The 258,774-nt window shown below is 39.9% G+C and overlaps 2 protein-coding genes across 6 annotated transcripts; one reads left to right on the top strand and one right to left on the bottom strand.

Moving 5' to 3' along the window:
- Window positions 1-16,344: 16,344 nt before the first annotated feature.
- Window positions 16,345-123,450, top strand: VCAN (versican). 3 transcript variants are annotated; one of them, XM_061478714.1, is made up of 15 exons: window positions 16,345-16,892; window positions 26,772-26,847; window positions 32,839-33,210; window positions 44,566-44,740; window positions 44,849-44,976; window positions 55,528-55,821; window positions 68,846-72,028; window positions 90,276-95,780; window positions 97,932-98,045; window positions 98,810-98,923; window positions 104,567-104,725; window positions 105,504-105,586; window positions 118,999-119,143; window positions 120,258-120,440; window positions 120,909-123,450. In XM_061478714.1, the coding sequence occupies exons 2-15, from the start codon at window positions 26,778-26,780 to the stop codon at window positions 121,037-121,039; spliced, it is 10,656 nt and encodes a 3,551-aa protein (XP_061334698.1). In that variant the 5' UTR covers window positions 16,345-16,892; window positions 26,772-26,777; the 3' UTR covers window positions 121,040-123,450. The 3 variants fall into 3 exon arrangements, with proteins under 3 accessions (XP_061334698.1, XP_061334697.1, XP_061334699.1); XM_061478713.1 differs by lacking the exon at window positions 16,345-16,892 and adding an exon at window positions 17,078-17,140; XM_061478715.1 differs by lacking the exon at window positions 16,345-16,892 and adding an exon at window positions 17,087-17,140 and having other exon boundaries at window positions 68,846-69,256.
- Window positions 123,451-158,943: 35,493 nt separating this feature from the next.
- Window positions 158,944-221,690, bottom strand: HAPLN1 (hyaluronan and proteoglycan link protein 1). Of its 3 annotated transcripts, none has more exons than XM_061478718.1 (5): window positions 221,379-221,690; window positions 189,215-189,340; window positions 178,650-179,024; window positions 168,779-169,081; window positions 158,944-160,222 (listed from the first exon to the last, which is right to left on the bottom strand). In XM_061478718.1, exons 2-5 carry the CDS (start codon window positions 189,312-189,314, stop codon window positions 159,933-159,935), a joined length of 1,068 nt encoding a protein of 355 aa, XP_061334702.1. In that variant the 5' UTR covers window positions 189,315-189,340; window positions 221,379-221,690; the 3' UTR covers window positions 158,944-159,932. The 3 variants fall into 3 exon arrangements, with proteins under 3 accessions (XP_061334702.1, XP_061334704.1, XP_061334703.1); XM_061478720.1 differs by having other exon boundaries at window positions 178,650-179,021; XM_061478719.1 differs by lacking the exon at window positions 221,379-221,690 and adding an exon at window positions 189,953-190,911.
- Between the last annotated feature and the right edge of the window lie 37,084 nt (window positions 221,691-258,774).

Genomic DNA, 258,774 nt, shown 5'->3' with positions numbered 1-258,774 from the left:
GTGAAATCACACGTTGTGCAAAGAATGGTGGATGCTGATTATGTGCACTCAGATACAGCTGAAATGATCTGAATTTGGTCTGCTGATTTCATCTTTCTCCTTGCAAATTTCTCTCCAGATTACCAATTACATTCAGTCACTGCCTAGTGCTTTCTCACTATGAGTTAGAGCCACCATCTGACTCTTACTTGCAGTGGGGCTCCCCTGTAAACATTACACACAAGACACAAAGGTTTTAAGTGATTGCTCAGTGGTGGGAGAAATATAGTATTGCTGCTCTCCAGCAGTTGTGTATTGGGCAACCATCTCTCAAATGAGATAATGTAACAACTCTCACTGGATACGAAGCTTCCTCAAGCTCCAAGTGTTCCTATTTGAGAAGTGATAATGTAGTGATATTTTACCATGCATTTAAAGGAATGAAAAAAAACAGATACGATAGTTTGGATTTCTTTGTGTTAGAGTGGTGAGATGTATTTTATACCTTATCCAATTCTGTGTTCTTACAATGTACAGAGATATTGAATATTTATAGCTTAGCATTTTTCCACTGAAATAGGTCACCCATTTCATACTAGTATTGGTGTAGATAGGATGGGTAATTGGAAAGCCTTTTGGGAATGAATGCTCAGACTTATCTGATAATGCCTCAAACCAAACTAGAAATGGCTGCACTATTAAAATATCTGCTCTTTTTAGTTTGTCTGGCTGCTAATAGTGTATCTGCTACTCTAAAAGAAAAGGGCTGGCTGTACAACTTTTAATCTGAATAGGTTATTGTGTAAGTCCTTTTCTGTAAGAGCTTTCATTTGCTATCTGGGACCCAGTAATGGAATAGCTCTGTATGTGGGAGCACTTTTTTGAGTTAGGAATATGAAAAACATTCTTGTGTGACTTGCTGCATATCAGTAGAAATGTTAATATATGAGTAATATGTAAGCAGAAGGTTTCTAATACCAACTCCTTTTGAAAGACACATGATCCATGTTTGAACTGGACCTCCTTTATGCTACACGCCAGCAGGAGTTGTGATACTGGTACATTTAAGTCACAATTTTCAGTTCAGAGCTTGCTTGTATTGGGCCAGTCCTTACATGAACACTATAGCTGGGCTTTTCATATAGGTCTGTGGAACCTGCTCATGTCTTTCCTCTAAGCAGGTGATAGCTACATAGCCTGATCTCCCAGAGTAAAAATCTCAGTCTAAAATCATGATCATTTTCCTGAATCATTCATTAACATTGGCTGTGCCCATAAAATAGCTGCAAATGCACTTAGGTTAGTTTCTTTCCATAAACCTTCATTCAAAAAACACCTCACCTGTATAGATCATACAAAGTGTATTTGTATGAGTACCTGCATGTAATGATAAAGATTTATCAGTATTATTGAAAAACTATTACATCAGGTTATATTCTTCTGTTCATAAAAACAATGTTCAGTTTGCAACCATTCTGTAGAGGCACCTTTCAAAGGTACCTTCTGCTCTTTCTGACAGGCTATTGTACACACACTATTAACACACTGATTTGCAGACCAATAGGATGAATGCCCAGGTGGTCTCCAGGCTCCCAAAGGATCCTGCTCTCAATATCTGCCTTCAGGCAAAAAGAACCACTCACTTAGATTAATGCTACCTTATCTTGCTTTTCTTCAAAGCTTGCCTGAGTCAAGTCAGGGCTCAGCTTTCATCTTGCAAACTCAGAGCTCTGAACTAAGCCCCTGAACTGAACGTTAATGTATTTTTTTGAGGGTAATAGGCACACAATAACAAAACCCAGGGAATGCTACTAGTATTCTTAATAGCTGAAGTGTGTGGTGTATGTATGCATGGGCATGGGTGCCTGAACTCACACAAACAAGGCATCCTATCTTAGTCTATTTAATAATTACATTATTATGTGAAGAGCTTATTTCAGTCTTCTGAGGAAATTTAAATGCATGGACCTGAACACATGCATTTTGGAAAGATAGCATCTTTTCATTTACATGCTTTCAGGTTTCCCTTTATAGAAGCATAAGCACAATCAACATATTCCTTTTGCTTCAACTTTTTACTGAACACATCAGAGCATAAAGCTCTTTGAAGTCAGTGGAAGAGTTCTGAGGAAATTCCATAAGACTTGGGATTAAGACCTGGATATAGGTTGTGAAAAGGCACAAGATATAAAGCTACCTCCATCATCTTCTTCTTTTAAAAAATTAGGCTAATCTAATGATAAAATCTAATATTAACTAATACAACAGCAATAAAAATAATAAAAGTAGTAAAAGTATATGGATAGGTTCTAACTATGTGATTACATATACACATTGCACAAGCAAAAATTGCAAATTAAATCCTAAGAATCCCTTTAATTCCTTGGGAAATCAGAAAAATTCAGAGGTAAGCCTGCATGGCCCCTTGACTGTAGTTGTAGAAGGAGCCTCATATCAACCAATTGCTTTTAGTTCAGTGTTCCCTCTTTGTAGATTTTTCTCTGCTATAGAGACCCAATATCTGTTTCCTTACCCAAAAATGGTTCCTTCAAGACTGTTAGAAGTTTACGTGTTGTCTTTAAGATGTAATAACCCTTTCTGTTTCAACAGAGATTTCACACTCATAATTTTGCCCACCCTGTAGCTGACATCTGTAACCACGGCTCAAGCCCTCTCCCTGCATCATCAGGTCCAGAATGTGAACTCTGAAGTAATGAATATTAGTGAAAAAAATATCAGTTAACAACAACAAAAAAAAAAAAAAAAAAAAGAAAAACCCACAAAAAAACCCTTGTTTTCTTATTTTGTTTTTTTTATCACTTCTTCTGCAAGAGAGAAGGTTTCTCATCAGACTCAACCATGAACAATGGTTACACAGTGACCATGGCCGTCTTTATCTGCTGCAGAAATGACGTGCACTTGTGGGGTTGCCTCCATTGCATCCTGCCCTGAAATGCCTTGTTACCTCTCAGGGCAGGGAGCCATAAATTACTTTGTTCATCCAAGCTGAAGAGTGTGCTACTGTTATTTGGGTGCCATCTATCTTTTGACAAAGAAGTAAAGACTTCTAAAGTCTTTAGTAAAGAAATAAAGACATACTAAAGTAAATGAATACTGAAAAGCTATAGCACATAAGAAATAGCTGATTTTTTCTTGATTTAAATCTTTGCTGTTTCTTTGCTGCAAAAACCACTAACTCTCATGCAAAAATTATATACAGCCTTTCATGTACAGTATTTCTATACATGTTACATATTACTTTCAGTCTTAAAAGTCAATCATTGCCTGTAGCTTTTCAGCACCCAAGGATCATCTCCAGTCAAATCATAGAATCATAGACTCGATTAAGTTGCAAAAGACCTTAAGATCACCAAGGCCGACTGTTCCCCCAGCACTGCCAAGTCCCTCACTAAGCCATGTCACCAAGAGCCTCATCTACACGATTTGTGAATGTCCGGGAGATGGCGATTCCACCACTGCCCTGGGCAGCCAGTTCCAATGGCTGATCAGCCTTTCTGGAAACAAATTGTTCCTAATGTCCAATCTGAAATAGTTAATATATTCCAACAGAAGGACATTGCTGGTGAGTGTTAGGGATGGCACTTCTATATCCCACAGGTATTTTAATTGTGACGCTAACTATAACAAATAGCTTATTACTACCTTATATTTTAGGGGGCATTTTTGAGCTAGCTCCTTGATTTACCTTTGCTATTTATTATCTGTACATAAATGAAGCAAAACCTAAGAATCTAAAGTTTTCCTCTGCTTTCCTTCTTAAGTGAAGAGTCTTTTTTGCTTATCTTTTTTAGTTGGGTTGGAATTAACTCAATTCTCACATCAAAAGAAAAGCTTCTGCAAAACATTTTAGCACAAAGCAACAGAAGTGAAAATCTTTTCTTCCTCTTGTTTGCCCTTTTCAGCCCTCTTCTCTTTAATTTTCACAGTTGCTTAATTTAATTAAGAGGAACAAGGATTGTCAAGTAGATATGTGCAATAGGGGTATTAGCACCCATGATTCAGTCTCCCTCGTGCTGATGGAAGTGATTATGATTTCAGAAACAGAATTAATCCTGCTGAATGGTCCTCGGACACAATCAGCTACTCTGCAGTGCTGGGAATTTGAAGAACGATCCTGTGAAAATAGATGTTGACAAGACCTCAGATCCTGTTCTCCATCAGCACCCTGAGATACTGTAAGCATCTGTGTGTGGGAACTCAAACACTAACCAAGAGTCAGGATTTTCTCAGCTTTCAAGTCAAAATAGAAAGAGTGTTTGCCCAAGATGAAGAGAGGCCCTGGAAGGAAGCAGACATGTTATACATTCAGGAAAGACATGTATGGGCAGAAGATGCTGGGCAAACTTTGCAAGAAGAAGCAAAGCTCATGGAAAGCTTTCTCCAGTTTCTGCTGACAAGTACAGCAGTAGATTTACCAGGGACTTCACTGGCTCCAGAGCATCTCTCTATAAAGTGTCCTGATGCACTCCAGCATCTATACAGCCTTTCACATGTCCAGTAGTCCCACTGCCTGACCAGGGAAAAATCACAGTCAGTACAGCACCTACAACAATGAAAAAATTCTGGTCTTCAGAAACAGATCACTTTTAAGGGATTTCACCATCAGAGCCCTTGGCTTCAGCCCTATGCTCACAAACAGGAACATGCTTTTTATTGGCATCTTTGAAATACTATAGGTATAAAAACACTTTCATCTTTTATCAATCCAGCATTTTGTACTGAGGGTAGGTTCTTTTCTTTTTTCCCTCCTTTTTGAGCACTTAGGTTCAATATAAGGCAACTCTTGCAGTGTGTAGCTGCAGTGACATAATTCGTATTTATTAATGAGGCACCGAATCTGTTGTACAAAAGTGGTACACTGAAAGTCTTCAACATGATGCGAAAGGACTGGACTATGTTAGGAAGTTTTAATAGGCATTAATCCTGAGGGAAACTCACAGGCAGAAAAAAAAATCTAGCCCTCTGTGAATCGAAGTGAAGTGATTGTGGCAGTGCAGAGAGCAGAGGGTGATCAGCATAGGTTACATTCTGTGAAGGGTGTCATTAGGAATCACTCAGCCTCTTACAGTGCAAAAACCAAAATTACAAAGAACTGAGCAAATTCTGAGAAAAAGCATTGCTCAAGCTTTAGTTTGTGCTGCTTTAAGCCTGTGAGAGTTTATTAAACCACTACACAAAACCAAAACTGCATGTGTTTTCATTCAGTATCATAAAAATACAAATACTTCTATTAAATTGAACATCTCAAGGCACTCCACAAAAACACCTGTACAGACTTTGCCCTGCAAACTGAGGTCTCAATCCTCATGCAACAGCAGTCCCACTGAACACAGAGGGAAGTGGCTGAGCACAAAAAAAACCAACATGTAAGACTTGGGAAAATCTAGGGCCCTGAGTTCACCAAAGCACAGAGCTAACAAAAATGGATGGATAAAAAGTGCAGTGTGCAGGTATGAATGGATATCTGGTTGCATCACAGACAATACAAATGCATCACAGTGCAAATACATCTGTGCACACACTAAAACAAGAAACCATGTATAAATCCCCTTGTACCCTTTTCCCATTTGCATCCCACATGCTTCTGCCAAGCCACTTGGGGCTGTGTAAAAGAGCTCACTGTTCACCAGCAACCAGGGAGCTGGGGGCAGCTCCTGGGCTTGGAAAAAGCCACATTTCACTTATCTTTCCCCCTCTCCTCGTGCCCAGATGTTTGCAAAACAAACAAACTACATATCTACATATCATAGCCAGAACTACGTATCAGACTACATTCACTGAAAGCCTCACTGTCTGGGGCTGTAAGATTCAGCAAAACTTTGGCTGGGCTGTCCACGAGCCTGCTGCTTGATTTATGTTTTCAGATGGAAACTATATGAAGCTCTTAGTTATCCTGGTTTTCTGCCAAAATCAGTTTGACCTAAACTAGGCCTTATAGCAACTCAAAGCACAAGGTGAAATGTCACATAATCCACAGCAAAACCTGGCTCTTTATTTTTTTATTAATTTTAAAGAAGGATGTACATTTTCTTGTGCTGAACTCTGAAGTTTTCACTCATTGTAAACTTTCTCTGTGGGGTGCTGTGAAAGGAGTAGCTTGAAGGCCCAAACTGGCTTTCTGCTCTTGCCTTTTCCTCATGGCGTATTGGTTGAGTCTGATACCAAGGCAACAAAGAAGGAATGAATGTTGAACTGGGACTTAGAGTTGTCTGTTTTCAATTACAAACTATCTCTAGAGAGAAAGATCCAGCTTTACACACTTGTAGGAGGCTGACAAGTTTCAGCAAAACAAATGCAGCGGCAAAGAAATCATTGTGAGCTCTGAGCATCTGAAAGAAAAATAAAAGAGATAAGCGGGAAAATGCTCACCAATCTTTCCTTTAAAAAAAACACAACAAACCAACCCAAACACCACCCCCCTCACCCCACCCCACCCGTACATCCGTTTCCATCCGCTTAAGCCTGTTAGAAAGAGTGGGCACCGTTCATTAGCAGCATCAGAGGTTAATTACCGTAATTTGTAAGAAGGGAAGTGCCACCTAGTGGCGCGGGTCCTGCGGTTGCTGCTGCGAGAGGCATCGAGCTCCAGCGCATGGCCAAGAGGTCCCGACAAAATTTGCTAAGTACTCCAGCCTCATACGTGCTATTAATTCTTCATCAAGTGCCAATGGGAATCGTAGCACCAGGCAATCACAGGGGGCCTCCTAGTCTAATTTAGAGGGGACAATAGGGCCCAGGGACCCAAGATGGATATCCCCAGAGCAGATGTATTCCTTTTAATTCTGTTTGGTTTACCAAATAGGAATTCCTCTAGGAAGCCTCAACAAAGAAGTGGATTAATGAGAACCCTAGCAGAGAGTGTTTGCTGTATAAGCAATTCCAAGCCTAAGTAATGCAGTGGGGCAAAGCCTGATCAGCATTCAGCACCAAACTCAAATAAATTCTGATAGAAGTGGGTGAAAAATGCACCAGCTGCAGGTCAGCAAGAAATGCTAACAACTCCGAAACACGCCTACTTATTTTCATTAACAGGCAAACAGAGGGAAAAACAAACACTTATTTTCTCCCTGCCTTTTGTTGTCCTGTGGAGTTTGTTTTGACACTCATCCTCCTCCAGTTATACTGTCCCCTGTTTTCTTCTGTTTTCATGGCGTCTCAGTGCTCCTTAGTGCAAGAGAGGGAGGTTACTGTACTTCAAAGTGCTTTGTTGTAACAGCTTGGTTATAGTTGGCATACAGCAGCTATGTCTAAAGGACCAGCCAGCCTTTCCTTCACGATGAGTTGTTGCTTCCATGCTGAGGGATTTCCTCTGACTTACACACTCTGTATTACTTGGCTTTCCCAATAAGCCCTACACATTTTGGGTTTGTGGAATAGTTGGTGGGAACTGGCCAGAAGGCAAACTTCCCCCAGAACTGTGATCTCTTCTACCACCCCACAACCAGCATGGACCCTGAGATGGCTGACACCATCTTCAAATGGTTTGCTGCTTGATCCACTGCACACAAATAAGTGTAATATCCTGCAGTACTAGTAATAGGACCTGGACACAGAAGCTGTGAAACTGGGTATGCTGCCATATAGTGTTACTAATTGGTAGCCCCATCTTCCCTTATCCCTCATATGTGTGAGCCAGGGGAAGAAAAATATAGAAAGAACATGATTAGACTCCTGAAAGCTGGCTTTTCTTGGAATATTCTGGGTAATGGAGCTGAGGCAAAAGACAAGAAAAACAAATATGCCCCTCCCAATCTGAGCAGACACAGACCACCTCCCATCCTTCAAGATGAAATACCAGGCAGCTGGGTTTATCTATATGCTACAGTCCCCCTCATTTCATGGCTCACAGGACCTTTACTGGTGGCAGGACCAGCGGGAAGGATCAGCAGCGATTACAAAATATCCCCGTGTAGCAGATTTGGTAGAATCTTGAGGGAACTTGTGCCCCCAGTGTGAGAGCTCCTTACCAGCTCAGGAGCATGCCACTGACCCCGTTTGCTAGCTCACCACCCAGAAGAGATAGCACAAGCTGCTACCTAAGCACTTTGGGCACGGAAATGTCAACTGCTGGGGCTATTCTACTGAAGACATGCTCAGCCAGGTGTCCTGTTCAAAATAGAAAAGAAGAGCCCTCCACTGTTCTGCTGCACCAGACTGGCAGCAGTGGTAGGTCCACTTGGATTAGAATGGAAAAGTCTCACAAAGTTTATGGTACTTTGTTCTGGTTTTGTACTATAAAGCCATTTTTTAGCTCCTGTATATCCAGTCTTATGAACATTAAAGTTGTTTTCATTCTCCTTCATCGTGGGATATCCCACTCACCACAACAGAGCAAGCCTTCTGCTTATTACCTCAATAACAGAAATATTTCTTTTCATCCTTCTTTCAGCATTGCAGCCCAGAAAGCCAACCATATCCTGGGCTCCATCAAGAGAAGCATGACCAGCAGGTTGAAGGAGGTGATCCTGCCCCTCTGCTCTGGTGAGACCTCACTTGGAGTATTGTGTGCAGTTCTGGTGTCCTCAACATAAAAAGGACATGGAACTGTTGGAGCAAGTCCAGAGGAGGGCCACAAGGATGATCAGGGGGCTGGATCACCTCCCATGTGAAGATAGGCTGAGAAAGTTGGGGCTGTTCAGCCTGGAGAAGAGAAGGCTGTGTGGAGACCTCATAGCAGCCTTCCAGTATCTGAAGGGGGCCTCTGAGGATGCTGGAGAGGGACTCTTCATTAGGGACTGTAGTGATAGGACAAGGGGTAACGGGTTAAAACTTAAACAGGGGAAGTTTAGATTGGATATAAGGAGGAAGTTCATTACTGTAAGGTTGGTGAGGCACTGGAATGGGTTGCCCAGGGAGGTTGTGAATACTCCATCCCTGGCAGTGTTCAAGGCCAGGTTGGACAGAGCCTTGGGTGACATGGTTTAGTGTCAGATGTCCCTGCACATGGCAGGGGGATTGGAACTAGCTGACCTTAAGGTCTATTCCAACCCTAAGTCGTCTATGAGTCTATGATCTAAAGGATAATAAACCTGGAGAGGGGCTTTTGACAAGGGTCTGTAGGGACAAGACAAGGAGGGGGTGGCTTTAACCTGACAGAGGAGAGATTGAGATGAGCTCTTAGGCTGAAGTTCTTCTCTGCGAGGGTGGTGAGGCCCTGGCACAGGTTGCCCAGAGAAGCTGTGGCTGCCTCATCCCTGGCAGTGTTCAAGGCCAGGTTGGACAGGGCTTGGAGCAACCTGGTCCATTGGAAGGTGTCCCTACCCACAGCAGGGAGATTGGAACTGGATGAGTTTTGATGTCCCTTCTAACACAAACCAGTCTGTGATTCTGTGATACTACAATTCTATGTGTCCTCAGGAGTGGCCATTGCTCACAGTGGCCAAAATTGGTGAGGTTGGTTATAACTGAGCCTTGCAGAAAACTGCTCATAACAGAGCTCTGGGAACAGCAAGATGGTGGATATGGAGCTTGAGGCTCCCTGAGCAGAGTGCCCTGATTTGGTAGGCAGAGGCATTTTAGCAGCATTGCCTGATGCTGGCCTTCAGGGGTCACCAGGGGAGGTGTCTTTGTTCACTGTACCTGCATGCTGCTGCTGCTGGAGGAGACATGAGCTGCAGTGTGGTTCTGGTGCTTGTAGTGTGTGCTGTGAACGGATTCTCACTTACTGACAGTTCCAGGCTTCCCAAAGCACTGAGCCCATTTTCCTCTCAAAAAATGAGATGGCTTTACAGATCACAGATTTTTTTTTTCTGTCTTTGATTATTTTCATCTGTGCACCGGGCAAACTTCAAGGCAAAGTTGTTTCCTTTTCCCAATCTTTTCTCTGGTACCACCACAATTTATGTTCTGTGTCAAATGCAAATAAGCTTCTCAATTACTACATTTCCTGCTCTGAAAAAAGCCCAGTGCTAGTGATCACAGAACATTCAACAAAGCGTGGTAGTTTTCATCTAAGAGTGACTCCTCCAGCAGCTCCAGCAAGGTATGGAAGCTGTGCTTAGAGGTCAGCAGAGAGGAGCAGAGAAGTGATACCAGCTACTGGCAGGGGACAAGACCATGTACACCCATGCCTTCTCCTCAGAACCATAGTCAGTTCTCCAGTGGAATGACGATATTTCTCTCCGCTTTTACACCCTGCTTTTCCCCACTGAGCACAAAAAGGATCAGTTCCTACAATAGGATGTGATAAGCTTTCTGTAGGGGTAATGTTTGCAGCTACCCCAGGAGTCTTACAAACTGAGTAAGACATATTTGCAGATGCCCTTGCCTTTTTTACTTATTTATTTTAAGTGAAGGTGTCACAGATATTACCCTGGCCATGTCTGGGAGACAGACAGAAGATGTGGAACGCCAGGAATAGGCCTGGCTTAGCTCAGCTCTTTCAACCTGCTTATACTCTTTTTCTCAAGGTAGGTTATGAACTCTTCTTGTAGTCATGTATCTTTTCATCTTCCTTGCCTGATATCAGCTACCAAAATTTCCACCTTCTAATTCTGATCTGGAAAAAGGAATTTCCAGGGAAGAAAAGTAAAGGTTTTCTTGCATGACACAGGACAGGAGAAAAGCCTACAGTCTCCCTTTCCTCATCTTTTTGAGTCTTCCTGCTCTATTTCATTTTCTTGCTCCCTTTTCTCACACGGCAAAGGAAAAGAAACTATAAACTGACACTTGTGGAGTCAGTGGGCTCTTTCTAGTGACTTCAGTGGGCTTTTGATTGATCACACTGTGAATGTTTGTTGTTGCTTTAGCAAAAGATGAGAAGGCCCAGGAAAAAGAGATTAGTTAAGAAAATCTCTCTTAATCTCTTTCAAGAGCTTGCCCTTTCAGTGTGGAACCAGACTCAGTGAGTTTACTCTTTGCACAATGGTGGTACCATAGTATTATACAAAGAGAAAAGAAAAAAAACCCAAATTTATGAAAGGTTCATTTCATTTCGTAAAAATAAGTGAACAAAACCGCATTTGATTGTTTAGGATTACTTCTGCAGTAAAGCTTATGATGCAGCCACAGAGTTATCAAAACAAAAATAATGTGTGTCGAAGACGGAGTTTATCAGAGGAAGCCCAGGACAGTATGGATTAGCACACTTGACTACGGTTTGGGCCGCCCTGTGCTGATAAGTTTCTTAGTTTATTTCCCCCTTGCTTGCCTTGTGTTTGGACCTTATAGGAATCAGTGTGGAAAAGGATGTCAGAAGTGACCTGCTCACCCTAACAGCTCCTCCCCCAAATTACAAAGCAGCTGTTCTTTAAAGTGTCAGATCTGGCTGCATAAAGCAGACTGCTTTTTGAAGCCTGACATGAAGATGGAGCCTGATACTTTCGCTTAAAGCAGGCAGAACCAAATGCTACCAGCTTTCTGATACAGGTGCTGGTGGGATGAGTATAAGTAAAAACATCTCAACCTGGCTTCTTGTTCTTCGAGTCAAGGCAGAAACACTGAGGCAGAGCAGAAATACAGCATTGAAATGCAAGAGAAAAGCATACTGTCGTCTTTGCCATCGTCAAATGCTGTTGAAAGCCTCTGTGTTCTGAACCTCCTCCTGATAAGATCTGTCCTGGAAGCTGACTATCTTAGTGTAGATAATGCCATGTCTACATCATTACATTTAATGTAGAAATAGTACCTAACCATCAATTGTGGTTTGTTCTGTTACCAGATGAAACACTCTATTCATGGTTTTCTTTGCTGAGTGAGTGCTCTCTCTCCTCCGCTACAGGAATATGGAGTAAAAATAGGTGGAGAAGGGTTGTGCCACAAAAGAAACATTGACATAAGCAATCAAGTGCTTCATTTGAGAAAGTGGTTGTATACACTACTATTACCTCTGCTGCTAAGGTGGACGCCTTTAAAGAGTTTTAATTTAGCTCTAACAACATATTCGACTTGAAGTGTAGGAAAGAAGAACTGGGAGAAGCTTTTCTTAAACACAAATCTGAGAACTTGCAGAAGTCTATTGTTTTGAAAGGTTTTGTGGTTTCTGAAAACACACTGGGTTTTAGATGACTGAATCACAGCAGAACTAGGAAGCAGCCTGCGTTTCTGCACCTTTAAGAGAAAAATTGGACTGATGGACTCATTTTCAGCAGAGCTGGCATTGCACAACCCTCTGCAAGTAGATGGGAATGGGAAGTTAGAACTTCAGAGCCAGTGGCCAAATGGAATAACTTTGCAAGGAGCTTTGATTTGCCTGAACTGACCTTAGTACTGCTGGCATCCAAATTACAGAAATTATTTCTTTGACTTTTATGTAATGGCTTTCATACACAGCAACTTAGGAGAGAAAAAAGAAAAAGGAGAAAAAAGAAAGGTATAGGAAAAGACAAAATAAAGGTAACTGTAAAGTCACAAAAGATAGCTTGAGAGAACCTATGCCAGACAAGTTAGGGTTTCCTTGATAGACTATATTTCAGATTCACAATATTCTCTCAAGTGATGGGAAGATGTATTTTCTTTTTTTCACAGATGTTTAATTTGATATTTGCACATTTGCTGTAGCCAAGGTCTAATTAATTTCAGATATTTCAAAACAATGGTTTCTCGTGAAGAACCCTTTAGGGTCTGCATTTCACATTTAAAATGGTAATCATTGTTGAGTCAGTAACATAAAACCTGTACTTAAAAAGTGTGTAATGAAAATAGTATTTTTCTTCATCTCAGGGCTACGATGTAGCTGGAAGGACTATTTTCCTTTTTCTCTCCAATAATACTGCTTTAGGATGAATACAAAGCCTAAATATTTTCCTTTTGTTGGGTTTTCTCACACAAATCTGAACATCTGAAAATAATGATTTGTCATGGGAGGCGTTTGGCAGCCTGAGCAAAGGTTTACTGTTTCTACTTTGCCTAAAATATTTACAAAGAAAAATATCTGACATTCACAGTAAATCAGACAACGTTTCAGGCCTCTGATATAACTCATGGGGGAAGTCTGCGTGGTCTCTCCGAGAGAGGAGGAGAGGAGGTCCTGTTTCTGGAAGCTTTTTGGTTCAAGTGCTCTCAAGGGAGGAGAGTTGAATAAACTGGGATGACGATACCTAGAGGTTGCAGGGGGGCTGTTTTTCTAGCTTGACCAGCTCCTCACTTTCCCCAGTTCTCCCTCCAGGGTCTCAAAAACTCTGGGAGGGAGGGTCTCCAGTGCAAACCACCCTCCTTCCTCCAGGGTTTCTTTCCCTCCCGGGCTGGGGATGCTCAGGATGAGTTCCTTCTTCCGTCCCAACCCACATTTTGGCAGCAGCACATCCCGAACAAAGGGGGTGGGGGATCCCTACCACCTCCTTTACCCTGTGCCTTTGTCTCTCCATCCCACCTCCCAGTCCAGAAATCTCCATCCCCCCGAGGATGCGAGCGGCCCCCTAAAAAGGGAGGGGAAGCGACGGGGGGAGAACACTCGGGTTCTCGTCTGCGTCCTCCCTTTGTCGTCTCGCTCGGTTTCACCCTTCGGGAAGGTGAGCGAGGGGAAGGGAAGGAAGGGAAAGGGGCGGCCCCGCTCCCACCGCCGCGGGGCGCCTGCAGCCCCGGGGCCGTGAGGCTCTGCGGGGGCGCCGGGAGGAGGAAGAAGAAGGGGGGTGTTGGGGGGGGTGTTGGTGGTGGTTTCTGCATCCTTCGCTTTCTTCCTAGCTCCATGAATGAGCTGCTCTGTCGTCCGGTTCCCACCAGGGCTCCCGGCATTCGGGGTGTGTGAGAAGAAAGGGAAGGGAAGAAAGGGAAGGAGGGGAAGGCATTTTCTTCAAAAAGTAATCGCTTTTCTTTCCCTTCGTGAGAAATGAAAAGGATGCAACCAAGCAGACCTGAAAGCTGGATTAGCCCCGGGGTTTAACTCCTCGTTGCTTCTCGGTAGCGCCTCTAGGCAGGAAGCACCATTTCTCACCACCTCCCACACACAAATTTCTGGTCATACCCAGTGTCTCCCAGCCCCTTCAGCTGTACCCCAGCACGAGTGACCCAGTGCACACAGGCAGCCACAAATTCCCCTCATGGGGCTGTCCCACTCAATTCCAGACCAGCCACAGCTATGAGAGGATGCTCATAGACCAGCCCTGCAGAGCAGGTATCTTCACATGGCAAGGACACCACCATATCCTCTCCCCTTCCTTTGCCTGGAGCAGTTGTTCAATCTTCAGTGGCCAAGAGCCAAGACGTGATGGAGAAGCAAGACCAGGGCTGCTGAAGTGGCTTCTGCTTTGTCAAAGATCACCCCCCCTGCCTGAAGCCAAGGCAGGGAGCAGAGCAAGAAGAGGTGAAGCTGGAAAGATCGGGCAGATGGTGGAAGATAGAGGGGACAACTGAGCTACCTTCTGTTGCACCATGGTGCCTGATCATTTATAAGTTTCCTATTTGTCCTGGAGAAGTGGAGACACCCAAAGCCACAGGGTGTGTCCTGCCCTCCTTTTGTGAGGCCTGGAATGGTGGCGAAGAGTCCTGCCACTTTGTCCAGAAAAGAGAGTGGGCTACTGGGACTGATCCAGAGAAGGAGATTTGTCCAGACAGATTCTAACCTTATGCATGTGTCCTCAAATGCAGCCCGAGAGGGGGCTGAGATAGTAAGGAAAGAGGCAACAGTGCCCTAAGCATGCATCTCACACACCCCTTTATGTCTGGGAGGGCTGAAGAGACTTGTCTGAAGCAACACTGGAGAAATTCAGTGGTAGATTTCTCCTTTCATCACAACATTGTGATTGGACTGCCATCTGCACATGGCGAGGCAGGCAAGGCCAGGCTAGAAAAGAGCAGAGTTAACTCTGAGAACCCCCTTCACATGACTTAATATGAATTGAAATGCCTTTTTTAATGTGAACTGCAATGCCTTTTTGTGAATTTGCATCAAAAAGCCCCAGAATTAGGCCTGCAGCTTTTTGAAAGCACAGGGTTACATTGCTGTCAGTTGCAACACTGAAGAAGGTTCAAGGATGGAGACACCCATCCTTAGGTGGAGCAGGTTCAGACTATTGCTGTGGCTGTCCCACTCCTGGCAGTGCTCAAGGCCAGGTTAGATGGGGCTTGGAGCAACCTGGTCTAGTGGAAGGTGTCCCTGCTTGTGGCAGGGGGTTGGAACTGGATGAGCGTTAAGGTCCCTTCCAACCCAAACCAGTCTGTGATTCCACTGAGACAGGGCACTGCCCAGGAGGCACACATGACATGTAGGGACAGACCTGTGCAAGAGGGACTGGAGGGACTGGTGCCAGAGGGGTGGCCATGTCAGGGAGGCTGCTACACACCATCTGTGTTCACATGGAAAAGCAGGGTCATCCTCTCCTTATTGCGCTTGCTAGGAAGCAAGCCACTGTGGATTTACCCTTTTTAAGGAGAAAAGGCCACCAAGCTCTGTGAAGATAAGGATTCCACCCTTCTGTTTAGCTCCACATGCAGGCCACAGCTCAGGCAAACTTGGTCTGGTTTAAGCCATTAGGTCTCTGTTTCCCCTTGCTTGACTTCCATAGCTTCCACCTCCTGCTCCTCCAGCTTGGCACCGAGGGCAGTCTTTGGAAATGTGGGCTTTGAGCTTGTCTCAAACCCACTGTCAGCATAACACTGTGGATGGAGTAAAATGGAATGGTACCATTGAGAGACAATGGAGGAAAACTCCTCCTGCCTCTTCCTGACTGTTGTACCTGAGGCTGCCAAAAATCAGAGTGCCCAGAGAGCTGCAGACACACCTATTTCTTCAGGCTTTTCTTTTCTGGCTCCAGATTTAAACCTTCCTAAAGAAGGGGGGATTGTAGCACACGCTTCTTTGAGAGAGAGCATGCCAGAAACACTGCTCTTGCCAGCATTTTGTGCCTGAAGGGTCCTTAAATGCCTGCCACATACCAGGATAGGTACATCTTTGGGGAAAGTAACTGCGTGAAGAGCATAGCAGACCCTTTACTAACTGGTAAATGTCCTTTGTAAAAGGGTGGTTTAGAATTCTGCTTATGACTTCATCTGCGAGAGGCCTGGACAGCAGAGTGTAATCTTAAAAAAATAAGGGAAAGAAAAAGGAAAAAAAAAAAAAAGAAAGAAAAGTGGCTGGATATGCATGAAACTAGGGTGGAGGAGCTTGGCTCAGGAGGCTGCCGATGTGAGGCTGCCTGTGAATTGGCACAGGCAAGGGAAGTTTGGAACAAGCACCAAGATACTCTTTCGTTGCAGCCTCCGCTGAGACTGGGGGAAAAAAGGGAAGAAAAAAAAAGGGGGGGGGGAATTTCGATCCCTGTCGCTTTCCCCCATTTCAATCGGCTTCAGGAGCCGGGGTGGAGGGAGGTCTCCCCATTCTCTTCCCGGTTAACTGTTTAATTGGGGAACAATGTGCTTTTCTCACCCTTGCTCCTCTCCGGAGGGCCGGTGTCGGGCGAGCAGAGGAACCCGTCCCCGCCGTACGGGCTGCGGGGCTGGGGTATGAGGGGCCCCGAGGGCTCTCCGAGGGCTCCAGGAGGGGCAGCGAAGGGAAATTGGGGGATACTCGGAGAGTCCCGGAGGGCGGGGGGGATCGGGTCCGCGGGGGCAGCGCTGGGGGCTCTCCGGCGCCCAGAAGCTGCGGGAGCTTTGGAAATTGCAAGGAGGCTCTTGCAGAGCTTGTGAACCCTCCTCTCCCCAAGCCAGCGCCCCTCCTTCTGCAGTGCTGACGGTACAACGATATAATAATGATGGGTGGCTGAGGCTCGCATTTGAACTTGCAGGCGAGCTCCTTGTGCTCACGGCTCGGTCCAGACTCCGCAGACCGGAGGCAGGTGCTAGCCGGCAGGGAGCGAGGGGAGGCCGAGCGCCGGGAGAAGGGGAGACCCGGGAACCACCGTCCTCTTGAAGCACTAACGAGAGGATTTACTCTTTCATGCGGCTGCTGGGATCTCTGGACTAGCCCTAGCCACCACGCTGTAATTTTTTGCAGTCTCTGCAGTACGCTACCTTTTAAGGTAACTGTAAGTCTTTCAGTGTGCGTTGGGGTTTTTTGTGTATTTTTCTTTTTCCTTCTTTTTTTTTCCTTTCCTCTCCTCCCCCCTCCCCCCTTTTTTTTTTTTTTGTTCCATAGGGTTACCGACAAACACCTAGCGTAAGATTTAAACCGGTTGTTTTACTGCCGGTACCTGTAAGGACAAAGAGTTGTACTGCAAACCTTAAGTGGGAGAGAATAGCGATGATTGGTGAATTTAAACAACCTGGGGTAAGTTCAGCGACACGCTGGGCGGAGGAAGGAGGGAGAGGAGAAGGGATGCTCGGGGACCCACCAAAATCCCCCAGTGCAAAGAGGAGAACAAAGAAAACTAGGAAATAAAAGACTTCAGGGTGGGAACCCTGACAGAAGTCTTTGGCTCTGGTTCGTGTGAGCGGCCGGGAAGATAGAGCTGCGCCTTGGTGTGCGGTGGGGCTCTGGAGGGAGGGAAGAGGGAAGGCTGCGGGTGTTTAATACACAAAGCGTCCGTGCAGTAGGATGAGACTTTTCCTCTGGCCACTGGCTTTTCCTGCGCTGGAATAAGCGTGTGCTCAGCTTCCTCCGCTCCTGCGTGTTCCTCCCACTCTCTTTCTGTTTTATCTTTATTATTTTTTCCCCTTCCCCCGGTGTTCCTGGAAAGCCGCTCAAAGGGCAGAGCGGGGTTGAGGTCCTTGGGCAGCATCTCTCCGAGACGGGAGAGCAAAAGGCGTCCTCTGAGCCACATTTTCGGTACTGGAAGGAGGGGGGCAGTGGGTGAGGAGAAGAACCACCGGGTCAGTGGAGCGAAACGCACCCCGGTTTTGTGTGCACCCACAGTCCCCTTCTCGGGGCGCGGGCACTGCCTCGGGACCTCGCCTTTGTTGTACGAAGTGAGAGCATCGTGGAGGGAAATTGAGGGAGTCCGAACGGCGGGAAAAGAGGGTGTGTGTGTGATGGGGGGTGGGGGGGGTGTCCCCGCTGGCACAGGCCCCACACAAAGGGGCGGCGGGGGTGGCCAGAGCCAGCCCTCATTGTCCCCTCGGCACGTTCTCCCCGGCCGCCCCTCTTTCCCCCGAGCACTCGGGATTAAGCCCCGATGGCTTTTCTTTTCATTTTATTCCCAGGCATGAGTGTTGAAACGTGTGGAAGAGTATTGGGTGGGTTTGGTTGTGTGGGGTTTGCCTTTTTTTTTTTTTTTTTCTTCATTTTTCATTGAAAGAGGTCCGTTTCTTCCCCAGAGGAGTGAGCAAAACTTGGCGGGGAGCCCTGGCTATGGTAGCGGTGAAGGGCGGGCGAAGGGAGCGGCTCGCCTCTGGGGGTCTCCGACGGCCGCTGCTCAAGCTCGTCCAGGGTCCACCGGGAGAGGGTTCCCCAGGCGGGCGGAGTGATGGTGAAAAAGGCTGGCAGGAGGCGGCGGGACCGGGGTCCCGCCTCGGGCGCGGCCCCAGCCGCTCTCGAGGAGCGGCACAGGCCGGGCCCGGGGGCAGCGGCACTGGGGCGCCCCCTGGCGGATAACTGCAGGGTCTTTCTTTCTGTACGCGCTCATTTCCCGCCAGAGGGCTCCGGTTTCCCTCTCCTTCAAGGGCAGGGGAAAGAAAATAATCGTAAATAAATTAATGTATTAATCATATATTTCAGTTAATGGTCGTCACCGCTGCGTTTCGGGCTGTTTTTCACGCTGCCCGGATCGCAGCCGGAGCCGACAGTCGCTGTGGTGGTGACGGGTGGGGGGATTTCCTGCAGCTGGATGGGCTCCCTTAGCGCTCCGAGCGTGAGACGGGACATCGGTGGGGAAGGCGGCTCTGCTGCCGGGGAGGGGTCAGGACACTCGCTGCTTGCCGAGCTCGAAGTGCCGACGCCGGACAAGGAAACAAACACTTGTCCAACTGACAGACTGGTCCTGGTGCTGAGCCCAGCAATGGAGAGGCAGAGTTGCAGAAACCATGAGCTGCATCTCTGTATCTTTTCCCACCCTGTACTGGGCACTGGTGAGACCACATCTCAAATCCTGTGTTAAGTTCTGGGCACCTCACTGCAAGAGACATTGAGGTGCTGGAGCAGGTCCAGAGAAGGGCAACGGAGCTGGTGAAGGGCCTGGAGCACAAGTGTGATGGGGAATGGAATGGCTGAGTAACCGGGGGGGGGGGATTAGTCTGGAGAAGAGAAGGCTCAGAGGGGACCTTACCGCTCTCCACAACTGCCTGAAAGGAGCGTGGAGACAGAAGGTGGCTGATCTCTGCTCCAAGAACAAGTGACAGGATAAGAGAAAACGGCCTCAAGCTGCACCAGGGGAGGTTTAGATTGGGTATTAGGAACAATTTCTTCCCCAAAAAGGTGGTCAGGCACTGGAACAGGCTGCCCAGGGCAGTGGTGGAATCACCATCTCTGGAAGTGTTCAAACACTGTGTACATGAGGCCCTTAGTGACATGGCTTAGTGGTGGGCTTGGGAGTGCTGGGGTAACGGTTGGGCTTGATCTTAAAGGTCTTTAGCTCTGTGGTTGGTTGTGTGATTCTATGATTTTATGCACTGGTAGAGTGAAAAATGGGAAGGATTTCTTGCACCTTTGTCAGTCTCAAACCCTTGCTAAACTGGCGCCAACTTCACTGGAGCACTTTGAAGTCTTTGGCAGGAATGTGCTGTCAGTGTATGGGAATGTGTTATGGATGTATGGAATGTGGGGGATCTTACTCTTCCTTATTATTGTAGATTCATGCTGCACTTAAAAGACATTGAATGTTGACTGGGTTAAACACAACTAAATGTAGCGGCAAGGACCTTAGGCTTTAAGACGCTGAGGGTCTTACGCACCCCTCACATCCCAATGTGAAGTAATATAATATATAACTGAAATCTGATATTAAATATTCTCAATTTTTAAAACAATAAGCTCTTAAATATATTACAAGAGAAAAAACTCCTAGAGGACTACTTTTCTTATGCCATTCAAGCGGTAAATAATTATACTCCTAGCTTTTAAAATGCATGCTTGCAATCAATGAAAACTTTCATAAAGGAAGTTTCAGTTACTTTTATCTAAAACTTTTACCCATAGAAACAGAAACAATTTGGGGGCCTGGTGGAAGGTCAAGCTCATTAGCTTAAGTTCTGGAAAATGTGCTCTAGTGCTGATAAGAAAGAGCACTCTGCTGAAGCTGAATGGATTAAGCTGCTTATTTGTGTTAGAATACATCAGTTTTCATTGAGAAAATGTATTGTACAAACAACCGCCATACTTGCATGTGAGCAAAGGTGAGGCAGGTGCACCAGTTAATGAGGGATCTAAATCATGTTTTTACTGACAGCCTGTGGCACACGGGCAGGTCTAGGGCAGGTGCTCAAATTCATGAAGAAAATAAATGGGGAAACATCTCTTTTTATGCTACAGAAAGCACTACACATTTTCATAAAGAAGGAGCTTGGGACTTCATTCACTTGAGTGGAACAACAGAAATCCCAGGTCCCTTGGGATAGTGAAGGGCCTGGAGCCCAAGTCTGATGAGGAACAGCTGAGGGACCTGAGGGGGTTTAGTCTGGAGAAGAGAAGGCTCAGGGGGGACCTTATCACTCTCTGCAGCTGCCTGACAGGAGGATGGAGCCGGGAGGTGGCTGGTCTCTTCTCCCAGGGAACAAGTGACAGGGCAAGAGGAAACGGCCTCAAGCTGCACCAGGGGAGGTTTAGACTGGAGGTTAGGACAATTTCTTCTCCAAAAGGGTGCTCAGGCATTGGAACAGGCTGGCCAGGGCAGTGATGGAATCATTGTCCCTGGAAGTGCTCACACAGTCTGGAGATGAGGCCCTCAGTGACATGGTTTAATGTTGAACTTTCAGTGCTGGGGATATGGTTTGACTTGATGATCTTAAAGATCTTTTCCAACCCAATTAATTCTGTGATCTATGATTTCTTTTTCTCCTTGCTGCTTCTCACACATGCCTCTGGCTCCCTTCAAAATGTCAGTGCAAGGCAGAGGTGGGGCATCCAGAGGTCCATGGGTGTCCTGGGCAGCAGGTATGAAGGCAGAGCCTGGGTGCTGCTGGAATTTGCTCTGGGACCTCACTCCACCTGCTGCCTCTGACAACCAGTGTTTCCACCCTTTCTCTGTGAGGCCACCGGGAGGGCCCAGAGTCACTTCTGACACAAATTAGGACAGCCCTCGGAAGGATGTCTTCCGGCTGCAGCTTCTCAGCTGAGAAGCTTCTTCAGAGTGCGGAGTGCCAGAACATGCTGTGCTCTGGTCATTTCTCCTGTTGGCTTTCCTGTCTGTGCTGAGACTGGTGCTCAAGCACTGGAATTGTTCTCTCTGTGGCTGCCAGTGCTTGAGGAAGGGAGGATGAAGGTGCCCCTAGAGTCTTTTTGGAGGCTTTAGGAGGACATTTGTGAGTGATAATAGGCTAAGCAAACACCACCGATGAGCCGGACACAGGCTTATTCCACCAAGTGGCAGTGCCAAGGGCTAGTTAATAATAACATGGCAGAGACATGGTGAGATTGGTAAAGCTAATTAGGCAGCACTCACTGTGAGGTTGGTACATGCCAACAATTAACAGTCAGATGTATTGAAGGATAAAAGGCAAAGGAAAGTGCAGACTCTGTATGTTTGAGAAAGGGCAGCAGTGATGAAGGTTTCAGGCAGAGCTCGGAAGGTAGCAAGAGGTGTGTTGAGTCTGGGATTGGTCACTTTAGCTCAGTGTTTCACCGAGGAGCTGTGTAATTTACTGCTTTACTCATTAGTAGGAGCAGCAACCTTGGTTAACTTCTCTAGTGTCACTTCCTGTTAGGATTTCCTCACACCCCCCTTTTATTTTTTTATTTTAAATTCTTCAGTGTGAGCCTGACTTTCACTATATTGAGGCAGCAAGGCTCAATCCTTTTTATGTGTTTAAGGAACATGGGCCGGCTTTCACAGTACAGCTGCAGCACATGTATTAAATCGGTCTCAGTGTGACTTGAGAAGCTGCAGCTTTCAAAGGCAATGTCACCTCTGTAGAAGTAGCTAATTTCTCATTGTCCCAACTTCTGAGAAGCTGGGAATAGTTTTGGAATGGTAGTTCTTAATCCATTTCACACCAGGACAATTCATTCTGTCTTAACCTGGAGTTTAAAGCAGAGAGACACGATGTACTCCCATTTGGTTGAGTTAAAATAGCATTGGTGTGAGATCAAGCTTACACTGTAAACTAAACACGAGCTGGAGTTTCATCAGAACTTATTGTTCATGTGAGTTTTTGGTGCGGTAAGGGAAGGTAGCAGTGTCTGCAAAAATAGAAGTCCTGCTCCCTCCCCACAGGGGCAACCTATGCTGCTAGTTCTTAAAGATTTGAAGTTTGTCAAGAACTTGACATCTTTTTGATTAAATTATGCTGTGCTCAGGGTTACATCCAGTATAAAAATGCAGTGCAATTCCTGTAGATTGGTCTGCCTGTAGTAGCTCCTAGTAAAATGGATCAGTCTAGTTGGAAACCAGCCAGCAGAAAACACAAGTTCAGTCATATTGAGATACTTTTTTTAACAGAAGGTGGAAATTAAACACTCACTCAAGTCTTGCAGTCTTGAGTTGGCATGATTTTCTTACTGTGTCCATAATATTATGGTTTTTTCTTACTCTAGGTGTAGTGACACCAAAGGGTGTGTGGGGGGGAAATGATACGTTTAGAAGGATTTTGGCTAATTACAACGGATTTAGGGGCAGTATGGCAGGCATCCAGCAGAGGCTTTTGCCAACTGTAGAGGGTGGGAATGGGAAATACAAATCCATTTTAGATCAGGGTTTTTTCTCAGGAGGCTACAAGGAAGCAGTCAGCCACAGCCCCTGCCAGCAAAAGGGGAGGAAGCAGGAGCAGTCACATCTGCCTGCAAATGTGAGCAGCACCGAATGGGCACTGTGATGCTAGTTGCGTGCAGCAGCTTCTGCCTTGCCAGCGGCTCTTGAGGGGGATTGCTGGTACCAGAGCTCTGTTTTCACACAGTCATAGAATCACAAGCTGGTTTGGGTTGGAAGGGACCTTAAAGCTCATCCAGTTCCAACCCCCTGCCACGGGCAGGGACACCTTCCACTAGACCAGGTTGCTCCAAGCCCCATCCAGCCTCACCTTGAACACTGCCAGGGATCGAGCAGCCACAGCTTCTCTGGGCAACCTCTGCCAGGGCCTCACCATCCTCACAGGGAAGAACTTCTGCCGAAGAGCTCATCTCAATCTCCTCTCTGTTTAGTTAAAACCATTCCCCCTTGTTCTGTCCCTACAGCCCCTTGTATAAAAGCCCTTCTCCAGTATCTTTTTAGATACTGGAAGACTGTTAAAAGGTCACCCCTAAGCATTCTCTTCTCCAGGCTGAACGAGTCCCCTCTCTGGAGCTAGACTGACCTGGGGTGCTGAGCAAGGTACCACCATTGTGATCTGCACACTGTTGTTTGGAGGTGGTGGCAAGGGTAGTTGCACATTTAATTCTGGCAGCTGTAGTGGAATAGCACTCAGAAACTGTTTGTGAGATTTCACCAAGGACCTGGGGTGTAAAAACTCTCACGCCTTGAGAACTGCATGGGAACTGTTGCTCGTGTTTCCTAAGGGCAGAAAATCAGACCTTTGTCCCAGCATTTTTCATTGCTTGAGTAAGCACCTTGGGGTAGAGGAGATTTAGAAAAATAAAAGGTTGAGAGATGCCGTTCTGAGAGTCAGGTGGGGATTTTTGACAGGTGTCTTATGCTAAGCTCCGTGATCAAAGTGTGCCATTTTTCCTTTTTGAGCTATCCAGGCTCTTGGTGCAGCAAGCATAATTCCTGCACTATTCAGTAAAAGGCTAAGTAGCCATTACAACCATGAATGCTCTCTCCTGTGGCCATGGTTGAATTCAGCAGTCACAGGATATCTTGGAAATTGCCCTTCTGCAGTTGTAGTTATATTTTCATATTTCATTGTGGCTGTAAGTATTATGCTCAGTGACTCGAAGCTGAAGATGTGAGGGTCCCTTGAATTGCATTCGTAATGCAGTCACCAACATGATGTTGGAGGATCAGAGCTCTGTGCCTGTGAACAAAGAGGATGGGATATGAGATGTTCCCTGTATTCTGGACATGTAGTGTAAGGCAGAAGCTCACTTCTAGTCCACTCAAGGCCACTTCTTTGGACTTGATGATTTTAAACCTCTTTTCCAACCTAGTTGATTCTATGATTCTAGAGCTCTCAGCTGGTTCTGCTCACAGTAGCAGAGTTTGTCTTCTGCCAAATGTGGAAGCAGTTACATCACCTCTTGTCATGGCTTTATTGCAATGAGCTTCTGAGGGCAATAGGACTCCAATTGGCATGTGCGAACTATGCAGGTACTCCTGGTCAGGGCCAGTGCAGTGGTCTCAATACCCAGCCAGCCCTGTTTAGGTGCAGCATGCCCATCTTTCAGGGAAATTGTAATCCTTTTTTCTTTTTCTATGACTCCTTGTTTCTAATCCCAAAAGCCAAGTTTGGCTTCTGAAGGAGGAGAGAGATCAAGCGTATGGGTAAACATGAAAATCTAAACTTATAAACAGTTTGTTCTAGATCTTTGTTTAGCTGTGGACGTAGCCAGTGTGTGACGCATGGAAACCACATGTGGGCAGAGTATCTCAAAGGAAGGTCTGGAGCCACCCTGCTTTCAGAGGAGCCAGAGCAGAGCACTGTCTGGCAGGCAGGACCAGCATTTACTGCCTTTGAAGGGAGTAGGCTGTTGGTCTTCTTTTTGTGCTCTCTTCAGGGTGCTTGTGTTACTGAAGGACCTAATTGGCTGTGGATTTGGTCCTTGAGGCTTAAACCAGTTTCAGGATACAAGGGCTGCCTGAAGGCCCTTCTAGTCTGTGCACATGTGTAGTCTCAGCACGAACTCTCTTTTTCTTTTTTTAAAAATGTTGTGTAATAATGAGGATTATTTGTATAAGCAATCACGTGACTGCATTTCAGAACCGGTCCTTTGCATTAAAAAGACTTCAATGTCTGCAGCTCTTATCTTATGCTACTTCCTCACTTGTAACAACCTTCTTCAAGGCATATATAATATACCAGGGCATGGTATAGATTTTCACAGTTAAAAAATAAACACTTTAGTTTTCTCCATGGGCAGCTTGGCCTGTGTAAATGTAGAAAGAGAGAAAAACTCTGGCTGGCTGGTGTTGAGGGCATGTGTTAGAGTGTTCAGAAAAAGTTTTAGGCAGATGTGGCTCAAACTGAATGAAGTCAAAGACGTCTTCGTTCTTGTTTGGGACTTGGTCATAATAAGTGCAAATTCCACTAAGTTAGTATTGCAAAATAAGTGATATCACATTATATACTCAGCTCTATTGAATGCTGAAGGAGAACTGGGGTGTCTGGCAACGTGCAGTCTGCTCTACAGAAAGCAGCTGTATTCTTCCCTCCACGCCCTGGGAATAGGTTGCAGCATATGTTTCCCAGTGCAACTGGCCAGCTCTGGCTATCCATGTATAGCAAATGAAAAGCTCTTGGGTTTTCTGCCCTTTAGGGTGGGAATTTTTAACATGATGCTGTTATGTTAGAGATTGCCTCATTGGAAAGGCTTGGTTTGAGATGTTTTGCATCTTTTCTGAGCTGTTCAGCCATTACAGGATAAATGCCAATTCACACAGATTCATGTGAAGTTTGGACTGCAGTGTAAGCTGGGGAGAAAATTTTCCTGAGGTTGAACACGTCACCAGTAGTTTTCTAAAGATGTGTCTCTGTGTGTCTTGCTATCAGGTTCAGTACAGCTTGCTGAGGTTTTTGAAAGTATTAGTAATGTTCTAACCCTAAAGAATTATATGTAAGTACTTAAGAACTACAATGCTAAAAAATATATATGTGCAGTTTCATAGTTATAACAGACATCTATCTACTAAATGTCTGTTTTGCTGTTCCTTAATGCAGTTCAACTGCAATCTTTTGGACAGGGAAAAAGATACTGGTTCAGTTTAGTGGCCCATGTAAAGAAATTAAGTAGGTTATTTTAACAGCAATATCAGTTAACTCAAGATTTTGTGGTAAAGTTTCAATGGCAGTGCTTGACAGACTATTGCTGAAAGTCATTTTTTATGCTGACTAGATAATACATATGTGTAACTATGTGGAAGAGGGACTATTTGTAACCCCCTTACAGTAGTTGACATTTATAGGACTTGCAATGCTTTTGTTAGAGTACTGAAATTTTCAGGATATTTACAGATTCAACATATGTAACTAAGAAGTGGAATAAAAATGAAGATACACTGTTATGAACATGCAAGATATTGTTATGTGCATATGGTATACATGGAGAACTCTTCAGCTGTTAGAAGGTGGAGCCTGTAAAGGAAGTGAGAAGCAAATCCAAAGGGAACTGACATGGCTGAGTGTCACTCTGGATTAGATAATTTGAAACACATTATGAATTTGTATTTGACAGCACACATTGTCATTCTAACAAGTTTCTACTGTAAAATATTATATGGAGAAATCTTGATAGCAGGAAGTTTTCTGGCAACTTGCAGTGGGAAGGGTCATATTGTGGATGTTGACTCCCCATCAAAATTCATGAAAAGTTTGTCATGGGGAATCCCTTCTGACATGAACCAGGTTGTTAGCTCTTGACAAATGACAGGGTAATTTGTGTGATAGACATATAACTACCCAGAGGCTGAATCTAAACTGGTAACACCACATCAGGAAAAAGTAACCAGATTGTACTCATACATTGCCACCACTTTATGGGAATAAACAGTGACCAAAATTGAAGAAGATCAATATACTAAGAATTATTCTCTGTCCCAATGAACTCTTTTTTTAAGAAGATGAATGCTTTTAATATCAGTGACAAATACTGAGGTACTGAGTTTCAACACTTGGTAAGGGCACAGTACAATATTAACTATGTTTTTCTTCTTTATTTGTAGGTCAAGATGTTGTTAAGTATAAAAACTATCTTACGGATGTACTTTGCTTTAGTTATAATATGTATGCTACCTAAAGGTAAGTCTGTTATACATAGATCCATTTATTCAAATCTCTTTTAGTGGTCTAATCAGTAGGATATTTTCCAGGATGCGGCAAATAGCCAAAACGCAGGAGATTCAGTTTCTGGTCTTTCCTCTGCCACTCTTTTTTGCTGCACTGTGTAACTGACTTTGTTTCTGTATTCTCTTCTTTTCCATACTAATATATTTGGAAAACTCTTGGTCTGTGGGCATGTTTTTGACAAGGTTTTACATAACTGTCTGGTGTCTCCTGAAGGTTTTTAAGTGTTGTTGCTACAATTCAAGTAAAAATAAAGTGCCATAGGATTACATTGTGTAAAGCAAAACAGATTGCTTTCTCCAAATATTCAAGAATGCATTTTAATCCTTTTACTTGTGTTTCCAAAATGTGGGACCTGTTGGCCAAGCTGCCTCATGCCTTCGGTTTCCATCATTCACCAAGGATCTCCTTGGACTAGATGAGGTGAGGGGTGGTGGGAGGGCAAAATTTAGTGGGGGCAAACACCTTCCATGGGAGCTTCAGCTTGGTGCCACAGAGGGGACAGTGCCAGCAGCACTGGAGCAGAGCAGGTTCCTGGAAGAGACCTAGCAAGTGGTGAATGAAATGAGGGAGCTTCTGGGCTACAGGAATACAGCTTTTGCCTACCTCCCAGGCAGATCCCAATGTGTATGCTCATGTATGTCATGCCACAGCAGCCTTTTGGGTCTATAGGTCACAACTTGCATCCTCTCTGTGTTCAGGGTGAAACCAGTTGCCCCAGTTTCTGCTTTGCTCTGTGATCTGTCAAGGAGCAACTGGGGACATGTCTCTGGAACAGGCTGTCTGGCTGCCAGCCCCGTGTTGGGGTCTGCCACGAGCTAACCTGGTGGAAGGTCCCTTGGCTGCTGAGGTCTGTAGCAAGGATATGTTAAGGCAGCTTCTGGCCTTCTGTTTGGGTGGAAAGGAAGAGTCTTTACTACTTCTTTTGACAGTTACATGCTAAAACTAAAGTATGTATTCATGTGTGGTTGCTATGGCTATTTGAAAGTTTGAGTCAAACCTTTAGTAAAGAAGAGATCCTCACAGCAGCTGAGGCTCACAAAATTGGGAAAATAGCTTTCCCAAACCTCAAAGCAAGATTTTTCTTGATTTCTCACCCGTCCCCTTCTTCTTTTTTTTTTTTCTTTTTCCCCAGAAACTCCTCAAACTGACTTTAGCCTTTGGGAAAATCAAACGCTCTAATTTCCACCCCCCCCCCCCCCCCCCCCCCTTTCAACACAGTTACCAACAAAGTCTAGGTCATCCTGTAAGATGAATTAAAACACTGCTGTGCTTAGTTGAGCCAACTGAAAAGAAGTGTGTTGTTTTTTTCTTTGCTTTTTCCAGCATCAGTTTGGGAGCACCATCCATTACTGTTTCCTACCATCACCTCTTCCTTAGAATAAGTAAGGCAAAGGATTCTGACAAGAAATTTAAACCTAACGTTTCTCTTAGGACCTATTGAAAGTCTCTTCATGTTTACTTAGGGCATAGTTTCATGGTCTGTCTAATAGCACATGCATTTCAGCACTAGATGGGATAGTCCTGCCCCTTTTCCATCCCCTGGTGCTAGTTTTCACGCTTTTCTTTGTGCTGACACTAGCAATTATGTGGGTATATGGCTAGCTGAAACAGGTAAGCAACTTGTCTGAAAGAGCATATGGGATTTCTTGAAGGTTATTTTTCCACTGAATCAGACCTTTGACTCAATGCCTTGCGCAAATGCTAGTTCTGGCAGAATTCAGGGACTGGATCACTGGAAGTGGAGTGGGATGGATCCTTGGAGTGCTAGAAAATGGGATGGCACCTTTATATGTCCCCTGACTTACTCCACCATTTATCACCTCTTAAATGGCTTTTGTAGTCTCCAGTGTAGAATCTTTAGTCCTAAAGTAAGTTTCATATGAGCATGCTCGTGAAAGCTTCTCAGGAGTATAGATCAGGTTCTGACTGGTCCTTATTTGCCTGAATCTTTTGGAATACATTCAGAAGACCCTTATGTTTCTAGAGTACACTGTGAGCTTTGAAGTTAAGGAGCATACTTTTGCTATGCGGAGTCTTAAATATGTTCAAGGTATGGCCATGGTGAAGAAGATGAAGATGAAAAACTTTTTCATGGATTGATCCCATAGAGTCTGTGGGATCAACTCATACCTTTCTGTTTTGTACAAATGTCAGTTTGTGTATTAACATTTTTCAGGTTTAGTGTTAGAAGGTTACAGACAAGTACAGCTTTTGTTTAAAAAATAAATAAAATGTATGTCTGCACTTCTAAGAGTTACACATTTTAAGTTTCTTTTTTTTTTTCTTTGAAATCCTCAATTTCAGTATAAAATTGAAGCCTTGAAATCTTTTATGAAACACAAATTCCCATGCTTGCATTCCCACAGTGTATTTGACATAATTAAATTTAGTCACAGTCACTTCATTATGAGTATTGCAATATTTCCTTTAAAAAGCTTTCAGGTGAAATTGCTCTGAAAGTTTAAAATTTTTCTTTCAAGGGTCATGTGGGAACTTTGTCAAAATCAGCAGTTAAACTGTAAATCCTGGAGTCAGTGAGTCTTAGTGTTAAGTCATAACAAAACTGAAGCTTAATTTAGAACCACTAATCATTATTCCTGACTTTTTTTTTTCCTCTCTTTTCCACTCTCATCTTTGTGAATGGTCCCATTCATAAATAGCTGTCATGTTTGCATGGCATGCTCATTAGATTGTAGCAACAAAAGTATTTTTTCCTTTGAGGGTAAATTGAGAATGGATTTGTGTGGTTTCTTTGAGACTTTTAATTCTCAGAAGATGTGTGTCAGGAAGGTGGGAGGAAATACGGTCTAAGCTCCTGGGGTCACGAGTGTGCCCCTCTGAAAGACCTTTGCTGTTTGCTCTGGTTCATGTGAAGGATCAGTGACAGAAGTTCATGAGCAAGGTTTACAACTACTGTTAGTGTGGCATTTACTCATTTTGAGCCAGTTGGTGTTAAGATATTTTAGCTTGCTAGCTCGACATTGTGATTATGATTAATGCTGGAGTTTATATTACCTGTTTTAAGTGACTATTTGTCATGTCATGAGTGAGTATGCTTTCTTGAAGCCCTCTAATCCCAAAGACAGTAAAAATGCTCTAGAATAGAGTGTGATAATGTCTTTTCAAATGTATATGAATAATATACCAGTTTAAACATCAGTTTATCTGATCATATTTATGACCTGTATGTGCTATAAATACACATAACGTATGCCTATGATGTCTGCATGTTATGGTTTTTTTTTGTTAGTTTGTTTGGGATATTTTTCCTCTTTAAACTTCCATTTTAAGAGTTTTGTAACATTTACATCAGAAAAATGTAAAAATACTAGGGAAAAAAAGACTTTGTTCTCAAGCAAGAAGTTCTTCACACACTGAGCTGGTGCCAACCAGCTGAGTAATTTCAAAACCATCCTTCTGTTTAAGGGTACATGATATTACAAGTATTGTAGGTCCTGTATAATGAAATGAAGATATGGTATAAAACAATGTTGGCAAATGCCTGCTTTTCTCAGCTTGTATTCCAGTTTGCAAAAGAGTTACAAAATGTTTGGTTCATATTTTTGCCTGCCATGTCCCTTTTAAGGAATAGTCTGCCACATACTGTTGATAGTGGCTGAAAAGGAGACGTGACGTGGGGTGTAAGCACTGAGAAAATGTGCTGAGAAAATGCTAAAGGAACAAAAGGGCAACGTGGATTCATAGACGATATTGATGCTTTCTGTATTGGCCAATAAATTCTGCTTAACTAACTCAGACTGCTGCAAGAAATCAAGCTTTTTGGAGCTGTTCAGGATCATCACATAATTTTATGTTTCAGTGGAAAATATTATTATTTTTTCAATAGCGAAAAGTTTCTCCTCTTTTCTTTTTCTTTTCCCCTCTTTTTCCCCTCTTGTCAAAATAAAAAAGTTCTTTTATATAGTGTTTTATAATGCTTTCTGCACATAGACGGGCATGTGTGCAGCTACATGGTCTCCTATTCTGGGAGGTAGCCCAGTTTAGGCTAGATCTAGTTTGCATATCATGATCATATGTGATGTTTGCCAAGGATTTCAGTCTGCTGATGTGAAGACAGATTTTTAAATTTCCTCAAGCGTTAGTGCTGATATTCCAGATCACTCAAAACCAGAAACAGTGTTCTCAAAAGTTTATTAAAATTCTGTCAGTCAGGATAATTATAACTAGGTCATTTTTCATTTAAGAAGTTCCTGTAATATATATAAGATGACAAGTGATCATACTAAATACTAAATATTTTGAGACTGATTTTAATCTCCCACCTGTGCAATTTGGCATTAATTCCATTGCAACTGATAGGAGTGAGTGTTCATTCTGTTTATCTCTACCCCACTGTAACTTGGTGAAGTTTCAAGAAACTGAAAGTGACATAAAAGGCAGTGGTGCTTCTATACTGTACATCTTCAGGACATAAACAGTTCTTTCTAGTTTTTAGCAATCAATTGAATCTCAGTGAGTTGAGTTTTTATTTCCTTATGAACATAAAAATCCACCCACCTGTCAATAGTTTTGTTTTTTGTTTTTTTTTTTTTCACTTAAAAGTATATTCAGTGAAAGCTTATGAGCTAGTCTTTAGTCTCTACTAACTTCTGCAGGCTTGTCTTCAAGCCTTCAAGTCTTCAGTTTTATATTGGACCTCCTTTTGTCTTTCCCTTTATATACAGATTCAACCTAATGAGCAATTTTCCTTTTTTCCCTGCTCTTCTTTTTTTTCTTCTCTCTCTCTTCTCAAACCTTTTTGTCTTTATGGAAAGATTATATTTGTGATGACAGATAAATAGCTAGATAATATTCATGTGTTGGTGTCCTGTATTTAATGAATCACTCCGTCGGCAGCTAGTACTTGAAATGACTGTACTCCTAAACTTTACTAAGCCTAGCTAATGTCAAATTAAGGCTCAACATGTTCCACCTTTCAAAAAATATTAGAGTGCAGGACAATGAAAGAGGTAAGTTAGATACTGTTGTGCATCAGCTTTTAATTTTCATTAAGCCATTATATGTGATGAAATAATGTAACACAAAAAAATAAATCTAACAGAAATCCTCTCGTCAGAGAGCTGCTGTGTGCAGGTTGGATGAACAGTAGTCAACTTCCCCCTCAGGATATTGTCAGATGGAAACATTTCACTGTAAGATGTTTGCAGCTGGCAATGTCATGAAAAATGATAAAGGTCCTATCATGTCAAGTCTGAGCCAAGTAGGGACTTTCTGTGTACTTTGCTTCCTTTTTTGCTTAACATCCCAAAATACTTTATTTCTGCAATGTGTGAAAGTCCCTGAGGCCACAAGGAAATAATTTTAAAAGAATGACTCTGTGGGAGGATCTCTCTGGAAAGGCTTTTGTTTCAGCATGTATGCAATAAAAAGAGTTAACCCTTGAAAGAATAATGGAGTAAGGGTTATCATGTATGCAAAGTCATGGGCTAGCTTTTACTTGGACAGGAGCAAATGAACAAGCTACTGTGAGGTAAGGAAAGTGTAAACATCAGTAGCTCCCCTGTATGCATGCTTTTGGCCAAAAATATATGTGAGACAACTCACCATCATTCAACTCAGAGTGGTCTTCCTCCTAAGAAGTAAAACTGCATAACTCTTACAGTTCATCTGTCATCTGAAATATCAAAACACTTTCTAAGAAGGTCAATAACTTGGTGGCTGTAACAAATGGAGAGAATAAGTCAGAGAACAGTGAATTAAATTTGCCCAAACACAAAAGGGCTCTATCAGCAGCCGAGGATATTGACGCAAACTTTTTTTACCTTATACTAATCAGTCCTGTTGCAAATCAGATAAAGTTCATGAATTTCAGTTATTGCATGCCTTGTATTGTTAAATAACTCTATCTGCTTCCAATTTTGGTGTTCCACTAATGCAATTTCTCCTTTCTCTCCTTTCTCCCCCTCTCTCCCCTTTTTCTAGTCAAAGCAGAAAAAAACACCATGATAAAGGGATCCCTCTCTGGAACTTCAGTCCTGCCATGCCTCTTTTCAACCACACCCACCATATCTTCCAGCTATGCAGCTGAGTATCTTCGAATCAAATGGTCAAAGGTTGAACTGGATAAAAGTGGAAAAGACGCAAAAGAAACCACAGTCCTGGTGGCCCAGAATGGCAACATCAAAATAGGTCAAAGCTACAAAGACAGAGTGTCTGTTCCAACCCATTCAGAGGAGACTGGTGATGCTTCACTGACTTTCTCTAAGCTGCGTGCAAGTGATGCTGGAGTGTATCGCTGTGATGTTATGTATGGAGTTGAAGACACTCAAGACATTGTATCACTGGCTGTTGAGGGTAAGGATTTGTCTATCTCATTCATAGTCAAAAATTATTCCGGTCAAAAAAGTAAAAGTTCTTAATTAAACATATAAATAGGAATGTCAAGCACAAAGGAAGAGTTTCTTTTGTCCAAGTAATAAAGCCTTGAATACATAGGAGGAAACCCATATAGCAGAAGCTGCAGGAAAACAAGTACAGAGGTGGCTGCTTATGTTCTTCCATGTGCTAAGAGTTTGCTTGCCATAACCATAAGGAAATAGCCTCCAAAACTCTCAGGGGGTGAAGAGTACATGTAAAGAGACAGAAGACACAGGACTTTCAAAAGCACGTAAGTGGCAAAAGGAGCATCTGAGCTGTAGGTGTTTCTCTCGTGCTTATACAGCACATTAAGTACAGTGTGGAGACTGCTTCAGAGCCTGGTGCTCTATAGCCTTGTCAGTTTGGCGCTGAGCCTGAGCTAACAAACTGTGCTGAAAGGCAGGACATATTAGCCCAGGCTCTGGGCCGTGTGAATGCCAAATGTGGACCCAAATTACTCTCTGCGTAGAACAACACTGTGCTGTACCAGCTCCCCTGAGCCTTAGTTTGGACTCTGTCTTGCACTCCTTTGCACTTAGGTGTTTTTTGAAAGTTCAGTATTTACTTAAGTGACTGAATCCCAAAACAAACATTAATTGCTGCTGCAAATTATGGCTTTGGCTAAGACTTTTTTTGGTGAGTTTCATACTGCATTGTTCTTCCAATGTGCTTAAGCTAACTTGGACAGTCTTTTGGCATTGATTCAACAAAAGCTTCTGAAGGTGTAGTCTTAATTTGGAAATACAATAAATTAGTGTTACCATTAATGTCTCTATAACTTCATAAACTCTTTAGTCCTAATGGCAAAAGCAAAAGAAATCCTGTTTTATACATTACTTTTCAGTAACTAGCGTACCTAGCATTCCTTACTCCTTTTCAAGTGCTCCCTTGACTACACATATATATGTATCTGCAGGAGCAGCAGATGTTTACTGCAATAAAATATGTGATGATTTATGAAAATACTTTGACTTCTGTAGTTAGTGTTTCTGCAAAACACTGACATAAGATAATCAGATTATTTTTTTTTTATTGAAAAACTTTTCACACACTCCATGTTCTTTCTGCAACTGTTCTTTTCAGAAGGGGAAAAGACCAGATCTTGACCAAAATGAAAAATAACATTGTTAGACTGTAATTTGTGCTCTCCATTCTCCATTTTCTGCATTAAGTAATCAAATGCCATGTGTCACACTCATAAGAATTTCATATGAATGCTGCTGCTCAAATCTTCTGCCCTCATTTCAGTTAGGCTTTATAGTTTTTTTGTGATTACAGCTTCTATTTTAGAACAAAATTACCACCACCGCCACTACGCTCTCTCTCCCTCAAAATATTAGTCCCAAATATTATTTATTTCCAAACTGCACCCCAAAGTCATAACAGTTGGAGGGACCTACACTTTTTGTAATCTCAGAGCTGAGGGCCAGCATGGTTCAGCACGGCACTTTGGTCAGCTCTCCAGGGTAGAGCAGGTGCTTGCAGGACGACTCATGAAGTAGTGCTAGAATTATCACCAGTTTTGCTAGTCTGCAAGTTTTCTGTTTATCACAAATGAAACATAAAATGCATTTGTATAGCACTCTCTTGAGGACTGAACAGGTGTGTTGCTTTAGCTTTTCAGTCAATTGAAAGTATGCAGAAAAAGTGGCAACTCTGGCTCAGGTAATACTTGTTTGATCACACAGCTTAACTCTAGAGTGAAGCAGAATTGCCTTATTAAAATAGAAAGCTTCTGCAAAATTCCCCTGTGTGTGGCCATTTAGGTATGATAAGAAATTTTGCTAGTGCTTTAGAAAGCAACATTCTTCTGTTTAAGTGCCAGCACTGTTCTGTTTGTTAAGCCTAATTTAATAAACTTCTTGAAAACAGCCAAATGAAGTAGGCCAAATTTTGTCTGCAATATTCTCATGAAGTAGGTGAAATTGCTCTTTTTTATCATAATAACTTTACAGGCTTTGTCATGCTGGTGTTTTTGGGGGGTATTTTGAAAGCAATTCAGGACCTGAGTTTTAGATATTGTCAGTATTTCCATTTCTTTCCATGGTCATTCCCTCACTTGAAACTTTCAAACAAAAAGCATATTCCAGCATTAATGAAGCCTAGTAGATAAGCTTAGACAACTGTGCTGTTTGTTTTTCAAATCAGCCTTTGCAAATAAGAGAATAAATAAGCTAACCTAAATGAGAAAAAAAGTACTGTAATTGCTATTTCTATCCTTTAATTTAGGTATGCTAGGAATATAAAACCTCTACTGAACCCATTGTGCATTAAATAACTGTATATTACCAGTGATGGAATGTATTGTGAATGAAAAATAGGGTTTCTAAGAACCTTTTTCTCTGTAGCATAGTCTTTTCCCAGCTTAAGCTGTACAAGCTGAACAGCTGGTATCAGTCATTGAAAGTAATCAGTAATGTTTTTAATGTCTTTTTTTTGGCCTGAGACTCAAGACCAAGACTGTCCACAGAAGATGTGTATTATTGTGCATCTATTTTTCTTTGTATAACTATCAGAACAGATAAATTTGCTATTTTTACATGCCAGATAAACTTCTGAAGTTCAGAAAAGTCAGATTTATGTATTAACAACAGTGTAAATACTAGCTTTACCAAGAAAATGGAATGTAAATGCAAAACTTCCCCCTTTGACCATGACAAGCCCACATTTCAGTGCTTTGACTCAGGGATTCAGCACTGAATCCTACCTTGCCATAAATCTAATCAATTGTTGCCTAATTTATGCTCCTCAGAGATTAGGCCAAAACCAAACTCGTGTCTTTATCATTTCAGACAAAATGTCTGTCTGTCCCAGTGTCTTGTTCCAATGAAAGCAGCCATAGCTGATACCTAAGGGCATGCATAACGATTTTTGCTGTGTATTCCATTGTTTTCAGAGACTTGTAACCCGTGAACTTCCTGAGGCAGAGGCTTTATGTTAGACCACAGCTGGATAAGTTAGTTATTGTTCACAAGGAAGATGTGTGCATTTAATCACCCACATTGCCTTTGTCACTACATTGCATATTTCTACTACATCCTTTTTTTTTGGCAGGTAAAATCATTCTAAAGAATAACAGGATCTTGGTAACTGCCATAATTCTATGGTTTTCCTTTGATTATATGCACACCCTATGCCAACCACTTCGGTATCAACAGCTGCTTGTATTCTGTTCATGAGGAGATAAGAAGCATCACCAAAATACTGTAGCTTAACATGGTATCTTGTATCTGCTGAGCAGTGCTAACTTCTGTGAGCACCAGTAGCTTGTGACAGAGGTGAAATAATTTGCTTTTAACACTGTTTAAACTGCTGAACCTAAAGCTATGTCTGAACTGCCTTGTTTTTACTAAGTGCTTGTGTTTGTGACTCTGTTGTGTGTTCAGTCCTGGGGATATAATCTGGGAAAAGTCAGAGCAATGTACGACCAGAAGGATATGCTGGGTCACTTATTCTAGTTCTTTTGGTTTTCCAAGTGAGCATGTTACATACTGTGCTATATGCCTTTATTAATCCTGAAATCAAGAAAGAGCACACATTCACATGGGTTATCTGGCTCTTTTCATGTGTCACCTCTAAGGTCAGTGGGGTTAGATTGAACTGTACCCTATATGGTACTTTTTTCATTTTACTGCTGATAAAAGTGTAAAAAGGAGGAGAGAAACACTTAATTTTAGCCCACACAGGAAGTCTCAGGGCAGCCAGATGCCTGCCCCACTCATTAATCGCAACTGCAGTGCTGGCCCTTGAGGCAGGGGACAGCACTAGTGCTGACAGGTTTACAGGCTCATGCAGAGGCAGTTTCAGCACAATAGGTACCTTCTTTCCTAATAGTGGGAAATGATTTCCTTACACACTGGTTGCTGCTGTAATTACATTGACCTCTCAGGGATGTTTTACATTCAAAATGGATCTAACAGTATTGCAGTGTTATATGCTTCAACTTCTTGCAAGAAGAGAAATATGGAGAACAAGTCATTAATACTCATTTTGCCTTCAGTGTGTTGTCTTCTCTTCATGTCCCTCTGAAATTTTCCCTTTTCCTCAGGAGCAACTTTTCATTTGTCAGTTCTTGTAATTTCACCATTGTTACAGTGTTTTGAGTGTTTTATTCTGACCTTTCTTGATGTTACTAAACCCACAAGTCATACTATCTTATCTTAGGAGTCCTTGGCCTCACAGTGTTTGAATGCTGAATGTCATAATCATTCTGTGATTTAATGGTCTAATTGGAGGTGTCCTTGCCCATTGCACAGGGGCTGGAACTGGATGATTTTAAGGTCCTTTCCAACCCAAACCATTCTATGATTCTATGATTTTGTCTTTATTCTTAGTAATATCCTTACCACTGTGTCTTGAAAATGTCAGGTCTCAGGAGAATTCAAGTACTTGAGAGATGGTTTTCCCATCTCAGTAGTTAACACTGAGCTGCCACTTCCTTCCCACCTTAAGCTTCTTTTGGGCACTGTTGGATTTTCACTCTTGGGTTTTCATTGTATCCCACTAGAAACACTTGGGAACAAGGTGGTGGTTGATGACCTTCTGAAGATCATCCCCAAGTGTTTGCTTGCCTGCTAATAATTTACCAAGTGCTGTTTCACAGTCTTCACTTGGATGTCAGGTCTGAAATCAGGAAAACTGAAGTGAGGGTGGGATTTATTTCACCTTTGATAATTTAAGGTCGCCTGCTTAGTCTAAGCTGAATGCACAGGCTGGTGCTACCTTCAGTTCCTCTGATGAGAATCTTGGGTGAAATATACTCTCTGCAAACCCATATCCCTGGTCACCAGTTAGAGAGGTTTAGATGACTCGTTTAGACTAGACTTCTAACCTTCAGGAAAACAAAATTTTGGTAAGCTGAACACCAGAAAGGATTTTATAAAAGTATTGCTATTGTCCACGCTGATTTCCTCTTTCTGCTTATAAGAAATCCCACTTACATAAAATAGTTTTGAGATACTTTGTGAAAAGCTGACCTACAAATGCAACGTAACGGTGTTCTTCATTCTGGAACATAATTGGATATTTAATGAAATTCTCATTTTGTTTGGTGCTATGATATTGGGCAATAAAAAATAGTCTGTATGACCAAGTGTAATCAAGAAGAAAAAAATCAACCCATTTAAGCTGACTTTTTGCTATTCTCCTTGGAGATTACTAGATTTAAAGAGATCAAAGTAGCAAATGGGATGCCTCCTGTTTTGCTTGTTGTTTGTATTTTTTTTGTCATATCTTTTAATTGAATATCTTTTAAAGAGCACTTTATCCTTTTCTTACTGTTGTTTTGGGAGATCGCTGTTTTCATGGGTCTAATTTTGGTACTTTGTGTTTGACTTTGCTGCAAACCTGAGAGACTATTTTAGTCTTTATCCTTTTTTTTTAAAGATAACAAAGAAAATCCTAGACTTAAAATAGCGACCTTGTTAATGGAAACAAGCCACAATTAGGGAAGCAGAATAGATGGCAATTCACATTTTCATTTTTATGCAAGCTCTTCTTTCTTACAAGCATTATAATGATAATAAATGGGAGTTGTTTGCAGTGTGGGAAGCTGCCACTCACTTGTGCTCTTAGCCCTGAAAGATTGTGTGTTGACAACCTAATTGATTTGTTCTGTCTACAGCCATCACTCCTCTTCATTATCACTGACTGCATTAGAAGAGATGCTTTTATTTAATCTTTTAGATTTATCTATCCTGAAACCTTACTGCCTCTTAATGCTGAACTTCCGTACTTCTTTGCTAACGACATTAACGTGGGCTGCTGCATTTTAAGCCTGTGTTTTATTCTCCTGCATCATAGATACCAAGGATTCTCTGACTTTTGTAGCTGGGAAGGAGAGAGCTCAGTGGGTAGCAGCCATCAAAGGGTGGGCGAGGGAAATTGCTTCTGGGTGAGAAAGTCCCAGTCTATGTACGATGCACAGAAACAGGGAAGCAAATGTTCTGATCAAGCTGCTGTGTCCCTCATAGCATTACAGAGTAACATGGTTGAAAGGGACCTTCAAATGTCATCTAGTCCAACTCCACTGCAATGAGCAGGGACATCTTCAACTAGATCAGGTTGCCCAGAACCACATCCAGCCTGGCCTTGAATGTCTAATGTCAGCTAATTGACAGGCTGGTGGGAATTCTGCATCAAGCTAGATGGAGGGCCTTCGGTCCATGCAGGACGTGGCATGGCTTCACATGCAGGATGCTAGAGCAGAGACCAGTGCTAAAGGCTAAATTGGTTTTATGTTGCTGCCCACCCACAAGTATGGGAACAGTTCTAAGATACTGTGTATTTTTATGTTTGTTTTCTTTTTAAAATGATTTTAATTTAAGTAGCCTCGGCCTCAATGAACACTTGTGTGACCTAGTGTGTTACAGTGCAGAGGAAACAAGCTTTGGCAGGTGGTCCTGCTGTGTATTCAGAGATTAATACAGATGTAGTAAAGAAGTCATCTTTCTGAGAAAAATGCATATAAATCTCAACATTAATCAATTTTCTTATCTGGATCAACTTTGTCAGAGGAGCTCGTGTACACCTGCACTCAGCTGCATCACTCTGTGAGGGTGGACACAAAGATTTTGCATGGAGGAGCATGGTGTGAATTGATCTCTGTGCCTGGAAAGCAGGAGGGCTGGGACTGGCAGAGCAGAAGGGTTGGTATGCACTTTCTCTCTCCACGAGGAAGAGTTCCCTGAGGTGTTTGGCAAGGGAGCGCCCACCTATGCAAAGTAGGCTTGTTCTTCTCAGGTTGCCAGCCCAAGACAGGGGTCAGAAGGTGGGTGCAAAACCTCAAATGAGGTACACAAATGAATTATTCATGCAGGAAGCTGAAAACTGTGCCCTCTTGCTTCCTTTCATACAGTGCTCAGTCCTGTAGTGTTTATGTTAGCATGTATTTGTAATGTAAATTGTCTTCTGCATTCAAGGTGAAGAGGATCACCAAACTGTAGTAGCTTTGGCAGTGGGTTGGGAGTTATTTCATGGGTCTGCTCCACAGTAGCTAAGGCTTGAACATAAAAATTATCAGAATAACAACCACAACCATCACAGTATTTTCTCTTTAGATTTTCTCATCTGTGTGAGACAACTTCTGAAATTTAGGCTTTATGTGATACCATGAATTCATTTTGCTGCAGTATGAGCTCAGTAGTGAAGTACCTAGTGTTATTTCTGTATAAATGTAATGTATTAGCTATACCAAGAGCCCTTCGCCTGCAGTTCCATGACGTTTTGCTGCACAATATCCTGGCAAGTAATAAAGCAAAGTTGCAACCCAAAGGTTGTGAAAACACAGAACCAGGAAACCCTAGTTTGTTGAAAGTGAAATACTTTGCTTTCATTTTCTGGTCTAAAAGATAAATGATTAAAAGACAGTCTCTTTTGCTCTGACAGAAGTGAATTTTGGATGCTACAAATTACTTTTCTGTGAGTGCTATTTCTTGAAGAGGTGTTACTTCTTCCTGTAATTACACTGACTTTGTTTGCCAGATGTTCAGAGACAACATTATAATAAGGCTGTAGTCTGTTTTCCAGTTGCTTTATTTGTTCCTAGGACAGCTCCTTTCTTGCCTTTTCATTCAGAGAGGAAATAGACAAAAGGGGGAAAAAAAGCTTTTACAAATGTTTTAAAGTGCAAAAACTTGGACAATGGATTTTGCCCCTCTCTCTCTGTCTAACTGAAACAATGAAAGTCCTGCACTTTAATCTTCTTAGCCCCAGGGGGTCTTCTAATTATTGCAGCTGTTGCACAGGCTTATATGCATACTGATGTCCTCCTTCTCATTCATCTTGTAGACTCTTTTATGTCCATTAGCTCCTCACTGGAAATGGAAAAGCCTTCAGCTCTTAAGAATAAGTGAAGTTTACCTTCTGGATCAGAGTGAGGAGAACAAAGCATTCTCCAAGTTCCTTTCCAGGATTTACAAATGACCAAAGGCTATTCTCAGCACTGCAAAAGCTACTTTAAATTGCCAGTGACATTAACCCTTTAATCTTGCCTTACTGAGGTATCACAGGGATACCAAACATACACCAGCTAGGAAGGGCAGTGGTTGTTTCCAACATCGAAGAAGTGAGAGGTGAGATAGTTGTTTGTGGAGAATGCACTTATATATTAAAGTAGTAGGAAGCTTTACAAAAAATACAAGTTCAGAGAAATATGTTGCCATCTCCTATTAAGTTAATTAAACTTTTTGTGGTTGTACTGAGAAACTCTGCTCTTGTGCCCAGTTGGAGCCATAGAACTTCAGGTAAGCAGTCTCACAACAACAACAAAAAAATCAGCAAAAAAAGAGGCAAATAAGGTAATGTAAAATGCATTTTAATTAAGATTAAAACCACAAATGAAATCAACAAATTGCTTCACATACTTGAGGATTTGACCCTGAGTTAGTGCTAAATATTGTACACTACAGAAACACCAATGTTACCAAAAAATGTTTAAGATGTTTGCATATTTTCAACAATAACATGTAGTAAAGCCGGATGCCCAGCTTGTGATTATTATTATAGGTTCATACTTATAATTCAGGGTAGATGTTTTATCCGCTTCTGTTGTAAGCCCTGTAAACTTTGCCCATTTCTTATTTCTGGACCCAGAACACCAAGCAGGTCACCTGAACTAATGCACTACTGTACCACTGAAAATAATAATGCTCATTTATACCAGCAGGTAACTTGCTAATGGTATCAACCAATGTTACTAAATTCTGTATATGTCCAACACGTGCCACATGTCCAACATATGTGTCCAACAGGCCTGTTGGACATGTGGTCAAGTACTGTGTTATTTAGGGCACACAAAGCCAAAATATGTGCGTAAGCACACATAACCCATATAAATAAATATATATATATATATATATATATAAAAATAAAGTTTTGCACTTCTTAATCCAGTGTAAGTGATATGTAAATTTGTCCTAACCAGACAATGCGGGATGCCTTGTAACAGAGAAAGTGCAAGGATATAGGAGCTAGGTAAAGCTGTCTCTCTGATACTCCCTTTCAATCCAGCCTGGTACAGATAGTCCACATTAACAAGAACACGTGCTTGAGGCTGTGCTTTGACACTGATGCTGTCTGAAGCAGTGTGGCCCCCTCCATGCTGTTATGCTCGTTTGCCTTCCAGCACACCTGAAGATGCCCACTGGAAGCAGCACACGTTAAGATGCCCACTGGAAGCTGATCCTGGTCTTTGCTTGCTCCTGAATTCTGCCTGCAGATTGTTCGGAACAGTGTCACGGGACCTTGGCCAAATAATAAAATGAACTAAACTAGCAATCTAACAATCTTGATGACTGAATTTCAGGCACCTGGTATCTTTAATTTAGCTATATTTAACATAATCATAATTTTTTCAGGGTGCATTCTTCACTTGTCACTTTTGCTAAACAATAGTTGGGTCCTTTTGAAGCTAAAATTACACTGTTCTTTGAAGAAGTACCGCTTGTAATGGGTTCTGTCAGTGGTCTGAAAAGTCGTTTTATGGGGACATTAGTGGTCTGTAAGCTTCCAGTTAGAGGCTGCAGCTGCTGCATGACTCCATAGTAAATAAGGAAATATGGGGAATCCCAGTGTTTCCTCTTCCACTGCCTGTTTCTCTTCCAGTAGATTTGATAAAACAGATGACAATTGAGGTCTACCTGTGATTAGTTTTCAGATAATGTATTCAATTCTAATTTCAGAAACTTTCTTAGTGAATCATGACAAGAACAAAAATATGTATTTTCAATTTATTGGCCATATCCAGACCTTTGACAGTTGGCAAAACTTGACTGAATTTGTCTGCATGAGAAAAAGTATTTATAATTATGTTGGAAGCCCTTGAATCAACATTTTATTGTTACCTGTATTTCTGTTTACTTGTAAATTAGCAGACTTCTTCCATCTTTCAATGACATTCTAATAACAAGGATTTGTTGCCACCATTTTCCCAAGCTGTATTACGGTATGTTATTTCCTCATCATTAAGTACTCCAATAAAATCAGCAGAGAAAATGAACATTTTATGGTTTATTTTCTTGCTTTATAGACATTCTGTGCAGCGGCATTACGTTCTGTAATGTTTTATGGTGCTGCAATGTTTCTGAAGCATTAAAAGTACAATAAATGAGGTTGAATTTTTTTTTTTTTAGAGATCAAGGGGCATCCTTTTGGTGCTAAACTTTAAAAGACACAATAGAAGAGTGATTTTGCCAGGTGGAATATCTGGTTTTTGCCACTTAGGAGTCTGTGCCCTTTATGGTTTTGGGTATGCATGTGCAGCTGTTGCTAAATTCAGTGGGAATTATATGTAGATAGAAAACAGAATGTAGCTTCAAGGCAGATCCTGTCTTACCTAAAACCATCTTGCAGATCCTGTCTTAACTAAAACCATCTTAACTCTAGGCCTCAAGCTCCAAATGTCTGATGTGCTCAAGTAACTTCTGAAATTGTCAAGATTCTTTCCAGAACCAGAAAGGTCCCAGATAAAAACAAACTTTGTTTTGTCTATGTTGTTTGTAGTGTTTGCAGGAAAAGACAACTGTGAAAAATGGACCAAGAACAGCCATGTATTTATAAATGTTATATTTGTAGTAGGCTTTGAAGCATAGGAGCAGGCATCTGGGACATCATCTATTAACAAATCGGCATCAAAAAGTATAATTGTTTTGGTGTTCAGGTTGGTTGCATGTCTCAGTGCAGCTAGCAGACCGCAAGCACTCAGGGATCCCACCTTCCATGTTGGCACTCCTGCGTGCCGTTACAGCAGCTGACTGCTTTGGAAAGCCTATTTTTAAGCTCACTTTTTCTGAAGTCTAGATGTGCTTAGTCTTCTTGGGTCACACAGTTTGACTCACAGTTGGATGTGTCATATAAGCCAATAAGCCAACGTGTCAGGTAGCACTGTTGGCATAAACAGCCTGCAGTGCAATTAGCTGACCAGCACTTGGAACTGGAGGTGTCTGGGTAACTGTGTGATGACATTGACAGATTTTAGCATTTATTCTCCCTTTTAATCACCATTTTATGTAACACAGGAGTGAAAATACATGTATAGTTTAATAACCTTTTTTTGTACGTATACAGTGAATATAATTTCACTATTAATAGCATAAGGTATTATAGAGTTACTGGTAGCAGCCACTAGAGGGAAGGACATCACTTATATGGTAACATATCTCTTAGCCTTTTGCTGTTTTTATTCTATCCATCTTTTTTCAGCATTGTAAGAATACCTAGGTAAAGTTACAGTATGATGATAGTTGCAGAAACAATGCAAAATGTGTCCCTAACGTAAGGGTTTTGCCTTTTCAGGTGTTGTATTTCACTATCGTGCAGCAACCAGCAGGTATACTCTGAATTTTACACAAGCTCAGCAGACTTGTCTGGACAATGGTGCTGTCATAGCAAGCCCAGAACAGCTGAAAGCAGCCTACGAAGATGGATTTGAGCAATGTGATGCTGGCTGGTTGTCTGACCAAACTGTTAGGTGAGACATTTAAAAGGCCACTTGACACAGTTTCTCAAAATTAATATGCTTAGCCTGTACAGACTTAAGATGCTGAATTATAACAAATATGAGCATGTTGCATTTCAGGTACCCAATTAGACATCCAAGAATTGGCTGCTTTGGAGATAAAATGGGAAAGAAAGGAGTCAGAACATATGGCCGCCGTTTTCCTAATGAAACTTATGATGTGTACTGCTACGTTGAACGCATGGAAGGTAAGATAGGCCCATATTTACTACACACTACAAAATTTAAAAATGACTAGAGATTCTGATGTGGAAAGGCAAAGAAAGTGTAAAATAAGTTTTGGCTGTTTTGAATCTGAAGGGAATCGCTGAATGAAGTGAACATATAATTTGTGGTCTAGCAGGCTTTGATCAAAGGCCAATGTTGAGTCTACAAAAAGGTTTAAAGCTGCTCTAGTTAGTGCAGTAGATCTCACAAAAGTTTCTATTGAAGCATCTTGTTTTTTGAATGTTATGAAAGCTTTTTCAAAGAAACACATTTAAAGTTTGAGAAACTATATATATGTATCAAGATATATATAGTATATACATATCAAGATATACATATCAAGATGGATATAGTACTTGTGCTAACTGTATTATAACTCATAAAGTATGCAATTAAATTTTTATATGTCCATGGCATAAAATTAGATATTAAATTGCAATCCAAATTTAATAATATTTAATTAAAAAGGAAGCATCTCAACATTAAAAAGAAACAATTAAGCAAGAACTTTCCATTGAAGAATCTGGATCTTCTTTAGTTACTCTTTGCAAAAGCTGCTTGTTAGATGGCTCTAATGCAGCAGAATGATTATGATTCTGCCACATGATGATCTTGAATCATGGATCATTTTGTGAACCACAGTACCTTGTGATCCATGGTTAGACTCTATGATCAGTTTGATGGTAAGAAGAAACATATAGTACTATTTTCTGTGATTGGGCAATTCTAGCATACACAAATCTCTGTATCACAGGTGTGATGTTGTAATTGTTTCTTATTCTCTTCAGGAATTGAATTTAAATGTACCTTTCAGTGAGCTTATAGAGATGTTCCAGACACCAGAAACCCTTATGCTTAGATATTACTGTAACTAGTCCAATATGTATACTTAAAATACATATTTATATGTATTTTATATAAATTTTAAATATAAATGTACAAATAGCTTTTCCTGTGCCATATCCTTTTTTTTTTTCTTTTTCTCCATTTACCCATTTGACACTGTGGTCTGAGTGTGTGACACTGCTTCTGTCTTGAAGATTTTATTTCATACCAAATTTACTGTTCTTTTCTAAAATAATGTCCCTAATAATAATAATGTTTCTAAAATAATTTTCCTATTCTTTTGGGCTGATCTTTGACTGATATGCACTTAGTTTAATGCTCTTGAAGTTAGCAGAACAATAAACCAATCATGGCTCTGAGCAAGCCTGCCTCTTTGTATGTATACATATTTGTAAGGAACAATTGCAAAATTAAGGTGCTTATTTTGTATTCTCTTAGAGCAGAAATAACTCAGATCATGTAAAGTTTTCTCCTGCTAATGACTCAGAGAGACTTTAGTCACTAAAATCAGTAAACTTTTTTCACTTGATCTCTGAGAATCTGCCCCAGTCTATGCTCACCTTGGAGAGTTATAAAACAAAGCCATAAAAGTCTTGCAAAGACTCAAAAAACATATAAGCTTGGGAATTCTGAAAATTAAGTGACAGAATTTTGTTAGTGCTCAAAATTTTCTTAAATATATTTATGTTCTAGCTACATCTGTCAGTGAGCAGCACACCTGCTCTGAACCTTGAGCTCATAATATCAATCCCTGATGGAATTCAATTCTGAATCATCTCTGAATCAGGGCTCTTGAATTCAGTTTGGGTCTTTTCCTAGCTTACTAAAAGAAGTTTTGACTAATCTGTATCATTCCTGGATGAAGACAATGGCTTGCTCCTTTCCCTCTTAAGAACAGAGAAGTGTAACTATATGGACAAGATATGAAGAAGCTTACCCTGGATGCTTGTGAGCCATCGGTTTCTCAGGTTCTCACTGAGCTTTTGAAAATAAAAATTAATAAAAGTCAAAACTGAAGCCTTTGTCACACTGACGCTCATGTTCTGTGCTCAGAGCAGCCTGCAGCCAGACCATGAGGTTCAAAGAGATTGCAGCTACTGTGCAGTCATCTTTGGTGAAGATGCACATGCATCATGTTTGTTTCTCATGAACATTGATTGATTCTTCTTTCTTACAAAATTTCATTACCAAGATTTATGAGCTGGCTTTCTCTTTTGGATAGATATATGTTTCTGTCTTATTATTATGGGTGACATCCCTGTCCATGGCAGGAGGGTGGAACTAGATGATCTTAAGGTCCTTTCCAATCCTAGCCACTCTATGATTCTATTATTGTGTAATATGTTTAAACATATGCATGTCTTTGTGGCCTGTCAGCTGGACTGTGGTAATGTGAACTGCTTGGATATGAAATCTTCAGCATTTAAAAAATACAAGATAGCATAGAATATTGGGGATATTTGGTCTATCAGACCTGGTAGCAATAAGCATGTTTATTTTACTTTCTTCCTTGCACAGTAGTTTCTTCTGGAGAAATAATTAAAGCAAATGCCCAGTTTTAGCCTGTACTTTAGGGGCACCTTAAAAGAGGTTGTAGGTCTGGCATGAAGACTGACTGACTACTTCACCTTTGGATCCATTGAAACTCTCCAAGCTACCTTTGTATGGTAACAGGATGCTCATAGAGATAGGTACAGGTTCAGGATGGAAACTCTGCAGGAGTCAAAGATGCCTGTGAGCTTCACTGCTGTCCTTCCCAAAGGCAAAAGGATAAAAAACCTTTTTCCAAATAATTCTCAGAATATGCATTTATAAAAATGCTCTAGAATCTTCCATATTTGGGAAATAGCACTCCATCTTAGGCTTGGCACCTACTGCAGTCTTTTTTTCTTTGAAGAGGGTGTGAAACGAAACAATGTGATAAATGATGGCTGCATGTTTTCTTATGTTAATAGAAAATGGCATTGCTACTAGAAGTACTTTACTGTGGTCGTAAGCTGAATCTGAGAAGAGAGGAGAATTCTTTTTACATTTACAATTGGCTTCAAGAAAGTAGGGTCAGGTGAACACTGAGCACATAGGATAACTCATCCTTAAGCTATTTACGTAGTAAGAAGTTCTCGTATGTGCTGTGAAGAGGTGACTGCAGTGAACAAGGTAGTTGCTAATTAGCTCTACAGACTTAACCTACTGTATGGGGATTTTTTTTCTTGTTATATTGATCAGTTTTAGTGTCAGGCAATTATAACAGCTATCCAAAGATGCTCCCCTCTCCTCTTTATTCTTTTTTTTTTTCCTTTTCCCTATTTTCTCAGAAATTTTCAAATGAGCTGGTGTCTGAAAATTACTTCTTAAAGCCAGAAGGAGTTATGGTTTTATAGATACAGAATATAGGCATGTTATACTGACATGCAGAGATGTTAATTTATTCTGTTTGATGAAGAGAAACAGACGCATGCTAGGAAGACACAGAACAACATCATGATAGAGTGCAGGATAAATTATTCTTCAGTGCCTTCACAGAAACCTGAGCCTATGAGCCAGATATCATTTTTAAGATGGGTCTAAGGAGCTAGGTTGGCTTTGTCTATATAACAGAAGCAGTTTCTGTGACAACAAAGGTTAGCTTCAAATACAGAGCTTGTTTGAAGTTGCATAGGATCAATGAGATTACACTTTGGAACCACTCATCCACAGAAGACAGAAAATTAGATAAAATGTTAATGGAAGTTATTGGAAAATGAACACTGCAGTAAACTAGATCCTGTGTTTTGTTTGCTGCACTGTAACACGTTCACACATTGGTAGAAGACTTGCAGTTCAATATTGAATTGAATGCCAAATTTCTGATTGCCCCTGTCCACCAAAGGCTGATTCTGCAAGATATGTTTCTCTTGTAATGAGAGCTGTCAACATTACTTTAACAACAAATGACATTCATGGTACATAATACACTGTAGAAATGTGCTTAAGCATGACTTTTTTCCATATGAATTTGAAAGTTCATATCTGCATAGCCTATTCTGATTCGATGCCAAATCTAGACTTGCACTAAACAGGACCTTATTTGGAGAGCCTGTGTTGGTGGGATGACTATTCATGGAATAAGATGGTGCTTGATTAATGATATCAAAATCTGGGCCATAATGAGAATATCATCATGGAAGTCAGAGAACAGTTTTTGGCCCGTTGGCCATTATTACTGTGTTACCCCAGAAGGACATAGATTGGTGGTAGGAATTCTTGCAATACATTTTTAAGGGAATGTGTACTGAATTTACAGTACTAATGTGGGTACTTGTGCTGAGGATTTGTAGGAGCAGCACCATTTCAGTTTTCTTCCTTTCTGGCTGTATGAAATCACAAAGTTAGACAGAGACATGGAGCTCTCCTTGAAACAAAAATTATTAGCTTAAATTAAAACCAGTTGTCTAGGCTCTTACCATTATAAGTTAAATATTCTGAGTTTTTGTAAAACACATAGAAGAATAATTATGGGAATGATTTAAAATTTTTGAGCTCCTTATAAGATTCTGGAGTCAAAATATCATTAAACAGGTACTGGGCATGTTCTCTTATTACAAACTGATTTACATTCCTCACATTTCATCACATATATCACATATATCACTGTACCAAGCATTAACAAAAACATTTAGGATAGGTTTAACTGTGGAAAGTTATTTACTAATAGAGAGTTTAATGTAAAGCGATTTGAGTACGACTCTGAGATTCTCTTGACACCTCCAGCTGATGCAGTGTCTGAACCAGTGTCTTGTGTGGAATAATCCCTTGAATCTAAATGGGTGATGGGGATGGATTCTGTCTTCAGATTAGCGTGCATGTGATTGATTTGACAATGCTGTGGTGTCAAAGTGAGATCCACTCGCCAAAGCCCACTGATGAAGTGAGGGACTGTGAGTGTGCGGTGCAAAGCCAAAACACAGACTGCTCCATGTAGTATTGCCTTCTGGCCAAAGCCAGTTAGAAGCCATATATGTCGAGCAAGCATATGTAATATGCAGATGGGAAATAAGAAAGTTATTTTGGGGTGGCTGTGGGGAAGATTATACAGTCTCCCTTCCATGCACCATTTCCCCCCCACAGTGAGTGCAGAGAAAAAAAAGAAAAAACCAAAACCATATGTCCTTTAAATACTTTCCAGCCAGTCTTATGCAGCTTTGCTATTATGGAAATTTCTATGAGAATGATTATTAATGAATTAATAGTCTAAAATATGGCTTCAGGTGAGAAGTTTATTCTGTGTTGTGGGCAGGTAAAGATCTTCACAGCCCATTCTGATCCTAGAGCAAGAGTTAGATTTTAAAAGAGAAACACAGAAAAAAAGGGTCTTTTCTTTAATTTCTAGTTCAAGGCCTGCGGTAGAGTCACAGCCTTTGCATTGTCTTATACTGGGTACTTCTCTAGCCTTGAATTGTGTGACCTAATGCAGGGTTGTGGACCCAAAAGTTCTCAAGAGGGGTACAGAGCCCAGACAGAGGAAACAAAAAATGAAATAATACCATAGTGGTTATCAAGCTTGACATCGTATTTGAGATCACAGCATAATAAAGCTCATCTTTGGGAAGATCTGAAAATCCTGACATCTAAAGGAGTTTTGTAAGAGTAAAGCACAAAAAAAAAAAAAAAGAATCATATAGGATGTGAAGTTTATTTCATCCTCTGTATAAGTGAAAGCCAGTGACACTTTGCAACTACAGCAGAGCTCTCCAAGGGTGCAGCAGTTGCCATGCAATTCTTCATGCTTGAAAGCAAGCCTGTGGGAAAAGTCTTGTTAAATGCAGTAAATTCCTGTTCAGCCTATGGTTTTGCATAGAATAGATCTAAGACATTCAGGAGAGTTTAACTACAGCATTACTGATGTGAATCAAAAGTAATCAACTAACTTGTTCTAACGTGTAAGAAAAAAACTTCAGCTTATCTAGCCTTCTGCTTTAAAGTTGAACCTAGCTGCTTAGGTCTTTGTGGTTTTCCAGTCCTGGAGAGTTCTTCACAGTAAGTTCTGACTTTGTTAAGGATACCTTTTTATTAATCTGGTGTGTCAGAGAACCAGCCCTTAACAGCAGCAGGATGGAGGAAGAGAACTGCAGCTGGGACAAGACATTTTGTTTGTGAAGTTTGGAAAGGGTGGAGACTGGAGAATGAGTTGTATTAATAAGCAGGATAATTATATGAAGGTCTGACTATGCTGAAGACAAATGAAACTTTTCAGGTCTGTCTTGGACAAAATGTATCTGTGTGTTTTTTTCCAGAGTATTCAAGACAAGAGTAGTGGTCTCCATCTCAGTGGAGGGATAGATCCTCTCCACACATGCTTGTGGAGTAGTATCTCTTTCCTTGTTGTTGTACAAGCAGTCTAGTAGTCCTGTTGGTGGCTGCTGCTCCCTCTTTGTGTGGGCCTTTTGACCAAAGAGAGAAAGAGAGAATTAAATGGAAAATCCTGGGACATGTGGTCCTCAGTGTGCAAGAGTAAACATTTTAGTTTCCAAAGCATTGATAGTATTCTTGCTTCCTTGAACACTTGATCATATCCTAGAAATTAAGGTTTGGACAGATTCTATGTTTCTGAAGAAAGTAATGATGACAGAGTGTCATGACTGTTTGAACTTTGAGCTACCAACCATCTGGCCATGACCAGATGTTTATGAGGAGCAGTAACCCCAGGCTACAGCTGCAGGTGGGGAAATGTCATTAGAATGTTCCATATAACATCAGAAAAGATATTTTCCCACTTCTAGCCATCTTACATACCTGACTTGCAACTGTAGTCATGGAACCCTGGAGCTCTAGCATCTCCATAAGTGCATCATTGCTTGCTGAGCTTGGTGGGTTCCACCACCTCTCAGAATAATTAGTGAACAGGTCTGGAGTTCACCACAGACCCATTGTGCTCAAAAAAAGAGAGCTGCCAAATTCTTTGTGAGGAATGATGTTTCTTCTCCCCAAACAAGAACACCACCGAGAACAGAAGATGGAATGTTACTGGAGCATTTTTGTACTGTTTTTCTTTAAAACTGTTGAAGTCAAGCATTTCCATCTATGGGAACAATTACCTTTTTGTGTATTTAATATATCCTTGGATATTTTTACATCTTTCTTTAGTTGGCCCTGAAGGTAGTGTAGAATCTGTGCACCCAAGCTCAAGTTAAAGCTTGAGAGCACCAAGTTATGGATGGAGCAGTGGTAATGAAGGCTCCTTTAGCTCTCGAAATGCAAAATGGGTGAAAAGACTAAAAATATTACAACCGAATAAATGTATCTCCTTAGTATACATCATTCCCTCACAGGGACTGGTAAGGACATTTCATGGGTGGTTGACTAGCCACCATCTACAGCAGCTGGTATGTTAAGAGATGTGCTAAAAGCATTCAGTAAGAGACCCACAGGTTATCTCTTCTCTACAGTTTAAGAGAATCCTTCAGACATCTGTAAAGCTATTTTTATGGACTTGTAGCTTATTTTATTGTCCTTGGCATGATGGGTGATATGATGTGAAGCCGAGGAGACGATGCTCTTCTTTGGGAAGAGAGTCCCGCATAGTCAGGCTCAAAGATCTCCTCTAGGAAGCAGCAGCTCAGCAAACCTTTAATTGTGGTTTCATTTATGGAAAAAGAAATTACTGATGAGTTCTGTGCTGGAGGACTTACATGTAGATTCACTACTTCTACCCTAGTCCATGCATGTTGAGTAGTGATCCCCGGCTATGGGTATAGCCTGCCCTTATTTCTGTGCTTTCTTTTAAGATGTGTGATTCATGAAATTCACATCTACAAACATGCCCAGCTCAGTGAGGAGTCTCCTGATGAGAGACAAAAAGTGAATTAACCTTCAAAGGGATGAAGCTTGCTATAAAACCAGTTGATAAAACCAGTAGATCTTAAGAGTTTTCCTTGGGGGTTGTAATGAATGAGCTTTCGTCTTCAAGAAAAAAACCCTGGCTTCTTCATCTGGCGTGATGGTATATTTCAAAGAGAGGGAAAAAGCATGGCTTTCATCAGGCGTTTGTTTTAACCAAGCACAACAAGCACATATAACAGGAATTTCCTGGAGATTCTTCAAGTGCTCTGACCACTAAGGCTGGATGATCAACGTGAAGTCTGATTCTAAAAAGGAGCCAGCAATAATATACATTACATTGTTGTCTGTAGTCTAATGAAGTTATGGTCTTCATTTCATCCTCTGATACTGTAGGACTAGTTTCTCTTAATCTGCTGGTCTAGGCCCTGAGGTTTGCCTGCATAATATTGCTAAGTTATTTGGAATGTGCTCCATCTATAAAAACATTGCACATGGCTTTTAACACACACAAAACTGAATCTGTCCTGCTTCGGTGTTGGTGGCTGTGTCATTTCTCTCTTAATTTCCTTGTTCCCAGTGTTTTGGCTGGGAAATTAGAGTGCTTTCAGATATCATCATAAAGACATTGTAAGAGTGTGATAGGGTGAGTTCTTCTGCTAAATATGGAACTCACTGTACTTCCAAAAGTAGCAGTTAACTTTTAGAGACTGTATGGATTCTCTTAACTTCACCCTTAATTTTTTTGGGGGGGGGGGGGGAAGTTTCTGTGCAGGGGTCTCTCAGGTACTTCAAAAGTACTTCAGGATGTTTCAGCTACATCAATCAAAATACTGGAAGTCAAGATTGGGGTAAAAATTCTTCTTCCGTGGCCTCTTGAAAGCCTCTGTCTGTTTTGAGGTTGAGTCCATGAGAGAGCTCAGCAGAACCTGAGCTGCATTGTATGATTTTTCCTGAAGTTCTTAGTTTTATTTTTCATATTTCATTCCAACAGTTATTATGCATATTAAGTGTACACTCGATGCAGAATTTTAATGTATTTACAGACTGGAGAGATGAACCTTGGAGTCATATCTTCTAGAATAAATGGCTGCTATTTGAAGTCTGATTTTTGCACTTTACTGGATATTTTTAAAATAAGAATTCTGGAATCATAGAAAAACATTCTTTAATAAAACAACTGCAAGCTACTATGTTTTAATACCTTTTTACCCTCTATTTTATCACCATCATTCCTGAAATAAATTAGTATTTACTTGGTATAAGATGCTGCTCTGGCACTTTTTTGACTTCTTTGTGAATATATCATCACGAAACCTTTAATATACCAAACAGGTGGCAAAAATTGTGAATTTGGACTTCACTTAGTGGATTTTATTGGCTAGCATGCACTTTTCCTTAAACACATGTGGCTTTGATCATTTAGTTTTTCTGGTAAAAAAAAAACACCCAAAACATCTTTGGTAAAGATGGTATGAATATCACAGCAGGTGGCTCTAAGAATGAGCTAAATAGACACTGGGTCAGTAAAATAGATTCAATACAAAGAAAGATACGCCACCCATATTTTAAATGTTCAGTATTATATTGCACATAGGGCACATTCCAAGGGAAACTTAAGGCAGATTTTCATATAGAAATACTCCTTTGCAATTTGAGTAAGTAATTCTCTGCAAAGTGACCTCTCTTACACAAGTAGTGATTGAACACTGGGTTTTGAAGTCTTACAGTAAGACATAATTGTTCACTGAGTTGCTTTAACAGAGTGCAATGACAGCTCTGAGGAATTGATACACCTAATTTTAATGAAGTTATGCACAAGTTCCTTTTGGAGGCAGAATTCAGATCAGCTGATGAAAAAATTGCTCTGTATGTCCCATGTCAATAAGCAGCGCTTTCCTGCAACAGTGACTGTTGTGTTCTGACCTAGTGTAGCTGGGGAAGAGAATTACTCTTTTGTAACATATTTTGAATTTGCACTGTTTTCTACAGCTGAACTTGTTGATTTTAGGTTTCATCGGTTTTATCTGAGCAAAAACTAGAACGAAATCAGTTTATAGTTTCATTCCCAGGACTTGAACATTAGAGCTTTGATTTTGTTATAGTGTTCGGGTGAATGAGGCAACCAAGCTGACTGTATAATGGTGATTTAGCTTGGAAGTAAAATATTAGATGTGCTATTTGTTTTGTTTCACTTTCCCACCAGAAGGCTATTATTTACAAATTGTTATTCCATGGAAACTAAACTATACTTCCAACATTTTAGGCTAATTCGGCTTTGTCACACAAAAGGGGCTTTTCCACACAAAAAAAAAAGGGGATATGACATGTCTGTAGCACTCCCTCACCTTTGTTTCCCCATGGGGCAAGACGAGAACTGATGGAAATATGACATTTGATGCTGCTGTGAAGCAGCCGGTAAGTAAAACTTACTGTGTGTCTCAAGTGACATTCTCGTGATGACTAAAGGGGTCAGGTAAGAAGCTTGCAGATGTAAAAGATTTGTTTTACTGAGAGTAAATTCTGTTGGACTGGATTCAATTTGTGCAGTTGAGTTGTAGTCTGCTCCTACAGAGGTCACAGAGGAGCTTAAAGGCTGCTGTTTTCTCTGCCTAGAGACTGAGAAAGGGACTCAAACTCCAACCACATACACTTCATGGTATTAATTTTGCATATAAATGCTCATGCTTTGTAGTATATTGATGTTTATATTTAAACCTGGGAAATTTGATTAGCCAATTTTTTTTTATTATTATTTAAAAAAATATTCAAGCAAATTTTGGAAAAAACATGCAGGATGTTGACTTAAAGAAGGACTTAATGGTGAAATGTGATACTCAGTCTTTGTTTTCTGTGTTTTGTTCCTCTAGATGAAGTGGTTCATGTCTCAGCCCCTGAGAAGCTCACCTTTGAGGAAGCTAAAGAGCTGTGTCGGAAAAGAGACGGTGTTCTTGCTTCTGTTGGGAACCTGTATGTGGCCTGGAGAAACGGCTTCGACCAGTGTAACTATGGCTGGCTGGCGGATGGCAGCGTTCGTTACCCAGCCTCAGTGGCAAGGCCCCAGTGTGGTGGAGGTTTACTTGGGGTGAGAACCCTGTATCGCTATGAGAACCAAACAGGCTTTCCTTATCCAGATAGCAAGTTTGATGCCTACTGCTATGAACGTAAGCTTTTTTTTCTTAGTTATAATTTTCACTACACTCATCATTCTAACCCTCAAAAGTGTTTCCTTTAATATGTATTTTGTTCCAGTCCTTGCAGAGAGCATGAGTTTTCAAAAAAAAAAAAAATATTATCGCTATGGTTTTACAAAAAAAAGGAAAAGTCCAACTAAAAAAATGTTTTAAAATAATACTGGCAGTTAAAGATAGGCAAATTTTAAGGTAAGAGTTCAGCCTGGGTAATGTTTTTACACAGAGTTTCACACTGTACCCACAGTCACCCCGAGTCTGTGGATGTTACATATTTTGGTGCCCCTGATATATTTGCATCATGTCAATGAACATAAGAACAGAAGAAATGTCCTACTTGACTAGGTGAACAACTGTCATATAACTTGATATTCTGTCTGCAGTGATTGCAGTAAGAGAGGCTGTCTGCAGACTGCACAAAAGCATGGTCGTTTTTAGGTCTCTGGGATACTAGTAATTTGAGGGCTACCTCTGGATTCCAGGCATTTTGTCCCATCATAATTTTTAGCATTCTAAAGCAGCTGTAAGTTCTAAAGCAGTTGCAAATTCTCTTCTCACTCACCAAGTGTTGTGCGTGTCAGTCAGCTGGTGCTGTGAATGGTCTAAATTGCCACATCTCCTCCACACTTGTAGCTTTCCTTTGGCTTTCTGGTTACATATTCCTCTGTAACCCCTTCCATCTGCAGTGCCAGCAGCCTGGCTCTGCTGTTACTATGGTGCAGCCTATCCTGGCATAAGTTCTTTTTGTCCCAAAAGGTTCACCAGCTTCTAGTGTACCTGAGTTTCTCTTCCCTATTGTGTCGTGTGTTCCAGATCCCTGCCTGTCTCTGAGACCTTCCTCAAACTGGTCACTTCATAGGCCACCACTGTGGAGGTCCTGGTCTCATTTGCCTGGCCTTCTCCAGAACATCCCTCCTACATTTCTCTCTGTCATTAATGATGAGTACTTACTCTTTCCTTACACCTCCAGAAACCCATCCATATATCTTATGATGAACAACATGCGCTTTCTGTGTAACTCACAGATAATTGTGCCTCTTAAGAGAGGATCCATCACCTTACTTCTATTCTTTAAGTTCCTCTCCATCACGGGACTGTTCTTTGTGCAAGAGGACACTGATACTGTTGGAAGGTACATCACGTCTAAGACATCAGAGTGCTTTTACCCAGCTGAAAATCTTGCTTTCCTGAGACTTGCAGCCTCCTCACCAGCACAGGGAGGCTGGACTGCTCAGCAGTTTTCCTGCAGGAATCTCTGTTCAAGGAGATTCCTGTGGTTGCAAATAGTACAACTGACATTAACATGTAAAGGCTACTTGTGTTGAGTTAAAAGTTCAGAACTTGTTTTTTAACTATGAATATCTAGCTTTTTGGACTCAGTCCTATGACTGTAAGTCAGAACTACTTGAAATGTGCAGCTTGTACTGTCCCCATTTCTGTGGATGATGAACCAACTGCAGCTGCAGAACTTTCCAGCTTGGGCACTGAAGGCTCATTTATGAGCAAACCTTACTGTTTTGAGAACGAATCCCAGCATCTGGTATAAGGTTACAGTCTGGCTGTTCTCAGACACTCTGCAATGTCTTAAAATTAAGAATATTTTTTTCCTTTATTGTTTGTGGGTAAGACGTTCCAAAAGTTTGCATGTGGAAGTAGTCCTAATGGACTTCAAGGGAACAGGGATTAGGAAAGTTCAGGAGTGTGTGCAAATTGCGCTCTAATTTGCAGAGCAGAGTTTTGTCATATCACTCATTCTGTGCCTCTCCCAAATAGTTTATGAACAGTTTTCATTGTCATGGGTAAAATTGATTTTAATAGAGACAAAATTAATCAGTCCTTCTAAGAAGACTGAAATAGTGACGGTACATTTTGCCTGTAATCTACTCTTTTGTTAGGACAAATTCCAACTTTCTGTTTGGGTGAATTTCACCCTTTTCAAATTGTTCTTTCTGGAAGTTTTATTTAACTAATTTTAACTAATTTTAGTGACATACTATTTGTTCTAAAAACATCCTTGATAAGTATTGGGTTGTTGCCTTTTGTGTCTTGCTCTTGATACACAGAGAATATATATTTCATCAGTTTGGAGCCCAGGAAGTAGACAGTCTATGACTATCAGCCCTTTTACAAGAAAAACAAAAAAAGGCTAAACAGAAACAACACGGATTGGTAGGGAGTGGGCTACTCTCCAGCAATTTTAATTGCAATCGACATTACATCAGAATTAATTAAACTCCACAAGCTAGGTCAGTCAAGTTTTGTCAGAGACATTGGGTTTTGTGTATGGAAATGTAGGAGTGTAATGCTGAACCTGGTACCCTACATCAGGGTGCCTGTCTGACGCGTATTTCAGCAGTTACTGAAAGCTCTCTCTCTCTCTCTCTCTCTCTCAGAAGGTGCTTGGGATCTCACAGGAACCAGCTGTAATTCTTCATTGGTTTTGCTAGATGATTTATGCAAGTGGTGAATAATGAGACTTACTGCCTAACATCTTGCTCTTTCACATCTTGAGCAGCTGCCTGAAGCAGCGGCTGTTCAGTGAGTCACTCCTATTGCAGCCTTGGAGACAGCCCCTTTTTTGGGGCAGAAAAAGGGAAAGAGAGGAAAGAATGAAAAGAATGGTTCCACAGTGTAGCAGGAAGCTTGTGTTTAGGTCCTTGTTTCAGCAGACTTTTGTCTGGAAATTTCTTTCAAACTTCCCTTTATCTCTATTTCAAAGTTTCAGTGCAGTAGTCCACCACATAAAGTTCACCATTCCCCAGCTCTGACTGCTCTCAGCTTGACACAAGATTTCAAGCCTTTACGCAGAGGTTCCCATCACGCCACACAGCAAAACTATCCTCCCTAAGACCTTGACTCTTTCCACTTCAATCCAGCACTTACAGCTCTGTCTGAGCTCATTATGTGTTTCAGATTAATTACATTGTTGTGTTTCCCTCCTCACCTGAATACCCAGTCACACCAGCAAAAAAGCTTTTGTTGCTGGAAAAGAGTTAAAACAGGATATTGCTACATTCATTTATAGATCTTGGGTCAGGTAAAGGAAAAACAAATAGGCTTGAACCTGCTTCTGTAAACAGGGCAGGATCAAGACAGCTATCCAGGTAGCTCCATTTTTGCAGCACAGATCACAGGATCAGCTAGGTTGGAAAAGAACTTTAAGATCATGTCCAACCTTTTAATAGATATTAATGTGTAGATCTCAGTTTTTTTACAGTATCCCTGTAAAATTTCTTCTGCCTCCTGTGTGAAAACTAGTGAAGTTCCCATTGACTCAGCTCAAAGGGTAATGACCACATGCTGCATGTTTAGTCTGAAGTGAAATGGCAGTGATGAAAGACCTGCGTCTGCCACTTTTACTTGTGCTGAGTAACAATATACTCCCTGAGTAAGGCCACCAAAACAAATGGCTCCCAGCCACAGGAAGGATGTGTTCAGTGCTTGAATTTGCTCATACTCTGAAGCAATAGATTTGTGGCAGAGCAGACATCTGTTTTAGTCATTACAAAGACAAATTGTATATTTAAGAAAAGGCACATCTCTTCCTTCAACACTGCTTAGAGTCTTCTATCCTATGATTAAAAGTGTCTTTGGTAGAAACCCTCAAAATACTAATTTTAAATTGCAGTTATCAATCAATATTTTGAACATTTTGCTTACTTCTAAGAACGAATCACATGTATTAAAATACACAAAAAAAAGTAATCGAAGTGGTAACTTAAAAATGATGTGCACTAGTTTCAATAAAACAGCCAACATGGACAACATTTAACAGTACAGTTAAGTTCATGATTTTAACTTCAGCAGTGTTTTGGCTAAGAAATTACATTATACCATGTGCCTTGGCTTTATGAAAATAAAATTGGCCTAGACTAATAATACATGATTTTAAATCTAAAAATCTTGTTTAAAAAAAAAAAACAAAAAACCTTCATCATGTTGATTGCAAGTGTTTTTCACTCTAGAGAAACCACATGGCTCTGGGTTTCTGAAACATTTTATCTGCGTGTTTCATCTCAGCCCTCCAAGACATTTTCTAGGCATTTTTTCATTTTTTTATTTTTCCTGAGAGGTCCCTAATAACGTATCTGGTAGGACTTGAAAAAGTTTCAGGTTTGACACATGATGAGTACTTGAGGGTTCTTGGAGGCCATCATCAGAGAAAAAGATTTGCAAGTGTTCATATATAGAACTCACACCATATTAACATATTTGCAAGTAGAAGAAGAAAAGAGAACAACTGTTGCTGGAGAATTATTTTTATTTATAAGAGAATAAAACATTACATCAGGAAAAAAATATTTCATTTTTAATGGGTACCAATTCAATAGTTCTTGCATAAAGCTATAGGGTGTTTAATTCCATCCTTCAACCCCCTAGTCTCACCAGATCTAATCCACTGCAGTTTGTGGGAAATTTGCCACAGACTTCAGCTGACTTTGGATGGGGCATTTTATCCTACAGCATCTACAGAATAAATTCCACTCCAGAAGTGCACTAATCAAAATGCACACAGATATTGTCTTGCATTCCTGCAGCAAAACTAATCTTGATGAACTTCATACATAGAGGTGGTTGAGTGTTTGAAACATAAATATGCTTTTTTTTTGCTGAGAAATGCTGGTATATTTAAACTGATTTTTTTTTTTTCATGGAACTGTATTGATTTTGGCAAATCTTTCAGCAAAACATTTTTTGCTTGACTCAAAACACATGTTGACCATTTTGGTCTGGATTTGGCCATTTTATTTCCGATTTTCTCTTTTGTTTTGACTTTATTTCATTCACCGTTGTTGTTTCTCTCTGGTTCTACCACATTGGTTTAGCATTATGATTTCATTTTAGCTGAAGTTTGGAAAATTTCAGTTCTGAGGCAGCATTGCCTTATGTGTTCATCAGAATGGAGTCTACATTGTTTTAATTGTTTCAATATAGCCTCATCAGGAGTGTATCCAAGTCAACCACTGCTTGTGACTAAGGGCTTCTTTGAAGCTGCCTCCATCTAAAGCTTAAAATCAGAGTGTACTTTATAGAAGAAATACAGAAGTAGCAACCTTCTTAGTATGTAGCAAGACAGGATTTTGTAAGATGAAAGTGGAGAATGATTGTCTCTGCAAACCTCTTCTCTGCCCACCCCAAGAATTCTCCAACTAAACCCTCTGTTTTTTGGTTCAAGAACACTTGCACAGTGTTCCTCTATGAAGCACATTAGAGCAGGGAAAGAGGGAAAGAAAGCCCCTTCTTTAAGAGGTCCTACAGCATGAGCAACCATGATTGTAGGCTCAGAAAACATCATCTGTGCTCCACTTGTCCAGAGGCAGTAGAAAGCATAAAATCTTTAGACACAGCCCAAAAGCTGCCAGAAGAAGTGTTGTCTTCCCTTTTGCTGCGTGTGACTTGATTTGGAAAACTGAATAACTAGACAGTTCTGTCCTTCTCACAGCAGCTGTTGGTAGCTGCGTATCCCAGCTATTTCCTGGATGAGGGAATTATTTCCAGCCTGATGTCAGGGACTGTACTATGGGAGATCTGTAGATTTTTTAACAGTTTGGGAATGACCTCAAATACTGAAAACATGGGGCATGGTGACACCCAGGGACAAAAATTGTCAATCTGAAGAAAAAGAACAACAAAAAAAGTTAACTTAGATAAAACAAAATGTTGTGCTGAATATAAGAAAGCCAGTGTCCTCCACCATTTTACAGTCCAGTATCAGAATGAATAAAATGCCTTTGAGCAGCGAAACTTCTCAAGGTCACGGCACTGACCTCAGTGTATACACTGTTGGTATCTATTCATACAGTAGGCTCTGTTCATGCTTCCTTCCCACTCTGTGAAGGTGAAGCTATCCAAAGGGCTTAAGCTGCCTTACTGAGGCTGCTACCACCAGATAACAATTCTCTAGCTTTTATTGTTTTTCTAAGAAAGTAGATCTCTCTGCTTCTCTGAGACAATGCAGTTTACCAGGACTGCATAGCTGCAGAGATCCCCAGTAATATCCTGGACCAGGTGTAGGAGAAATGAGTCCCTGAAGCACTCTGTTGGCGTTATAGCAACAGGCAAAAATCACAGAGGCTGTGCATGCTAACAGCTTGCTGAACATTTCTTATCCCACCCTGCTTCAGTGTTATGGCGAAGGAATTTCGAGAAAGGTCAGTCAGACCACACTGAAAATGGCAGGAAGATCTCAGTCCAGTTCAGTCAGTCCTATGCCATAGACATCACTAGTGTATCACACTGGGAAGGAGGAAGAGGTGGTGGTTAGGTGCAGCTCAGCCTTGTAATGCTCTGTAAATGATGAACAGAGAGAAACTGATTTATCAATCTAGCTGATGTATGTGGAGCAACTGTTTGGATCCTCAGGAAGTGGGGCTTCAGGAGGAAATGCTTTTTTCGCCAGAGAAAGTGAACTTGCTTTTGTCTGAGTTATTCAAAACCACATACCTTAACAATAGTCCCTAAGTGCAAACATTGTTCATGGCCAGAGGGAAAAAGGAAAGAAAAGAAGACACAGTTGAAGGCATTTTCCTTTCATTCCATCAGATCACTGAAAGGGTCAGGCAACAAGGACAGGATTAGGAGCAACAAGGTAAACAAGTAAAAAGTCCATCCCGTCAGGTGTTCAAGTACGGGAAGGATAAATTGGTTTTGCTCTTTGTTGCCTTTGATCACTGTGAGAACTTTGATTGCCGTGGGAACTGGGTACCACTCACGGGGCATAATATGGGCAATTTGTCTCCTTTCACACTGAGAAAAGCAAAGCAGAAAGAATTGTGCTGTCAGTTACAATCTTGTCTCTCTTTGCTCTTCAGTTGCTTTTTGCAGTCAGGAAGCAAAGATTATTCCTTTTATTGGGTCCTGGAATAATGATTTCATTAGGAAGAACTGATTAATGAGGCTCATTGATTTGTTGTCCTCTGGCAGATCTATTACAAACAATGTGAGAAGATAAATGCTTTTGCTATTGCTCTTTTGTGGATAGATTGACAGGTTACAATTTGTTCACAGAACTACAGTTGGATGGCAAGAAACCAGGGGAGAGCATATCTTGGCCCCTTAAACATCTGACTTCAGAAGTTAGGAAATGGCAGATGGTTTTACTGAAGAGCATGTTCACAGAGCTAATAGAGCTGCTGTCTCTGCTGCTTTGTTAGCTGGGAGAAAAGGACCTTGGACAAGGGTGTGAAAAGGATACATGACCTTTTGTCAAGTTTTAAGTTTTTCCTTATAAATAATATTGACTAATAGCTTTTAATTATTTTTTTTCAAGAATCCCATTCATTTTTTCTAATATTGCATACTTTTGCAAGTGGAAATGGATAGTGCATTTAGATTTTAAAATTATTTTTATCATTACATTTTCTTGCATTTTTGAGGTCAAAATGCATTGTAGGTTAAGTGGGAGTATACACTTGGAGTTATAGAAAAACTCTTACAGCTGCAGTATGATTTTGAATCCTCCTTATGCTGCCACATGTCCCATAAGTAATGAATGACTCTTCACATGCCCTGCTCATCTTTCTGCTACCTGAAAGAGTGAGAGTGGGTACTGAATCAGTGTCATAATGACAGGTGTCTGGTTTAGGCTGTAGGCCGGAGTACCAAGTTGGGGTTTTTTTAATCTGTTTTTTTTGTTGTTGTTGTCTTTTTTTTTTTTTTTTTTACTGTTACACTTGTCCAGTTTGGAAGATTCTGACAACTATTTAAACCTCAGCTGGCATAATTCTTGGAGCCTGGGGAACATTCTAAACTGTCCCCTCTGCCAGGGTTGCTAGCAAGCAAGGGATAGACACATAGAACAAACTCCACAAAGCAACAAAGGAATTAACACACAAAAATATGTAAAAATTAAGTAAAGCAACCTCATTCTCTAAGTGTGCTGGAAGATGTCAAACCATTTATTTTGACCATCTCCACATTACCGATATTTTGGAATAGTTTAATTTGGCTGTTATTCACAGAAAGAATACATTATTTCCAGGTTTTGTCCTAAGTTAAATAAATTTTTATTGTTCTGGATGCTGGCAATGACTCAAACCAAATTTATTTTCCTATCCGTAGAGTCTGTGTTCTTCCAGGTTCTTAAATACATACCTAAATGTAAACATACAATCAATATTTCTGAGTGCAGTGGTTCAAGTTAGAGACATGGTTAAAAATATTGTGGAACTGGTTATGTGAAAATGCATACATATTAATTGTTATGTAATCCTTATTTGTAAATCACAAAGTTAAACCAAGTCTAAAATAGTGATTTCCTTCAAAAAATATTAAGTTTTAGTATTGTTCCTTTGTTTTGAGTCCTTATTTAAACGATGGTAGGAGAGAAGAGAAAGAAAATGCTGTATAGTGAAAACACAAAATAAATCAACAAGGAGAGAAAAAATACAGTGAAAAGTCATATACTCCATCCAAAATAAACTTCATGCAGGTTGTTCAATACAAAAGGAATTGATTAAAAGACGACAATATAGTCTTTGATATGAGCAGCTGTTGGTGAGATAATTTGCTTTCTTGCTGCTAATATGTTCATGAATTTTATTAGGAAAATCTGCCTCATGTCTTGCATTCAGAGAAAGGACAAAGATGATAGCATATTGCACAGATGATGCAAGGAGTAGAGTAATACAGAACATCTGGGCGGAGTGGATGACAACTAAAACTGATGTTCAGTCTATTAAAAGAGCAATCTTCTTTTGGTTTAGTTTTGTGTTTTTTCTTTTCCACAGTAAAATAAATAAATAAATAGCATTGATGATTTCTCCTTGAAGAAAGACCTTCTTTTTGATTCGCTCAAATAAGTTTGCAAACCTGTATAATCTGTATGAAAAATCTTATACATCATATTTATGACAAAGCAGGTTTAGAGGCACTATATTTTGATTTTAACCAGAACTGTTCTTTGCACACTAGTAACCCTATGTCAGTTTCCACAGGAGAAAATTTGTCTGTTTATTGATAAATTCTGAAAAAATACATGATTTTCTTACACTTAATTTAATATTTATTGATTCAGTAATGAGTGGTGTCCCTCAGGGATCAGTGGTGTGACTGGTCTTGTTTAACATCTTTGTTGGTGACATGGACAGTGGGATTGAGTGTGCCCTCAGCAAGTTTGCCAATGACACCAAGCTGTGTAGTTGGGTTGATACACTGGAGGGAAGGGATGTCATCCAGAGGGACCTTGACAAGCTTGTGAGGTGGGCTGATGCCAACATCATGAAGTTTAACCATGACAAGTGCAAGGTCCTACACCTGGGTCGGAGCAATCCCAGGCACAGCTACAGGTTGGGCAGAGAAGAGATTCAGAGCAGCCCTGCAGAGAAGGACTTGGGGGTGTTGGTCGATGAGAAAATGAACATGAGCCGGCAGTGTGCGCTTGCAGCCCAGAAAGCCAACCGTATCCTGGGCTGCATCAAAAGGAGTGTGACCAGCAGGTCGAAGGAGGTGATCCTGCCCCTCTACTCTGCTCTTGTGAGACCTCACTTGGAGTATTGTGTGCAGTTCTGGTGTCCTCAACATAAAAAGGACATGGAACCTTTGGAACAAGTCCAGAAGAGGGCCACGACGATGATCAGGGACTGGAGCACCTCCCGTATGAAGATAGGGTGAGAGAGTTGGGGCTGTTCAGCCTGGAGAAGAGAAGGCTGCATGGAGACCTCATAGCAGCCTTCCAGTATCTGAAGGGGGCCTATAAGGATGCTGGGGAGGGACTATTCATTAGGGACTGTAGTGGTAGGACAAGGGGTAACGGGTTCAAACTTAAACAGGAGAAGTTTAGATTGGATATAAGGAAGAACTCCTTTACTGTGAGGGTGGTGAGGCACTGGAATGGGTTGCCCAGGGAGGTTTTGAATGCTCCATCCCTGGTGGTGTTCAAGGCCAGGTTGGACAGAGCCTTGGGTGACATGGTTTAGTTTGAGGTGTCCCTGCCCATGGCAGGGGGGTTGGATCTTAAGGTCCTTTCCAACCCTAACTATTCTATGATTCTATGATTTACTTATTAATATAAGGGAATCAAATACATTTGGTGTTTTTTTCAGGTTTACTTCATAAATGAGTACCTATTTTATTAAGTAATTAGAAGATAAACAATAAATAGCCACATCTCCGGCATAAATATGTGAACTTTTGGGACTTTCAAACATTTCTTGGAAACTAGAAAACTATATAAATGGTAATGAGTAAGTGTATACAATTCCCCAGCAGTGATGAAACAAAGTTAACCCTCCCCTTGCCTCTGATTTTAAAATCCACTCTCATGCCTTGATTTTTGTCTAGCTTTGTTAGAGGATATTACTTGTTTGTATTCTTTTAGCCAGTGATCTCTATAGTTACTTTAAATACGGTAACTGGCGTCTGAAAAAGTACCTGATATTGGCTGCAAAACAAATTCAGTCTCCATTAAGGAAATTCATCCTACAGTTAGAAGGGAGAACATCACATTACGCTGTCTCCTTTATATTTTACCATAGAAAAAGAGCTGTTAAGGCAAATTGCTGGATTCTTTGGTACAAATTTAACAACTACCAACTATCGCTCAGGAAGGACAGCGCTAACTCACTTGTGTGCACTCTTCACTCCCTAGTTGTGAAGTAAACATCTGGGGTTTTTTTCTAACCATCCTGCTCTAAGCAGAGAGGGAGAATAATTGTAAGGATTTGTTGATTCTTGATTGCATAAACAGCAGCTCACACTTGAATCACATAGACATTGAAAAGAGCAATAAACTCCAGGTTGTAGGACCCCAGAATACAAAAATCACTTTTAAGGCTGTGTTTTGATTAGTAGTATTTCAAGAACTGTACTCCTTGCTCAACTGAACGTTTTGGCCTACCAAAAGAGAGTATATAAGTAGCCAAGTCTTTTTTTGTGAAACCACAGAAAGATTTAACTAACAGTAGGGAGAATAATCCGTTCCTTTTTCTGCTGGCAAAGAACACCACCACTTCTAAACATAGCGATGTTATATATTCTTACCTTCAGAATTTCCATTTCACTTTCACTTCTCATTCAAGAAAGCTGAAATATCAGCCTATTTCCTCTTTTCCTTGCTCTGTCAATCTACCTGTTCTTCTAGAAATCCTAAGCAGCCATCATCTAACAAAACTACCTACTTCAGAGGAGATCAAACAGGTCTCTTGCAAAGATGACATTTTCAAAGCTTGGTGTGTGAAACTAAACAAATGTCTGTGTGACCCTGACACCTGCAAAATTCATCTCTACAAATATCAAAAGGGTACCTAATTAGACATGGGTGTGTGAAAAAGACCGATTTGTGCATGCATATTGTGCACAAATATATGACTAATTTGAGTCTGAATTTTTCACTTCTTTTCTCCCTCTTGTTTGCTTATACTGTTAGCTCCTGCGAGTCAGGATTCAGACAGAGGCTGCACCATCATCTAGAAGATCTTCTCCCCATGTACCAGGCAAAACACAATCTCTCAAATGATGTTTTTTCCTGACAACTGCTATTCATATCTTACATTCAGTAAAGGTTCCTAATCTCTTTTAGTAACTCACAACTATAATGATGAGGCTTTGGTTTCAATATTTTCTTGTAAAATAATATGACTGGCTTGATTTCTGCATGTTAGAGGAATATACTTCTTAGCCTTGTTAGAAGTTGAGCAATATTTTCTTTTGGAAGAAGCTATACATGTAGTTTTGTCTGTCTGGTAGGCTGTTAGTCCTCATATACGCAGTCTGTTTAATGCATTCTTTATGTTCTTTGTGTGATTCAAAGGGCCATGTTTTGCTCTTGTATGCAAAATGTATGTATGCAATTCATGTATGTATGCTACATGTATGTAGCAATACATGTATGTATGCAATACATGTATGTATGCTACAGGTATGTAGCAATAACAGCACTGATTTAAGATATTTGCATCATCCACCTGTCTGCTCCCATTGCCTTTCTGAAGATAACCAACCTGGTAGAACTAGTAGAAGTGAAGATGTTTCCACCCTGGGCTTATCCTGAGCAAATCTTGTTTTCTGAGCACAAACTCACATTTCCGTCTTAAAATCCAGTATCAGACTCTGTAGTGTCATGGTTATAAGGACACGTTTTCTTCTCAGATAGGAAGAAAATCTGTGGCAGAAGGAAAGTATAAGGCAGAAGGATTCTTTAAAACACTGCAATTTGGTTCACTTGAAAGGCCTTTCTTTGTGTCTCTTGTGAATCTAGGATAGCTACCCCCTTACCCTTCCCATCATGCATTACTCTGCCTTTTCATGTTCAACACTCCCATAGAAGCACTTCTGTGTGTGGAGGAGATTCAGATGTATACCTTCGAAGTGTTTCCCAAAGATCAACATCATTATAGTATTAAGTTTGCAATCTTACGGTTTGCTGTTCTCACCTTTCTCCATAATAAATTTCTCTCAGTATAATTTAAATGCAGGGCAGCAGCTCTTGTGGCATTGTAAAACAGTGCTTTCTGATGACATGTTTGTTCCTGTTGCTTCAGAATGCTCTCACTCCAGTGAGGGCATCTTTTTACAATTTGTAATTACATGCTGAAAATAAACTACAGTGGTATTTCACTACCTTTAAATACTTGAGTGGTATGCTACAGCAAGCTTTGAAGAAAACCCACAGGTTTGCAGTACCAGTCATTCATGACATTATGAAATAAACTTTTATATTCCCTGATCAGTACTTAGCTGTATGAGGGTACTTGTATCATGTGAGGACTTGTAGGGGCAATTATATATGCAATGAATATGAAGAATATTGCTACTCTTCTCACGTCATGTGACTTTGTTAGATGTTCTGCAGCTTTATAACATGTTATTTTATGTAATATTATGTCACTCTGTTGTATGCTAAACAACTACGTAAAGACTTTGTCCTTTATACTAATTTCTTGGCGTAGCATCTAGATTTTGTCAGGAGCATTCAAACTGAAGTAACATTAATTTGTGTTCTGACTGATTGACTCCTAAATGTTTTTGTTGTTTTTTTTTTTTGTTGTTTTTTTTTAAGGTAAAAAGGTCATAACAGAGCCTACAACTGTCAAGCTGATGACATCTCTGAAAACTGACTGTGTGAAATTACCACCTGCCAAAGTTACTCTTAAACCTCCTGTTACTGAGACTTCAATTATTGAAGTGACTCTCACCAAAACAGAGGTTCCTGCTTTTGAGGAAACAACCCTAGAGCCTGAAGAAGATACAGAAATGACTACTGACATGGCTGAGGAGAAAAGGGAGATGGAGGTGCTCATGGAGAACATTCAGTTAACCACCCTTCTACCTCAGACTGTCACAGATGGTGAAATAAGCACTTACGATACACTGGGAAGGACTGAATATGATGTTTCACCTGCAGAGAGCACATCTGCAGCTTTGGAACTGGAGCACACTTACTCTGAAGCAGAATTGCCCGAGGAACAAGGTAGGTCTGAAAGCATTGAGGATGCTTTCTTGACCTCTATAATTTTTCAGGATATCACAGCTGTAGCTAAGAGTTCCACTGGTTTGTGGGAAGATACTGAAGCAGGAGATAAACAAAACCATGAGGCTGATAATCAAACTGAACAAATAGAAGTGGGTCCCATGATGACAGCTACAGATAGCTTGTTACCAGCTTCTCGGAGAGAGTTTCCCAGGACAGGGACTTCAGTTTCTCTAACAAAAGAGAGTACGTATCTCGGTGCCCACTCAACAAAAGAACCCACAAAAAAGTCAATGGAGGCAAAATCTGACAAGAAATTTACAACTGTTGTAATCCCTAAAGCTTTGTTCACTGATCAGTATGATCTCACTACAGAGAGGGAGGGCAGAGAGAGCATGTACACCATTAACCCTGATAGAGTTTCTGGTGTGGTTACTGGTAGCGTCCCAGTATCAGATGTGCCTGCTGCATCAGAGACACTTGCAGATGAGAATGCAGTAACCACTGGACAATTTTCTACAGCAGATGAGTCAACTCCATTCATTAAACTTAGTTCTGCAACATTGTTTGATAATGATGAGGCATCAGCTCAAGGAAGCAGAGAGGACCTGAGAGATGTGCAGGCTACAGTGTCATCTGGAGTACCTGTATCCTTTTCTGTGTCAGCTGTTAATCAAACAGGATCTGAGGCCATCACTCTCTTAGGAAGTACTGTTTCCCCAAAAAACCTTGGAGAAGGCACCACATCTGTTATCCACTCATCTCAGCGAACGGAAGGATCAGCTGCTTTAGAGAAGCAGGATAAAACAAAGGAGGCAGAAATGAGAGCAACAGATGTTAAGATCACTCATGCCACAACCATCATTCCTACTTCTGTTACAGCAGAATCTCAGGGACGTGCTGCAAGTGAAAAGTTCACACAGGCTCCTCCAGCTTCTGGCATGTGGCTGCTGACAGATAAACATCAGGGGTATATGACAGAAGAGTCTTCTCATACTGAGAGTACACATGAGCTAGATACAGAAGATGGTATCTCTGGAATGGAGAGTACATCATCTCCAGGGCAAATTACAGAGCATCCAGGAGCTCTGATTTCAACAGTTATAGATGAAACCGAGTCAAGCATGGAGACAACAGAAGCAAAAAGTGATGGAGAAGCTGTATCAGCCAGGTTTGATCAGAATAAATATAATACAGGTGTCTCCTACACAAGCAGTTTTTCAGATTTGGAAACTATTACAGTATCCAAACTATCAGTGGGTGAAAGCAGTGCAACAATGAAGTCTTTTAGCTCCTCAAGTATTACTGTATTACCAACTGCTGCGCCTACAGTCATGGAGGTAACTGAACATGAAGCAGATGAAATATCAGGGTATGTTTTGGAAATGTCCATTCCTACCTCAGAAGCTGAACAAAGAGAGGCTACTGTGATGTTGGTGGCAACACCTACTGAAGAAGTCTTTGCTGAAATGGAAGTCTCAAAATACACAGTGACAGAGGAAGGCCAGACAAGCACTGCAATGTCAACTGAGGAGGCAGCGACAAGACTTCAGGACAGAAAAGGAATGCCACCAGCTGGCACAGGAGAGACAAAGGAATTTATTGTAGTTACAGATGTAACAGAGGTAGATACTACAGTTCCACAGAAAGAATATGATGCTTCTCCAGTTCCAGCTACTATAGAGAGTGAGAACACTAGAGATATGCCAGTTGCTACTCAGACTCATTTTGATGGCTTCTTTCATACAGAAGTACCAGAAACAACTGCAAAAGACAGTGATGTGTTCCCAGAGGACCCCTCCGTGAAAGATCAAGATAAGGAAGAAGATGCTGCCAGAGAGTCTACTTTATCTGTGACAGCTGTCCAAATACCAGAACAAAAGACAGCACGAGGATCAGAATCCTCTCTAACATCTGTTCAGGAAAAACAGGATGAAGCAGGTTCAGCTTATGATGAGACACATCTAGTGACAGAATTGTCAGTGCCAGCAGTGAAGGTCACAGATTATGGAAGAGTTCTGGGACCTGATGAAACTAGCACCAAGACCTTGCATCTCACAGTGACTCCAAAAGTTGAAACTGTTACTGATCAAGAAGAGGAGGTAACTGAAGTGATGCCTATAACAGTGGGTACCCAAGCAAAAGCATATGAAAGCAGAGGAGCCCCTGCCAGAGAAGTAGACAGTGATGTAGTGAGCTGGGAATCTGTGTTGCCCCCCTATATGATGCCAACAGGTCATTCTACTAGGGAAGCCATTACTCATCTAACTTTGGGATCTTCTCCAAGCCAGACTCTGGAAGGTTCAGGAATATCAGAAGAACCTGGGGAAATCAAGATAGCTATATTTCCAGCTCATGCAACAGATAAGGCAACAATTCTCAGCGATGTAACAACACCTTCTGTTAGTGCTGTAGACAAAATTCTACCAACATCAGCATCCAAACCTTCTGTTACTCAAAAGTCACCCCGTATCATTCCTGAGGAAGAAGAGGAGGTAACAAGCAATGACATCATCATAATTGGTGAATCTATTTCTCCCAGTAAAGTCCCTGCTGATGATGATCTGACAGGAAAGATGTTAGAACCAGAAATTGATAAGGAATATTTCACAGCATCAACTGCTACTGCAGTCGCACGAGCTACTGCACCACCCAAAGTAAAGGAGACCACAGAGGCTTTACAACCTCGAGAGGTGTCTCCTTCTACTTCACACCCTGATAGTGGAAATGACATAAAATTGTACGTTATTCAAATCAGAGGCAATGATACAGGTAAGATTTTGCCTATTAGACCTGCAGTCCAAAAGAATGGACAGTTTATCATAACAAACTGGTGTACTTTAGAATATACTGCAGGTGTTTCTTGGATCACTGAAGGACTCAAAGTGCAAGTTTTATTTATACAGCAACTTACTAAATATTGGTAGGTCTATTTTTCTATCCATTAAGAAAACCTCTGAAATGTGTTAAATATATGGTTTGGGGAAAGATTAATTTCTATACAGAAATGAGTTTGAAACTGATGTATTCCCACTTATAAGTCATTATGTCTAAAGTCCATTTTTTTTATTTAATGTTGTCAAGTCACTGATTTAACCTCAGCTATCTGTGAAACAAGCATTTTAACTTCACAGCTTCCATTTCATGCATTACTACCCCTAAACAAAGCACTGGATTATTTTAACATTCCATTAGTCTGTAGCAATTAACAATGCCATGTACAGTGTAGTCAGCTAAAGAAGGTTAAGGCACACTACTCTGTCTGTAAGTGGACCTCCTGTGATTTGGGGGAAGGGGTTTTGCACAATTTTGTAGCATAACTTTTTTTTTTTAAGACGTTTTACAAGATCTGTGATGCAAACTGACATAGTTTTTAGTTTCATTACATTTTTTTAGCTGATGGCATTGTACGTGTGTATGTAGCTTCAGTTCCATGGGTATTCAGAACAAAATATGTCTCCATAATGAAATAGCTGAAGGCTATAGAATTTATATTAAAGAAGCCTGTCAACTGACTACTGTTTAAGGTGTCTTGATAAAACTTTATATTTTAAAATGAAATGTAAAAAGACTGGGAAAAAGGATAAAGCTGAAAATATCTATTAGGTTTGAGGGTGCATTCTGTTTAATTATTTTATAGTTATTTTTAAATTATTTTATATTTTTGAAAGAACACGGTAAAAAATCTTGTAATGTTCTATATGCCTTAACTATATGCAATGCTTTTGGGTGGTTATAAAAAAACCTATTTTCTCATTGTTTTTTGGCCATAACATCCATATCTTTATCTATCTCCAACAGAATCTATAATTTATGGAAGTCTATTGGTTGGTTTTGTCAGGTTTGTGCTTAGTAGAACTTAAATCAAAAATCAAAATGCAGAAGTAGTTCCTTTGAGATGTGCCATATCAGTGTTGGACTTTTCATACAATGATTTTTATATCTGTATTTACTTTATGCTTATTTTCCTACTTCATATTTAAGAAACTGTACAAAGTCGTATCAGTGGCAGCTTAACCTTCTATTTCAGAAAATAATAGTTCTATTATTTTAATGTTTATACACTACTTCGGTTTCTGTGGTACATAATAATTTTTTTCTGAAGCTTTAGATGTTTCCAGTGTCTTGGAAGTCTCGATTAAAAGAGACAAGTCTGGTAAGTCAGAACAGAATGGTAATTTCTGAATATTAGAGTGAAGCAACATGTTCAATACTTCTCTACCTGTGGAAATTTGATAAATTCAGCTTAGTAACTAATGCCTGGACTGTGTATTAGTGAACTAGTTTTCCTAGTTCCATTGCTTAGTTCTGTTACAGTTTATTGCATGTGGGAGAGTGGGTTGTTCTCACAGTGATATGTTCCAGGCAGACAAAAAGAAGTAGGATGGTTTGGAAGGGTGAGGAAAATTGGTGTTTTATTCAGATAGTGCACAAGGTATATGATGCAGTATTTCTCTGCGTATAGATCAAGGAGAGTCTTCTTTCACACTTTATTCAAAATGGTGTTGGTACTGTGATACATTAAATTAGGAATTAGTTCAAGCTGGATTATCTAAAGGATGGTGGATCAGTGCAGGCTGCTCTTCATCGCTACTCTTGATTTTACTTGGGTGATCAGGTCCTTTAGGATTTTCCTTCTGCATCTTCAACAGCTACCTAAAGCTGTGCATGCATTTCCCAGGTATATATGTGCATATGCGTGTGGGAGGTGTTTGTAGCAGAGTTAAAGCTGTACATCCTTAAAAGTCTATCTTTCAGAATGATTTAGTCTGCTAGCACAGAAAAAAAACCCAAACAACAAAACTTTTTCTTAAAGTATTATGAAATTATTCATATGGTAGTATCTGTATTCTATTTAACCATAAAGGGGTTTATCATGTATTTAGTGTAAGGCCAAAAAGGAGTTTTCTTTATTTTCATGTGTTCAAAATCTGACAGTGGAAATTCCTCCATTTAGCTGTCCACAGAGAAAAGGCACCTTATACCTACCAACTGCAAATTAATTTACAGCTGCCAAAGTTTTATCCTGTTTGGGAATTAGGATTAGTATTTTCTTTTTTTTGTCCAGAAATGGAAAAACAGTCAAACTCAGTTTCGCCTCCCTGTTCCTCAGTCCATAAAGTTTTCTTTGTGCTGAAGAAAATGTACATAGAAGGTGCAGAAGAGGAGTGAATTTGGCAGATGTCACTAACACATGCCTTTCACTAGGACATAGTTCAACTTCTTATTCTATCGCTCTTTCTTTGAAAATTGATCTGCAATCATACAGGAGCTATCTATATTGTATCTTTGGCTTTTTGTTGTCAGCTAAGTGGGAGCAAGAAATATAGTTTTCATCATTGCATCTCTCTGATAAAGTTTTTTCCTCCCTCTGTGTTCTCAAGGCAACATGGTTTAGCATTTTTAAACAAAGTAGTCAATGGTGATTATAAGAACAGACCTTCATGATTTTTAAGTCAAGAGTCCAAAAGTGCCTCCTAAGAAATGACAATTTGTTTACCAAATCCCTTCAAACAATAGCTGTTTCAAACAGGAATAATAATGAGAGATTTGTTGTATTAAGCAGAACTGGGTATAAATTAATGTAATATTTTCCTTTTCATGTATGCAGAAGTGTTGCAAATATATGAGATTTAATGTTGTTTTTTCATCTTTCTTCACTTCCTTGTTATTCAGATTTTGCTAGAAGAAATATTTTAATAGTGAAGCTGTGTTCAGCAGAAATATGGTACCATGTTTTGTTTCCTATCAGCCATATCACCTAATTACAGTAAAAACTTGTTATTACACTAACACAGCTGAATATTGATCTCTGCAACTGCATTTACCATGTAAATGTAGGCATAATAATATTTAAATGCTCTGTGAAGGTGCTATTAGGCTTTGTTAGTTATGTGTAACATCTTATGCTCCGTGTAGAAGAGAAGGGTCCAAATGAATGGAGTTTTGACAGATTGAGACTTTTTTAGCAGTTCCCATAAAGCAGGACAGAGCATATCCCTTGTAGAACAGAAGTCCCTTTGCCATCGATGGGTGTCCTACTTCTCATTGCTGCTCTGGGTCTGATGAGTTCACCTGTGCGCATGCTATGTGGAGCGGATCCAGAGAAGGGCAATGGAGCTGGTGAACGGCATGGACCACAAGTCTGATAAGAAACAACTGAGGGAACTGGGGGGGGTTAGTCTGGAGAGGAGGAGGCTCAGGGGAGCTTCAACAACTACCTGAAAGGAGGATGGAGCCCAAAGGTGGCTGGCCTCTGCTCCCAGGGATCAAGGGATATGACAAGAGGAAATGATCTCAAGCTGCACCAGGGGAGGTTTAGATTGGATATTAGGAACAATTTCTTCCCCAAAAGGGTGGTCAGGCATTGGTGCAGGCTGCCCAGGGCAGTGGTGGAATCACCATCATCCCTGGAAGTTTTCACATACTGTGTAGATGAGGCCCTTAGTGACATGGCTTAGTGGTGGACTTGGAAATGCTGCAGTAAAGGTTGGACTTGATGATCTTAAAGGTCTTTAACAACATGGTTGGTTGTGTGATTCTATGATTTTATGCACTGGTAGAGCAAGAAACGGGAAGGATTTCTTGCACCTTTGTCAGTCTCAAACCCTTGCTAAACTGGCGCCAACTTCACTGGAGCATTTTGAAGTCTTTGGCAGGAATGTGCTGTCAGTGTATAGAATATGTTATGTATGTATGGAATGTGGGGGATCTTATTCTTCATTATTATTGTAGACACAAGCTGCACTTGAAAGACATTGAATGTTGACTGGATTAAACTCAATTAAATATAGCGGCAAGGACTTTAGGCTGTGTTACACACCCCTCACGCCTCAACCTACAATACCCCAGTATACACAATATATAACTGAAATATATTGTTAAATAAATTCAGGGTTTTTTTTTAAACAGTAAGCCCTTAGATTTATTTGAACAGAAACAGCTTCTCCTAGAGGACTCCTAGCTTTTAAAATGCATGCTTGCAATCAATGAAAACTTTCATAAAGGACGTTTCAGTTACTTTTATCTAAAACTTTTACCCATGGAAACAGAAGCAGTTTGGGGGCCTGGTGGAAGGTCAAGCTCATTAGCTTAAGTTCTGGAAAATGTGCTCTAGTGCTGATAAGAAAGAGCACTCTGCTGAAGCTGAATGGATTAAGCTGCTTATTTGTGTTAGAATACATCAGTTTTCATTGAGAAAATGTATTGTACAAACAACCGCCATACTTGCATGTGAGCAAAGGTGAGGCAGGTGCACCAGTTAATGAGGGATCTAAATCATGTTTTTACTGACAGCCTGTGGCACACGGGCAGGTCTAGGGCAGGTGCTCAAATTTATGAAGAAAATAAATGGGGAAACATCTCTTTTTATGCTACAGAAAGCACTACACATTTTCATAAAGAAGGAGCTTGGGACTTCATTCACTTGAGTGGAACAACAGGCTATTCCCTTGGGATTTTTACCATGTTGTGAAAGTGAGAAAGCAAAACAGTCCTGCACTGTGATATGTTATTGCATTAGCAGCTTTTCATTGTATCAGATAGGACGGAAGGGTTTCTTTTTCACTGCAAAGGTGCAAAACTTGCCATCTCATGCTCTTTTATGTTCACATAGCTCCTATGCATTGTAGTGGGGAGGGCTGATGCTGTTGCTGGAAGGTAGCGGATTAGCAGCTGAAAAAAAACCCCAACCCAAACCTGAAGTAACTTTTCAGCTCATAAAGCTTTTATGAGCTGAAAAATGCTTGTGGGGGTGTTATTTAACAGTGGTTGAGGGGCTGCTGGAAACATAACTCCTGTTTGTATCAGGAGTAAGTTGCACACCTGCATTTTTTGGAGACATTTAAAAGTCTTTATTTAGTGAGTAAGTTTCAAAGTGCTTATTGGACCCTGGGACTCACACCAGCTCTGTCTGGTTTCTTGTCCCCTCCAGCTTTGAACAGAATGAAATTGCAGGAACTTATGCTTTGTAGATGTGGAATTTTATGAAACCTTTGTGTTTCAACATGCAATTCTCTGACATGCATATTTCTGCCTTAGCAGTGTAAGAAGGCATGTGGAATTTGAATGAAATGCAGAATGGTAATGAGTCATAGTCATAAACCTTAACAAAGAAGGCAGAATAGAGTCTTTTCAGGTCTGTCTTGGGCCTTGTCTTAAAATTCATATAATCCTGTTGTCTTCACAGATCCTTCTGGAGGGCTGTCTCAGATCATCATGGCTCTCTTTAAGTCTGATTCCAACATAGAGCCTGAATTGCTTCTTGGCCAGTTTATACTTATGTTTATTCTTGCTGGTATTGTCTTTTGCTTGAATAGGTCTTTTTTCTTTCTGATATTTATCCCTTGATACTTTTATTTCTCTGTTCAGTTATAGAGAATAACCATGTCCCCTTTCAGCTTTAATTTTACTAACTTCTGAAGGGCTGAGCAAGTGAAAATGTGCTGGGAGGAAAGACTCTGCCTCTGTTCTGGAGACTCTGAGTGTCAGGATGGTGCTCTAACCAGACCAGATGATTGAGTGGAGGGAGAGGAGCAACCTGCTTTGCAACACCATTTCTGGGCAGCACCTCACTTGCAAGAGAGCCAATTTAAAAGCATGCATCGTGTAGGCTAGTATCTGTCTGCACCTGTACCTACAATTATTCTCTTTAAACCATTTTATTTATGCCCTCTGGCAAATATCTATCTGGACAGTCTTTGTAGTATACACATATGTGCTACGTGTAATTTTTTGTGTACCTTTCAAAAATTACATGTGTCAATTATTGTGTTAGAGAGACTTCTGATGAAGGTGAGGAGACTGTCTATTATGTGCTGAAATCACCATTTGTTTTCACTCAAATGAAAAGTATATGCTTTATGTTTATTCATAGCACCTATTTCAAATCAAAGTCTGTTGGAAAGTTGCTGTCTTGTATTCACTGCATTCTGCTGCTTTATGCAGTGTCTGATAACATGCCCAAGTGGATGTGTAAGAAAAGAACTTTCCTGCTTATGCAAGCTGTTCAGCTTTCCCAACAAATGTTTAGTTCTTGATATCGCTATCAGCTTTTTAAGACAAGAAGAGTTACAAATTTAACTAAGCATTGTGTTGAGCCATTTAATTTCTAAGGGCATTTCAACTTGCATCCATTTGAATGTGGTGTTCCTGTCCCATCCCAAACCATGGCCATAGTTTATTGGTACTGTGTAAATAGACTGATCTTAGTTCATTTCTGGTGGGATGTTGAAGCAACAGTCAAAATGGCCTCACATAGGTTGAATGAAATTTCCATCTTATTAAGTAGAAAATCTCCTATTTATTTAATGGAGGGCTGGGCATGTTTCCTTATTAACTGTAATGTTCCAACTGACGAGTATGGCAGCTCCTCATCAGCTTTGGAGGAAAACCACATTGCCTGCTGGCCTGAGTGTCCTGCAGTCACTGCACTGTGCTGCAGTGCCCAATAAGACCATATGGACATGGTCTTATTTCAGTGTTTGGATTAGAAATGCTATCCTTCCTGGTAGTGTTTTGTTTTGAGCCCTGGCCTTATGTGTTCAGTTGGGAAAGAAAGCCACCTAGTAATTCTGAAAGGGGGGATGACAAGAAATCTGGAGAGGGGCTTTTGACAAGGGCCTGTAGCAACCAGACAATGGGAATGTCTTTAGCCTAACAGAGGGGAGATTGAGATGAGACCTTAGGCAGAAGTTCTTCCCTGTGAGAGTGATGAGGCCCTGGCACAGGTTGCCCAGAGAAGCTGTGGCTGCCCCTTGCCTGACCTTGCTCAAGGCCAGGTTGGATGGAGGTTTGATCCACCTGGTCTAGTGGAAGGTGTCCCTGCCCATGGCAGGGGGTTGGAACTGGATGAGCTTTAAGGTCTCTTCCAACCCAAACCAGTCTGGGATTCTACAGTTTCAAATGAAACTGCTTTGTCAGTGTACTATCACTACTCAAGTAATTTTCATGCCCTGAATGAGCAAAATCTCTGTGTTATTCATAAAACGTGGCACAGAGAGAGACAAGTTCTTGTTTTGTCTAGAGTAACTGAAGTGTTAAATGCTAAGTAACATGGCCAGGTTCTGATGTCATCTTCCCCAGTGTAATTACACCATAGTAAATTCCAATGAGGTGATTGAGAGCAGAATTGTTGTAGGAATGTGGGGATGGTAGGTATCAGAATGTCTTCATAACAATTATAACTTCTGGTTCATTCAATAACTAGATGATTTTTTGATTCAGAAGGAGTTTGCCTCATATATTTAACCCAAACTGATAGACTTATTTCTTAATTGAACTGGTTGGAATTTTCCTATATTAAAATACTCATGTTGTACTGATCCTGTTTAGGGCTTTTAAAAATAGGTTGGACACCATCACATATAAATCATATTTAAAATGCACTAGCAGCAATTCCCTGTTTGAATGCAAGCCCTAATAAACAAATAATTGTAATAAATTTAAGGTTTTGGTACATTGCTTTCCCAAAACAAAGGAAAAAATATTCCAACTCCATATCCAAAAGAGCTCAAATTTGAGGCTTAGAAAGTTTCACAAGAAGGTAAGTCTATGAATTAATAAGTAGTCTTTAGGCCACTATTACTGGCTCTTCCTGAAGGCTTATTATAGAACAATAATTTTTTTTTCTCATTCCTTTATAGACTTCCATAGATACAAGGAAAAACCTTCTCATATTAAATGCTGTTCAGAGGATGCCTACATATTTCCTGCTGCTTTTGCAGTGTTTCCAAGGAAACATCTCAGATCTAGACTAGGGATTATACATTTCTGGCTTTCTTATACCTCTTTGTTTATTCATGAGAGAAACGAAGGGATTTTATTCATAGGTACAATGTAATTTTTCATAATTCTGTTGTGAAAGATAGGAATCCTTTTAGAAGTTTTGTTTACACATGGACAAAGTCTTAAGAAACCCTGTTGTAGAAAAGATAAGCTGTCTTGCAGATAGAAACACAATCTGATTTAATTTTTCTTGAGGAAAGGGGTTTTCTATACCAAAGTTTTTTGAATGTGTCCATATTGTAAAAAATCATACTATTTATGATGATGGTATAATCTTTTCTGCCTCTTTCAGAAAACATTATCTATACCATTTTATTTTACATGAAATGATTCATTGGAGATAGTGAAACTCTTACTGAATACAGAATGTGGTCCTGGAAGTGTAAATAAAAGGGTACATGTAAGTGGCTCAAAGGCAAAAGAACTTAATAGAAAGGCATTCCTTTAAGATGGGTCACTTAACAATTGTTCTAAAAGCACTTCAAAAGTATCTGTTGGCTATTCTTTTTGAGTATTTTTTTAGGGGGATCTTTTTTTGCAGCTGCTCTTTGCATGTTTTAGATTTAATTAAATTAGTCATTGCTAATCCATCTAGGTTTTTTCCTATCTTTCTTTTTTTTGGAAGTGTTTAGATGATAAATCTGATTAGTAATATACATACAATCCACTGGTGTCTTTCAAGATACTTGTGAATTATTTCCTGGCACAAGTCAAGATGTGTTCAGAGTGAGTACTGCATGTTTTGTGTCGCCTTAGGGAACATGGAGCTGAAGTTATCTATTTTCTTTTCTATAGAGTAATTCACACTTTAAAAAAAACACCAAAAACCTGCTCAGTGAATTGTACTAGGACTTGTCTGACCACTCATCTATTACCAATATGTTTAAATGAGGACAACTCAGTTAAAAAATTTACATCAAAATTTCTCTTCATTAATGATTAAAGTTAAAATCCCTAAGGAGAGGAAACGCAGTTGGAATTTTGTTCTTCATCAGGGGTAATCTTATCTACCAGCTGTCTATGCCTGCTTTGGTATTACCTCTGTTGTACTTCATAACTTTTTTTTTAATCAACATTAGCTTAAATAGTGCATAACAAACACTATTTTTTAACCTTTTTAACCATAAACTTGGATTTTCTTCATCAAGAAAGAGTTCCATAGCTTCAGTGGGAAGTTTTCGGCATTAGGAAAAGAATTTCTACATATGTGATGATTTTTTTTTTTGTTGCTGTTTCCCAAAATAACAGCAAAGAATATGCTTATATGTACACAGACTAGCACCAGGATTTTTTTATATACTGCCATAGGACTTCTTACAAGGGCCTGTAGGGACCGCACAAAGGGGAATTGCTTTAACCTGACAGAGGGGAGACTGAGATGAGCTCTTAGGCAGTTCTTCCTGTGAGTCCCTCGAACAGGTTGCCCAGAGAAGCTGTGGCTGCCCCATCCTTGGCAGTGCTCAAGGCCAAGTTGAACGTGGCTTGGAGCAACCTGGTCTAGTGGAAGGTGTCCCTGCCCATGGCCAGGGGTTTGGAACTGGATGAGCTTTAAGGTCCGTTCCAGCCCAACCCAGTCTGTTATTCTAGAGTTTCAAATGAAACAGCTTTGTCAGTATCCAATCACTACTTTCACTTTCATCTTTTTTTTTTTTTTTACTTTTTTCATGCCCTGAATGATCAAAATCTCTGTGTTGGAACTGGATGAGGTTGTAGGTCTCTTCTAACACAAGCCAGTCTGTGATTCTACCATTCTGTGATTTTATTGTGGGATTTTGTCTAAACTGTCTTATCCTTTATTAGAAATAGTGAGTGAAATGCTTCTTGGGTTATTCATGCATTTAATACTCAGGCTTGTAGTAAATTTTCAGTGGCATATTTGGACAAATATTAAGTATTACAAGCAGAATTCTTGAATCCTTTAGAAATGATGTGTACACTTGATACAACTGACAGGCAAGGATAAAGACCACAGGTGGTTTCACATCTGGTGAAACCAGAGAGTGGTAATGGGGTTGCAATGGTAAGTGAACCTAGAAAAAGTTGTCACAGTGTCTTTTACCTTAGTTCAGTTACTCCTATTTATGCTTGAAGAAAACAAAGTTAGTGTAAGCTTCCACAGAATTTCTTGGCCTGATCATCTGCACAGCTAAATTTGCTTGATTTCAAGTCATGAGGGAGAATGGCATTAATGTCAAACTCAACATAGTTTGGAAATTACTAAATTAAAGTAGGCAATATCTTGGTTTTGCTGATTACGGGTGCTGGATGCAGAAGTTTGGCATTGCTATGTGATAAGCGCTGCTGAGCATAGTAGTGCACAGAATGGATAGCAATTTAGCATAGTATTGCATTACCAGGATTACCAGATGACCTAACAGAACGTAAGCTAGTTGCATCCTCTACCCTACATGAAATAGGAAAACTATGAAAATCAATGAAACTGAAGTATTTCTGCATCTCCAAAATGTTACTCAAGCATTTATTTGTTCTTACCTTAATTATTTGGCTTCTTAGGCTATTCATTTTTTTTTATCAGTTTATTCTGTCCACATTCAGAGCCTGTCAAGCATGTGCTAATTCTAAGTCGGTAACCATATAACCATTCTCAGTACAGGATGGAGTTTGTACTAATAGGTTCATAGTCAAAAGTTTACCCCTCTGCTATGGTTTTAGTGCTGCATGAAACTTGCCACAGCTAGGCATCTATTTTCAGCTGCAGCTGGATGAAAATTTCTGTTGTTATGTATTGTCCAACAAAAATGTCTTTTTAATACATCGTGTTTCTAAAACCAGATTAATATTTTTCCGAGACAAATGTCACACTTTCCCAAGAGAAAACAAAACAAAATAAAACAAAACAAAACATCTAGATGGAAAACCTTCTTCTAAAAGAAAAATGGAACTATTCCTCATTTTTATGTATGTGATTATCTTGTAAAAAAAGAAGCCCATGCTCTGTGTGCATTATACAGACTTTTTCCCAGCTCTGAGCAATGAAATGGCTAAATATTTGCAGGTAAACTACAGCTTGTTCTCAGATAAGTCTTCTCTAATTGTAAGCTTATTCTAGAGTATTTGCTGTATTAGGCTTCTTTTCCTGCTCTGCTTTTCTTTCTGTTTCATCTGCTGTTCACAAGTCTCTGCAGAGTTCAGGAAAGTATGAGGATCAAAAGCACCCCAGAAGTTGATCCAGGTAGATATTATGTGTTAAAATACTGTTTACTACTTAATTTTTGAAAGGCTTTCAAGCATATGGCTCTGCTCTGCTTTCCCTAATATTGTGTCTGAAGGAGGGAGTCACGCTTCTATCATTCCTCTTGTAGCAGTGGGGTTTTTACAGCCTTACATTTGTTTATCTGAGAATCTGGTCTATTTCTAGGCTGCTTTGGATGTTTAAAACCCAAAGTAATCATGTTTGTTAACCCCTATACCTAAATTTATACCTAAATTTGCCCTCCCTTCCTCCTTCGCTTCCTTCTTCTCTTTCCTTTTTCTTCATCTCTTTCTCTCTTTCCTCCTTTCACACCAGATTTTTGTTGTAGGGCCAGAACTGGTTCCTTCTTGTGCTACCTATGCAATGGCAGAAGTATTTCAGTTTTCCTCAATGTAACAACGGTGTAAGTGTATCCAAGGGATGGTGTTGAAATGGGATAAGAAAGGGCAAGACCTGCTGATATCTCACTCTTTCGACCTGCTGATATCTCACTCTTTCTACCTTAGTCATGGAATACCACACTGAAATAATTTTGGTGAGAAGTTGCTTTCCTTCCCAGCCAGGTCTTCTGTTTACCAGCTAACTGGGTGTGTTGTTCTTGGAGTTGGACTTTTATATATATATATATATATATATATAAGAGAATCATATCCAAACAGACCTGCTCATGCATATACTGCATGACTGTAGAATCTGTTGAATCTGTCTTTTTGCATTGCTTAGGAATTCAGCTGAAGAAAATTATTTATTACTTGCCAGTTGTTTGTTTGTGGTTGTTTAGCCCTGCAGAGCTTTAGAATTGTCTTCTTGTAGGCAGTAAGCAAAAAGTTATCATTAGAAGGATGGTCATGTCACGAACCACTTAGGAGGAGCTACTGCTGCTTGGAGTGCCATTCTGTTAATGACATGTTGGAATAGGAAGGAAGTGGGAATTGCTGTCCTTAGAATATTGTATGGCAAATACCCAGTCATTATCTAGGGAATGGTATCCTGCATTTGCTGAGGCTCAGACATGACATTGCAAGGCTGCCATTTTTAACAACTTGATGTTTTACTCAATCTATTTTTTCTTAACAAGTTCACTGCTGTGTCAGGGAGGGGAACACAGGAAGTATTGAGGCTGAAGGAAACACCAGGGGTTGCCAGCAGTCTTCATGATAAGCTTTTATAACAACACGTTTCCTCAACTCCTGTCATGGTTTTCATATCATCATGTCTATCACTTTAGAATTCAGCAGGGATGTTTAAGGCCAGCCACAGAGGCCAGAGCCCTGTGCAAAGCAGATGTCCACATCAGCAACATCCACTTCCCACAGGTGTTTGTGGTTACAGCCAACAACTTTGTCAAGATGGAACTTGAAGGAATGGTATAGCTGTGAAAAGGCTGCAGTTTAGGAACATGCCAGCAATTGATATTCAGGGTTTCAATGGGGCTGTATCTTGCATGGAAACAGAGACACCCAAATGTGCTAAAGCAGGCTGGAAAAGAGAATTGGAGTAGGCAAGGCTGACTACCCACCTTGAATTGCTTTCAACTCCTACCCAGCCAGCTGCACAAAAATTGTTCAAGTACTTCCTTCCAGAAATCTACTTGGGTAGTTGAGATTTTTATGCAGGGTCAATTTAGATACAGTTTTTTAATTATTATTTTTACTGCTGAGATTTCAGAAATTCAGACTTCTCTTTTGACTGTCAGAGGGAGAAAAATACATAACGTTTGGTAAAATTTAGAAGGTTAAAAACAAAATAAAAGGCTATTGAAATGTGTCCTGCATTGTTAAGCCTTTCTAAAGGGAGCCAAAGTTAACAGAAGTTTTAGAAATATATATCCAGCTGGGGAGCTTTTAAGTTAACTAAATAAAATGTTTTGTTTATCTAGACTCAAAAGTAATCAAGAACTGTATTTTACTACACCTCATCATACATACTAGTCATGTTAACATGAGGTAGAACGATTAAAATAATCAAGAATTTAATTATTTCTGGACCTTTGTTGCCTTTTACTTAAGTGTGTATAATACTAGCTATGTTTCTTTAATACCTTAGATCAGCTCTTTGGCAGTATTCCCACCTTTTCCTGACTGGGGATACGGGGTATGCCTGAAGCACTATTGCACTTTGACTGTGCTTAGTAGGCTAATGATATTACAAGATCGCACAAGTTAGAAGAATTGCATGAACTGAAGGCTGACACTTGGAATTTTCCTTCAGCAGGAAATGTCTGTATTCCAAAATCTTATTTCTTTTGAAATGAGATGAAAAGAGCAACTAAAAAATCCCTTTTCTATGAAACAAAATGGCCCAAAAGATGTTATCAGAATGCTTTATTTCTGTAAAAGTGAAGCTTTCTGTTCCAATTTAAATGTAATATTTTAAGGAAGAAAAAGCCTCAAATACAAAGGTTTTGAAACAACAGAAACAAAAAAAAATATCTTTTTGTTCAATTTGGTATGGAGACAATCTTGCCAGATCACTACTTCTTCAGTATGCTTTTAAAACAAAATCTATTCAGTAAGACTGGCAGGTTTCTGGGGAATTGGTTGGGTTTTGTTTTGCTGGAAGAGTTTCAGCAAGCTGTAGTCATAAAACTGCTTGAATCCACAAAGACTGCAAATCTGGTCCCTGGCAGAACTGAGATTTAGGGGAGTCAATATGTGACATAAGGCTGTTAAAGACTTTCCTTGTGATAGCTCCTCTTCCAAGCCAGATACGAGACGTCACTGGACTTTCAAAGGGTTTAAATAAAACATTTTAAACTTCTTCTATTTAGAGGACTCTTAAATATTTTCCAGATGAAATAGAGACACCTGTTGGCTTAATTTAAGTCAGCTAAATTTAAGTCTGCTGGCTGTAGCCTTGCTCTTTAGAAGTCACCAAAGCCATCAAAAGTGCTCCACAGATGTGCGCAGATTTTGAGATGACACATTAAAGACATTGGTTTGTGTTACTCAAAAAGTCTTAATCAAACACAGTGTCCATTACTCCGTGGATTGTTTGCTTGGATGTGCTTTTCAAAGCAGCTTCAATCTGTAGCAAATCATAGAATCACAGACTGGTTTGTGTTTGAAGGAACCCTAAAGCTCATCCAGTTCCAACTCCCTGTCATGGGCAGGGACACCTTCCACAAGACCACGTTGCTCCAAGCCCCATCCAAATTGTCCTGAAACGCTGCCAGGGATGGGGCAGCCACAGTTTCTCTGGGCAACCTGTGCCAGGGCCTCACCATGTTCGTAGTGTACAAAAATAAGTAATATGATGAATCGTGTCTTCCTTCAGTCTTCATTGCTGTCTATGTGTTTTTCACAGCATATTTTTACAATCTGTTCCTGCAACGACTTTCTTAGAATAAAGTTTTTTGAATGAGTAGAGGTCTGATCAATAGCTGCTTATGAAGCTTGAGACATCTGACTTGATTGTGCCAAGTGTTAAGTATTAGATATTTTGTACCTATCTTTACAAGATATATACAGGAAAGAAAAGAAAAGAAATAAGGTGACACAACATGGAAAAAAAGAGTAGTTAACATGTATGCATGGAGTAAAACCCCATGGATTTTCTCTTTTATTTTACCTTGAATTATTTATTACTTTTCTGTCTGAACCAAGCTTTTTTGTTTTCATTGCAAGTTACTGCATTACCTTTGTCAGTCACTGAATTTGCAGAAATTTGATAGAAAACCACATGTATACAATATTTTAATGTCATATATAATATATACAGTACTCTAGTCATACCATTGTCTAAATTAGCCCTGATATAACTCAGTTGAAGCCCAAACCCAAATATTTCAGTTATTGAGTGCAGGAAGGAATTTGACTAATGCAAGCTATTCTGTTTTTTTTCATTCTAACTTGTGTTGTGTTTACCAGTTCTTGGTAGTGAATGTTATGAAGCTTGTGATAGTGTCACATTATGCAATGAAATGGATGTTTTTTGAAATGAACAGTCAAAAATGTTTTTGGCCTTTCCCCCCCCCCCCCTTTTTAGAGCTATTCTAATCAAAATATGGAGCCTGAAGTCCACAGAACATTTTATGAATCTTTCTGTGAATTTCATGGGTTTATTGTACTTCTAGTCCTAAAAAAGGCTGAACTCTGTTACTTGTCAGAAAGAGCTCACCATGTTGCTCTGAAGCAATGAATGGGCAAATTGCAGGAATGTTACATGTAGGGTGCCAAATTAGGTGCTATCAGTCCCATTTTCAATGAGACTTCACAAAACTGTCCTAAATCCATAAGTATTTAAATGGAAGAGTTTATTTTTTTCTGAAAGTTTGGAAAACATCATAATCTGTGTTCTATTTAATTCTCTGTTAATTCTTCTACAGCTGCTTCTCTGAAGTTTGTTTATTTTTGAGAGAGAAAATGGTCTTTACTGCTTACCCTCTCAAAAATTATCTTTCTCAAGAAAGAACGTTGCTATGCATTACACGTCCTTTGGGTGTTGAGAAGTTAGCTTGATCGTCAATAACACAGACACAACTTCTATATTTGACCCAGTGACAAATTAACATGGGTTTAGAACCAATTGTCATTAGAAAGTTTGTAATGAAAACTAGTGCCGAATCAGTCAGTCTCTCTGTGATTATACGTAGTAGCAGTCAACTCTTCCTGTGGCTAAAAAGCACCCTGTAGCCAGAACGATTTCCATTTCTTGCACATAGTTGACTGTTATTGAGATAGATGCCTATTCCATACAGTTAATTTAAGACATTTAGACATATTAAATGGATCAAGGAACACTCTAGGCTGCATATACACTCATCCACCTTTCTATTTAATTTTCTAGTGTGTACCTCATCACTTTCCTCAATAAGAGGCTTTACAGATAAATTCCTTTTGGGGCTTGTTTGGATTGGCAGTCTGAACTGGCAGCCCTTGCTTTTACTACTTTTTAGCTACTTCGTTTTTACTTTCTTTTTCTTGGAGTCACAATAATAAAACACCTCTTTAAACAAGTGCTCCTTTTGGCTCATTTGCCATGATAATCTGTGAACTATTGATAAACACATTTAGAAGCCAAACTCCTTCCTTTTAAAGTCCTCATTTCATCTCTTATTAAAAATCTCAAGTCTGCATGTTTTTACCCACAGTTGGAGTGGACATGAACATAATTAGGGGCAACATGTGGCAGCTGCATCCAGCCAGTTTAAAACTGCTGCAAATTTTCTTGTGTCTGCCCTAAGGTCGAACAGACCCGTTCAACAGATAAGACTTTTCCCTCCTGTATTCATATTTTATAGTAGTATTTAGTTTTTTATCCTTGTGTCTTACTTATAGGACAAGATAATATGAGCTATATTGTTGCATAGATTCTTGGCCATCTCTGGGGTTTAAGAGATTTTCCACAGCTGTTATTCCTGAGCACTGTAAACTTGATTACTAACACTGAATAATCAAAGCTCTAGAAAGGAGAAAAAATTCTAATTAAAGAAAAAAAAAATCCATTTTATTAATCACTACTTTTTAAAAAGCTGATGGTTTGTTTTTCTTTTCCTTTTTTTTTTTTGTCTGTTTGTTTGAAAAAGAGCCCAAACAAAAATGCTTAGTATTTAATGAAAGAGCCTTCTGAAAGTTAATTATTGGAATATCATACCTTTAGCTAATTTTCTTTAATGTGGATCTTTGTGGCATGTGTGATCTTGAAAAAGGTAACAAAGTAAAAGTAAAGTCTGATAGAGATCTTTGCATATGTAAGAATTTTTATATGTCTTCTAGGTGAATTTTGAACAGATGTTGTTCACTAAATTTATTACCTACCATAAATGACTTAGCATGAGTTAGTAATTTGAGGGACTCCCAGGTGTGCATTGTTTCAAAAATAATACACTGGTCAGAACTTGTTAGTCATGGTATCCTCCTACAAATTGCAGCTTATCCAGATCCATCCAGGTTTAATATATTTTTTTTAATGTCTACTTCTGTGTAAAAAGCATGCTACATGTGTTGTTCACACAATCCTAACAGCTGTGTATGAAATCATAGTTAATTTGTATTCTACATTACGCTATATAGCAGGTTAGGTATATATTTCCTTCTTAAGTTATGCACACAGTAAGCTATCTTTCTTGCCCATGCACATTTCAATATATAGTACTCTGGTTCTGAATGTCGGTGCAGTTATTTTAAAGTGGATTTACTGAGAATTACAAGCTCTCAAAGCTCCCTAGCAGCTCTGACTTGCCATCCTTCTTTCAGTTAATGAATTCTCATTTATTCTTGCATACACTGTTTTGCAAAGAAGGTGTACAATTCTGTGTTGATTAGAGCTTCTACTTCTATGAAAATATGATTCTTCAGTATGTTATATGCTAGAATTTGTGGATTCTGAATGTGAAGTTAGACATGCCTCCTCATATCATATTGCAGATCTTGGACAAATAACTAAATTATTGTTTTTATGCTTGAATGAAATTTTAAAAGGAGATCTGGGCAGACAAGTAAATGGCTGCAGAAGATATATTTTTTTTCTGTGGCATTGGGCAGCCTCTGTAAATATTACTTTATATTGAGAAAAATTAGAGTTGCAGAGGCATATTCTATAGGTCTATATTTATTTTCTTATTTGCATTGCTTAGCTTTGTCTCAGTCTGATTTCTGGTAAAGGTTAGTGCGTGTCTCATATCCATGGAAGCAGTTGCTGCAGGCTGGGGCCAGAGTCTTTTGGTCTTCATATGGTTTTCATCTTGTCTATTTCTTACCTCTGCTGAATAGTGTAGGATAAATTAGCTTATATGTGGGTTTAGGATTAAACATTGGTGGCAATGGACAGCATTATATGAGCAATGTGTTCAGTATACACAAAGATTTTAATTAGAAAGTTAAACACTGTGGTGGCATTTAACTTGGTGTGAGTAGACGAACCCGCTGAATTTACTGTATTTCACTTTGAAATTTTTGTTGTTTGGTTGTTTTTTTTGTTGTTTTTTTTTTCTCGGATTGTTTGTACTTCATATATCTATTATAATGCGCAACTGTTGTTGTCACTTAGGGATTATGAAAAGCTCTTTTTTTTTTGCAGATCATCCGGTGAATGAATTTTTGGATCTGTTCAGTCACCACATGCTTCCTCATGCAGTAGATGAATCCCACATTGATGCAGAATCAGCTCAGACTGAGCCCTGTACTTCAGACTCTGTGCAGGATTCATCTGAATATATAATATTGGATCCTTTCTTTCCAAACTTTGTAGAGTTTGAAGAAGAGGAAGACTGTGAAAATACTACTGATGTTACAACTCCTCCAGCTTTGCAGTTCATCAATGGAAAGCAACAAGTTACTAGTCCACCTAAGAGCACAAAAGCTGAGGAAGCGAGAAGTGACCAAATTGAAAGTGTTGCACATTCCAAAAATGTAACCTTTTCTCAAATCAATGAAACAAACAAATTTATAATACCTGAAAATGAAGCATCTGGTACTATGCAACCAAGCAAAGCTGGAGAAATGATAGGGGCATTTGAAGTTACACAACCAACAGCAGATGTTGCAATGTTAGAACCTGTTTATAGTGGTGAGTTAGAAGTTGCTACGACTGATAAATCAGTAGCCATTACTACTTCATATGTGCAGTCTCTGCAAAAAAATAAAGAGACTGTAACATGGCGTGGAACTGAGGAGACATCTACTAAAGATACAAAAAACTTGCTTCTGATTACTAATGAATCTTCTGGAGATGGCTCCATTGAACCTGATTTATCCAGATCTGTCTTCTCAGAAATTGTGACAATGTCAAGAAAGAAAGATAGCGGAAAAAATTCTGGCACAACTTCTGTTCCTGCTGTATTTGCTGTGGAAGGTTCTGTTGTAACTGCTTCTCTGGATACAGTTTTTAATACTGCTACAGTAGGCACGGGTATGAATGACCTTCTTTCAGAAGAGCCATCCGCTACTCCAGGAAATCATTATAAATCAACTATTAAATTTGCTCCAAACTCCCCTGTTGAAAGTCTTATGGAAACAAGCAGTCATACAGGAAAGCCTGAGATGGGTGCTGCTTCTTTTATAGTTCCAGAAGGATCTGGAGATGTAGAAAAGGACATCACTATAACTTCAGCCATGACAACAGAAATGGCAGTAACAGAAGCATTTTCAATGCAAGATATTTCTTTGGGTTCTGAAACAGTACTGCCAACAGAAATTTCTATAACCACTTCAGGAGTCACTTCTGCTTTGCCCAGAGGAATCAGCACTCTCTATTCTGCTTTTGATCAAAGTCCTGAATTAACTGTTGCCACCAATTCTGTGTATGAGTTTATTACAGAAGAAGTTGCCAGCTCTTTTGTAACTGAAAAGAATATAAAAAATGAAAAAGAAGTGCAAACCACTGTTTATTCAAGTCAGGAAAACTCAGCTACTGCTGCAGAGGGAAATTCAGAGTTCAATGAACTTGGGAGCACTACTAGTGAAGTCAGAACTGTAAGACAAGGCCCCACCCCCCTCAGAAAAACAGTACTGGTAACAGGTACCATGAGTTCTGAAATGAAAAAGCTCACCACTATTCCTCTGTTGAGAGAGAAACATCTTTTTATAAATGAAGGATCAGCAGAAGAACCAGCAGACATATTTTCAGGGGGTCCCACGAGAAAAGTAGAAAGTACTGACTCACCATTTACTGAGTCAGGTTCTGGAAACATAGATGTTATCATTGAGTCTGCTACTTTGACTTCAGTTCCAATAAGAGCTATCACCGAAACACAAACAGAAAAGCATGAAGGAAAAGTTTACAGTATATATGACACTTCACTGAAGAACACAACAACAGAATATGAAGAACATGCAAGACCAGATGAATCAGCAATATCAATTTCAAGTACTAGGTCAGATGGCTTGACAAAGAAGCCTGAAGTAACAAGTCAGATGCCCCAGGATGTGTTTAGTACAGGAAACCTGGGAGAACAGCAGCAGGAAACAGAACCAGCTTACACAGCTCCTTCTGAAGTAAAATCTAGTCCTGAGTCTAGAAAAGAGGTAATATCTCATGTTGCATCAGGAGTTAAAACTGAAGATTTAGAAACAACTAAGGTCACACCATCTCCAGAATCAGTGGTTAGTAACAGCCCTTATGACATCATGGTGACACATGGTACTGGCAGTGCAGAAGGAGTAGCAGTATCTACAGAAAGCAGAAATGCAGAAGTTAGTTCTTCAGCTGTCTCATTAGGAAAGATTCTCCTGATTGAGCACGGCTCTGGAGAAGAATTCAAAGGTGACAGCAGCACCACAGAACTAATGTCTAATGGACCCATTAAAGAAATACTTGGAAGTCATTTCCCATTTATTGATCAGGGATCTGGGGAAGCAGACACATTCAGTGAATCATTTACAAAACCAGCAGTTTCACCCACTGGGGAACCAGAAACACAAGAAAAGTATGACAAAAAAGCTGTCAGCACACTACCCATGAATCATGCTTTCACTACTGAACTTGGCAAGCTAGTCACAAGTATTGAACATGAATCAACCACAATGGAAACTGTAACTGACATGAGAATGGAAGAGAAAAAAATTGATGAACTGATAGTGAGATATTTTTCTACGAAGACTCCTTTGGTGGAAGATATGTATTCCAGAGAAGGTTTGCCACAGGAAATTTCAGCAAAAGCTGTAGAACCTTCTGAAGAAGCAACAATAGACCCTTTATGTAAAAATACACAGGCTACCCATGAACATACAGGATTATTAAATGTTCCTACTGTATACAGTCTGTATTCAGAAGAAAAGGAATTAGAAACTGAATCTGTTAAAAAAAACCTTTTGTCATTTAATGATGACAGAGTAACTGAACCTTCAAAGATTGAAAGGAAATACATAAGCTCTCCAGGTACAGATACAGAGCAAAAGGAGGAGTTGGTACAAAATATTTTCCCTATGAAAGATATTCCCAGTTCATTCCTGACACCCAAAGAAGAAAAGCTATCAAATAACGAGCTTATCGGTGATGCATTATTTTCAGGACAAGGGTCAGGAGATGACCTTGCTGTTATTTCTGCTGTAATGCCATTAGCTGTCAAAGAAATTACAAGTACTTTAAGTCCTCATACTTCTCATGCTGCAAATTTGGGACCCAAACTATCAACTGACAGGACACAAGACTTTGACAGAGGAAGCACTGAATCAAATGTTGATGTTAATGAAGAAGTTACAAGTCCTGTAGCTGGGCTGTTGGTAAAACCAGAAAACCAGTTTCCCAGCTCAGTGATCACCAGTTCCCCAGCTTTAGCAGAAGAGAGTTCCAATAGCTTCACCTCTGAAGAGATTAAAGAGGTGACACATTATTTTGTTGCAACTTCAAAACCCCACGATAAGGAAGCTAACTATAAGAAAGGAGAAAATGAAATAAGTGGGAGAACATCTACTTCTAAAGCTGGTTCTCTAGAGAAAACTTTAAATTTACTGTTTAAACATAGTGTAACTCCCATTTCTGTAATACTGAGTGGAACTCCCAATCTTGAAACAGAAGGATCGCTTGTAACCTCAACAACAAAAATGCCAGGCAGAGTATTATCTGAAAGCTCTGGAGAAGGGTCTGGCTGGGTTGGTGATTTGGATTCATTTTCAGATATGTTTACTCATTTGTCAATACCCCCTGTGTCAAAGGTAGAACTAAATGCTTCGTCTAGTGCTACTGAGGAAGCTTATTCTGAAGTTACGACAGAGGCACCAATAGATGGACCACAGACTGTCATCACAGGACTGGCATCCCTTTTTACAGAAGATAAAGAGATTGTGGCAAATCCATCTGCTGTTCAATCAAAGACAGCTGCATCAGAAGAGCTAACAAGGGATACTGGGATATATGAGAAAATTATCCCAGTGATTGATGATAAAAGAAGTGTTATATTGAACATCTCTGTTTATGGTGATATTACACTAATTGAAGAAAGACTTCAAATCCCATCAGAAGAAACAACTATTATAGACATGGATCACTCTAAATCAATGCCTGAAGATATAATAAGTGTGCAGACAATGCCAAATCTTGTTATACAGTCAACATATGGTGGTGATGATAGCATGACAGCTGAAGAGGAGAAATATGAATCAACACCTAAAATTTTCATAACCAAAGAGAAGACACTTGGATCTGATGATAGTCTTTCTTCAACTACTTCCAGTCAGCCAAGCAGTGAATCAATAACATCTGGACACAGACCAAAATCAGATGACAAGGATCTAGGTTCAGGGAATGCAAGGAAGTTTGCGACAGAAACTCTCATTGCTACTGAACTCTCTGAACTGGGCATTTTCCTTCCTACAGTGCCATCACTGGCAAACCATCATGTGCTTCATGAGTCTAAACATGTTGTAACAAGCACAACAGATGACAACTACAAGCTGAATACTTCAGCAAAAAACGAAGTAATAACAGATCAAAGTGAAACAGTCTCTGGCTTTTCTGGAATGGGACAAGAAGAACTGGATGATAAGCTGCCTGTGATTCCTTCTCTTACACCAGTTTTTACTACTGAGGCAGACAGGATTTTGACAACTGACATGCTTGATGTAAGTATTGTCACCACACAGCGTACATCCCAGCTGACAACTGCATCATCTAGCAAGAATGACAGAAAACATCCCACAGTATACACAAGCACAAAATCGGCATCAGTACAGTATGAAGAAACAGATTCAGGCTTTTATTCAGTGCGTCAAACTCCTAAATCTTCAGTGACTGTTCAGTTGGTTAATGGAGTATCTGAGTACTCTGATGTAATCATTCCAAGTACATCATCTTCAAAGGATTCAGATCAGCCTGATCATTCATCAGCCAGAACTTTCAAAGAGGTCAGTTCTGATATTGCAGCAACATATAAACCTCCCACCACTGACCTTCTTGACAGGACAGAGTATCCTCTGCTGGAGTTTTCCCCCAAGCCTGTTTCAGAAAGCACAACTACTGAAAGTACTCCTCACTTTAACAGTTTTGTAACAGACAGGACAGAAGACACAGAAACCTCTATAACTGATTTGGCTGTTGAAGAAGAAGCTACTCTTTCTGGAGATTCTCCATCAGTACATGTCTTGCCTACTGCTTTTCTGAATTTCAGAGAAAGTGTGAGCACAGGTGTTCCAAATGTTAGCACAGTAAAAGTTGAAGATTCCTTGGGGAGAGTGGACAATTCTCATCAAGAAGATGACAGAAGTACTGAGAGAGAGATCCCATGGCTTTTTTCCACACCTGTTTCAGATTCATCCAATAGCATTGAAAGTGATGCATTTAAGCCTGACCAGGAAGCAGTTACAATGCTAGCTTCATCTTCACAGCCTTTGGATGCAAGCACAGAAATACAATCAGCTTTGTCTGAGCAAGAGGAGATCACAACTGTTTCTTCTAACATTGCAACAAACAACTTTACCCCTGCAAACAGTCTGTTTCAGAATGAGCAGTCTACGATAAGCTTTGAGGAGCCAAACACTATTGAACTTGTAACTTCATCATTTTTCCTTCGGGAAGTCACTAATGGATCAGATTTCCTGGTTGGCACCAGTGTGGGTTCAGTTGAAGGCACAGCAGTGCAAATTCCAGGTAACTTCCAAATACAATCACTGTTGTATATGTTTGTTGTGATACATGTAAATGTGTGTCTTAACTCTGATAAGAGGTATGACAATCAGAGCACTGTGTGAAATAACAGCAGAACTCGTGAGGCTCAAGCTTTGAAATCCACATGATCATAACCCTTACAAAGTGAAGGAAGATAGGAGGACCAAATCTCAAGCTCACTGACTTTCCTGAGGTTTCTATTTTCCTCAGCATTGTGGAGCTTTGGATCAGACTTGAGGTGACAAGCCAGTTCTAAAAGACAGGAAGGTAACATTGATTGTGGTAGAGAATTCAGCTGTAACTGTTTGATTTTCCAATTTCAGATAATTTTGTCTGATAGCTTTTTTGTATGGGCATGACAACAGTACTTACGCAATCGGTTTATAGTTAGGATTGGTTTATAACATCTTGAAGTTGACTAGGAGAATGGATCTATAGTGTGTATTCTAAGATCAGAATTTTCTATAAAAAGTAATTTTTCTTAGCCTGCAAGATGACTTTTCAGACAAGAGAAAACCGAGACTTCATGTTTTCAGCCTGTCTGTAACTTTCAATGGTTGATACAGTGTCTGACTTATAAATTGAAGATCTTTTAGTTAAATGTTATTTGCCACAGTATTTTGTTTAACGTAATGGTTATTAGGCAGCATTTCGCCAAATACACAGATGAGGCAGGTAGGGTCACTTCAATTGCTTCAATTCACATTTTACCTAGATATAGTTGATGAAAGAATTGAACCAGCTTAATTTCATGTGGTTTTCTATTATTTTTCGTCAAATAATCCAGGAAGCTATTAATCTGAAAATGTTAACTGGGAAAATATCCAGTCCATAGGAGGACAAGCAAATGGTAAATGCACAAGAAACATCCTTGGGTGCTTAACATAGCCTTATGTTTGGGACTTTCAGGAAGCAGTCCCATAGAAAACAACCTATTTTATGGATATGATCCGAATAATTTCAAAACCTCCAAAGCAAAATCATGGCCACTAAATTACAATCCCAACTTATGTAGACAGGGTTTTCATGTGGAGGCTTCTAACTGAAGCTTCTGCTCTCCCGTGACTAGATAGAGAACTTAGTACTTTAAGGAGACGTCTTTGAATGTCTAATTTGTCAAGGGTAAAATAGACATTACTTACCTTTTATTTCATAAACCATAGTCAGATTGTTTTGGAAAAATGTAACCAAAAATCTAAACTTTTCTTATGTTTCTAAATTAATTTAGGTTACAGAACTCACCCATTTTTTTTAAGTTTCCAAAGCCAAGGCTTACTTCTTGTATCCCAGAAGGGCTATCTTCCTGATTATCCTCTGACTCTGAGATACTCAAAAAATGGTTATGTATACTTGTTAATTGCTCCTATGCATTAAATAAAATGCAAATACCTAGGTTTCTAAACTCAGATGATATAAGCATCACTAGAAGGCATAAAGCTCTGCAAGGAAAAGCCGTTTAAATGGTAACTCCCATAACAACTGAGGATTTCACAGCAGGTAAGCATTTTTCTTAGTGTTTAGTTATGGATGTATTCAGTACCTTTGTGTTCTTGAGATGTGTTTTAAAGAAAGGTGGGAAGTACGCATGTGTGAAAGTATTCTTTCAAAGAAATAAGACCTTTGGGGCATTGATTGATTAAATATAAGTAAGTGAAACAACAGCAACCAGCTAGTATGTTCTGTGTACCCAATCATTCCATATAAACTAACCCTGCTCAAAAAAAAAAAAAAAGCAAGCATTTTCCATTCATTTTGCATATTTTTAACTATTTTCAGCTATAATTAATTACCATGTCATGCAAACTAAATCCTCAATAGAATACCATAGCTTTCAAATATAGTACAAATTGCTATGAAAAACTGTAATTCTAAAAGTTATTTATACTGGTTCATAGTAAATGCCATGTTGTTAAAATTGTTAAAGTTGAAAATAGCAATGCCTGAAAATAAGCTTTACTACTATATAAAATGATCTTATTCTCCTTAGCGTATTATGTTAATAGAGTTTCTCTAACTACACTAAAGCCTGATACATCCATGCAGTAATGAAGAACTATTTTTTCTTCTAAAAAATAAAAGACACCAGTTCCTTGAAGCTACAGAGTCAATTTCCTTTTTCTACTCATTCAACAGGCCAAGATCCATGCAAAAGCAATCCCTGCCTTAATGGTGGTACATGCTATCCGCGTGGCTCATTTTACATCTGTACATGTTTGCCAGGTTTCAACGGCGAGCAGTGTGAATTAGGTAAGCTGATGCAATCTAGGCACTTACTGAGTATAAAACCTTCATACATGAGATCTGCAGAAGTGTTGTGTTTTGAAGTTAAAGAATACATAGACATTTGAAAAATTCTATAGTGAGGCCTTGTTAAGAAGAGAACAATAAAGTGAAGGAGGTTCACTTATACCCCTTTTCTCTCTTCCCTTAGACTGGACAAACATGTACACACACAAATGTAAGAGTTGTAAATGAACTACATGACCTAGAATTCATTACACTGAATTCGCAAATACATCACATAAAACCAGATAAACATTAATATTTGGGATAGTTCTTGGGATAGTTTTTAAGAACTCAGGAGTCAGAGTACAGGATATAAAATTGTGGATCAGTAATGTCACATTTCCTAAGGAAATTGCTGCTTGGCTTGTGGCTGAAGAGGCCGCATTAGGCATAGTAAAATTAGTTATCATGCAAATAAACCATTCCCTTGGATCTTTTGCAATAATTCTGGATTATTATAGAATCATAGAATAGGTAGAGGTGGAAAGGTCCTTAAAATCAGCTAGTTCCAACCCCACTGCCATGGACAGGGACACCTCACACTAAATCATGTCACCCAAGGCTCTGTCCAACCTGGCTTTGAACACCGCCAGGAATGGAGTGAGTGAACTGGTCCTAGTATGACTAGGTCCAGTCCTAGTGGTGACTGCATGACTAGGTCTGAAGAACATTTCCCTTCTAGGAAGGGGGTGGATTATGAAAATACTTTTACCTTTATGTTGTAGATATGGATGAATGCCAGTCTAACCCATGCCGGAATGGAGCCACGTGTATAGACGGCCTCAATACCTTTACTTGCTTGTGTCTGCCAAGCTATATAGGTGCTCTTTGTGAACAAGGTAAGGTGTATTCTTTAATCTATGGTGATTGAGGTCATCCCTTTCCATTTCAACACTCTTCTGGAGAAACTAGGCAAACCCTTCTAAAAATGAGAGGACGAAGAAACAGTAAAAATGTGGGGAGTCATCAGTGGTGAGGAGAGATTACAGTTTTTGAGTATGTTAGACTCCCATGATTTGTGGCTCAGTTTTTGCTTAAGGTTGCAACTGTACCATCTTTTGCAGATGGATGACAGCAAACTCTATCCAAGTGCTAACCTGACTGGAAGTAACATTACTGTTGTACCAAATATAAATGGTTACAGTAGGGAGTTTCTGTGCCAAAATAACAGACACACAGTTTTCAGGTGGCTCCAAGGCAAGCACAGCCTGCCTCTATTGGCTTGCACATTACAGTCAAGTCACGTAACAACATTCTCTCATTACTGTAGTGATGCTTGTGGGATAATGCGTGGGAGTAGAATTACTCTTTGATGAAGCTTCTCTCTTAAAAAATAGTATACAGTGTGAAAGACATATCAGAACCCATCACTTCCAATAAGCTTTACTGAAAAGTAGGAATAGTCCACTGAATATGCTAGATTATATACCTGGGGGACCTTGATGACTTCATCCCAGAATTTTCAAATTTATTTGTTCTGTGATTATTTTAGGTAAAGTAGGTACAGAATCACAATTATGAGGAAGTTGTAAAAGGCTTTCTAACTAGACAGCAGAAATCAGATTAAATATCCAAGTTTCTGTAATTGTTAGAACATTACCTGTAAGAAATCCCAATGTACTTGCAAGAAATATTTACAGTGCAAGATGATTACTCAATATGTTCATGTAGGGGGAAAAGTAGGGTAGCAAAATCTCAGTAAAATTAATGAAGGAATTTCTATGGGAAAAATAAATGGTGTTTTAAAGGATACTTTCCAAAGCTTGTGAAAATACTTTTTTCCTTCAGCTGAATGGTTTTGGTCACAGGTGAATGAACTAGACCTTTGAATTTGTTTAATTAACATTGGGGTTTTTTTCATGTCTTTTTCTCATCTTTGGTGAAAAGCAGTTTGCAAACTTCCAGCTCAACCCGTAGAGATTCGTTTGTTAGAGCTGAGAACTCCTGAAGCTGATCAACTCCAGCATTTTTCACTGTTTAACTTTTACAGTAGACTGGCTAATCTTGTAATTTGAAAAGGCTTTCCCAATCTGTTCTCCCAAATTATAAACTGACTGTGTTTCCATAAGAAAAGTAATAAATGTTCTCACTCCCTTCCTCCTCCCCCTCATTCCAGCAAATCCATAACAAAGAGTAGGTCTGAGTACCATGGTAGCTTTCAGCTGCTTTTTATGACCAACCTGAGAGCACATTTTAGGTGGTTAATGGGAACATTTCCTCATTTGTCAATCAGAACCAGAGTTCTGCTTTGGAATTTAAATTTCCTCCACTTAAAGTCCTACAGTGGTTTGGGACTTAGCAAAAGCGCTTAGTGCCAAATTTCCACTCCACCAGACAAAATAAAACAGTGTTGGCAATTCAGACATGGCTGTCTGGCAAACAAGTTTTATTTCAAGGCACCGGTCCTGACCTCACTAGATTTAAAGACCAGCCAGGATGACAGAATGCGTACCTCAGTGCCACAGGAAAGGTGGAGTTGATCACACTGAGATTATATTTCATTACTTCTGTAATTTTATTCCTCCAATATATATACTATTTGTTTTAGAAAGCTTTGAAAAAAGTGAAGAGGAAGAGCTGTCTTAGGCGCAGTGCTGAGTATTCAAAATGGCATGGGAGAAAATGATAGCAGCAAGCATGCATTGGCTCTGGAAACGAAACTCAAAGTAGGGGACAATTCCACCATGTCCAGGTCCCACAGCACTGGTGTAGAAGAAACACAGAGCTCAGAATTTTACCCAAATGCCCCCATGAGACTTTTCTAGTCTAAGGGATCTTCAGCTGATGTGTTATGCCTATGTCAGTGTTAGGAGGGGTTGTGACAACAGGACAGTGCAGCTTCACATCAGGAAGCTCCTGCAGGAGTATAAGTTAGAGGAGCCTTCAGGGAGATCCAAAATAGGGTAAGGGAATGCAGTCCTGTGACTCAGTGAGCTGTAACTGGCTCCTTTACAGACGTTTCTCTTGCCAAGTGGAAACAGTGCAGCAGACAATCTGAGCCCAGGAACTTCTTCCTGAAAAGAGCTAAAGTGGTCTGATACTAGAAATAAGAGCAGCTGAGAGTGTTTCTTTTTTAAACTAGATTGGTAACTCAGTAAGCCAGCATCACTTCTGGTTCAGACTAGATTAAAAGTAGAGTACCTCTGGGTAGATAGTACCCTTTTTTGCCCACCACAATTATCTTTTCAAAGTACAGATGCATATTTTGCATGTCACTTGATAACATTTAACGACACTTCTTAAAATGCAAAAATATCGCAAGAACAGTTTTTCAAAGTACGACTGCAGGCTGCAGTAGATCTTGATGTGAATCTTACTCTGGGAGAGTCATCAGTCTTTCCATTGTCATCCCTCTGTGAAAACCCCTAATGAGAGCTCTCAGTGTCCAGATAAATGTTCTTTATGATAACTGGATGAGCACCTGTTTAGATTTTCCTCTTACTTCCTTCCTTCCTTTTTCTCCTTTTGCTATTCTAACTGGTGTCTACCTGCTTTCAAGGAACAGTGTTTTTGTCTTAAACTTCAGGTTTGGCTTTCTTGGCTGCAGGATCTTTGCAGGCACACCTAGGCTAGCCTGTTTACCAAATGCAGCTGCATGCATGGGCTTGTGTGCCAAAATGGCACATGTGTGTTTGTTATGGGACATGCTTCTTTGGGATAATACAAACAGCTGTTCACTTGAGTCTCTGAAAACAAACAAAAAAAAAGATGTTTTTTAAAAACATCAGGAAGAATGTTTCCTTACAAACCAAGTTCATTGTTCAAATGTCTGTGATTATTCCAGTCTCATTTGATTCACTTTGTTCCCAGAGCATGGTAGCTTGGGATGGAAGTATTTGAGAAGGTCTCAGCAAAGATACTTTCTGAAAACAGATAGTCTCTAATTGATGTCTTTCAGCTGAAAAGGGTTTATTTTGAATATTTAGTAGGGAAATGGATTTCTCCTCAAAATGTGTGGGCTAATGGGCCTTAGCCATTTGTTCATTAGCTGAAGGCAGACAGTCAGAAAGAAAATTCACCACTAAGACTCTCGTTATGTTCTAGTACCTGTGTGTTCAGTCTTTATTTTCTTTAAGACGCTTATGAAATTTCTTTAAAGACAATGGACCTATTGTCAGCAGCTTATTGCAGCTATTGAAAAAGTGTATCTACGTGTTAAACTTACAGAGAGGTTTTTTTCTTAATGCAGTGTTTAGAGATGTTGTTATACACATACAATTCCAGTTACAGAGAACAGAAGCTGTGTAAGTAACTCCTTGCACACATCAGTAAGAAAGCCTGGAAATTGTCATAAATTTTAAGACTAGCCAGGCAACTTTTAAAACACCATAAATATGGCAAGCAGGGTTTCAGTCTTTCCATCACGTTCTGGAAAAAGGTTACGGAAATGTGTGATTACCTCCCTGGATAAATATACAATGAACATGGAGTATTGTATTTAGTAAGTGCTTGCACCTACTCTGTTCACAGGTGATTGAGTCACAAAATTTATAGCCACCTGCAATTAGACTTTTATTGGTTCAGTAAAGGCATTAAAAACTTATACCCGTGTGAAGGCCTTACCTTTGTGTCACCCTTTGAGAATTTTTAATGTAATAAGATATACACACAGGATGAAGTATTGCAGAGATGAAACAGTCCCCACATTTTTATTTGCCTGTTTTGCCTTTTTCATGCTCTAGCCTCCTCTCCCTTTCCTCATCCCTTCTTCCTCTCTTATCATCTATCCTTTGAAAAAATCCCCAAACAAATCAACAATCCCCCCCTCAAGCCAAAATAACCCCAAAACTTCTCTTCCCTTTCTAAAATTCCTGTGTATTTTGTAGCCTTCAGACCTGGTTTTTCTGTCTTTGTAGATTTAGGCTACAAACAGGTGCAGGTGTCATTCAGCTCTTCCCTTTTGGAAAATAACGTGCCATATATGATAAGAGAGAGGGGTTGTATGTGCACTGCAGTGCATGACTTGCAGCTAAGAGTATCTATGTCACTGTCTGGCATCTTCTACCTTAAGAAAAGAAACTTTATTATTTATGATTCATGCTAAGGCCATAATATCTCATTCTTTGAACTGAGTCTTCTAGGTTTCGTGTTTTCCAGCCTCTTTGCCTCCCCTGTTTGCCTTTCAGCAGATCTCCTGGCTTGTGCACTTCTTCCCTAGCAGAGGTCAGGGAAAGCTTTATTAGAATAGCCTGGAAATGCTCTCTGGACATGATTTTCTCAGCATGCAGTGCCGCTTGTTATTATCTGACTTCTTTCCTGTGGGACAAGGCAGTCTCTGAACAAGATGAATAATAAAACCTTAAGAGCCTTCATGAAGGACATAGCACTGTTAGTTAACACCATGTGGTTAAACAAATGTTCTAGAAGGCCAGAGGCAGACTAAACTTTAAAATGGCCTAGATGCCAGAGATTAAAGCATCCTGTACCTTATGCGGCATACAAAGAGGGAAAAGATAAAAAACTGAGAAGTTGGTAGTATAGATTACATTCCTTTATCAAAACTGGGATTACTCAAAGCACAAGCAGTTTTCTACAGATTAATTTGTTGAAGAGAGATAATCATTGTAAGCTCCATTATGCGTTTGTATTTGGTACATTTATGTCTGTACTGATGACTTTCAGAAAATGTTTTTTGATGCCAGACTTTGATAAAGACAATGATTTCAGTGTTAGTGCATTACCAGAAATTGTCAGAGAAATTCTGGTAAGCCTCTGAAGTGATAAGTTTGCATTTTTAAACCCATTCATGTACATGTACAGTTTAGTTTTTATCTGGGAAGATTTAAGTCTTAAAAAAAAATTTACACTTTGTGCTTCAGGATGTGAATGTCCTCTTCCTGCTACAAAATAAGAACCTGCCTTGTTTTGTCAGAAAAATTATTACACAGTTGTCTTTCAGTTGGTAGCTGGTCAAACCTAAAAAATAGTATTGGTAAAGAATTTGCAGTCATATATCCTTGGCATGTTCTGTAGTATTTAGCTTTTTCTGTACTATATGCAGAAAGATCCCATTTAGCCAAAGCATGGTATGGGCTATTGACTATATTGACTCACTGAAAATAACAAATCCAATTTCATACCCAGAATGTATCTACACTTCTGGAAAGGTTGCTTTCAGGCATGGATTTGTTTGGGGATTGATGAAACTTCTTGGTTATTTCATTTATCCAGAGTTATGGACTGAAGATAGCCTGAATTTGTCCACATACAGCACAATTTTATCAATGGAAGAGTTTTACAAGTTACCAGTTGCAATTATACTTCGTACACAAGTAATGTTCTTGCAGCTTGTACTGAAAGTGATTAAATAGAACTACCTGAAAATGTAGTGAGGTCTCAAAGATGAGTGTTGAAGGTTTGCATTTGTACTACTTAATGGGTGTCTATCTTCTTGAATGTTTGCCCTGTGGAAAATCCATCTACTTGCATGGAACATGCCTGTGTTTTGCACCCCTTGACAGTGATTTCTTTGCTTGTCACAGACACAGAGACCTGTGATTATGGCTGGCACAAGTTCCAAGGACAGTGCTACAAATACTTTGCCCATCGGCGTACGTGGGACACAGCTGAAAGGGAATGCCGTCTCCAGGGAGCACACTTGACAAGCATCTTGTCTCATGAGGAGCAGACCTTTGTGAACCGTATGTACTGTTAGGATTCCTCCAAACAAGAGCAGGCTTTGAGGGCTCAGAGCTAGTGAAATATCCTCCTGATCACTCAGCCTTTTACATCTCCATCTTAAAATATACTTTTAGAATGTTTAAAAGGCACACTTTGTGTTCTTCACATTCACGTTTGCAACCAAAGCAAGCTCCCTATCACTATTAAGTTATTATATGTTACATTGAAAACACTTTGGTTTTGAGGACGAGAACAAGAACTAGTGTTTTGGCATTGAAAACTGATGAAACCTTTTTTATTTTGAAGGTTTTGGATAGTTTATGCACCTGATACCAATGACCACACTACCACATATTGTATGAAATAGGCATAAAGAAGTAGTTCCTATATGTTTTGTTGCACAATTTAGACAATACTGGTCATAGCTTAAACAAAACTTGAAAAATGTAGATTAAAATACGTGCTTCTATTTTTTTTTCCTTTTTTTTTTCTTTTTTTTTTTTCCTTCCCCTCAAATGCACTCAGGTAGGAAACTAATCTGTTTTGTTAGGGCGGTGCCATCAGGAGGGAAGAGACTGGTTTGTTATAAACTGTAAGGCAAGAATCTGCATTTTTCTAGACACCCCAAAATAAAATTGAAAAGTTGAAAACCAGTCTGTAAATAGTTGTTTGCATAATGAGTGGGAGAACCTTAAGAACATGGTCTCTGATTCATTCTGTGCAAATTCTTTTCATTTTCTTTGGTGAAATTTCTTCCATTTATGGGAAGGTTAATAAAATATCCTTCTGGTTCCTTAGGCATTGGGCATGACTACCAGTGGATTGGCCTCAATGACAAGATGTTTGAGCGTGATTTCCGCTGGACTGATGGTAGCCCACTGGTAAGATGCCTTTGAAACTAAATCACTTGTTCATTTCTTTTTGTGGTGGCTTATCAAATTCTCACTAGCAATGAAGGAAGCTGTATTAAAAAATGCAGTCACTAAATATACACACAAGCAAACAGCCAGCAAACTTTTGTTCTGGGATAACTACTATTTGGTGGCATAGTACTGAAATCTTATTCTTAGTTCTTACTATTTCATATGTGGGAGCTCTCAAAGCTTCCAAACAGAAAAAAAAGTCAAGTCTGAGACCACAGTTTAAGGGTCTCTGCTAGGCTGGCTTGTACTATTCTGGTTCTGTACAAGGACTCGTGGCAATTCTCTCTGTTCTGTATATGGAACAGCATGTTTTTTTCAGATGAGGATATGACATTCAAGCTCTTGTGTTTGCTGGGTCTGTGAAAGTGCCCAAAGGAACTTCTCAAGTACTTCTGGAGATTGTTCTAGTCTGTATGGCAGCTCCACATCTAGAACAGAGAAACAGCCATCCTTAGGTGGTTCAGGAGGCCTGTAACTAATAATCTGTTCATAAAAATTTAAGGTGCTGTTGATACCTCTTATTGCCTTAAAACAAGAAGGAAAATCACCAGATGGAGAGGGAGAACACTCTCTACCGACCCTTAACTGACCTAGATAAAAGAGTTGATGGATAGAGGAAACGATTAAGCTTTTTCCAACTCAAAACAGGCTGTTTTGTAGAAGTGACAGGTGATTTGTTACTATTTAATACACTTTGAAAAACACTACATAAAAACCCGACCAACCGAATGAACAAACTGGTCATGCTTATTATTTTTTTTCCAGTTGTGAATTCTTCTTAAAGAAAGCATCTGGAAACACATATGCACATTCTCACACATGCACGCAATGATCATTTCTGCATGCCATGTGACTACAACTTATGGAGAAAGACACCTAGGGCAAAACAGGCTTTGTTTATTACCATTTCATGCAAACAAACAGAGTTTTAAAGTCCTCTAAAGTGACTTGTAAAAAAGCCATTTCTTGGGGAAACTACCATTATGTCAGGTGACAACACAGGGGAAAAAAGAAAGATAATGAAATATTTTGTTGCCATGACTGATGGTTCAGTGCATCTGTGCTGGTACCAATGCACTCATTTGTTCTTGGAGCCACAAAGTTTTGCAGGAGAAGAGTTTAATTTAATCATTTTATCTTACCTGTCCTCATGTATCTTGGCGAGCACAAGATGGACGATGACCTTGAACTATACTCCTTCTGGATGAGTGATTTTCTGTCTACTCATGAGTCTTCTTACACCACACTGGCAGTAATAGGCATCCACTTGAGTGTGGTTTAGGTTTCGTTGGAGCTCAAGGGTGGTTGAGGCCATCTGCAGTAGTTGGTCAAAGAGTCTATGATTCACTAAGGAATCTGAAATAAGGTGAAATGAATTTGGGTGTAAACATAACGCCTGAAGCAGCAGCTCATCTTACTCTGGGAAATGTAAAACAAGATATATGCTCATATATTCCAAAGACAAATTTAGTATGTCACTGAATAATTAGTTGAAGGAAATTAAAATTAGGGCTGAGATTTATTTATTTTTTTATTTTATTCAGGCTACTGTGCAAATGTAGTATTAAATTTTTACTTTAATTTTCAATATTATGAAATGAAGATATTTAAGAGCAAAGTAAGACCATCTGTCAAACAGATTTCTCATTTGATTGATCTTTTTTCCACTTTTATTTTTAACAACTTCCCCCTGCCTCTTCCTTCGGAAACAATTTAGGTGTCTCTTGAAATCACTTATGTTCGTTGTTTCAATGGCTTTGCCTCATAACTTATTCCATATGGTTTCTGGATATTATGGTTCTGAGTAGCTTCCTCATTTGCTCTTTTTCCCTAGTTTTTAACTCATTTTTCATACTTTGTAACCACTCTTCCGGTTACAGTGATTTATTGTTTCTTTAGTAATTAATATGAATATCATATATTAAATATATCTGCCTCAAATGTGTTTTCCTGAATATGTCTTAAAATTCCAATGAATTTGAATGCTGTGTGTGTTTAAATGTTGCATTGTTTATGTATTTGCGAGTGAAGAGCAGTCATGACAGCATTAAATGCATTAATATAACTTGTGATCATAAAAATCAAAATTCACTCTACACTCAGGTTCTAAATTGAATGTCTGAGATTAGAGGCAGCTCATGCATACAGCAAAAATCTAAATCTAAATAATTCTTGTGTTCTAGATATCAGGGCGCATCTGTAATTCAGCTGTTTTTAACTTTGTTGCCCAGCTCCATGTTGTCTCTAACATTATATTATCTACCCACAATTCTATTCAACACTTCTGGCATGCAGGAAATTTTCTCATCTGCTGAGGATTCCTTAAGTATAAGAGTTTTCTTAGAGATACTATCAGAAAAGTCATTATATTCTTAGGTAGACTGTGTCATTTACAAGTGATGTACGTTCATCTTTACCTTGATACTTGTTCGAGTTTTCTGCCAATACAGCCTGCTATCATCTGAAAGTCATGCTTACATGATTTTATTAGGTTTTGGATTAAAAGAAAAAAAAATTCTGATGCTTTGTTTTTTTTTTGTTAAAAGAACAAAAACAGCAGCAACAGCAAACCATGTTGTGGATGAAACTGTTGGCCTAGTGTGCAGCTGGCCCAGTTTTTTTTTCTGAACCATTAGAAAAAAAAACAAACCAACCCAAGAATTAGGAATCATTGAACCACAGACTCTACCATTGGAGATTTTGGAACAAGGATTGCATTACTTTGGTACTCATTTCCCATGGATGTAAGGAAACCCACAACTAAAATATTCCATTGAAAGGAACTCTTTTGCCAGGTGTTGGCATTCATTTTATTAGCAATTTTTGGAAAAGGAATCAAATAACTTTTTTTCTTTTCTTTCCACCTAAAAGGTAGTTCAACCAATGAATTCAGTGGAAGGGAATTACTCAATTTTTGACTTTTTCAGCTCATGCCAAATTGTGTTTCTTGAGATTTTTTAAACTGAAGCTAAGAGCCAGCCAATATCAAATACTATAGTTGGACAAAGCACGTACATGACTTCCTTAGTGGAGACCAATAAATGTACTTACAAGTGCATTGCACGTTGTCTCTAACTACAGTGAGCTATTGGATACACATACCCACTTAGCTGCTTTAGTCACATGCAGCACTGGCACATAAATATTGTGCTGTCTCACTTCTTTTGGTTTCCAAAATCCAGGGAGCACAATTCTTGCCAGTATATGTGAAATAAAAGTGATAAACTCACCTTTGTCATTGGCCTAGTAATCTGAGAAAACTTTAATTCTCAGATGAGGTTATGGAAATTTCCCTTACCTCATGAATCAGGGGATGATAGTTTCATGAATCAAATAAGCAAGAACCATTAAGTTTTCTGTGCAGTGTTCAGATGAGACTAAACTGTGGAATCCATTGCTGGCCACCCATATGAAACTAATTTGTTCTGATTTGCTGTACTGTATCCCTATGGCATGAAACAGTCTTTTCTCATCTACAATGTGTTCCTGCCCTCTCTCTCTTCTTTTTCTTCCCCCTCCCCTCTTTCTTTTTTTTTCTGTTTTTCCTTTGATTTTTTCTGGTTTTGAAATAAATTATTTTTTAATGTTTCCTGTGGTTGGAAGAGGTGGATTCGTATTGATGGACCACACAAAAAACACTTTGGCAGCAGCAACAGTTACCTTTTTATATTAAAGGAAAAGAGCTGATTGCAGCTGTGTTAGTACAACATAAAAAGTGAATGCTTTTTCGGGAACCCTAGATCCTCACTCGTGGTGCAAGTTCAGTGAGAACTAGAGATTAGGGGCCACTGCCACAAGCATGGACTGGGAATGCCAGCAACATCCAAGATTGCATGGACCAGTAGGAAGGGAATATGTAAGCTGCAAAGTTTGGCATATCTGCCTAATCATTAACTTCAGATAATTTATCTTAAAGGTGAAGATAGTGAGAACAGGTACTAAAGTGTGTTCAGAGAACTCACAGCATCCCGACATTTTTCATTACTTCCTGAAAATCATTATTCATTACTTGATGAAAATCAAGCTAATTTCTGCTCAAGACCTTTCAAGTATGATTACAATGACAGATGCAAGAGGCAGAAGAAAATAATATAGCATTTGAAAGGGTATGTTTTATTGGATCTCATTTTTTTTTTCTGTAGTTTCTGGGCCATTCCATTGGCATTTTGTGTGAGAAAGCATAAGTTTTCCTCTGATTTACAATCTACACAAGAATGAAAATGGATATATGTAAGACTTTGTTTACATTAATAAAAATTACAGAACCAAATTGTACTTACACTTTTCTTAGACTTTTCTCTTTGATAGTGAACAACTCTTTTAAAGATGAATCACAGAGAATTTTCATCCCATAATTATCATACAAAGTTTTAAGCAATAAAAGCAAGTACCTTTGGGAAATATCACAATGACACGGGAAAAGAAAGCAAAGCCTAAATCTTCACACAACTATGCTAAAAGAGGAATTTGTCTGTGCCTACTTGGATCTTAGTATACATTCAATTTGATGTAACTCAGACTACAAAAATAACAAAACTTACACTATCAGCAGAGACATTTAATAATTGGCTTGATCAAAGGAAGAGTGAGCAGAATGTGACATTTGAAAATATCTTAGGAAATTAAATAATTCCCTTAGTTCTGTGAATATTAGCTTTTCCAGCTGTAAAGTACACCCATCCAAATAGAAAAAATATGGTGCTGCTTTTGGCAGCTTCTCCATTGTATTTGGATTGCTGGTGTTAAGGACCCTTGTGAGGAGGCACAGCCGGTAAAGGAGACCTTTGGAACTATTCATGTTATGGATTAAGCACATACAGCTACTTGGGGTTGTGCCTTGGGCCTCTGTCTCACAAGGGGAGTTATTCTTATCCTTTGGAAAATGCTGTTGATAATTAGTGCTTTGTAGGGTGGTGAGCTCACTCCCATTACATAAGATTAGTGCTGTAATAAGGAGCTGGCTAGTGTCTGTGGCCAGATTGTCTGTCACTTGGAGAATGCTACCAGCTAGGAAAGTAATGGGGCATATTGCCACTTTTAAAACTGTCAGAGACTCTATGTTAGTTTTAATTCTGTTCGGCATAGGAGCATTTATGTTTTGTGTTTTGCAATGCTAGACCTCAAGTTGTCACTGTTAGGTAGCTACATTAAAAAAAAACAACAAAAAAAAACAAAACAAAAAAACAAATAACAAAACCAAGAGGAAAACAAAACAGAAGTTTAATGTTTAATTCTGGCAAAAAATAAAGCCCTCTCTTTTCAGGCATTTATTGGTCAGTGAATCAGAATGCTTTAACTCAAGCAAATATGAAACTTCACCCCTCTCATAAAGAGTAACTTTATTGAACACGAAAATCTTCAAAAAGGCATGTAGTATTGTAGGGAAGGGGCCTGCCTCGGGAGGTTAAATAAAGCAAACTAAAAAGTACTGTAGTCAGCTGCAAACAAAAAGCTCATTGTACCCATGTCCCACAGGATCCTTGGGGAAGGAGATTTTAAATTTACCAAACTTTTTGGTTTTGTGCTGCAGTCAGTCATTACAGCCTCTTTGTAAGATGCTCATTTGACCTGCATTTAAATGGAGAACTATATAACGTTATTAATGGCAGGTATGTTTTTAGTTCAGTATGTCTCAGGCAGTAAGGAGAGCCTCTTGGACAAAGTAGGGTTTTGTCTCATTTTTACCAGGAGGGTCAACAGTTACTTCAGAGCCTCGTTATGGTTGGCTCTGGGCTAAATCTCTTGGACAGCTTCAAACTTGTAGTAATTGTTGACATAAATGACAAAGTGCAGGATTTTCCCTTTTTCAGTGGCTCTCCTGGTAGTTGTGCACAAAAAGAGTAAGTCACACCCCAACACAATTTCCATCATGTTGATAATATGTAATTATATTAGTGCGATTTCCAAAGAACATGTATTATACCAACCAAAATGTAACACTCTACAATTCTTTGCTTCCACAGTAAAACACCTGGCCAATAGCAAGAGCATTTCACCAGGTTTTTGTCACTCATTTTTCAGTCTCTGTGCGACGGTGCTTTCTGACAGCCAAGAAAGCACTGCATAACTGCAGAATTGAACTGTACTGTGTGTGATGATGGAAGTTTTTACGCTAAGGAGAGTTGCTACAGAGCGGATACAAGTCAATGGAGTTGTGTCCACTGGCTTCAATTTGCTTTTAAAGAGTTAATAAAAGGCAAATTTTCTGAATAATTATTAAAACTGCTCGTAGTTAGTCGCTGGACTCGGAAGTGAGTAGACATTGCCATCTAGTGGGTGTTCCTTGCCATGCTTAGTGGTTTTACAGAAGTCATACTACGGTATTGTTTTAAATTAATGACAAAAAGTTAGTCATCTACTCCATAACACCATCAACTCCACCCAAATGTGGGATTGATACTGCTTTTATGTTTCAGCTCCATCAGCTGGCCTGTTTCACTTGTGTTGTTTGTGCTCCTTAAATTTCCTTCCCAAGTTTATTTTTCCTTAGATGTTACTGCTTATTCAATCTGCAATCAATCAGTGCTTGTGGATATTAATAGATATAAATTAGTTTATGTTATTCAGAGTCTTTTCTTTTTCTAACTATTGCATAGGAAATCAAAGAGTTTTTTGATAAATCCCACTGCTCTGTTACCAAAAAAACTCTTTCAAGTGAAATCTTTCACAAAGGTTGTTAGCAAAGGTCCTTCTGGGATTTTGTCTTGATCACAGTGTGCTGGGTGCCTGCCTCATCTAAATCCTGCCAGTTTCCCAAATCCCATGCAAATAAAGCTCAGATTAAGGGCTCAAGGGAAGCCATGATCCAAAAATTATCAGGCTCATGAGATGTGGGTTTTGCGTGTACTTCTACATATGTGTGCACTTTTACATAAGTTTGAAGATAGCAGTTGTCTTCAAACAGACTAGAATCTCTCACAGCAAAGATTTACCAACACATTTAGCTTGGTCCCTCCTGACATGCCAAGTTATTTTGTCATGTGTCTGTATGGTGCATGTGATCTACCCTATAGAGTTTAGGGCACCATATATGTCTTCAAAGCAAGATATGTGCTTAAGCACTCACTGAATGAAGTTTTCAACCTCATGAATACTTTTGGTGAGTTCTGTCAGACTGCTGCCATTCATAAAATTAAACAGAAAAACCCTTTGAAGGGCTGGGGTGAAATTAAGTGAAGCAGAGCTTATACTATATGGTAGTTTCTTGTCTTTCCCAAAGTATAAACATGTTTACATACTAGGTGAACATAATGGAAGTATTTCAGACATTGCCAAATCTTCACAGTAATGTCTCTGAGTTTTTTTGTACTGAAAGGAAATGCAATCCCTTTCGAACTTCCCACGAGTGTCTCATGTAACAGAATTGGTGCTGTATAACAGGATAAGCCACAAATCAGGGTTTTCTGAACTGATCCATATACTCACGGTAACTTTGTGCTGATCTTGTAGCTCAACCAACCTATAAAGCTAGGTAATTGCCAGGAAAATGAGATGTAATTTTTAGCTGAGCTATCTAATTATAACAGAACCTCCACATGAGGGACTTCTTTAGGGGCTTTCCGTATAAAGATTCCTAAGAATTTGTCTCCTGTTGTGAAAAAATGCACTGCTATTCATATGGAGGATGTGAGGGGAAGGACAATAGGCAGTAAGCTTTGCAGTCATAGTTTCAGCTTGTTTAGTGATAATTATCAGGCAAAAAGTGTTCCTTCACTTTAACATGAAATGGCACAGAGAGAATCCAGTCTGTCAGTCCCTACATCTTTCCTTGGTTGTGGTCGTTTTCTTTTTACTTGCCTCATTAGTCTTGCATTAAGAAGCAATCAGACAGGAAAGCAGCCAGAATGAAAGAAAATAAAAATCACAGTGGAAATAGCAAGTGTCAAAAAATGACGAGACAGATTTGTACTTTAAGCTTATTTAAACATGCTAAAAACATGCTTCCTTTTCCCCAGAAGGAAACCCTTAACCCTGCAAATTAAATAGATGTATTTCTAGTAAATTATTTCCTGCCTTTAGTTAGGTACAAAACGTTATCGGCCTTCAGACAATAAGGCAGTCAAGCAGTAAAGGTTTGTTTGCATCAGTAGTTTATTTTGTTGTGCTTCATTAAACACAGTGCTTGTTGACTATTTTGGAAAGCCAAATCCAAGCAATTACCTCAGCCACTTGGTGTGCCTTTTGGAGATAAAGGAATGGCTGAAATTTCCAAATGATTTTGAAAGCCGAGACAGAGCTTGGTGGTGCAAACTTCTGAAAGAGCTGAGCAGGTTACTCATTAAGAAGGAAAGGAGTCCCTCAAATAAGGCTGCTTATCTGAAAATTAAAATAACAAATCTCCCACAAGGTATGATCTTGTTCATGATGGGAAGGCCATGCTTATTCATTTTGACTGGCAACTATCTGAATGAGAAAAGCTAGGGACTAGCCAAAAAGGTTAGCTATTTTAGAGCTCTTGCTATAACCCTGACTTTCTTAGATTTAATTTATGTTCAGTGTCAGCCTGTCACCCAACTGCCAGATTATGGCTGTGAGTTAATTCAATGCCATGTAAGGAAATCCTCCCCCAGAATGTGAAACTTTATAAAATGCCCTCATGGGCTTTTGTAACCATCATATCCAAACTCCTCCAGTGAGACAAGAGAATAAATTGTCGGTGTTTTACAGGCTGTGAATCAGCCAGCCAAGTGCATTGTCTAGTGCCATGTAGGAAGCCTGAAGAACTGAACCCTATCTCAGCTGCAGCTCCAACCCATGGACCATCCACTCTCTTTCTACAGGAAAATTTTCAGCGCTATTTAGCAGAGAAAGCTAGAGCAAGTAAACCCAATGTGTCATGGTGGGCTTTGGTTTAAACAAACAGACAAAAAAAATGCACAAGAAAAACTAACTAATTATTACAGTATAATTAAAGGCATAAAGAGCATAACAGGAGCTCCAGTTTTCAGCCTGAAATGGTGGGAAGACAGACTAGTGGTGTGTCTCTGAAAGAACCAAATGAATGTACAAAGACCAAAATCCTGCTCCCAAGGCTAGGTGCTGCAGTTACCTGATTACAAAGAAACCTGTTTTTTTTTAACAAAACCCACCAAACTGGTGTCTTGCAATCATGGATGTTGAAAGTTGAGCAGAATATTTGGTGTAGTGGCGTCTACCTAAGCCTTTGGAGTGCCACTTCCAGCCTTCACTGCCCTGAACTACTTTGAACTTCCCTCCTCCCAGCCACCTCAGAAAAGCACACTTCATAGCTAGAGGAGAAAAGTGTAGTGGGACATATCTCCTTTGAAGCACATTTTGACTCATGTACTTATTAGGATTATATGTCCTAAAACAGTCTAGAAATGCTTTGCATTTTAATCCAGGGGAAAACTTCACATGTGTCATGGTAAAGTTACTTTAAAATCAAAGGTAGCAATACTTTTTAGGTCTGTCTGTATGATCACCTAGTGTAAGTATTTCCACTGAGGACTAAAATGGTCTTAGGAGCTTTTCTTTCATGTATTAACTTAGCATTTGAATCTGTCTAGGTTTTGAGAAACATAAATTGCATCTTATGAATGATACATCTGAGAGTACTGGTAAAGGTATTAACTGGAGCTGGGTTTTTGGCAAAACGGTATCTTGAGCTTTATCAATTCAAACACAGTGCTCCTTAATGCAGCTTCATTGGTCTGCTGGGACAATAACAGTTCACATGAAAACATAACTTAGCAGCAGGGTGGCTGGAACAACATCAGAAGCTTTTGGCTTGTCTGTGAATATGGCTGATCTTTTTTGGATGCGATCTTAAAAACCAAACAAACTTAAACAGTACATGTTGCCAAGGAATTAAGTTATTTTTTCCCTTATTTTTGTAGAATATACATTTCTAAAAGCCAGTAACAAAATGAAATATGAAGATCTTAAATGACATAGACACTTTGGAAAGGGCACCTTATTCAGGATATTTTAAGCAGTGTTTCCCTACGGAATAATTATGATCTGAGTGTCTTAGATGCTTACTGCACTTATTGCAAGGGTAGGGGAGTCTTTACACTTAGCACACTTGCTATGAGAGACTGTAAAGGATACCTTTGGAAACAAACACTACAAATCACTATGTGACTTAAGGTACTTGGTTCTTTCCCATTAAGTTTTTGCTCATATAGACTTACTGGAGATAGTGCAGCCACCCCTGATTTACACTAGGGTAAGTGAAAACCAGAATCATGCTCATGGTTATGCAAAAATGTAATCCATAAGTGGAAAGCAAAATATTAGTTTATTTGTCCAGCAACTTATGCCACTCAAACTGTGAGAATTTTTTTGTATCATTATCTCATTATCAGTGGCTAAATAAGGAATTGAAAAACTACAGAGGAGCTGGGCGGAGACCTAAGAAAGCAATTCAGCAGTCTGGAACTTCCTCTGCTAAGCAATTCTGGCACTAAACCCAAGCAATATCAGAGTTATTCAGCCAAAATAAATCTGTGCAATGACGGCATCAGATGTGAGGTAACAGCAAGTCACGCTGAGGATATCAGACATTCTTGAATAATCCACAGGGCCTAGATATAATCCTCTGCCATTACACAGCAGCCCTGCCAGCAAAGCAAACACAAATTTTGGAGTCATTATGGCAAGGCAAGTAAGAGCATATGGAGTCTAATATTTTGCTTAGGGCAGGAGCTGGCAAGCTGCTGAGCACCTTCAGCTCACACGCCCCCAACAGCCATTAAATATCCTTCATTCCCACACTGTGATCCGTGTGGAAGCAAACTGCTCTCTAGTATCATTTCCACCAGAAACAGCTGCAATGCTTATTAAAATCTTTCATTTGCTGTCAGAATGGTATTGATTAAACTTTTCTACCACTAGCTTTCTTTAATTTTTCTATGTGTCTTTACATCTGGGCATATTCTTGAAGGAGATTGGATTGCCTTATTTTAAGAAGCTACTGCCCATCATCTGAGCCATGTAACCAGCCATGCATTACACTCGTGACTGAGGTTAGCAAATCTTCTCAGCTGTGTTGGGCACTCAGAGGTGATCACTTCTTTCTGCTCACACCAGATCTGCAACACTTCAGACTTCCCCCACTTCCCTATGGGGCAACATTTTTTTGCATCCTTAACCAGACCTGCTGTAAAAAGGTGCTAGACCCTTGGCTCAGATGCTATTCCAAAATACCCTTTTGGAAAAGGGGTCTTGGAGCACACTAAGTTACATTAGTACACTCCATGCATGGGCATATTCCTTCCTCCCGCTTTTCCTTCTCCCTGTCCCAGGAGATATGCACAGAGCTTGCTTTTCTTTTTTTGCATTACGTGTTGCAGGAAGCCTCCCACACCACTGATCCCATTTGACTCACATGTTTGGTATTTGGCTACTGTGCTTGAGAAACTCAGACTCTCATTTATAAGCTAATGTGATATGCTGAATTCTGGACTTGAGTAAATGAGTTAGTATGTATTGTAGCTTATGTTAGTATGTATGTTAGTATATATGTTATACTATAGTATGTTATATGTTAGCATGTAATATAGGAATGCAGAGATTGAATTAAGCTGGTTCCGCATAAAAAGGGGGATGTTTTATTAAAGGTACTAAATAGTGCAGAACAAATTTATTTAGACCATGATTGATAAATTGCTTGGATAATAAAAAACCTGTGATAGGTAAGTTGACACCTGGTAGGAAAAGGTTAAGTATTTAAGTCAGTTTTTTCATACTTTGATTCATTGTAAAGTAAATACTGCTTGTGGGGGGTATGTTAACTTTCTTTCTAAAATGTGTTTGCCCAAGCAGTGAATAGGGGTTATTTCATAAAGTTAAGAAAATAGAAAGTTAAACTTTTATGACATTTATATGTGCCAGCTCTAGATAGAAAGATGCAAGCACTGAGAAAAATATAAGCACTACAGAAACTGTGTCATTTTGACCATACAAGGGGCTAGCTGCCTGGTTAATATCTGGCATTTATGTGAATTTTAGTTCTTTCAGATTCTATTTTTATCCTTCGTTAAATTCTTCTTGGATTGACACAACGGAAATCCCAAAGAAAATTGCTAAGGATTGTTTCCCAAATCCTCTCTTGCTTTTCTTTGCATAATGTTAGGCAAATCTCAAATTTCTGTGCTTCTTTTGGGATCAAGATGAAACAAAAAGTGGGACAAAGATTATTGCACGTCTGCAAGGACAGTAGCCTATATGTCCACTACCAAGGACCACTGCATAGATTTTCAGCCAGTGTGACTCTCTGTTTCTATTTTTCCTGTTTATTGATTAAAAAAATACTGAATCTTCCTTAATTTTCATTCAAAAGTGACACTGCAATGACAAGCTTAGCCATGCTTTAAAAAGTGTACTCTACAGTGGAATACATGTCTGTTTAACCAGTGCATGGAGCTGTACACAGCTTGTCAGCAGCTGGCATCCGCAGCTTTTGGTAGGGACATATCTTTAGGCAGATACAGGGCTGAAAGCTGCAGTGTTGTGGAGCTAAATAAGTACAGATCTGCATGTAGCCAGCTTGGATCTTGATGAACAAACTGCCCAAATCGATATGCCAGATCTGTGGCCCAGCTGCAGTTCTAAGAAACTATATATGTATATATATATATATATATGCTAAAGATAATTTTCAGGCATTTGAAAGTTCTTTTTATTATTATTCTTTTTTTCTGGTCATATACCAGAAAAATCAGATTTCCACTTCTAAAATTAACTCACCAGTTTCTGGTTTTATTTATATGCATTCATAGATGTCTGGAACTAGTTTTTCTACAGAGGGCAGAATTTGAGTCATCATTTCTAAAGCTGAAAGGCTGCTGGATATGCTCAATCTGCCACCTAGGTCTTTTTAATGGAAATACCAATCTGCAATGATCTGGGGGCACATTCTGACACCTTTACTTACTTTACACCTAATTCTGCATGTCATCCTATTGAATGACTTCATTAAATGAGGTCAGAGAATAAATAATCTGAGTCTGAGAGCCTGTAATTTACCATTTGGTAGATGTGGGCTAACGAGGGTTATGTGCTGTTTACTGCATTTCCTGGCATTCCGCTTCATGTAGGAAAGAATGTGTTTCAACACACTTAGGAACAGATTTTGCTTGCCATGAATTGTGTCACTTTGTTTTGTCCACCTGACATCAGTTTACAGTAAGTGAGAAGTTAGATCAGAATATTTTTTCCCATTGAGATAGCCTGTTAATAAGAGTGGGAGGATGTTATAAATCTAGCTTTGCTTAGTTCATGCTTAACAGCCTGAATCAAACAATTGAGATTGCTCTTCACCAAAGGTAATGTGTGTTCTTCTGTAAAAAAGAATGTAAACATGCTCCAACACCTAGAATAACAGCTTTGGTCCTTTTTTTCTGCAGCAATATGAGAACTGGAGACCAAACCAGCCAGACAGTTTCTTTTCTGCTGGAGAAGACTGTGTTGTTATAATATGGCATGAGAATGGGCAGTGGAATGATGTACCATGCAATTATCACCTTACATATACCTGCAAGAAAGGAACAGGTACAAAGTTTCCAGTAACAAGGGTGTCATTCTTTAAATCCCAGTTTTACAAAGTTAAAATGAAAATTCTTGCTTATTTCTGGTGGTCAGTATAGTGAGCCCTCAACTGGGTTAGCCTCAGGAAGTTATCTTCTGTTCACACATTACATCTCTATCTAATCTGTTCTTGAGTCAGGCACAAAAGTGTACACAGTTGAAACTCTTGGTTAAAACCAGGCAAATTTCTTCTTAGGTAGAGATCTCAGCTAAAGAAGCTTTCATGTACCTGGCAGGCCTGTTTTACTTCTATACCATGAATATATTACCAACTCTTCTTTCCTCGAATGGCATCATTGTAAAGCATTTGGGAAGCAGAGTATTGGTAGGCAGGCAGGCAGAGCAGCTGCTGACCACTTGTATGTGGTTAGCTTTTCAGCTTCAGTAATGCTGATCTTTGTCTTCCTCCTTTCCCAAACCACCTCGTTAATGGCACAGCTGGAATCTGGAAAGCTCCATTGGTTTATACACTGTCAGAGCTGATGCAGGAAACCTGGCTGACATCAGGAGCTACACAGAACAGTTTAGGAATTGCCTCTGTCTCTTCACAATGGGAGAGTAAGGAAGCAGCCAAAATCTTGTGCATGCTTCATTGTTCCCAATTACCATTTACAAGATTTTGTTAACATGTTCTCTAAGCCTTCATGGATCCGTCAGTTCTAAGTGCTTTTTAAATAGTCTATTGTTGAGGAGGACATGAGAGCTATTGAAAAAGACTTTTCTTTTAAATGCCTGTACTAACTTCACTAGTTTTCAGGTTTTGCAGCTTTTCAGTGAAAATTACTTCTTTGTGTGACTATGCCAACATTTTTGGCTCAAATTTACATCAAAAATTTAAACCTAAAAGGCAATGGTAACCATACTATCTGCTGTTTTCCAATTTTCATCATTACTGTATTTGGTCTACAAGACTGGAGAAGTACAGAAAAAACTGATCTTGCCATCCTTATTTGGCTGTGTCTCTTAGGAATCTGAGGCTCCTTGACACCCTCCCTTAGCCAGGGTTTAAAGGTCAGTACGATATTCAGAAGTGCCTTTACAAACTGGTGTTTTGTGTTATGCCTTCTCTTCCTTTCAGTTGCTTGCGGTCAGCCTCCTGTTGTGGAAAATGCAAGGACCTTTGGGAAGATGAAACCCCGTTATGAGATCAACTCCCTTATTAGATATCACTGCAAAGATGGTTTCATCCAGCGTCATATTCCAACCATTCGGTGTCAAGGAAATGGAAGATGGGATATGCCTAAAATTACTTGCATGAATCGTGAGTTCTTTGAAAGCAAACCAGTGCTGGATCAGGCAACAGGCTAATTTAGGATTAATAAGTAACAAACATAATATTTTAAGAGAAGTGCAAATCTGGTATGACACTATGACAGCAGCACTGCTCACTCTAGCTATAGAAAGAAACATAGAGCCTCGAAAAGTAATGGAAAATGTTCCTTTTCTGTTTTTACGGAAACCACTGAAATTTTTTTAAAGTAAACAACACTTTTACAAAACACCTGAAACCAAAGGTTCCTAATAACACTAGCAATTCTTTTTGCAACCATGGTCTAACTAAGTGTGAGAGATGTTTCTCCTATCTGTAATGTGATGGGAGTATCAGTTAATCATTTGTTAACTCTCTAATTAATCCATAATAAATGGAACCATAATGTGAAGTGTAGCCAGCTCTTAGTCATTAAATAATTTTAAATTAATTTCCCTTTTTCCCTCCTTCTTATGGCAGCATCCACGTACCAAAGGACTTATTCTAAGAAATACTACTATAAACATTCTTCATCAGGAAAAGGAACATTGTCAAATTCATCAAAGCACTATCATCGCTGGTTCCGGACGTGGCAGGACTCAAGGCGCTGAGAGCGAAATGGTGAATGGGGATCCTCCACCATTTCAGCCAAAGTCATAACTTTCTGTGCCTTTTTCTATCACTTATTAGGAGTATTATCAAATTGTTTTGAAACTATGGACTGCGGTATTCACAATGCATTTTGCAAAAACATGGTGTTTATCAGAAAATTAAAAAATAAAAAAAAAAGGAGAAGTGCTTATGGGGATAAAAGGAAACCATTTCCAGCCTATAAAGATAATAGTTTTCTATATACCATCAGTGTGGACCATTTTATGATATATACCAGCCTTCTGCAATATTTAAACAGCTCGATTTTAGCACCAATGAAAATGTAAATAAGATGATTTTAATGTGTTTGATTGTGTGTTGGTTTTAAAATCTTGTATATAAAATGAAAAGTCACACTAATTTCAGGCATATTTATGATTAGAAGGGCCTCAGAGGTCTTCAGTCATTTATGACATTGTTTTTATGTTGTTTACCTAGGCTGGAAATGGTTGAAATAACTTCACTGACTGAAATTTGTTGTTATCAGGTGAAGATAAACACACAAGTGACATGAATTTATCTTTTTTTTTTTTTTTAAATGGGAACTGTGCCGATTCCCATCCAAGGTACAGTTTGTGTCCATGTGATGCAAAGTTTAGGTAGAGCACATAGAAGTGGTATGAAGCATGAAATAGGGATTGCAATGTGGAACATTTTTTTCCTGCTCTCCGTTCCAGCTTCAACATTCATGAAAAAGGACTGCATGGAGGAGTTGTGTATGACAAAGCGGGCCTGTAAAAAATCCAAGTGCTAATACATTAACTTTACCAAACACGGCCACTTTTTTAAAAAGAAAGAAAAAAATGGGGAAAAAAGAAAATTAGAAATTACTTTCACGACATTAACCACAAGGTCTATATCACAGGTCTCTGCATTCTATAATGGAGATAGACCTGGTGTTTGGGGGATTTTTTTTTTTTTGTAAAAACAAACAAAAATCAAAAAAGTAAATAATTTTGTATATATAACCATTTTTAATCTTTTTATAAAGTAATGAATGTTTGTGTATGAATGCTGCAGCTGTGAAGCGTACATAAATAAATGAAGTAAGCCATACTGATTTAATTTATTGGATGTTTTTTTACCCATGCAAAGAAGATTCAAAGAGCTCACTAGTGCAGTATTGGCCCATGAGCTCCAGTTTTGGAACTATCTTTCAGTTCAACTGCTGTTTCCCTGGAGAGCAAAATTCCTGCTAAACAGGATCATTTGTTTGCAGTTGGATGGGTGAAAACTTGTGTGACCCACAGAAGAATCAGAATCTTGGCTTTCTAGAAAGATGTGTGTGCACAAACAGATTATAGGTTTTAGCTGGTGCAGTGTGTACGTAGGACTTCTCTATTATGGCTTCTTACCCCAGTCAGCTCGATGACTGACTTGGATGTGTACAGTAAGTGTAGAACGTAATGTTTGAAACGACCTCTCCACAGAAAAGACTGTTATTTCTGCAAAGTGCCTTGTACACCTTTGGGCACAGGAAAAAAAAAAAAAAAGAAAGAAAAAGAAAAAAAAAGTGAAAATAAAAGAACAGTAAGTTCCCTATGATATACCTTTTAAAATAACATTGCAAATACAGAACACATGTGGGAGGTTTACACCTTTGTGTTAGTGTGGGGTTACGATGCATAAAAATTGGAAGGGAAAGGAAAAGATTTGAAACCCGGCCAACATGTAAGTGTTTGTACCAGGCACAGCTGCCCATGGAGTGACCTTGCCACAGCTCATTGGGAACAGTAATTACAGTTCCAGATGACATCTCTGAAGGAATTGCAGTGATCACCCCATTGAGTGTACTCAACCCTTATGCACTCAGTGTGGCAGTTCTTGCTGTGTTGGCCGGTTCATTCCCCACCCCTCACCCCCAAACAATGCACATAATACTTTTCTCTATTTATATTATTATCTTGTATAGTGTATAATGTGAATGTCTGGGTTTTTTGTGAATGAAAATCTAAAATCTTTGTAACTTTTATATCTGCTTCTGTTTCACCAAAGAAACAAGGTTTTGCTATACTGTGACTTGTCTTGTTATTGCATGTCTTCCTGTTTAAATCTATGCAATGTGATTTTTTTCATATGAATACAGTTAGACTGTCAGGTACTTCACAATTATCATGGGCCTAATCAAGTGCCCACTGGAGTCAAAAGAGAGTCAGCTGGCTGAACTTTAGTAGATGCTGCGTTTGACTTTATATGAGCAGCTCTAGGGGATATTTTAAGATATACGATATTTTAAGATATACATTGTATGTTTTGAAGTTGATTATTGCTTGTATAAGTCAAGGCTCTTTCATAAATATACAGTATTCTACACATCATTCCCTGTACCAGAAACATACAGAACAGAAAATATATTTTAACATTTTGCAAACTTTCTCACCATATGTATAAAAAACCCTGCATAGATTTGTTGTTTCCTTGTCTACTTGTTGGATTTTAAACAGTGTTGTAAGACATTCCGATAACATTGTGATTGTAGTTTTAAATAGGTTAGAAACAGTGCTTATATTGATTTTTTTTCACCTCCTTCTATTACTCATAATAAAATAGGACTGACAACATTCCTTATTAAAAAAAAAAAAAAACAAAAACAAAAAAAAACAACCACAAACAAAAAGAAAAGCTGTTACCCATGCTTGTTTATTTAGACAGAGAATGGAACTCTATTTATCATTGGAAACTTTTTCTGATACTAATCTAAACCCCAAATGTTCCAATACCAACCCCCTACATAATGCACCACAACGTGCACCTTGACTGCTTGATGTAGAGCATCTTCAAACTCCGGTATGAAGAAGCGTGTTGGGACCGCAGTAGAGGGATAGAAGACAAAAGTAGAGTCTTAAATACATTTTTTCTAAGATCTGAAGCAGACCCAGGCAATGGATCCATGTTTGTAAGTTCCCTGTTTCTTCGTAGTGGCTTCAAAGTGGCTTTTTCCTAAGCAGGAGAGGGAATTTTTGATTCCAAGAGCAGTACAATCCCAGGATGCTGACTGCATGGTTAAAACAAACCTTTAGTAAGATTAGAAAAGTGGGGGTGAAAGCAGCAGATGTTGCTGGCAGTACTATTTGCTTGCTGAATGGAAGATCCTTTTGATCATGAAATCCACACCAGTTCTTCCACTTCAGCTTGCTCATCTTAAACCATGGCAGCTTACACACATGCTCAAATCCTGACCAAGTATGTGGGAGGATAATGGGACCAGTGGTGGTCCAAGTACACTTTCCATGTTGAGCTCTTGGTGGGTGAAGAGGCAGCCCCCAGCTCCAAATGGCTGCAGAGATGGTGCTGTAGCTGCATTACCAGCAGTGTAAGGTGCCTCAGAGGTGCAAGTGCCACGCTGGAGCTAATGCCCTGTGTGTCGTAAAAGGGCATTTAAATAGAAACATGTGCTGTGTTAACAAAACCTTTGGTGTATTTCAAACCATGCTGTGGCCAGCCTGGTATTTGCAGATTGAAAATGTCTGATGTACAGTGCTGAAATATCAGCTATGCCCCTTTGTTTTTGAGGAAAATAAAGAAGTTTTCCTCTCAATAGGCTGAACAGGTCATGCTGTTTTTCTTATGCTTTTAGGCTTAAAGAGAATTGTAATCCCTGCACAGACTCATTGATCATGGAACAAGATCAATTACACCCCACGGAGCCTTGCAGACACCATCTCCGTTAGGTATCTCTGTTAACAGGATCTGCAGCACGTTTCGGTAAAGGTCTGTCTGCTTGAGCTGTGCCATCACTGATAGGGACCAGCAGCAGACACTTCAAACATGACTGGAAGAAGTCTGGAACCCTTCTTCCCTGTCTCCTGCAGCCTGGCTCCCTCCCTGTGGCCATTTTCCAGACTGACATTTTCAAAGGCAGAGTAAGAAGGGTGAAAATCAACAGAAAATAACAGTGTTATGGAAGGAAATTGTGATGTCAGAGGTGAAAATGCAGGATGAATGATGGGAGGAAAAATATATGGGTATTGATTAGAAAATGGAAAATCAATCTATGGTTAATATTGCGGAACTTGAATTTATACCAGCGAATTTATACCAGCCAGGCAGTGATAGCCCTAGAAAGTGCACATCAGCATAATAGCTACATATAAAATACAGCATATACTATTGTAGTTTTTATAAACTAGCCCAAATGAGTGTGCTCTTTGTTTAGTTTTTGTTTGGACTCTGTGGTTTCAGACACTTTAAAACAGTTACTTCAATCCTTCAGGACTTCATTTACGACAGAGCTTTTAGCCTGTGTTTGAGCAAGTGGGCTGCACTTTTAGTCTCTAGTGCTCAAAAATTGTCAGGAAAAATGTTTGCACTTGTGAAGCAAACCTTTTGAATTCAAAATGACAGGCAATGTGGACACAAAGATTTCTCATGTTGCCTGAAGTGACATTAACACACTGCTGATGTGAAATGACTTCTGATGATAAGAGAAGATCTCAACACATCCAGCATTTAATGTCACCCTTGACTGGGAGATTCTTCCTGTAGAAAAGATTCCAAATGTGAAAATTAAGGAAAAGCTTGGAGTTTAGTCTACAGAAGGATTTTGAGCTTTAGAGTATACAGTATACAATTATAAAGAGAAGTGAGTTTACCTTTAAGAACATAGTTTTGTAGTTGCATATAGCAAATCTTCATTTTTCAGGGGTAAAAAGTCAGATGGTTGTATTTTGATTGACTCATTACAGTGGGTCCAAGGCATTATTAACTGCATCAAGGCTAACATCAGAGGAAAAAAATGTTCATAGAATCACAGACTGGTTTGGGTTGGAAGGAACATTAAAGCTCATCCAGTTCCAGCCCCCTGCCATGTGCAGGGACACCTTCTGTTAGACCAAATTGCTCCAAGCCCCGTCCAACCTGGCCTTGAACACTGCTGGGGGTGGGGCACCCACAACCTCTCTGGACAACCCATTCCAGTGCCACACCACCCTCACAGTAAAGAACTTCTTCTTCATATCCAACCTGAACTTCCCCTGTTTAAGTTTTAACCTGTTACCCCTTGTCTTGTCACGATAGTCCCTAATGAAGAGTCCCTCCCCAGCATCCTCATAAGCCCACTTCAGATACTGGAAGGCTGCTATGAGGTCTCCATGCAGCCTTCTCTTCTCCGGGCTGAACAGCCCCAACTTTCTCAGCCTGTCTTCATACGGGAGGTGCTCCAGTCCCATCCTCATGGCCCTCCTCTGGACTTGTTCCAAAGGTTCCATGTCGTTTTTCTGTTGAGGACACCAGAACTGCACACAATACTCCAAGTGAGGTCTCACAAGAGCAGAGTAGAGGGGCAGGATCACCTCCTTTGACCTGCTGGTCACGCTCCTTTTGATGCAGCCCAGGATACAGTTGGTTAAATTGGTGAGGCAGGATTTCCCCTTAGTGAAGCCATGTTGGCTGTCACCAGCCACCTCATTGTCATTCATCTGCCTTAGCATGCCTTCCAAGAGAACCTGCTCCAAGATTTTCCCAGGCACAGAGGTGAGACTGGTCTGCAGTTTCCTGGGTCATCCCTTTTCCCGTTCTTGAGAATGGGGGTTATATTTCCCTTTTCCCAGTCATCAGGAACTTCACCTGAGTGCCATGATTTCTCAAATATGGACAGTGGCTTAGCAACTTCATTTGCCTGCTCCTTCAGGTCCTGTTAATGGATTTCATCAGGTCCCATGGACTTGTGAGTGTTCAGGTTCTTGTGCACATTCACATTCTGCTCAAGATGCAGTATGGAAACAACCTTTGTCCAAGGATCATGAAGAAATGCTTAAGGATGAAAAGCTTGATCTTACAAGATATTAGCACCTCCTCCTACTCGTTCTTGAAGTAGATATGGGTTTGTAAAAGCTAATTTTCAATACTAAATGGCTCAGTGTCCCTGGGATTTGAAGTTTTGCTCCAATATTTATTAATAGAAGTATCTTATTTTGCAATATGGTTAACATAATGCCCAGAGGCAAAGTTTACAAAGGTAAAGCCAAAGACAACTAAAAGACCATTAAACTATGACTCTATGAAATAAACAAATGATGAAATTTTCATGTTTTGCTCCATTGTGTGTTCAGGAGCAAGTTCAAAAGGGCTGGATTAAAGGGGAGGGCTGAGAAACATGACTATCTGCAATATTAGCTATTCAGACAAAAAAATCCATAATGAGGAAAATGTGTCGACCAAAACCACATAGCAAAGAACTTCTGCTAATGTCTAACCTAAACTCCTCTCTTTCAATTCAGTTTAATTGAACTCAAATCGAGTTCGAACTTTGGAAATGCTGGAATGCTATTGATTCTTTATTTTCACTTCTATTTTATTTTATTTTATTTTATTTTATTTTATCACAGTATCACAGTATGTTAGAGATTGGAAGGGACCTCGAAAGATCATCTAGTCCAATCCCCCTGCCGGAGCAGGAACACCTAGATAATGTTACACAGGAATGCGTCCAGGCGGGTTTTGAATGTCTCCAGGGAAGGAGACTCCACAGCCTCGCTGGGCAGCCTGTTCCAGTGTATTTTATTTTATTTTATTTTATTTTATTTTATTTTATTTTATTTCATTTTTAGGTTTTGCTGTTTCAATGGTCTGAACATCTTCATTTTTTTAATGAAGTCTGCACAGCTGTTTGGACTTGGAAAAAAAGACCTTAACCCCCTGATTATTACAGGCTTGAGGTGTTACAGTTGAATCTCAAGCCTGCATGGGAAACAAAAAAAAGTTTGTCAGGTTATAGACAGGCACTGACACATTCAGAAGTCTCCTCTGAGGCATAAGAATTTGCACAGATAGCCACTATGTACATTTTATTAATAACGTTATGGTGAACAGACTTAGGAAATTCTAGTGCCTGTTAATATAGTTTTCATTATGGCCCTTCTTAAAGTTGCTTGAAACTGAAATGGAAAAAAAATATATTATTTCCCTTCATCACTTGAGTCTTTGTGGTGGTGTCATGTATCCTTATACATCCTTTTATAAAAAGCAGAAAACTCCAGTGAGAGTGTAAAAATGTGTGTTTTTAGTGAATACGGTGCTTGTTCCTCCCCCTTTCTGTGTTGGCTACTTCAAAAGAAATCTGGTATTTGTTACCATATTAGGATCAGTTTTCAGATTTAACCTTGAAGTAGGAGTGTGCCTCCACTGAGAAGACTTCACAGCAACAGGCTCTATGCAGTAAAGAAAGCTCTCAGCTATCAGTTTGTCCTTGTAGGACAACAATCCTTACACATCATATTATTTTTCTTTTTCATCTGTGCATTTCACTGAAGTAGGACGGGGTCCACTCAAGAGCCATTTGGTCAAACTTCAGTACACAGAGAGCTCACAGTAAGCCTTTCCCCTTCAGGCATAAAAAAGAAGCTGTGGTTAAGGATTTCTGCAACTGAGTTAGTTAGAGGAAAAGAAGAAATGAATTTCTGCAATGTGTCAACTGAGGGGGCATTATTTATAGGAGCACTAATCTGTTGCCCTTGAAGTTTCTAGGTGTTTTAGCTAGGTGAGCTATGCATTTCTGAAAATCCTGCTTGGTTTATGTTAGAAATGCATGTGGCTATACAAGAGAGACAAGCCTCTGGAGTATGGGATGAAAAACCTGGTAAGCATAGAAGAGCATTTAGGGGCACTGCAAAGCAGAGCATGCTCAAGTTTAAAGGATAAAGAATTGGTGTGCTTTGTTGGAGGGGGCACATGTGTAGAGAATCTAGGAAGAAGAGAACTTCATTATTCTTCCCTAATATCCATAACGTCCAATAAATTGGCCAGGTGTGTGCTGAGGAATGGCACATTCCTCTGATTTATTTCACTGGTCAAAAAGCAATAAAGCTTAGGTAAACGAATAAAAATAGATGAAGTTTTGAGAAGCTTGTGGCAAGATACTGTTCATTTGCTTACCAAAGATACCTGAGTGAGATATGTACCTTCTCTAGGTAATACATATAGCCTTTGTAATTTAACAGATTCCCCCTGAGGATTAGTGTCCACTGACTTCATGGTTATTACCAAGGCTATGCAGGGATAGGTCAAGAGAGAATAGCTTTAAACTGGAAAAGGAGAGGTTTAGATTAGGTCTAATGTAATCTAATCTAATCTAGTAATAGATAATCTAAGGTTATAACAAAATATAATCTAAGGCTGGAGGGGGCTTGGAGCAACCTGGTCTAGTGGAAGGTATCCCTGCCCATGTCAGGGGTTCAAACTGAATAAGCTTTAAGGTCCCTTCCAGCCCAAACCAGACTGTGGTTCTGTGATTATTATGTTATCTTTTTTTAACCAGGTGTAATCAACAAAGGTAAATCCCAACTAAACTAAAAATAGCTGCCCTTTTGCTAGAATACACAAAGAGCAATGTCTAGGATAGATGAAAGCCAATGACACTAACCACAACTAAATTTTGGTCTCCCAGTGCTTGTAGTTTATAAACTCACCTTTCAGACAACATGATCAGGCCATGCAGCAAAACCTCTGCACAGTGTCTGCTGACCGCTGGTAGGGTGAGAACATATTATTTATGACATCTCTAAAGTGGTGTTGGTAGCATGCAGATCAGTTTTGGGGACTTACCGTGAGAGGCAACAACAGTATACAACCCCAGTGTGGGTGGGAATTGGGCCACAGCTACTCCTGGGTGGGATGTAACCTTTTCCCTCCACCACAGCCAGGAGAAGTGCTAGAAGCTGTCCTCTAGGGTTTCTTGTTTCCTGCTTTGTTCTTAATTGTTTTTGCCTGAACGAGCTGATAAGTTGTTGGTATTAAAGCTTCTGTCCTTCGGTCCTCAAGACTCTACTCTGTTGACCTCAAAAATTGCCTGCAATGGAGCCTTTTGAGTTAAATATCAGTACTTACAAGCCAAGACTTTCTAAATTAGTTTCTTGTACATTTGATTCCCTGCTACTTTATTAGCAGCTTTATTTTCTGTTAGTAGCTGAGACGGACAGTGTTACTTTTATTAGCTTTGTGATTAGCTACTGTCGTTTGCAGTATGAGGCGTCTACCACAGTCTGATTTGTGTTCCGGCAGGGCTAGGCCAAATCAGACTCAAGTACTCCATCTGCTGGCGCTCCCAGGACAAAAGAAACACTAACCTCATGCGGCCTACGAATAGGTGCTTTCTTACAAGGACAGTGTGCCACAAGCTCTCTGCAGCGATATTCTTACATGAAGCAGGAACATCCTTGAATTTTACAACAGCTTTCTGCAGCATTCTGTAGCCATGGTGGAGTACACAATAGCATTTTGAGTATCAATGGAAGGCAAAAATTAGCAATATGCAGATTCACAGTATCACAGTATCACACAGTATCACAGTATGCTAGAGATTGGAAGGGACCTCGAAAGATCATCTAGTCCAATCCCCCTGCCGGAGCAGGAACACCTAGATAATGTTACACAGGAATGTGTCCAGGCGGGTTTTGAATGTCTCCAGGGAAGGAGACTCCACAACCTCCCTGGGCAGCCTGTTCCAGTGTTCCGTCACCCTCACTGAGAAGAAGTTTCTTCTCAAGTTTAAGTGGAACCTCTTGTGTTCCAGTCTGTACCCATTACCCCTTGTCCTATCATTGTTTGCCACTGAGTAGAGCCTGGCTCCATCCTCGTGACACTCCCCCTTTATATATTTATATACACTAATAAGGTCACCCCTCAGTCTCCTCTTCTCCAAACTATAGAGACCCAGCTCCCTCAAGTCTTTCCTCATAAGGGAGATGCTCCACTCCCTTAATCATCTTAGCTGCCCTGCGCTGGACTCTCTCCAGCAGCTCCCTGTCCTTCTTGAACTGAGGGGCCCAGAACTGGACACAATATTCCAGATGCGGTTTCACCAGGGCAGAGTAGAGGGGAAGGAGAACCTCTCTCTATCTACTAACCACCCCCCTTCTAATACACCCCAGGGTGCCATTGTCCTTCTTAGCCACAAGGGCACAGTGTTGGCTCACGGTCATCCTGTCGTCCACTAGGACCCCCAGATCCCTCTCCCCTACACTGCTCTCTAACAGGTCGTTCCCCAACCTATACTGGAACCTGGGGTTGTTTCTGCCCAGATGCAGGACTCTACACTTTCCCTTGTTATATTTCATCAAGTTATTCCCTGCCCAACTCTCCAGCCTGTCCAGGTCTCGCTGGATGGCAGCACAGCCTTCTGGCGTATCAGCCACTCCTCCCAGCTTAGTGTCATCAGCAAACTTGCTGATAGTACACTCAATTCCCTCATCTAAATCGTTGATGAATATATTAAATAATACCGGTCCCAGTACTGACCCTTGAGGCACTCCACTAGTTACAGGCCTCCAACTAGACTCAGCCCCATAGACTACAACTCTCTGGCTTCTCTCCTTCAGCCAGTTCACAGTCCACCTCACTACCTGATCATCCAGTCCACACTTCCTCAATTTAGCCGTGAGGATGCTGTGGGAGACTGTGTCAAATGCTTTGCTGAAGTCAAGGTAGACCACATCCACCGCTCTGCCATCATCCATCCACCGTGTTATTTCCTCATAAAAGGCTAAGAGATTGGTCAAACATGATTTCCCCCTGGTGAAGCCATGTTGACTGCCCCTCATAACCCTCTTATCCTTGATATGCCTTAAGATGGCACCAAGCCAGATTCAAGCCAGGTTCAAGCCAGACCTCCTCAGTTTGACCTAAATATTGTCTGCACTGGGGGGTGAAAAGAAAACATTGCACTCCCTGGAACTCTTTCTCACTTTTCCTCTTGTAACAGAGGATTGGAAGGGTTTCATTTTCCCCTTCTCTATAAAAATGTCTTCTTTTCTAAAACATATCAGTTGGAGGAATGAAAAATCCTGTATTTTCCTGTAATTTTTATTATAACCCTAGCTAACCTTGACTAAAATAGAAAACTTAATCTTAAGCCAGAAACTCTGCTTCAAATGGAAATTACAAACCACATGTTTTAAAGCATATTCCATTTTCCTATCAGCCAGTCAACAAGAATTGCAGATTTTGCTTTTTCTCCTAACAATAATTGATGAAGACGGGATACCAAGGCAAGTGAAAAGCTGAGTGCAGGGAGTTGCAGGACGTAAGTATTGTTTGCTTTCTGCATTATTTTTCCTTACAATTTGTTTAGGAGCCTCTGAAAATCTCTCATCTCTGCTTCATTTATTTGGCGTGTCCACTGCCAGGGATTGAAATTATAAATGTCAGTAACTGTGTAGCAGTGGCTTTTATATTTGTATCCAATTAAGGATCTAAAATACAACACTAGCATTCCGTGCAATTTGCATGGAAATTAGAGCACTAAAACTCACTCAGTGAAGTTTATTCCTTAAATGGTTTTTCGTTATGAACTGATCTTGTGTACTATCTGGAGAATGCCCATGAAACTCTATTTTATTCACTCTTCAGGTGAAATAAACTCGGTTAATTTATTTTGGATCCAGTACTAGTATTAATCTTGCTGGAAAGGGTAAAGCAATTTCATACCTGTTATCAAATAATTGCATCATAATGATGAGCTTTTTTCCACACCTCAGGCATGAGTAAGTGGTTGTGATGACGGAGATGACCTTTGTAAGCTTCAGGCTCTTTCCTCTTCTTTCCTCTACAGTGTGTGTGGCAGGACAGCTCCCTCCAGCACCAAGGTGACCCAGAAATAGCAGTGATGGGAAAGAGCAATGATATCACCTCCCAAGCTGGGACACCCCGCCATCCCCTCTGTCCTTCACCAAGGAGAGGTTCAAGGCAGGGGATTGAATTTGACTTAGGCCAAAGTGGTCAGTTTTGGTGTTAGAAGTTTTTTCCCCCCATTTTGATAACACAGGTATACAGTTGTGGATCCCACAGGCTATGGCTGGTGGGCGGCTGCACAGTGCTGTCTGTGCCATGATCATTCCCTCCTTAGCACCATTAGAGGGGACTCATTGAAGGCATTGAGGCCCTGGCACAGGGTGCCCAGAGAAGCTGTGGCTGCCCCATCCCTGGCAGTGCTCAAGGCCAGGTTGGACAGGGCTTGGAGCAGCCTGGTCTAGTGGAAGGTGTCCCTGCCTGTGGCAGGGGTTGGAACTGGCTGAGCTTAAGGTCCTTTCCAACACAAACCAATCTAATTCTACGATTCTGACACCAAAGTGTAGCCTGCTCAAATGAAACAGAAAGCAGGCAAGCAAAGTCTTGCTGAAACGAGGGTGCTGAGGGAGCAGAGTAGAAGCCAGAGCTGGGAAAGTGAGGCTGTTGGGGACGAGGTTATGCTGGGGACTCCAGCACCTGTTCATTTCATCTGCAAAGGGCATCCTGTCTGCAAGACTGCACTGCTGCAAGGGTGGGGCTTGCACGGGCTTGTCCTTCGGGAAGCCAACGCTAGATGTCACGCGGAGGAGGGTTATTGCATGTGGTGCTCCGCTCCTGCTTTGAACGGGAGATGTGGCGAGGCTGTGGGAACAGCCTGTGAGGGAGCAGTATTTTCTGTTCTATTTTATTTTAATGTCTGTCAGCTGCAGCTACGGGTTAACTCATGCTAGACCAACAGCTATAAAAACTGCCACTACAGCAAATAAAACCATCGCATTCTTACATTTTCCAAAGGAGAATATAATCTACTTCTGTCACAGGTCTGAGCTGAGATCTGAGTTCTCCATTTCCAGATTTCATCCTAGATTCAGCGTGCCTCTGCTTTAAGTAAGGCATGCTTAGGATCATTTCAGTTAGGTAAGCTGCCATTTGCAGGTGAAGATTACTTAAAATTGGGTTTTCAGACATTTGGGATTGTTGGTCGGAGTTGCTATAGAAATGCAAATTCTTGCTGCAATTGCGGACAATGGGGAAAATTCAAATGAACCCAAAGCTCTGAAGAGGTGCTTCAGCTAAATCTCAGACATTTCCCGTACACAGAGAGCTGTCTGACTCAATTTTAACTGTTCATCTTCTGTTTTCATCAATATCCTCAATTCTCAGGCCACATCAGATACTGAACAGAACAGTGCCAGGTTTGGATCTGTACAGCACTCCTGTTAACTTTTTTTTTTCTGGCTGCGAAGTTCACAGCTGTGTTAGTTAATGTATGAGCCTTAAATTTTCCCCAAATTGTACAGGATTCTACAAACCCTTTTATTACTTAATCTTTGTGGGCTCTTTGGGGCAGGAGGGAATCTGTGTGTCTCTTATTTCTGGTAAAATGACTACAGTTCCCCAGTAGTGTTATGTGAGTTTCCTGAAGTTTGGCTGCTTTTACTGCTGAGCAATCATTTGAAGTGTTTAATTGATGCCTGAAACTCAGACTCAAAAATATTCCAGTCGTACACTTTCTTGTTCAAATCATCAGCAGAGAGAAGTAGATACCATTTCGATTGTCTGTTTAATTTTTTGTGAAAGGGATTTATCTGTGATATGGAAGAATTTAGTCCAAGCAACATAGATTTGATGGTAAAAGTGTGCTAACTTGAAAGTGTAAGGAAAAATACCCTGTTGTGTAGGCTCAGCAAGTCCACTCCATTTGCAGGCTTCTAAAATCTTTATGGTCTCCTCCAGCAAGATATGCATCCTCATCTACTTTTTTTCAAGCCCCTGCAGCGCCCATGTACATCTTTCCTTGCCACCCTCCATATCCTAGGTCTGTGAATCAGCACATGAAAAATAACAAGTGTAAAGTATTTGTAGAAACAGTGGAGTCACTCCAGCAAGGGGGAAAAGCCCCAACAAACAGGTATTCTAGATTGGACTTTGTTAGGGGTCTGCGCCAACATTATATGCTAGCACATGTACACCATCTGAGATGCAGTGGTACAGGCATGCTTATTGTGAATATAATGCTGTGAATTTCAGGGGAGGTGCACAGGCAGACTGTGATTTTCCTACACAGATTTGCAAATGAAGCTGCACAGGGTAGAAGTAGGAAAGTGAATACTTGCTCCTGCGCCTGCTTCTGCACACAGGTCTAGTGTTAACTCAATGTTTTAGCAAAAAAGTATGTACACAAACATAGTGACAATTGCTCAAGGCTGTGAAAATGGCCACAGGGGGACATTGACAAGCTCTGTATCACTGTGTGATAGGAGTGGCCAACAACCAATACTGGAGAAAGATGAATAAAGCAAACACATTTTTCATCATCTGTACAATTACTACTGAAGAGAATGGATTTTCTTTCCTTGCTACTATAATGAAAAAGCAGCAAGTTTTTCTGGGAATGAAGTATTGAGGAGGAGTACATTGTACCTAGTGGAGCTAGGCAGCAGAAAGTCAGTTCCCACCAGAGCTGGCTTCACACTCATCTCTCAAACCTCACTGTGGCACACACGTGGCAATCAGCTTGCACGATGTCAGGTTTTTTTTTTCTCAGTTTTGGTCTTGGAAGACTTTGATAATACACTTGTGTGTGTATCATTAAACGAAAATGTTTATTACAAGACATATCCTACAGCTGGTATCCTCCAGAGACTTGCTGAGATAATCAGTTTCTCTTCTGCCTTCACCGGGCATGTATTCTTAACAAAGACATCAGAGAGTCAATGTTGTACATATGATACATACCTAACATAAAATTAGACACTGCATGGTGTGAAATAAAGCTGTCTGCATGAAAGGGCAGTTAGAGTCCAGGATGGATCGATGGAAACAGAAGCACATTCCCATTTGATTTATAACTAAGTACCTATTTTGAAACCTGTAACAGTTTAAAGCTATACTTCAGTGACTGCCTTCTTCCATGATCAGTCAAGATTTGGGGTGCTTTGAGTAACATGCAAATTATCTTACTTTTAGTTAATCTGCTGACATATTTAATGTCATAAAGCAATGAATCAAACTGTATGCAACCAATGTTCAAAGGTTGTTTTAACCTGAGTGAACTTGGAGTTAGCTGTCTACATTGCTGCTAATGACTCTGCAGGATTTAGCATTTATCCCTTACCTAGATACCGGTTTTAGTCCTCAGTCGAGAAGAGATGGTGCCCAGGAGTAGTTCTGAGTATTAGCAGTGGTCATCCTGAGGATGCAGGGGTGAGCATCTTCATTCGTTGCATGAGACTTTCCACAAAGTGGAAACCATGATGCAGTGGCCCTGGGCTGGTGTACAGAAGGCAAATTCCAACCAGATGGGGGTTATTTTCTCTTGTGTTCACATCAAGAACCAAGCCTCAAAACAAGTACAGTCATGGTCAAGACAGACCATTGCTGAGTTAAGAAAGAAATAGTCTTTCATAAATTGTTGACAGTTGGCCAGTACTCTGACTTGTTTTGCATGTTTTATGTTTGTGCCCAGTTGGCTGCATTCATATGGGATCACTTGAGGATCAGGTTGTAACTCTATCATGCAAATGTAACCATCAGTGTGAATAATGGCTTGGTTGTGCTTTATTTTTTCCATCTTACACTGAAATAAAAGGCATCTGGTCTTTTTTTTATTATTATTTATTTTAGTTTATTTTTTCCTTTTTTTTTCTTCTTTAGGTCCAGAGTTTAAGAAAAATCCTAAAAGTTCTTGTTGGTTTGGTTGAATGTGTGGTCACATGATTAAAACCCCACTTGAGCTCAGATGTAACCCACTATTGACTGGTAATAAAAAATTGCCCAATACTAGAAACAAAACAGTTATTTTCTCTTCCCTCTTCCAGAGTTATGCTTCAAGTTTTTCCTGACTTTTGATTACTTATAATTTTTCTAAGACATTTTGTTATTTGGAAGGCACATTTTATGTGTAGGGTTTTGTTTTTTTTTATGTGAACATTTCTTTATGTCTTCTTTTTGGCTTTGCCCCAGACTTTTTTTAAAACCTTGGTAGTGATATTTTTGTTAGTATAGCAGTAAACTGGCCAAGTTGGAAACAAACCCTAATTTTGGAAATAGTGCTGTATTTTACCCAAATAAAGTGGCATTCAGCCATCATAGAGCAAAAGTTATCCCCAGTGGTATCTGCATAGTTTCTTGTGTCAGAGATATAGACCTCTGCAACTTTTGTATGGGTTCTTATTTCTTCTTAAATTATTTTTAATGCTTATTTTAGACCCATTATCCATTTCTTCCCCTTAACACATTTTAAGGTCCATGGAAGTTTTCCAAGAGCGCAATATGGGGGGGGGGGGTGGGGGGGGGTGGGGGGGGTTGGGGTGTCCTTTCTGGGAGCCAGTATAGTTCAGTACTGACTGAAAAAACAGTCAGGTCTTGCTGTGTATGGTGAGGGCCAATGTGGAAAGTGGGAGCAGAGGAGGGGCTGCTGAATAAGTATTCTTCCCTAAATACCAAGGGCATCTGTGAGAGTTGGGGTTTTGTTGTTTTAACTTGAAAGAGCAATAAAGTCATGAGTCTTTGCCACATTTCCAGAGTGCAGCATTTCTCCACTCAAAACTTGTCAAGTAGTGTCAAAATGTGGGAAATGCATGGTTATTTGCACCTCTTAGCAAGAGGAACATCTTTAATTGAATCCAAGTCAGCTTTCCATCTACTTTTCATTGAGTGAATAATGCAAAGGGTTGGAATAGTGCTAAGTGCCAGATATACCAGTCTCCCAGGGACAAAGGTTACTTTTGCTAGCTAAAATCTCCTCCAGAGTGAAATATGTTTATCTAAGCCTTGTTTACTGTGAAATATTTGGAAGCCAATTTTATTAGATTCTTCTCTTTTTTTTTTTTTTTTTAATTTGGTCTATACAAGCTCAGTTTCTTCTTCAGTCATGCAGTTAGTGGGTGAAACAAGCAAATTTCAGTAGGATTCAAATAGTAAAGAAGTGCATTTACTTTATATTTATTCAAAAGTGGGCACTTAATAAAATGTACTGATTATTGTATGAGTACATGTAAAAGAAAACCTTAGGAATGAGGAGTGTTAAATATTTCTTACGAAAAAGTGGAGGCAAGGGGTGGTAGTGATAAGATCCTGGCTGTGCTCTGCTGTGCTTCTCCCCCTTAACAGTTGAGTCCCGAACCTCCACAGACCTGGCATTTGGTCTCTGTGTTGAAAATAGCAGCTTTCACCATTGATTAGGAGAGACCTGCGCAGGTTCTCAATGCTTTCATTTGCAGGACCTTCTGGGACATCCCCTGGAAAACTCTGGCTGTACTGGAAGGAGAAAAGAGCGACCCCTTCAATGTAAACATTATCTCCCCTGGGACATCTTAATAAGGGCATATTTCTTCTTAATCTTCACTGATTTCTTCGCAGGGCAGCTGCTCACTTGTGCATTGAATCTTGAAGGCAATGGTCTCAAAGGCTTTTGCTTCAGTAGCCTGGGGCCTAGAGATAGACCCTCCCACCATCACCTAAAGTTACCAGTGACATACCCTTTGAGCAGCCCCACTTAAAGGAGCAAGCCTCCCCTTGCCTAAAGGAGAGGCTTGCTCCTGAGATGTGTGCTCCCATGGAGTTTTATCATGGTATTATAGAATCCCAGTCTGGTTTTGGTTAGAAGGGACCTTAAATCTCATCCAGTTCCAACCCCCTGCCACAGGCAGGGACACCTTCCACTAGAGCAGGTTGCTCCAAGCCCCGTCAAACCTGGCCTTGAACACTGCCAGGGATGGGGCAGCCACAGCTTCTCTGGGCAACCTGTACCAGGGCCTCAGCACCCTCACAGGGAAGAACTTCTGCCAAGATCTCATCTCTCCTCTGTCAGGTTAAAGCCATTCCCCCTTGTCCTGTCCCTACAGGCCCTTGTCAAAAACCCCTCTCCAGCTTTCTTGTAGTTCCTTTAGGCACTGGCAGCTGCTCTAAGGTCTCCCCTTAAGGATCCTTCTCTTCTCCGGGCTGAACCAGCCCAGCTCTCTCAGCCTGTCTCCAGAGCAGAGCTGCTCCAGCCCTCTGATTTATCACTTGCTTTCCCCAGAGCCTACTGAGCAGGGGAGATTTCAGCATCCTGACGAGACAACAGAAGTCCTACAGATCACAGCTATTTCAAGTCCCATGTAACAGTAAAGGAAGTACAAATTGAAATGCACTGGCAGCTCAAAGGGATGAATGAGAAGAGCAGCAGACAAAAGGTAATCTACATTGCAACACTGTGATAAGGCATTGCAGTGGAGGTGTAGCTGTGGTGGTGTGTGACAGTGGCTTGGCAGCAAAGGAGACCTGCATGCATTGTACAAAGTGCTAAACCGTGAGACAAGAATTTGGAAGTGATACTTTCACGACTTCTGTGACCACATTTGTGAACTCCAGCTGAGATGCAGACAAAACTTGACAATTCCTTGGCATGAGACAGAAAACAGCAGGGCTGTCTCTTCAAAAGATGTCTGGCTGTTTATCTTGGGACGTCCAGTCTATGAGGCTAAGTCAACACTGAAGAGGAAGGGGTTAGTGATCTCTCTTTTCTCTCATCTGTGGGCCTGAAGTCCCATCCCATCTGATTTATGAGTTCTTGCTAGTTTCCAAATGGCCCCCGATCCTCCCTCTGAAATCTGAGACCCAGAGAACTCTCCTGAAGGTTCTCCTTTACACTCAAGGGGAAAAAAGTCAATTTACAAGTTTTCTGATTACAAAACATCCATTCTGATGCATCTTTTGTGCTTATCACCCTTCTATCCTATCACTAGATATATGTTAGCAGAAGAGAGAGGCTACAGATTATTACATATCAGCTATGTCCTCTAGTAGGCATCATTTGGGGTAACCTATTATGTTGCTCTTCAGTCAGATAACTGGGTTTATGCTTAATCTGCTGTGAGCAGTGTGTGACTGCTACAACTATAGTGTCTGATAACAGTCCAGATGAGGTAGGGGAACATTATTTGTATTTTACATAAGACACACACAGAAGATGCAGAAATTAGTTGTATGAGGTGACAAAGGGTTTTTGTACTGAACAAAATACTTGTATCCAGCCTGTGCAAAAATGAAGCACTCTAGCCCCCTACATTAACCTCTTTTCTGCACTGTAGCAGAGATCTTACTGCAGGAGGGAAAAACACTTACTGATTGAGTAGCAGGCAGTCACAAAAAAATCAATCCAATATGAAATGCTCACTTGATGGCATCCAATGAAACTTATTGCTTAGCGTCTTCCTGGCAGGTTTCTTGAGAATGTTCAGAGCTTGAGAGAAATTGATGGTGTTTGAAATTTTGCAGGAGGAAGTATCAGTTGTGAATGTTCTGTTTTTTCAGGGGATGGTGAGGATTTTATGGATTGGTCCTTATTATTTCTTCTATTATCTTGATGTTGATTGAAGTACGTTGTTGTGACTTAACATGGAAATCCTTGGCTGCTGTGATGTAGCCAAGAAATGGCACCTGATGTTTTTGACAGGAAGGAAATGAGTGCAGTAGCGTATATGGTGCATTTGAGACATCCTTCCACTTTGCAATGAGGTTCTTTTCTTGAGCTCTGAAATCAGTGTTTCAGATCCCAGGGTTAGGCAGGACAAGGAAAATACCCTGTCAGAAAAAGCTATGTGATGCTGGGGAGTTCTTTAAAAAGCTTTTCTATATCTCTGTATCTTTCTTGGGTAAGGTGCCCTGGCTGGCTAGTGTAGGTCCTAGAGTCAGTTACTGGATGAAGCAGCCCTGAGGAGAAGGGCGTGGGGGTGTTGGGTGACAGAAGCTCCCCATGACCCGGCTTCAGTGTGCACTTGAGCCCAGAACCCTGTCTTGTGCTGGGCTGCATCCCCAGAGTGTGAGCAGCAGGTAGAGAGAGGGGATTCTGCCCCTCTGCTGCACTCTTGGGAGAACCCCTCCTGCAGTCCTGTGTCCAGCTCTGGGGCAACAACACAAGAGGGATGTGGAGCTGTTGGAGTGAGTCCAGAGGAGGCCATGGAGATGCTGTGAGGGCTGGAGCAGCTCTGCTCTGGAGACAGGCTGAGAGAGCTGGGCTGGTTCAGCCTGGAGAAGAGAAGGATCCTTAAGGGGAGACCTTAGAGCAGCTGCCAGTGCCTAAAGGGGCTGCAAGAAAGCTGGAGAGGGGCTTTGGACAAGAGCCTGTAGGGACAGGACAAGGGGAATGGCTTTAACCTGACAGAGGGGAGACTGAGATGAGCTCTTAGGCAGAAGTTCTTCCCTGTGAGGGTGGTGAGTCCCTGGCACAGGTTGCCCAGAGAAGCTGTGGCTGCCTCATTCCTGGCAGTGCTCAAGGCCAGGCTGGACGGGGCTTGGAGCAACCTGGTCTAGTGGAAGGTGTCCCTGCCTGTGGCAGGGGGTTGGAACTGGGTGAGCTTTAAGGTCCCTTCCAACACAAACCGGTCTGTGATTCTGTGAAATCTATGGCCATAAAACACCACAGGATTGTGAGACTGTGTGGCTTTTAGAAAGTCTTTGACCACATGTCATTAAATCTTGAGGATATTTGTAAGTAAGGCAGCAACCTTACTGGAGACACTGACTCTCTAATAACTTGTGACTCCTAAAGACTTTAAAGGATTTATCCAAAAAAACAGCTTGTTGTTGACTATCAAGACAAACTTAGATCTGATGGGAACTTGATAATGGTGCCCCTTGTCTACTATGCTGCACATAGCCAGACTAGTTGGACACATCCATTTTGTTGCTTGTTCTTATAAATGAAAGAGTGGGTGAAACCTGAAAGCCGATTGAAATCAGATTTGTTTAAAACAAATACCACATTCTGCTTTGAAGGTCTTGACTTTAGTTTTCTTAAGCAAATTTATACAGTGTCTTTTGGGGCCTTGTCAGCAGTGTAGTTAATACAGCCTGAAGCAACAACATTTAAAAACCAGATTTCACCCTGCCTAGGGCAGTGGTTACTTTATCTCCTAAACTCTCAATGCTGTACTGATCAAGAGGAGAACAATGACTTCTTTACCTTATTTTGTTGTGCAGTGCAGTGCACTTGAGACAAGATAAGCAGGCACTCGTTTTGACAGTATGAGTAATAGGAATTTTGTTGAATTTTCAAGGCTGTAAGTTTTCTTTCACAAATGGATAGTCTTTACTATCTTTCTTTGGTAGGTGTACAGTTCCTGAACACCACTGCATTTTTGAAGGTGTCCTATCTTAGCAGCTGACACCTCAGAATTAAAAGCTTTGTGCTTTTTAACCGAAAAATGTGAAAAGTGCTGCATTCTTTTCCCCCTCATTTTCTTCGTTAGGATCAGTCTCTGAAATGACTTGCCATTGTCTTTTTTCATTAAATAATCTACTAAGCAAAACATTATGCAGCCAAACATAGGTGCCAGTGAAAACTAAGTCACATAGACAATAAAATTAATCATTTGGTTTCAGCTGAGACCTTGGTCTTTACTGCCTGTAGCTCACATGCATGACTATGCAGCATAATGGCATGCTTTGCTGTGGATTGCATTCAAGGGTGCTTACCCTCTGTGTCAGATCAATAATATTTAGGGGACTTGTGCTGTTCTGTAACGTAAATCCAGACTAACTCAGATTTTGATGCTATTTTTCTTAACCCAAGTCTACTGCATATACTTGGAGCCTTCAGAAGCCTACACTGAAAATATGGTAGGTGAAAATGCAAGGATCTACTACAGCCTATGAGGCTTTGGGGAAGAAGAAAGGGAATGATCCACCAGAAGTACAAGTATTGGACCTGGAGTTTGTAAGGGCAACTGAACTGGATGGTCCAAGCATTCAGGAGAGGAAGTATGAGGCAGGAGGTCCATCCCCAAACTATTTCAGAGACCCACATACAGACAAGACCAGAAACCCCCACATGCACCAGTCTTTCAGAGGCAGAGGTTACTTTTGCTAGCTAAAATCTCCTCCAGAGTAAAATATGTTTATCTAAACCTTGTTTACTGTGAAATGTTTGGAAGCCAATTTTATTAGATTCTTCTTTTTTTTCTTTTTTTTTTTTTTTTTTTAATTTGGTCAATACAAGCTCAGTTTCTTCTTCAGCCATTCAGTTAGTGGGTGAAACAGGCAAATTTCAGTAGGATTCAAATAGTAAAGAAGTGCATTTACTTTATATTTATTCAAAAGTGGGCACTTAATAAAATGTACTGATTATTGTATGAGTACATGTAAAAGAAAACCTAAGGAATGAGGAGTGTTAAATATTTCTTACGAAAAAGTGGAGGCAAGGGGTGGTAGTGATAAGATCCTGGCTGTGCTCTGCTGTGCTTCTATCTGCTTTTAAAGGAACCAAAATTCCTGGTCTGCATGCATCTGGGCAAGAAAGCTCCGCTTTACTGTGCTGAATTTGTCTTAAGGATGCTGTCTTTACGCAAGCTGCTAACAAGTTGTCCTGGATTGTTTAGCTTAGGTTTTGTTTTGGTTTTCCGCACTCTGCCAGGGACTAGGAGCAGCCAGCCAGGCAGATGCATGTCAAACCCAACTCCAAAGCCTGGCTGTCCCGTACAGCAAGATGTTGTGCAAGATGTCTGGTGAGCCCTCGGTGGTGGATCCTTAAAGCCAAAGGTACAGCGCTTTTTGGGGGCATGGCTTAGTTCTCAGAGTCAGTGGGATCTGCTTTATTAGTAAGATGCTCCATCACAGCTGATGAACCCTGCCTTTCTTCAGGACCAGCTCTCCTAGGCATGAGGTTGTGCTGCTTCACAAAGGTATTTCTTCACACAGATATGTTCATTGTGCAGGAAAATATGTCCTTGAATACCCCAGAAAAATATTTATCTCTGTGGTTGTGCCTAATTCCAGGTAAAACTGATTCAATCAGGCTTAAGGACAAGTCCACAACAAATGGCCATTGTAAAAGTAGCTGCTTCAGCCATGTACCTCAGCCGTGCTCGTCATGCTGTGAAATATAGTTGTCTATCCCTTTTCCTCCTCCCTCTTTTCTTTGGCACAGACATGGAGATTGCTCAACCTCCATGCAGTCTGGAGCACAAACCTCTACTTGAGTACTCCCTGGAACAGGAATGAGAGAAATCGTTTGCAGCCAAGATAAAAACTGTACTTTCTTCTGAGTCGTTTCAAGACGGTGCAAGAATCAGGATAACAAATTTGGAGATGCCATCAAATAAAAATCTGTAGCAAACAAGTACTTTTTAATGAGCCAGAGAAATTACCTTTCTCCCCCAGTGATAGATTCCTAAAATGGGAAGGAAAGGAGTGAGAAATTCAGAGTTCAAAAAGTTCAATTATTGCTGAAAACAGGAATTGTTTATTTGTTTCGCTAAAACATGCTGGCACTTGAACCTTCACCCCCGTCCCAACGTAGTTTCTTTTTTTCCTTTCAGATTGTCCTAGCTCAGTTTTGTCTATGCAGCAGTACATGTGCTGCAAGTAGAAAAGCCATTGCAAGGAAACATCTATTCCCAAATTATTAGGTATGGCAACTAGGATTCAGCTTGGGTGAAACAGGCTTTATTTTGGCACTTGTATAACATAATGAAGACACATTGTCTGTTCCAATCAATCAGGCCAGTTTTCCGTGTGTCTGTATTGCAGACTTTACTTGTTTTCGAGGCCTTTTCTTCTGGCCCAGTCCTGCTAAATTTGCACTGTTATTTTCTCTTAGTCCTTGTGGATGCTTGACTTGGTTGGAAAGCCCCAGTGCTGGTCAGAAAGATGTCTGCTGAGAAATGTCGTCTGCCTCCATAAACCATTAGGGCTATGGGGCTTTTTAAAAAATTCAGTAGGGACAATATCTAGTATCTTTCAAGCAGAATTTGAATTACAAGAAACCATAAAATTCATCTAGTGGCTTCCACTTCTAACCCAATTATTTTTTAAGTGATCTTTGTTAAGAAGTCATCTGGTCTTGATTTAAAGTACAGGAAATTAATTGAAACTGATAGAGAATTTCCACAAATGACAAATCCATCAAAGGGGTTGGTCTCAATCTGATTAAAACAATACTTTAGAATTTGTTTGGCATAATATTTATTCATTTGGGGAGGAAAGGAAGAATGAAGAGAATATTTTTTTAAATTTTGTCTTAAAACTATGGTTTTCTACTGTCAAGTTTTCATTAGAATTATTTTTTACTTTAGTAGTTGGCCACTAATTCAATATAAACATAACATAATCGGAGTTTCAAATATGTTCAAAGTGAGGTTCTTAAATACTGATCTAAACTCCTTATAAGTATGAAATGACATAGAGTTATAACTGTGTGAGTTCAAAAATAAATTAAGTCAATAAATGAAGTCTGGGAATTAAATGGCACATCCTGACTCAGTTTTCATTCATTCTTTTATTCATTAGTCCCAGTGCATAAATCTATCACTCTCCCTCTAAATGCAGAGTGTACAATAGGTCTAGTAGCACACAGAGATCAGAGGAGGGATTGGGTCTCTGCTGTCCTTCAGGAAGGTCACAGAATTACATCATGGCTCTGTCTAACTGATGGTTGGAGTCTGACAAGACATTGTGTCTCAGTGACAGATTCCGAACATCAGTAATACAAAAGCTATCCAGGGCAATGCAATGATCCTGCTAAAAATGGTAACAGCAAACACAGGGCTTCAAAGCTAGCCTGAGAGGTGGAAGAAGTAATTTGTTGTGTCATGCCATCTGGTAATCACAATTATCAGGCTTTTCTTCCCAAATTCCCGTTCCATAAGTAACAGAAAAGCAAGAAACCCAATTTTGAGCCCCCTTTAGATGTGTCATAGTGCTGAGCTCCATAGTGACCTTGCTTTGAAGAACTTGTGTTTATCTAGTGGAAATTCTGGGACCTGAGCAATTTTGCTGCCTCTCTGGGTATCAGAGTAAGCCCCAGCTGAAATCTGTCCAAGAAAGTAAAAGGAAAACCAGGTTAGGAGTTAAGTACAGAGACAGGAATGTCAGGATCTGAACTCCCCAGACCTCAAGTAAAAGTGTGCAGAACGGGCCTCTGGTTTCTCTTCCCATGCCAGAAATGATAACTGCTTGGCTCTGTGGCCTCTAGCAATGAGCTTTCCTTCCCTGTCGTTTTCTGAGAAATCAGAGAGAAACAGGCAAGAAGGAATCACTGCTTGCTACAGCATGTTACAGAACCAGCCTATTTTCTTTTTCCAGTGTGGAAACACCACTAAAAGACATTTTCCTTGTAATTGATTATGGCAGTGTTTTACTCATGTCTAGATCTGGCTTCCTGAGCAGAAGCCATGCTTTTACAGACAAATGTACATTTAAAGTCAGAAAAAAATCAGAGGGATTAGAGAAAATATTTTCTTCTTTAGCTTCTAAAAAAAAATTACATTTTCTGGGGGATTTTTGGTTTGTTTTGTTTTTTGTTTTTGCGAGGGGGTTTATTATTTTGACAAAGACTGCAGTGGATGACAGCCAGCAAGTAGGTAAAATATAGTCAAAGACTGCCCTTATCCGCAGGTTTAGAATGGACTACCAAAAATGCACCTTTTTTCCAAATTTTTGCTGAGTGGAGGACGGAAGGTGATTCCCCCTTTCATACCCTTACATAAATATTTAGACAGAACAGCTTTAGCCTAACCTGAAAGGAAAATTCTGAGAGTGCGTCAGAAAACCAGTGGGAGGAAATAAAAACTTAGAACAATTTCCATTAACTTGCTGGCTCTGAACACGATGTTGTGGGCTTGGCATACATCGTGGGTTTTGAGACAAACAAATGGCCCTACAGAAAACCCTTAAGTTTTAGACTTCATCTTCACAAACTGTCTCTGATACTTGTGAACGGCTGGAAAAGGAGAGGAGGAAACACTTTACTGCCTTGGGAGAGAGCATTAAATAAGCTTGCTGTCCTTTTCTACCTCCTCACTGAAAGGCATAGGAGTAGTGAAAGGATACCTTACCTAATGGAAAAAATAAAAATACACACCATCACAGACAAACACAAAGGGATCATAGGACAAGCACATTTTTTCTTTTTTAAATAAAGAGGGCTTTGTAATAGGATTAAAATTTTCTATATTCTTGGTTTGTTGCAGCTGAACCAGCTCTGTCTGTGCTCTCCACTCCTAGCCCAGCAAAGGGAAGAAAGAAGGGCAGGTGTAAATTCAGTACTAGGGAAACAGTACTGAGCTGAGCACTGAACTTAGACCTGTCCCTGGTTTTTCCCTTGCAGGTTTAAGTTAAACCTCATAATTATTGAGTGGCCCATTCCTGAGTGCTACAGTTAAAGGTTTCAATGCCTTGCAAAGACAGACCTGAGACTGGAAAACTATCTCAGCTGGTCATCCTGCCTTGAATTTACCTTATACTTCACATGTGGACCACTAACATTCCGTCTCTTTAGACTGTGGTGTAATGGCATGGGCCAATATCACTGGCCCAGGTTTGTCCATGTGTACTGGCTACAGCTCTCATGCTGCAGGTAACCTCTGAGACTTCCCTTCATCCTACTGCTGTGGCCCCCATTCACCCTATCACAAATACAGAAAATCAAGGAAAGACCATTCTTTGCAAGGACATGGAAGCAGCCTGTGCCACCCTTCCAGTTTCATTTACAAACGATGGCAGCAGATAGTTCTGCTGTCTACTTAAAATTATTTTGACCCACTTTAAACTAGGAACATGAAGCTGAAACACCTAAAAGTGAACAGAGACATGCTTTTAAACCAGTAAGTTTTGTCTTTGTTGTGCAAGGAAGCTGTTGTATTTCTCTGTATACCCATAATATGTGTAGTACATGTAGGAATATGAGAGATGTCCTCACATTGATGTACGAGGGGCTTCCTCTCCTTGTTACACAACTGAGAAAGTGATGAGTAAAGGAGAAAAGGCAGGTCTTCTCATCCTGTCATCACCATTAAAACTGAAGCTGCTATTTTGATGGTGTTCTAAAACATGGATGCATAGAATTGTAGAATGTTTTAGGTTGGAAGGGACCTTAAAGCCCCTCCAGTTCCAACCCCCTGCCGTGGGCAGGGACACCTTCCACTAGACCAGATTGCTCCCAAGCCCCGTCCAACCTGGCCTTGAACACTGCCAGGGATGAGGCAGCCAAAGCTTCTCTGGGCAACCTGTGCCAGGGCCTCAGCACCCTCACAGGGAAGAACTTCTTACCTCAATCTCCCCTCTGTCAGGTTAAAGCCATTACCTTTTGTCCTGTCCTTGTTAAAAGTCCCTCTCCAGCTTTCTTGTAGGCATGTCACAGAAGATTTTGGCTAAATAGCTTTGCATACCTAGGCAATCTGCAAATTGGATTTAAATATTTATTTTGTACTTTTTATATAATGTCAATAATCATAATGCCACAAATTATAATTCCTTATATAATGAAAGCAAAACTGTAGGAAAAGGTGCAGCAAAACAGAGTTTTATGATGTGAGAGGTTTTCCAGAATGCTTTTCTTGATTGTGCCGGCTTTGGACAAGTGTGGAGACTTACAACTTTAGTCTCTCTCCACATTCCCTGCTTGTGTTAATCTGTAGGCAAGTACTACTTCACAGTTATCTTGTTCACTCTTCCTATTAGGAAATCACAGTTCAGTGTATCTGCTACCAGTCAGGCCTAAATTGCTTTGTGTAATTACACAATTAGCTGCTCGCAGTGAGTTTTAAATCATCTTTCCTTATCGGTGCTCTCTGTAAGCCACTTAAATACTTGGATGTTCATAATGTTGCCTCAAAAGGAGGCAACACCTTTTGTTTTATTTGAAGGTTTCTGCTCAGCTGTTCTACCCAGCCTGTGAAGCTGTACTACAATTATCCCGAGAAATGAAACCCTCATCATGGTTCCTGGAAAAAGACTGAAATGTGATGTTACGGAAGAATTGTAAGAAGGTTAAGTTTGGTTCAATGTAGCTGATTTACATTACTTTTAGGGGACTTATACCTCGAATACTTAATTTTCTTGCTCAAAAAATTGATGATTCATTCAGGACCTGAAAGAGACCAGGAGTGGTTGAGGAAAAAAGCATAACTTTGGGTCTGTTGCTGAACAGCATGATCCATGCAGGCCTTGATGTCAAGCAGCAGCCTTCCTTGTCCCACATGACTTTGATGGAGGTGCAAACCCCATTGTGAACACAAGCCAGGGCTGTGCACAGTACATGTTATCTACTCTCACCCTTATCTGGAAGAGGTCATGGGCATTGGCTGTACACCCCTGTTGGCAACACAAGCAAGTATTTGCAGAGAAGGGGATGGAGGAACCATGGCTACCTGCCTTCGCAGTTAGGTGATGCCTCTTTCCCACAAGAGCTATGTCTAGCTGTAAAACGCAGCATCCATCAGGTTCATCTGTTAACTTTCTCCAGGCTGGATGGCTACTTACTCCTACGCACCAGGGCTAAAAGTCTAAGTAAGTAATTTGTGCAGGAATGCAATTTGGTGGGGCAGAGATACCTCAGAATGTTTGTATTACTGAAATGCTGAGTTTGTTGTTTTGGTTTTTATTTTCCCTCAGTAAGTTAGGTCAGCTTCAGAGAAAGAAACAATGAAGCATACATACTGCTTTGCATTTTTAATGCTTAGAAATATGCATTTACCAAATGGGCAGTGAATCTTTAAACAACAGAACAAATGTTATAACTTTATGACAAATCAATGTAACAAATTCTTTACTGAAGAGTTCTGACAAATAAAACATTACTTTGCATTTGGCAAATGTGGTGGATTTATTAATGTCGATTTATAATCCCTGTATTCTTAATTCCTTCCTATGATGGAAATAGTGCTGTTCAGATATTTGATGTCAGAATTCTCATTCATAAATCTAAGTCGTATTTCCTGGATATAATTTTCAGTCTGCTAAATACAGTTTAGGCAGAGACGTTTAGAGAAATGTTTAAGGTTTAGGGTATGGCTTAGATGGTTCAAAGTTGGGCTGAAATTATTGCCTAATTTGTAATGGAAATGAAGTTTAAAAAAAACTATGCAAGAGTAAATATTAATTGCTAATTTTTTCGTGGCCTTGTCTTCTCTCTGACATGCACAAATTTTGTCCCCAGTGCAGTCACAAGGGAGACCGTTATCCTATGCATGGAAATCACTATCTTGTGGAGGGCAGGTTCTCATAATTACTTCTGAAATATACCTCTGAGCAGTGGCCTTTTCATCTCAGGTGGATACATGAGGCTGAGGTGTGTGGCTGCAGACATAAGAAAGGGGCTGCCCCACCAGCACCTGCAAACAATGTAATTCCTTTACATCTCTCGCATGGAATGGGTGAAGCTTGACAAGGCTAGCTACATGACCCTGTGATCTCCATTGTATTTTTGCTTTGTCTTTTGGTTTCCTGCCATGCATTTTCTAATTTGAAAGTTTTATACAAGTTGTATGAATAGTGTTTCAATTTTTCTTTTTGATAGAGGATGGATGGGCAGAGCTGGTGGTTTTGATAGCACCCTTTAAAACACCCCTAAACCATACCAGACTTGGTTCAGCTAACTGGCAGGTCAGGTTCTTATCTGCCACAATTCTATTCCTTGATATACTTAAAAAATAGTAAAGACCGACAGGCAAGCCAGACCTTTGTCTTGTAATGTGAGGGGTTGGGAATGGAGAGTAGGATAATTAGGAATTGCCAATGCCTCTGTCTGGGCAGACTTTCAACATCTTTAAAGTGATTGTCTGGATATTTCCTCAAAGCCATCTTTTGGTATTGATGTTCTTCCCAAGGCCTGGTCTTCATCCATCCGTAACTGAGGAAAACTATTCAGAAAAGTGTGGATAAGGCTTTATAAACGTCTCTAAGACTTACCTTGAACTCTGGTTCTGGCTGGGAAACCAAGACAGAGATTGTGCTTGTCTCAAGAAAAACGTTTCAATGTAGCTGAAACTCAACCTTGTAACCATTGGTATCTTCTAGCACCAAAAGCAATGAAGAGGGATGGATTTCCTCTCTAGAGCAAACTGAATGCACTGTTGGGGAAGACCACAACTATCATAGAAGCATAGAATCACAGCTGGTTTAAGTTGGAACCTCATCCAGTTCCCACCCCCTGCAGCAGGTGAGGACACCTTCCACTAGACCAGGTTGCTCCAGGTCCTGTCCAACCTGGCCTTGAGCACTGCCAGGGATGGGGCAGCCACAACTTCTCTGGGGAACCTGTTCCAGGGCCTCACCACCCTCACAGGGAAGAACTTCTGCCTAAGAGCTTGTCTAAAGTGAGATGACAGAGATGAGGTGACAGAGATGTGCACGCTCAGTTACATATTACAGTACATTTTGCAATGCACACACTGACTCTCCATGTTAATGGTCAATAATACTTATTTTCATGTTTGAGCAACAAAAGGTGAGTGGATGGCCCCAGGTGATGTGAATCCTTCCATAGTGATCTGTGTTAATGAGAATTTCATCTGAATTTATGTAGTGCATTGATGTAATGTATTAGCCTGCAGAGACTTAAGCTAAGGTCATGTCTTTATATTAAAGGACAATAAGAGGTAGGCCTGTGTTCATAAGCATTTAGGTCAGCCTAGTGGAGCAGTTTGCAGTAATACCCACACAGGAATGGGGTTTTACACAGCACGTCTATACTGCTGCACAGGTTGGCTGGGCTGAGTGGCTGGACGACTCTCCTCATACAAGGGGTCTTAGAATTTAGTCTCCAGTGGTCATCAGGTGTCAAAAAGGTTTAGGTTGGAGAAATACTGCATCCTTATTTCTTGCTGCAACTGCTCTTGCTCTAGTTGCATTTTAAACAAAGACAGTGAGTCATCTATCTGGATTCCAAAACAAACACAGGTTTATATTGGATATTTTTGATGAAGCTGTCTAAAATCTCTTCAGCTTTTGATAGCTGACACGTTTCTTGCTCTTTCGGTGCAGTTACTGTAAGGTGGATCTGGGGGACTTAGTTTCCCCATTAGATGGAGTTTTGTCGTGATTCTTCCCATGTTAAAATTGGCTGAAAATTACCAAGTAAATTTGTGTTGTGGGTCAGTGGGGTAACTTCAGTGTTGAAAATGCATTGGAAATATGAACACATGTTTAAGTAATGTTAATAGAGATTAAGAACTGTCATGAAGAAAGTGTTCTCCTTTTGTAGGGTATTTCTTTTTTTATGGTTTATGTACAAATTATTTTTCTTTTTTTCAGAGAAGATCAAGACTTATATACCATCTTTAGAATTTTTTAAATGTAGATACAATTTTTCTGGAAGTATTAAACTTTGAAGGTCATGTCTTAAAAATTTGAAAGATGGGCTTTCCTAGTGCAATCCTTGGGGTTCTCCTGTTATGATAATTATCTTTGAGATAATTTGATATTTGTATAAGCTGTAGGAATTGAAAACCTTTTCATAGCTCTGTGTTTTCTAGCTATGTCCATTCTTTGCATTAGGATGTCACCTCTTGGTGTAATAAAGGTGAACATGTTACTATAGAGAGACGATGCAGAGAAATGAAAAGAAGGGTTAAAAGCATCCTGAATCTTAGTTTTGTGCTGAGTTCTGTATTTTTCAGAACTAAATATCTCAAGAATCTCCCTTGAGAGAAGCTGATGCAGTAAAGCTCAGCTCTATTCTACTGCAGTAAGTAAAAATCTTAATTTAACTGGCTTTCCACACAAGCAACACTCAGTGCACACTAATAAGGCTGTGCTGCTTTGATAACTAAACAAAGAAATTTATTGTTAGTTTTTTGTAATGAATGGGCAGAAATGAAATTACCTGGATCTTTTGGATCTGATTGAGATATAACAGCTTGATGGAAACTGTACGACTGCCGTTCAGTACTGTCAGGTTGGGACACACTCTGAAAGCTAATTTTTACATTGCCATTTTAACAGTCTGTGCAGAGGTTTAGAATGTGTATTTTTAACTTCCTGGTTCTGTGAGTGTGTTTTGGAGCTGCTTGGTTTGGTGGCAAAGGAGGCTGCATCCTCCATTCTTGTCTATGTACTCTAAGGTACACTCAGTGTCCAAGACTGATCCCACCATATTTCAAACCCAAGACCTCAGCACTGACCATCTCCAGCCTTTCCTTTCACTCCATACCTTTTTTAGGGCATGAAAGACCCAGAGCAGAAATAAGGACCCACTATGTGCCTCCAGCCAGGAATGCCGCTCAAATACAATGCATATTAAGTTTCTTCTTTTTGTGAAATTTACATGAGAAAATATCCATTTCTGTATGCAAAGCACTTGTGGGCAAAAGATACACGTAAAGTCAAAACTCTCCATAAGCCTCACTGGATATGAGGGCAGCCTTGCTGACTCCACCAGGAGCTGAAGATCTGTGTTGAGTACAAGCATGTCACATCCAATACTGCCAGTGGCTGGCATCTAACACTGTTATGAAATACAGCTGGTACATAATCCCTGTGGTCACATGCTTGTAAACAGTACTCCAAGCTGTCCATCTGTGCTATGTCTGCATTGGAAAGTAATTCAACACAACAGGAATGGTTCAGTAGGTTGGAGCAATTACTTCTGAGTTTCCTGCCTCTGCAAATGAGTTATAGGGCTTTTTTCACCAGACTCTTTATTAATTTGGGCCCTGAAACAAAACTCCACACTATCAATGTCATCTGAAGGTGTCTGGAGGATTGAGGGCCAGTTCAGACTCCTATTTCCCTTATGGCTGGGAGGCATTTGATGTCCACCTCAGTTTGAGCTTCCAATATAGCTTCCTGCAATGAGAACCTAAATCATGCACGCCAAAACTCCACTCTAAAACAATGCAGAGAGCAAGATGTGGGATGATCAGGAGATAGATACACTTCAAAACCACATAGCTGCCTTCAATTAATTGAACTGATTTGTTTTTAATGTACATGCGTCCATTTATAGCTGTGACCTTAGTCAATGCACACAGCATTTAAACTGTCATCTAAGTAAAGAAATCAGTTACTTTTGTTATAGTCACAAATTTAGAAACACTTAGCCAGCAGATGCTTAAGTTCAAGGGAAAACTAAACAGGGTCAAGGGAGCAGTTTAAATATTTCTTCCACTAGAGACCACAAAAAACATAAACACGAAAGTCAACATGATAAAAATTGCCTGAGCATGTAGGACACCCAGAAAGTGGCAAACCTTCAACCAAAGGAACAATGAATGTCACTCTCTGAGACCAGGAGCTGTGAAATTACCTGTTATTACTGTTACTTCATTTTTCATACTTCAGTATTATTATTAAGATATTATTGTAATCTACTGAGTTATGGACTTCTTCCTGTCCTCTTTTTCTCTATTTTCTTTGTTGTTTTTCTTCTTTTTTCTTTTTTTTTTTTGAGGGGGGGTGGGGAGAAGGGGGAGGGGGTTTTCTTGTTTATGTTATTTTAATTACTAGTGAAAAATAAAAAACGCCAAGTCAGAAGCTGCAACAAAGAGCTAAAGCCTACAAAATAAACAGCCTTGAAATCAGGAAAAAGCATAGTCACTAATGGGATGTGGACCAATACCATCTGAAGAACTGAAACACCTTAAAATATACTTTTTTAGTAGAGGATAAACCCCAGACTGTCCTTGTTCAGCTCATACCAAGGCATATCAATTTGGTTTTGTTTGCTAGTTTTTAAAAGGAAAAAAAAAAAAGAAAAAGAAAAAAATCCATTAAATACCCACTGAACACACTTGAAAATGTGCTAGTGCATAATTCATTATCTGAGTCTCATGTTAGGGTATTAGTCACACAATTGGTTGCCTCTGGCATCTATTGAAGAAATAGATGGACTTTACATTTTACCCTGTTGTGTCTTTATGAATTGAGACATTCTAACACAAAACAGGGAAAATACTCGACTCAAAAGAATTCTAACGAGAATTTCCTACTTCTAGTCTGAGGCTTGACATAGAAAAATAAGAAATCCCTTCCAAGTCTTAATTTATTGCTAATCTGTTGGGTTTATTTTAATTATACATTTAAACTTGTGGTTAATAATTATTGGGTAAAATATAACAAAGGCAAACCCAGTGTGAAAGATCAGGAGCTAAAGAATTGCTTTCTGTTTTCTTTTCTTTTTCTTCTTAAAGATTCTTTCAGGTCACCCCTGCTTTAAGGGGACCATCCCTATTCATGGCATGGGAAGAGGAGTAATTATTTTTCACTAGTCATTATTAATTATTTTTCAGTAGTAATTTTTTTCATGAGTTCATCTTGCCTTGCTCTTAAAATAAAACTGCTTGTTACCTTGGGTTTTTTGATCTGAAACCCTGAGAAATTTTGTCTCTTTATATAGTAAATTACCTGGCACTAGAATTTTACTGCTCTGCACCATATTTGTTTAATTTTTGTACCTGCTTCTGAAAGAGGGAGAAAATGGCTGACAAATGTGTAAGATTCAGTTTCTTAAAACCTTCAAGTAGAACAACCAGCTGCTGTTGTTAAACAGAAAACTGATAGTACTCTCTGTGAACAAATGTAAGAAAGGCTAAATAGAACGGAAGCCTACTACTTCATTTACAAAGTCTTTAGGTGAAAATCTAGATATTTCTAGTTTTGTGGTAGTTCCACCAAGTCTTAAATCCAGTCACTTCCAAACAAGAAGACAGTGCCTCTCTTTTGAACTGTGAGATGTCATTCAATGGGAGCTTCTACTATTAAGTAAATCCTAATTATTGGCTGATTGCTTCTACAAAAAGCAGTTTTAATTTTATGCTTAATGTTGTAGAGTGAAATTGTTATTAGTTTTAAAACTGGTTTTACTAAATTGTTAGAAAGTAAGTAGGTTTGTCTCAATCATTTATTCATGGTAATACATATTTCCCTTATTTTGAGTGACAAGTTTTTCTATGCTCTTTGTCATCTATTTTAAAATACATCTGATATATTGAAAACTTTTGTAAGATTATTATTTCTCAGTGAAGTGGTGTAGTGTAGGTTACTTTCAGGGTTAATTCCCTGCACAGATCAATAAAACAATGCAGAAATAGTGTTAATACAGAAGCTGAAAAGCTGGCCCAGTGCTTTGAGTAACTAATACTTTGCTTGACAGTGGAAATCTTTCTCTTTGCACATTGCAAAGATTGATTTGTCTTGTCTTTTAATTTCTAAGGGCATAGGATGATATAAATAATTTCATAATTTTCCCCATACACGAAACACTGTTCTGTGTCAAATTTCTAGTCCTGTATATGCAGTGTAACACCAACAGTACAATAATAATAATAAAAAAGCCTTTCTTACTTATGCTTTACTTTATTTTAGAAGATGGCAGAGAAGACAAGAAATTTTTACTCGCATTTCTACTTCCAAAATGCTTCAAAGAAGCATAAAAGAAAGACTTCGGAATACAGTTTTCTTTATTTTCACAGTAAATCATATTCACAGAGTAGGCTTTGTTTGTTGGTTTTCTGCTTTTTTTTTTCCCCCTTAGTCTTGTAACCACTATGTTTACGATGGCAAAGTAAGTATTTTCATACTTTGATCTATTCGTTTCCTTCATGTGTTTCCTGGGACAGAAGTACAGGAATGGCCAGTCAATAAGGAGAAATCATCATACTGAAAAGAACAACATGATTTAATTGTTGTCAGTTCATGGGCATTAAAATTCAGTTACATTGTGAAATACAAGATAATGATGGAGAATATTAATTGACTGTATTGATAGAATATTTTCTCATGGTCAGAAAATGGCACAGACTTTTATCCAGTTCTTAAGCTGGTTTTTAAAGTTTTTATCCAAGCACCTAGCTAGTTTAGTCAAAAATAAGAGAACTTTCTGACATTTGATATTATAAAAGGAACTGGAGTCAGTAGCTGTAAGAATAAATACAATTCGTGTCTTTTTTTCTATTTGTGCCCACTTCTCAGGTACTCATACACTTTTTATGTTTCGCTTTTTTTTTTACCTGCTTACATTAGAACTATTTTTTCATACAAACATATTTTCAGCAAATTATCCAATTATCTGTATCTGCTACAATAATACATAATGTTGCATATCAATATACAGATAAATCTAGCCTGATCCCAAGGTAAACTACTGATCTTTTTGTAAGTAACACGATGAATGCAAATTCTCATACGTGACTTCACTACATGAACGTATGATTTTTAGCTAGCAGTATCTTCAAATGCAAACTTACAGGCATAACTGAAATGATAAATTTGGCCATCTGTGATCGTACACCAGCTCAGCATCAATCTGGAGACCCAACTCCTTTGTTGCCTTGTGGCCTCTTTGTGCTGCCAAGCTGGGAGCTCAGGGGCTGTCCCCGTAGCTGAGGGATCACCTGGGTGGTGCAGAGCCTGCTCAGCCACCAGGCCAGGGTAAGGGTGATGCACAAAGCAGGGGTGGGTTGTGGGGATGCTACACCTGGGCTGTCATGGTGGCAGCCCAGAGTATGGACACAGAAGGCATAAGCAAGTGCAAGCCTGAGATCGCTGTGATTTAGGACCTCACCAGCCATCTCCAGAGCTTTGCAAAGTTGATGAAAGGCTGAATTCACCTTTCCCACAGTGCCTTTGGTCTAGCAGTGAGGGCACTTCAGCCAGCCCTATGAGTGGGTTGGATGTGTACATTTTTTTATGCAGGCAAAATATCATCCCCAGTCCTGCAAAAAAAACAAAAGATGTGTCTGGGTGGGACCCTGTGGAGGGTTTCCCTGGAGAGGTAAAACATTAACATGAAATTTCATGAGGGTCTCTTCACCTCTGTGCAATAGGAAAACCATGCAGCCTCCTCCAGATCCAGCAGATCTTCAGGGAGGATAGAGCCTAGAACCAGCTGCATAAAAGGCTTCCCTCTTTACAGCAGCTCTGGATCCAGCTGGGATAACAACTGGGACATTTCCTATATCTTTTCCCATCCCATAACCTGCCTGTCCAAGCTTCAGAAAAGACAATGAAATAGTCTGAACCTTTTTTCCATGTTTCTGAAGGCTGGATGGGAGACTAAAATGTATTCCTCTTGGTCGTGGTCCAGTCTTGCATATCCCATTCCTTTTCCTGTATGCATATTTTCAATTTCTCTTTCCATTTCCACTTTTTTTTTTCTCCAGGGGATTCAGAAAAAGTTCTGAATGCCTGAGAAAATGTGTGAAATGAACACTGATTTAAAAAATTGCTGTTTGGTAAAGATTACATGGGTTTAGGAGTTTGCCCTGTAGTAAGTCTCTGTTTATAGCTAGGTGATACAGCTTCATGAAAATTGAAATCCTAGTGGATTAAGAAAAGAAGAATAGAGGAATAGGGGTTTGGCACCTAGATTGCTTCAAGAGTACAATATAAGCAAATATCCATACTGGATGCCAATATCCTCAGAAAGATGGAAATTTTCCTCTGAGCTTGATGGGAATGAACTCCAACAAAATACCCCTTATGTTACTGTATCTTTTGACTACAAACCTACCATTTATTATTCCTAGTTTATTAACAGAGTTTTAAAACAGGACCACAACCACTCCAAGAAAGAGATTTATTTACTCATGTCCATGGGAAAATCATTACACCAAACCATTCATGAAAGCACAACAGTTGTGTCCTACTTGGATAAATACCACTAAATCTCATTGAGCTATGGAAACATTGGGAAGCTATAAAACTTTGCAAAATACAAATATTGGTCCTCTGAAATCTTCGTAGTCAGCAAGCACAGAATAGGAAAAAGAGTTCTCCATTCTTAAGTGGTAGAATCAATACTGGACAGAGAACATCAAAACTGCCTAAAAGATTACTCAAGACCAAGATATTTTTAATCAGTGGCCTCTTTGTTTTTTGGATATCCAGCTTGAGACACCACAAGTGGAGTGAATTTTCAGAAAGCCTTGAGCACCTACTCTCTGAAAAACTGGTTGCATTAAGGTATCTGAAGATGAGCACCAAGAATTGCTGCATCCAAAATCAGTTTGCATCAGAAATCCAGATTCCCTCAAATTGGTATTTAGGGAGGACCTAGTGCTTTAGACAGCTCTGAAAATCCTAGGCACTATGCACAGTGCGTGTTTATCTCTGACACTGGCAGATAGAGGTAAACATCTTCCACCTAGGCTGCTGCAGAGAAAAGAAGTATTTCAATAGATTTTTTTGTTATTTTTTTTTTCTGTTAACTCCATAGAGGATTAGCTAAATAATTCAGTAATACTATTTTTTCATTGATAGTTTGAAAAGCAGATATACTTTTTAGATACAAATAAGATGTAAGGAAATGAAGTGTGGTTTGTTTTTTCTTTTTCTTCTAAACATTAATAGCTGGTTTCAGATTTTGTTTAATAATCTTATTCTAACACCTTATAATTTTAATGTTTTTTTTCTAATTTTATTTCTTATGATGTATAAATAGATGAGAATATTGACTGTTGTAATGTTATTTTGTTAAGACAATAACATTTCAAAGGCTAATGTAAAATCAAGCTGCTAAAGTTTACATTTTCTCTGTCCAGCAGTTCATTTATGCAACTGCCCTGAGTAGATGCTATATGCTGCTTAGCAAATGGCCTTTAAGAGTTTAAAAATAACTCAGTAAAGCTACTCAAAGGTAATGCAACATTTAGGCATCTTTAATAAGAGCTAAGACAAAAACCAAGGTTTTCTCAATAGTTAATTATTCACCCCCTCATTATCGATTCATACACAACAAAACCACAATAAAAATGTTCAGGACAACTAATTGCGCTTGTTCCTATGTATAAGCTTAATTTTCAGAAAGGTAAGTTTTTAGATTTTAGAACTCGTCCTATTTTTTTTGGACTGTTCTATCTCCTTTTATTACATTCTGTGTTATTCCTATGCAAAACCAGTGAAAAAAAGTTATTTTCTAACCTACGTTATTGTGAGGGTTTTTGCAAAACCTCACTTATCCCCTTTAACAAAAAAGATTATCTTATTTCAAAATTCATGTTATAATTAATTTGCAATGTTTCTCAAACTGGTACAAATGTGTAAAATCTGTGCTTTTAAAAGCTTCTGCTTTGAGTAGCCTTACATTACATAATTGTGCCCTAGCAATCACCAAGCTCTATTGCATGCCCCAATCATGAAAAGTGTACTTTGTTGGGATGATGTAGCTGAAAGAATCTGGCTCTAAAACTTCCTTACCTAGAGCTTCCATTAAATTATATTAACTTAAAATATCTATGGAATGGTACTTTCACAAAAATACTAAAAAAAAACCCAAATAAAGCAAAAATTAATGGCTTTGGTTTATGAAAAAGACTCGTACAGTAAGCAAAAAAGGTTTATCACAGTTTTGGTAACTCGCATGAGTTCATATTGAAAAGAAATTTTTCACATGTTCTTAATGAATTTAAGACTTTCGTGCTCTAGGTATTTTCAGTTGTATGCTCTGAAGCAGTAGACACCATACAGCTTGTCCTTTTTATCAGGGAAGCCTACAAAGCGAACGGCTGCTTCGTTAGGACTGCAGCGTTTCCTTGGCCTGGAGATGGGGTAGCGGACACTGCCATCAGCCAGCCAGCCAGCATCACAACGGTCATAACCCAAGAGCTTCCAGGCAGCAAAGATCTGGCCAACTTTGGCAATCTGAGCTCCATCCTTCAAACACGCCTGAACTGCTTCATCATAGGTCAGCTTGGTTGGGTGAATTAGGTAGTAAAAACGACCTAGTAAGGGAAAGAAGAAAAAAAGGATCATTAGGAATATGATCATGGATTGGATCATAGAATCATGGAATGGTTTGGGTAGGAAGGGTTGGAAGAGACTTTATAGATCATCCAGTTCCAGCACCCTGCCACAGGCAGGGACACCTTCCATTAGATCAGGTTGCTCCAAGCCCTGTCCAGCTTGGTCTTGAGTACTGCCAGGGATGGGGCAGCCACAGCTCCTCTGGGCAACCTGTGCCAGGGCCTCACCACCCTCAGAGGAAAGAATTCCTATATTCCTAATTAAGATGATGTGACAATATCACAATGGCTTTTGAGGAGAAATTGAGATGTTCTACTGCAGAATCATATCAAACAGTGGTTCATTTGTGACTATGCAATGTTTATATGTGCACTGTTAAAAATATCTTTTTTTTTATGGTGCGTTCATAAATATCAGGCGTAAAAAAAAAAGTGTGGTGTAGAGATCACAGACTATTTGTACATAACAGTAGTGCTATATTTACTTCTGCTGGCATAGCACAGTGTGGCATCCCCACCCTCAGTTATGTTCAGTGGTAACTGAACTGTTGTAATGTGTTTTCATCCTCAGAGGTAGAAAATCAGGAAAAAAAAGACTGGGAGAGAGGGATGATGGAAGACACCTTGGGATTTGGAGGACAGTACCTGCTCTACCTCTAACATTATAGTGCAAGAGGCTTTTACCAACATGACGCCAACGACAATCCAGTGAAACAACTGAGGAACATCACAGATTTCAGCCAAAGCAGATCTCATAAAGCTGTAGCTTACTGTCAGAGAAGGGAAATCAGTCAAACGTCCAAAGCAGTGCACTTCTACATGGTGCTCCCAGCATTAGCTGAAGACCCTTACAGGTTTTCCTCTCAGAAGCATGGCATAGCGAGATCTGGGCTTGACAGCATTTGGGTGAGGGGGTCCCGAAGATTTACTCTCAGTCAAGGCAGTGGGTGACCTTGTTTCTGGTTAAGTACAAGCAGCATTTTCATTAACTTATTTATTTATCTTTAAGAAAGCTGAGATATTGCACAGCTCCTTGGAAGCAGAACTTGAGCCTGTGGTAGATCAAAACCATGCCTGTCATTAAATCTTCATTAGCAGTGTCAAAAGCATGGGCAGCAGTTGTGAAGCTCTGTTTCTCTTTAGGCATCAAAGGGTATATATATCCTCACTGTAAGACAGCACTGAACTGATAGTGCTGCTAAGAAAAATGTGCCCTCCCATCTCAAGGTAATAAAAACATATGGCAGCAAGTAAAGCTCAAAAAGAAAGTCTCCCCTACTAATCCATAAGCAGCAATAATACTAACATTAATTTAATTTATCAAGGAAATATAAAGTCATTGTAAGCCTTTCATTCATTAGCACCACTGATCTGACAATTAACCAAGTGTGAGATAGAAATGGATCAGAAAGGAACAGTGTTTATTTGAAGAAATAATAATTTCCAAATAAATTTATAACTTTTCAATCTGACTGTCCTGTAAGAGGCAAGTTAGCTAAAAACCATACAAATTTATTTATGTGGGAATCTTCTCATTCCAGAGCACATTCTTTACTTCTTAATTAAGAAAGTAGTCCAGAATAATATCCTTTTTCTTCCTTATAAAATCCAGGCAAACATACAGACACAATTCTGCTCATTTTCAGATTACTTTCTTGGTGAAGAAAAAGCGATGAGCAAGATGAAGAGTTAGGTCAGCTCCAAAACCCTGCAAAGCCCACTTTTTGCTAAGCAAAGAAATGTCAATTCAGATGACAATGTAAAGATAATTGCATTAACTTCTTGTAAAGGTTGGAAATTGTATACCTTGATATGAACATTAAGGAAAAAAAAAGGGCATTGCAGCTGTGGTGGAGAAGTGTTTAAAATATTTCATTGCTGTCAGAGACAATTTCTACAGTATTTCCACAGAAAAACTGTTGAGTGGAGATAATCTTGCCTTTTGTAAAATGCTTGCTTAACTCAATTTAAGCAACTTGAAAGCATTTATAAGGTGTTGCTAAAGAGAAGTTTATCAAGTGGAAACCCGTTCCTACTATGTTGTTAAGAGGTTCCCCCAAAGCAAACAGGATTTCAGACTTAAGGGAAGAGGGATTTGGATTCAGACTTAAGGGAAGAGGGATTTGGACTGATAGTGTTTAAACTTCATCTATCTTATTAGTTGCTCTCCAAACCATATGTCAATTGAATGTAATTTCCTAGGGATTTGCAGTAAGGTCAGGCTTTTGACATATGACATCAATAATATAAACTCTTATACACTGCCTTTTCCTCAAAGAGGGGAACTTTAATAGTAAACCCCACAGGGGTGCATTGTGTATCCAGAATGTCTGATTAATTCTATTAATAATGTTGGTACAGATTTGCTGGTTTTCCCCTGTTAATAGGTTAGAGGGGTTTCTAACTGTTCAATTTTAATTTAGTGGACAGAGGCATTAATTGTGTCTCTCTCATTAACATTCTGTAGTCGGGTCACTCCTACAGAGGATAAGCATGCTTGATTTGACTTCTCACATACAAATCATGGGGCAGAAGGTTTATGCAGACCTAATCAAACCCCAGCTATAATAACTGTTTTAAGTTTTGCATGTAGCAGAACAGCTTTAACAGGAAAACCTGAGCACTTTAATACTTTATATCACTGTGACTGTGATATAAATATATCACTGTGACTGTGGGTGTCTGAGTGCTGCACCACCCTTGGAGACTTTTCCAAGCTCAGCTCTAAATTGGGCCATTCATTAGTAAGCTTTTATAGTGCAGCTGGGTGCACTAGGCAGTGGACATCCTCTTCAGATGCACAGAAAGTCAGTATCACCACATTTGCTATTTCCTGTATTAAGTGCTAATGGAGTGCCTTAGAAAGAGGGATCTTGGTGAAGTTCTCAGGAAGGATGCCTCCACTTGCAGTCAGCCATGGAGTACCTAAGCCCTAACACTACCCCCAGTGGCTTATGGTTTGCTGGGGTAACCTCTTGACAAGATTCATGGCTTTGGTGCTGTGCAGGGGCAGCTGAGCAGCAAGCTGTGCTTGGTACATGGCAGCACATGCAGGAGAAATGCCAAGTGTGGGAATGACTTCTGCAGCCCTGTGCTAAAAATAGCCACAGAAACCAGTTCAGTTGTTTTACTGTGCTCTAATTTGTGATTTCATATGGCCATAAGAGACAATCTGAGCGGCCAGCAGTGTATATCTGTGACTTCTACAATGTGTATACCCTATCATCTGTTCAGCAGACTCAGTTCAGTATATCTCACATCCTGCTCAAGGAAGTCCAGAAGAGGCCATGGAGACGCTGTGAGGGCTGGAGCAGCTCTGCTCTGGAGACAGGCTGAGAGAGCTGGGCTGGTTCAGCCTGGAGAAGAGAAGGATCCTTAAGGAGAGACCTTAGAGCAGCTGCCAGTGCCTGAGGGGGCTACAAGAAACCTGGAGAGGGGCTTTGGACAAGGGCCTGCAGGGACAGGACAAGGGGGAATGGCTTTAACCTGACAGAGGGGAGACTGAGATGAGCTCTTAGGCAGAAGTTCTTCCCTGTGAGGGTGGTGAGTCCCTGGCACAGGTTGCCCAGAGAAGCTGTGGCTGCCCCATCCCTGGCAGTGCTCAAGGCCAGGTTGGACGGGGCTTGGAGCAACCTGGTCTAGCAGAAGGTGTCCCTGCCCATGGCCAGGGGTTGGAACTGGATGAGCTTTAAGGTCTCTTCCAACACAAACCATTTGACGACTCTATGAGTACTAAATCGTTGAGCAAGTCCATTGCTTCTCAAAATTGAAGAACATGTTAAAAATTTCTGCAAAGTGAGGTGCTTTCTGTTCATTTCATCATAGGGTCCTGATAAGCATTTTCATATCCAGTGATCACCTCAGATAAACAGATTTTGAATTGCTACATTAAATATATGAGAATATTTTTTTCACATACCCCCACCCACCACCTGGTATCAGCAGTGATTCCAGTGACTCGGAAGCAATCACTTCTAAGAAAATGTTAATAGAGTCCCAGACTGGTTTGTGTTGGAAGAGACCTTAAAGCTCACCCAGTTCCAACCCCCTGCCACATGCAAGGACACCTTCCGCTAGACCACATTGCTCCAAGCCCCGTCCAACCTGGCCTTGAGCACTGCCAGGGGTGGGGCAGCCACAGCTTCTCTGGGCAACCTGTGCCAGGACCTCTCCACCCTCACAGGGAAGAACTTCTGCCTAAGAGCTCATCTCAGTCTCCCCTCTGTCAGGTTAAAGCCATTCCCCCTTGTCCTGTCCCTACAGGCCCTTTGGGTGTCATTATTTCTCTTTTTGGAACAATGGCTACACATTCCCACTGATTCTCAGAATTTTATTCTGAAATGTTCAAATAAGCAGTCAACATGCATTAGAGATGACCTTCTAGGTCCTTCTCCCATTTCAGTGGTTTGTGGCAGTTAACTTCCCACACACATTACTATAACAAGCAGGTGGTTCACAGCTGCATTTTTAACATGATCCTTAAAATTTCTTTGTATTTTTAACTTTGTTAACATGAGATTTTTACTTGATTCTGCTAGAGCTGATAACAAATCAATTATGTGCTGTGGTTCTGTGTGCAATGTATAGAACAAAATGCATGTTAATGAGCAGAAAGTGTGACACAACTTCTATTTATATTTTTTCTTTCAAAATGTTTAATTATAGAGAAGCTGATAGATATGTTTATATTTAGCTGTCTTAACAATTTTCAGTGCAATGGATTTTTAGGCTTTTTCTTACAGAATCTCGCTGTTCTCCTTCAGAAGACCTTTGAAATTAAGCAAAGAATAAACACCCAGCTCTACAATTGTATATTCTTTGTGCTATGCCTCGTGGCTCTGTGGGACAGACTTCAATAAAAAGATTTATCTGCATTTATTCCCCTAAATTGTAGAATCCCAAATTGACTTTCCAGAGGGACTGTACGGAAGAGGAGCATCCCCATTCCTTGGGACAGGGCAGGGAGAGAAATCGGGGTGGTCTGCAGCCCTTAAAGAAGCTTTGGATTGTGTCAGGGTGTCCCACCATACAGGGCAGGAAACAGACATTGGGAAAATTTCCAAATTTACATGAGATATTTCCCACTTTCGTATATTCATTTTCAATAGCCTTTATCAATATGAGGAATGTAAAAGCAAGATGGTGCCAACCAATAGTTATCTCTACAAATAAAAAACATGTTATTTCAAATATTTTGATGGTTTAATGGATAGCATTATGCGACTGTTACTCTTTGCATTGTTTTATGAAATGCATCACTGTATATTCTAATAAACCGGTACTACTATATGCAAAGTGTAGGAAACATACTTTTCGCTTTGCCTGTACAGACACAAAACATGAACAGTTCTTCTATGTAGCACAAGAAAGAGTTGAGTATGAAGCAGTAAAATAGGCAAAACCAAACTGTTCAAGTCTAAGAAAAGACACCGTAGAGGGTAATTTTATAAAGGACTAAGATCATTTTACATTGAATTGCAGACAAACTTTGCTAAAACAATTGTCTTTTGCATGTAGCAGGAATGCATATAGAATCATTCATTAAAGGTATAAACCCCCTTTTTAACCAGTATTTTTTTTGTGTATTCAGCTTATCACAGGTGGGATCCAGCAGTTCCAGAGTAAAGACACTGAACCCGGATTTGAATTCAATCGATTGATGACTACATTTTCATTTTTCACCTTAATTGCTCAATGTAATTTTCCTGTTTTGTAGCTTTCTTCTTCAGGAAAAAGACAAAAAACAAAAAACAAACCAAACAGAATTGTGTGGAATTTAGGAATTTAGGTAAAGACTTTTTGCTTTGACTGCGAACTCTTTAAGTCCTATTTTTTGTTATAATCCCTGATATTGTAATGTATTTGGGGAATTTCTTTCCCTAAAAAGCACCCAGTTAGCAGAAATCTAAACTGCATTATCCTCTGTCTTTATAGCGACTCCCACAGCTGACTCTCTTTGAGATTATTTTTGGGTTTTTTTGAGCTTGCCTTATACTGGGGCCCTTAGCATTTTCCCAGCTCTCTTACATAAAGCTGAAAGCTTCTCTGTTTCACACTGTTAGGAGACTCCAGCAGTCACTGCCATTGCTGGAAATGCATGGTGTTCTAACCACTTCTCATTTTCCTTGGCTCTTCCTGAACTGACAGAATGAATATTGGGTGTTGCGGAAATAGCTCTTTGCCTGTAGCCACTGTCTTTGGCAATTGCAGCCAAAGACAGTGGCTAAATGGGTTATTATAAGCTTTTCCCTTTACAGGGAGAAAGTTAACATATGCTGTTAAGCATACATGAGCTATCTGAACTATTGAGCTGAAAATAGGTAATTGGTATTTTGGGAGAGTGACTGGATTTACTGTGGATATTAAGGTAAGCTTGGGACATGAAAAGTGGGGAACATAGCAGGGACATGTGAGGATAACATACCTTGGTGAGTTTCTGGTTAAGGAAATGGATGCTGAGAGAAGCAGAAGCCCAGATTTTCTTCTGATACCTTGAGAGAACACTGAGCTGTAAGGAACTAGAGAAGATGGTGCTTAGCTCTATATATCATCCTACTGTTGTGTAGTTTTCTGACTTGCAGGTCAGTTTAACAGACTCACCAAGGATGGCATTAATTTTGTGCCCCGTCTTTGATTTCTCTACTGCCTTTAACCTTTTTCTCACCCTACCTCATTTCTCTTTCTCCTTCTAACCATGTCTTTCTGTATCAATGCACAGACAATATTTACCTGTCAGAACGCCTCTTTTTTTTTTTCTCAGATTTTTTTTATTCTCTTTCATTAAGAGATACTGAGGAATTGTTGAGCTGCTAGTGTGGAAAAGGGTGCCCATTAATGAGCAATAGTCAAAAACATTTACTCTGCAAAAATTATAAATAGTGCACCTAGCACATTTTAATTATTTTTCCTTGTTTATTTTATTTCTCAACACTATTTCTATAGTACAGACTAAATCTGCATATAAGAGATGAGCTCATATAGTATTTTGCCTTGGATAAATCAGGCAAGAAAGACATGAGCCAGCATTTCATGGAATAATGCAGCATGATGAAAATAGCTACGTTTTTTTTTCTGACTGCATCCAGCCTAATTTAATATTCTTAGTTTCAGGATATGGGGGGGGAGGGGGGGGTGTGAGTTTGAGAATGTGTAGCAGAATTAGCACTAGAGCATATCTATCTTCCAAAGAAGTGGAAGCTGGTGAAGGGCCTGAAGCACAAGTGTGATGAGGAATGTGTCTGAGGGAACTGGGGTGTTTGGAGAAGAGATGCCTCAGGGGGAACCTTATTGCTCTGTAAAACTACCTGAAAGGAGGATGGAGGCAGGAGGTGGGGTCATTCTCTTTGCCCAAGTAACAAGTGGCAGGACAAGAAGAAAAGGCCTCAAGTTGGGCCAGGGGAGGTTTAGGTTGGATATTAAAAAAAGGGCTGTCAAGCATTGGAACAGGATGCCCAGGCCAGGGGTGAAGTCACTGTCCCTGGAGATATTTAAAAGATGTTTAGATGTGGTGCTTAGGGCCATGGTTTAGTGGTGGACTTGCCAGTGCTGGGTTCACTGGACTTAATGATCTTAAAGGTCTTTTCCAACCTAAACAATTCTATGATTCTGAGAGCAAGGCTTATGTTTATTTTTTGGTGTGCTGCAGGACAAAAATGCCTCATTGTGGATAAGCAATCTGTGCATAACCAAAAAAGTGCATGCTCTTTGGTCTGCGTGGGTTGCAAGCCAAACATGTGCAAAGTTGTGTAGGAATATCCACAAGTACGGTGTTGTAGAGGATTGTAGAACTCTTTTGCACATGTTTACTTGCAGTGTTCCTCTCATTCACAGCAATGTTTTCTAAATCCTCTTCAGCCACTAGATTAAACCTGAAATGATAGCAAGCTGATATCAAGTAATTTCATACCTAAATTAACATCTATTAACAACAAAAAACCTTGCGGTCACTAAAATAAAGATTAGAGCAGACCAAGCTCAGAGCAAAAGTGAACATGTTTTAGCAGTGTACTAAGATTAGGGATCTAAATTATCAGGCGTAAAAGCTAGAAATAGGTTTGCTGATAAGGAAGTATTAATCCTATTAGACCTGGTACTTGAGCAGGAGCTGCTTGACACAACAGCACAAAGTGGTGATCAGAATTTTGTGTTGGTGACAAAGTTGAGTTGCAAACCATCATAATTATAATTGAATTCAACAGGAAAGCTCAATTAATGAATCACAGGTTTCTTCATCACTTTAACAGAAATAAACAGGGCATATATCAACACTAAAAGAGTACACATAAATTTTAATGGGGTGATGGCAGAGATATTAGAAACTCCTGCCAATACAAGTTCTGAGTTGTAAAAACCACCTACATGAGCATGTGGCAAAGAAAACTTTACTCTGTGCAAAAGCCCTTGTAAATTCAACAATAAAATTTTCCAAGCCTAACATAAGCTTTGACAAACCACATATGTCTTTGCTGCCATGGGAGTTTCGTTCCTAAGCACAGAAACAGTCATTTACAAGCTAGGAGTGAAGAAGACTCTTACCATTGAAGTTTGAAGTGAAACAGAAGACGTCATATCGGCTTTTATCTTTATCCCAGAACCCGTAATTCCTGACCCCAGGGACTGTGTTCTTCCCTCCGCAGGGCTCCCTGGGCTTGGTGATGGGGTACTGCACGGAGCCATCACTGAGCCAGCCTGCATTACACCAGTCCAGCCCTGACCTCCAGGCATCGTAAAGCTGGTCAAAGGAGGCGATAACAGAGTCTTGGTCCCGGCAGGCTAGCTGAGCCTCATGGAAGTTTAAGTTGTAACGACCCAGCCGTGGAGAGTAAGGGAATACAACACCTGAAGTGATAAAAAAGGGGAGAAACATCATTTACAGTCACTGGAGTCTGAGCATGCTTAAAAATAGGCAGAACTGGTTGAAATTTTGCAACTATAGGTTTTTCATTAGGAAATTCCAGTTTAGCTGTAAAACCAATTTCTCATTAAAAAAAAAAAAAAAAAAGAAGTAAATTAAAATTCAGCCTAGTTCTATTCTTTGTGGAGTCTGATTTGGTGGTCCTCTAGCAGCCATTTAGAAAGAAGAAACTGTAGCACAGTGGCATATAAACTATGTCTTTTTACACATAAATTTTGATTGACATGAAAAAGTGTTATGTTCTTTGCATGGACCCTTGACAAGATTTCCTGAGAGGTTTCTGACAGTTGTTTTTTTTTGTTTGCTTGTTCTTATTTTATGTCACATTATGCTAGGAACAAGAAGGTATTTAATGCATTTTTTAACAACAACATTTCAAGGCTACACTGGTAGGAGGCATAATTTTAGTGTTCTGAGGCCTTAAAGTCGGAAGTATATAGGTAAATAAAATCAGTGAAGCTGTATATGGTTTTGGGGAGCCCTTTCTGCTATTTTCCAGCTGGTGTTTGGCAGTTCATCACCACTCAAGCAGGGAGAGCATCTCATAGAGGGCATCAGGGAGCACAGTTCCTTGAGCAGAAGACATGTTTCCCCACTTGCAGATGGTGAGTGGTAGCACACAGCATGCAGCAAAGACAGCCCTCGTAGGAAGCCATGTGCGACATCACCTTTCCTCGCTGCCCCCATGGCTGCCAAAAGCACTGCTGGCTTAAGCAAAGGATGCTTGCTGGATAGCCACCGTGCAAGGAGTATGGACCTGACAAATGCTTCCTTCCACCCCTGAGGACCAGCCACAGGCAAGGCCAAAGCCCCGTTTGTTGCTCATCAGTGGTGAACCATTGCAGACAGATGTGGCAGAGAGATTTTCTCTGAGATGTCCTCTCAGAGAGAGGACATCCAAATGGAGACAGAAAATCTGTGGACACGTCCAGAATTGTTTCAGCAGCAACAGTGAATCAAAGTCATTGTTCTTATCTGACATATTTTTCCACAGTACACTTTCTGCTTTCTTTATGAAGAAGATCTGTAGTTAAAGATCACTTGAAAATGCTGAAGAACCACCTCCCCATCTGGGTTCTGATAGAAGAGAGAAACTGGAAATAAAAGTTTCGATAAGACCACCCTGATATTTGGCAGGGTTTAGAAATTTAACTCAGATCTAAATTTTACAGTTGGCTTTAGTCCAGTCTCATAATAAGCTGAAATAAAACAGCATCAGAGAAAATTGATCTCAGAATGTTTATTCTCAAGTATCTCTGTGGAACTAAGTGCTGTAGGATGCAGAGGGACTGAAGATAAAATAACACATGAGATTAGCCAAAAAGTTTACACTGGTATAAATATTGACCTTTCTTTTTACTTTTTCCCTGCTGTTGAATTCTCACACCTGTAACAAGCTGCTTGCCTTCAGGGTAATGTAGCATAGCAGACAGATACTACATTATGGTCATGCAAGACTGCTGCCATGCAATTAAGCCATTCTTCTTTCCAAATATTTAAACCTATTTCAGTGTGTATGCCACCATTATCTTAACATCTCCTTTCATTCCCTTTTCTCCCTCACTCCTCTATTGTCCAAGAAGTGTTATTTTTGTTAAACAAAATTTTTGTTAAACAACATTTTTGTTATTACTAATCCTTGGTGACTTGGTCCAGGAAAATAAAGCATACAAATGTAAACTTGGCAGGGTAATAATAAACAGTATTTTGCTCTCCTTTGGCAATTAGCTAGAGTGTCTGCTGAGGATCTTTCCTTTTGTAAATCCTTTCTTCAAAGGCTTTTTGAGTTATTAGCTGTTCTGCACTATAAAACATGAATGTAATATAATACAATATGTGCTGTTAACTGTAATTCATAAAGAAGCTGTAGATGTTTCATATTTTTCTGAATTCCTGTTTTTCCTTCCTCCTCCTCATCTTTTTAATAAAAAATTATTCATTCCCCCTCAGTGATACTGGATACAAATATCACTGGCTATACTAAACATGTAGCAAATGTCAGAGGGGTCTAAGCATTATTACTTTATTAGAAATACATTACTCATCATTTTTCCAGAACCACTTCCCCTGACAACCGACTCCTTGTCCAGTACATGTGTCTGATTTGCATACACATGGAAAAAAAATACTAAAATCATCAGAGATGAGTATTTTTTAGTCAAGACCTAAACTTGCATACTTCTAAAAACTCAGCAAAAATTAATTGGAAATGATTCAAAGAAATTTGAGTCCTTAAGGTTTCCACAATAGGTTTTTAAAAGGAGTTAAATATGCATGAAAATTTGTTACAAATCTATTTGAATTTGACACTTTGGGGCATAATGTTTTAATAACATGTATATGCACATGGCTGTAATATTGGCCTCCAGTTATATTGGGGTAGACTGCATGGAAGCTGATTTTTGTTTGAGTTCATCTGCAGTACAAGCCTGCAACTGATTAGCATTAATTTCACCCTACAGATGGGGGTGGCCATTGATGATTCTATAGAGCAAAATTGACTGGGTATGTGTTTTGTGTAGCCTTGTATTACCTTCCCTATTTGTTAATTTATTTTTTTTGTCTTAATTTCCCTATCAAATCTAGCTGAAATTCATAGTTAGATCTTATTATTGATCTTCCTTTTGTTACAATTTAGCAATGCTGAACTTTAGTTAATTGCAAAGCATCTTCTTCAGTCCTGGATATTATAACCCATTAAAAGATAATCCATTCCAACTGTTTTTGAATGGCAAAAGCTGCTCTGAGGCTTGTTACTATTCCTGAACTACCAACTGAACCCAAACTCCTGAATCCAACCCTGTGTTTTACCACTTCCAGACAAAACACCCATTTCCAAACATCAGCAAATTCAGCATAAAGAATAGAGAAAGATAAAAACTCCCAGCCTCAGGTGGTTAGAATCAAATTAGTTTGTGGGAAGACTGAGCTGAGGAGTCTTAACTTGACATTTGTGATTCAGCTCCCTAACCTAAGGAAGCAGCTAAGCCACCTGTGGAGCCTGAATAGGGAATATTAATTTACCATATAGACTTCTCAGTGTGGCTAATCTCCCAAACACACAGTTCTCTGATATAAGTCCTGCCCCTGGGGAAGGACCTCATTTTCTCCCAGCAAGAGAGGAAGAACACAATCAATTCAGTGGAGAATAAATCTGATAGTGAAAGAGGAAGGCTAGATGAGGTTTGCTGCATACATCTGTGACAATGCAATCACAGTCCAGAAAATTACTTTTGTAATGGAAATTAAAATTTCTACCAATTAACAGCATAAGAACTGGATGTATAATATATCCTTCTCATCCACACATCTGTACTTCCATACGCCTTACATTCAATTCCACAAACACAGTTTGCTTCAGTCACTGTGTTTTTCAGGGAACGCAAAAGAGATGATATTTGTGTGTCTTCTATAAGCTATTTCAGATCGTATATGCAGGGAATCCCTACAATTCAGTGCAAGGTCTTTGCAATTACTCAGTAGCTACAGACACATCATTGTCAGTGCAACAGGCTGTAACAGTTACCCCAGACAACAAGGTGAGGAAATAAGCTTAGGAAGCTTATCTACTGTAGCAATTTATGGGTGTCTATTAAGCCAGCACCATACACAATTAGCAGTTTTAAGAGTTTTTACACCTTGAACAAAATAACACAAATTTCTGTTGACGGAGGGGGGGAATATTTTCACAGCCAGGGTAAAGAAATGAGCTTCCTTCAGCTCTAGCCCAAACAGAAAAGTACGTTTTCTTGCAGCCAGTGTAAACACAGGGTAACAGTAGGGCGTGGTATATGCTATACTGTAGGGTACAGTTTTATGCTGGCAGGTTCATACACTTGCTGGCAAAATTTTCCATGCTGAGCTTCTGAAATTCTGTAAAAAGTGGTAAATCCCTCATTTTCCTTGAGACTCCATCTCCATTACTCTGTTTGCCAGGACTGACCCTGCACCCACAGGGTGGGCTACTGGCTGTTAGCAGGTATCTGTCTCCTTGGAAACAAAACTGAAGCTTGAGATAGTGTCCCTCCAGCCTGCAGCATCCCACAACCAAGCTGTCAGTGTGGCTGCTTATTTCTGACAAGCACAGGCATATGAACTAGACTCACACTGCACTGGGGGCAGACTGTTAACTTATGTTTTACAGCCTTTATCAAAATTTGAAAATTATCTTTTCTTGCTCTTTTTTAGGATAACTAGTACTAATTCTTTTAGCATTTGGTTTTTGCTCATAATTTCCAGGTCATTTTTTTGCTCCTGTTTTTTTGAACTTTTTACTTCACCTTAATCTTTCAGGTATCATTTCTCACAGCATTTGCAAACACATTTGTGACTGCAAAGACCTGTTACCCTTTCATAGAAGGAATTACATTGCTCTGTCATTTACTTACTCTTGAAAAACTCCTGCTGTCTGTCACAAGACTTTCTGTGGCCTTCTAGGGACCCACAAATGCTTTTTTCATTATCCTATAAAATGAGTTTTATAGTAGACAGTACAAAACATTGTCACACAAAGGATATTTAAAATGGCTTTTTGTGTATGAATGTAACAGAAATACACAGACAAAACAAATATGAGATAACAATATCAGGCTGAATCTTATTTCTGCAGCTGTTGAGACTATACAGCTGGTTTCAGCTGGTTGGTTTCAACCAATTCATGCTGGTTTCAGCCACAGATTCCCCATTTCTTATGTCCAGCCTTAGGCAAGTGACTAGATTAGAAAATGATCGTTGTAACGATTTGGAAGAATTTGCTTATATGAAGCTTGCAGATTTGTTTGATCTATTTTGAACTACAAAGTGTGTTTTTGAAAGAGGTTCCTGTTCTTTTTCTAACTCTATCTTGGACATAAAAGCTAACATACCTCTAAGTGAGATCATAAAACCTGATGAGATTTTTGGTTCATGTGGAGCCGCTCAAAGAGTTAGCTTCTATTTAGAAGCATCTTTCTACAGAGATTTTTAGTGGCTTTATCTAGACCTGCATATTTCTAGTACTGCAAAAAGTAATTATTTCGTAGCCAGATTGCAAAACTTATGTGTTCAGTTATAGTCTCTCCTTGAAGACTGAAACTATTACAAAAAAATCTAATAGAGTAAAAAAGGCAGTTTAGCCTTGTTCCATTTTCTTTGCCCATGAATCTTATGACAGAATAGTACACAAAATCTGTGCCTGAGCAGCATACCTGAGCTGAAACCTTTAGATGCTGGGAAGCTGAAGTACACAGACCTGATCTAGTGAGATCTATTACAGTGCCTAGTATTCATGAGAAAGAAAAATAGTAAAGCACTAACATAAAGAAAATTCAATATAAGCTGACAATTCTTTCTTTGCTTATGACTCAGGCAACAATATCTATCTGCCATATGAGGCCTTTAATTTGTTAAGGTTTTGACTTTCAGAACATTTGACAGAGTGTAAAACTTACGATCTGTATTTTATGTGCAGGAGGAGAGTAAGGCCAGTTCAGTAAGAAAATGGTTTTGTGACAAAGACGTCATAAAAAGTGTTTTGCTCTATGCAGTAATTACACTGTTTGTAGCCACCATGCCCAGCACAACCTTCCTGCCCTTAGACTTTGTACTTGAGCTGGCCAACAGGATGGTAATCATGGCATGACCAAATAGTTCTTCAAGCTGGTGGCTGCGAAATACTGCAGTGAATCCTACTCCTGAGCTGTAGCTACCAGACACCACTATCTCATTAGTGTAGGGGGGAAATGGTGTGATTCTGCATTGAATTGATTGATGGCTTGGCTTTGCGAGCAAAGATTTGGGAAGGAATTTAACCATGCTTTCCACAAGCATGATGACCAAGGGCAAGTGGGATATGCAAGTCTGGTTAGACCGTCATGAGACAGGTTAGTTTTACCCTACTGATGATGTGTTGTTGCAATAGTAATCCTGCTCAGTACAAGAGGAACCACAGGTTCAGACCCCTGGTGCCTGCGCTTGGCTGAGGAGGCACTGACACAAGGCTACCATCTGCGGGCTTATGACTAAATGCCTCTAAGTCAGAATCCCGCCCAGATGCTTGATGTTGTGCTGCATTGAATAATAGTGAAGAAAACATACCAAAAACATGTAAGGTATGCAATAAACAGACTGAATCTAATTCCTCTGTTTTTTCAAAGCTAAAAGTATGCAATTACTATGAACAGTTTATTTAATGACGATCTCAGGAAGTATTTGAGTCTAATAAGAATAAAATGCTCCCACATTTGAAGAAGAAAAAAGGTCCACTGAAGTAGAGGTCAACTATTTTCCTATTGATATATTAATATTGATATATTAACATGCTTTCACCTAGCCAAAGCTATACTGTTTGCACAGTGAGCTTACATCGGAGTCAACAGCTGTTTTGCACTGCTAATGGGTACTCCTGGGTATAAATGGTTTTGTCTTGCTGCCAATTAATATCCTTAGGGCCACCATCTCAGGAAATCAGGCTATTGATGCAAATCCTTCTCACTGTGAGATTAACCTTATTGTTTATAACAGATATAGAATGTTGGAATGGGCTGATATATTTTTATTTATTTCCATAGATGATCTTTTTTTCTTCTTGGTCTATTCTTCATTGCTCAAATACATGAAACAGTAAAGCCAGCACTACATAAAGCTGCAGATGAAATGAGAAAATAAGCACATAGGCATGCAAATATAGGAAAATACCCTATCAGCTATTAATGTCCACTGTAAATATAAGTGCATTTTAATCATTAGCACTTCAGAAGGAAACCTCATTGTAGCTTAGACCCAGAATCACTGGATTTAATTGTCAAAAGCAGGTTTGGTGCTGACACACTCACTAGTCTTATCTGACAGGTACGTTTTACAGTGAGGTTTTGCAAATTAAATTTTCCTGTCAGTTTAGGATATATCACCCTATAGCATCAGAAATGAACAGTCTCACAGCTGCCCCACATCTGACAGAAGTAATTAAAAAGGAATTGTTTCTTATGTTAGCCAGACAGTAGTTCAAATATGTAAACTTCTGTTGAGGTGAGATCGGAACATACTTGGTTGAAGAAATATGGTTCCTCCTATCCTTACGAATTTCCTGATATTGGAAGTGGAGAAAAAACAGGAAGAAGTAGTGCTTTTGGACAGGATGGGCTGGAGTTGACATACACTGTTTAGTCACAGCAGTAAGCTAGAGAGGATACTGTGAACCAGGAGATGGTACCCAGACCTTGTATCCAATGGTCTGGTGGTGTATCACGAAACAGTCACAGTAAAAAAGGTAGAAAATCTCACTTTTTTCAGTTGTCTTACTGTCTGCAGTACAGGAAAGATTTCTCACTGCTTTTTTACTCTAGGATTAATCAAATATTGTCTTTCAAACATGGATCTCTGCATGCGCACATGTACCAAGCTTCAGGCAAAACTTCCCAATCTGCCACTAGAGCCCTCAGCATCTCTCCTTCCCCAGGAAATCCTGGCACACCAGGAAGCATTTGTGCTGGAACCTCCTTGCTTTTAAGAACAGAAGGCTAATCAACTTTTGCTTCAGTGGCACAATGCTAAGTGGCACAGATGAGTATCTGATCAGATGTGTGATGTGATGAAGAATTTAAAGATTTTACATTGACTCTGATCTTTATACATCGACAAAATACCATAATGCTGTAAAACACAGGAAGATCTCAGTGTCTGATACAGTTATGCAGTTATTTATCTGAATATGTTGAAGACTAACAGAGGTATGTACTCAGGATGAAACAAGACTGACAGAAGAATATTAATAGGTTACAGAGCACCCTTGCAACCCAGGGGAGAGTTGCAGGACTGCCTGCATGACAACATGAAAGGAGAAGAGATGTGTTATGGTCAAACACAGCTAAAACAGATGCTGCATTTTTCTGACCTGGCACTTGCTATTCCTCAGGTGCAGCAAATAGCTGTACTTACCACATCTATATTTATATATTGTCTGGAAACCATTCTGTGAGGTGGAACACTCTGGGGCTATCCACCTCTTAATGCATGTCCCAGTCACAGGGCCCTTACCTGCAGCCTGGGCAGCCCAGCAGAGCTCTGCTTTCACTTAAGGAAAGCTGAACATTCCAAGCAGAAACTGCTCTCACTGCAGTGGCTCATCTCAGTAACAGCATCTGCAACAAGCAATCACTGCATTGCATGCGTGAGTGAAGAGAAGGCTGAACACACAAGAGTCCTTGGCTAGCAGGAAAGAATAAAGTAAAATGCTTTTTCCTCCTACTCATTTCTGTTTACACTCAAAACTGGTTTAGACAAGTTAAACTGGACATGTGTATGTTCAGTTTTATACTGTAAGTGTGAAAAGATCAGCATGCATTCTTATCAAAGATGAATTATGTGAGGTGAAACAACTTAAATCAACTATCATCCTGGCTTAGAAACTGTTGCAGTGCCTTTCTGCATTCAGAAACGGAAGGTTTCAGCAACCTCCAACCAGGAATGGAAGAATAGATGAAAAGGAATAAGCTAAGCCCATGACATCTGTTTGGTTCAAGAACCACTCAGACAGTCTTACTGTGCAGGGTAACTATAAAACCATCATAATATACAATAACCCTCAACGAAAGAGTCATATATTTCACTTGTTTAATGGTTTGAGAGCCAGAGGTTTGATTTTCTTCTTTTGTATTTTTTATTCCCAACTACTTTTCACAGACAAAGTGATTTCTATAAAGTTCTCTCTGACGCACACCTGCTGGTAAGTATATGGGTAAGGGAGACAGCTTCACGCAGCTTTTAGTTTACTGCTGAGTTCTGTACAGTGTTTTGGGGAAAAAGGCCAAATGTTGGTTTACATGCATTCTACCTCACAAAAATTATCTGAATTTCTTAAGAGTAAAGGAAAGCTGAGTATTTGGTTCTCTTTAAACCTGTTTCACTAATTTTTATAACGCTTTGTAGTCTACTGTTTTGAAGAATATTTCTGAGAGAAATGACTACAGACTACATGTAGGAGTTGTCTTGGCAGGCAATATTGAACTCTATTTTATGCAATTATAAGGCTGGAAAAAACGAAACTGTTGTCTCTGGAAAACTACTTTAACATTTTACCGCTTTTTAAGAAGATTTGTATTGCTTGGTAATGTCCCAGAGTACCGTAAAATGGCTGTTAGGGGAATATTTAATATAATTTTGTCTAAGTTTACTGTAAAAACATGCAATGACTTTTGTAAAGTGATAGGAGGGCATTAAAAATGTATGGAATTCTTTGTACTATGTTTGATCATTCTTTTTTTCCTCCCCACACACCAAGTCTCACCAGAAACAGAATATGCCATAGGCTAGCATAAGTTATAGAAGTCCTAATATTCTTCTGATTTATGATTGTTGTCATGAGCTGTCAGGCAAAAATCCCCAAAGCACAATGAATCCCAGTTCTCAGCTTGCTGTTACCAGTGTTAATACAATATCAGCAGTATTAGGAGAAAAAGGCAGGTATTCATAAACATTGAGAAATCTGAATTTAAGTATGATTCAGATGTTACCTACCTTCCAGATTCAGAGCTACCACTGCTGTGTCATCTTCTAATCCTTCAATCACCTCGCACTTATATCTCCCGTAATCCTCCAGAATTATATTTGTAATTATAAGAGAGGCATCATTCTCACTGCTTTCCCTCAGCAACACTCTGCCCTGGTAGTTTCCGTAGCTCTTTCTGTGGTGTCCCATTGCAACAAAGACATCCACTCCTTTGAGGTAATCTGAGGTGAGTTTGGTCCACTTGATCCGGATCTTGTGGGTTCCTGAGCCAGCTGTTGATGTGTGTTCATGGTAAAATTTACACGGCAGTGTGACATTGCCACCCCGGTGGGAGAAGATTTTAGCTTGCTCTGCTACCACAAGTAGACGGGGTCCGTTTTCTGCTAGGAATCAAGGAGAAAACAAAACCAAGAGTTAGCTCACAATCTACCTTTTACAAAATGGAAATGCTCAATGCCATAGCAGCAACCAGCTGTATTATACATTAGGTCTGCAGCATCATTTCATTGCAGTCATTTTGCACCTATGCATGATATGTTAATCTAAACTGTAATTTCAGCCTACCTTCATTACTTGTCCATGCTGGCTACAGTAAGCAGCAGAAGAAACATCAGGGTATGGAGCATTTTATGATTATGCAAGAAGTTCAGGGCTGGTAATTGCAAAGACAAACTTGAGTGCAAACGTACATCTGCTTAAGGAAAACAGGTATCCCAAATGTGCAGTTCTTTGTCTGGAGATGCTGTTGCTATTACCTGCACAGGACACACTAGCCAGGGCATCAGATTTCTCAAGAGGGAACAGGGTTGAGTGCCGCAAATTGTTTTACCAGAATAAGAGAACTCCCTACCTATTGAAAAATCCTTACTGCAGAGCAGATCATCCACAGCTCCATAAAACTGGTTTTCTTTTTTACTGCCCTTCTTCCCTGGAGTGAGTAGCCCTGGGAGGGTTACTCCAATAACTCATCATTCCCCTTTCAGAAGAGAGCATCCAAGGACAGAGGTGATCTGAGGCAAGGCACCACGGAAAGTGCTGCTAACACTGTTTCCACAGGATGAGGAGAAGGAAGAAAGTAAAGGCAGCCAGAATGGTTTGTTGATTAATTCCCTGTTTCCCTCAAAGATGTTCCACAGACTTCTGTCCACCTTGGGAGGAGGAATGTTATGCTTTAGGGTGGTTATTACCAACAAATCTGAATCAGAGCTCAACTATATTGGGTCTTTAATACTGAAACAGTCAATAAATATTAGTGGAAAGGACTGGGGCAGAAGGGAGAGTCTGACTCAGGCTGCTAACACTTGTTCTTTCTAACAACAGCAAGTTTGTGCCAGCAAGACCTGGAGAGTTGCCCAGAGCAGTGTCACCGCTGATTTCAGTATTACCATGCCAATGCAGTGGTGGACCTCTCTCCTGGCTGCTTCCCACCTCCTCTGGCCCTTTGCAGCAGCCATTACCTGAGTTTGTATCTCAGTAAGTGTAAAGAACAGGGGGGATGGCAACCAGGGAAAGGAAAGCATGGCTTTTCTCAGCCTGTAGCATCTCTGTTGTCCCTGGAGTCTCAAAGGGAGATTCAATGCTTGAAACATGCCTCCACCCTCAAGTTTTCTAAGAGCCAATTCTTTTCTACAGAAAAAGAGATGATGAGGCCTTCTCTCTGTCCACACAGCAGGGAAGAAAATTACATTGCTGCTGCTCCCAGACCTAGGAAAGAAAGAATCTCTGGCTTTCGAGGAAAAGCACATATCAGGCTGGGGGATGCTGCGGTTTCTTTTTGGGCTTGAAGACATGCAGGCAGCAGGGATTTGGAATTAAAAATGAGATGACTGGGGTTTAGCAAGAGGCCAAAATGTCTTTATTATCCAGAAGCCAGTGAGAATCACAGCCAAATTCACCTAACTGCATATTTTTGGGAGTACAGCAAAATGAATGGTCTTGGTCTTTCTGGAGTTGACAGAGGAGGAGTTAAAACCCACAAAACAAAAAGAAATGTTCAAACACAGAGCAAACCAGAATCCCTTCATTTATAATATGTTTAGCAGTCTGGATGCAGCATTCCAGCTTACTGCTGTGAAAGTCAGCTTAAATGAGGAATAATCCTGCTTCCTTGGTTACCTTAATAAAACAAGCTGTTGAGAACTGATGATCTGATCATGGAAGATGAGGTCAACACTGTTTTACAGGTTTGTCCGATCTGGCTGCTTTCTTTATAGGGCTCCTGAGGAGGCTGCTCTTTTTGGCTAAAATTATCTTTGTATCTAAATGGCAGGAATATCTAAAAGATGAGTGCAAGAAAGAAAAAGATGGGACACATGAGTGTTACCACAAAGTCCTGCATGTTACTTGGAGAAGAGAGTAATTTTTTTTTCCCCAAGAACTACTTTCTTTAGAAGCAACACCACAGAATTTGTAAGGGGAATGGCCAAGCCACTGTAAACTCGGCAAACACCAGATTATCCTTCACTAATCATTTATCTGCAACCGGACAGTTTGGATCCTTGCTGGAGACAAGGCAACATGCATTCCCACTCAAGAGCATCAGACAGTGGACTAATGGTGAGGAATGTGCTGGGCAACCTCCAGCTGCTCCTTCTGTTGGGAACAGAGATGGCAACAGCCTGGTTATTGGCTCTAGTCTCAGCTCTAAGGCCAGAAATAGGATGAGAAAGGTTTGCTAGGTGGGATTTTCACCACTGCAGACATATTTTGCCTTGTAAAACAGCTTAGCTGTTAGTACAGAACCAGGCACCACTGGAGAGTAATTTGCCACATTTTTTTACTCCTGCTTCCCTAATATCACTTCTGACAGGCTGTGGCCTTCTGTGAATCCTCCTGATGCAATTAGATGGATGACAAAGGCAACATAATGCAAAAAATCTAAGCTAGCTAAAAATGAGTTTGCCCAAGTTGCAGAAACTGACAAGCTGCACCAGATAACACACACAACTATTCAGGTCATCTTTGCTGTACCTTAGTGGTGCCAAATTAAGCATGCATATACTGCAGGCAAAAGGGTATCTTGCTACCTTAAGCAATAAGCAGAGGCAGCAGCACAATACACCCTCTCTTTTATTTTCCACCTCACTGAATGCTATGCTGCTCTGGTTGTCATTACTTTGTACACATCTAACCTTGAGTTCAGTGTGATCCTGATTTCAAGGACAGTAAGTGAACTTGCTCCCTCCCATGCTGTTAGAGCTGTCAATTCAGTCTCACCTGGCTGGGTTATTGGTTTAGTTCCAAATCTTCCTTCTGTACATTCACTTAGATCTGTTTGTCTTTTATGCTGGTTTTCTTTGGCGTGGGGTTTTCTTTTTGTTTCCTTTTTTGTTTTGGATTGGACTTTTTTATCTCTCTTCCTTAATTGGCTTCTGCACTCAAGAGCAATGGCAAGCCAGTTTGGAAGGCCAGGAACATGATGTGGGGCAGAGAGGATGAGTGACAGCACAAATCCTTGGCAAACAGCTTTATCCACTTTATCCACCAGAACCTTCAAGAAGCTTATGCTGACCTGGCTAAGAAACTTCCTTATTCCCACATTTTAGTGGACTAATTTACAGAGCAACAGGGGAGAAAAAAAATGTGCATTTTTAAAGAGAAAAAAAATCATGAAGTCACGGATCAAACCACAAATGTGTTTTGTCAGATAAACTCATGTATTGCCAAATATTCCACATTGCTACTAAACCATTAGGTTAATAACATTGTGTGCCATTCTATTTTAAACACAGAGCTGTTTCTTGCTGTCCTGTAGCATTTCCAGGCACTTGAGGGTAACTCTCATTCTAAAATATCCTCACTCTTCCTATAGTAGTAACAATTTTAGTTAAAACTCAAAAGTATTTTATGTACTAACAATAATTCCTACTTCTTGTAACACGGACAGAAGTGCATTGCTGATATACATGTGTACATTACTGATTTACATGTGTATTACTCAGAGAACCCAAAGGAAGAATGACATTTTTCATATACTTTTCCTACTACATTTTTTCCTATGTTTTAACTAACTACCTTTTTATTTCTGTTTTTAGAAAGAAAAAAATAAATCTAAAAATTTACATCACCTATAAGACTAGTAACAGCTGTTTTAATTTGTCCCAAGCATTAATGTCATTTTGTTTATGTCATGAGAAAGAAAATACAAGCATCTACCTCCTGTGTTCCTGCCTCTAAACTGACAGGTTAAAATAATCTACACATTACTTTTAAGTTTTGACATACAACTGGTAAGAGAGATGCTAGATAAATTTCAGCAAAAAACATTCAGCTTCATTGTTCCAAATAATAATGCAGCTAAAAATACCCTTTTTATAAATGGTAGAGAACAAATCTGTCTTTCCAATATAGAGATGACAAGACTGAGGTAAAATGTTTTTCGGCTGATGCCATCTACTCACCCTGAGTTACACATTGAGGGGAATTGTTAAAGTGCCAATACTATCTCGAGTTTAAGTTTCTAGGAGACCTTTTCTTCTTTCTTATGGAGTACATAAAACCATCAGGGAAATAAAAAACTTCAGCTCTTCTAAAATATTGCCACCTTTTGCCTTAAATAAAGAATATGTTTACTTCAGCATAAAGAAATTGCATGAAGATCGGGCCTCATAGAGCAAAATAGAACACAATCATGACACTGTTGCTACACCTTTTCTGCAGAGAAGGAAATCTTCATGGGTGGCATTGAGAATGTTTGACAAAAACCAAAATATTATACTACTGAGGAGCTTTCCCAATTATTTAATTACCTTTAGATGCTATGTATATGGAATTCAACTGATGTAACAAGTAAAGGCAAATTAGTAATTTAAATTTATGTATTTTGCTTATGTAATAAATTCTTACAACTTTCTTTTTTTCATACTGGTACCTATCATTTAAGGTCTATTCCAGTATACACAGTCCTGAATGAGTTTAATGAAACCAACATGCCAACAGGAGGCGAGGTTGCTCTTTGCTGACATTTCTATAACATTTCATGGCTATTGAAACATGCCATGCTCTGAAGAGGAAAGCAAGTTGTGTTGATGTAAAGGAAGCAGCCCAGTTGTAAGAAGAGACTGCAAAATGGATCATGACATAATCTAAACTGCCCTCAATACCAACAAAACCAAAAAGAAATTTAAGCTGAAAAGATAAATGCAAGAAAATGAAAAGACATAACAGGTAACTTCCCCGAAAATGGGAAAATGCAGAAAGGTGGACTGAAGAAAGAAAGTCAAAAGGAAAGTGGAAAAGCATGGAACTTGGAAAGATAGGAATTAATATAAGAGGTCAAATCAGTAGTGTATCTAAACTCCTACCATTTTTTTGGCTAGGCCAGCAATTCTATGCAGCTTCTTTCTCTTTGATGGACCTGGCTTTTTCCGAAGAAAAGGAATTGGACTGTAAACAAAACTCATTATAGTACATTACAAGTGGGACAATGATTTTGTCTGCTTTAGTTATTGATTTATCGATTTAACCTTTTTTTTTCAGTGGGGCAGTATTAGAAAGTTTTCTGCTCAATCCATGTTGACATATTTCTTGGTGTGTATAAATAAAACTCTGCAGAGATCTTGATAGGCAAATGGCTGTATTTCCATATATTCTGCATAATAAAAATTTATTTATATTTAAAGAAAAGCTAAAAAGTTAAAGGTTGATCCTTCACAAATCAAGCTTTGTATTCTCTTTGCTGGCCTTTCTTGTATTTCTAAACCCTGAACAAACTGAAAGCATCTGTTAAAGCCTCCTGCCACTCCTGAGCAATTATTGCAATGGTTTAGTCAAATTCATTTGTTTCACAGAACAGCTACACACAGAAGAATACTCTTGTTTCTGAAGAGTACTTTGCCTCTTTGAGTAATTGGTCAGCAACTAGCACTATGAATAGATTACACAGATATACAAAGCTGAACACTGGGAAAAAAAAGTCTTCCTCTCTCATGGGACACAGTCCTTCACAGATCATGAGTTCTGGGAAAACTATGCCTTTAATTACATTTATATGGTTAGAGTAGTACTATTTTTTTGTTGTGGTCACTTATGTAGCTAGAGTATATTTTTGTCCCATTTTCATATTCATTAGGTGATTTCATTTAGGAGTATGACTTTTTTTGAAGAGTGAAACTGGTATCCCTTAAGACACACACAGTTTGCTGGGGTGATGGAGGCCAGACAGACAATGCATCTTATTTAAATACAGTTCTCTCATTTGCTTTTATCCACAAAAGTTAAACTGGAATGACTTTTGCATGCAGAGAAGCTACCAGAGAGGAAGTTGGTATGGTCAACACAGAGCAGCCTGACCAAAAGCATGAAATCTAGCAGAGGCTTCAGGAAAGGAAATAAAGTCACAGAAGACAAAATGCAGCTTGAGATGTGTTATGAATTTTGTTAATATATATTGGAAGGAAACAAAAGAATAAAAGATATATACAAAAGAAGTGGGCCAGAAGAAAGAAACAGAAAGGAGTACTAATAAAAGTGGGAAGGTAGAAGCATCTATTGGATGAGAAATTTGACTGAGGTCCTGCTTTACTGTATTAACCAAAAAGGGGAGAAGCAGGAACTGGAGCTGACACTGACTGCAGGAACAGGCATATGAATGAAGCCAGTGACTCATTTCTAAGAAAAATTGGTAGATTTAAGAGAGGACACATCTATACCTTTTGCAGTATTAAGGAGGTTGGCAAGTGTTTAGTAAAGCTGAAGAAATCCAGTTTCAAGAGAGTGAACATTTGAAAGATGTAAGCTCTGTGTTCATAAGCGCAATGACCTATCAGTGCAATAAAAGAACAATAAAATGTATTAAATAATATTCATTCTGGTTAGCAAATGCTGAATATGAGAGAGATGGCAGAAGCTCTTATACTAATGGAGGGGCAGCAAAGTGAGTTAACTAGATCTCCTGGTTCCAGAGTTGTTAAGGGAGTGAGAAGCATGCTGAAATAGCTGTCAGACCATAATAAAATATTAATAGGTGGTTGCTTTTTAGGAAGGCCAAATGAAAGATAAAGGTGATGAGGCGGCATTGTGAATTAGTTGTCTAGGAGGCTGTGAAGAAATAAGAAATGATAGTGAGGACAAAACAAAGTGTGGATCAAAAGCAGGTCAGGAATGGCTGCAAAAACTCTTGACAAAGCAGTGAAATAGAAGTCTTTTAAACTGACACAGTTTCATTTTGCAGTATGGAGTCACTAAACAGATAAAGGTGGAAGACAATACAGCAAGTGCTGTATTAACAAATCCCCTTTCTAATAACACTGGATTTGATGCTCTGAAAGTATGATGTTGCTTAAAGTACATGAATGCATTGGTATGAAATGAAAACATAAAGATAAAAGCTGAACTCATAAAATATATGATATTCAAAGAAAAGAGTAGAACACCTCACAGCCTGAATTACTGGCTTTACTACTGATACTTGGTATGGCAAACCTGATGGCAGACATAATAGCTCATGTACCACTTTAAGAATGTGCCATGTATTTCTGGACAACAGTTAAATAACAAATACATGTAAGGAGAGTAATTTAACCATTAACAGGCTGATTAGTCTGACCTCAACAGCAAACAGGGCATTAGAATATTTTTTTAAGAAAAAATGCTGAAGAACAGAAATGGAATATGTCATTAGAAAGAGGGATAAATTCCAGTAGATACCTACCAAAGGATATCAGGCTAATTTGATATAAAATATATAATAACAGTAAATGTATAATGCCAGGAAAATGTGATGCATCAATTATTTGAGCTCATTTCCAATGATATTGGAAATATATGGAATTAGGATGGAGAAAATAGATGTTTTGGTAGAAACTTTGTTAAATGTCTAAGAACTAGATACAGAGGAGATTATTTCTTGGGCTGAAACATCAATGATTAGCATAAAAAAAGACCAGTTAACTGTCTCCAGCATAATTTTTGAGACTTATTATTTCCACTAATTTTACCTTCTAAAATAAGTGTGACCATTGTATTAATAAAATTTTCACATAGCATATTATGCATCACTGAAGGGAGGAGAATGAGTATTTAGAACATTTGAAGAAAGAAGGATGAAAAATGTATGGTAACTTTTCATGTTGAATACATAGATTTTGAAGATCTAGAATGAAGAATTATTCATATAAACACAGTAATTGGCAATTGTAAGTGATGACGGAGAATGACTGCTAAATATTATCTATCACAATAGATGACTGATCAGCACTGCAGCATGGCTGGGAAGAGTACAGATTTGATCCAAAGTCTGAAAAACAGTGCATTGGTAGCTGAAAAAAAAATAAAAAATTAGTTATGCCAGTGTAAATTATTATCCGGAATAAAATCCTGGCTGGGCACACTCAGGAAGTATGCATTCAAACGAGAACAAGTGTAGAAATGATCAACTAACGTTACCAGGTAACTGGGGGTTATACACTTAAGTGAGAATTTGGAAAAGTTTGCACAAATAATAGCTGTGAGGATGTGGTGTTAACTTATTAACATCTTAAGGTGAATGTCAAAGAAGAAAATTTTTTATTTGAAGCTAAGGAATAACACTAGAAGCATAAGGCCATACAATGGCTGTGAATAAACAGGAAGAAAATTAGGAGAGCGGTTTTTGTAGCAGAAAGATAGTGTCCAAAACTACCTTATAGTAATGCTCTTTTTTAAAAATCAAACTAGACCTACAGAAGATTGCCTGATGTGAAGAAACTGGAATAGAGGACAGTTTAGTTCATTGCCTCAAGAGACCCCTTTCAGCTCTGAGTACTTGACTACACAACACTGTTCCTGGCTTTTGTTATTCCAAGGCACTCCAAAACACACAGTCCAAAAGGAGGTTAGCTACAGATCTCTTGGATATCAGCTGCAGAGGGAGAGGCTACACTCCTTAATGTAATATAGAATATCTTTTTTATGAAGCTGTAATACATGTTCCAGCTCATTTCCAGCATATATGTTTATGCAGCATTGGGCATAGTGGACTCCCAAACCTTTTGAGATTCCACAATACAGAGAAGAATGAAAAAAAATCAGTATTGAAATACTGGTAAGTTCCAAGTAGTTTTATTCTTTTTTATTTGTGGTCTATGTATTTCAGAGCCTGAAGCAGCTGATGAACTAAGCTCATGGCATAGCTCAATTTTAAGCTTTCCTTGAAGGAATAAACTTGAGGTTCTGATGAGTTTTCATAGGTAGGGGGAATGGTCTATCTTGAAACTTTTATCACCTTCGAACTATTTAGCACTTGCAGACTGCACTGTACACAAGCTGAAGGACTAGTGTGATAAGCCATACGCATGATTTTAGAATTACACTAAACTGCTGACTAAGCAAGTTTTGAATGAGTTTAATTATTTCCGCTTATTTAACCTTTCAAAAAGATAACTCGAGTTCAAAGATAAAAAACTGCATTATACAAGGAAAGGCAAACTATGTATGTCTTAAACATTGATGTCAAGTTTGAAATTTACCCTGGGTAACAAATATTCATCATCTCACAACAGTGATTACCTCCATTTTGATACAACACATTCATTCGACCTTCATCCTGTGAGTTTCCTTAACATGAAGCTAGCTATCTGTTATCCCTTATTTGACCTTGAAAATCTGTTTTAATAGTGCTTGTTTTAATAAATGCAGGGTATCTTTAACTTCTGTGACTTTCCTGTGAACTTCTGAATGTTAAGGCTTTCTTAGTAATCTGCCCTAATTTGGTAATTCATATTTACACAAACACTCAAATAACACAGTTTGCCAGCTGACAAAGAGAAATGAATCAGTCTTAGAGAGAGAAAGAACAATAATGCTGCATTTCTTAATTTTGCAAGACTGATTTTAGTCAGCCTCAAGAAATTTATAACTGAAAGCAGGAAAACCCCTGTTAGTTCTGTCTATCCTTATTGCATAAATCCCTTGATTTTTCTTACAGAGGATGTCCCTCAATGACTAAAGCAGGGACTGAAAAAACAGCTGCATTGTACTGCACACTCAAATCCTGCTAAAGCTATAAGCTCTAGGATTCAAACCTGAATCAAATGTGATTATGCAGAAGGCCAGTATAATACCTAGTGCAAATTAAAGGTATGAGGAAAGACATATTTTCTTCTGGGGTAAGCTTTTTTTTTTTTCCTAATTTAAATTGCCTAATTATGATCTCATGTGCTGAGGCTTTTAAAATAATCATCAGCAATAAATTTCTGTAATGTGAAGAACAATGTATGACAGTCCTCTTAAAATCAAATATATTCCACAATAAACTAAAGATGTTACAACTATTGCAGTTGCTTATTCTTACTTTAGGATGCATGTTTTTTTTCCTTTCTCTTAAATTATGCTGTATTTTACTCACTAGTATTTGCAAGGTTGTGACTAAGTGCTGTTAAACAGTGCAACTTTCATTATTTTTTTACTTTCTGTAGGAGTAATAGTAATGCAACACAACCAGAACAGAAAAGGTGTGGACATCAATAATAAGAGTATATTTTAAAAAGCACAACTCTATAAAAAAACCAAGGCTCATTAAGGACATTATTCTCAGCAATAATGTTTTTTCCTCAGCAATCTGTAGATACTGGTATTTTCTCTTCTATTTCCTTACCTTGAATGTTAACACTTCTTTCATGACCCAGACTTGAGTTGTCAGAATGAGGTTCAGCCCAGCAGACAGAAATCAGCACCAGAAAAAGTAGACTCTTCATCTTTATAGTTAAAAGAATCTTCTCCACTGTAAGGGCATCACATACAAAGAGGCTTGTGAATTTTTTTTGATACCTTCAGTGTTGCACTGCACGACTTGTTACAGCAATGGTCTTACAAGGGGTTTATAAGATATTTAACCCATTCAGCTGAAAAAGTTACAGCAGCTACTAATTTTTTCGATATGAAGACTGGATGTTCTTATCACAGACTTTCATTACATGAAACTGCCAACCCATATTTAACTCTGCCTACACAGAAATGCAACATGAAAAAATAAAAGCACACACACAATTATCCATAAACCAAACTCTTTGCAAGATCACTTGTGAGCAATACCTGTGTTTCAAAAAAAAGGCTGTAGTGTACTTTTGCTTTTCCAGACTTACTCTAGATCTGGTCTGCAAATAAAGTTAAAAAAATCAAAGCTATCACTATATCTGCACCCACTGCATGATGCAATCTGTTGGTGATAGATTTTCAAGATTAAAACAATCTTCTCATAGGTTTTGACATTTCAATTAAGACGGCAAGTTAACTTAGCTGTCAGGGTGGTAAGTTTGCTTGACCTAAGCAGTAAAGACGACAAAACATTTCTTAGACTGACCAAAAAGATCTTTTTTATTTCAGATTCACTTACCATTTTAAAAGATGCCTAAATATACAATGAAATGTTCGAAACCAGGAACAAAGTAGGTTACAGTTGTATATGCTACCACTGCAGTTGCCCTGATTGATTTTTCATTCATTTCTACCTAGAATGCTGACGCACTAACTTAGTGTGCCAGGTAGGGTCCCTGCAGTCAGCAGAGATGAGTGCTGCAGGGAAAATCTCTGCCAGCCTCTGAGTTGCAATTAGGCAAATGAAGACCTGAAATAGAAAAGGAGGCATAAAATACTAGAGGGTTCAGGCTGCTATGTGTTTTATAGTCTGATTTTTATGACCCTGATTTCTTGAAATAAAAGATAGCTATTTTCCAACTTTGTCTTTCAAGATACTCAGATTTTTTCCCCAATCATGAAAGAGTGGCTATGTTATTAACATACTTTTTCTGTGATGCAGAGACAAATTTTTTCCCCCTTTTTCTCCAACAAGGTAGAAATACATCAAAGTTACAGTGCACTCTCAACCACAATCTGAGTAAATGTCTGAGCTTTGCAAACAGCCGATCCCCAAACAGACTTAAACACCTATGTGTTTCAAGTCTAGAGTCAAATATTGTAATCTGACCCAACTTCTAATACAGACTAAGCTGCAGAAATGCTGATTCTATATTTTCTTAACAGAACATGCATGTTACTTGCCTGTGCTTCCATTTGTTCAAAGCAAGTTTGGGTGGGAGTTCAGAGCCAATTCAGCATCCCTTACTCCTTACTGTGGAGTGTCTAGAAGTAGGAAAAGTGCTGGCTGTACAGTTTTCCAGGTGGTCCACGCTCAGTATCTCAAGGCTCTCCAGCCACACCCTCTTTCCTGGAAAGCAGATGACCTCCATTCCAGAGAGCAAGGACAGATGCGGCTCCCCCTGGAGCAAGTCAGCCTGAGCCTTGGCTAACCAGAGAAGTTGTATTCCTCCCGCACAATGGGACCACCAGCCTGGCTGATGGAAAAGGCAGGGTACACTGGCGTAATACCAGATGTCTCTTTTCCCCACAAATCCCAGACCTGGAACATGATGTTTCCCCTCTAAGAGTGAAGAAAGCTTCAGGTTTGGGGCTTTTTTTTTTAGCTGTTGACTAAAAACTGTCATTTTTTTTTTTATTTTTGTCTTGGTTGGGAGTGAGTGTTCTTGATTTGGAAATAGTCTGGTTAACAAAGTATCTTTGATTTTGAAGGCAAAGTTTATTCCTACCTCAGTCTGCAGCCTGAAGCCTATGCTGGATGTAAACCTCCTGGATGCAGTATGTGGTAATAAAGCCCATGGGGGATGCACAGACCTGCTCTGGGAAATAGTGCACCTTAGATGTGCATTAACATGTTGCCTCTACCCCTTGCCACAAACCTAGTATTTTCCATGGCACTAGTGAAAAGAAACAATCACATAATCAGATGAGAGGTGGTATTACAGCATCCCCATCTCCATCAAACTCCATGTGCACAGGGACTGGGGCTCTATTGCGGAAAAAGATACCTTCTGGTTACATGGGTGGAGAACTCCACACCTGCTCCCCTTCTTTGTCAAGGTGTCCCTAATATGATGGGGGATGGTTCTCCATGTAGTATCATCAGGTTATAATTGTCAAAACAACTAGTTTCAGGATTAGCCTGATGCACTGAGTGGGCAGGATATACTTTTCAGAGATATTGGCATGTACCTTCAAGCAAATATCATGTTACTTTATAAAGCTTGTATGACAGCATCACACAAGTGGGAGGAGAGGAAGGTCAGCATGACTTGGATAAATCTTCTCTTCCTTTTCCTCTATTTGCTGAATTCAGCTGAACAATTTCAGATGTCACGTTACAGACATGGTACTAAATCAGCCTTATGGTCATCATGGGTTTTTTGAGGAATATGGTTGTACTTCAGCTTTGTTAATAGGCAAAGTTTACAGGTCTGGGCTTCTAGTTCTACAGATAGAAAGGGCAGCCTAAATTGTTCATTGAGTGCAAAAGAGCACACACACAAATGCCAGGTGTGTGTGCTTGTCTGTGCTCTGTTTGACACTGATAATGTTCATCTGCACCTTTAAAGTGTGTGTTGTCAGACTGTACAGAACCAGCAAGAACTTGAAAGCTATTTTCCAGGAGAGCAAATGCCTGGTTAATGTTTTAGAAAATGCGTCTACCACATATCTTTGCTTAAGTCACCAAATGCTTCATACTTGAGGTCAATCAACAGAGAGTAAATTTTTAGCTGGGCAGAATTGTCACATTGGGGGCCATTTCAACCCTCCATTTAAGTCTGAGCTGTTTTAATGCTGCTCCCTTTTACCACCATGTACAGCAGCAGCTGAGGAAATGTGGGTGTCTGAAGTAAGGAATGACCTCTTTTCACTCTCCTACTTGGGATTCCCCATGATGGGAGCTGTGGCATCATGCCAGAACAGTGAAAAGCAATGTTACTAGGCCAGGAATTTGACCCCTGGTGCTTTGTAGGTCATCCAAAAAGCAATTAGCCAGAGGAATTCATATCGTCATCTCGAGCCAAAGCAATAGAAGTTAGACTACATTTCTGCAGCAGCCAAGGAAGACCTTCGGGGAGACACAATAGGTGTGGATGTTTTCATATTAAAATTTATAAAATCTTGGCTGAGAGTGATTTTTTTTTGTAAGAAATGGCAATGATTAGTCACACTCAAGAAATTCGCACTGGTTTCAATTCCTGCAGTTTATGAATCTGTTATCTCCATGCACAGGGACACAAAGAAGCTGAAAAGTAGTTTTTAAAGGGAAACATCAAGGCTCAAGGAAATAGGAACATTCAGTTTTAAAATTCTTAAGAACTCTTCATTCTTAGGTACAATTTGAAATTCTAATCTCAACCACTCTCAGAGAAGATAGTATTGCAACAACATGCTATGCTGTCTTCTCATGTGTGTAACTTCATAGTGCAAAGAAGGTTTAGCAGGAGAGAAGTCCAAAAGCAGATGCCTGTGGAAGAAGGAGATGAGGTAACAGTGCAAGAGACAGAGAAAACCTAACTCCTATGGCAGACACAGAGGATTTCTTCATAAAAGGTTCTTTCTGTGAGGTTTCCTATATTTAATACAGTAAGACCCAGCAAGTGAAGGTAGTAATCAATAATATCTGAAACAGGTAACAAAATCAATAAAATCAGCCTCAATAATTTAGGGTTGAAATAGCCCCAAATGTATGGACTGACATCTGAGCACAAACTTGCTGTATAATAAAAGCCTCCACAGCCCCTCTCTCTGTAGAGCTCTGCTCATCTGCAAATTGATGTTAAGCACAAGAGAAATACCTATCAATGAAAAAAAAATTATGTATTTTCAGGGAGAGGACATCAGCTGCAGTAACTGAGAGTCTCTTATCTTTAGACACTGGTAGTAAACAACAGAATAGGAGTAAACAATAGTCTAGGCAGTACTCACACACTCTCTTCAATAGCTTTTCCTAAAACTAGAATACTTCCATATAGCCAATTAGACAAATTTTTGGTACCAAAAGACTGGTTCAAGCCTCCTAAAGGTCATACATTATATATATATATATATATATATATATATATATACACCTTATATATATGCATAGATACTCCAGTTTAGGCAACTGAGTCAAGACACAAGAGTGGAATTCAGCTCCAGATCATGGACACCCAGCTTAGTGTGTCTGTACATAAATGTTTTACCTTTCACTTATGAGTATAAGGTATCGTTACAGTCATTTTATACCTAACCACTGTGGCCAATGGAAGTTAGATGTGTGTTTAATTGACCTAGGATGTCTTTTTTCTATTCACTTTTTTCTTTCAATAACTTCATCTACCTGCAGTGTGACTTCTCTGGACAAGTGGGAATTGTGTGCCTGAATCTTGCACACTCATGTGGAGGGCACATTTTACATGGCCTCTTTGTCTCAGTGATCTAACAGGAGGCTGTTTTGCAGACAAAATACAGATGCAAATTCATTTAGTCAAGGACTCATCATGCAAGATTAAAGGGACAGCAAGGGACAGAGGTGCCTGAAGTGTAGTCTTGACTCAGGGGTTCCTTATAAACCGTGATTCAGAGTCCCTCACGTAATTAGTATTTCTTTTGGCTAGCTCTTCCCACTCAGTACGATAAGCAACACCTTAAGAAACAAATACTCATCTATTGACTGCAGAAGAAGGGTGAGTGTTCTGACTCATCCTGGTAGCACTGACACTCATTTTAGATGTCCTGATGCCAGAAGTAGGCATCTAAAGTAGGCAACAACAAAGTCAGCCTTACTCTTGAAGGGCACTGAGCTTCTTGTAAGTATTTACAGTCTCCTTAGATCTTTCAGTCTTCAAAGGCAACAATAAAATACTCCATTCAAGCTACAGACTTAAGACCTGAGTAAAATCAAATGGAAATCCACTTCTTGACCTGATATGCCCTTAAAATATCTAGTCTTGATTCTACTTTTCATTTACTTTGTTAAGGAGACAGGTTCTACTCCTGGAAAAAGCTCCCCAGGCTGACGGAATTCAGGCAAGACAGATTCAGCAGACTGGTCCCTGAGTTAAATTGTTCCCACAAAATAAATTTTGCCAATGCCATGGTAAAAAGAAAGAACAACTGATGGCATAAGAACGATAACGTTTACATGCTCTATTAGAATGTCTTAGAGCAAGCATTCCAAGACCTCCTCCCATGCTACTTCGTTAGTTAAGGCAATTTGGAAATGTGTGAGACTGTGTGAGTCTTGGGGCCACCTAAAATGCCAGACGGTCAATGTCTGGAGAACAGGTTGTCATAGTAGTTTCCTAACCACAGGCAGAACAGTCCAGTGGAAAAGCAGCATGACCATTCAGAGACATCTGGAATCCCCTCAAGTCTATTAATTTCCTGGGAAGAATGCTGATAAATTACTTGCAGGGAGAAAGAAAATATCTTTACAGTCTTTGAAGTGTCTGCCTTGTCTTAAACACGAGATTTATTCCAGACACACAGGGTAACAACGGTAATAATACTTTTGACATTATTCATAGAGTATATCCAAGGTCAGGACTAGCTTTATGACTAGAAGTTAGAAAATTTTGTACTCTAGGTTTAATGCAAAAAAAGTATATGGCAAACATGCTTCAGTTAAGGTCTGTCATTGTTGGAATATTGGTCACTCAGTCCTTTGAGCAGTTTTCTTTTTCTTTATAATGGACTACATAAGTATGTCTTTATTTCAGGAATCTGGATGTTTTTGCTTCAAGTATGGCAATGGGATGTTCTCTGATAACATGTAACATGACATCATAGAGAGATAACTGTTCTTAGTTTTACAAAGCAGATCCACTTGCTTGCAGTCCTTTCATTTAGAGAAAGTATTTACTTCAATTGCCACACATATTAGTGATCTTCAAATAACTTCTGCAGTCCAGCTTGAGAGCTGGCTCTCCGGCCAGATTGTGCTTCATCAGAAAGCCTCTTTTAGACTTAAGCTTGCAAGCCTGGAGGTCACTGGGAGTCATTAAGAAAATCTGATCTCTCTCCATCATTTTTCTTACCTCTTGGATGTATTTACAAAACTGTTTTTTTCACGCCCAGGTCCCCTCCTATCACTAACACATCCCCTTCAAGGTGCTTTCTTGGTTGCAGATATACTTCCTAGCTGCCTGCGTAACTTCTGCAAGGCCATTTACTTTGGAAAGTTCTGACAGAGTTTTTTATCAGCTTCTTTAACCTTTACCCTATGGACGTGTTCAGTTCTGTCAGGTTTTTTTGAATGCTTGGATTTTTACAGGGACATAAATGACTTAAGCTTCTAGTAGTCTGTTTCCCTGCCAAAGGTGAATGAAAACTAGTTTACTAGCTTCTTTGGATCTTTAAAAAGGAAATCTCATATATGATATATCAGCAGACAAAGTAGGTTCTTACTAACTGTTCTTTTGACCTGTTTATAATATTAAATAAAAATTTTGTTAAATTATTAATTATTATTATTATTGAGGTCTTTGGGAGTTTGAACTGCCTTTCTAGCACTGCAGTGCTAGATTCCATACTTTTAAATTGAATGTTTAAGACCACTTCTAAGCAGTTGGGGGTAGAATTTTGGAGGGCTTTGTGTACAGTGAAAAGGCAAAAACTTTTCTCAAAGCCCATTCCAGTTAGTGGACGTTCTGACATTTAATTCATTAATTGGTATTAGATTGAGACATTTGGTGATGGATACTCTAAGACTGTTAGTTCACACTGGCAACATTGAAGTTAGTGAGCATCAGAGCAGCACTTCTAACTGTTTCTTGGCCACTAAGCTGTGCCAGGGCAGGACCCAGGGTGACAAGAAACAAATCCTCTAAATCCTAGCCAAATTCTCTAAATCCTAGCCTAATTTAATAGTTTTCTCTGCTCATCCATCCTACAACAAATGCTCTATTTTCCCAAAAAGTCCTCATGTGCTCTCAGCCTCCTAAAAACTGCTGATGTTTTGAATCAGATGAGAAGATGTATTTAAGTGACCCAAGTCTCTTCCAGTTTCCAACAAGTACAAGTGTAAACTTGTTGGAAAAGCTGCTATTACACATTAAAATCAAAACAAGGCCCAAACACAACTTCCCTATAAGGAAAAGAAAAACTTTTTTTTTTTTAAATATGGCAAAAAAGGAATGAATTTAAGAGAAGACAGAAAAATATCATATGCCAATACCGTATGTGGAAATTCTGTCATTGTAGACAACAGCTTTCTAAACTCCTTCAAACTTTTTGATAAGTTACTCAAGCAAATGATCTAATCACAATTTAAAAATTAGTCTTACACTTTTTGCTTTAGAAATATTTTGAAATTTATGGGAATGGTAAAGTTAGGAAACAGTCCACGTAATGGTAATACCCTTAGACATGCAAATAGGCCAGATCCTATATATTTAGGTAAGGGAGGTGCAACATCTCTGACTAGCCCACATTTAATTCAGTGAAGTTCTCATTCCTTTTCCCCAGCTAAGCTGACTGCACCAGCAACATAAAAATAAAAAACACTGAGAGTGCTTTCACATCCTTGAAGAATCCCACTATGTGAGAGAACAGATGCACTGCCGGACTTACTGAGTGGGAGCCTGGTGCCAGCCTGCTGTAAGGAATCACAAGCAGTATACCATTTTTGGCATGGATCCTGATGCAAAGCATAAAATGGGACTCCTTGTCCGGCCAACCACGAGTGCTTAGTCCTGGCCTCCCTCTTTTTTGTGGTCTGAGAACTGCAGTGTTGGTGCTCTCAATGTCACTGAGAATGAGTTTACCAAGCCACTCAGTTTCCTCAAGAAATAATAACAGTGATATAATGCTCTGCATATTTTTAAAATTGCTATTACACCTTGACAGTGCAAGTACCCATTGAATCATTATTTCTAAAAAGGTAAACATTTCCTTTTTACATCAAACATCTGCTTCTTACAGCAATGATGTGTAAGTTTTCTTTGGGAATTTGGTCATGAAGAATTAGCTGAGGGTACAGCCAGATCAAAGCCATATGGGGATCACTTATAAAAGCACATTTTTTTCAACAGTCTTTTAACTGAATTAATCAGCAATCAATGGCAAAACATATTTTCTACTGAGATCAGTTATTCTTAAGAGGAGGAAGGTCTAGAGGTTAAGGCATAAATTCATACTCTAGGGGACATGAGTTCAACTCTACCCTTTCTACTCTTCATTTGTGACCTTGGAGGGGGGTGGAAGTGGTAGGGAGGATTGGTTTGAGATATCTTATCTCGCTCTCTGTGATGCAGTGTAACAGTAAACCCAGAAAACTGTTGCTCAGAGGGTATTGTGAAAGCGGATATATTTAGAGTTAGAAGGAGTTCTCAAATTCTGCAATGAGATGTATCAGTATCCAGAACAGAAATGGACTTCTTTGTTAGGGGTCCACTTATAAACACAGCACGCTTTCACATGCTGAGACAGAGAATCATAGAATCACAGACTGGTTTGGGTTGAAAGGGTCCTTAAAGCTCATCCAGTTCCAACCCCCTGACACAGGGAGGCACACCTTCCACTAGACCAGGTTGCTGCAAGCACCATCCAACCCGGCCTTGAACCACATGTATACATGCAGTTAATCGCAAGTATACACACAAGCAATCAGATGTCTTCTTGTACCAAGTTTCCCCCTGCTTTTCTCAAATATCTTTTCACTGCAATACCTCAAGACTGAGAGCACTGGGAAAATGTATGACTTATGAGCGTTTAGTGTTAGTTAAATTGGGGCTTCTTATGAGAGATGTCTTGACGCAGCTGTTAATATTCTGACTTAGTATCTGACTCCTGTGATTTCCCAAGCAGACTCTATGTGTTACAGAACCATACTGTTGTTCCTGACACCAATCATTAAACATCTGCAAATGAAATGGAGAAATACGCAGCTGGCTTAATGGCCTGGCTTTTGCAATGCTTAGTCATATAGAAGGTTTGGCTCTGTCTGCTGCTGTGTTTATGTGCAAAACACGAAGAAGATAGCTCTCTCATGTTCCAGAGGTGTGGTAGGGCAATGCAACTTTTTCACAATGCATTTTAGTTGTGATGCTTTTGAGATTTAAGATTACATAAAGATAAAATAAAATGGCAGTTTTATTTCCACTTTGGACCACTAAGAAGAATGACTGAGGATACTAAGTTGAGAAAACAGAGAGTTTTGACACATACTTGTAAATCAAAGAAGTAGCATGAAAAAGAATAAATGAGTTCCTCTGAACACACTACCTTGGTTTAACATCCTCATAAGGCAATAGTATAATGTTTTGAATAAATTTCAGAAAATGTAAAATACATAATTAACAGAATAATTTGAAACTTATAAAATTGTAATGCAGGACATGTCATAGTAAATAAAACTCTCCTGAGTTATGTAAGAAAAATAGCTTACAGAGTATGCATTTTATAGCACCTAGTACAAGAACAAAAGTGCATCATATTCTAGATTCAGATACATTCAGGTGTAAGAAGACGTGACTGAACAATGTGTACCCAGGAAACACCTACATTCTTCATTACAAAATTAAATAGTATATAAGCATAAATTAAGAAAAAGAATGTATGGGAAACCACAGACAGCACAGAGTTGAGTATAGTATAAACAAAGATAGAGTATACACAAAGTGAGAGAAAAAGCCTAAGGCCAGGTTTTAATTTGCAGAGATATGACACAAAAGACATTAAAAAAAAAAATAAAATCAATGTCATCATTAATCGATCTGTTCTGACATTTATCTTGATTGTCAGCAATACCTGCTAGCTTTTGATCAGTCCTTTGCGCAAAGTAAAGTAAACATGTGAATTTAAAAAAAAAAAAACAAACCCAAAACATAGAGCAAACAACAGGTTTTCTTGACAGTCTCTGAACTGGAAAATTCAGTTAACATGGAAATCGATTTGGATTATGACAGAAAAAGGCACATCCTTGCTTAGTCAATAATAATAATATCACCAACACTGGTAGGCTGAAAATGAATGGGGTTTCAAAGATACATAAGTAGGATATCCAGTTTCAATAAATGACAAACTGATAGGATTCACATACTTTTTGCAAGTGCCACTCAATCAAGTTAATTAGATGATCAGCATTTCTACAGTCACTCAGAATAAATGCAAGGCTTTTGTTTGTGCTTTAATGTCCTTGGGATTATTCAGGCTATTCAACCTCACAGACTAATTCCCAGCTCTCAAGTAGCACTTATCAAGGCATTGAACACCCCCCAACCAGTGTTACCCAACCCACATCCTCACATTTGAAGTAAAGCTGCGCTTAGGAACAGTCATATGCTCAGAAAGATCTCTTGCAAAGATACAGTAAATATGAGCCAGAGAAGGTCTGCACTATTCCTGCCCCTTTTTTGAATATATATCCTTTTCCTAAGCAATTACTGCAGGTGATTGTTTCACACTGGTTAAGGTTGACTTTTGCCTTGACACAGCCCTTCTTGTGCTTTTTTTTTTATTGTTACTGAAGCTTCACTGATACTTTCAAGTACCCATCCCAGAGACTAGTGACAAACTGTGAGAACAACAGGAAAATTTCCATAGTAAGCTCCTCTCATTGCGAAGAGGGGCTTTAAAGTGATGGCCTGGGGTGAAGAACTGAAAAGCAAGAGAAACAATGCATCAGTACTCTCCAAAACGGTCTGAGTGGAGATGCCCTGCCACAAAGAGCTGCTCGTGGAAAAAGGATTGGTTTTCCCTTTGGTGTGCTAATGGCTAGGGTTGTTGAGCCCATTGCTCCACCAGGAAGAGAAGAAAACAGAAGGAACTACTAAAGATTGCCCTGGAAAATTGTTATTTCTGCTCATTTCTGCTCAGAAGCCATAGTCTGCACTACAGAATTCTATGTAATACTGAACAATTGTAATTTTTCTCCATATGGCATGTAATATCACCTGCCTTCAGTGTTTGTCAGTCCATGAGAGATCTGTACCAAATGTCAACAAGGTTTACCACTTCCTTATTATTTTTACAAGTTAGGGCTGTCATTTTCAACTAGGACCATAAACTATAAAATAAGCTGATAACTGATAACTGGCTTCTACTTAAGCCAGCTTTCATCTCAGTGACTTGTAGATATTGCCCAAGCTACATGAACTGCAGAGCATGCAGGGCATGGGATGATGTTCTAGGATCTCTCACTTACCCAGTCTTGTAGGGTCAGCTCAGTTTAATTTCTTTCTCACAGGTCAAATGCACAGATTCATTTACAACCAAATTCAGGACTCACAAGCTAAATGCCACTCTCCAGGCTGTTTTGCCAGGGCAGACATTTTAAAGAGTCAAACAGCAGGGGTTATAAAAAAAGCCCCAAACACCCAAACCTATCCCTGTGTAGGCTTCAATGAACCAGCCCTAGCAGAGCTCCACTTTACAGCCTGAGGGCTACCAAACAAAAGACTGGGAGCTGTGCTAATCCCTAAATAGGTTTAATCTACACTGGAGAAGGTTTGCTGATGTAGCTGGATAGGTAGAGCAATGCTGACAGTCAGTCCCAGTGCAGCCATAACTGTAAAGGAAACAAGCCTTCAAGGGCATAACTGTACAGGAAAAACGCCTTCAAGAGCATAACTAATAGCAGTTGGTGAGCAAAGTGGACTCATAGAATGCACGGGTTTCTTACATTTGTGCAGCTGCATCAGTGCTGCAGTCTACATGACACTGTGGACAAAAGACTTCTGTAGCAACTACGGACCCTAAGTCCTGCTGTCCTGTGCCTAAGGCTGCCTTGCAGAAACACTATGGTTTGCGTGCTGGAGCCAGCCCAACTACTTGCCCCTATTCTGGCCATGGTGGGGTATCTGCTGCTGCAGCAGCTGCTACTGTTGTGAACTGAAGGGCAGAATCTCTGCCTGAGCCACAAGAGGAAAAAAGGGTGAAACCCATCTTAGGTCACTCATTGTACACATACAATGCTACATATATATGTACCCATATTTACATATGACTAGCATTGTATATGTACATGCACAAGTATATATACGCATCAACTTTGGCTGTTGAACATATTCTGATAAAACAAGATATGCTTTTGGCTGACATGACTGCACCAGTAAAAGCTGGTAAAATAAATCAGCATGCAGGAATTTTGTCATCTTTTTTCTAGAGATGTCTACTTGAGAGAAGGAAATTGCCAAACACAAAACCTTTAGTAAAATAATTTGTCTCTCATTTTTACTCCCAAGGCATCGAAACACATTATCTCCTCTGAAAAAAGACTGACTACTTACACAGTCGTTATGGATCCCAGGCAGATAGTCAATAATTATTCACAAACTATTAACTTACTGTTCTCTGGGACTGGAAACTCACAATGGACTTGAGCAGGTTGCAGATGCAACCTCCATGCCCACCTCTCCTTTATTCACACCACAGGGTAATGGTTAATCTGTTTCTAAAATGGGTTACTCATATACCACAGTTATTTTAACACTCTCATATTTGTCATATTAGGCACCATAGCTAGTACCATAGCATAAAATAGTAAAGAAAATGCCACTGAAATTAGCAAAAGCATTAAAAAAAAAAAACATGGTTTAATTGGCTGACACATGATAATAATCTTACGAAATAACCTTGGGGTTTGGTCAGTTTGAGAATGGGTACTATTTAAAAACTGTTTTCATGAGCCTCAAAATGAAATAAACTGAAAAGCATAAATATAATAAATGACCTTTATAATAGTCTAGTCTCACTAGAAATGCAGTAGACAGTAGAAAACTATTTCTTAAAAATCAGGTCGTTGCTCTAATTAAATCTGACATAGACATAAAAGCATGTGTATAAAGCCTCCATTTAATGAAGATCAATTTTGCACCTCGAACATGCCACTAAAAGATTACACTACATAGAATTAATGCCTTTCAAGTGTGCTATTTTCATCTGAAATTTACATGACACATCCTTTGAGGTATAGTCATGGATCTGTTTTATGTAAATGTAGAGCAAGGGTGATTTTCCTTGCACTTCTAGGCTAACTTGCAGCATTTAGCTTTGATCTTTGTTGGTGTCAAGATGGAACAGTTCCTGCCATGAGACACCAGAGGAATTTTACTCGCAGGGAGTCAGAGTGTCTCAGATGTGCTGCAGGGAAAAACAATTTTTCTGTTCTTTGGGAAGGGAAAAGCAATTGCAGGAGCAATGTTTTTCTTCTTTTCTCCAAGAATGTGGGTGAGGAGCTGGGGGGAGAGGAAAGGAACGCTTCTTGCCTGAGCATCTAACTGCAAGTGCAATTTGAGGTGTGCTTTACATGGGTCACACAAGGGAATACAGCTCTTCCTCAGATGTTAATGCAGCATTAAATGTATAAACGCTATACGAAGCAAAACAGATTGTAGTCTCGACTTCGGCAGTAAGGGCAAAAGTGCAACTGCAGGAAAGACTGCAGGTTCCCTGCTGAAACAAGTGGGAGAACAGGAGTGGAAAACAAGTCAAGTCTTAACAATCATACCCACAAATCACCATCAACAGACCATCCTGCAGAAGCAGAGGGTGGTTGCAACATATGCATCTCTTGGAAGCAGAGTGAAAGTACAAAGCCAAAATCAGAGACTGAACTGAGAATATGCTGTGGATGTGCACACAGTTACTGTGTGAGTCAGTGTATTTTACTGTACTTTACAACTAGGACATCAAAGGCTGTGAAGCCAGATGCTATTTAAGAGCTAAGAAAATACGTTCACTTTACTATAAAAGGACTGGCACACATAATTTATGAAGGATTGCAAATTGGTCACAAGAAAAGGGAAAAAAACCCTTCAACATTAGACCTCTACTCAAACACCTCTGTTTAAATGTCTCAAATTAGATTTTGTTGGAAAGAAAGATACTGGCACATTCATACCCTGACATACTTTCCATTATAAACTCATTTCCAGTGTAAACTCTGAATGTATAAGCTATAAATAGCACCTTGACTACAACATGTACTCTGAATTCAGAAACAGTATTTCTACTTTAGCTGATTTACTTCTTTATAACTCTTTATCACTTTCACAATTCATTATTTACTTACCTTTTAATAAAATTTTGTAAGAAATATTTTCCATGTATTATTCAGACAAGAAATAAAAGGTGTTTGCAGCAAATGGCCTCACACTTGCTGCTCAATGAACAATACGGTGCAATTCCTCCCTCTGCCACGGCATAGCAAGAAAGAACTTGCCTGTGGCAGGGGGCTGGAACTAGATGAGATTTTATCTTTCTTCCAACCCAAATCACCTGTGATTCTATGAACTGAATCCTTCTTTCAGCAAGTGGAAGAGTAAAATCTTTACAACAGTAGAAATTCAACTAACCCAAAGATTTCATATAAGACACATTGACATGAGAGATGACGTTGTTGGTCAGCATATGAAATAATTTTACCTGATTTGAATATCCTGTAAGAAGTACCTAAAAGCATTTCTATTAAGTTTACAAATTTATAAATTAATCATTTCAAAAGTTACACATACTTTAAAGTGAAAGCAAAGTCAGAAAATCAAAAGGAGTATTATTGACCTGTGAGTCAATGAGCCAGAAGACATTAGCATATGCAATCTTTACTGTAATTATTTAACATTTTTCAGGCTGCTGTATTAACCCTTGGAAAAGTAAACAATGGAAAGTTACATGACTGTCTGGAACAAAACATGAGCTAGAACTTCCTTTTTTGTCTTCTTCATACGGAACAATAACCTTATTGCTCAAAGCATTTTGACCAGATTTGCCTTGGCCTTCTGCTTGTGTAGACATTTACATCTTCATAAAGTAAATGCTCAGCATTGACATACAATGTATCTTAAACAAGGTGACTAATGGGGGTTAGCACTGAAAAAGGTACAGATTTCCATATATAATTTTCATTGCTATACTTACATTTTTTAGTTTTAACTTTGATCACTATATGTATGTAGGTTTGGTTTTTTTTCTATTTTTGTTGTTATTGTTTACACAGCTATTCTGTGTAGTTTGTTGTATTTTTCTAGAAGCCCGCTGAAAAGTTTCTAAGGCAGAAGACTTTCTTTTAAACTATTCAATTCCCAGTACTCTCAGGCTACCTCACTTCTTTACCTATTGACTCTTTTTCATCTTCTTACTTTCCCATACTCTTAGCATGCAGGCAGCTCTTCTCTATTTGGAATCATGACTATCTTAAGTACTTAAGTAGATGACAGCCCCAAGCAATTTGAGCGCTGAGAACTATTCTGGCTTCTAGAGGAATTGTTGTTTTGGACACAGTCACTATCTTGCTGTGATTTAGAATTGCTTGGAAGCTCACAAATCCCTTTGGAACCATGAGTCTAGCATAAAAACAATGATGCAGTATCAACTGAGCAATGATCAATGATAAAGATGAGGAACTTGAGCAATGACCAATGATATGGATGAGGAACTCCATGAAGTTCCTCTGGGTTTCCTACATTATAATCCCTCCCAAAGCCATTGGAGATAGTCAGGATTAGATTGGCTTGCATAAAGGCAGATACACACGCTTTCTGGGATAGTGTCACAGAAGAATTACACATAGCACTGAGCTGAAAGTAATAATATGCCTTGCTTGACTGAACTGGTTGCATAACCACATGTTGTAAGTGGTGCTATATCACTAGCTGATAAATCGTTGAGATTGCCTACATGAATAACTGTATCTTCATACCATCCTTGTGAAGAGGTGAAGTTTTATCATCTTATTTTTATAGATGGGGGAAGGAAGGACTAAGAGCTCGCAACTAAGTGGAGGTCATGCAGGGATTTAAGTCTGAGCAGGGAACTGAAACTGCTTCTCAAGTGACAGTAAAATGCCTTAACTACTCAGTAATACTTTGTTCCCTATTACAAGTAATATATAATTAAAAGATAGCAATTAATATCTATTTTCAAATGCCTGAATCTCAAATTTATATTGCGTCACACTCTTTCTGCTGCAACCACAGTTCCTCCCTTCAAATGGCAAGGAGTTAAGATGGCAGTAATGATTCCCTGTAAGTCCTTTGTGGGTACTTCTTTATGCAGTGAGAAATTTGCAGTTTCAGCAGCAGGGAGATAGAAGCAATAACGTGCTGGTCACCAGCTTTTCAATAAAGTTGCCTGACTTTTAATCATACTAGAATTCCTGCAGCAGTGACATGATAAACTATATTATAAAGAAACTGCAAGTACTAACTTATCCCTAATGGTCTATTTTATGCCTATGGACCTTTGCCTATTCCGTACTTTGATTTTATTTCAGGAGTAAAGCAAAGGTCAGCTTCACAAACAAATCTCTTGGCTCATCCCTCACTGTCCAAGCAATACACTATATCTGAAGTCATTTTGAGATGAGAGATAACACTTCAGAAGGCTCTTCTAGCACTAAAGCAACCACGAAGTACCCATATCTTCCTGAGTCAATCTAGAGATGCTGATCAGCTTAGTGCCGGAAAACTGCATTAAAGGTCAAAGCCAAGAGCAATTAAGGACTGCATGACAGGAAATTGAAGAGTCAGTTGGGAAGCACAGTGTAAATGAGCCTGATGTTTTCTTTACTTTCTTTGCCTCCTTCTCCAGATTTAGCTAAACACAGTTTTAAGAGGACTGTTCAGCATTTGACAACAGCAGTTACCATGAACAGTGGGGGCAAGCTTCCTTCTCACACCTCTTTGTTCTTGCTTGAGGAAAAGCAATACTGCAGTCTTGATATTTTTCACCCTTGTTTCCCGACTACTTTTGCCCTTTTACCTCTTTCCTTGAATGGCATGGGAAAAAAGGTACTAAAGTGAAGATCTGGAATCATTTTGTGGTGTCTTGTTGTCCTGGGTTCAGCAGTAGCTGAACCCAGGACACTTGTCCTTCTTTATTCTTCTGCTTTTGCATAGCCAAACAGCCAAGAAAGAACACGCAACTCTTCTTAGCAAAAATCAATGACTCCTTTTCTCTTCAGTGTTGTGAATCTAGATGATATATGACAAAGTATGAATTTGACTGTAAAGACAAAGAATCAGAGATCAGCTGAGGGTGGAAGAGGCCTTTGGACACCATGTAGTCCAACCCCTGTGCTTATAGCAGGGCTGGGCAGAGCAGGTTGCTGAGGTCTGTGTCAAAGAGATTCAGAGTAGCCCTGTGGAGAAGGACTTGCGGGTGTTGGGTGATGAGAAACTTAACATGAGCCAGCAGTGTTCACTCGCCAGCCGTATCCTGGGCTGCATCAAAAGAAGAGTGACTAGGTCAAAGGAGGTGATCCTGCCCCTCTACTCTGCTCTCGTGAGACCTCACTTGGGAGTATTGTGTGCAGTTCTGGTGTCCTCAACATAAAAAGGACATGGAACTGTTGGAGCAAGTCCAGATGAGGGCCACGAGGATGATCAAGGGGCTGGAGCACCTCCCGTATGAAGACAGGCTGAGAAAGCTGGGGCTGTTCACCCTGGAGAAGAGAAGGCTGCGTGGAGACCTCATAGCAGCCTTCCAGTATCTGACGGGGGCCTATAGGGATGCTGGGGAGGGACTCTTCTTTAGGATCCGTAGTGATAGAACAAGGGCTAATGGGTTAAAACTTAAACAGGGGAAGTTTAGGTTAGATATAAGGAAGAAGTTCTTTATTGGGAGGGTGGTGAGGCACTGGAATAGCTGCCCAGGAAGTTGTGAATGCTCCATCCCTGGCAGGGTTCAAGTTTTGGACAGAGCCTTGGATGACATGATTTACTGTGAGGTGTCCCTGCCCACGGCAGGGGGGTTTGAACTAGATGATCTTAAGGTCCTTTCCAACCCTAACTATTCTATGATTCTATAATTCTATGTTGTGTTTGAACTGCCTCTAAGAAAGTACATGCTTCCACCATCCTATGGCAATCTGTTCCAGTGTTCAACCACCCTCACAGTCTTACATTTAAACAGAAATTTTTGGTATTTCTGTGTGGGCCCCTTGTCTCCAGTTCATGTCACTGTGCCCCTGAGATGAGAATGCCCCTTTCAGTCCCTCTGAAACCAGTGATAAAGAGAACTGCTACACCAAGTAATGTGGCCAGGATTCCCTAATTTACTTCTGCAGCTCACATATTCAAGCTTTCCACTGTAAGCACATAGGCCAAAAAAACTTTTCTTAGTGGGAGTCAAGACTCTTATCTAGTATTATGACTTTAAAACTAATGACCTAATAAAACAAACCCACAAAATGCTGTGAGAATTGCAAGAGTAGATTGTTGTGCTTTCTAGGTCATCTGCCATATCTAAGCTTCCATGACAGAGAAATATGAACCAAATTCTCCTTGAAGTAAGCATGTTTGTTTTTTCCTTTTTCCTTATATATTGTCCTTACTGAAATCTGGGACAAACGTACATGTCTGTAGAGAAGCACAATTTTTTTTCAGTTCTGCAGGATTTCCTAAGATGAGGATATGCATCCTAAAAACAGGGGAATTAAAAGCTATAGCTTTTTACTAGCAGAGTGTTTAATTTTTCCTTTTGTCCATATTTATTTGCACACTGCACAGTAACTGAACTTCAAAACTTTAATTGCCAAATAAGATGCATATTCTTGCTTCTGGTTTTCCTCCAGACTACAAAGATTATCTATAAGCTTCATTGAAGTAGACACAATGGGACTCTGACTGTTACCAAAAGAGGCAGCACTTCTGTGGACTTAGAAGACAGGAAGACAAAATTTACTGAACCAAGATTCTGGATGTCTAATGAGTTTGGGTCATAGTTTAGGGTACATTTAAACCTGACGTAAGAAATATGATAAATTAGCAATTTGGTATCAAAGGAACTCAAAGATGGTGTTCTTCCACATTGGAGACCTCCATTTCCCTCTTTTTATATATAGCTGTTAGGGTGAGCTCTTGCTCTCCACCACACGTTCTCCTTTATTACACTACATATGTAAGATTTTATTTAACTTTTATGTAAGAAACTCAATATAAAGTGGACAGTTAGTACTAATGTATATATATATATATATATATATATATATAAAAGCATAAAACCTGTAAATCATAGTTCTATGGCAGTTTCTGGAGTAATAAAAAAATAATTAATGAATATCACTGTCTGAAGAAGGGCTGTTTTCCAAGATGACTATTTTGCACACCGCAAATTGCAGAAATATAGATTTGCTGAAACTCATAATCAGCTAGAAATAAAAAGTCACGTTTTCCTGACATAATGTCAGGAGAAGGCTCAAGTCCAAACAAACAAATTGTAATAATTCAGTAACAGTGTAGTCCTGAACCAACATTCCTCAGATAGAGTAACAGAATCTGCATCAATCATCAAATGCACCAAAATAAGCCACCCTCACAATACAACCTGTCATGATCAGTGTTTCCCGGTCTGGACATGAATGTTCGTGATTTCCCTTGACACTCACAGTGTGGTACATAAATGTGGTAGCCTTAAGTTTCTGATACGTGACCATTATTTCTTGGCAATGTTATATTCAAGTGACATTATCTCATAATTCTTGCATATTTTTGATGCTTGACACTCCTTCAAAAACAGTAAAGCTAAAGTTTCTATCAATTTGGTACCTAAAATGAATCATTGAGTGATTCAGGTGAGGATACTTCTTTTGTCTCAGATCTGTGGTACATGATTAAAAATACATAATTCTCAAGCTCCATCTACCCAAATGATATTTGAGCCATACTGGACTGAACTGTATCTGCAACAACCATATATTTGAAGTACCACATTCAAGAACAGAGTAATATTCAAGGAACCACAAACTGTGAAATCTCATTAACCTCCTTAGATGTTGTTAAACACTCTTCTGCTTATTAAGCTCCCAAAGCAAGTAATAATTTTCAAAAGTATTTCTCCCATAAAAATCTATCAAATTCAGTACAATCGTAGAAAAGTTGTCCAACAGAGAACCAGAAGAAGTCACCACCCTTATACTTCCATTTTTTCTACCATGGTATTAAGAACTTTGTCCTGGGTTCAGCAGTAGCAGTCATTTTTCTCCTTCATGGTAGCTGGTGCAGTGCTGTGTTTTGACTTCCAGCCTGGGAACAGTGCTGGTGATACTGATGTTTTCGGTTGTTGCTAAGTAATGTTTCCCCTGACCAAGGACTTTGTGAGGCTCATGCTCTGCCAGGGAGGAGGGGAAGCCGGGAGGAAGCAGAGACGGGACACCTGGCCCAGACTAGCCAAAGAGGTATTTCATACCACAGCGCATCATGCCCAGGATGTAACTGGGAGTTACCTGGAAGGACAGGGGCTTCTGGGTCAGACTCGTTTCTCAGCAGGTGGTATTGTATTCTCTTCCCTTGTTATTTTCTCTTATCACTGTTGTCGTTGGTAGTAGTGGTGGTGATTTGTGTTGTACATTGGTTGCTGAACTGTTCTTGTCTCAATCCGTAGGAGCTGCACTCTTTCGATCCTCCTCCCCATTCCTCGAGGAGCAGGAAAGGGGAGAGCCCTGGGGAGGGGGCCTCAATTGCTGTCAGCCCGGCACCACTCACTGGGAGTGAGTGAACAAGCTGTCTGGCTAGGGTTTAAACCACAGCAGCTCTTTTTGGTGCCCAACATGGGGCACGAGGGGTTGAGATGACAGATCTGACCGGATTAATAGTCACTCATCACAATGCTGATTTATTGGCTCTCAAGGTTGTTCCTCTTGATCTCACAGTTTCAGTATATCATACCTTACTTCCATCCAGTATTTGCTGTATTAGTGTTTTTCAAGTGTGGGGCTTGGGCTAAGGTTTTTGTCCCATTGTACTTTATGGTAATGACTTGTAATACAATAGAATCATTGATCATGAAACTGATCTGGCTTATGTTCCCAGTGTGGTCACCACCTTTATATTTTGGGAGGTATATGATGGAGGTGCTTAGCAATTACACATCTTTTTTCTCCTTCTCGGGTGCTCAGCCTGTGAAGGAGACATTCTTTTACCCTCCCAGTCATCCCCCCAGACCATTCACATTTGAGAGTTTTGAAGTTTTTGAATGGCCTTTTAATGCTGTTGAGACTTGTTTGCTGATCGTGATGGGAATCACCATGTTGGCACGAATACAGAGTGTGTTTTGCCCATGACTGATTTCAAGAGTTAAGCAGAGTCACGTTTGGGTCTTGTCTGGGGTCAAACGACAATATAGGAGGACCAAGAGATATTCCCTGAGGCTGGACAGCCATGAGTGGCAGGGTGTGTGGGATAGTATGGGCAAGTATCTAGGTCAGTGGGCCCCTCCAGTACTTTGGAATTTCACCACCGAACAACTGCAAAATCCAGAAGAATTAGTAAAACACTTAAATGAGGTGTGTGGTCATTCTGGCCATACCAGAGACGGACAAATCATGGCAACGTGCTGGGGCTTGGCCTATGCTTACAGGGCCTGGTTCAACACTATCCAGCACCTTCAAAAGGAGAAAAATGTCGGCGGATCTGAGGGCAAAGTAACAGTCAGCGCAGCAACTCCAGCTCCAAGCACAGCAGCTTCACCCCCCCCCCCCCAGCGACAAGTACAGTCGCTACTCAAACTTTGGCTGCAATGAACAGTGCAGCTACCCCAATGGCAAGTATAGCAGCTGCTCAAACTTCAACTGCAACAGACAGCGTGGCTACCCCAGCTCCAAGCACAGCAGCTACACCACCCCCAGCAACAAGTACAGCTGCTACTCAAACCACAGTGATAATCACTGCAGCCAAACCAGAGGACCAATTCGTACCAATATCGGTTGACCCTGTACACAAGAGAACAAGCAAAAAAAGAGGCAAGAAGGGTGAAGCAAGATGAAGAACCAATGAATTCACCACCCAGTCCAGAATCTGATCAGGAGTCATCATCACATGACGAAGAAGAAGAAGAAGAGGTAACTTCTTGACCTCAGATCTCAACCAAGCCACAGAATATGTGAAAAGATTTTACCTGTCAACCAGGGGAGCACATCATCACCTGGTTACTCCGATGCTGGGACAATGGGGCCAATCGTCACGAACTAGAAGGTACAGAAGCCAAGCAGCTGGGATCACTTGCTAGAGAAGGGGGAACTGACAAAGCAATTGCAAGAGAGAAAAAGTCCTTCAGCCTTTGGAGGCGGCTCTTGGCAGCTGTGAAAGAAAGGTTTCCGTACAAGGATGATGTTATGAGTCGTTCGGTCAAGTGGACTACTATAGACAAAGGCATCCAGTCTCTGAGGGAATCAGCCATTGTAGAGATGATCTATCACATCAGGCCGAATAATGGGGATATACCCATAGATCCAGATGAAGTTGAAGGTACACGACCCATGTGGTGAAAACTTACACCGAATGCACCATCATCATATGCCCATTCATTGGCAACAGTAACCTGGAATGACATAGTACCACTAACAGTGGATGAAATGGTTCATAAACTCCGAGAGTTCGAAGACAATCTCACCCCTTCCATCATCTCAGCTGTGGAAAAACTGTCCCAGGACCTCAAACAATTGAGGGACGATCTATCTGATTTATCCAGCTCCTCACGTGTACCAACACACGTCTCAGCTATTAACAAAAGGTGTCCTATTGTTCGAGAGAGGAGATACAGGAGGTATACGCCACTGGCCACCCTATGGTTTTACCTGCCGGATCACAGAGAAGACATGACAAAGTGGGATGGAAAACCTACTTCAGCTTTGGAGGAACGGGTGAGTGAACTGAAGAGGGGAGCAAGGGCCAAGACTGATCGTCCCACGAGAGCTACGGCTTCAGTCTCTGGTGAGCAGTTTCCCAGATGGAGCGGAAGAGCTGATTTTACTCCAGCTCCTGTGATAACGAAGAATAATCCCTTTCACCACGACTTAAGTGTCCAACACTGTGATGACCACTAGAGGGGCCCTGCCTCCAGCCAGGTGGAGGTAGGGGACAATCGGATTTACTGGACTGTGTGGATCAGATGGCCTGGCACATCAGTCCCACAGAAGTATAAGGCTCTAGTAGATACCGGTGCACAGTGTACCCTGATGCCATCAAGCTGTCAAGGGATGAAACCCATCTGTATTTCTGGAGTGACAGGAGGATCCCAAGAGTTGACTGTGCTGGAGGCTGAAATCAGCCTGACTGGGAGGGAATGGCAAAAGCACCCTATTGTGACTGGTCCAGAGGCTCCATGCATCCTCGGCATAGACTACCTCAAGAGAGGGTACTTCAAAGACCCAAAAGGGTACCAATGGGCTTTTGGTATTGCTGCTTTGGAGACTGAGGAAATTGAGCAGCTGTCCACCTTGCCTCGTCTCTCAGAGGATCCTTCTCTTGTGGGGTTGCTGAAAGTCAAAGAACAGCAAGTGCCAGTTGCAACCACAACAGTGCACCGGCAGCAATATCGCACCAACCGAGACTCCCTGATTCCCATCCATCAGCTGATCCGTAGACTGGAGAGTCAAGGAGAGATCAGCAGGACCCGCTCGCCCTTTAATAGCCCCATATGGCCAGTGTGAAAGTCTAATGGAGAATGGAGACTAACAGTAGACTATCGTGGCCTGAATGAAGTCACACCACCATGGAGTGCTGCCGTACTGGACATGCTAGAACTTCAGTATGAACTAGAGTCAAAAGCAGCCAAGGGGTACGCCACGATTGATATTGCCAATGCATTTTTCTCAATTCCTTTGGAGTGCAGGCCACAGTTTGCTTTTACTTGGAGGGGTGTCCAGTTCACTTGGAACTGACTGCTCCATGGGTGGAAACACAGCCCTAGAATCTGCCAAGGACTGATCCAGACTGCATTGGAACAGGGGCAAACTCCAGAACACCTGCAATACATTGATGACATTATTGTGTGGGGTGATACAGCTGAAGAAGTCTTTGAGAAAGGAAGGAAAATAATCCAACTCCTGCTGGATTTGGAAAGGAAAATAATCCAACTCCATAAAACGGAGTAAGGTCAAAGGACCTGCACAGGAGATTCAATTTTTGGGAATAAAATGGCAAGATGGATGTCACCAGATCCCCACAGATGTGATCAACAAGATAACAGCAATGTCTCCACCAATGCATTAAATAATGGGATTTCACATGCTTTCCAGGCAACCTATGCCTGAGTTTTCTCAACTTCTAGTAATTTCTTTCTTCAGTCTTTCTTCCCGCAATATGCACCCAATACTTCTCCTTTCTGCTATAAAGATAGCGAATGAATGATTTACTTTATCTTTATAGCACCTTTTTGTGGTTTAAAGACTATTATTATGCCTTCATGAACAGACTTCAGTGTATTCACTATTAGGCTAGGCTAGACTACATCGGGTTTTCCAGATGGTTCTTCCAACTCATTCTTCCTAAACTATCATTATTTTCCTTATGACTTTCCTTAGCTGGTCTGCTCAGCTCTCAAAATGTAGTACCTGGCACCAGAACAAGCTCAAATAAGACCTTCAACATATTCATCTTTGTATATTGCTTTATTGCTGCCTCAGTTTACCACATTCTATTTGTTGAAAGACTTTTTTTTTCCATGTTTTTCTTCAGCTAGGCAAGAACGTTTTAACTTCAAGGCATAAATTTAAAAATAATTTGATCTCTCCCTATTTTGCTTTTTCTAAAAACTTAAGCACATTTTCTATTCCATTATGCAAGTTACTAATGAAAATATTGAGGAGTACCAAAACTGACTAACCCTGGCAAAATCCTATTTGATATGTGCTTTTATTTTCACAGTGAGCTATCATCTTCCTAATCAGTTTTGAAAACATGTCACACTAGTTTTATCAAGACAAAAATCTTCCTAGCTTGCTTATGAAGATGTTATACATGCCACTATCATTCTCCCATCCTACTGGAGAATGTTTTGCCAGATTTGAAAGCTTTTCTTATTGTCTGATTTGATCAGAATAGAATACACATTAAAATGCAGATGCAATCAGATATGAAGGTTGCTTTGGAAAAAATGTAATAGTTGCATTCTTCTCTTAGCCTGCTCACGGGGGAAAACAGAATGAAATGACTGGAAACTGGATGCAACAACGCATGCATTGCCTAAAGGCCAGATATTAGTCTTAAAGAGAACCATTCAGACAGACCAACAAATACTTTATTATTCTTTTCATCTACTCTGAGAGATTCTTGGTTAGAAATTTTATTTTTTCCTTCTGGACTTCCCAGGACATATTGCTGTTTATTTAACTGCACAGTACCTTTGGCTTCTGTACAGACATTCTTCTTCTACCTGCTCTTTTCTGCTTTTTATGTTTTACGTCCTAAGAATAAGACTGTCATGCCACATCTGAGGTGCAAGTGTTTTTTTCCTGGCTCAGAGGATCTGCCTTTGCAGCAGCCACATGCTTCTATCTGTTTCCTACTATGTGCTCCCTTATGCATGGGGTGTAAGGGACCAGGTCAATTCAAACCAGCACAGAGAAAAGTTACGTGTGCCATATCAGACACCAGCCACTGTGTAAATGACTCTTACCCTGTGTAAATGGTGCCTCTTACCCTGGCATGCAAAAGTGTTGATAGCCTACCTCTTTAGCAAAAGCCTGACTTGTGTGTCTATTCTTGTTTGAAATAACATTTGAGGGGACAGATCTGCAATATAATGCAGCCAGATTATAGTCTGGTTTACCAAGCCTTTTAAACAATATTTAAGAGTAAAAAGATAATAGTCTGTTGTTATCTTTATCAATAACAACAGCTGAATTAACATCCTCTCTATTCACTGCTTTAGCTGGACAAAATCCAGAAAATGTTTGAGAGATCAACATCTTCACTATCTCTTGTTGGTTCTTGGCTCACAGAGATGACCATTAAGTCCCCAGAGTACATGAAGACAGCATGACATTATATATATGTGCCAAGACAGACCACAACATGCACAACCAGACAAAAACACAATCATTGCATTAGTACAGTTGGAAAAGACCTTTCAGATTATCGAGTCCAAACATAGTTAGTACATCAGTGAAAATGTATTCTAATCAAGCTAATCAACAAATAAATACAGCAACATCTGAACAACAAAACAAACAAAAATCTGCCTGCCTGCTTGACTTGCTAATAAAAGCTGACTCACACTTTTTACATGGATTTTAAATCTCTATAATCAAACCTGTTAAGTTACAAAGTCTCAGCAAAACCTGAAATTTTGTTTCAGACATTTGGAAATCTGGAAACATAGTTTATCTGAAAACAGCAATTTGCTCATTAATTTTTCAGGTTATGCATGAAGTTAAAACCACAGAGCTTCACTACTGCATGGACAGCTTTTCAGATGTTAGAAAATGGTAATAAATCACCTTAGGCAATAAGCAGCATATATCAGTAGGTGGCAGCACCGTGATGGTCTGCTGTAGCTGCAACACACATCACTGCAATTTCAGTAAAAGAACCACCACACCTACTGCTACATTATAATGCCCTCACAGAGATTATAAAACAGGATGACCTGCAACGTGCTTTTCCAATTTCTAGGCAGTATGTGACTCAGGGCTGGGTTTTTCTTTTGCTTGGCAATATGTTTATGGAAAAAAAAAACAACCACGACCACATAGGTACTTTGGGATGCAGCATATACTTTTCTCAAATATCAATAAAAAGATGAATAGTTACTCAGTTTCAATTGGAGAGGCTGGGAAGTTATTTTAGCAATAAAAGATTTTTTCTATATTAAACATTTTCTACTTTTACACAGAAATTCAATAGGTGCCCATCTTGGCTCCTCTACGCTTTGTAAAGTGCATAGTTTTACTTAAGGCTTTAGTACACCACTGGCATACTTGTGACCTTTATGTACTGCTTTTTGTTCAACCATGTGTGGTATTCTGGATGCCTTTCTGCAAATAGACTGATAGTTTTATTCACTGAGCCCTGCCTGAGTTTCTATGGATTACTAATATGAGGAAAGTTGCTTATATATTGTTTTGTTGGATCAGAATCTCACAGCACAGTTGTACTGTACTCTGCCTTTTGAGCATATGATCTTCCAAGATGCAAGTGCCAAGCAGTGAGACCTACTAACCAGCTGAACAATGAATTACCAGTTTTAAAACAATGGAGGGTAATAGTCCATATATCCCAAAAACTACAAATCAACAGTAGCGTACCCTTTTACACAACTGATTTTTAATCTCCAGTTTCCAAAAAATAAAATTACATGTCAAGCATATATATATATATACACACATAAGCATAGATGCACACAGATTGCCTCTTCTCCATGTGTATAGTCATTATGGTAGGAAAGGAATTCTGAATGTAAAGAAATGTCAATCACAACAGATGCCAGTATATCTCATGGCATAATGCATTAATTCTTATTGATATACTTTAGATGATGAGTTACTAGGTATCATGATATAACAGTGTAAAATAACTTGACAAATAAATAAATAAAACATTTACTTGCAACAGAAATGAGCAAAACTGATGAACCCCAAACCTGAGCTACCACTAAGTAACTTTTCCTTCTTTTTTCCCTGGAGTAGTTCGAAACATTTGTTTTCACTACTTGCATTTTTGCTAAAAAAACATTTCTAATCTAACCTGTCTCCGTTGACCATATGTTCCTTGAGGGTGCAAGCATTTAAAGTAATTAGGAGATATTATTAATGGAAAGCTGTCCTGAGATAATGGTTTTCTGCTATTAGACAAATGCCAAGATGACTTTTTTTTGAAGCAAGAGGCATATATCCAGGGACATTCTTCTGGTCTCATGATTTTATTTATCTTATACCAGACAATTAATGATGCGGATTCTGCTATAATATCTGATATGCTGTGCTCTGGGAAATGGTGGTGACACTGTGTGCTACTGACACTAGTGGAAAGCTTTGTTCCAGGAGAGACTCTGAAGCCTTGCAGAAACTCTCATTAATACAGTTTGGGTCTGATTCATTAGCAGATCTTGTGATTCACAATACTAGGCCAGGCAGAGCTAAAAAGAAAGGTACCCACCTATGAAGTACAGCATCAAATCAATTAGCCCATTTGCTGCTGTGGTATTTTACCTTCCTAGACTTTCATTTGTAAACTTTGGCTGATTAATGTAAAGACAGATTTCCTTCTCACTTTCGCCTTTAGCTCACGCATCATGTTAACAACCTCCTATGGTAATATTTCATATAACTCTTGAAAAAAGTTCTCAAAATAGTCAGTGCAGATTATTAGTCTGTGACTTCTTAATGCATGTTTTAAATGTTTGTTTTCAGAGCCACTTATCATGCTCAGGATTTCCATTCTGACGTACTAATTAAAAGGAAACAAGCAAACTAACTAAAAAAAAAAGTGTTTTCAAAGCTAAGTGAATGAGAAGGACAGGGACATTGTTCTGCTAAGTGTGATGTTGCCATTTGATTTACTGTTCAGGTAGTGATGAAAATCAGGAGGAAGTAAATAAAGCACAGGGAGCTTGACTTTGCCAAGTATTTTAATACTCCTTTGCCCCAGTAGCCATTGTCGCACTTGAAAAATGTAGGATCAGAACCACAGATTCATCACATGGTTTAAGTGCCCAAGAGCACAGTGGAAGCTGTGATGATGGTGAAATTTTAAAAAAAGCTGAGGAAGTGTGCAAGACTGTCACATAGCACAAAACAGTCACAAAGTATACCCAGATTGATGTATGCCCGCTTAAACCCCTGTCATTTCATTGGATATTTAAAGCTATGAGAATTGACAGCACCTGAACACCTACTACTGAATAAACAATCCAGGGGACCAAAAAGCAATTTTCCCTTCCCTAATAAAGGGAAAGGCCAGTCTAAGAAATAAGCGTGTGTGAGGTCTGAGGAAGGCAGAGATAAATGACACGCACAGAAAAGGAAGATGGAGAGGGTTTATGACCTTTTATTAGCCATCAGAAGTAATTTGACATTTTCTTTGTCTATGCCTATCATTGACAAAACATTCAGGGAGTAAACAAAAGGAGATTTAACAAAAGCACATCCTATGGGATTAAGGAGTTTTAGAAGGAGCTTTAAAATCCTTACTGCTGCATATAGCTTCTCCTGCCACAGTATTTGTGCAGAAATATCTTCACTTTTACAGTAACAGCTCAACATGTCAAACTAAGCATTCGTTTGTGGCGATTTGTTATTGAATGATTTAACAAGTCTCTGGAAATAGATATTAGTGGCAAATTACATAAAAAAAAACTGAACTGATTTTTATCTGACCTAATAGGCACCTAAAAAGCAAAAAGAACCTCCCTTAATAATCCGTGGTAGGGTGGGAAGCTACATGATAGTTTTTAATAGTAAAACCGGATAAAATTAACCACCTACAATAAAGTTGCATCTGGATTAGTTGCAGATGCTCTGAATAAAGGAACCTTCTGAGATACTCTTTTCAATATCCACTAGGTGGCACACAGCGACCGTGCTTAGGTCATCTTACCTCCACAAACCTCCCATTCATACAGCCGATAAAGAACTGCATTATTAATTTATACCACTGCATCCACTCTACACCTAATATTTGTTTAGCCAGCTGTTTCCTCTAATCCTCCTTAAATAACATTGATTGAAATCCTAAGTATATTCAGACTTCTTTTTAGCCCAAAGAACATTTTGTTACAAGCTATAAGTTACAAGCTGCCTTTTCAAGTGCAGTACTGTACACTACAGTTACCAACAGCAGAGACAGAATGTCTAATACTTCCTCACAAGCAACAGAAGCAGCTTGTCACATGAAAATAATTTTTTTTTTCCCCAAAACTTTTCACCTCCAGAGGGTTTTCAGTAACGAAATGAACTGTCGGTTTTACAACGAAACAGAAATGCGAAGTATTGCAGCTTCCAAGGACAGTTTAGGTACCACTTCAATGAAAAGGCAAATGAAACGCAGAAAATACTTATTTCAGTTCTCACACTTTAATCCTTGCAGTGAATTGGAAACCTCTGAATATTTTTAAGCAAAAGCAATTGCAAAGTCACTGTTCACTTGAAGATATCAAAACACTTTTTAAAGGTTGGTCAATATTATTTCCAGATTTTTCCTGAGGGGCAATGAGGTTAAGTGAATTCATTAAGTAAGTATTGATAACAGTCCTTTTGGCTGCAGACTGTGGCCAGCAGAGGACAAAAATCTTTCCTTTAGTCACATATCAGCATAAAATCAGAGAAGCTAGGGACCTGCAGAAGAAAATGGTCTTCTTACCAATTTACAAACTGTAAAAACAACAGTGCACTGCAGCATGCCACAGAAACCCTCCACCCTTTTGTGAAATCTCCCTCTGCAAGCCCCAAACCTTTGTACTACTACAGGGTGTTTTTAGTATCTGCTAGTTGTTTTAACCATGCTAACTGAAACTGAAAGGAAACCGCACTCGCTAGGTTCAGAATGAAAGGTTGCTATGCTGTGATTTACACTGTCAAACATGTCTCTGAAGAAGATGTTGCTGTGGATAACAATCTTCTTCATAATGACACATGGTTTGTTTCTTCTTTCTCATTAGACTCTGCTTCTACATTCAGGAAACTTATTAATTAGGAAGACAGTCCTTTTGGCACAATTTCTGTGTGGACCAGCAGTGTCCACACTGATTGATTTTTACATTGACTTTTTTTTTTTAATTTAATTTGAAAAATCTGCTCTCTGCAAATTTTTCCTATTTTGGTTTAACTGTTATGTTGAAAATTATCACAAATTAATCTTTTTTCTTTCTTTATGTTCCTTCCTACATTCTTCCTTCTTCCCTTTCCCCTTTTCAATAGGCCTAATACAGGTAAGTGCACACAAGTCAGAGTCTCAGATAATGCAGCTGGAGCAACTCCACAGCTGAAGATCTGCCTCCATTTGGTATGAAAAGCCAAGGAAGCATGAGCTGTTTCTTTGCAGCACAAGGATCTAGCATTCTGCATGACACACCTTGGCGTGAGACTGCTGACTCCTGGTTCTCTCTCCATGGGAGCTGTTTATGATACGTTTCTGCACGTGTTGAAAATACCCTCTCTAGGAACAGTGTTTATTGGGAGGGTACGTATCCATAGTTACACAGCCTCACTGCATCCACATTTTCAACTACTACATCATATACTGTTTTCCAGAAAAACAACAGGAATTTTTCCAGAATGCTTCTTTCCACATTTAAGCACTAGACCAGTCCTGCCAGCCATATATACAAACTCATTGCTGTTAGCAACCCACACAATTCTCTTGTGCACGTTGCCAGGTCTCCAGAGTCTCCCGAAGGTTTTATCAGTTACATGACATCACACAGCAGCATACATGAAAATATTCCCTGAAAGACCCTAGCAGTAATGAACACCCTTTCTAACAATATACAAACTGCAATAAACCTCCTTAATGCAAACATACAAATGCTTTCCAACCCTTTACATCTAAAAGTACCATGCAAGTAGTTTTGCCACGAAAAACATTCTGAACGACACCTGTATATGCATTTGACCCCAAATCTCCCAAATAAACAGCCAGTAAAAGATAACAGTTAAGATAGCCATGGACCAGCTAGTGAGCAGCTATACATTCAAAATGCTGTGGCATCCTAAATTTTCTTGGTGAGTGGAGATGATACAGAAACCAATGCCAAATGCTATTCAGGCTTTCCCTGACAATAAATAGCCAAATATGACATAAGTATGTAATTTATCACAACTTATTAAAATCTTACTTCTAACTGGATGGTCAGTACTTTATGAAAAACTACTCCAGTCCTTGAATTCTTGCTTTGTCTAATGTCCTCCTTTTCCTACATCTTAAAAACTTCTAAAAGCATCTGACTGGATGGAGAAATGCCTTAGAAAAGACAAATCTCTTTGAAATGCAGAATCCCATAGAAGGAAACCACAGAGCAGCAGAACACAACTTTTGTCTTTCAGACAGAATCTGCAGTTGCAGTATGATCTCTCCTTTGGTAACACAGTGCAATTAAAGTCAAACACATTGAAGTTAATCAGTTTCAATCCGTCTTTTGTCCTTGTCCCCCACCTCAGCTGTCAAATTTAGATTGCTTGAAAATTCCTCTAGTGCAGCCCTGGAGCTGATGCCACAGGCATTGGCTACTGGATCCCCATCCGGCTTAGAGAAATAATGGAGAAAAAACCTTTTCCAAAAGTTTGGTTATAGTTTGGTTTTTACCTTGTACAGAGCTCCTGAGTTGAGATGCTCTCAGAACTCTCCAGCAGTTTGAATCAGAGGACAGCAAAGTGCAGAGGAAGTTTTTGGTGCTCACCTTAAGTCAGAGTGTGTGTGCGCCTATGTCCCGAAAGACTCTTTGTGGCTCTGGGTGGCAGAGGACCTGATTCAGGGAAGAGAAAGCCACTTTCTCACCGTGAGGAAAAGAAAAGCAACACGTCATGAGTTAAGTACGCCTCCAAGATGTCTTAATTACGGCTCAACGTGCTTTCCATTCAGACCCCAGGAATGAGAGGAAAAAATAAACCCACACACGCGGTTTCTCTCTCGCACACACCCAGCCCGTCCCAGCACGCTCCCCTGTCCTCACCCCTCAGGTCCAACCCTCTCAGATCCACACCTAAAAAAGCCTCTTGCAATGCACACACGTCCCGAGCTAAAAACCGCACGGGGCGAAGAAAGAAAGAAAGAAAAAAAAAAAGAAAAAAGCAGAGGAAAAAAGAAAAAAAAAAAGTGGTAGTGTTCCTCCTGAAGGGATCATTGGATTTAGGGTGTGCGACACCCTGAGAAACATGATCCTTATGGCCTCTGTTCCTCTCACAGCCCCCCCCCCCAGCTGCTCATTATTTACCCCCCACCCTACCATTAACTCTGAGGGTGGGAACATGCTTTCAGATGGGGAGAAAGTGATGCATGATAAAGCGGCGGGGGGGGGGAGTGTAGTAGGGTGGAAACAGCTACCTAACAGGATCCCATTGTGTTTTTATTTTACCCCCAACATCCAATTGAATTATTAATCCCGGAAACAAGTCCAGCTTCTCCTATTACACCCCAAATACGGAACATGCCTTGCTCACAGCACTGGCATCACAAACCCCTGAAGTCAGGCAACTGTTGGCCCTAAGTCTTTATGCAATTTCTGAACACTATCTCGGGTTAAAGTGCTCCTCCAGCACCAAAAATCTCTGGATTATGGTGCTTTCCACATCAGGAGGCACATGACCTCAAAGGAGTTTGCTAAAATTCATGCAATATGTGGTTTTAACCCTCTAAAGCCCATGGCATGAAATGCACACACATCAAACCTTACCTCTTAAAACTGCAGACAAAAGGTGCTGTCATTGTGTTATCTCTAAATGTTACTTAACATAAACAAACAAAACCAAACCCCCAAATCAAACACAAGGAGAAAAGAAAAAGGACAAATAAAAAGGCCAAGCCTTGATGATGGACTGACTACTGGTTGGCAAATTGGGGCACAAACAGTATTTATTTGTTTTTACTGGAAAGCAGGTGTAGTTGCTCTTGTCCACTTTAAAAAAAAAAATAGGCTTTTGATGCTCCGTCCTCCAGCAGATGTAAACCTGAATCCTCAACCTCTAAATTCTGCTGGATGAGAAAATGCAGGTAATCCAGGAAACTCGATTCATTTTACCAGGAAACTCGATTCATTTTACCCCCTTTCCCCCTTTCTCCAGCTAAACAGAAGAATGTGACTGTATCACACCCACTGCAACTCTCCAGCATCATTTTTCAGCCCAGGCCCTGCCAAGCTTTTATCACTGTGGGTGTCAAACTCTCAGCCCGCACCATCAAAAGAGGCTGCAGCTCATCAAACCTCCGCGACCAGGAAATGCCAGAGCTTAATAAACGCATCCTGGTGCAAAAGCACATCTGAAAACAAAGAGTTCTACCAGAGTCACCAAGCAGCGGTCAGCCACTGCTGTGGCCCCTCAGCTCTTTCACGGCAGATCCCATCGGCCAGAGAAACAAGCAACAGACAGGGCTCTGCTCAGAAATATCAGGGTACTGTTGGTGTGCGGTCATCAAAAAAAGGTGAAAAAAGAGGAGCACTGCCTTTGTTTAGTGATAATCCGGTACAGGTAGACACAGGCGAAGCACCAGAACTGTAAAATACCGCTGCGCCTGGGCCGCGCTCTCCCTCCGAGCTGAGGGGTGCCTTGAGGCGGGCCCTGCCCGGCCCCTCCCTCCTGAACAAATACACGTTTCTTCCCGGCGACGGCGACAGGCCCGCCCCGCGGAACCCGGTCGGTCCCCGCCTTCCGGCAGCAGCCGCCGCCGGGGCGGAAGCGGCCTCATTTTGCAATAACAGAGGGTACATTGATAGGGTGCGGCCCGGGCGGGATAGCGGCGGCTGCTCCACCCGCGTTGCGGGTCTCGGGCCAGGGCTGAGGCAGCTCGGCGGGTGCCCTCCCCGTGTCGGTTCCTTGTCCTCTTCCGTCTCTCCCTCCTCATAGTGCTGTGCCTTCCCGCGGCTGCTAGTGGCGAGAAGCGTGGGCCGCTGCCTGGAGCTGCTGCCCCATCTCAGGTCCCAGCAGCAAAGGGAGTCCGTGCCTGACTCTAAGCGGGCAGTCGTTAAGTATATCCGCTGCCGTTATCTGTCAGGGTATTTCCTTCCCTTTCAGTACGTAAAGGTTTTTTTCTTGTAGAGACAGCTGGAGAGGGGCTTTGGACAAGGGCCTGTAGGGACAGGACAAGGGGGAATGGCTTTAACCTGACAGGGGAGACTGAGATGAAATCTGAGGCAGAAGTTCTTCCCTGTGGAGGGTGCTGAGGCCCTGGCACAGGTTGCCCAGAGAAGCTGTGGCTGCCCCATCCCTGGCAGTGCTCAAGGCCAGGTTGGACGGGGCTTGGAGCAACCTGGTCTAGTGGAAGGTGTCCCTGCCCATGGCAGGGGGTTGGAACTGGGTGAGCTTTAAGGTCTCTTCCAACACAAACCAGTCTGGGATTCTATGCGAAAGCCTTCTAGTGTATTAAAATTAATTCAGGCACATTGTGGCATTTGAAGACTTTTCTAATAGAATGAAGTTGATAAATAATTTTTATCAGTATGACCAGCCCTGACAGTGTTCAGGGCCAGGCTGGATGCGGCTTGGAGCAATGTGGTCTAATGAAAGGTGTCCTTATCTGTGGTTAAGAGGGTTGGAACCGGATAAGCTTTAAGGTCCCTTTCAACACAAACTATTTGTGATTATCAACACAACGTGGGGTTTTATAAGCTACAGAGGCAGTAAGCTGTTTGTGGGCTGAGTGGGGCAGAAGTGCTCTGACTCTGCATCTAAACACTTGTAAAGAATGTTGGGGCATGTGCAGAATACCAGCTCCTTCTTTTGCTAATGAACGGAAAAGTGGAAAGAGAACAGTGGGATGAGAAAAGTCATGCCAGCTCCATTGATAGAGTCCGTAGCACTCCATGAGTAGGTACAAAATTAAGGTAGTCTTTTTCCTCTGAATCTTTGATGGAAAAGTATCAGATCGCTACATACATTTGAAGTAAATGGAAATGACAGTGAATTAGTTCATAACATTCTGCTGTTTTATTTCATGCCATTTTTTTTAAACCTTGAAACCCACATGCAAAGCTATATTTGATTTAGGGGCTTTATAATCACAGCTAGATGAGTAGCTGAAAGTGTGGTGCAAAGCAGTCCCAGAAGCAGTCTGTGGTTGAGGATGTCCCTCAGCTGCTGGTTGCAGGATACTAAGAGGGTGGGTTAGTGGAAGATCTGTTTTTTTCCTGCTGTCTTTTTCAAATTCCTCTTTCAGGCCCCCACTACTAGACTTTGCTGAGCAAGAGACAGGACGAGATGAGCATTGTTTTGAGGCAGTTTGAATGTTCATGCATGAAGTTTTAGATGTTCTCGTCTTGAGCAAAGATGTAAGTTTAAAATAAGCATAATATTCATTATAGGCTTTGCTTAAGAAGACCGTCATGATACTGCAGGTATTTCTGGTTAAATAAAAAGCTCTGCACAGCTAGCATGAGCTACAGTGCACAGTCTCAAAGCACTTTCCTGATTAGCACTCAACAAAGGTAAATAAAAAAGCGATTTCCTATTCTGTCACATTTGGAGGTGTAATGTGCATATCTTCGTAGTGATGTTTCTGTATAAATTTTAGAGATGTTCAGTTAATTCCAGCTGAAGAGCAGCTCTGTATGCATATTGGTGCTCCGTGTATGTTCCCCTTTGGAAGCATAAGTCTCTGCAGGATCGTGTCTATAACAGTGATGAAGGGTGTTGCATTGCTTTTCTTCCAGGCTTACATTTTTTTGTCCCCCTAATACTGACCATGAAAGCTTGCAGATTAAAAGCTGTTTGCTTAAACCCAGCCCAGGTAAGACGAACAGGTGTTACGTTTGCTTTTACCTAGGAACTCTGTCCTGATGGGCAACTTCATAGCCTGGTGATTATTATTCCTAGCACCTCAGACCATGGCAACAACTCAGAAAAATTAATGTTCAGTATTGTTGTACCAAAGATCCTGAATTTTTCTTTTCAATATGGATGCAAAGATGGCATTTTCTGCAAAAGCTAATGTGATTTATGCAGCGTTAGACCACATTTGCAAAGAATTTGTAAATTCCCTCTGGAACCACTTAAAATTTAAACAACAACTAAAAAGTAGATTTCGTGATAAACCAAAAGAGAAGAAGAGTTTCAGGGTTTCTATTTGGTTTAACAGGTTTATCACTTCTTAAGCTTGCTTGATTTTGAGTTGACCAGTTTTTGTGTTAACCCACTTTTAGAGCACTTAAAAGTCCTGCTGGTGAGAGAGTGGATTGCAACTGTAAACCTATAAAGCAGAGATAAAGATTAGAGTTCCTCAGTGTTGCATTTAGGATTTGTAAAAAAATCAGGTGTTAGCAAACAGCACTGGGCACATCTTCCTGCAAGGAGATTGTTGTCCTATAATATGAACATATGCTCTGTTCATCTTACACAACTGTTTAACTGTTTTACTGTTGTTATTAATGCTCCTTTAGTCACTATCATTCTTCTTACACCTGTCTTCCTGACCAGTAATGGTTCTGCTACATGACACTGGTCCCAAAGTCGTCACAGACACTTCCACTTTCAGGTCCTCTCTTAGTTGTTTACTGGCACTTACCATGATTTTCATTTGCAGTCGTTCACTTACTTCCTGGTTCATGTAACAGCGATCTTCTTTTGCTAGACGCTCTTAATAACACTGAGTCATTTTCTTTAAAGAATAGCAGACAGCTAGGTGAAACTTCAGGGCTCTGGCAACTAATTCTATGCTGCAATACTCAGTGGAGTAACCTGACAAGATTTATGTGATCTTTGTGTACTTAATAAAAACTTTCTATTTATCTTGGCGTTCTCATTGAGTTCAGAGCTAGCTTTTGCAACTGTGCAGTTTTAGCTTAGTAGCGATTATCTTTTGATAATGTAGTCACATACAGTGAGATGTTCTGTCTTAAGCTGGAAAAGGAGAAAGCTGTAAAAGAGGCTTGTTTGACACAAAAATGAAGTATGGTTGGTCCCACTAAGGAAGAAGACATAAGGTAAAAGCTAATAATACAGTGAAACATTTGGGTTATAAACTTCTTCTGTTTGGAAAATTCAGCAGGATGGATGCTATGAGTCACTGGTATGAAGCTGCAGAAATCTACAGGAAAAAAGTAGTAGAACATACTAATTTTAAAACAAATCCTACATACTCATAAAAATTCATTACTGAAAAAAAAAACACTGAGGAGAAATACAAACATTGGGAGAACTCAAGCAACATCCATAAAAAATTAAATTATAATCAAATTATAATGAAAATATATGAAGACATTCGTTTTCCAAACTGACTGAAAATACAGGAAATTATTTTATGCCAGCTGAACAGCCAGCTTTCCATTTGAGATTATAGTTTCTTGAACTACAGTTTTTTGTCTTCCTTTTCACAAGTTAGACTTTTTACAGTATGAAGTTGTTTTCTTCAGGAAAACCTGACTTAAAGTTTCAATGAGACAGAGTTTTGGACATTCATAGCTGTTTAGTACTCCTGGCTAAATAATCTTTTTCTGTTTACAGTGTTCTCATTTCAGCTGCTTAAGAAGTGGAGCACCAAAGAGAGTTCATGCAAAAAATACCAATTATATCACTTTTAACATCTGTTTATCTGGAGACAGATGTCTGATCTCTGTTAATAAAGGAATTTGCATGGTCTTCATTTTGCCTGATAATATCAGGAAAATCATTTTGATATAAATACACTTTTGATTTAGCACTTCATCACTCTATTTTTTCACATTTCCGTACAGAATATTGATTTATTTTGTCTTCTGATCTGTATTATCTTTGCCCTGGAACTGGATTGGACTTACAAACTTGGGCCAGCTCCAGACTTTCTGAGAACTCTTTTAATATTAATACTTCGTCTCACAAGTAGTTGTGACTCTTCAACACACTAGACCAGTTGCGTGTTTTCTTCTTATCTTCTGTGTGTTCTATAAATTTTGTTCTTAATTATGTTTCTGTTTTTCTGGGAGACTCTGAAGATGAACTGGTGAGACACAAATAGAATGTGATCAAGAAGCAAAGAAGGCAGAAAAGAAAGAAGACAAGAAGAAAGGCTTTGTAATGTTGTGTATAAGCAGAACCAGGAAACTTTCTTCTGTCAACATGGAAGTTAGTGGAATACCTTGCACTTACACTCCTACACATCTCAAAGGTCTCACAAGTGTTCATGCACTGCATCCCAGGAATAAACAGGTTTTGTTCCATTAGATGGAAGAAAATCAAGCCTTGAAATATGTCTTAGGAAGCAGTAAGAAAAAAATTGTGAGGTAATCATTGAACTGTAAGATCAGTAGTGAATAAGATACTTTTTAAGCTACAAACTTTAGTTTTCTTAAATGCTGATTTTCTCATATAGACATTAAGATGAAAAAAAAAAATAAAACATCACCAGTTCTTGTACGTTACTTGATTTGCTTTTACCACAGTCATTTATTAAAAGTAGCACATATGACTGCAATGTCAATTGACTCTCAGAAAGTTGATGAGCTTCCACTGTGACTGTTGGCAAGTCACTGATTCGTCTGTGTGTGAAGAATGTAGTATGCCAGAAAGATCAGATATACTCCCCCACGGAGACTAGATAACATTTTTCAATCTGTAAGAATGTGACTGATTGTTGATACTTGGTATCACAAAAGAGATGATTTCAGGCAATTGTGGTGGTCTCAAAGCAAAAAGAAGCGAGTCCAAGGAATGGCCTTCTTGCATGGAAAACTAAGGCAGATTTCGCTCAGTGATGCACGAGTATCACCAAAATGTTGGTGAACTGAAGCACGATTCCTGATTATGCTGTCATCTTTCAAGCCATTCAGACAGGAAGAAACACTTTTTATTACTGAACTACCAGACAGCCCAAGCTACTAGCAATAAGTTTTTCTTTTTTTACTTGCTGTTGCATGTTCTCCTATATTATTAGAAATGAAGTGCCAAAGAAAAGATTTTCATCAGTCTCCAAAATGTCTAGAGTAATCTCAGTCAGTACAGCTTTTAACCAGCTGGTTGTGCCGATAGAAAAAGAGACAGCTTAGCTTTCCAATAGAGTATTTTCAAGTGTCTGTTTTGCAGGTAGAGAATATGCTGGTGAGTTTGGTTACCTGGTGTCTAGTCATGACTTGAGACATGCTGTGTACCTCCACGCTAGGATTGTGCTGTAGAGTTGCAACTTTGCAATGTGTATCTTGTGCTAAGAGGTGGTTGCTGAGCATTTGGAAGCGTGGGCAATTGTAGTTAACTTCAAACAATAGTACCTCTAAAAATTTTAGCGTCATAAGAGTTTGGATCATGAAGTCCATGCAAGAGCCAGTGGCCTCAGCCACTTGGCTGTCAAGGAGGTGGTGAACGCAGTACTCTGTGTTTGCCTGTGGGCACTGGGACAAAAGACCAGCTGCTATCCAGAGACAAAGAGCTAAGCCTTCAAGTTTGCTTGCTCACACTCTGAGGCCAACTGGCCTAGAAATATGTAGGACTGAAACTATATCACAGTTTTGTGTCACGTTTTGTTTGCACATATTGTTGCTGGATTTGCAGATGCAGTCTGAGGTTTGGGTGGATGAAGTTTGCCATCCAAAACTGCAAAGGCTCAGACATCTGCATTTACAAGTTGCTGTCAGTAACTGACCAAAGAGTCCTTCTTTAAAGAATGCGTGGCTTACTCTTATTTTACAGCTTCCATTCTACATAAGGAGCTATTGTATTACACTTAAAACATACAAAACCCATTCCTGACTGAAACAAGAGACAAACATGGTATACCACTCATTCTGAGAAGTATTTAACACTTGCTCAGATCCACAGTTCCACTGAAGTAGGATTTCTAGTGTGAGTAAAGGAGAACACTATCTAGTCCCAATTATTATTGCTATTTTAGGTGAATATTTCGTGTAGGTGGATAGGATAATATGAACTGTAATGCTGGCAGTGTGTGACTGGTACACCTCTAACATCTCTGAGCAAGGCAATTCATTACTTTTGCTTCCCAGGGGTTGTGAACAAAATTAAAATTTCTGTAGGAACAGATTCCCTGAAGGTCCAGGGTGACCTCTTTTCTCATTTTCATGATGGGGCCTTAAATCAAATGCAGCAGTTTTCCGTTAATACATTTAATTTGCTTGACAGCATGACATTGTTGGTATTTAGGCTTAAATTCATACTCTGTCAAATCTCATTAGTTTATTTTAATAAGGATCATCTTGATTGTAACTCAACTCCCTGGCTTCAGTAATTGCTAGGATATCTTTTAATAACCATGTGTAGCTCTGGTATCACTTTCATATTTATGTGCTGCTTTGTGGTTTCCTACAGGACTTGCCTCAAATGAGGGGTGTTAATATTTGACAGGAAAAAAAATATATTTCTTATATTTTCTTGAAATCTACTACTGTTTCAGTGTCCTAGCTGTCAAAGAATATTTTCTCCAAATAGTTTGATGAGTAGTTGTGAGCTGGTGAAGGAGAACAACATGACAGCCATTTGTTTCTCTGTTGTAAAGTGTTGCCTTTGAGCAGTTTGTATAGGTAATGGTTTTGGGGTAGAAGTGTAACAATGACATGTTGAGCTTTTCAGACAATTCAGTATCAGCTGTCACACACAGCAGTCTGTAGGGGTTATTTGTGGTGCTATTGGAAAGTTATGAATTGCATGATTCTGTACAAAGAAAGTACTCACCTTGTCTTTTGAGTCTATTAAATAATTTTCTGCAGGAAGTTTTCTGTCCTGCTGTTTTCTTGTAATAGGATACTCCTTTCTGATAGCAGTATTCTTACCTGTCTGTATGCCTTTCGTGGAAATTTTTGAAAATGCTAGAATTAATACTAATTATTTCAATATACATATGCCCAGACAAATAATTTTACTTGTCCTCTATGCAGTCCTTTGTCAGGGCAGCTGTACCTACTAAAACAGGAGGAAAACTTGGATGTAGGTATTCTCATTTACAGTTTACTTATCCTTGGAAAAATTGCCACAAAGGACAAAACCTTTGTCTAACTTGTAACAAGATCCAGTGAATCAGTTATGAAACTGTCTTTTGATTCCTGCCTGGGTGGAGCATATTAAAGTGGAATCTCTGTCAGTGTAAATATATTAACGTATAAGAACAGAAGATATGGCTGCCAATAACTTAGTAATTTTAAATATTCATAAGTGTAGCATTTGTACATTGGAGTGTATTCTCAACCTGATTTTGAATGTTACAGACTAATGTTTTGCATTTGTTGAATGATTCAATGTGGAAAATATTCATAAAGTTATAAAAATATGTTGATTTTGATCCTTCTTTTTTCTTTCTAGGAGGACTGAAAGTCTTTGCAGTTACTGTAAGCGGAAAATCAATATAATAAGAAAATGTTGATTTAGCTTTTCATATGGAAATAAGTCTTCTGAGCATAGTTAGAAACAGAGTCTTAAAGAGACCAGATTCAAAGATTTTTTTTTCCCTGTTAGATGAGAATGGTTATTTAAGAAAACAGCTTAAATGGGAGAAAAACCTTATTCACCAGGGTTGAAATTAACTTGACCTGCATAAATTCTGAATAATCATCTATGAAACCATTCATATGAAAAGGAAAGCCAAATGTTTCTGGAATGCTGAAGTTTTATATTTGCCAGCTATGCCACAGTACTTAAAATTGAGCCCTGCATAGTGATGGTCTTTCAGTTCAGCCCAGCTTTCTCTGTACTTTTGCAACAAATGAAAATATATCAGCTGCATCACTGCTCTTGGTAGGGGATCTAGAAGAAGGGAAGCAGAGGTAAAGACATGAAAAATGGTGAAATAGCAAAATCTAGTGAAGCCTTGCTGGCCAAAAGACAGAATGAATTTCTGTACTACATAGAGGATTTAAGCTAAAAGCAGTTCAGGATATAACTCTGCAGAACTCCAGTCACAGGGACCCTTACCCTGATGTATAAAGAGGATCGGGGTATTTGAAAAGGGTTTCCTATCTTCAGAGCCTTTTCTCTTTTCAAGCTTAATCACTAACTGTTCACCACAACTAGCAGGCAAATAACTGGCTTAACTGACCAGCTGGAATAAGCTACAATAACTGCTTAGATTTAAGAAACAGTTGGTCTTACACAATTTTATGTCAGAAAATGCAGTGAATAATTACAGCAATGTTTTCATGGCTTCACAAATATTTTGACTTCTAAAATGCCTAATAAGGCATTTTTAATTTTTATTTAATTTGTACTTTTAAAAAATAATTGTTACATGCAATGTATATTTGTGTGTCTTTTCTAAAAATCTGATAGTATTTTTTGTCCTAATGAAGAATTCTTTCAAACATGCCATAGTCAAAAACAAGAAACTCCTTTAGTCTTTTCCTGTGTCATATACTAAATTTCAGATGAAGCTGATATTATTTTTTGGTCCAATTCTTTCTGCATGATTTTATTTGGTAATACCAATAGAGGTGAAATAAAGTGTTTTTCAGTTGTCTGAACATTTTCTGTGGACTTCTTTGCAACAGGAGAGCATTACTGAAGCAGTTTGTGAAAGGGATTATCCTTTCCAGCAGTGGAATAATTTCATGGCCATAATAAACCTTTAGAACAATGATGAGCAATGATGGCAAGAGTATCTTAATTTTAAATGTTTTGTGAATGTCATTTAAATTATGCAGACTTTTGAGCCATGGTGATTAAAGCATCTGTGCAATCCACTGCACAGACACTCAGCTTGAAAGAAGTGGTTCTGAATGCTGAATTTTGGACTCCTCACGTTCCTTTAATATTACAATAATAGAATACCTACTGATCTCAGTGGCAGCTTTCCAGTATTAAGAACTACAAAGAAAAAGCCATACTGAAAAAAAAAAAACAGCAAAATTTCCTAGTTTACCCAGGAAATTATTAATTTCCATTTTAGAGGACCAGAAAGTTACCGTTTTACAAGGAGGTGTTTATGACCTGTTGGGTGCAGCAGTGTCATTCAAGATATAGGCAGATCAGATCCCAAGCAGTGAAATGATTCAGTATTTTTACACACATGATCTGAAATTTCTGTATTTTCTGGAGATTTAGGGAACTATTTCTTCATTTAAAATAGACTTACACTTCTAAAGCCACTTAACTTCTTGTATAGTAAACTTAGAAAGGTAGAACGTAGAAGATACCAGAAAGTATATCTGTTTGTGCAGAGTTTGGTGCTGATTCACAGTAAAGTGAGAGGTAGCTGGTTTTGCTGCCAGGTAGAAACCTGAGAATGCACAACTAGTGAAATGCACACTTAAATAGATGTAATGATACGTTCTGTGGCAAAACAGGGATCCTTCATGCAACTTAATTAGGCACCAGAAAGTCAGAATGAAGGTACTGGCTTGAGCACTGTGGTTTGAGAAAGCAGAATTAGGCATCTAGAACATCTGTTTTTGAATTAGCTACTTACATTTAGCCTGTATTTTAATTTTGGACCTACAATATTGATTTGGAACTTGCCTTTGCCATCTGATCCTGAATAAAATATCCTCCATTCATTTGGTGGGGATTTTTTTCAGGGCAAACTGCTGGGCAAACTGCTGTTGTTATTTTTAAATATAATTATTATGCAATATAAGTTTATAAAAATGCTGCAGTTATGGTGCCAGACTTTCAAGAAAAAGCAGTTGCTATGGGATGGCCAAGATTAGATTAGTATTCACATTTTTTGGTAGGATCTACCTTTCTTGCTGGATACATAGGCTCACATTCTAAAAATCACATCGATGCCAAGACCTTAGTTCACAAGCAAATTAACTTAGTGGTTTCACAAAATAAGACAAGCTCAGTCTGAATAAAATTTCCAGCATGTGGCCTTAAACGCATTTAAAGAAAGAAATCAAGCAAATTTACACATTAGTTAAAAAGCAGCACATGATGTCTGATATCTTTGCATATTGGAAAATATTTGTCCCAGTAAAATTATCAGATCTTTACCGTGTGCTATGAGAAATCTGTTGACTGCAGGCAAGAAATTAACAGTTTCTTTATTTAAAAAAATTAAAAAATTAAAAAATTAAAAGAGGGCTGAATGCTGCAGCTGAAAGCCAATACTGACTTCCTGACTTTCTGATAGGAGTGGTATTTTCTCAACAGATAAACTTTTGCTGAAAATTACTTTGGTTAGTGAATGGTAAGATACACTTATTTTTAAGAATTGCCTGTTGCCTTCCAGTTCATGACTTTTGATGGATGTCTGTGTAGTTCACCCTTGTGAAATGTTGCACTGCAAAAAATTCAAGAGGAAGCTTGAAACAAATGAATATCTCTTACTGAAAGCTGAAGGGCTCCATTTGCAGTGGGTGAAATTAAGTACCGCTTTCTGAAACTGAACATCAGTGGATACAAAGGTGCAGCTGCACTGCTTTACAGTGGGTAATCCACTGAGCTAGTCATAGAATCATGAAGTCATAGAATCACTTGGATTGGAAGGGACCTTAAAGCTCATCCAGTTCCAAACCCCTGCCATGGGCAGAGACATCTTCTACTAGACCAGGTTGCTCCAAGCCCTGTCCAACCTGACCTTGAACACTGCCAGGGATGGGGCAGCCGCAGCTTCTCTGGGCAACCTGTGCCACGGCCTCACCACCCTCACAGGGAAGAACTTCTGCCTGAGATCGCATCTCAGGCTCCCCTCTGTCAGGTTAAAGCCATTCCCCTTGTCCTGTCCCTACAGGCCCTTGTCAAAAGCCCCTCTCCAGATTTTTAGTCCTTCTAAGTAGTCATTGTTAGTTGAGCTGGTTGTTATTAACTAGCAAAAAGCTATTTAAGCAATCTCTTAAGTTGTGGAGGTAAAGAAACTCTGTGCTTGGACTTCTTCCAGCATATGAGTACGTTCTTAGTGTAGCATTTCACATCTGTCAAGTAGGTATGTACTGTGGGAGGACAGTATTTGAGAGGATATAAGATTGAAAAATATGCATAGTTTCCCTGTAGCAAGTATGTAACACCAGTGCCTAAAACACCTCTGTGTCCTGCGAGAAATTCCAAGCTGCATCTGAGCTTCTGCTTTACGTTAAATAGCAAACTCCAGACAATAATGTTTAAGGTTTTTTTCAAGTTTGGAGATACATTCACCCTGAAGGGCATGCTGAGAAATACTTGTGAGCAACCTGATGAATTTCATTATCAGTCAGAATGATTTTACTTTTCTTTACTTTTAACATTTCCTTTTCTCTGTTTTGTTCCCTTAAATAGCTACTGCCCTTTGGACTTATGTTCACATCAAATATATGTAGGTCTTTCTGGATCACAAGTCTTAATCTTTCCTAGTCACCTTCCTGGGTCATTTTCCTCTGTGCTGATTTCCCTTCAAAGTATTAAAGTCCTACTTTGATGCAGTGCCGAAGTTTTCAATAAATAAATGATTTTTTTTTTTTCTTCAGGCTGTGTATTACTGGAATTATGGAACACACACATATTTATTGCCACTTTACTAACATTTTGTGTCCAACTTGAACAGAAGGAGCACTTCTTGTATATTGCAGTTAAAAAATGGTGTTTAATATTTACATACATTGGGGCTTTTTGCAAGCATTATCTGTGACCTTTGCTGTAGTTCCTGGAATTCTGCTTTGCAATTATCCAGAATGGTTTTCACACTGGGTCTGCTTTTTGTCCCTTGCTTTTTCAGCTGATTGCCCTGTGTTGTTCACATGCTTCATAGAAAACATGAAGTTTAAAAAGTGTTTTACTTGGCTATCCTGTATCAGTTAGAAATTTTTCATTTCTACTTGTTTTTCATATACCAACTTTCCTACTAATTTTTCATTTATTACTTGTATAGTAGCTATGTTAGCAGACTTTAATTCTGGCTAATAAATCTGAATCCAGTTTTGTTAGTTTGATGGGGGAGGGTGGAAGATGAATGAGCAGTAGCAGGGTTAAATTTGAATTCTGAGTTGAGTATCTGATCAAAAAAGAGATAATGGTGAATGAAATCTCAATTTGTAACATTTTTCCAGGAGAGTATAGCTCTGCCCACCCAAAATAATTTCATTCAGTGGTAACATTATTTACAAAAATACAAAAAGAAGTAAATGTGGGTTGAAGTCAACAGTTGGAGATGGTAGAGCAACTAGTTAGAGTTAACCCTCTAACTAGGGTTAGAGCAACTGCTCAAATGGAGTTCTGTTATTTCCTGAAGGGCATGAACCTGCATTTCTCTAATGAATAAGATGCTTTCGGAAAGAGGTGGGAGAAGTCTGCTTAGGTGTCCCATTGAAACTCTACAGCTTTGAATCAGTAATTAAGCTTTCACACCTCTCAGGCAACTGTTCTCACCACAGTCACTTGTCTGTTCTCACTAACTGTTTAAGTATTTTATGGAAAAGAGAAACACTGTGTCCTCAGAACAATCACAATGCAATCACAAAACTGGTTGCACCCCCTGTGCACAGCACGCTGCCAGGTGTGGATCTGTTTCTGTTTTCCAGTTGTATTGGTTATTACTGAGAGAGAGAAAACTTGTCTGATTCACCCAGTATTTGGGTGAAACATCTGAGTGCTGGTGTCTATCCTAGTAGATGTTTAATTATTTATGCAGCATGGAATCGATACGGGGAGGAAGGCAGAGATGCAGTTAAGGCACAGTGGTTTGTCTCGCAGGCATAGGAGGAAGCTGAGTTGTTCTAACCTGCAGCTTAGACAGAAGCACCAGCCACTGAACTATTGAGTGGATGTGGGATGTGAAAGCTTTGTGAATTGAGGCCGTATGTTTTAACAGGACAGTATATGCTAGTTCAGCTTTTACTGATCACCAGTCTCAACCTATTTCCCAACTACACAAGATAATGCTAAATATATCAGCCAAGAAATCCTTTTGCAGACTGCTGAGCTGTCCTGGGAGCGCCCGTTGCAGATTGCCTCTTGCCTCCCATCTTCCAAGCTCTGGATTAGGTGTTGCACTTACTCTTCAGCTCCCCCCACGCCACTTATGGGAGCCCTTCTTCCATGTACAGATTCAAGTAACACAGTCATTTTTTAATACTAAAGTAGTAACAATAATCATGTCTTTTTTGAAAATGAAACACGTCCAGACAGCTGCTTATTTTCAAGGAGATGACGGTGTATTTTAAAAAAACAGTTTTTCCCTTCATGAATCTAGAAGAATGCTAAGTGGCACTTGTATGGCTTATGCTATAATTTCCAATGTTTTTCCTGATAGCTGGACTTCAATATATCTGTGATTTAACAGAAGCTAAATACTTAGGTTTCTTTATTCACAATGACTTAAATTTGGTTACAGTCCTGTCAGCACTTTAGAAGGCTCAGTTTTAGTTTCCCTCTATGGATAAGTATTGAGGTGAGGTAATAGATTGAACAGATCCTCTGGAGAATGACTGACTTTGGGAAAGTAAATAAGTAAAATTTAAGCCTATGTAAGGTCTAATTTAGGGCCTGCTTCCCTAGTGAGGGTGAATGGCAAATATGAAAATATTAAACAGCTGCTGGCAGCGTGGTACTGAAATATCAGGTAATGACAGTTCTGTTCTCAGATAAATTCTAAAAGCATTGCTTCTGGAAGGTCTCTTATCGCTGGGAGGAACCATCTGAATTTTTTATATACTTTGATGGGTTATAAATTATATAACATATATATATATATATATATATATATATATGGGTGTATATATATATATATATAAAATATAAATATAAAGCTGTAATCACTCCAGAGAAAAGAGAAAGACCTGTGCCTCACAGGGGAAAAGCTCGATAAGAACATCTGCTCAATGTGCCATGGTGGGCAAAGAAGCAAAGAAGATAGCAGGTTGCATTAGGGAAAATATGTAGAATGATACTGAGATTGCAGTATTACTGCTACATATATAGATGCATTATCTGTATTTCTATGCTTAATGCTTCAGGAATTTTGATACTTCAGGAATTTTGATACTTCAGGAATTCCAGTCTTTCAGGAAGTACAGCTATAGAAGCTTGGTATTGTTTAGTTTTAAGGTAAGAGATGTCAGCTAGTTTAATTTTTATGTATACCCTTGTTTTTATTACATAAAAATAGTGCTTAAAGCTTGAACTAGTATTAACTGTCGTAAAGGTGAGAGAAAATCAACGTATTAAGTTCATCCTGCCTTAAATAAATGTTCAAGTACGAAGCAAATTATTTTAGACATAAGAGGATTTTTCTTACGAAGAAAGGTTGAAATAATGCAAACTGTGCTAGCAAGGGGAGGAAGGCTGATGTTGCAGAGATCAGTTGTGGCAAAACTGTGTACTAATATACAGAGAATAAAAGCTAAATTTGTCAGCAATTGTTTCTTGATATAGACAAGAAGAGTATTCCCTTCTGTATCATTTGGGAGCATCCTGTTATGGTGGTGATGATAGTCTGTAATTATGAACTTTCTTCATCTGGCCGGGGACAGATCTTTTGCCTTAAATTCGCCTTCCTCAAAAGAGTTGCTCCAGCCCTTGCAACTGTTGAAGAATACAGTAAAGGGAAGATAAAAACTGTCCAGAATTTATTCAGATCTGTCTTCTCCATGTGGTGGTTTTAGTGGGTGGGTATGTTTGTACCATTATACACTTTTAATAAAGGGACTAAAACCCTTCCATTCCAAAATCATTTCTTTAATCAGAAATATTATAATTATTTTTAATCTGTCTTTCTGGGGGAGAAATAAACATGATGTGCTCCCATTTGTTCTGTAGCTACGTTATTGATGCTGTGATTAAGATGTTAATTGATTTCGTGTGACAGGTGCAGAAGGCAGGGGAACTGGATGGTGCCTTTGCCTCAGTTCTCCCCAGGCAGGCTTCTATGTGATTTCCCTTTTCATTATTATTATATTATACTATACCTTATTTTAGCTATTAAACTATTCTTATCTAAACTCATGCATTTTTACCTTTTCTCCAGTTCTCTTCCCCACCTCACAAAAGGTTGAAGAATGAGTGACTGCGTAGTGCTTTCTTGTTGGCAGGGATTAAACTGTGACAAGTCCCCAGGAAAACTGGAGAATATATTTGTGGGCATATGGAGGATAACATGATTGGGAGCAAGGGTTTGTCAGCAAGGTTTACTGGAAGTAAATCACACCTGACCCACCTGAAGGCCTTCTGTGAAGAAATGATTGGTTTGTGGATGGTGGGTGAGATGTGGTTGTCATGTACCTGGGCTAGAGCAAGGTTCTTGACACTGTCACTGTTCTCATATCCAGGTTAGGCCATGATGGTCTGGATGGATGGACAGTGAGACAGATGAAAAACTGGTTGGATAATGGGACTCAGAGGGCTGTGATCAATGGGTCATATTGTCTTGGTAACAAGTGGGGCATTGCTGGGGTCTGTCTGGAATATTAATATCTGTCGTGGCTTAATCCTGGCCAACACCTTGAGCACCCCCAGCCTCTTCACCTGTGGGGTAGCATGAGAAACAGAAAAGGCTTTGATGCTCTGTAGGCGTGTCCATTAATATATAACAACCCTGTGTTATCAATACTGTTTTTATCACAAATCCAAAACATAGCTGCATACATAAGCTACTAAACCATACAAGGTACTATAAAGAAAACTAACTGTATCCCAGCCCAAACCAGTACACATTTTTATCAGTGGTCCAGAGGAAATCAGAGTCCTTGCCCTTCAACTTTTCAGGTGGCCCCAAACAGAGGGGATGAGGTGATACAGAATCCATGAGTCCCTAAAATAAAAATCCCTTTTTTTTCTAGCTCTGCTGGTATAATTGAGGTATCTGGACTTGATGTGATTTTTTTCTTGGGAGTAGACATTTGAGTTTATTTACAGGTCATATACCAATAATTCCAAATGGAAGCAGAGATGAAAAAAGCCCTGTGTAGGTTGTTCTTCACAAAAAGCTTAGAAAGTAAGCTGATGCCTCATCTCTACTTTGAAATTCTTAATTTAAAAAAAAAAAACAAAGCAAAGCTATCTTTTGTAGCTGATAATTTCCTCTTTTCAGCAACAGATCAATGCCACAGCATGATGGTAAATGACCCTGTGTCCTTAGAAATATCATCTTATTATTAGGCCGGTTCTCATGAGAATAGAGAAGAGGCTTGATTTCATGTGCACACTCTTGTATAGCAACAGGTACTCCATACACACTTTCATCTACTTTAGTTATGGGTTTCAGCTAAGTGTTGAATTGCATACTTTCTAATCTGAATGATGCTTTATGTTTTTCAGAGCTTTCTACCTTTTATTCATCACGTCACATTTAAGAGACAGGTGATGGGGGCATACTCTTGGATTCTGATCAGCCAGTCTGATGGGAATAGACTTTGTGAATATAGATGCACTAGGACCAAATGTTTGAATCCTGATCTATACTTAACATATAAAATTTGTTGGTGTTTGAAGATCATTAGGGGAGAGGAGTAGCCATGGAATGTGGGGGGCAGCCATGAGGGTAAATCTTGAGGGGTGGCTATGAGCGATGAGGGGCATTTTTGAGGGAAGATCATGAGGGGAGAGCAGGGTCAGCCATAGGATGTGATGGATGGCCATGAGGGGACATCTTGAGGGGAGATCAGTTTGCCCTTAGTAATATGGTTTAGTGGTAGCCTTGACAGTCCTGGAGTAGTGGTTGGACTTAATTATCTTAAAGGTCTTTTCCAACCTAGTTGATTCTGCAATTCTATAATCTCATTACCTTTTTTCTGCCTTTGTTTTTTGGGATAGTTCACTGTGCATAACTTTGTCTCAGTGGGAAATTTGTGGGGCTCTGCATTTTTTCTTTCCTGTTTTGGATTTTGCTTTGAAGATGTGTACAGACCTCAGTATCTAAGATACTGAAGGCAAGCTGTGTTTGTTAAAATACCAGTAAAGCTAATTAAAATGCCTGTAAGTTGCACAAGGCACCATAAATGCAGCAATCTCTTGGATGCCCTAGCACTGAAAAGTCTTGGTTGGGCTATTCATCTGTCAAACTGAAACCTTCTGAATAGATCTTCATTTGGCAAATCATCCAGAACTGGTACCAGCTCTTGAGAGGGATCACAGATGTCATATTTCATCCTGACCTAAGCACCTGTCAAACTGCACAGTGCTGGCCTCTCGGTCACCAACAAAGCATGACCCTGCTAGGAGCACACTGGGACATTTTAATGTACTTTTTTTAGCTGTAAAACAGTTAATGACTTCAGTATATAATAGATAAGGGATTTTTTTTCTTATTTTTTCAAGTTGGCAGATCGCCAGGTTTCTCTTTCCACTTCAGTTTTGTGATTCTGCCTTTGAAGCATGTTGCTTATAAAACAGATACCTTATCAAAAAGTGAGTAGGCATCTAGCTAATGGGTGCACAAAGGGTCATTGCCTGTAACTAGGAGACTCTGATTCATCTCACATCGTTGTTTTTTTTAAAAATTTGACAGTCATAGTAAACTAAGTATTCTGAAGCTCCCATCAAGCTAACCTTTCATTTTAAAGGTAGGCAAGCCCGGTGGCTATTTTAGGGGTTTGGGACTTTGGAGATCCAGTTTTAACTATTCACTCTGCAGTAGGCTGAACACCTGAGCTTGGGCAGTTTATGTTGGTCAGGCTTTTCTAAGGGCTAATAACCTGAGTGAACACTGCGACTTAAGCTTTTGCACATCTCTGAGGATTTGGGTCCATGTGCCCCAAAATCAGAAATGGTCCTTAAGCAGGAAAGTTTTGTGCTCTGTCCATTTTGATTTGTCCATTGATTTGTGATTTGTCCATTGATCTGCCACTGAAGTGACCAGCAGGGCAGGGATTGAATCCATGTCTTGAGAGATATCTTAATTCCCCCCTATAAGCTAATAGCAAACAGCATCATGGATAAAGCAGGAAGTGGCGAAGACAGGCAGTATGCAAACCACCAAGGACCCACCATGTCCGTAGTTTGCAGATGACACCAAGCTGTGTGGTTCGGTTGATACGCTGGAGGGAAGGGATGCCATCCAGAGGGAGCTGGACACACTTGTGAGGTGGGCAGATGCCAGCCTTATGAAGTTTAACCATGCCAACTGCAAGGTCCTACAACTGTGTCAGAACAATCCCAGGCACAGCTGCAGGTTGAGCAGAGAAGAGACTCAGAGCAGCCCTGTAGAGAAGGACTTGGGGGTGTTGGTTGATGAGAAAATGAACATAAGCCAGCTTCAGTGTGCGCTCACAGCCCAGAAAGCCACCCATATCCTGAGCTGCATCAAAAGAAGCGTGACCAGCAGGTTGAAGGAAGTGATCCTGCCCCTCTACTCTGCTCTTGTGAAACCTCACCTGGAGTGTTGTGTGCAGTTCTGGTGTCCTCACCATAAAAAGGACATGGAACTGTTGGAACAAGTCCAGAGGATGATCAGGAGACTGGAGTACCTCCCCTATGAAGACAGGCTGAGAAAGTTGTGGCTGTTCAGCCTGGAGAAGAGAAGGCTGCGTGGAGACCTCCTAGCAGCCTTCCAGTATCTGAAGGGGGCCTATAGGGATGCTGGAGAGGGACTCTTCATTAGGGACTGTAGTGATAGGACAAGGGGTAATGGGTTAAAATTTAAACAGAGGAAGCTTAGATTGGATATAAGGAAGAAGAAGTTCTTTACTGGGAGGGTGGTGAGGCACCAGAATGGGTTCCCCAGGGAAGTTTTGAATGCTCCATCCCTGGTGGTGTTCAAGGCCAGGTTGGACAGAGCCTTGGGTGACATGGTTTAGTGTGAGGTGTCCCTGCCCACGGCAGGGTTTGAACTAGATGATCTTAAGGTCCTTTGCAACCCTAACTATTCTATGATTCTATATCCATACAGACTGGTCTATGGACATGAAGCCGACCCATGATAATGTTGGGAAGTCCTATGAGCAACACGAGGATGTGAGGCAGAAGTCTGGGCATCAGCATGCCTACATCACAGCTCCAACAAGAACCAAATGCAGAGATCTGAGCTGAAATGCAGGTCTTGTCACTGGCAGTTGTCTGCATCCCTCTGTACCCCACTCATTCATTACCAGGGTGGGTTTTAACAATAAGCACAGGATTAGCATTTCTTAGTACTGCCTAGGTATATCTACCTGAACTTCTGTAAGGCCTTTGATACAGTCCCCCTCCAATGTTCTTACCAATAAATTGAAGAGAAATTGGTTTGATGGATGGACTGTTAGTTGGACAAAGCATTGGCTGGATGGCCATGTTCAAAGAGTTATGGTCAATGGCTCAATGTCCTAATGGAAACCAGTAATGAGTGGTGCTCCTGAAGGGCCATACTGAGACTAATAGTATTTAATATCTTCATCAATGACATAGACAGTAAGATTGAGTGCACCTTCTGCAAGTTTGCAGCTGACACCAAGCTGAGTGGTGCAGTTCGTTCATTAGGGAGAAGGGATACCATACAGAGAGACTTTGGCAGGCATCAGTATTTAGGCCCATGTATCATGGTTTAAGCCCAGCTGGTAACTCAGAACCATGCAGCCGCTCGCTCACTCACTCCTTCTTTCTCCCCCCCGCTACCAGAGGGATGGGGAGGAGAATCGAAAGAATGTAACTCCCACGGGTTGAGATAAGAACAGTCCACAAGCCACTGCTGCTACCACCAATAATAATAATGATAAGGGAGATAACAAGGGGAGAGAATACAATAGCTCACCACCACCTACCGATACCCAGCCTGTCCCGAGCAGCGATCTTGGCCTTTAGGGTAACTGCCCCCATTTTATATACTGGGCATGATGTCATGTGGTATGGAATACCTCTTCGGCTGCTTTGGGTCAGATGTTCTGTCTCTGCTTCCTCCTGGCTTCTTGTGCTCTTCCTCACTGGCAGAACATGAGAGACTGAACAACCCTTGGTCAGAGTAAACATTACTGAGCAGCAACTGAAAACACTGCTGTTACCAGTGTTGTTCCTAGGCTGAAAGTCAAAACCACAGCACTGCCCCAACTACTAAGAAGTTGAAAAATGACTGCTACTGCTGAACCCAGGACAGTATCCACCCCTTATTCCATACCATTCACATCATGCACAGATCTCACACTTTTCAATATACCATCACTTTTGTCCTATATATATGTATATATACACGCATACACAGAGAGAGAGAGAGGTATTATTCCTTAGTGCATGGACCAATCCCTGTAAAGCTGCTGAATTCATCCAGTCCATGATGTCTGGCTCCATCTCTTGTAACAGTCTTTCAGAGCAGGATAGACAGTGTGCAGTGTTGGATTGTTGCTTGCTGATGACACCGTGGAACTCGTCTGGTCACTTCTGAGCTCGTCTGGTTTCGTCAAAGCTCATTCTTTGTTGGGATGGTGGTCAGAGGGAAGTCAGGGCCAGTTGCTGGTGACTTGAAGACATCTACCTGCTGGGCTATAAAAGTGCTACATAGCAGGCAACAGCATACAATTGAGTTCATTGGCTGTTTTCTTCTAAAATCAAATCCCCTTGGGGTACACACCAGGATTTCCCATCTTCCCACGTTACCCACCAAGTATATCTGTGTCCCTGAGCAAAAACAATTCCACGAGTGGGGTTTTCATTAAGTTCTACAAGGCCAAGTGCAAGGTCCTGTACCTTGGTCAGACCAATCCCCAGTACCAGTACAGACTGTGTAATGAATAGATGGAGAACAGCCATGCAGGGATAGACTTGGAGATACTGCTAGATGAAAAATTGGACATGAGCCAGTAACATATGCTCACAGCCCAAAAAGCCAACTGTACTGTGGGCTGCATCAAAAGATGCGTCGAAAGACCATGACAAGCAGGTCGAGGGAGGTAATTCTACCCCTCTATATGGGTCTTGTGAGACCCCCCCCTACACTCTTGCATTCATCTCTGCGGCTACAACACAAGAGGGACGTGGAGCTGTTGGAGCGAGTCCAGAGGAGGCCACAGAGATGCTGTGAGGGCTGGAGCAGCTCTGCTCTGGAGACAGGCTGAGAGAGCTGGGCTGGTTCAGCCTGGAGAAGAGAAATCTCCTTAAGGGGAGACCTTAGAGGAGCTGCCAGTGCCTGAGGGGGCTACAAGAAAGCTGGAGAGGGGCTTTGGACAAGGGCCTGTAGGGACAGGACAAGGGGGAATGGCTTTAACCTGACAGAGGGGAGACTGAGATGAGCTCTTAGGCAGAAGTTCTTCCCTGTGAGGGTGGTGAGGCCCTGGCACAGGTTGCCCAGAGAAGCTGCGGCTGCCCCATCCCTGGCAGTGTTCAAGGCCAGGTTGGACGGGGCTTGGAGCAACTTGGTTTAGTGGAAGGTGTCCCTGCCCATAGGAGGAGTTGGAACTGGATGAGCTTTAATGCCCCTTCCAACCCAAACCAGTCTGTGATGCTATGGTTCTGTATATCTTTCTCACTAATTGCAGCAGCTCTGTGTTTGGAGGAGAAAAGTTTGTTTTCTAGAGCTGCATGTAGCACCAAAAGGGTCATTGGTAAGGGTTAAAGTGTAAGACAAATGGAATAGAAAAGGATAAGTCTTGGCACAAAAAAAGTATTCTGTATCTGAAATTTTACATGTAGTTTCAGACTGGAAAGTTTCTTATTCCTGATTTGCCAAAATAGGTGTTATTACATATAATATAATTAGTGAAATAATCTCTACACAAATGCAACCTGTGGAAGGTTATTATTATGAAGTTCTATAAGTAGTTTTAATTTTCAGAAAACTTACCTCTCCTTGAAAATCTTTCCCATTTTTTTCTTTGATTATGGAAGTATTTAAAAATAAAATTAAGTTCTTAACTTTTTAAGGACTAAATTCCAGGCAGACAGTGCAAAAGGAAAAACATGCAACTGGGTCATATTTTTGAAGAATAGAATCTTACTTCTAAATGCTAGTGTCATTCTGCTAGTTAGGTTTGGTCCAATTTGACCAGAAGTTATTAGCGTGTTCTCAAGGATGGTGGACCTCTTATGCAAGGAAGACTATTCAGCTAATTGAAGCAAAAGTAGCTTTTTAGTTTCTTGTCATAAGAGAAGGCCAGGCTCACAGTGTAGCTGTGCCTGCAATCACAATTGGCTCAGACCTGTGACAGCATGCACAGCACACAGCAAGTGGCATGGCATCAGCGGGATCAAGCAGACAGATAATAAAAGAGTGGGTAAGTGTGAATGCAGCCCAAAATCAAGAGAAAGAAGGTAATAATACATCACAACTGAGGTATGCAGATACATGCAGGAGGAAGCTCAGCTTGTTCAAGCATGAATTGGATAAAAGTTGCATTCCTGTTCCACATCTAAGACTGCTGCACAGACACTGCATGTTTCTTTGCTTGTCATGCAAGGCTGTCAGTTCCTGAGTGTTTCATTCTTGTTGCTGTAGGTGCAGCAATGAGGCTTTGCCTGTTCGGAATGAGCAGACATCGTTTTGTGCAATAATCTTGATTCTGGTACCGGGTGGAGTGCCCAACCTTCCAGTGGACACTGGGGTCCCTGTGCCACCAGCCTATGAATCACATAAGGTTGTAAATACATCCTTTGAGCATATTAAGTCTCCCAAAGAGATAAAAATTGTTGTAGCTAGGGATGTCAGTGACTGCACCTGAAAGCATGAAAATTGAAAGGGATTTTTTCCTGCTTAGCCTGTGTATTATGGCTGCCCCCCCGAACAGAAAACAGGCACTGCTTACATTTCTCTTCCCACTGGCAGTAAGTGGAAGAAGAAGGAGTAAAAGTTATTCTGGCTAGTATTTCCTTGATGGTCACAGGAAGAATTACCTTACATGTGTTTTTTCTAGGCCCATCCTCTTTTGCTTCTGAAAATTTTGCTCAGGAAGATTTAAAGTCTTCATTAGTTTGTCCGCAATTGCTCCATTCCTGGTAGCCCTAACAACTCAATCAGACTATACACAGACTAATAAAGTTTGAGGTTTCCAAATGCGAGAGGTCTGTTTGGAGAGTTTTTATTTTCTGGAACCATGCCGTTTGTAGACTTAATGCTTTCTCTGTGAGGCATGAGCATTTTCAATTGCTTTGATAGCTGAGTTATCTCAGCAGTAATGCATAGACTTATTTGTACATTTTGGCCTACCTCTCTATAAAGACAGGGTTAAACCCATTGTATAACCACTTCAAGTCTGTCTACGCAGCTTTATTTGTCTCAGCTGGTAGGACTTCAGTTTATACCTGAGGGAGTGCTCTATAGCATGGTGCATTCCATAGGAGTTTATCCAGACACTTTTTCCTTTTTAAATTTTCATCGGATTACTTTTTCCTGTTATGCTTTATGCTACCTGAAATATCTCTTTGCTTAGTTTTCATGTCCTTCAGCTATTTATTAATGGTTGTCTTGATGCCTTTCAAGCATTCCACAGCCAGGCCACATTTATTTAGATCTTTTCATCTTTCTTGCTAAGTTAATGCCTCCAGCCCACGTTAATCATACCAGTGGTTTTGCACTGACCTCTCTGCAATTTACAACTCTTCTCAATAATGAGGGTCTCAGGGGTAAACACAATTTTCTGAGAGCAGCCACATACTGTAGAAAAATAATTTTACCTGACATTTCAAGCATGTTGTATTTTCAGCTATGAACTATATTTTTCCCCTGCAGTTTTGCAGTGGAAGGTCTGTTTGCTGTCAAGATTACTTAATTTGCTACAAGATGTCCACTGTTACTTTCTGTCTCCTGAGATCCATACAAATTATGAAAAAATGATTCAGAGGTATGCAGAGATCAAGGGTGCATGGAGCTCTCACCCAGATGATTTAGAAATGTGTGGAGGGTTTTCCTATTTTCACTCAAAAAGTCAGAAAGATGGGCATAGTTACTATCTTTAAGCACCAGACTCAATGAATATGCACTGCACAGGGGAGCTGAGCATGCATAATGGCTGTAGTTCTGGGAGCTGATTTTAAGGAATTATATCAAAACTGTTCATCTGGATGAAAATCCCTGTTCATGCCAGCAGAAATAGAAGAAGTCAGTGCCACCTTAGTGGTACCTTAGCGGTACCTTAGTTGTACCTTAGCTTCACCCCTTTCCCTTTTCCCAGACTCAAAGTCTATTCCTGCAGTTTCCTTTATGAACGGCTTTCGAAGTGAAAAACAGTAGCTTCTGTTTAATAGGACAGAGGAAGGAAAGCTAGCAGAGAGTAGCAAAACAGTAAAATGGGCAAGGTGAGAGCCATAGAAAGTTCATTTTAAGATTGCTTTTATTAAGGGCATATATGGAGCATGACCTCAAAGGAGTTTTGTTAAACAGGAAAATGTTTGCTGCAGTTGAGAGCAGTAGTGATGCACGCTTTTTATTTAGAAAGGTATCAACAGTGGCACGGGAGTGAATGAAGATGTAGCAGAAGTCTGGCTTTTCACTTAATGCGTGTTCTGTTGTTATTCTGAGCTCAACATTTCTAACACTTCAATCTTTCCTCATAGTGCTTATTTGTTGTCTAGATTCTCCTGAGTTCCTGGATAAACTACATGGGATCTGTAATAGGAAAAGAACTGACTACAGCAAAAGTGGGTAAATGGAAAACAAATCATACTCTAAAAAAATCATGCAGGATTATAAGGAAGAAGTACTGTACTCCTTTAAGATTCAAGTTAAAAAACACATTCATTCCTAACATGGTTTAGCAGCATGGCTGTTGTTTTCAACCCAGTTTTTCTATAGCTTAACTAATGCAATGATCACAATGTATAACTTTTCATAAGAAGTGCGTGTTTCTCTTGAATATGAATTGGTCTGGTAAAGTGATTATAATATGTAGATGTATAAATTATGGGTGCTCTCATGATGTGATAAAATGTATGCCTTCATTTTTCTTTTTTTTTTTTTTTTCTCCTGTTTAGACAAATAACTGTTAGTGGCTCATACAAAATATGGTCCTGAGTATACAATTACATATGTAAGTACTTCTTGAGTGCTTCAGTGCCATGGTAAAGTCCTTCAGGAAGTCTTAGTGGCTTACTGACTTTTTCTCAAAGTGAATTTGGGGATATTCAGTACTACACCCAGATTTGCTGCATATTCGTCCTATGTTTGTCTTTATTTTGGTGCATCCTCCAGTGGAAATCATGTGATGATCTAAATGGTAAAAACACAGGAATGCTTACAGATTTATTTAGTGTAAAAAAGGATATGACTGAAAGGAAAAAGGAGGCTGGATGTTTACGAGCAACACAGGCTATCCTTTGATCTAGTTTTCATCTCTATTTGCAGCAACGTGGAGCAAGTGGGTATGACAAAAAGACATTTAGAAATATCACAAAAACTTGAAAGTTAGAAATAGTAACTCGTATTTTTTTGGTTCTAACCTCTGTTTGCTTAATGATTCATCTGAATAATCAGTATTCCGTCTGGTGGTTTTTCTGTGGCTCAGTTTTTAGACTAAAAGAGTGTATCCTTTCTCTGTTTAAATATACGTTATGTTTATCCATGATGATTTAGCCATGACCAGAACTCTAATGTGGAAAATGCTATCATAAAACACTAAGTTTTCTTTGAGTAAGCCTGGCTTTTTGGAGGAAGTCTTAATTTTGTGTATGATTCCACTGCAATTAATGAAGCTTCAGATTCTAAATAGGACATAATTGGATGTCTGCTTATGTATTCAGAACAGTTATTTCTAATTTAAAATACAGAACCTAATCATTTCCTTCATTTTGGGAGCCTTTGCTCTTACATTTTGCCATTCATCATTTTCTTTCAAGTTGCTGCAGGTACAGAGAAGGAAAAAGATGGTTATCTTTTTTCTTGTATGTTTCCTTAATGCACTTTCATAAGTAGGAGAAAAAAAAAAATTTTTTGACCCCATCAATCTGTATAATAGTAGAATTATATTTTCCACCTCTGCTAGTTGAAAGAAAAAGAATAATTCTGAATATCATGAATCAATAAAACTTAAGAAAATTGATTTTTAATTGAGAAAAGTCAAATTACCCAGATCTTAAATAGATAAAATAATGAAAGTCTCTTTGCAGAGTTAAAGAGTCAAGGAGTAACCACAAACAATTCAGAAGCCTAGGCAGATAACTTAAGATGGTTGATCACTTAGTTACAACCTTTGAGCTCCTCTGAACTTCACCTGCAGCTCCTTGGGCAATACAGCCTTAGCACTGCTTTAAGGTTATGACTTCTCTTACACAGGTCTGTCAGGCTTCTGAAGTACTTATCTTAGTACCTACTGGAAGTCCTTTAAAGGTAGCTGAACAGCATGCAGTTTTTGTAGACAATCTTATGTTCTTATTGATGTTTTTAGGAATCCAAATAGTTATGGACAATGGTCCTCCAAAAATAACTAAAGTTAGCGGAAAATCCTGAGGGCGTTTAAGAAGACTTGTATTATGTATTTTACATTTTATTTACATTCACATATTTCCATTTTATTCCAGATAGAAGGTTAACCTGCATTTAGCAGGTATTGTGAAAAAGTATCATCAGGTAGTGTTTTTTCCCCTTTCCTCTTTTGGCATAATCAAGTGCCAGCTTTTATTGGCACTTGACTGTGGATGAAAACCAGCATATCCACATGGCCACCCTTTTTTCCTTTCAGCTGTGAATAGTGTACAAGCATCAGTTCAGCTTTGTAGGATCAAACAGACATAGCAGCATCCCAGCTTTTTGTTTCTGCTTCATCTCAGATGACCCTGTAAAGAAGTGGCATAGAAGCCCCTGGGATCCAACCCACCACTGGTCATACAAAATTCTTACCCAAGAAAATTATTTGCAGGTTTTCTTTCAGAGTCCCAGAGAAAAAACTGTAAGAAGTTAAGGTGGGTACAGCTGTTTTAGACACAGTCATACTCGTCTTTCAGACAGAGACATCCTTCCAGAATCAGTAGGATATCCACACAAGAGAAAGGCTATACTTGTTATAACAGACATTGGTTTAGCTACACATGCTTATAAGACAATAATCAAAGAGACTCGAGATCTACAGCCTTTACAGGTACAAACCTTCCTCTGAAATCAATAGGACTTTTCTGTGCAAGAGAACAGCAAGATATAGCTGTGATCCTTTCAATCTGTTATGGTGCTGTCAGAGTCAGGTACTAAATAGGATTGTTAGGAAGAGAATCTAGGTTTTCTGCCAGCCTATTACAGGTCAACGTCTGTGTATCTCAAAAACACACTGAATTGACAGAACTGCTTGGCTCTCAGATTCTAATAAACTGATGTTGTTCTGTGTCATTCCAATGAATTTGTGGGAATGTTGCTCTGTGGGCAACAAAATAAAATCCAACCTTCTATTTTTAATAAACACACAAATTAAGGCTCAGAACAAGTCCTTGTTGCTCATGCTTAGCAATACTTTTTCCTATGAATAAAGCACATTATTCCCTAGTTCAAAAATCTCTGTCGGCATCTGCTGCAGCTTCATTGAAGTTACAGACTTTCTGCTGACACTAAAAGAACCATTTAAGCATTTGTTTCTTTGAAGTGTTGAAGAATTCATGATTATTAGTGCCTTTCATACACCATCCAATGCAGTTGCTTTTTTTCTACAACTTCACCTCTTTTCTGACTTACTCTTTCTCAGTGTACCTTTGTATGTTCATAGATGTGAGCATCTAACCCTAACTCAAACCCATGTCACTGTCATCATTTTGCAATTCTCTCTTTCAAGAATGGACACTTCTGATCTTAGTTTAGTAGCTTATTAATCGCAGCAATAATTATCCTAGCAAAGACAGTTCACAATATGAGAAATGATTGATGAACAGCCATGTGTGTATTCACTAAAAAACTTGTGTTATCCATTTCTTTTCAGCATCATAATTAAATACACAATTTATAAACCCATGGTTACTTGTTGGAGGGGTTCACAGCACAGCAATAACTATTTTCAGCAGTCAGGAGCACTAAAACTTCCAAACTACAGTGTTTGAGTTCTGAACTCATCAAGAATGAGCTTCATACAGCCAAGCTGTCAGAGTTATCTTCCTGTTGATTCCTCCATCAGTAACAGATTGGGTGCAATATCTTTGAATCTCTGAGATCTGTGAGCAGCTGATTATCTGGATTTGCAGTATGAGACGTAACTGGTGGAACAAATCTTGCCCCATCTCACAGCACCATCCCAGAGATGAGCAGCAATGAGCAGAGAGGGATGTAAGGTGCCAGGAAGCACTCCCCCTGCATCCAGGGCAAAAACCTCTCACTGAGAAGCAGGGAAAGGAGATAGGTACAGGGTGGGGCCCGCAGCTCTACCAGCAGCTTAAATCCACCATGCCTAGCTCCTGGGTGGGCAGCCAGCATGAGCAGTGCCTGGGAAGCAGTGCTCTGGAAGCTCCACTGGTTTCTGCATGGCACTCAGAGAAGAATTAGTTGCAGCCTTGATTTACTGATTCCTTGAAGTTTTTATTCCCGATTTGTTGTCGCAGTGTAATAAATCTGCACAGTACCATATCGTATCTAGGCCAGATTAGTCAATAACTGGTGCCAATACATTTTTAAGCTTAGCAAAAACAAATCAAGGTGCTAAAGGGAATGTTCCCAAAAGACGCTGGGGAGGCAAAGAACAATTACATGCTGAATTCAAGCGACATTTTGTGTGCTATAACTAACAGAATTGCAAGTTCATTACAAATTCTTGAGCATGCTCCTTCTTTGCCTCCTCATCTTCTGTAATCACTTTTTCCTGTACATGTGTACTCTCCCACACATACTGTTTTCAGAGAAAATTTTCAGAAACTCCAAATACGAAACTTGAGTCATCCTTCAGTTTGGGCTGAGTTTGAACTTTTTACCTACTGGTCAAAAAACTGACTGAATATACTGTTCCCTTGTTTCAGTCTGTCAGGTTCCACAAAGGGACCATTTTTGTTACACATGTAGGAGCACACTGTGGTGGGATTAATCATAAACCTGGGCCTGTAAGTGTCTGTGTGTGTGAATGATGCTTTCTGTAAGTTGAGTTGCGACCAAGAACAAAGTAAGGCCTAAGCCTCAGAAAGCAGCCTCTGTGCTCTCCTTTAAATGCACTAATTCATCTCTGGGCAAAAGGGGCTAGAACATACCAAGCAGGTCCCCTGAGGACGAAGAGCCATTTATGTCATGACAAATGCACAAGGTGAAGCCTTATATCAGATGTACTGTGCACTCTATTGACATGTTAGGAAAATTATGACACTTTTCAGACTTTTCCTGCTTTTCATGTTGCTAAAAAGTATTTAATCTTGAAATTTCTTGTGGCTGTATGTATCAATGCATAACTTCACATCAAACACAGGCAAAATCAGGAAAAGGCCAGCAAACTCCCGTCTCTTTGTCTGTGTTCAAATCTGAGTGTGAAGTGACGTTTTAAGAGTAAATATGGCAAAAGTCTCATATCTTGACAGTGTTCTGGAGTTTCTAGTCTACAGGAAAAGTTAGAGCTGGCTGGCTGTGTTGTGCTAAGGAGTGAAATTTTCTACCCTGTGATTCATGATGTGGCAGTCCTAAATGCTCAGCCATGGAGTAAACTAAAAGGCATCTCCATGAGACAGCGTACTTGATTAGGACAAAAATATTGTGCTGTACTGAGTGAAACACAATAATAAAAGAGGAATTATCTCTAAAACCAGAAAATAAGTGTGACACCAGCCTCCTAGAGCCAATGAAACAGTAATTTTTTTTTATTTCCTGGAACAAAATTCAGTTACTGCAGAACACCAGTCTACTTTTAATGTGTACTTATTCAGATTTTATATGATAAACTGTATTCCTCAGGAATTCAGCTATACATACCTAGTGAATGAAATTCTCCTAACACCAAATAAATATATGCTTCAGCCATCATAGTTATAAAAGACCTCTTTATAGCAGCCAGAAAAGTCTCACATTCACAACTGAAGGCAAGAAAAGTCAATTCACTCCAGCCTTGAACCTACCCAGTCCCAGTGAATGGCAAAATAGATGGACCTGGCATGTTACCTAAAACGTGAAGACATGACAGCTATCTGAACTATAGTAGGAGACAGTCCATAGAAGCTTTTAATTTATTTTGAACTGTCTCCACTGATAGAAATTACAGCTGAATATGTATTATGACAGAGAAGGAGGCAGACCTTTAGCTTACCATCTCTGAAACCACTTATGGGTTTGGAGGTCAAAATTCAACCATTTAAGACTTATCAGCTGCCATGGCTTATCCTGAAGCAGTAGAGCCATGGCTAAAATACTGTTTTGTAGGAACATTTTTCTCTACTTTTAGATTCTCTAAATTTATTGTGCGTAATTTCAATCTGAAAAGGACTGAAAAGGAGTTCAAGAAGACATGTACTCTATTCCTGTGCACTGAGGTTAGTTACACTTATTTAAGCTTCCCCAAACAGGCATTTCCCTGTCACAATGCAATGGTTCCCACTTTTGACATGTGTCTACCTCTCCTTTAGTACATGGTAAAGCAAACAGTGTCCCAGCTGACAGTTTACTAATCATTGTAGAGCAGAGTAATTTTATATATCTTCTGTAAAAATAAAACTTAATTTAAATTTTTTGGTCTGCCTATAACCTCAGGACCTTCTCTGCCACTTATGTTAGTTTCTTGACCCCCATTTGGTATTTGTGAATTCAGCATCCTCTGCAAAGCTGAATTTCTTCCTGGATTTTGGAAGATTAGTTTGTTGGTATAATTTGAATTCTGATTCTGTTTTCTAAAGTGCTTAACACAGTCATTATTTAATGCCAAAGTCATTATTATTGTTGAATTTCTATATGAAAGTCAAAAATGTTTGGCTACTGCTTAGTTATGGAGAGAAAGTTACTCAGTTTAGTGTCAGAGGAAAATGGATATTCAAGCTGCTAAAATTACTAAAACTCCTCTCTCCAGTGAAGTTATATGTGTCATAACTGTACTACAGTAGCTTTTGAAATAGCTAAAAAAAAAAGGAAGAAAAGAAAAAAAAAAATAAAAATGAGAAATTACCCCCGACCATAATCAGACTGCTGAAGACATCACATTTACATCCCTGATCAAGAGAGTTTTGAGCAGAAGGTCAACCAGATGACTAGGTTATTCCTTGGTGAATGACAAAGTGAAAGCAGAGCCAGAACACAGATGGAGGCACATGAATGCCAGGAGGATACAGGAAAACAGAAAAAAAGGCTAAAACACAAGAAGATAAGCCACTATGATATTCCCCAGAAAAAGAAGCCTCTTGTGAGCACTTTTGGGCAAAGCCTTTGCTTCTAGAAATAACCAAGGGTATGATATATAGTGCATCCTTTATGAATAGATGCCAGTGGAATGTCATTACTCAGTTCCATCTTTTTATCCCTTCCTGTAGGATTCAAAAATTTTTTTGGCTCTGTTGTGGTTTAAGCCGAGCTGGCAACCCAGAACCATGCAGCCACTCACTCACTCCCTCCTTCTTCCTCCCCTGGCTCCCAGAGGGATGGGGAGGAGAATCGGAAGGGTGTAGCTCCCATGGGTTGAAATAAGAACAGCCCAGTAACTAAGGTGTAACACAAACCACTGCTGCTGCCACCAATAATAATAATGATAAGTGAAAGAACAAGGGGAAAGAATACAACCACTCACCACCCACCAACCGATACCCAGCCTGACCCGACCAGTGATCTGGCCCTTCCGGGTAACTGCCCCAGTTCATATACTGGTCATGACATGCTGTGGTATGGAATAGCTCTTTGGTTAGTTTGGGTCAGGTGTCCTGTCTCTGCTTCCTCCTGGCTTTTCCTCCTCCCTGGCAGAGCATGAGACTCAGAAGGTCCTTGGTCAGAGTAAATGTTACTGAGCAGTAACTAAAACCACTGGTGTTATCAGCACTGTTCCCAGGCTGAAAGTCAAAACCACAGCACTGCACTAGCTACTTAGAAGGAGAAAAATGACTGCTACTGCTGAAACCAGGACAGTATCCACCCTTATTCCATGCCATTCACGTCATGCGCAGATCTCACATTTTTCAATATACCATCACTCTTGTCTCATATACATATATACATACACACACACACACACAAAGAGAGAGAGAGATCATTCCTTATTGCATGGACCAAACCCTACAAAGCTGCTGAGTTCGTCCAGTGCATGATGTCGGGCTCCACTTCTTGTAACAGTTTTTCAGAGCAGGAGAGGCTGTGTGCAATTTTGGATCGTTTCCTGCTGATGATACCGCAGAACTTGTCTGGTTTCATCAAAGTTCATTCTTTGTTGGGAAGATGGTCGGGGGGAAGTCAGGGCCCGTTGCTGGTGACCTGAAGACATCTACGTCATGGACTATAAAAGTGCTACATAGCAGGCAATAGCAGATGATTGAGTTCATTGGCTGTTTTTGCCTAAAAGCAAATCCGCTTGAAGTACACATCGGACTTCCCCATCTTCCTGCATTACCCACCAAGTATATCCAGGTCCCTGAGCAAAAGCAATCTCACAAGTGGGTTTGCATTTACCTGAAGCAGGAATAACCCAGACTGTCTTCCCCAGAAAATTCTTTATCTGCACCATAGGAACTTTGTCCCTCTCTACAATATGTAAAAGTTCTGACTTGGGCTGGGCCAGCCCTGTTGGCAGATCCTCTGGTGTTGACCAACCAGGTGGCCTTTGGTAAGTGTGTATCCCAATGCTTGCAAATTCCCCCACCCATTGCTCTCAGTGTAGTTTTTAACAGCCCATTCTACCGTTTGATTTTCCCAGAGGCTGGTGTGTGGTAGGGGATGTGATATACCCACTCAATGCCATGCTCTTTGGCCCAAGTGTCTATAAGGTTGTTCCAGAAATGAGTCCCATTGTCTGACTCAGTTCTCTCTGGGATGCCCTGTTGTCATAAAATCTGCTTTTCAAGGCCCAGGATAGTGTTCCGGGCAGTGGCATGGGGCACAGCGTATGTTTCCAGCCACCCGGTGGTTGCTTCCACCATGGTAAGCACATGGTGCTTCCCTTGGCGGGTTGGTGGGAGTGTGATATAGTCAATCTGCCAGGCCTCCCCATATTTGTACTTCAGCCATTGTCCTCCATACCAAAGAGGCTTTAACCGCTTGGCTTGTTTAATTGCAGCACATGTTTCACACTCATGAATAACCTGGGCAATAGTGTCCATTGTTAAGTCCACCCCTCGGTCACGGACCCATCTATATGTTGCATCTCTGCCCTGATGGCCTGAAGTGTCATGGGCCCACCGGGCCAAAAATAATTCACCTTTATGTTGCCAATCTAAGTCCATCTGAGCCACTTCAATCTTAGCCGTTTTACCCACTTGTTGGTTGTTCTGGTGTTCCTCAGTGGCCTGACTCTTGAGTACATGAGCATCTATATGGCATACCTCCACCACCAGGTTCTGCTCCAGGGAAGCGATATCTTGCCACAGTGCAGCAGCCCAGATGGGTTTACCTTTGCGTTGCCAGTTCCTCTGCTTCCATTGCTTCAACCCCCCCCACAGGGCATTTGCCACCATCCATGAGTCAGTATAGAGACAAAGTACTGGCCACTTTTCTCGTTCAGCAATGTCCAGGGCCAGCTGGATGGCTTTCACCTGGGCAAACTGACTCGATTCACCCTCTCCTTCAGCAGTTTCTGCAACTTGTCGTCCAGGACTCCATACAGCTGCCTTCCATCTCCGATGCTTTCCCACAATACGGCAAGAGCCATCAGTAAACAAGGCATACTGCTTTTCACTTTCTGACAGTTTATTATATGGTGGGGCCTCTTCAGCGCGCACCACCTCCTCCTCTGGTGATGTTCCAAAATCTTTGCCCTCTGGCCAGTCCATGACTCCTAGAATTCCTGGACTACTGAGATTTCCTATTCGAGCTCGTTGTGTAATTAGTGCAGCTCATTTACTCCATGTAGCATTGGTTGCATGATGTGCCTTTGAACATCCAGCCAACCACAGTCAACTGGGGTGCCAGGAGGAGCTGTGCTTCAGTGCCAATTGCTTCTGAAGCAGCTCGAACCCCTTCATAGGCTGCCAGTATCTCTTTCTCAGTTGGGGTATAGCTGGCCTCAGATCCTTTGTATCCCTGACTCCAATAGACATCGAGTCTCCCCTGGAGCTTTCTGCCAGAGGCTCCAGGTAGGATCGTTCTCCCCTGCTGCTGTGTAGAGTACATGCCGCAGAAAAATTATGGACTCAGCCAGAGATCAATGTGATCAGACCAAAGCCATTTATTAGAAAGCATCTATCCTTTTTATACTGTTGTCTGCATCTGCTTACAATAGCTTGCTGTATTACAGTAGGATACATATTCTTGCAGCATACAGCAACTAGTATACAATTAATCAAATAAGCTTATCGGAACTTAACCTTTAAAACTTGCTAACAGTTCAATATTTTGTATCTTAGCACATTCCAGTTTCTTCTTATCTTGCTTACACTGTTACTTTTGCTTCCTTAGCCACGCCCTCCTTCATCCTCGATTCATGTCGAACTCCACGTGGGCACTTGCTGACTTGGGAATGTGGCCATTCTTTGCTAAAAATCCATCCACAAGTACATTTTCTACATCTGGCCTGGTCCAGACTGGTCCAAGGGCTACTGCATGAACTATCTCACGTTTAATTTGCTCAAAGGTTTGTTGTTGTTCAGGGCCCCATTCAAAATCATTCTTCTTCCAGGTCACATGATAGGGCTGTTGTGGTTTAAACCCAGTCAGGTAACTTGTTCACTCACTCCCAGTGAGTGGTGCCGAGCTGACAACAGTTGAGGTCCGTGTACCCCCCCCCCCCCACCGGGGTTCTCCCCCACTCCCAGAGGAACGGGGAGGAGGATCGAAAAAAAGTACAACTCCCACAGGTTGAGACAAGAAAAGTCCAGCAACCAATGTACAACACAAATCACCACCGCTACTATCAACTACAACAATGAAAAGGGAAAATAACAAGGGAAGAGAATACGATACCACTGGCCAAGAAAACGAGTTCCACCCGGAAGCCCGTGTCCTTCCGGGTAACTCCCAGTCTCCCCCACCCCGTCCATGACGTGCTGTGGTATGGAATACCTCCCTGGCTAGCCCGGGTCAGGCGCCCCGTCTCTGCTTCCTCCCGGCTTCCCCTCCTCCCTGGCAGAGCATGAGCCTCACAAAGTCCTTGGTCAGGGTAAACATCACTTAACAACAACTGAAAACATCGACTTCACCAACACTGTTCTCAGGCTGGAAGTCAAAACACAGCACTGCACCAGCTAGCACAAAGGAAAAAAAAAACATGACTGCTACTGCTGAACCCAGGACATTATCCACCCCTTCTCCCATACCATTCACGACGTGCTCAGATCCCACATTT

This window comes from Pezoporus flaviventris, unplaced genomic scaffold (assembly GCF_033815535.1).
Source record: "Pezoporus flaviventris isolate CSIRO_AGI_PZ_B2104156 unplaced genomic scaffold, CSIRO_AGI_Pfla_v1 ptg000131l, whole genome shotgun sequence".
Lineage (NCBI taxonomy): Eukaryota > Metazoa > Chordata > Aves > Psittaciformes > Psittacidae > Pezoporus > Pezoporus flaviventris.
The sequence above is the reverse complement of the archived record's forward strand: the minus strand, read 5'-3'. Positions and strand labels throughout refer to the sequence as shown.

Coding starts and splice junctions, on each gene's coding strand:
- HAPLN1 (XM_061478718.1), bottom strand. CDS start 189,314: ATGAAGAGTCTACTTTTTCTGGTGCTGATTTCTGTCTGCTGGGCTGAA. Junction 179,025..189,214: donor AAGAAGTGTTAACATTCAAG/GTAAGGAAATAG, acceptor CTTGATTCCTAG/CAGAAAACGGACCCCGTCTA. Junction 169,082..178,649: donor GGTAGCTCTGAATCTGGAAG/GTAGGTAACATC, acceptor TTATCACTTCAG/GTGTTGTATTCCCTTACTCT.
- VCAN (XM_061478713.1), top strand. CDS start 17,114: ATGATTGGTGAATTTAAACAACCTGGG. Junction 95,781..97,931: donor CACAGCAGTGCAAATTCCAG/GTAACTTCCAAA, acceptor CTCATTCAACAG/GCCAAGATCCATGCAAAAGC. Junction 98,046..98,809: donor CGGCGAGCAGTGTGAATTAG/GTAAGCTGATGC, acceptor TTTATGTTGTAG/ATATGGATGAATGCCAGTCT.